The 243,873-nt window shown below is 43.9% G+C and overlaps 5 protein-coding genes, 1 long non-coding RNA gene and 1 other non-coding gene across 18 annotated transcripts in view; 5 read left to right on the top strand and 2 right to left on the bottom strand.

Moving 5' to 3' along the window:
* The window catches only part of NPAS3 (neuronal PAS domain protein 3), a 345,000-nt gene extending 290,923 nt beyond the window's left edge, over nt 1–54,077 (top strand). Inside the window, exons 10-16 of the mRNA XM_069949688.1 lie at nt 14,101–14,219; nt 17,539–17,732; nt 26,998–27,104; nt 44,538–44,685; nt 46,214–46,329; nt 46,986–47,033; nt 48,403–54,077. Coding sequence (XP_069805789.1) covers nt 14,101–14,219; nt 17,539–17,732; nt 26,998–27,104; nt 44,538–44,685; nt 46,214–46,329; nt 46,986–47,033; nt 48,403–49,808 — 2,138 coding nt within the window. The 3' untranslated portion in view covers nt 49,809–54,077. The remainder of the gene's footprint in view (nt 1–14,100; nt 14,220–17,538; nt 17,733–26,997; nt 27,105–44,537; nt 44,686–46,213; nt 46,330–46,985; nt 47,034–48,402) is intronic.
* A 39,752-nt stretch (nt 54,078–93,829) lies between these two features.
* On the top strand, nt 93,830–99,882 carry EGLN3 (egl-9 family hypoxia inducible factor 3). Its single transcript, XM_069949415.1, has 5 exons — nt 93,830–94,518; nt 95,175–95,294; nt 96,052–96,188; nt 96,268–96,341; nt 99,200–99,882. The coding sequence occupies exons 1-5, from the start codon at nt 94,162–94,164 to the stop codon at nt 99,232–99,234; spliced, it is 723 nt and encodes a 240-aa protein (XP_069805516.1). The 5' UTR covers nt 93,830–94,161; the 3' UTR covers nt 99,235–99,882.
* LOC138770350 (neutral alpha-glucosidase C-like) lies at nt 97,548–190,713 on the bottom strand. Of its 8 annotated transcripts, XM_069949406.1 has the most exons (25): nt 190,521–190,712; nt 188,042–188,112; nt 186,442–186,493; nt 186,209–186,329; nt 185,075–185,137; nt 183,343–183,451; nt 181,832–181,959; nt 180,407–180,589; nt 179,138–179,183; nt 178,272–178,323; nt 177,851–177,947; nt 176,785–176,965; nt 173,481–173,637; nt 173,172–173,407; nt 172,859–172,985; nt 171,849–171,928; nt 171,020–171,163; nt 169,420–169,516; nt 167,306–167,407; nt 166,072–166,315; nt 165,375–165,439; nt 163,798–163,874; nt 163,164–163,238; nt 162,037–162,150; nt 97,548–97,763 (listed from the first exon to the last, which is right to left on the bottom strand). In XM_069949406.1, the coding sequence occupies exons 4-25, from the start codon at nt 186,265–186,267 to the stop codon at nt 97,602–97,604; spliced, it is 2,598 nt and encodes an 865-aa protein (XP_069805507.1). In that variant the 5' UTR covers nt 186,268–186,329; nt 186,442–186,493; nt 188,042–188,112; nt 190,521–190,712; the 3' UTR covers nt 97,548–97,601. The 8 variants fall into 8 exon arrangements, with proteins under 8 accessions (XP_069805507.1, XP_069805509.1, XP_069805508.1 ...); XM_069949408.1 differs by lacking the exon at nt 186,442–186,493 and having other exon boundaries at nt 173,481–173,634; nt 190,521–190,713; XM_069949407.1 differs by lacking the exon at nt 186,442–186,493 and having other exon boundaries at nt 188,031–188,112.
* On the bottom strand, nt 128,641–134,644 carry SPTSSA (serine palmitoyltransferase small subunit A). Its single transcript, XM_069949416.1, has 2 exons — nt 134,357–134,644; nt 128,641–129,265 (listed from the first exon to the last, which is right to left on the bottom strand). Exons 1-2 carry the CDS (start codon nt 134,487–134,489, stop codon nt 129,162–129,164), a joined length of 237 nt encoding a protein of 78 aa, XP_069805517.1. The 5' UTR covers nt 134,490–134,644; the 3' UTR covers nt 128,641–129,161.
* Nucleotides 190,714–190,740: 27 nt separating the features above from the next.
* On the top strand, nt 190,741–218,295 carry LOC138770351 (transmembrane protein 87A-like). Of its 5 annotated transcripts, none has more exons than XM_069949412.1 (20): nt 190,741–190,901; nt 193,133–193,193; nt 196,175–196,263; nt 197,738–197,860; nt 199,356–199,406; nt 199,514–199,561; nt 200,452–200,614; nt 200,948–201,009; nt 202,167–202,350; nt 203,500–203,599; nt 204,985–205,078; nt 205,601–205,674; nt 209,597–209,703; nt 210,244–210,302; nt 211,143–211,246; nt 214,033–214,112; nt 215,010–215,071; nt 216,032–216,084; nt 217,481–217,511; nt 217,727–218,295. In XM_069949412.1, the coding sequence occupies exons 1-20, from the start codon at nt 190,782–190,784 to the stop codon at nt 217,766–217,768; spliced, it is 1,707 nt and encodes a 568-aa protein (XP_069805513.1). In that variant the 5' UTR covers nt 190,741–190,781; the 3' UTR covers nt 217,769–218,295. The 5 variants fall into 5 exon arrangements, with proteins under 5 accessions (XP_069805513.1, XP_069805511.1, XP_069805510.1 ...); XM_069949410.1 differs by lacking the exon at nt 205,601–205,674 and adding an exon at nt 207,335–207,405 and having other exon boundaries at nt 199,511–199,561; XM_069949409.1 differs by having other exon boundaries at nt 190,742–190,901; nt 199,511–199,561.
* On the top strand, nt 204,224–204,316 carry LOC138771608 (Z30 small nucleolar RNA). The gene has a single exon (XR_011359656.1). It is a non-coding gene; the product is annotated as a Z30 small nucleolar RNA (small nucleolar RNA).
* A 14,740-nt stretch (nt 218,296–233,035) lies between the features above and the next one.
* On the top strand, nt 233,036–234,900 carry LOC138771142 (uncharacterized). Its single transcript, XR_011359552.1, has 4 exons — nt 233,036–233,064; nt 234,027–234,077; nt 234,246–234,293; nt 234,877–234,900. It is a non-coding gene; the product is annotated as an uncharacterized lncRNA (long non-coding RNA).
* The last annotated feature ends 8,973 nt before the right edge of the window (nt 234,901–243,873 follow it).

The following is a 243,873-nucleotide window of genomic DNA, read 5'->3' as shown; positions in this document are numbered from 1 at the left end:
GCTAAGGCCCCGTTCCCACTGAGCAAAGCTAGCGGAATTCCGCGACGGAATTGTCCGCCGCGGAATGCCGTTAGCCTCCCGCTCATAATGGGACTCTATGGGAGGTGCGCGCTCCTGCCCTGTCCGCGCTGAAGAATGAACATGTTCATTCTTCAGCGCGTATAGAGCAGCAGCGCGCGCCTCCCATAGAGTCCCATTATGAGCGGGAGGCTAACGGCATTCCGCGGCGGACAATTCCGTCGCGGAATTCCGCTAGCTTTGCTCAGTGGGAACGGGGCCTTAATTGGAAAATTTGGTGTGGGTGAAAAAAGTTCATATTTTTATCCAATGAGACAGTGTAGAGGCGCATACTAGTTCTACATGGGGGAAGAAAGGAGACGTTCATAAGATGAATACAGTGTGGATTTTCTGCAGCTGAAAATACGCACCAAAATAAAAATTTATTAGGGAAAGAAAAATCACTGGGTATTTAAAGTGATTTTCACACAGTTTTGCTGTTTGTACTTTATGTGTAGCTGTGGCCTTTATAAAAGGTGCAAATAAATAGCTTAGATGTAAGAAAGTTTCAAAATGTGGTCCGCACAAGAGGGAGATTGTGCAATTTTCTTTCTCCCATTTTATTTTCCAAAGCAAATAAACCGTACAAATATAAAAATACACTTAAATACATATTATTTTCTCCCTTATCCCCCCATACCAACCATCCCACTCTCCAAACCCCATCTCAACCCCCCCAAAAAACCCTACAATTTATTACATCAATTGCCAAATGGACAAAATCTTTCAACAAATACACACAAAAATGCCATGTAAATATAATTGGAAAATAAAATATGCAATTACAAAATATCCACTTTGGATCTGACCTTTGTTATCGTACCCTAAAGTATATTTACACAGACAAAAGAGATTTCTAGCTCCTATTGATTTCAACAGTCAACAAATGGCACTGTAAAAAGTAATCACCATACACCAACACTGTATAAAATTGACCTGAAAAAAAGAGAAATTGCCACCCCCCACAAAAAAGTGAATGTTTTTCAGTACATTATGCAGTGGGGAAAATTAGTTTTTGATACACTTCCGATTTTGTACGTTTTCCCACCTACAAAGAATGGAAAGGTGTGTATTTTTTTATTGTACATCTTTAAATTATTTTGCATTTTATTACATGAAATAAGTATTTAATCACCTACCAAATAGCAAGAATTCTGTCTCTACAAGACCTGTTAGTTTTTCTTTAAGAAGCTACTTCTACTCTACACTCATTACCTGTATTAATTGCATCTGTCCACACAATCAATCCCACTCCACCATGGCCAAAACCAAAGAGCTGTTTACGGAAACCAGGAACAAAATTGTAGACCTGCACAAAGCTGGTATGGGCTACAGGACAATAGGCAAACAGGTAAATCAGATGACACCAAATTAGAACTTTTTGGTAACAACTCCACTTGTGTTTGGGGGAAAAAGAAGGATTAGCATAATCCCAAGAACACAGTCTTAACTGTTCAGCATGGGCATTGAAACATCATACTTTGGGGGTGCTTTTCCGCAAAGGGGACAGGATGACTGCACTGTATTGAAGGGAGAATGGATGGTGTATAGTAAGATTTTGGCCAACTTATGATAAAAACAAAACAGACACCTTTCCATTTTTTGTAGGAGGGAAAACTTCCACAATTGGCAGTGTATCAAATACTTTTCTTTCCCACTGTATGATCCCCCAAATTATACCATAAAAAAAAAAATAGATTGCATTGATGGCAAAACAATGGGGGGTGATTAGGACTTTATCAATAGTTTTTATGTAGCTTTTGGTATAAAATTGTTGCAAATTTTGAGCAAATGCTTATTTGCTCAGAAATCAGCATTTTTTATGTTTTGGCCATACAGTTATGTGCAAAAAAAAAAATGCTCTTTTTTTTTACACTAGTTTTATGATGAAAGTATTAAAAGGGGTACTCCAGCAAAAATGTTTTTTTTTTCTTTCAAATCAGCTGGAGCCAGAAAGTGCCAGAGATTTGTAATTGACTTCTATTGAAAATTTTCAAGTCTTCCAGTACTTGTCAGCTGCTGTATGTTCTTCAGGAAGTAGTGTATTCTTTCCAGTCGGGAGGTTTTCTTTGGGGATTTGCTCCTGCTCTGGACAGTTCCTGACATGGACAGAGGTGGCAACAGAGAGCACTGTGTTAGACTGGAAAGAATACACCACTTCCTGCAGGACATACAGGAAGTGGTGCAGGGATATAAGGTGCCTCCAATGGTGTAGGGCATCGGCTTACTTCCCAGTATACATTACTCAGGTGAAACACGCTTGCATGTATATAGAGTATTTGTCGAGTGAGCATTTGAATGACGGCTGTTATGGAGTAACCGCCTTCTATTAGAGGCAATTGTGCACACGAGACCCCCCCCCCCCCCCCATATATTGTATATTGTGTATATATGCTGACATACGGCATATAGACGGGAGCTGCTGTAATGAACAGACAGGGCACCAGACTCTCTTTCTAGTTAGGGAGAACCCCTTTAAGAAATGTTGTTAAGCTTGAGACAGCCAACAGTTATGACAGCAGGCAGCCCTGTATGAGAGTCTAAGATGCAGCAGGCGTGGGGGAGTGGAGAAGATTCAGCAGCGTTATCCACAATGACTGCTATGTCAGGCAGAGCAATGAATCCAGAAGGAGGGAAAATGACAAGTTGGGTTTTATTCCTGTTCAGATTTAACAACGAGAAGAAACATAGGATAAGACAGCAGTCACCCGGTCAGGAGCACAGTCCTGTAGAGACCTGGGCAATTTAAATATGTTACAAATGTATGGGGAAGATTGCTTAGAATGAGGATAAAAAACACATAAAAGGTAATGACTGAAAACACAAGGATCACGTGAACACCCTCTCTGCATTCCACTGTAGGTCCCTGACCCCCATAACAACCCACTGAAAGTATTGTTGTATTTATTAGATGTTACAACAACATTCCAGTAAAGAAGGTAGTGAAGAACCATACCAGCTACCGAACCTAAGTACAAAACTTAAAGGGATATTCCTTTCTCAACAAACATAGTTATACTTGTAGGACTCGTCATGTTAAATACAGTCATTTAGCAAACTTGTCTCCTTCCCCTGATATGCTGCTCTTTTCCTCAAAGGATATGTGCACACTACGGAATCCTGACGGAACACCCGCTGCGGACTCCACAGCCCGCTGCTCCCATAGGCTTCATTCTATATAACTTGCCAGATTCCGCCATCTGCCTAAAGAAAGAGCAGGTGCATTTTTTTAAATTATTTTCTTGCAATACCCCCCCCCCCCCCACACCTGTCGTTTGTCAATTTTGTGGGACTCCCTCTTTAATGTTTGATGCTGGAGTATGGCAATTTTTGTGAGGTTCCCCTACATGGAAAACAGCAGATAAGCTGCCATCATACACAATACTGGATAATGCTGTGAAGAGAATGCCCAATCCCTGCTGCCACCACTCCTAGTGATGCCTGCTCATCCAATCACTGGCCACAGTGGTGACCGCTCTCAGGCAGTGATTGGTTGAACAGATACTTCCTTGTGTTGAGAAGAGATCAGGAAGTGCTGAGCAGTGGGGACGGGCTCTGTCAGGGGATCAGGGCTGTTTCTAAATTTTTGTATTTTTTTTTTGACTCTTTAGCCTACTATTGGCTTCTATTACATATAAAACATACTGGACAGTCCCTTTAATGGGAACCTTTAGCTAAAAGGTACGTACATGTAGTCATTGATACTTGTGCTCTACCCTTAGACTATAACATTTATAATAATATTCATTGTATAAAGTTCACATTTTAAAACCTGTAGCATGCATAGTCTTCCCTTATATTCATTAGATACATGGCTCATCTGTTCTTAGCGGCCTTCATTGTGACACTGGGACAATTCCTGTCCTGAAATATTGAATGCATTTCCTAGCTCACGCTGTGTGTGTATGTATGTATGTGTGTGTGTGTGTGTGTGTGTAAAAGGGTGTTAGAGGGCGCAACAGCGAAACAGCCCCCCCTCCTCTGCTCAGCCGTCTTTCACAATCCATCTCTCTCCTCTCATAGCTGCGAGGCCTCATTGGGGATACATACATTAAGCCCTTTAAATCGTTTATAATAAATCTTTGTCTAAGGCTCATTTTGACAGTCTCTCTCTCTTCCCCTCTCGCTCTCTCTCTTTATCTGACCCTTTTTAAAAGAGCTCCTTTTAAAAGAGAATCCTCAATAGTCTGTTAATCCACTGGGTGTACTGACAGAGAGAGAGCAGACAGAGAGAGACAAGAAAGGCAAAAAGATACAGCCCCAGGAAATATACACACACAACGCAGTGCATTTACACAGAGCTGGCGCATGCAGACTGCTTATTAACCTATTTCCTGCCACCATGGCTTAGCGCTACCTTTGCTGTCACAAAGTAGCAATTGGCCGGCTTTACTTAAAAATGATAGTTCTCCATAGACCGCTTTAGTAGAATGTATTAACCCTTATATGCCAATATAATTTCACTGCGTCATTGCCACTTATGCAGAACCAGAGGGGAATTTATTGATGCGTTCACCATAAAACCAAAAGCAAAAACACAGGAAAAGTCGCACAATTTTGGGCAAAAATTTGCATCAATTACACCAAACCCCAAATAAAAAACATTGATTAGACCCCCCCCCCCCAAGTACATAGTAATACATTATATGAAATGTTACATTATATGAAACTGATGGCTTGAGTAGTCTAGTCTTAAAGTGTAGCTCTGTGTGTTTCTTAAAGATGTGCACGACGGTCTCTCTCTAATGTAAATTATTATTATTTGGCACCAGAATAGGCTTTTGAGTGCCTGTTCTCTTCGCTGCATACAGTGGAACCTTATAAGAGTGAGCTTCCTGATCCGTATCATGTACATCTTTGGGTCTATCACTGAAGATGAGAGCTGTGAAGATGGTCTAGGAAGCTCCCTCCCATAAGGTTCCACTGTATGCGGCAGACAGAACGGACGCTTGGAAGCCTATTCTGCCATAAAATTCAAAAAGGCCAATATACTTCAGCGGGTTCAGCAAAAAGCATAAGGTGTAGGGGACCTCCCGACTCTCCACTGACAGACTTATGTCAGTGGAGATATGGGTCAGGCTTGATGGATTTTCACTGCCCAACCCTTTTGTTCTCAGAGTTATAACCTGGTGCTCCGGCTTACCCCTCTACATAGACAACACAGGAATGTTCGGGCGTGCTGAACGTTCATACTTATGGAGGGGAAACAGAACTAACAGCCAAATGATCATTTGGCCTACAGCAATTCAAGTTGTATCAACTTTTTTAAAGGAAAACTGTCAACTCTTCCTTGCTGCCCAAACCACGAATAATGTGGACAGTCCCTGGTGTCTTCCGTCAATGACACTGACCTTGATTGATAGATCTCTCCCTATACCCAAGCAAGGCTTTTGGACAGGAAGAAGCAACCTACGACTCCTGGCTCAGGTGGCAACAAAAGTGATGACTGTTTCCTTTTTAATGAACATAGTTAATTAGATATATGGTTAAACAAGTTGATATATATAAGATACAAGTCAATGGAAATAGTCACCATTTTACACAAGTGGTCTTACTTTTTGGCACATGTTGATAGCTTATTCTTAGCAGTGCTTGCCCAAGCTGATGGGCACTCAGCCGTCCCTCCCGTATCACATCCTCCATGGATCTGATCACTTCCTGGTTTCCTCTCTGAACTCTGACCCAGTTGTTACCATGCAAAAGAACACACACTTTCCCTACAATCCCCCTCGCTTGAAGTCTTAGTGGAGACTAACTATGAGTACTTCCCGGAGACTGCAGCTGAACTGAGCATGCCTGTCCCCCTTAGTGGGTTGAAACCAAGGGCAGCAGGTTATCAAAATAAAACAGGTACATGAAGGATTAGTAAGTCTATAAACAGTACAGATTTAGAAATGATTGTATATAGAAAATAGGTTTAATTTCGCATAATGCATCAGTTTAGACCAGGTTTTGTTAATGACACAACCCCTTTAAGCTGTCTATCAGAATTGCAGGCCACTGGTGAGGTGTTTATATTCTTCTTGTAATGGCAGCAATCATTATGTATTGCGCTTTAGGCAGTTCCCTAATGTATTAGTGTAGGGTCACCATATGTGAATCTAGAATTTAAATATGCCTCTTGGCTATATGGCGGTGGGATACAGCGCAGAGCACCGTATGAAGTGAGAGTTTAGCCCGGCATTAGGCAATACTCCTTAAGCAGTTGAAATTCCGAGAAATCTGTATGAGTCAAACTCTAGATTGGGGAAAAAAAAGAACCTTTTAACTGGAAACATTAAAAACCTATTTTACCAAAAATGAACCGTAATTGTCAAATAACAGCTTCACTTTGCACTGTAGGAATTGTAATTGTATTGTGCAATTTAGGAAGACTTTTGGCACGCTCTCGTCTCCTTTTTCTACAAAATCATCTGATTTAATAAAAAAAAATTAAATACGTAATAATCCATATATCAGCACAACATACCTTTTTTTTTTTTAACCAGGGAGACATAAATGTGCACCACCATCCGTTTCACACTATAGCATATGCTCTGTTCTGCTGTCCCTTGGTTTCTGGTGGCCATGATGTTTTTCCAGCTGCCATTTTGGGTAGGCCCTTGCTCAGCAGATGTAAGCAGTTAAAGGTTTTATCCAGCGCTACAAAAACATGGCCACTTTCCCCCTACTGTTGTCTCCAGGTTGGGTGGGGTTTTGAAATTGCATACCGCACCAGAACTGGAGACAAGAGTAGGGGGGAAAGTGGCCATGTTTTTGTAGCGCTGGATAACCCCTTTAACGGAAAGGGGGAGTAGACAGCTTACATAAAGCCCCCATTTTGGCACCAAAAGGATTGAGGAGGCATAGAGAGATCATGACACAGCAGTACTGGAGCGGAACTTGAGCAACACTCGTCGATCTGTAGAGCCTGACTATGACTGAAGATAGAGGGGAGAACAAGTCTGGGACCGCTGTTATTGAGACCTTCAAGGACAACCTGTAATATTAGGGCCCTATTCTACGGGACAATTATCGTTTGGATAATTGTTAAAGATAAACTATCTCAAACAACCGCATCAGCGAGCTTCTAGACATCGTTCACACATTTCAACGGAACCATGGTCTTTAGTTCTAGTTGTTCTTGTGGTCGTCCTGACCTCATTGATCGTTCGCTTCAGAGAGATTCAACAGAACGATGAACAACAGATTATCGTTCAAGTAGGTGGGGTGAGTCTTTTTTTTTTTTTTTTTTTTTTATTCTCTCTGCCTCCGGTGGGCGTATTTTGTATTTTTCCTTTTATATTCGTACACAATCTATGAATATTATAAATGTTAACACGTAATATATCCTGTTATGTTAACGTTTTCCAAGCTTCGTTTGTTCGTTGGTTCCCTCAATTCACAACTATCTTATTTATGAATAGAAATAATTGAATAATTAATAGAATAATGAATAGAAAATGTAAAATGAAGTTTTAAATGGAAGTATGGTCCCTGTCAATCAATGTGTTTAGCCAATAGGATTTGCACTATTAAGCTGTTGCACGCACCCACTAACTACCAAGAAACGACCGAACTATGTTTTATTACACCGAACGACTTGCGAACAATGCACAAATGAGCAATGATAAAAATAGGTCCAGGTGTCATTGAGCGATCAATGATTTCTCGTACGTCGTTCAATCGTTAACTGCTATTCAACCGAACGAATAATGCTTTGTTCCGAGTGATTTTACGATTATCCGAACGATAATTGTTCCGTGGAATGCCCTTAGTGTGTTGATCCAGCAAAAGGAAAAATAATCTTTATAAAGGCAGAGTGAAAGAAACATTTTTTCTGAATCCAAATATAGTAGAAAATATATCCCAACTCAAGGAAATCCAGAGTTGGGCATTTTCCCTCAAGTCTTGACAACATCGGAAATTTTGTTTCAGATGGGATCCTGGAGAGAGTTTAGGTGACACTGTCACCCCCTTTTTGCATTATGACTTCTCTACACGGGTGTAAAGGGTAAATTTTGCAGTTTTCATACCTTAATTTATATCATACGTCCAGTAAAAAGTAATCTCTTATCTGCGGATTATGCCACCTGGACGGGACTTTACGACCGCAACGCCATGTTGCTCTGCCCACAACAGCCCGGTAGACCCCGCCCCTCTGCGACGTCATCGCCATCTAGGCACCGCCCCCTCAACAGCCATTGGAAGGGGCCAGCCTAAAGGTCTAGGCTCCACCCCCTCTAGGTCGGCCCATACCAATGTATGGTAGCACAGGTAGTACAATCCGCAGCTGAGAAAAGATCACTTTTTTACTGGAACAAGCATCATGACGTATTCTATAAAAATATGGTATGAAAAGTACTAAATTTACCCTTTACACCTGTGTAGAGAAGTCATAATGCAAAAAGAGGTGACAGTGTCACTTTAAGTATCACTTGTTTATTATGTTTCCCCCTGACCCTGTCTGCTGCCAAATAATAATAATAAAAAAATCAGTATAGAGAAGGTTTTGATGGGCTTGTCTCTTCTGGGTTTCGTGCTGAATGGGGTTTGGAGGGTCTTCCCTTCATATTCTTAATCTTCTCTATTCCTCTCCCTCTGCTTATCTTAAAGCGACTCTGTCCCCCCCAAACCACTTGTACCTTCAGATAGCTGCTTTTAATCCAAGATCTGTCCTGGGGTCCGTTCAGCAGGGGATGCAGTTATTGTCATAAAAATAACTTTTAATCCGGAAGCGCTGTGTCTAGCGGCCGGGGCTTACATTTGTATATGCATTAGGCTAGCACACCCTCTCTGCCCTTCCTTTCCACCCTCCTCCACATTTACTGCTGTTTGAGCTTTGCACAGGTGTATTAACAATCCAGCCCATGTTCATTTGACAAACAGGTGGGGAATAGGAAGCAATCTTCCTGGAGCATTCCTAATAATGAGGAGGGTGGGCCAGCCTAATGCATATACAAATGTAAGTCCCGGCCGATAGGCACAGCGCTGCTGGATTAAAAGTTATTTTTATGACAATAACTGCATCCCCTGCTGAACGGACCCAGGACAGATCCTGGATTAAAAGCAGCTATCCGAAGGTACAAGTGGTTTGGGGGGGACAGATTGTGGGTACAGAGTCGCTTTAAACTTCCTTCTTTTTAGAGCCCAGACCATACATACAGCACGTGGGAGCCGCCAGGGGTGCTCGCTTTCTCCAGCCCTTTTTGCTTTGGCAATGGAGCCTCTGGCGGCTTCCATTCGCTTGAATCCTGACATTCAAGGGATGAATGTAGCAGCCAATTCTTACAAGCTTCATCTCTTCACAGATGATTCACCACTCCTTACGCTCACTTCACCCTTGAGCTCACTTTTACCTGATGAAGGAGCCACAGTGATTATAGGAGCCAGACACGTTGAACCTGTTTTTGGAATTAAAATTTTGTAGTTTTTAATATCCCACTTAAATACTATCAGCTCATTAGCAGATTTTTCATTTAACTTAATCGGTCATGTCACCTTCTGAAGGGACCCCTTCCGCAAGCCTTGTCTAGGTTGGTGACATCTTTCTCTACACGGGACAACAGCGAGATATTTTTAAATTTATTTGGAATGGAAAATGGCCTCAAATTGCTAAAAGAGTAATATTTATTCACAAGCGTTCAGGTGGTCTGTCGGTACCGCATCTACTTGAAGGAGAAGTCAGGCGAAAATGTTTATGAAAGTATTGTATTGCCCCCCAAAAGTTATACAAATCACCAATATACACTTATTATGGGAAATGCTTATAAAGTGTTTTTTTCCCCCTTCTTTTACTACTGCATAAAGGCTTCACTTCTTGGATTAAATGGTGATGTCACGACCCGACTCCCAGAGCTGTGCAAGCTGTGGCTGCTAGAGAGGATGATGGCAGGGGGCACTGAGGGACACAGGGCACTGGAGGGACACTGAGCATCCCCCTGCCATCATCCTCTCCAGCAGCCACAGCCCGCACAGCTCTGGGAGTCAGGTTGTAACATCACCATGTTATCCAGGAAGTGACATCACCATGTTATCCAGGAAGTGAAGCCTTGATGCAGTAGTAAGTGCAGGGAAAAAAAGCACTTTATAAGCATTTCCCATAATAAGTGTATATTGGTGATTTGTATAACTTTGGGGGGGAGGGGGCAATACAATACCTTCATAAAAAATTTCGACATAGTTCTCCTTTAATTATTATAAAGCAGCAAGACTGGCCCAATTAATGCTATGGAGAACGCTCTTATTTGGCTTTGGCTGGAATCCGATCTGGTTTTGCAGTACACACTTTCTGCCCTCTTTGCCACATCTGCATGCCTCACCTCAGATTATGCTTTACTCTTTAGCTCTTTGGAGGAAAGTTAGATTTAAGAATTAACTTCAAACTATTGTATCCCGTTGCTCCTCATATTAGGCAACCCTGACTTTTTACCTGGTCTTCAGCAAAGCCAATTCACCTGGTGGAAAACTAATAATTTATTGATAGTTTGGGATTTCTTGAGTAGAAAGGGTCTCTATGAGTGCAACCATCAATTCCGTTCACCACCTTCAGAAAAGTTTAGGATGCAGTCGCTATATTAATTTTTTTGCTCTCAGCATGCGGTTGGTGTGGAAATTACTCCTTTTTAAACTCATTCCCGTGAGATCAGAAAATTCTGTATATGCACCAGTGAGAGTCGGATTTAAATATTACTCTGTCCCCCTTGCAAGTAGTGAACTCCTCAGTAAAGGGAGCTGGCAGTTCTTGCTGGTGGAGACAGCTCTCAAAATCTTGCATAGGGTGTACTATGTGCCAGGTTACACACCATTTATCTGGAAGTCTCTCGGCTTTGCTCAGCCACTAAAAACATGCACCACATATGGTAGTCTTGCCCGATAGTTCATTCGTTTTGGACTCAAGCTGTTGGTCGGCGTAATCGGATGGTCGTTTCCTAAGATGCCTCAAACTTGTCTGTTTGGCATTAAACCATCCAGAATTCCGTATCAACCCTTCAAGTTAGCACAATATATATTGTTAGCTGCATGTTAGAAGAAACCTTGTTTACATTTGAATAAAGTAATTAATAGACCATGTAAATAATGTTATCCGAAAAAAATAGCTGCAGTTAGAGGGGACATGGTAGTGGCATTTGAGAAGATCTGGGCGTCATGGTATGGGTCTGCCCGTGTTGCAGACATATCTTACTATATAACCACTTGAACTGCTTTGTGTGTCTTATACCTTCTTTCTTTTCTTATTATTTGTAAGTTCTGTGCAAGACTGCACTTGGTTGTTTCACTTTTTTGTATATTTGTTATACTGCTGTTGGTTCTACCTTTGGAGGCGATGGGGGCCCATAATCAAAGTGAATAGCTTTTCTGTGCTTTTCAATAAACTTTATCTGTTTGAAACTCAAATGTAATTTCTCCTAACTAAAAAACCCAAGCTTCATAACCTGTGTTGGTCTTACAACCCACCTATTCCCTTAGGCGCCCTCCTCTGTACCCATTTCAGTTCAGCCATGTCCTCCTTATATACAGCAAATGGACGCCGGTTGACCTCAGGGAAATCAACCAAAACACCGCAGAGACACCATCACGTGTCTCGACGTCAGTGTATTCTAGAACATTGCCCCCTAGAAAACCAAATATGCAAAAGAACACTGCAGAGACACCTTCATGTGTCTCGACGTCAGTGAACTAGCCAGACCTTCTTCCGGGAAGGAACAATCAAGCCAAGGAATGTCTCCAAGCAAGGAATCCATCTACAGACAGCTGTTTCGGGGTATTTGCCCCTCATCAGTGTGGAGTAGGATTCTGGCTCCTTGTATACAAGTCCCCAAAATTGTACACAATATTTAATGTGTGACCAATGATTTGTATGAAGGCAAAACTATGTTTATGTCACAAGCATCTATGCCTCTTTACATGCTTCCCGGAACTTTATTAGCCTTGGCAGCCGCTGCCTGGCACTGATCACTAAAGTTGAGTTTGCTGTTCACCAATACCCCCAAGTCCTTTTCAGCTTTACTCAATGTTTTATTATTAAAAACATAATTGTAGAATTTGTTTCCTGGGCTCGAGTCCATAATCTTACATTTATCCACATTAAACTTCGTTAGCCAAATTAATCTAGGGAAATTACTGTTAACATTTATATTAAACAGCATAAAGCCATTTCAATATTATACATTTTAGCAAAAAAAAAAAAAAAAAAAAAAATCACTGTAACCTGGGTAGTTTGACTAAAATACTTGATTGCTCTGTAGGTATTAGATTATGTAATACTGGAGTGCATGTACCAGTTGGTTACTTAAAGTAGATGTCCAATGGAATCTATTTTCAAATGTCCAATAAATTAACATATATTGGTAAAATTAGTTTATTATCTTTCTCAGGTGTTTTTTTTCTGTCTGTCACTCCTGTTTTTGCTGTATACTCTAGGTGGGAATTCAGCCCAACTCCATGTTTCTCCCACTATGTGGGAGAGATTACAGTCAAGATGATGTATTAGTAAAAAATAGGCTGAATAAGATCAATGAATAAGAAAAAGTACAAGAGTGTACACAGGAAGCTAAAGAGCATTACTGGATGGACACTAGACAACAGAGTAGACAATTTGCATGAAATCAGAAGGAAAGCTTGAAAGACTCCAGAAAGCTGGTAAAGTTACTTTATTTACCAGTATATGTTAATTTATTAGACCACTAAAGGGGTTATCCAGCATTAAAAAAAACCTGTCCGCTTTCTTTGAGAAACAGCATGACTCTTGTCTCCAGTTCAGGTGTGGTTTGCAATTAAACACCACCTGAAGTGGTGTATTCTTTCCAGTGTGGGGAGCTGGAGAGGTTTTCTATGAGGATTTGCTACTGCTCTGGACAGTTCCTGTCATGGACAGAGCATTGCGTCAGATTGAAAATAAAATGCAGGACATACAGTAGCTGATAAGTACTAGAAGACTTGAGATTTTTCAATACAAGTAAATCACGAATCTCTGGCACTTTTTTGGCATCAGTTAAATTAAAAGAATTTTTTTTTTTGCTTTGCTCTCCCTTCAAGCTCCATTCACTTCAATGGAACTTGAAGTGTTGCCGTTTCTGGAAGAAAGCGGCCATCTTTTTCTAAACCTGGGTAACTCCTTTAAGAATAAGGTTCATTGTCATACAGCACAATGAACACAGAATAAAAAACTCCATCACTTGTGATGATATACTCCAAAGCAAAATATCTAATTATAAGTGTTTTCCAGGAAAGCAGAATTGATAGGTTATCAATACTTGATCAGGAGGGGGGGGGGTGCTGGCACTCCCACCAATCAGCTATTTGTCGCCCACACTACAGTGAAAACGGAAGCGGGCCTTCCCCTTAGCTGACAATAAAAGCTATCTACTCAGGTACCTGCAGTTCTTATAGTGCACAGACCTGTGTTCACCTCTCGAGTCCGACACCTTGCTACCAGACATATTTTTCCTCTTGCACTAGTGAGGACGTGCACTGTTTTCCCTATCTCTCCCAGCCCGCCCCACCAGGAGGCTCCTGTGATCCCGTTCTCTGGCGAAGCTGAGCATCGGATCCTAGAACCAGCTGGATCTGAAGCCGACACTCCAGTTTTTGATCTTGAAGCTTTTGATTAGAACTAATGAGCTTGTTTAATTCAAAATGGGAGCCCTGTGATAAAAGAAATAGGTTTGATTCCACTGGATTAGAGAAGAGAATTATCTGGCGTAGTGCTGGATACTTAACCCCAACTCATGGCATTGATGCTTCTTCTCCATTAACCTCTTCAGGGCTGGAATAAAGAGACTTCACTCTGAGGAACTGACAGGCTTTTTTTCTATATAAAAGAGCGTAAGAATAATCTAGTTGGGTTCTGAATATTATAGGTCCTTTAAAATACTAAATTGGCATCACAAATCTAATTTTTAATCAGGATGGTGCTGCGAACCCTAGGGACAGCAACTTGTACATGATCCTTTTAACGTGCCAAAAGTAGACCCATCTTTTTTTGCTGGATAGACCTTGTCTACTATCTTCCTCCAACAGTGTTGATGTTGGTTATTCATACCTATTTATTTTCTTTTATAGTGGAGTCCTCAAGCCCTGGGATCCTCCCTCAGGACAACTCTCTAGAAAGGTCTTTCTTCATTCGGATGAAGTCAACGCTGACTAAGAGAGGTGTGCATATCAAATCCTCGGGGTACAAGGTAAGTGCCGCAGGTGGGATGCTTTCTCTGGATAGCGTCTTCATTTGCTCTGCAGTTTGGGGACATATTTATACAGTGCTCTCCCTAGTAATGTAAACTGTTAATTTGGTTGTTGTTATGTAGTGGAAACAATCACTGTAATCTTTCCCATTTGCAGTGCATGTATGTGTATTGTTTTGTTCTATCTTTTTTTTTTTTTTTTTTTTGCATTGTACTGTATCACTTTCTCCCAAACTATAAGGAAGGTCATATCTATCACAAGATAAAGGAGAGCCACTATTCTGTCACATGTAATTCTCTGAATAGGATTTTTTTTCTCATAGGAAGAGTGAAGGGGACAGCGGAAAAAAAAAAAAAAAACTCTTCTCAGCCTTTGTCCCACACCCCCTTCCTCTGCCCTGCTCCCTCTGTCCTCCCTCTTCTTTGCTTTTCAACTTCAAGGCCTTCATGTTGCTTCCAAATTGTGTCTGGGAGAGAATTCCCCCCCAGGCTGCCTACAATCTAAAGGTGTCTTTGAAGAGCCTCAGTGTATAAAGAATCAGGATGGTTCCTCTCTCCCGAGGCGCAAGGCAATAAAAAAAATAGAAGCACAATCTTACTTGTGTCTGTGTGGATGAAACCTGGCATCGCTGCTACAGGAACACAAACTGGGCATCCTGTGGGCTTTGCTAGAAAGTGATTGAGAAGGAGGTTATAGCTGCTCTCTGGTATCAGGAGAGATATGCAAAGTGCCAGTGTTACATAGGTGTTAAGGAGAGTAGTTAGTTGCCGTCCTACGAGTCGTGGGTTGACATTTGGTATGCTAGGTGGGGGACAATGTGTTGTGATGAATGCTTGGTGTTCACAGGAGAACCTTCTAAAGTATTTGTTTCCAGTGCAAGCGAAAACACATCTTTATTTTTTTTTACTATGGGAGTCAATGGTGGACTTCAGAGTCAACATACAATTAAGAATCTCCCTTGTGAAATAAAGAGTGCTTTACAGGTCTTTTACATGGGCCATTTATCGTCCAGGAGCATTGCAAAAAAAATGCTCCTGTGGCTGATAATCGGCCGGTGTAAAACTGACAGCGATTGGCTTAGGACCGCGGAAATGCCTGATCTTTGGCTGATTGTGTCTTTAGAATATGCTTCAAAATGTATCGTCTATGACCACACATCTTCCTGTATAAACAGGGCATGTGAGGCTGATAACGTTAAAGGCAAACTGACAGCACAGATACGCATACGCATATCCATGCGGTCAGTTTCCATACTTACCTATTGCGCTGCTGCTGTTCTCTGGCTGCATCCTCTTCTCTGGCTCTCCCATCCAGACCATGTGTCTTCAGGCCGCCTCCTCCTCCAGAATGATTGACAGCTGGTCGAGATGGGGCCTGAAGACAAAGCAGCCGGAGAAGAGGATGCCGGATCACAGCAGCAGAACACTAGGTAATTATGTACCTATAGTGTGATTTGGATACTGACAGCGCGGATATATGCATATCCATGCTTTGAGTTTCCATGGCTCCACGTACGATACTTGGATTGCTTGTGCAGCCCTGCCGCTCGATTTGTCGCGCCATGTAAAGGCACTACAAACTAGCACCAGTCTCACTGATCGGCGCTCGTTTGCTTTCGCCTGCAGCCAACAAATTTCTCAGTGTATAAGGGCCCTTTGGCCTCCATTTGAGATGTCTGCTTTGGGATTTGATGGATGGAGCAGCACAGACCTCCACTCTACTCAATTAAGCTGGATCCCATTAGAAGAAAATAAATGTGGTGTACCTTTTTTTTTAAAGGAGTTTTCCAGTGTGGCTAAAAAATTACATTTAGGTTGGACTGTAGAAAAAAGTTAAAAAAAAAAAAAAAGCTATTCCTGTTTCCTGTGCAGCTCCTTTCCGTGTGTTTCCCCTCCCCCACCACACTTGCCCAATCACTGACTATAGCAGGGTTCCGTCTCGGCCATTGATTGGCTCTCATCTCAGAAGCAGGCATATTAGTGGTTGGTGACCAGTAGCAGACGTTTGGAAGCTACAAGGAATCTAGCAGGGTACCAGGGGTAGGTAAGTATAGCTTTTTTCAGTTTCAGTTTTATAGCCCCAGCAATATGTACATTTTTTGAAAACACTTGCACTTTTAATTTAGTACCCTATGTATGACAGATTTCACTAAGTGGCATCCATACAGCAGGGACTCCCTCCCCGGCATATACGCAGACACCATGTAAAATGAGCCTAACTGGCAAAATGTATACAAGATGTATATTATTGTCTCTGTAGCTTAAGGGTATGTTTATACTAAAGGGAACTTGTCATCACTTTCATACTGCCTTAACCACCAGTGTCTTCTCCCTGCCCCACCAGCCTTGATTGATAGATCTCTTCCTGTCAATCAATCAAGACCATTCGGGCATTGAGAAGCCACTGAGAACCTCCCAAATGACTCTTGGCTCAGGCAGCATAAATATGATGACAAATTCCCTTTAAGAAATCAGCGGTTAAAAAGTAATTAAGTATAATAGACAACACTGTGTGCTTCATATCTACTGCCAACAACAGAAGCCACGCACCCTGCAGATTTTAGGACGACGCTCGACATGTGTCCGGCTGATTCCCAATGGTCATCTGTTAACCATTCGGTGCTTGGAAACGTATTAGAAATCATACTGGCTGTTGAGCAGTTAACCACACTTTCCTGAATAACAGCTAAGGTCATAGGAAGGGGAGCTTGCTCCCGACGTTGTGTGTACCTCCGCTCCCCCCGCCTTCAGTGTCATATTAGATTTAGCTGCTGAAATATATAAAAGTACCACAGGAGTCTCTGATGTGTTTCTTGCCACGAGCAATCCAGCAGCAAAACTCCCCACATGTGTCAGAGAGGAATCTACTTACTGTATTCTTCTACTCTTCGGATTATTTGGACTGCGGCACCCTGCCTCCCACTGACCAGCCCTGCTTTTTTCCTTCTTTATATCCTTATTTTCCGTTTTTTTTGTGGGGGGGGGGGGGGTTTACTTATGGTTCTGGCTTTTGTTTTTTTTACTAGCTCGGCTTCTTTACTTTGTGTATTTGTCTTCTTGGGTCCCCAGTCACTCAGCCTTCATTACATGATGCCTTACTTTACTACTTTTTACTTTCCTATTTTTATTTTACACCTACTATTCATGTTTTTTTCATGTGTGTGGCGTTTCATCTTTAATAATATATGCAAAGTATGAGTCCATGTCTATTTAAGAAGCATAAGTTTTAATTTCTAAAGCTTTGTGTTTGTTTTTTTGTTAAATCTTTTATGAATTTGTTATTTTTACTGAGCTTAACTCATTTCTCTCTGTGTTCTAGGTGATCCACGTAACTGGACGATTGCGTCTACGTGTCTCTCTGTCTCACAGTCGCTCTGGTACTGGACAGGTGATGGGATTAGTAGTCGTGGCTCATGCGCTCCCCCCTCCAACCATCAATGAAGTCCGCATTGACTGCCACATGTTTGTAACACGGGTCAACTTGGACCTCAATATTATATACTGTGAAAATAGGTATGTGATTTTTTTTGGACCAAACCCCTTATAATTTTCAGTGGTGACTAGAGATGAGTGAACCCAGGGCCGTATTAGACGGGCAGATATTTAATGTAATTGAGCGCCAGTCTGATAAATCGGCGCTTTCTTACCAAGCCTATTATACAGCTCGATGATCATGAAGCAAGGGCTGCTCTTACATTGTAAGAGATGTCTGTGCCCTTGCTTTAAAAGTAAAATAATAAAGTTTACTTACCAAGTTTACTTACCATGCTCCTGGTTTCCTTAAAGCTTCTTACCAATCACTGGCCAAGACTGGACAGTGCTGCGGCCAGTGCTTGGCTGACCGGCCTGTAACGTAACTGCATCAGATGGCATCAGACGTGCCAGCTGCAGTAAGCGTGGAGAATCTAGGAGAAAACTGGGGAGCCTGGACAGGTAAGTATATAACTTTAATATTTCCTTTACTCATTTCTCAACTGTCGGCTGCGTATCGCTTTTACTGGTAGCAATGCGCAGACGGCGGACAATTATTTTTTTAATATGTTTAAAGCACAACGATCACCTCTTCGGCTGATCGCTGTCTTTATTATACGGAGCAATATTCTGCCGAATCGGCCAAATTTGGCAGATTATCACTCTGTGTTCACAAACTTACCGAATCCTCGGCATTTGAATTGAGCTGCCTGTAGAAGATGGACTGCGTCCATCTCATCCAGTCAGCAGGATTCTAATGCCGAGTGTTTGTTAAGTTTGCTAATCAAACTTACTGTAGTTCCCTCTCTAGTGGTAACCATTCTATCTGATGTAATATATAACTGAATTTTATAATAGATGGATGTTTCCGTTAAAATAATTATTTGATTATACAAACTTCCAGAGCTTTTAATCACAAAATATCAATGCACCTGGTCGTGCATCGTTTAAAGTCTCACTTTTATTTAGAAAAGAAAAAAAACACATCACAAAAGTTTTGATTGGTCGGGGTCTGGATGCTCAGACCCCCGCAAATTGTTAAAACAAGCACAGAGACGTGCTTGGCAAAGTCTATAGAGCCTTTCTTATGCAGTGAAACAGGGATAGAAGTGCTTAGCTAGGTGTTTCTCTCTGCTCGTTCTAGTAATGGGTGGGGGTCTCAGCACCCAGACCCCAACCAATCAAAACTTTTGATGTCAAAAGTTTTTTTACAGTGACAATAACAAAGTCCATGCCGAGAAAAGTGTATATACACTGTAGAAAAACACAATCTTAAAGCATGGTCAGCAGAACATAAGCCTCTTCCCTACCAGTAGCCAGTCATTTGGAACAGAACATATTACAGCTTTTCTAGATGTTTCTGAAGGCAGAGTAGAGTGCTGTTACCCTACATAATTCACAGTTCAAGTTTGACAAGTGTAGGGTACAGGAAAGGAATCGCATTTCATCCTCTCTCATCACGGGCCTGCTGTCACAAGGATAAATTGTGAGGTTGGACAAAGGTTCATCAAGTTCAACCTATTATTTTCATGCTGTGTAGATTCAGACAAAAGGCGAGAAAAAACTAAACCACTGGGAATCTGCCAATTAAATAATAAAGATCAATGTTATGCTTTGCATCAGGACAGACCGCTATGTGACTACTGCCAAGATCCACGTTCTGGCAACAAATCCCAACATGAGCAACTTGTGCCCAGTAACAGGAGTTGTGTCTACAGAGCCACCTTATGTATTATATTGTATATAAGGACCCTATTAATTGCCCACAAGAATAGGGGGGGGGGGGGGATAAAAACCTTAGATCAGACCCCAGACCAGACCTTTAAAAAAATTTGATGACCAGACCCTTAAATTCAGACCACAAAATTAATTCAGACCAGACCAGACCAGACCAAACCCCCTAGATTTTAAATCTCAGTCCAGACAAGTAAATTCACACCTAAGAATTAGACCCATAAATGCATTTAGATCCCAGAGCAGAACCTACATTAAATTACAACCCCTGACCAGACCCCTTTAATAAGAAGCTGATAAGATCCCAATATTAATTTAGACCACAGACTAGACCTCAAAATACATTAACACCACAGGCCACACTCCTAAATATATCCACTCTATTGGCCAGAGTCCTACATTTCTTCAGACCACAGAGATCCTAAATCAGACCCCTCAAGATATTCAGAACCCAGAACAGACCTCTAAATTAATTTAGACCTCAAACGAGACCCCTTAATTAATTTCCCCATCCAGGAACCTAAATTCAGACCCTAGACTCTCACTCCTGAACTCCTCTTCAGCTCCAGATGCAGCCACAGACATGGTCTTAAAGGGGTACTCCGGCGAAAATCTTTTTCTTTCAAATCAACTGGTTTCAGAAAATTATATAGATTTGTAATTTACTTCTATTTCAAAATCTCCCATCTTGCCATACTTATCGGCTGCTGTATGTCCTGCAGGAAGTGGTGTATTCTTTCCAGTTTGACACAGTGCTCTCTGCTGCCACCACTGTCCATGTCAGGAACTGTCCAGATCAGGAGAGGTTTTCTATAGGGATTTTCTCCTGCTCTGGACAGTTCCTGTCTCGGACAAAGGTGGAAGCAGAGAGTGCTGTGTCTGAAAAGAATAGAGCACTGAAAAGAATACACCACTGCCTGCATGACATACAGCAGCTGATATACTTGAAGACTGAAGATGTTTAAATAGAAATAAATTTTAAGTCTATATAACTTTCTGACCAGCTGATTTGAAAGAAAAAGATTTTTGACGGAGTACCTCTTTAACTACTAACAGCATTAGGACCCCGTGTGGTGGCTCCTGGAATTAAAGTGTCCCTGTCATCATACAAAATGTTTGATATGTTGCAAAGAAATGTCAGAAGTTTTAATCAGTTGGCATGTGAGGGTTCAGATCCCTATGACTCTCTAGTTATAGCTGGGAGAAACACACATTAGCTTCTCTTACTATGATCTCAGTCCAGTTACAGGAGACAGGTACATCAACTTATAATGGAACCATCTCCTGCAACTGGATGATGATCATGGCCAGCTGAGGAATGAAGCGCGCTAACATGTGCTTCTCCCAGCTATTATTAGAGATTGGGAACAATCAGATCCCAACCGAATCTTTGCGACCTGTCAAAAGTTTTGTATAAAAAAAAATCAACCAATATATTCATGAAATGCATTCGTTAAAATCATCATCAATTATTACTCATTACTCATTGTTAATGGCTCAGGTACTTCAGCAGCGTGCACAGTCATCTAAGCCATTGTATGCGGCGAGGACTCTCCTTTATGGTTAGTTAAGTAAACTGTAATAACCTGCTGTTGAATTAAACATGTGTACCAGATACTGTAGTATAATGTAAACCTGTGTCTGTTGGTGTATACAGCACTGTACTGTGACTTCCTTTGTTTCACGTTGCTTCATTAGCCAGCTCATTATTCAGGCAATATAATGATGATCATTGCTATTATCACCAGGCTTATTATTACCATTATTAGTGCTATTACAGGTTATTACACGCTTTGTCATTTATATCATTCATCGAGTAATATCCGCTGATTATTATAATTCCGATACCGCAGCGCAGAAAGTGTTGTGTCGCCCGCGCTTTGGGTAATTAGTGGCCTCGTTGTTTTCCGCCTTTGCGATCCGACAGAAATAATTGCTCGTTAATTACTTCCAGTTACATTCACTTTTGCAAAGTCTTTGGAAAGGACAAAGGGAGCGGATTTAACCCTTGTAGAGGGGGGTGCAGGAAGAATGGCACGCGTACAATCGCTTTACAAAGTTCTTGGCATGGAATGAGTTACGTACAATTGGAACTATCTGTAGACAGTAGGAGACTTAAAGTAGCACCCTGGTTATCTAGTTTCCACTTATGATGCTAACTCACCAGCAGTATTCTAGCTGTGTAATTTCTTTCCTACAATCTTTTCTACCTGCATACATTTTGACCCCTTTTATTAGGACTACTGACAACCAGTATAGAGCTTGCTCTTCTGTATAGACTGGTTGTCGGTCTTCCCTATTTAACAAGACTATATCACCTTCAATAAACCCTCTTTGCAGCCCATAGACACCTTGGGGGGATTTATGAGGACCACCATACTCGCATGCCGGTCTTAACTTAGACTCGGTCCCTTTCTCCCAGGCAAATTCACTAAGTAGTACATGAATATGGCCGGCTGGCTGCCCGAACCTGCGCCCAGCGTACCAAATCTACACCAGGTGTAAATCATGATAAATTAGGTGTGGGAGGTGGCCACATCTCCTCCCCGCCTTGCCGTGCTGAACCCCTCGTGTGCCCCCTGCCCTCCCATTGGGCAAGCGGGTGATATGGCAGGCATACACCAAGGAGAAGGGGAGAATATGCGCTTTCTCCCTGGCATGCGCCTCTTTCATACTTTTCATAAATGTCCCACTTTATCTCTATACCAAACTCCACCCTTCTTGTGCTCCCATCATTCATAGTGTCCCCAACGAATATATAATTTCTGTCCTATCTAAAGGACCAGGAGTCCAGTAATATAGTAGAGGAGTCTTTATAGTGATCAGCTAAAAATTCATACCTCCTCTAACTAGCGCTGCCTGTCTTTGCCATCTCCTGTGTGTGGACAGTCCAACAAACTCCTGTGAGATGTGCACACTATATTTAAAGGAGAAGTCCGGCAAAATTTTTTATCCCAAAACGTATACAAATCCCCAATATACACTTATTACAGGAAGTGCTTATAAAGTGCTTTTTTTCCCCTGCACTTACTACTGCATCAGGGCTTCACTTTGTGGATAAAATGGTGATGTCACTTCCTGGATAAAATGGTGATGTCACTTCCTGGATAAAATGATGATGTCACTTCCTGGATAAAATGGTGATGTAATGACTCCCAGAGCTGTGCGGGCTGTGGCTGCTGGAGAGGATGATGGCAGATGGATGCTCAGTGTCACTTCAGTGCCCTGTGTCCCTCAGTGTCCCCCTGCCATCATCCTCTCCAGCAGCCACAGCCCTCACAGCTCTGGGAGTCGGGTCGTGACATCACCATGTTATTCAGGAACTGACATCACCATGTTATCCAGGAAGTGACATCACCATGTTATCCAGGAAGTGACATCACCATGTTATCCAGGAAGTGAAGCCTTGATGCAGTAGTAAGTGCAGGGAAAAAAGCACTTTATAGGCATTTCCCGTAATAAATGTATATTGGGGATTTTTATAACTTTTGTCGGGCAATACAATACTGTAATAAAATTTTTTTTACTGGACTTCTCCTTTAAGTTCATCCTTCCCATTGCAGATGCTACTAAATAAAACATGGGCCGTGCTCCTGGTAGCGCAGCATATATCACACAAAGTTTGTAGTCCAGAGTTAAAAGTCATCCTTTTTTTCCTCTTCATTAATAAATAATAAAAACACCACTACAACTTGTATTGTAATCATGTGTTTATGGGTGTTTTAATAAAGATGAAATTAAGTAAATTAGTTTTAACTCCAAGATTCATTGAACTACTTTTTTTGTGTGTGTACGGCTATGAAATGCAGGATCACACTCCCCTGGCTCCTGCTTGTAATGGGCTTATAGGAGGAAACCTATCACACATACAGTACCAAGCAGGGGAGAGCAGCGTGAAGCAGCTGCTCATAGAATAGAACAGAGTGGGAGGTAAGGGAGAGAGGTTCTGTGTCACTGAGTGGTAGCTCTTGTTGACCTTAAATTGCAGAATAATAGATCTTCCAGTTCCATTTCCACTTACAAAAACATGGCCACTTTTTTCCAGAAAGAGCACCTCTCCTGTCCTCAGTTTGGGTGTGGTTTTACAGCTTAGTTCCATTGAAGTCAATGGAGCTGAATTATAATATCACACACAACCAGAAGACAGGGGTGGTGCTGTTTTTGCAAGAAAGTAGCAGTGTTTTTTCTTATCCTGGATAACCACTTTAACCCCTATACGCAGGACAGCTGAGCATTGAACTCAGAAATGTTCAACGGCCCTATAGAAAATTAATTGACTGGTGACTGTGTATGCACAATGCACTTTATTCATTCTGGGGAATATTATGTCCTCGTTCTTGGGACCTTTTCAAGTGTTTATTATGGCTTTTGTAAACCCACTGTCAGGTCTATGTTACACCTCCAATCTACCACGGTATCATTTCAACTTCCAATCTAAAGCCAAGGCTTATGTGTCACTATATGGGCACAAGGGGGCAGTCTTTGCCAGGCTATCTGGGCTCCAGTTTTTACCAATTATTCTCTCATGGACTTATACCCCACACTGCAGTGCTCTGTAGAACATCTCTATTAGAATACACAGCAGCTCCTTGCCCATGATCTCAGACTTGGCAACAGACTCTCATGGCACCAATCACCACCCCTCGCTTCTGTGTCTCAGACATGCCCTTCCTCAACACTACCCGATGAGCAAGCCAGACACAACAGACAAGCCGGCTTTAGTGCCAGACCTTTGTAGTAGCCTTCTGAGTAGAAGTGAGGAAACCGGGAGAAAAACACATTCCTAAGCCTGCCGAGGTCTACCACAATTTTTAATTATATCTTTTTCCTTAGGAAAGTGGTTCCTGACAAGACCCTTCTGGACTGTCCTGGCAACAAGTTGCCGACCCCTGTCCCAAGGCATGAGCAAATCTATAAGCAAATTTAATGGGATATTACCATTTTAGTAGTTATCCCCTATCTTAAGGATAGGGAATAAGAAACGTAATGGTAGGGGGTCCGACTACTGGGATCCTCACCAGTCCCAAGAGTGGGGACACAATTGTCTCTTAAATTAATGGATTGCACCATGCTTGCCCGGTCAGCACTCCTTTCAATCTCCATGAACATTATCGATCCCAGATGTTCAATGGGCCCATGGATAGTGTTGAGCGGACTTGCCGAACTGTTCTATGTTTTTTAACTGTTGCAAGACTACAATTCCCATAAAGTTAAAGCTTTGTCTGTCCATGTTGATAGGAATTGTAGTTTTACAACAGCCTGAGGGCCAAAGATTTCCCTTCTATGATCTATAAGTACTACCAGATCCATGCCTAATAGTCACCAGTTTTAACAGGACATAATGCTGTATTTATATCATTTGTACCCAGGTGCCTAGCTTTATAACATATGTTATTATTAGAGACTATTCGATCGAACAGATAATCGATCAAATAGCACGATATTCGAGGTATTCGACCGCGGTCAAATATTCGTGCTAAAACGCAGTAAAAATTCGACTCGTCCTCCCACATCCCCTGGCGCTTTAAAAAAAACCCTCTAAATGTGATTGGCTGGCTAAACCATGTGACCTCATGAATAAAAGAATAGTGATTTGAGATTCGTGTCACTTGCTGGTTGGAACTAGAGAGGAACTAGAGAGGAAGGTTTTAGGTGAAGGTAGGTAAAAGGGACCCTCAAAAGCTGTTGTTAGGGCTGAAACTATATAAAAACAGACATTTACAAGCTGTTGTGAGACAGGCAGTGTGTTTACACTGTATAAGCAGTTGTGAGAGTGACAGTGTGTCTACACTGTATAAGCTTTTGTGAGACAGGCAGTGTGTATACACAGTGTGTAGACCCACTGATAGTGTATACGGCTGTATACTGTAATTGTGGTTTAATTAGAGATGAGCAAACCTCGAGCATGCTCGAGTCGATCCGAACCTTCGGCATTTGATTAGCGGTGGCTGCTGAACTTGGATAAAGGCTATCTGGAAAACATGGATATAGTCATTGGCTGTATCCATGTTTTCCAGACAACCTCAGAGCTTTATTCAAGTTCAGCAGCCCCTGCTAATAAAATACTGAACGTTCGAGTTTGGATCGACTCGAACCCGAACCCGGTTCGCTCATCTCTAGGTTTAATACCTTTTATCTTGCTACCACAAATTTGCGCAGTCTGCGTCCAGTAAAGGCGCCAACCAGCCCTTAATTTCTATTGTTGTAAAAACAATTCTATATCCAGTATACGGGTGTATACATTGTGTGGGATAATAAAGGTGTTATCTCGACTCTAGAGATTTGCGCAGTCTGCGTCCAGTGAAGGCATTGACCAGCCTTTTATTTCTATTGTTGTAAAAGCAATTCTATATCCAGTATATGGCTGTATACAGTGTGTAGGATAATATAGCTGTTATCTCGATTCTAGAGATTTGCGCAGTCTGCGTTCAGGGAAGGCGCTGACCAGCTTTTTATTTCTATTGTTGTAAAAACAATTATATATCCAGTATACGGCTGTATATGAAATAAGTAGTATTTCTTCCATTATACAAAGCGGTTATATTGTGTTTAGAGTATATAGTTGATAGTCTGTAATACTGAAAGTGGATATATATATATATATATATATATATATATATATATATATATGCAATATATTCATGTGTGCAATTCACATCACTGGCTGGGCAATATATAACTCTGCTAACAATTGTATTTCACAAGTATACTGAATAAACAAGAAACAAACATACGCTAATATTACGCACCACCTAATACGTAGAAAAGTACCGCTAGACCAAAAGGTACACTTGTACTTTATGTTCATGTACCCTGGCATGCTTTCCCTGCTGTCCTATATGCATTTCAGAGGTGTTGGCATCATTTCCTGAGGTTTCATTGGGCACTTGTTGACCTCCTAATCTTGATTTCCAAATCCCAAGGATTTTTCTCCCATAGACTATATTGGGATTCGATATTCGATCGAATAGTCGAATATCGGGAGCTATTCAAATCGAATATTTCACTATTCGCTCATCTCTAGTTATTATCGCTACTGTTATTGTTTTTCCTAAGGATAAGTGCCCCATTGGCGTAGGTTAATAGATGAGTGGGCATCCCTACCTGTCCACATTTCATAGCGCTTACATCGGTAATGCTACAATACATACTCAAAAGAATACCTCATTCTCATCCCAGACAAGTAAACAAAAAATGTATTGATTTCTATGTTACAGATTGTGTAAGGCAGCATTTGCATCATTCGATCGGCTGCTAGCGGCATTTACTTGCACTTAATTCATTTTCTAGGGCAATATCTACTAAAGACTCAGGAGCATTCTGCATTGTGAAAATTAATACATAGGTTATCTAACCTAAGAAAAAGTAAAGTTAAACTCAAGAAGAGGAAAATGTTAATGTGGCCGTCTAAATTCTTCTTCCCACTGAACCGTATAAGTAGCGGATACTATGGAGTTTCAATTTACATTTGTATATATCCTATTATGCCCCGCCATGGTTGTCTTTAATGGTGCATTATGTGTTATGAGAAGCATTCGATTGGATGTACATTTAACTTTCTTGACTCTTGCAGAATCAGTGATTACATGGACCTCAACGCTGTGGATCTGATGGGTAAAAGATGCTACCACTTCATTCATGCGGAAGATGTGGAAGGCATCAGACACAGCCACCTGGACTGTGAGTATGTTGTACATTTGTCTGCAGTATTCAGCATCTAACCTGCTGATATCTATAGTGATAGAAACTCATCCTCAGCAACTTTTTAGTGATATTAGCAGTTTATCTTTTATGCTAATTAGGTGTTTGGTGCATGGAGGTGGGACTACGCAGTGCCCCGACTCCCTCTGCTGGTATTTATTAGAAGGGGCGGTGAAGTTGAGGGTGGATCGTTGGGGTAGTCCCTTATTAATATAGGGAATAAACACATATCAGCCCCGAGGATGAAGGTAAAAAACTTATCTCCCTATAGCACACAGGGCCCTGAGGATGAAGGCATCAGCAGGTTTGATACTTCTTTACCCTTTAATGAAAAGTAGTAGATGTTATATCATTCAACATTACAGCAAGATGTGGAATAAAACACTTATTATTCATTTTGTCTCATAAACAACAAGAGTATTGCATTATTGCCCGGCCTTTGTTCATACAGTTGCAGTTTTGGTGCAGTTCTTTATGTGCACCAAAGAAGGTGTGGATCCTTTACATAGGGAAACCATTAAGAATTAGATTGATTTCTTAATTGATCCTATCCCAGTTTAGTATCTAAGACTGCAATCTTGGCCAAGGTAGTAAGTGTTTACAGCAAGGATGGGGAACAAAAGCTTTGGCTTTAGGTGTCCAGGCATGATGAAAATTCTAGTTTTGCAACAGCTGGAATGCCAAAGGTTCCTCATCCCTGGTTTACAGACAGAAGTGGCAGCAGAGAGCACTGTCAGTCTGGAAAAAATACACCACTTCCTGCAGGACATACAGCAGCTGATAAGTACTGAAATACTTTAGTTTTTTTTTTAATTAAAGAAATTTACAAAACTGTATAACTTACTGACACTAGTTTTCTGGTGAAAGCATTGATACATTCAGTAAGCCAAAACACAGAAGCCTCAAAAAATAATCCATGCAAAGAAAAAATAAAATTCTGAAGTTGTAAATATGTTTTGCTTGTAGCCCAGATGTGTATGGGAATGTGTGGGTAACACATCACAAATATTCTTTAGGTCTCTGTTACTTTTGTCACATTAGTAGCCAACATTATTCTATCTATTTTCTATCTATATTTCATTTTTATTATTGCTTAATGTTTTTATTTTAGAATACTGTTTTTAGTGTTTTCTGAAATTCAGATAAATTAGAATTTTGTTTGCACACAAGGATCCTCTGACAATCCTCCTCCTCCTTTATCCCCTGTTCCACCGCCTTTTCATCTGGCACCTCTCGTAATGGTGGTTTACTTACATTTACATACTCCTAGAATCATCTTCGCCCACCAGGCTTCCTTCCATTTAGGTGCAAAACATCCAAGTCATAAGCACCAGGACTGGAGACGTGCATTTCACTGCTTACTGTCCCCGTTCTGTGTTGTACATAGCTTAGGCACTCTTCCAGAGAATACTATATATTGGATGTGCTTTCTTTCAGCCTGACGCCTAGCTTAAACTAACTGTTAAGCTTTCCCCACCTATTCTGTGGTTTGTGCCAGCATGGACTTGGACAGCTGGTTCATTCACAGCAGTATCACTTTAACCGTTCCAAATACTAGTTGGGCTGTGTCCCCAAGCGTAAGGAAAAGCAGTATGATCGAGGGCTGCAATTTATGTCAATTCCTGAGCATACAAAGATGGCATCAGGCCCCTTATACTTTCCCTAGAAACAGAAAACACCTGCTGGCAGTGTGCTGTAAAAGGAACCGATCATTGCTTTAATGCTGCCCGAGTCATTGGGATAGTCCCCAGCTGCCTCTCCCTCCCTTACCAGCCTTGATAGAGCATTCCCTATGCCCGAACAGGGAGGGCTCTATCAATCAAGGCCGGTGTAACAGGTAAAAGCCACTGGGGACCAGCCCAATGACACGTGGTCCAGACAGCATGAAACTTCGGCTGTCCAGGCATAATAGGAATTGTAGTTTTTCAACAGCTGGAGGGATGAAGGTTCCTCATCTCTGTTGTAAGCCATCACCCTAAAGTGCATTGTGACCTAGAGAATGGCTGTGTGCCATGTTATCAGTTTAAATGGTGGCTCTCGAGGAATCAGATATGGTTGAAGGTGAATTTGGGACACTAGACCAAGGGTTAAGTGGTCCAAGCCTCAAGCCTTTGGGGACGGGCTTTTTAGGAACAGGAACCCTGGTCAATTGTTCAGCCCCCACCCCATTCCCCAAGTTCGGCCCTAACCTTAACCCCTTAACGACCGCGGGTGTAAGTGTACGCCCCCAAAACCCGTGCCTTAACGCAAACGGGCGTACATTTACGCCCGCGGTTTCCCCGATCGCTGCGTGTACACACGCAGATGAAGATGGCCTGCTATAATGTATAGCAGGCCATCCCTGCTTGTCGGCACGGGGGGTGATTTACCCCTCCCGTGCTGACGATCGCCGCTATTGGCTGATCAATTCAGATCAGCCAATGGCGGCGATCTGCAGCTTTCCGGGTCATCGGTGACCCGATGGCCCGGAAAGCAATGGTGGTCGGTGCTGTCCGAGGACAGCACCGACCGCCATTACTGTTAAAAGTAACGGTGCTACGTCCCAATCGTACCCCATGAAAGGGTTAAATACCTGCTGTGGACACCTCATCTAGGTAGCTGAGGTGTCCAGAGCAGGTATTGACCCATACTCACCGGATCCAGCGTCCCGATTGCGTCTTCCGGGTTCCGATCGCGTCCTTGTCGGCTTTTTCCGGAATTTGCGTACTACTGCCCCCTAGCGGCTGATAAGTGTATATAATACACATATCACTAGCTATAGGGTTGAAGTTTTTTTTTTTTTCCGCACCCTATCGCCGCTGAGTGCTGATCAGCATCGCACGTAAGAGCGCCGCTGATCAGCAACTCCTCTTTTTTGGCGTAGGGTGTTTTTTTCCTATATCCTACAGCCACGGTCTGCTTATAAGTGCCGCACATAAGTGCGGCATTTATCGGCAACTCCTTTCTTGGCGTAGTTTTTTTTTTTATACTTAATGTTAAAAAAACATGTAAAAAACACCATTACACTACACGGAATAAAGTTTTACGCTACACCACTACACATTTACATACCCCATATACTAGTCCCCGTATAAAGATGGCCCCCAGGGTGTTTTCCGTGTCGGACGCATACGCCATTATTGCCTCCAACACCGAAACAGCCAGTGAGGATGAATGGGGGGATCCTTCTTTCCTCCATTCATCCTCATCATCCAGTGACGTGTCTGGGGGTAGCGTAGCGTACGCTGCCCCCCAGACAGGTCTTTTCCGCCAGTACCGTCCCAATAAGAGATCACGGTATGGTGTGAAATTCTACAAACTCTGTGAGAGTACCTGAGGGTACACTTACAGATTTAGGGTACCTGCACACTGCGGAATGGCAAAGGATAACCCTTCGTGCATTCCGCAGCTGGCACCCACCGGCGGACTGATGCCGGCGCGCTTCTCCGCCCGTGTCATAGAGTCTATCCTATGCATGGGCAGATTCCATCGTCCGTCCAAAGAATGAACACTTTTGACGGAGAGCGGAATCCGCCCGTACATAGAATGGAGTCTATGACACGGACGGAGACGCGCGCCCGCATCAGTCCGCCGGTGGGTGCCAGCTGCGGAATGCACAAAGGGTTATCCTTCACCATTCCGCAGTGTGCACATACCCTTAGAGTGTATGAAGGAAGGGACACCCAAATCCAGCCCGCATATGCCCCCCCCCCCCATTAGTGGGGAGATCGTTGGGGAACTGATCTTCCCACTGCTGGATAAAGGTCACCACCTGTACGGGGATGACTTTTATACCAGCACCCCCTCTTCTGGTCCCTCGCTGCCCGAGCTACTGTAGCTTGCGGCACGATCCGAACATATCAGAAGCAGTAATAGAGCCCTAATATTTAGCAGCCATAGAGCGGACCCAGCGCTTCTGGATATGAAGGACCCCGTATCGCACCAGGACAACATTTTCCAGGTGACGTCCCCCACACTGGAGAACGGGAGACCTCAGAAGAAGTGCAGAGTGTGGCGTAACAGGGGGATCAGGAAGGACGCCATTTTTCAGTGTGACACCTGTCCTGATTCCCCCGGCCTCTGCATACTGGATCGCTTTAAGGCGCACCACACGTCACTGGGGTTCTACATTATCTAAATTCTGTCCCTTATTCCTATTTCAGGGGTCACGTTGATCCGGGGATTATTCTGATCGCCATTATGGAGTCAGGAAGGAATTTTTCCCCTGTGATGAGGCTACTGTCGTCTGCCTTACGAGGGTTTTTTGCCTTCCTCTGGATTAACACAGGTTAAATTTGATGGACACGTGTCATTTTCAACCTTATAAACTAATAATTGGCCTAATACCCCCAAATAAATTAGAATTGTCCCTTTTCCCCAGCTAAATAGACATGGCCGCCATTCCCATTAGAGGATGCCATGATGCAATTACAAAGCCTCTGTGCGGCCAGGACAGTAGAAACCCCCCACATGTGACCCCATTCTCGAAACTACACCCCATAAGGAATCTAACAAGGGGGGGCAGCGGGGATATGGCCCCCTGGTGACGGCCACATTTTGGCCGTGAAAATGAAAAAAATGGTATTTTTTATTTTCACGGCACATGTTCTACATATGTGCCTGTTACCAGTGGGGTCCATATGCTCACTGCACACCTTGTTAGATTCCTTATGGGGTGTAGTTTCCAGAATGGGGTCACTTGTGGGGGGGTTCTAATGTCTTGGCAGAACAGGAGCTTTGTAATTGCGACATGGCCTCCATCCTGCATTCCAGCCTCTAAATGGCGCTCTGTCCCTTTGGTGGCTTGCCCTGTGCCCATATGGCACATTATGTCCACATCTAGGGTATTTTCGTACTCAGGGAAAATTACCCTACACGCTTTGCGTTTATTTTCTTTTTTTAACCCCTTGTGGAAATGGAAAAAAATCAAGGCTAGACCAACATTTAGTGTAATTTGTTTTAAATTTTTACTCTAAAGGGGCTAAAAAATAAAAAAAAATAAAAAGAATTTGTAGAGCAATTTCCCCTGAGTACGAAAATACCCCACATGTGGACATAAAGCGCCATGCGGGTGCAGGGTAAGCTTCCAAAGGGAAGGAGCGCCATTTGGTTTTTTGAGGCTGGATTTGGCTGGAATGGATTTCGAGGGGCCATGTTGCATTTAAAAGGCCTCTGTGTTGCCAAGACAGTTGAAACCCCCCACAAGTGACCCCATTATGGAAACTACACCCCTCAGGGAATGTAACAAGGGGTGTAGTGAGCATATGGACCCCACTGGTGACGGGCACAAATGTGGAACAATGTGGCGTGAAAATGAAATATTAAATTTTTTACACTATAATGTTGGTCTAGCCTTGAATTTATCATTTTCAAAAGGGGTTAAAAGAGAAAAAAAACACATAATGTGTAGAGCAATTTCCCCCGAGTCCGTAAATACCCCACATGTGGACATAAAGCGCCATGTGGGTGCAGGGCAAGCCTCCGAAGGGAAGGAGCGCCAATTGGATTTTGGAGGTTGGATTTGGCTAGAATGGATGATAGACGCCATGTCGCATTTACAGAGCCCTTGTGCTGCCAAGACAGTGGAAACCCACCACAAGTGACCCCATTCTGGAAACTACACCCTAAAGGAATCTAACAAGGGGTGCAATGAGGATATGGACCCTTTGATGATGGGCACATTTGTGCCGTGAAAGTGAAAAAAATGAAATTTTTCACTTTCACGTCACATTGTTCCACATTTGTGCCCGTCACCAGTGGGGTCCATATGCTTACTGAACCCCTTGTTAGATTCCTTGAGGGGTGTAGTTTCCAGAATGGGTTCCAGTGTTTTGGCAGCACGCGGGCTCTGTAAATGCGACATGGCCCTTGAAATCCATTCCAGTGAAATCCAGCTTCCAAAAGCCAATTGGCGCTCCTTCCCTTTGGAGGCTCGTCCTGTGCCCGCTTGGCACTTTATGTCCACATGTGGGGTATTTCTGTACTCGAGAGAAACTGCGCTACATGTTTTGTGTTTTTTTTTTCCTTTTATCCCTTTGTGAAAATGAAAAATTGAAGTCTAGAACAACGTTTTAGTGTAAAAAATACTTTTGTCTTTTTTCACGCCATATTGTTGGGAAAATCTGTGAAGCACCTGTGGGGTCCAGATGCTCACCGCACCCATAGTTACATTCCTTGAGGGGTGTAGTTTTCTGAATGGTGTCCCTTTAGTGGTGTTTTTAAGGTTTTGGCACCCCAGAGCCTCTGCCAACCTGAAGTGGTACAGTCAGAAATGACCAAATATAACGGAGGCGTTGAAATTCACTAGGCGCTCCTTTGTATCTGAGGCTTGTGGTTGCGTCAAATAGCGCAATAGGGCCACATATGGGGTATTTCTATAAACTGCAGAAACGGGGCAATCAATATTGGGGTGAATTTCTCTGATAATAAGTTTATAATTATGAAAAATATTGGATTACAATAAAATCTCTGCACAGAAAATTAAAATTTTCAAATTTCTTACACACTTAGCTTTTATTTCTGTGACTCCCCTGAAGGGTTAAAAAACTTTCTGGATGTGCTTTTGCAGAGTTTTGGGGGTGCAGTTTCTGAAATGGGGTGCTTTGTGGGGCTTTCTAACATACAGGCCCCTCAAATACACTTTAAACCTGAACAGGTCCCTAAAAATATCTGATTTTGAAATTTTACAGAAAATTTGGAAATTTGCTGCTAATGTTTTACGCTTTCTATTGTCTAAAAAAAATGATAGTTTAATAAATGCCGCCAACATAAAGTAGACATGTTGCTAATTCTATTTAATATATAATTTATGTGGCATAACCATTTTCTGTATAAGCAGAAAAGTTTTAAAGTTTGAAAAATGCATTTTTTTTACAATTTTTCAAGTTATTTTGGTTTTTTTCATAAAGATTCGTTATAAGTATCGACTCCAATTTACAAGAAATGTGAACTACAATATGTCACGAGAAAACAATCTCAGAATCAGCCGGATAGGTAAAAGCATCCCGAAGTTATTAATGAATAAAGTGACACAGGTCATATTCATAAAATTTGCTCTGGTCCTTAAGGCCATTTTAGGCCCGGTCCTTAAGGGGTTAAAGGGGTTATCCAGCGCTACAAAAACATGGCCACTTTTCCCCCTACTGTTGTCTCCAGTCCAGGTGAAGTTTGCAATTAAGCGCCATTTACTTCAAAACCCCACCCAAACTGGAGACAACAGTAGGGGGAAGTAGCCATGTTTTTGTAGCGCTGGACAACCCCTTTAATATGCCAGAACACTGTGAATGAGTTTGTGTCCATCCACATGTATTCCACAGATGGACATTCAGATATGAGTATGTAAACCTACATTGTATTATATTATTGTATTATAAAATATAGCCAGACACAGTATCCTAGTCTATGGTCGGATGTTTGGTAAGCAGCTGATGCAGTTTTCTTTATCATAATCTGCTAAAAGATTTCCAACCTGCCATCAGGAAATGATCATCCCGTAGTCATTGTCACCCCATAACTCACATTCTCTCAAATCATTACATATATAGTATGTACCATTACTTTGACAGTAACAAAATAATCTCAATGTGGCAGCCATAGGCATGCAGCCGAATATAGAGGAAGTGAGATATAGAGTATGGTGAAAGGCAAAGGTGGAATCTCCCTTATGAAAGCCCTGTGTTTATTCCTGTCTAATAATATTGAGTATCCCTCTGTTCCAGTCGCTACCTCAGGGACACATTCTCACTGCCATCTGATAAATGGAATATGGACGTTAGAGCCATTTTTATGGCTGTTTCATTCAATGTTAAAGTCCTAATTGAGCCCTAAATTACGGAAAGCAGAAGCTGCCAGGAGCAGGCGGGTGTCGTTTGGCTCTGAGAAAGGTCACCCTGTCTGCTACGGGAGCGTCTACAGCTGCTAATATCTCCAATACATATGAAGGACACAGCAGAACTTCCAGCCATCACTTAGAAGAACACACGCCACAGGAACAACATAAGACTATAATAATATATACCTGTAGATCCCTTGTATGCATTCTGCATAAAGCTCACTGATTGCAACAGGTGTCATGCATGGATTGACATCCTGTAGACACTCAGCAGCACCTTCCTCTGACAGTATTCACTATTGTCTATGCAGCCTTCACTCTAAAGGGGCTTGCTGAGACAAATATAGTCTAGTGTCACATGAGAAATTAGCACCAATAACTCTACCACACTGGCCCACATATACTAAGACTCCTTGATAAGAAAATACACTATACTGGCAGATGTGCTCTCTCTGCTCTGTGGATGACACTCGCTCTCCCTGCTCTGCCGGGGAACCCGCGCTCTCCCTGCTCTGCTGGGGAAACCACGCTCTGTCGGGGAACTCGCGCTCTCCCTGCTCTGCCGGTGAACACATTGTAGACTACTGGCAAGGCCAGTCAGTGGATTCAGTGTGTTCAGATCATCATCAGGAAAGTAGGGAGAGCTTGTCATTCAAGCTAGTAAACACCAGTGAGGACTGGAACAGCAGGACTCACTGGAAGCTAAAGACTGAGTAGTAGGAGGAAATCCCTTCACTCACCGATATCTAAATAGATCAAAAATCGAAATAGAAAATTAAAATCACTGGTACAATAGGACTTGTTTCAGCAACTAATGCCTTTGTCAACTAACTAACATCAAGTCTGCTGGCTGTTTAAATGTGTAGTTAGACCACCTCAAACTGCATATATATACACACACCAGTGTATAGACAGGATCAAGTCATTCATGATTGGTGATGTTTAGCCTGCTAGTGGCTGTGCAGGACGCCAGCTTTTTCCCCCAATATCCCCATCTATGTCCCCATAAAGATTGACACATTTGCAACTCTAAAGCTGGCTATACACCTTAAATAACTCCCACCCGCCACCAGTCCTCCCCATACACAGGACCATTCAGCATGGTTGAGCGTTCCTGTGTTGTCTATGGGGAGGGGTAGGCTGCAGATAGAGTGCTCTTGCTGCGGCTTATGTCTCTCTGAACAAAGGGGTCAGCCATGATGGAAAATTATCTGTTGTGGTTAAGCAAGAGAGCCCCACATACCTTAGATTGATGGCCGAATCTGCCTTAGTGCCATCTCAGGTGTATGGGGACCTTACGTTTATGAAGAAACATTTAACATCCTTTTACAATAGTTAATATGCACAGCTATGGCAGGAAGTAGGCCAGGGAGCCTGGGAGAAGATCTAGATCTCAGGACAGCTGGATCCTGGAGATATGCTGTCAGTGTCCACATACGGCTTTATTAGTTGGATAATAGTTGTGTCATGAGACTAATTTACTGTATTGGGTTACTGATTGTAGAGGCTCCATGTTTAATTTACACAAAACTTAGTCTTCAAGGGAATTATCATATTTCACCACTTCACAGTATCTTGAGTAAGAAATTTAGTGGATTTAAAGGGAATGTGTCGCCTAGATTTTCTTTTGCCGATTAGAGCCAGATACTGAAACATGTTCTTTTTTTTTTTAATCTGTTTATATTTTCTGACTGTGAATTTTTTAATTAAAATGTTTTTGGATATTATGGGGGCTGCCATCTTGCCCAATTAAGGGACATGCTTTATGGCAATTCTCATGGACATAGAGGAAAATAAACAGGACCTGTCCCCATGGGATGAATGTGAAACATTACTGAGAGGTCATTAGAGATGAGTGAACCAGGCCGAGGTTCGGGTTCATATGAACGTGAACTATCAGCATTTGAATCCCTCTGTCTTCACATTCTGTGGGGGAGGTGAAGACAGCCGGAGTCCCACCTGAAAACCGGGATACAGCCTATGACCTAGGCTGTATTCCCATCTTCTAGACAAGACTTGGGCTGTCTCCACCTTTCCCACGGAACGGGAAGACAGTGGGATTTAAATGCCAATGGTTTATGTTCGTACAAACCCGAACCTTGGCCCTGTTTGCTCATCTCTAGAGATCATATCACAGGGTGCGGCTATTGTCTCCTCTATATACTGGAATCTCAAGTTGATGTAATGCTGTACAGACCCCTTTACAGCAGCCTCTTCTAATCACCACAGACAGAACAGGAAGCCTCAGTTTAGTTTCATTCCTTGTGGTGAGAATGAAAAGTGCAAGATATCAGGATTATTTTAGTATATTTTAGTATAGACAATAAAAAAAGAAAATTTGAAATAAAAAAATAAAAAAATCACCAAAAATTATTTTATAATATATTTTACATAAAATCATGAGTTAAACAATGGGCCATTTTCTGATGACACATTCCCTTTTGGAGAGAGTAGTTGTAGTAGTTAATAAATTCTGTAACGCATGAAACTTTTTGTTCCTGATAGAATCGGCCATTATGCGTTCTTTGCCCCTTTGTCATGTTTCCATTAGGCCAAGTCCTTGGAGCTAGAAATAGTTACAGACTGGGTTGTGATCCATGGGGCGCTCGGTGCTGTAACATGCATATTCACAATGTAGGAGATTATATTCATGGAAATAAATCACGGTTCTGACACAGGATATTGTGCGGTTTATTCCAGGGGCAGTGTTCCCTCTACATTATGGGATATGTCGTTCTTTTAGCTCCCAATTTAATGCATATTAAATACTAAAATCCATTTGTTGACCTTCCTAGTACAGTGAAGGACATAGTCAAACTTTAGTTTCCCAAATCCCTGAGACTTCTAGTTTTTTCCCGTCCGTGTTTGAACACCCCCCCCCCCCCCTCCTCTCCCTTTACACCCCCTCCCTGCTGCGTCCCTCAGCGTTCAGGCGTCATCTGGCGTTTGTTTTTAAAGCTGCCGCGGAGGACGGAGCTGACTGTCAGGGTGCCGTGGGCGAGAGGTGCAGATTAAAGCAGTTTTATTCCTTTTCATGTTGAAGCTGCCAGTTTGGTGACTGGAGCGAGAGAAGCGGAGGGGGAGAGACAGCGAGAGAGTGAGAAAGGGTCTGCCAGTCACACTGCAGCCAAGCCTTGTTCTTTCTGGTTATCATACCGGCTCACCGAGGAAGGTCCCTATTGTAGACGACTGTTTGGAGGAACCCAAGGACACGTGTAGTAAAATCCAAATGGATTGTATTGAGGCAGGGATACGTCGCTTGCCCCTGACATCAAAATCTTAATAGCAGGAAGAAAGCTCTCATGTAACAAGAGTCAGGGCTGTCTATCGTCACAAGAACTGTGATTGAGCACCAGGAGTTATAGACGCAGGTCATGTGATGTTTCTTTTCCCAAAGGTTGATGAGACAATCCCTTAAAGAGGATATTCCAACTATACAAAATTGTTCACTCTGAACTTTGAGAAAAAAAAAAAAAAAGTATACTCACCTACCCCAATTTCCTGCAGCTGCCCTTGTGGTGGCTCCAGGCCCCTGCTGCTCAATGCTTTCTCTGACATGCCATCAGGAAATGTCCACATAGCCGTTTACTGGCTTAAGCAGATCGCAGGTGCAGGACGACATGCCAGAGGACGTGGGGAACAGGAACTGTCCAGAGCAGAAAAAGGTTTTCTATAGGGATTTGCTGCTGCCCTGGACAGTTCCTGACATGGAAAGAGATGACAGCAGAGAGCACTGTGTCAGACTGGAAAGAAAACAACATTTCCTGCAGGACATACAGCAGCTGATATATACTAGAAGACTTGAGATTTTTAAATAGAAGTAAATTACAAATCTGTATAAACTCTCTGAAACCAGTTGATTTGAAAGAAAAGGATTTTAGCCGGATAACCCCTTTAACTCAGAACTGGACAATTCCTTTAAAGTGGTTATCAAGGCTTAGAAAAACATGGTTTGGATGTGGATTTTTCACCTCAGTTCCATTAAAGTGAATGGAGCTGAATTGTAATATCGCACACAACCTGGGGATAGCACTACTACCTGTTGTGTTATTAAAGTGGTTAATCAGTCAAAACCTATTGAAGGCCTATCCTCATGATAGCTGGTCATTCGTTGGGCTGTTGAGCTGCAGTTCCAGCATATACAGGAAAACTGACATTTCTGTACATTTTCTAGTGGCCATGGTGGATTATTGCCGCTTAGCTTCCACTGACACGAATAGCTGCAGTAACTCAGCACGGCCACTACACAGAGAATGGAGCTGTCTGCTGATGGCTCCATTTCTCTGTGTATGCCAAAGCCGTGGGGATGCTGGCTATCACCAGCTTAACATAACCTAAGAACCTGGTGACATTAATAAGGTTCTTAGTGCCAAATGAGCTTTTACCTTGGGGTCCACCTTTCATTAACTTAGAAAGGCAGACCTTGAAAGGTTTGTGACTTTGGCTATGTTTATTTAGTGTGGTATCTCACATTTATGATAAATCAGCAGCCAGATGTTCCATATTGTATCGATCACTGGGAAATTATATATTTCTAGGCATAGTTGTGGTGTTACAAGATGCTCTGCGTGTATTAGTCGACCACTGTCACTTGCATGAGCATTAGGGTAAAAAGATATACAAAGCAGCTCTCTGATGCCACCTTTTGGAGGTAGGTTTCATTGCAAGTCTGTGTTTGTATCCATTAAGAAGCCTTAGGCCATGACAGGGATTTAGCAAGACAGACACTCTGGGTTTGCTAAATAAATCCCCAGTCATGTCCTAAGGCTTCTCAAGAATGTCAGTGACTTGTAGGCAAAGATACCTCAAAAAGGTGGCTGCTTTCCGTAGCTTTTTCCCCAGAATTCCTAGTGACGCAAGAGTGGCCTTAAAGGGCCCTATTACACCAAAAGATGTCTGACAGATTATGTGACAGATTTTTTTTCCAGCCAAAGTCAGGAATAGGCTATAAACACAGAACAGGTTGTAAAGATAAGACTGAGATTTCTGCTCCTTTCAAATTTATTCCTGGCTTTGGCTGAAAAAATCTGTAAGATAATCTGTCAGACATCTTTTCGTGTAATAGGGCCTTAAGTCTCCACATATCTCCTTAAAGTGTACCTGTCGTTATAACTTTAAAAATCTAAATCAACAGTAGATGTGATATAAAGCAAGTTTGCAATTTACATTTATTATTTTCTCTTTAGTTATCATGGAAAACACGACACTTCCTGTTTTATGACTTTTTTTCCCTCAAAGAGTCAGGAAACAGGAAGTCCTGTGTTTCCCAGGCCATCTGAGCGCTCACAGAGAGAAGGCAGTCATGTGATTGTTGGACACATTGAGCCGTGACTCTCTGTACTGGCTGGAATTCCTGGGTTTAGTCTGTTTTCTCAGCACAAGTCTAAAAATCTGCCTTCCGGAGACTGGACCTGGATTTCTGGTAAGTACAGCATGATAACAAAAAAAATAATAAATATATATTGCAAACTTGCTTAATATCACATCTACTGTTGATTTAGATTTTGAAAGTTATAACAACAGGTACACTTTAAAGCCCACCTGTCAGTTCAAGTTTAAGGTAAGCTGTTCTATGTGTAAGAGCAGCACTATATCCAGCCATTATTTATCTTATATATTTTTTGGCCAATTTCCTTGCTGCCCTATCATCTTCCTCCTACCACTTCCTCTCCTTAGACTTATATAACTTGCAAATTGATCCCTGAGCTTGCTGTTAGCCGAGTTGAGTGGATGACAGTTCAACAGAAGAAAGCATTTTTGTCTAATAAGATATATTACAAAAGTTACTTATATTTACGCGGACTATGCAGAGTTTGTTGCCTATTAAAGAAGAAGCATAACATTACCCTTGGTTGAATATAAAATATCTCCTGGCTGGGGAAAACTTTTAGCAGCTTTAGGGGAGAAATAACGTTTTACCTAAAGGGCAAGTGGCACCACACACAGGTACATTGTAGATGCAATAGTTGTATCTGCACCAAATGTTCTGCGGTTTAGTATAGGCACTAGTGCAACCTGTGGTTGTGTACCGCAATTAAGACAGTTCTGTATAGCAGATATATTATCCCCTAGATCCCATATGCAATTTTCCATTATATAGCATCTAATGGAACCACTGTCATAGGGGACAGTAGGGTCCCGTACAACTCTATGGGTGTGCTATTAGAGCTCCTTATAACAAAGCAGTAATAATCATATATAAAAGGTCTAATGATGACTGTGTACAGTGAAACCTAAGTAGCCCTAAGCTGATTGTTGCCATCTAATGTCAGTGTCAGGATGCACAGGTGCTTTTATAGACGCTACGTCCATGCATGTTGTGCGCTATCTTCCTGTGGGGGCCATCATGTCTGGGAGCCTGTGATGCATTTTCCCTGCACTCCACCTGTCCTTATTGTTTTTTCTCCTGTCCACCCTCCCTCCTTCCCTTCCACCAGCTCACTGTGTATTGTGTAGCACTTATTAGCCACAATTAAATGGACAATATGAATTTAGTGCCTTCTCCGGAGCCTTCCTCAGCTCTGCTTTGCAGCAAGATGATTAATGCAAATACATATTACTTGAGATAACCATTTAACCACTAATTTAGCCAAATTTATTACAGCAGTTAGAAGGTTTTCCATTCCAGACAGACAGAGACAAGGACACAGTAAGGGGACAAGGGGCTGCTGATGACACACTGCCCCCTCCTGGTGACATAGTGGAAGTGCCCTCAGCTTGCCGTTCTCTTCTAGAAAGATGTGAGAGACACCAATGTAATTTCATGGTTAATTATGTTCCTCTGAACATGGTGCATTATACAGTGGTACAGACTACCATCCGGGCAATGAAACATCATGCTCATTACTGCCTATGTGCCCCACAACTTATACATCTCACCATTAACCATTTGTTCTGCAACTTCTCCCCACACTTTGCAAAAACAAAAGAAGCAACAAAAAGATTTTTTTAGCATTAAGTCTATGGTTTGAATTTCCACTTCCAGCTAAGCAGATTACTATATGCTGCACTTGTAATGTGAATTATTTTCAGGCTCCAGATTACTGTATTCTGCATGATGTAGAGACTACACTTCCCAGAATGCAACTGCATGGGCAGTAATTGAGACTTCTTAGGTCTTCGGCTGAATTCAACTCAATGCAATATAATTATTACAAGTGTATTTACTAAAATATTGAACTTGCAGTAAATCTGGGTGAACATATAGATTAAAGGGAACCAATCACATCTAAAATTGCTATTAAAGGGGTACTCTGGGCAAGGTGTATTTTCAGTGTGTGGCCGGGGAGGGGGTGGATATAGACGCCGCCGGTCACTTACCTCCCCGGTTCCAGTGCCGGGTCCCGGATCGCTCTGCCCCGTTCTCCCATATGGCTGCTGCTTCCTGGTCTGAGCTGCAGCTTGAGACGTGACGTCACAAGGCAGCTCAGCCATTCAGCGGCTGAGGCGGGACTCCGCTATGACCACTAAATGGCTGAGCTGCTTTGAGACGTCACGTCTCAAGCTGCAGCTCAGACCAGGAAGCAGCAGTGGGATGGAAGAACGGGGCAGCGCGATCCGGGACCCAGCACTGGAATCGGGGAGGTAAATGACCGGCGGCATCTATATCCACCCCCTTCCGGGCATACACTGAATATACATCTAGCCCGGAGTACCCCTTTAAGTTAGCAAACATAGCTAATACACCCACTGCCCAAACCTATACCTGTTGTCCGGGTCCCTGGGTACAGCGATGTCGTCAGGCCTAGAGTGACGTGATTACTGTACTGGCCAGACGTAGGACTGTGACTACTTAGAATCCAGGGACCGCCCCAATGTCTATTTGAGCCAAATTTGCATACAGCAAGGGAATTCATTAGAGTATTTTTTGGAGTCATTACATGTATGGACCCCCCAGCAACAGATATAGGTTTGGGCAGTGTGTGCTTAGGTGTATTAGCAATGTTTGCTAGCTTAATAACAATTTTGCATGGGATTGGTTCCCTTTAAGAAGTACCTGCCACTGGTTATTTCAATCTGTAATTAATATCAATATTGATTGTGTAGTGTTAAGGTCCATTTACACAGAAAGATTATGTGACAGATTATCTGCCAAAGATTTGAAGCCAAAGCCAGAAATGGTTTTAAAAAGAGGAGAAGGAGGAGGCTTTCCTTTATGACCTGATCTCTGTTCATAGTCTGTTTCTGGCTTTGGCTTCAAATCTTTGGCATATAATCTGTCAGAAAAATCTTTCGTGTAAATGGACCCTTAGAACCCTGGAACCCCTATTGATCATCTGATTGGGGAGGGCATAAGTGAATGAGACAGAGCTATGTAAAAAGCTTGAGGTTATGTTATGTTATGCTTGAGGTAGTCGCATCCCCATTGATCTGATATTGGTGACCTATTCTATCTATTGTCTTTAATATGATATAGTGTTAGACAGTTTTAGAAAAGCAATTTTATATACCTATATACCTAAAGGCCGATAACCTTTAAACCATCAGAATTTGGACCTGTAGTTATTTTTCCCCCCACTGAGATTTTTGTTGTTTTTCTCTCCCTACTGCGTCTCACGTTTTTTCATGCACTTTGTTGTAAATCTTTGTTGCGCTATTGGCTAAAGATGCAGCCAGTCATGTCTGACCTAGGTAGTTTAAAGGAGTATTCCCATCTCACCTTGTTATGTCTTATAACGGGGGTAGGGAACCTTGGCTCTCCAGTTGTTGCAAAACTACAACTCCCATCAAGCGGATAGCCGAGTGGTAGTTTTGCAACAGCTGGAGAGCCAGGCTTCCCCACCCCTGCCTTATGGATAGGAGGTAACAAGCGTATCAGTGGGGCCCCCACCAGTCATGAGAATGGGGACATGCTTGACCACCACTCCATGCATTCTATATGGGAGAACAGACCATTGTTTTAGTAAACTTTTTCTTGTTTTATGGTACTTGGTAAATGAAGTCATATCATATCATGGAGTTATATCACAGATAGTATCTAGATAGAGGTCAGTTAAGAATGTACAATTAAGCCCCCACCCTTGTATATCTCTTTATAATACCCAAGTTGCTGGTTAACCCGTTGACCGCGGCATAAACTATAGTTTCCCAATGTCATCTTCTATCACACCTTCACTTTTTCTCACTCTTTTCTCCTTCATTTCCAGATACCCTCCCCTCTGCTGTCTTCACATATTAACTCCCATGGTTTCAGGTCCCCCCATCACCCCACCCCATCTCTCCGACTGGGATTTTGTTCATCTGAGAGCTGTAAATTCTCTCTGACAAGATGAAAAGAAAGTGCTGTATTTTTCTGGCCGACTGGAATCCCCCAAAATGAGCCCAGGGATCAAAGCTGCACAAATACCTTCAAATAACCTCTAAGAGGCAAAGAGAGACTTTTGTGTGATAGCGGTAGAGTTTAGTGCTGTACTCCCAGCCCTTGGCAGCACACTTCTATGCTGTGAGTGCCATGCTATGTACTTATGGTATTCACCAGCCTTGTTAGCTAGTAATGCCGCCATCAGTACTACATTTACAAAAACTACCTGTGACATTCATCTATGCATTGAGTGTAATCTTTATAACCAGACAGGATCTGAAGACGTCTCTTTTCTCTGCAGTGTTGAACAAAGGCCAGTGTGTAACCAAGTATTACCGATGGATGCAGAAGAATGGTGGCTACATCTGGGTCCAGTCTTGTGCTACCATCGCAATCAATGCTAAAAATGCCAACGAGCGAAACATCATCTGGGTCAACTACATCCTCAGGTACCGTCAAGGTTTCTCTCTTACTGTGATGCAAACTAGATATCATCCATGTTCTGTATGGGCCTTGCTGTAGCTCGTCTGCAGCCTAAAGCTGATGTGGGTTCAAAACACACAATAAAAAGGTGCAAATCTTTACGTTTTTTTCCAGTATTTCTGTATGTTGGTTTTGGCTACAAATGTTCCATGTGAAAACCGCCTTAGTTCTTTAATATGAAGCCTTAGGCTATGTTCACACTATGTAAAAACAACAGCCATATTTCATAACAATGGCCATTATTTTTGAAACAATGGCCGTTGCTTGCACAACATTGGCCGTTGTTATGAAATATGGCTGTTGTTTTTACATAGTGTGAACATAGCCTTAAAAAGGTTTTTGGTTAATAAATAATAATCTTAAATAAACAGATATTGATAAATATATGTTGTCTTGTGTACACCCTGGCAAAGATTTCCTGTTCCGTTTGTACAATCCAGTCAGGAATTTAGCCAACTCTGTCTCAATGTGGAAGGCTCCTGTAAATGTGGTGGGATAGGTTATACTTGAGAAGGAATAGAAGGAGGGAGATACAGTTAGCTGAATTCCCAGGTAGAATGTACAACAAGAACAGGAAGTCTGTTATGGGATGTAGACTAGACATAAGGTTAGGCTAATAAAAACAACAGAGAAGACGGTTTGCAAAGACAGTAGAAGGCATGAAGAGCTACAGAAAGATAGAAAAATAACTATTTACCAATATATGTTTATCTATATGGCAGCTGAAAATAGAAGGGTCATCCCAAGTGTTTCAGATTTGCTTGGAGAGTTTATTTAACATTAGGTTGGTGAGGAATTGCTAGCACAAAACAAACATACATTGCTTAAGGTACATATAAATGTACAGACTGATAAATATAAAATAAAGGTAAGCAGCTATCCAGCCATGTACGTATCATGAATATTCATTATGTGGCAATGAAAACAGACAACTATAAATAAGTAACCGGGTAGTAGACTATATATTTTACACCAATGAAAATAACACAAAACTGATTTCACCAAAAGAGTATAAACATCCAAAGCAAAGACGCACCAAGCCTCAAAACATGGCTTGTGCGCCACCTGCTGTCAATGTCTAGACTGTGCAGCAGCACTAGATGGTGAGATGCTTATAGACACTAGGCAGTTTACATTCATTGAATGAGGGCCATAGTACTAAATAACTTGTACATAATTTTCTAAACATACAGATCTACTCACATGTAACAGCATGCCTAGGAGTTTTTTGGTTTCGGTAACTTCTACTTTGGAAGTGGTGTTTGGGTGAGATGCTGCATATATGGGTGAACCTGTCAAAATGTTTGAGTTTGTGGGCAAAGTTGTGTGAACCCATTAGATTCCCCGCAGCATCCATCTTCTGAAGCGTTGGAGAATCAAAGGCCAAGTGTATTTATGAGGATCTAATAATTTTGCTAAAATCTTTACGTTTCAGAAAATGCTTTAGATCTATACAGTCCATCTTTCTGACTCACTTTTCTTTTGGTGACTTAGTTTGTCTGAATACAAGGACATTCCAATGGATATTGCTCAGCTGCCACATCTGCCTGAGAAGACATCGGAATCCTCAGAGACCTCTGACTCGGATTCAGACTCCAAGGATAATTCAGGTATTGCAGATGTGAACGTAACAAAGCAGTATTATTGTTCTGCAGAAATTATATAGACTGAGATATGAATCATACCCTAGAAGCTGTGTCTATACCTGTAATACCAAGTTGAAATGTGCCAAATTTTAAACTTAAAGGGGTTATCCAGCGCTACAAAAACATGGCCACTTTCTTCCAGAGACAGCACCACTCTTGTCTCCAGCTTGGGCGGGGTTCTGCTGCTCAGTTCCATTGAAGTGAATGGAGCCTAATTGCAAACCGCACGTGAACTGGATACAAGAGTCATGTTGTTTCTGAAAGAAAGTTGCCATGTTTTTGTAGTACTGGATAACCCCTTTAACTCCAGCACAGGAATGGAAACCTTCCATTTATGTGTTTTTAAAAAAGTAACATAAGGAGCAGCACTTGGGATTGACAACAGTCATTGCCATTTGTCCACTACTGAAATGTGTGTTATAGCAGTATAATATAAAAGTATTTAAGCAAAAACAAACTAAAAACCCCATCAATGCCAAGAAAACCGCTAGGGGTTATTAATGCACTGGTTTTGCAAGGTGCTGTGTGAACAGAAATGAAAGAAACAGCAGCAGAGAAGTAGTTGCTCTAAGTACTGAACTGCTGCTGAGATGAGAAAGAAACCTTGATTTACCTTTCAGGAACAGTAAAAGTCCTCCGGAGGAGACAGACAGGCTCACAGATTGCAGGTACACGGACCAGGCTTTCTCCTAGCTAAACTCCACCCCCACTCATTGTGTTCCATCCAGGTGTGTCTGTTACGAACAAAGCCTAACAACAGGCAGTAAACAGAAGATTACATGCAGTGGCTAAGGCTATAATTTACTTAATAGTGCGGTGGCATGTATGTCTGCTGGTATTTTAGCGTCCCTGCTCTTAAAGGGGTAGTGCGGTGTAAACGTTTTTTTCACTTAAAACACACATTACAAAGTTATACATTGTAATGTGTGTTATTTATGTGAATGGCCCCCTTCCCCATGTTTCCACCCCCAGCCGCTAGCCCTGGAAATGTAATTCTGCATACTCCCAGAATTACTATCGACCCCTTCAGTGATGTCCATCATCTTGGGACAAATACGTCACTCTTCAGGAGGCCGGCCTTGACTGCCCCATGTCTTTTGTTATGCTCAGCCAATCACAGCTGAGCAGATGATGACGCACGGGAGGGGGGCGGCATGAGGGAGGGCTGGAGCAGTCGGGCCCGGCCTCCTGAAGAGTGACGTATTTGTCCCAAGATGGCGGCCGTCACTGTATGCAGAATTACACTTCCGGGTCTAGCGGCTAGGGGTGGAAACACGAAGAAGGGGACCATTCACATAAATACAACACATTACAAGGTTGTATAACTTTGTAATGTGTGTTATTTAGTGAAAAAAACCGTTTACACCACACTACCCCTTTAATCTCTCTGTAAGTGATCCCTTAGTTAAGCCCTTTCCTGTGGATGGGAAAATCCTTTTAATAGGAAGCGTTAGGAAGGATACCACAACTATTTGAACTATTTTATATGTAGGTGATGGAATTCACTGTTTTTTATTTCAGTGAAATAAAAGGGAAATTTGAAAATGACTTAACACCAAGTGGATTAGAGGAACTTTTTTCTTATTCATTGGCAACTTGAAAATATTTCTGATTCTAAATGGTTGGCCAGCACAATACCTTGAATCTTCCCACTAACAGGATGCTGGTAATGGCATTGAGCTACTGAGTGTGTGTGACCATCCGCAATATCTACATTAGGTAGACATTAAGAGAGAGAATTAAAAGAACACCAGGGGGGGCCATAACACATATCTAACAGCAATATGTAGGCACAGGAGAGGAGTTTGTTAATTCCTACCAAAAACCTGTTATGTTTTGTCTGACCTAAATAATTGTTCACTTGTAGGAAAACTCCTTTTACTTAGAACACAGACGGTCAAATTGTATTTTTCTGTAGAATAGAGTCTTTGATTTAGCCAATAACTTGCAATTTAATGTAGGCACGCAAAACATAGATGTGCAATATAATATATATAATATAAAGAAAATTAATGTTGGAATTTTTCATTTTCACAGAGGACAATGATAATCCGAAGTCAGATGGAAAGGGAAACCTGTCTGAGCAAAGTGAAGATCAAGAGCCAGACCGTAAACAGCCTGGGCAACATTCTGATCCCGAGATGAATTGTGATGAAGATGCTAATAGCTCAAGTGATGCTTGTAGTGAGGAGAGTGAAGAAAGTGAAGACTGTGAGGTTAGGAAAGCAGCTGAAGTGATGGAGCAAGGAGGGTTAAGTGCACTGGGGAGTATTGGTGCTCTTGGAGCACTTGGTCCTATGCACATTAAAGTAGAGCGCTACACTGAGAGTGAAACAGACATGCGTGGACCCGAGTCCCTGAGCTCTGACAGCGCCAAAGACTCTGAGAGTGGAGAGGAGGAAGAAGAGGACGATGAGGAGAGAGCAATCTGTGTCACTGGTGTTCTAGGTAGACACCAACGGAGGAAAAGAAGGCGGAGAAAGAGTTTAGGACAGTGTGGTGGCCGTAGGAGGCGTCTATCTGGGGGATCCAGCCCCAGTGGGATAGAGAGCACTTTGGGGGATCCTCCAAGACTTCTTCCTTCCACTCCTCCCCCAACAGGCACTTGTTCTACTGCATCTGTGCTGAAGATCAAGACAGAAATGGCTGAACCTATCAACTTTGATAATGACAGCAGTATTTGGAATTTCCCACCTAATCGAGAGATCTCACGTAATGAATCACCTTATAGTATGACCAAGCCTCCAACAGGGGGTGAGCACTTCTCCCCCTCCCCATCATCCTCTGCCGCTGCACCCCCAGCCCTCCATGTCTCCATACCAGACTCTGTTCTCACACCCCCAGGCGGGGCTGAGGGAGCTGGTCGCAGCAAAGTGCAGTATTCTGGATCCTCAGGGGGCTTGGGTCCTGTCACCTCAGATCCACTTTCACCTCCACTCTCTGCCTCACCTCGCGAGAAGCCTCCTCAAACAGGCGGCCCATCAAATTCTCTTCTGTATGCAGGAGAGTTAGAAGCACTACAAAGGCTTCAGGCTGGCAATGTGGTCCTTCCTCTTGTGCATCGTGTTGCAGGAACCCTTGCAGCCACAGGAAGCAGTGGACAGAGGGTGTACACCACAGGCACCATTCGTTATGCCCCAGCTGAGGTGACACTGGCCATGCAGGGCAATCTGCTCCCTAATGCCCACCCTGTGAACTTTGTTGATGTAAATGGCCCTGGATTTGGTCTAGACCCCAAAACCCCAATGGAGATGCTATACCACCATGTACACCGATTAAACATGTCTGGTCCTTTTGGAGGAGCGGTGACAGGTGCTGGTCTTACCCAAGTCCCTGCTGCCAGTGTCTTCACTACAGCTGAAGGAATATTTTCCTCCCTTCCGTTCCCAGTGTACAGCAATGGTATCCATGCAGCACAGACTCTAGAACGTAAAGAGGACTGAGAAAGACAAAGAAAAAAAAAATGAAAGAAAGAGAGGAGGAGAAAATGGACAGACTTCAGAGAGTAGAGAAAGACGTTATATAATAATTTAGAATGTAGGTGGCTATGTACTGGTGTTAGGGGCAGCTAAACCTGGCCACCCCATGTCTCCTCCGCTGCTCCCTAATCCAAAGCCGCTAGAGGAGGTTCTCCATAAGATTCATTCCTAATTATTAATATCCTCCTCCTAAACATTTTTGGGACCAGTAGCCCTGTCTTCCGCACCTCATACTTAGCTGGGCTGCATAAAAAATAGATGTTCCTCCATCAGCCCCCTTTTCTGTGGCTTTGGTTTAGCTGGCAGATGCCTCTCCTGGGGACCGCTCGCACTGTGCCCGTTGCTCCGTCGCGTAGAGGAGGGAGCAACGGCTGCGTTCTGATCCTGTACGACATAAAGTATTCCAGCACTTTGACTCACACCTCAAATTCCCTCTTTTTGACCCTAGAAACCTCTACGGGCTTCTTTTACTCCTCACCCTGTCACTGCCAAAATACTGAGACATTGTTCACACATGTTGTAATGTTTATTTCTCAGAATGTTTGGACCTCTCCTTCTCTGCTGCTAGACCTTGGAGCCATTAACTTTTTAATTGCCAGAGGGGCAGTGCCATTCATACTGTTCTGGCAAGGAAAGAGTTGGCAGGTATGCACTACAGGATGATGGAAGTGTTATCAGCCTTGCATTAACCCCCAACATTGCAAAAAGGGTGTTGACTGATACAGTCTGTACAACAGCTGTGTATTGATGTACCAAGATGCCTTGTCTTTTCAAGGGAGATGTTAAGGGTGTGTATATACAGATATTGTGTCACACACACGTCACACGCAGGAAAGAGAGTTTTCCACACCAGATTCACATACTATGGAAAAAAAAGACATATGTACGAATTCTCCTAACCACAGGATCTAGTTCAGGTGATGCCCAGCTGTTACTAAGGATTGTGATATGACTTCTAGAACATCTCAGAAAGAGCAATAGGTTCTTCAGGCCCTTCTTGGTAGCCAGATTGCAGTTTCTGCTGCTTCTCATTGTCATGATGAAGAATAAGGACTGTTTTAATACAAGTTTACATAGAATTGATTGTCTCCCCTTCCCGAAATCTTCCAACTTTACTTTGTGTTGCCTACATGTAGACGATTGTTGCAACATCCATCCATAACACACTATAACAAATGTTAGAAAGACCCTTGGTCCCCTTTGTATATAACAGAATTGATTGTGAGACGTTTTATAATTCGAGGAGAAATCAATAGGATAGTAGGCAGAAGTTGGTGGACATAAGATGAGTTAGGTTGTAGGATTGGAGGGACCATAAGCAAGACTGAAACCAGGATGTTAATTCAGGGGTTAGATAGACAATGCATACCTGTTAGACCTCAAAACCTTATACAGAGGTATATACAGTAAGCGGGTCATTTGGGGCCCTAGCATTCATTAATAGAATACAAATTGTATGACTGGGAAAAGTCAGGAGAAATAGTGTCCCCGTTTTCTGGTTCTACTTCTAGAGTTTAGCTAGCTAACGTTAAGCTTTCTCTAGGAAGACTAGAACCCTTTTCCTAGTAGATCGGATACACTATAAACCATTTCTTCGATGAGGACAGGGAAGACCTTTTTAATTTTTTATATATAACTTTTTTCTTTACTACCAGGGAGGCTTAGAACATGGTACAAATAGGCCACTAAAGCCATTCTAGTGCTTCAATCCATGCCACCAATAATATAAGCCAGGTTATTTGCCCAAATAAAATAATGATAGTGGCAGAATGATATGGGAACAGTGGGTTACTTTGCAGATTTCCTTTTTTTTTTGTTGCACAAAACACTTTACTGACCCGTCATGTTTTTGGTGTTACATGTTGCGTGTCCTCACCAGCACTGTGTTTCTCTGTTATACTTTACAGTAAATGGAGGGTTCAAATAATAAGACGTAAAAGTCATTGTAACCTGCATATTTTTTTATCATATATGTTTCGCTTTGCTTCTACAAATTCTTGTAAAGAACTAACACATAGAAATGTTTTACGATATTCTCAGTCAGAAAGTCTCTGCCAAAATTTTCAAAAAAAGGCAAAAGTGGATTTTCAGGATGTAAGACGAAAAAAAAAAGTTAAGAACACAGCAAGTTTCGGGCATTGACCTATGATCTGGTCACCAGAAATCTGAACGGGGGGGTTGGGGGTGGGCGGGAGGTTAAATCTGAGTCATTCAGAAACCAAAAGTGTGACGTTTTATAGCGTAATGGGTTTTTATTTCCTACTTTCAGTCTGTTTGGCAGCTTATCCGTGAAACATCTATTACCAGGTGTGAGACTTTGTAACGTGTTGCTTCGTGTATTAAAAAAGAAAAAAAACACAAATCTAAAAGAGGTTTAGAAAAAAAAGAAAAAAAAAACGAACCATTTCCGAGTGTCTTTTAGCTGTCTCATTCCAATTTCAACGTGTGTTACAATATGCAGTATATTCTAAGCTAATGTGAGTGTTTATATCTGTTGTCTTTCTCTGTGCTTTTAAAACTGTAGTCTGGGTCTGTCACGTTCTTTACTCCCTGTGTGTCAGTGAATCGGTGGTACCTGGGGGCTCGTGGATGTTTGTATAGTGGCAACGCTGCTTTCACTGTTGGTACACCCTATGGGTAACTTTGCTCTATCCTTGTTTTCATTTTGGCTATCGCTTTTACTGTTGTGAAATTTCAGTACTCTGTCTTAATGACTGTTCTGTAATTTTTACCTATGTTTCATGTCTGTCTTTTCCTACATAAACCAGCAAAGATCATTTTTGACTGAAAAAATAAAAAATAAGCCGCCTACATGTTGTGCGAGGGAGGGAAGGACAGCTTTCTTCTTTCCCCACATAGAGATTAACATCTCTGCAGTTAAAGAGGAGACGCTAGAGCTGTAGAGAAGTTGATCTGACATATCAGTAGCCCGGTGTACTTTAGCGTCCATGCTATCTAGAGGAGGCTCATTAACGGTGATAGAAACATTGTTGCATTTTGTACACTTTTATCTAGTCCTGTCAGTCGACTTTTTACATATGTTAGCAGGTCCATCTCTGCCTGACGCAGAGTCCTTAAGCCATTAGATCTATAGTTCATTTGGTTGCCCGATTGCCTGCATTGTAGCCTTCCATTAAGCTGTAGGGTAATCCAAGTCATCACATTATATGGATTCCAAACCATAGTTCACAACCCAGCAATACATGAGCTCAGTCTAATTTCTATCTATTGCTGCTTTCCGATAATCACATTAGAGACATGCATTGGTTCTACCTCCTACATTTCGAGAGGAAAATTAAAGGAGATAAATACAAACTGCAACTTTTAAGCCTCCTCTTTCAAGGCCTTTTGTGTCTTCTTGCAGGGAAGGGGCCAGGGTGATCTTGACCCCAATTCTCTGCCAGAAGATCCAGCCATAAATCCAGTACCAGAAAACACTTATCTAGAATTTTTTCTAGAGACGGAATGGGTCAATACGATGACTCCCTGCACATTCTTGGTGGTTGCAAAACACTGAAATCTCACGTCAAAGTTTATTTGTTTTATCTTTTGTCTTCCATTCTTGTTTTTTCTGTTTGTTCTTCTTTCTTTTCTTTTTTTTTATATTTTTTAATAAGTGTTTGTGTTGTGTCGAAGATTAAAAAAAAAATAATATTATTAATAATAATAAACTATTGAAGATTTCTGGTTATTTCAATTGAGCAAGTTTAACAGCTGCTTTCAAAATAAATTGTCTGACAATTTTCAAAAATGACAAAAAAAGGTCATTTTTTTTTTTTTATTTGTGACGACTGTGTCTGTGTTTTTAACTATTTCTTGTAAATTAATATGAAAACTTTATGAGGTTGGTGCCACTTTGGTTTAATATTCAAATAAAAAAAGGGAGGGTTAATAGGAAATAGAATAAAAATTGTACCTGTAAACCCAGCAGTGTTACCAACATAAACGTTTAAAAGTATATATATTAAAACGTTAAAAAAAATGCGAAAGTTATGGGTACGTTTTATTGTGTTTTGAAGACTAACTCAGTTTTAACTCAACGTGCCTCATCTGTTGTAAAAAAAAAAAAGAAAAAAAAAAGATAAGAAAACATTATTTTTCCATTAACCATCAAATTAATACGGTGCAGAACAAAAAAAAAATAAAAAAAAAAGCAAAAAAATCTGTACATAATTTCATTTTTTTAAACAAGGTTCTTTTTTATACTTTTCTAGGCCTGCTTACACACCATACATGCTGTCTTTTATGTAAATTAATTTTTGATTCATCCGGCAGGTACCATTTTCATAATAAACTTTACATTTTGGATTTGTTTGCAGTTTTGGCATCTTTTATTTCACACATTAACACCATCCTGATCAAGAAGAATCTAATTGCTGGGTCATATATGATATTTAAACACTCTGGGTTTGGGTGGTTTTAAGTCTTTAGGTGTAAATGGAGGATTATGGTTACCATTGGTTGAATTTAAAGGAAATCTGTCAACTGTATATTATGGTCAGAGCTGCAGTTAGCTGATAAGAAGATAAGACAAACAAAACCTGTCTTCTTTGCTGTTGACTGATTACAAAGTTAGGAAGTCATGTTTTCCTTCTAAGCTGAAGAGTCGTAGAGGCTGTGCCGAGTTGCAGCATGCATGCCTTCTCCCTCTAACACCCCTCCATTGATGTACAGGGCTCAGAGCTGAAAGTTAAAACAAAACTATACTATACAGATGGCCCTATCCATCTATATTATGCTGCTGTCTTAGTCACGTGAAACACAGCCTGATCTCCAAATCGGTTGCAGTCTGAACGCTATGTCACTATAAAATATCAATAGTTTGTTTTGGCGACTGTGCCCATTTAAACCCTTTACCCAGTTGGGGGGGGGGTACAGCTCAGCATGGTCTATATGGCTCTTGAAGGAAAACATGATTTTAAAAGTTTGTAAAACAGCCATCAGCTAAGAGACATGTATCATTGTTTTATCCCCCTATGAGCTATCTGCCCATGATCTATAGCTGACAGGTTTATTATAAAGGAACATTATGGTTAAAAAAAAAAAAAAAGACAGATACTAGCAACATTTACTGCACTAGGTTCCTCTTCTTTGGCACTACGGAAAAATATTCTGCATTATAGATTTGTCCATAGGCATTGAAGTTATCTTCAGAGCAGAGCTTAGAAATGGATGATTCATATCTTGCCGGAAGGCAAAAGAAACCTCCGAGGGCCGTGCAACAGGTTTATAATCCAACTCACAGAGGTCACACAAATTGGTTGGAAAAATTGGATTAGACTCTCGCTAGAGCCATGACTTACACTTGCAATGGGGCAGTGACAACTATAACTGATCCATTTTCAAAAGGATCCCAACAAATCCTTACGAATCTCATTGACCTTTTTTGTTTCTGGCAGGAGTTTGTGTTTTCAAAAAGTAGAGACGACGCAGCAGACCGCTAGATTTTTATAAGATACAGAAACCCATGATCTGTTGTTTACATGATAAAAATGTCAAACACAAGTTGCAGTCATTTTACTAGAGTATTTCTGCCCTTATTAACAGGATTGGGGATAAGTTTACGATCATTGGGAGTCTGACTTCTGGGCTTCTTGCCATTGAGAAAATGGTCCAAATCTCTAATTAGAAAGCGGTGGCGGTTTCTTGTGCAGTGCTCAGCCATCTCCAGCAGATCCCAGTGAAAGCGACTCTGTACCCATAATCTGCCCCCCCCCCCCCCCAAACTGCTTATACCTTCAGATAGCTGCTTTTAATGCAAGATCTTTCCTGGGGTCCGTTCAGCAAGTGATATAGTTATTGTACTAAAAACAACTTTTAAACTTGCAGCCCTGTGTCAAATTGGCATAGCCTAGAGTGCCTGTGCCCCAGGTCTGCACTGCCTCTCCGTCCTCTTCACCATTAGGAATGCCCCAGGCAGGATTCTCCTAATCACCACTTGTCTGAACACTGCACCTGTGCTGGATCGTTAATGGACTTGTGCAGTGTTCAGACAAGTGATGAATAGAAATCCTATCCAGAGTATTTCGCAATGATGAAAAGGAAGAGGAAGGGAGAGGTGGTGCAAGCCTAGGGCATGGGTACTCTAGGCCATGCCACTTTGACACAGGGCTGCAAGTTTAAAAGTTGCTTTTAGGACAATAACTGCATCACCTGCCGAACGGACCCCAGGACAGATCTTGGATTAAAAGCAGATATCCGAAGGTACAAGCGTTTGGGGGGGGGGGGCAGATTGTGGGTACAAAGTCCCTTGAATAAAATGCCAAACCCTGTTTTCAAGTACATGGTGCATACATACCTGTAGCAGCTTGCATGACCAAAGTGTCCAGGGGAGAGATGATCTTAGGTGCCTAAAGCAATCTGTATTCACAGCGTTCCACAACACTCCTTTCAGCTATAAACAAAAGCTTGATCGGTCTACTTATTGAACACTTGGATGAAAGGAAGGAAATAGGAATGTTACTAATACAAAGCACCTAAAAAGCAGATCCCACCCCTTGGGCATTGTAGCAGCAGTAGGTGGAATTTGTTGTAACTTTTTTCTTGGTCATGCAAACAAAAAGACAATGGGTGGCATTTATTAAGTCCGGCGTTTTTTACGGGCTGCCTCTACATAAATCCCTTGCGCGCCGGTGCGCACCGCCGAAAACCTACGCCAGCTGAGGACTGGAGTAGGTTTTCGGCGTACATTTGGGCGGAACGGATGGTAAATCGCGCGGACTCTGAGTCCGCGCCCTCCGTTCCGCCCACTACACGCCCCCTTTCTGCCCCCCTGGCGTATTTTAATCGCAAATCGGCCATTTGCGAATAAAAAAATACGCAAATCGGCACTTTCCGCCGAAAGTCATCCGTTCGCCGGATGATACATGTGGCCCAAAGGGTTTAGGTATGTAAGTATGGACTCCCCTCTACTGCCCCTTTATTGGCATATTGACAGTTCTGCCTATTGAAGGAAGGAGGAAGGTAGACATGTCAAGTACAAAAGCTTAAAAGGGGACAGGGGTGGTATCAACATAACAATGTCTGGTGCCCCCGCAACAGAATGCTACCACCCATGGTCTTCGGCTGGGCTCTTGTATCTCCTGGTCATATAATGTCATGGCCTTACTCAGCCAGCCTTACTGAGGCCTCTATGTGCGCCATGATGACATGGGAGATACAGAAGACCGGAGTGTGGTGTTGCAGCTGTGGGGGAACCAGGGCGGGTAATCAGCACTTCATTATTATGTTCCCAGCACTCCCTGCCCTCCCTGTTTTTTGTACCTTTGTCCAGAGTCGCTCTTTAAATGTGTGAACAAAACAGTATAAAGCAAAAAATAAATAAAACACTTGAGTAGCAGGTGTATTTTTAAAAAAATGCTGAATAATTATAACTTACTTGAAGTTATTCAGCCTTTTTAATTTTAAAGAGGATGTACCACCAGGTACATCCTCTTTAATCTGAACCGACGGATCGAAAGGTGCCGTCACGGGGAGGGACGCATCATAGAGGGGCGGGAATTCCCTCCCATTGGGGGCGGCCCGGCCCGCCTCCAGTGCTTGAGCACCGGCCAGTTCCGGTGCATAGAACGGCGCTGTGCAGGGAACTGGGCCGTGGTCCCAAAAACGGACCGCGGCACCGGCTTCCCCGGGATGGCGCCGTTCAATCCGTCGGTTCAGATTAAAGAGGATGTACCTGGTGGTACATCCTCTTTAAAGATGCAGCTGTGTCTGCAGTACCAGACACTACCACACATCTTTGGATAGCACCATGTCAGTTCTCCAGTGGGTTCTGTCCCTCATTCGAGGTGAGGTGGTCTCAAGGACTCGCACTCGCTGCATAGATGTTGTGTATTTAGAATATTTAATATAAACTTCTGCTGTTTGGTTTCAAAATGAAAGGTAATTCATTGTGCTCCAAACCCCATCCTCTCCAATATAGATTTTTTTCACTATATATATATATATATATATATATATATATATATATATATATTACCTAAGTACTTTTCATTCAAGAACCCTCCCAATCTTGTCCTTTTCATGGATCCTTATTACTCTAAACATAATAACGGCTGGATTCACACTTCCACCCAGGCCCGGATTGGAGATCTCTATCTCAAGTTCTGTTTATTTTGTAGGATTAAACAGAACCCCGAAGAATAAACAGGCAACAGACAGACATTCAACGGACCTATTAAGGTCAATGCAATCTCTCAGGTATTATTCAGTGTCTGTTCTTCAAAAGACTGACTGGCTCTGTTTTGTGTTCCTGAACAGACTCTGCAACAGAGGCTTGAATGGAGGCCCAGTGGAAGTGTGAACCTAGCCTAAGGGCCGTATAACATGGCACGATGCACAGACAGCAAGTGGAAAGGAGCAGAAGAGGCTGCAGGAGGCAGTGGGAGAGGCTGCCCGGACTATCCTTAGCAGCACACTGTCACTGACATGTTCAAATACCACGAACAGCAGACATTGTGCATGTCGGCTGATCGTGGTCTTTTAACATGCACTAATACACCAAACGGTTAACGGACGGTAATTGGCCAAGTACATCCGATAATCGTTTAGTGTAGTAAGGCCTTAAAACTGGCAAACACTTATTTTTTTTCTCTATATGTCACTCCTTTTATCCATTTGGACATTGGAAAAACAAAAGTGAACTTATCCCATTGATTTCAATGGGAGAGTAATTCCAACCAGTATTTGTTTCTAATTACTTTGACTTGGAAAAATAGAAAGAAAAAAAATCCTATAATCCTCTTTTGCTCCCTCTGTTCACATGGAGCCTGGTCCTGTAAGTAGAACTTCTTAGGGATGGTGCCAGCAACAGAATTAGGAAAGTCTGCTGACTGGCTGAGCTACTAACACCAACCCCAACATATGCCGGACTCTTTGAGAAAGGAAACAGGAGGATTTTTTTTATATATATATTTAAAAAAAATAAAAGATTCTGTATGGAATACCTTTTAAACTCATATTGCTACCAAGTTACAGTGTATAGTATAACTGCAAGTCAGAGCTACAAATCTGCAGGCTTTAGAGCGAAAATCTTAAAGAGTCACAGTTTTTTTTTGTTGTTTGTTTTTTTGCAGAAATTAATAGTACAGGCGATTTTAAGAAACTTTGGGTTAATTAGGCAAATATGCCATTATCTGCATTCAACAAGCCTTTCCCCAGGTCCCCTCTTCCCTCCTCTCTCTCATTCACTGCTCATTATCAGGAAATCACGACTCTTTTACATCAGTCAGGCCCTATGTAACCTATGGAGAGGGGAGGAGGGAGATTAGTCGCCAGCAGAGAACAAAGGATTACACAGCAGGCCCTGTGTGAAAGCCTGTATTCAGAGGTCAGAGAGGTCAGTGCTGATTTAAGAGGAGATAACCCGGTAATGTAGCTGTAAATTAACTCTTTGTTGTCCTGTTTTGGTGCCTCATCTCCCTCCAACCCTCCCCTCTCCAAAAGAGAACCATGAAGGCAGGAGGGAGAGCTTCAAACTGCTCTGTACTAGTGATTTCTGCAACAAAAAAAAATTAAACGAATTATTGTGGCACCAATAGTAGTAGAAGGCTGGCGAATCTATAAGGGTTCCTTGACACGGCCTGATCAGTGATTGTTAACAGCGTCTTCAGAGCGTACAATTAATCGAGTAGCCAGGCCGAACAACATAACTGTTTCGTTCGTGCTGCCATTTAAATATATAGCTATTGGCCGCACATCTCCTATTTACACAAGAGATGTGATCAGCCACTGAGCTGACATTTTCCCGCTCATTTCTAGCAAGGCTTCTTGACGATAATGCGCCCAGGTAAAAAGGGCCTTTCATACTATCATCAGACTCTGGTGGCTGCCTATCTCCCCAAAAGACTAACAGATTAAGCAGATTAAACTGCCTGATCCCTCTTACTCCTAACACTGCTGTGGAAACTTGAACGGCCACAGTACAGATTACACAAGTCGGAGGGTCTGGCCACTTTAGGAGGATGCATCCGGAAACCCACATCTTGGAATCCATTAGAGCTTGTCCATCCCTGAGCTCAGCTAAGCTGCTACTATGTCAGTCAGTCGGCACCGCGTCACCCGTTTCCAATAGAAATAAAACCAAAGACAAGTAATCTATTGTTGTTAACTTTTCAGTAGATTCATTCTATATGCGAAATGTAAAATGGTGTTAAAAGGTGAACATACGATTTAAGGCTTTACTAAATTATTTTCCAGACAACTTATATCTCTTGTGTCCAGGTTCTCATCCGTCAGACCTCATTTGTATTGGTGCTTGTTATATCTAGGAGAGATGTCAGCCGGCATCAAATGTGATTTCCCACTCATCATCATTTATGATGTAATGTATCCTCAGTCTAGAAATGATATCTTATGGGAAACCCAGCATTAACCCTTCGATGACGCAGCCAATTTGAGTTTTTGTCTGTTAAATTTTTTCCTCCTTGCTTTCTAGACGCCATAACTCTTTATTTTTCATCTACAGTTTGGACAATTCCATACGTGGCGATAGCAAATATGTTTATTTATATGTTTGTTAACTTTCTTTTATTGGAAAAGATGGGAAACAGGGTTGATTTGAAATTCTATTAGGGTGGATTTTTTTTAAATATACAGAAGTAGCCAGGGTTAACATGATCCCTGATGCAACAATTGTGTCACAATTGTGATTAACACGGGCTACATCTGTATTTTTTTATTACTTTTTTAACTCCCCTCCTCCCCAAGGGACCTTAAAAGGGTATTCCGGGAAAAAACAACTTTTCCACAGGATAGGGAAAAAGTAGAAGACCGTGGGGGTTTCAACCCCTGTACCCCCCGGCGATCTCCGTTTCGGGCCCTGCCGGCTCCGTTATGAATACAGCCCTGGGTCGGCACGCGACCAGCGGCTCTATTCATTCCTATGGAGAGACGGAAAGAGCCAAGTATGCAGGAAGACAGCTGAACTCGGCTCTTTCCTTCACTTCATAGGAATGAATAGAGTCGCGGGTCGCATGCCGACCCAGGGCTGTATTCATAACTGAGCCAGCAGGGCCCGAAGCGAAGATCGCCAGGGGGTACAGGGGTAAGAACCCCCAGGATCTCCTACTTTTCCCCTATCCTGTGGATAGGGCAAAAGTTTTTTTTTTCCCAGAGAATATGAATGATAACACAAAAACTTTTTTCCACTCAGGGTTAGTGGTTGGGTGAAGCCATTCATTGTCAAACTACTGTTTTTTCTCTTTTTACCAAAAACATCCAAATGACCCTGATCAAAAGTATACATACCCCAGTTCTAAATACTGTGTATTGCCCCCTCTAACATCAATGACAGTTTAAAGTTTTTTTGTTGTAGTTTTGAATGAAGTTAAGATGGTAAAGCTACCAAATCTTCTTGGAAAAGAGTCTTCAGTTCCTGTAAATTCCAGTCCTGTCTTGCATGAGCTGCGTGCTTGAGATCTCCCCAGATCAATGATATCGAGGTCAGGAGACTCAGATGGTCACTTTGTTCTGATATCCAAGAAATTGATTATGCCAGTCAGCAGTGTTGAAACTGTGATTAACAAATGGAAAATCAGGGGCTCTGTAAAAACCAAACCACAGCCAGACAGACCAACAGAAATGTTGGTCACAACTGCCAGGAAAATTTAGGATGCAAAGAAAAACCCACTGATAACATCAGCCTCAATTCAGGACTCTGTAAAATAGGGATGTGGCTGTTTCAAAATGCACTTGAACAAAAATGGGCTGCATGGTTGAGTCGCCAGAATAAAGCCATAACTGCGCAAATGCCACAAAATATCTTTCCTACAATATGGCAAACAGCACAGAGACAAGCCTCAAAATGTCTGGAACAAGGTCATTTGGTGTGGTGAGACCAAAAATTGAACTTTTTGGCCACAACCATAAATGTTATATATGAAGAGGTGTCAACAAGGCCTATGATGAAAGGAACACCACTCCTACTGTAAAGTACGGAGGTGGATTGCTTATGTTTTGGGGATGTGAGAGCTACAAAGGCACAGAAAACAAGGAAAGATGAATGCAGCTGATTATCAGCAAATACTGGAGGTAAATTTGCACTTAACTCAAAAGGTGCACATGAGACATACTTGGACGTTCCAACATGACAACGATCCAAAACTTAAGGTCATATTGACCTGTCATTGACTACAGCAGAACAAAGTGAAGGTTCTGGAGTGGCCATCTCAATCTCCTGACCTCAATATCATTGAGCCACTCTGGCTTCAGTTCATGCAAGACAGCCCAGGAATTTACAGGAACTGGAGGCTTTTTGCCAAGAAGAATGGGCAGCTTTACCATCTGAAAAAAAAGCCTCATCCACAACTACCACAAAAGACTTCAAGCGGTCATTGATGTTAGAGGGGGCAATACATGGTATGAAGAACTGGGATATGTGAACTTTTGATCAGGGTCATTTGAATGTTTTTGGTTACCATTATGATTTAAAAAGAGAAAAAACTGTAGTTTGACAATAAATGGTTTCACCCAACCACTAATCATGAGTGGGGGGAAAAGTTTTTGTGTTATCAATCATATTCTCATCATAGCGTGTTAACTTTTGTGCACAACTGTATATTAGCTGAAATGAAAATACTTGAAATGATCAAACCTCAAGCACCCTCTGGTGGTTAAAGAAGTTGGATGTAGCCCTAGGGAGTCCTGGAAAACATGGATACAGCGTATGGCTGCATGCATGCATGCAGCTTGAGGTTCACTAATCTTTGAAGAATAACGTTTCGAGGGGTTAAATGCTTGACATCCTCGTGACCGTGGATGTCAGTCACTTACGTTGAGTGCCAGTAGCAGCCAGTACTTACTAGGAGTGATGTGAGTACATTTTGTGGATCTTAGAGGGGTAGTCCAGTGAAAATCTTTTTCTTTCAAATAAACTGCTGTCAGAAAGTTATATAGATTTGTAATTTACTTCTATTAAAAAATCTCAAGTCTTCCAGTACTTATTAGCTGCTGTTTGTCATGCAGGAAATGTTTTATTTTTATTCAGACACAGTGCTCTCTGCTGACATCTCTGGCCGAGACAGGAACTGTCCAGAGCAGGAGAGGTTTTCTATGGGAATCCATAGTCTAGTTCCTGTCTCGGCCGGAGATGTCAGCAGAGAGCACTGTGTCTGAATGAAAATAAAATATTTCCTGCATGACATACAGCAGCTAATAAGTACTGGAAGACTTAAGATTTTTTAATAGAAGTAAATTACAATTCTATATAACTTTCTGACAGCAGCTTATTTGAAAGAAAGAACAATATTTTTGCTGACAACCCCTTTAAGACACCTAAACACTTTCAAAAGCTATGGGCTGGACATTTATTCAGCCAATAGTAATCTCTCATGACTCCAAATACAAAAAGGATCAAAAGTTGAAATCATCCCCAGCATCATCTGTTGCCAAAGAAGTTGGATGCAGCCCTAGGGAGTGCTGGAAAACATGGATACAGCCATGGGCTTCTTCAGCCACCAGAAATCAAATGCCAAGAGTTCGAGTTTGGAAGAACCCAAACATGCTCGCAGTCTGGTCATCTCGACTGGAAACCCTTTACACATGTTAGAGTTGGCAGGGCTGGCTGACTTCTTATTAGTGTATGGGAACCTTTAGGGTTATCTCGGTTTGTTATAGTAATACAACAATGGGTTCTGAAGCAGTTCACTGCTAATGTAGTGGTTCAACAACCTTGTATATACATATACAGTACAGATCACTAAGAAGGTGAAAACCGCCAATACTACTCAGCCCTTGCTTACTACTTATCCCCTTAAAGCCATTTTTGTTGATGGCCTACTTGTTCTTCACCTCCTCCTTCCAAGAGCTAAAAGATTTTCACATCAATAAAACTGTACCAAGGCTTGTTGTTTTTGTGTGTGTGTGTGTGTGTATATGAGTTATCTGGGCACCTATAAACGCATACTGACATTTCCGGGTCCCCTGAAACTCTCAGTTTGTCGCAGCAGGAACTGCCCACTGAACCAATCACTGAGAGAAGCAGGACACTACTGTAACCAGTGATTGGCTGAGTGGCAGTGGCTGTTCAGATCACTCAGAAGCAGGAATAAGGAAAAAGCCACAGACCAGGGCAGACTGGTATGACTTTTTTTTTTTAAATTTTATATCATGTCCCCAGCAAACAGTACCATATGATGTACTGGAAAAATATGTAGGGTACAATGGGGAAAAGAAAAAACAATATGACAGCTGTGCCATTGTTTTTTGGGTTTTGTTTTTATGCCGTTCATGTGCTACCAATATGTTAACTTTGTGCAACTATCAGTACAACCATGGTGATAAAAAAAAAAAAAAAAACACAACTTAGTAAATTTTATTATTTTACTAAATTGCAAAAAAAAAAAAGCCTTGCCTTAGGTTGGGTTCACACTACATCTTTTGCAGTCCGTTTTTTTCCATCTATTTTTTGGCAAAGCTGGATGAAAAAAACTGATGTATGTGTGTGCATCCGTTTTGATATCGACTTCCATTATTTTAAAAAAAATCAAAGATCAAAAATAGGGATGGTCCGAACGCTCGGCATCAGATTCCCGCTGTCTGCCCGCTCCGTGCAGCGGGTGTATACAACAGGAGCACCACCTGGAAAACTGGGATACAGCTTATGGCTATGGCTGTATCCCAGTTTTCCAGGCGGTCCTCCCGCTGTATCCACCCTCTCCACGGAGCGGCCAGACAGCGGGAATCATTTCCGAGAGTTCGGGTTCGTACGAACCCAAACCGAACTCGGTTCGGTCCATCCCTAATCAAAAACTGATCAAAAGGCATCCTTTTTTTTAGCATACACAAAAACATGGTTGACCAAGTTTTTGTATATGCTAAAAAGGATGCATTTTGATTAGTAATGAGCGAGTACAAAAATGCTCGGGTGCTCGTTACTTGAGACAAATATTTCCCAATACTCAGGTGCTCGTTTCGAGTAACGAACCCCATTGAAGTCAATGGGAAACTCGAGCATTTTTTCAGGGGACCCAAGCTTGGAACAGGGAAGGTTGTGTGAAAACCTGTCAACCTCAGAAAATGATGAAAACATTACGGAAATGGACAGGAAACAGCAGGGGCAGCATGCATGGATGCTTCTGAGGCTGCCTAATTGCACCATTAGCCAAATTCTGGGCAACAGCATGGTAGTGATCACACAGTGAACCATTAAAACAGAGGTAGCATATGAATCACCTAAAAATTTAGCCTGACACAGCATGACAGTGAAGGCACAGGGAACCATTAAAACAGAGGTAGCATATGAACCACCCCAAATTTAGCGTGACACAGCATGGCAGTGAGAACACAGGGAACTATTAAAAGTGAGGTAGCAAGTGAGCCTCCCAAAAATTATGCCAGACACAGCATGGTGGTGAGGACAGAGTGACCAAGGTAGAAGTGGTAGCAGGTGAGCCTCCGAAAAATTATGCAAGACACAGCATGGCAGTGAGGACCATTAAAAGCGAGGTAGCAAGTGAGACTCTCAAAAATTATGCCAGACACAGCATGGAAGAACAAGAATTGGCTGTTGGCTGAGATTTGAAGGAGGAGGAGAGGATATACGAAGAATCCTCATGTTGAGCTGCTTTCTCCGGGTGGACAGTTGAATTCAGGGGAAGTCCAGGCTTTTTTCATTTTATAAACGTCAGCGATGTCAATTGACAGGCGGGTGCGCTCATCAGTGATGATGCCACCAGCTGCACTGAAGACCCGCTCTGACAACACGCTTTCGGCAGGGCAGCCCAGCACCTTCAAGGCGTAAAACGCCAGTTCGGGTCACGTATCCAGCTTTGCAACCCAGTAGATGTAGCAGAGTGATCGGGAAGGACCTTGGTATGGTCAGCAAGGTACTCCCTCACCATCTTTCTATAGGCCTCCCCCCTACTCTGTCTAGACTGGGGACCGGTGACAGTCTTGCTGGTGTGCCATGAAACTGTCAAAAGCCTTGGAGAGTGTTTCCCTGCCCCTTCAGCTTCTGTACCAGAGCCTGTTGATATTGATTCACTCTCATACTGCGTTCCTCGGCAGGAATGAGAGTGGAAATGTTCTGCTTGTACCGAGGGTCAGGGAGGGTGAACACCCAGAAATTGGTGTTGTCAAAAAAAAATTTAATCCGAAGGTCATGGGAAAGACAGCCTAACAAAGTCAGCCATGTGCGTCAGGGTGCCAACACGCAAGAATTCTCACTCCTCAATAGGCTGACTCTCAATTTCCTCCTCCTCCACCACTTACCCTCTTCAGGCCATACTCGCTGAACAGCTAAGGATTGAGCATGGGTACCCTCTTCAGTCGTGGCAGCAATCTGCTCCTCTTCCTCCTCCTCTACTTCGTGCTGAGAAACAGACATGAGGCTGGCTATCTAGCGGCAGATGTTCTTCCCCCGTCTTCTGAGACGAAGGCAAAGTCTCAGACTTCAGGCTGAGCAGGGAGGCTTGAAGCAGACACAGCAGCGAGCTGGTGAGGCTGATGATGGCGGCATTGCCGCTGACCATCTGTGTTGACTCCTCAGAAAAGGCCCAGTACCTGACAGATAGCAGACATCCACTCCTCATTGTAGATTTAAAGAAGCTGACTGACCTGACATTCCACAATGGCTCTGCATTGCTGGAAAACCCCCGCTACCATGCGGAAGGTGGAATTCCACCTCGTGGGCACGCCGTACAGCAGTCTGTGAGCTGGCAGTTGCAAGCGCCTTTGCACTGCCCTAAGGGTGGCAGCATCTGTGGTTGACTTGCGGAAATGCGCACAGATGCGCCACACCTTGGTGAGCATGTCAGCCAAATTCGGGTAGGTTTTAAGGAACCACTGCACCACTAGGTTGAACACGTGGGCCAGGCATGGCACATGTGTGAGGCTGCCGAGTTGCAGAGCCGCCACCAGGTTCCGCCCGTTGTCACAAACAACCATGCCTGGTTTCAGGTTACGTGGCGCGAGCCAAAGTTTAGTCTGTGCAGTGATGCCCTGCAACAGCTCCTGGGCGGTGTGCCTCTTGTCACCTAAGCTCAGCAGTTTCAACACCGCCTGTTGGTGCTTACCCACCGCAGTGCTGATGCACCTAGCGCTTCCAAATGGAGGCGATGTGCTCATGGAGGGTAATAGAGAGGAAGAGGGTGAGGAAGAGGGTGAGAAAGAGGTATACAAATCGTAAGAGACCGCGACAGAGGTAGGCCCTGCAATCCTCGGTGTGGGCAGCACATGAGCGGAACCAGGGTCAGACTCTGTCCCAGCCTCCAAGTTAACCCAATGTGCCGTCAGTGAGACATAGCGTCCCTACCCGCCAGCACTTGTCCATGTGTCCGTGGTTAGGTGGACCTTGTCACTGACCGCGTTGGTCAGGGCACGGATGATGTTATCTGACACGTGCTGGTGCTGGGACAGCACACTGTGAAAAGTAGTAGCGGCTGGGGACAGAGTACCGAGGGACAGCCACCGCCATGAGGTTCCTAAAAGCCTCTGTCTCTACCAGCCGATAGGCCAGCATCTCCAAGCTCAGCAGTTTGCCTATGTGCACATTTAGGGCTTGTGCATGCGGGTGAGTGGCAGTTTATTTGCGCTTCCGCTCAAAGGTTTGTTGTAGGGACAGTTGAACGCTGCGCTTGGACACCTTGCTGGAGGCTGTGGAGCATAGTGGAGGTGAAGGGGTGGGTATAGAACGGGAGGCGCTCGTGCCTGGGGCCTGGGCGGGGGGACTGACAGAGTCAGCACGTGACACAGGGGAAGGAGCAGGGGTGTGACTTGCAGTAACTGAACAGCCCTGGTTCCACTGAGTGGGGTGTTCACTCATATGCCTGCGCATGCTGGTAGTGGTTAGGCTGGTAGTGGTGGCTCCCCTGCCTATCCTGGTGTGGCACACGTTGCACACTACAGTCCGTCGGTCATCCGCACTTTCTTTAAAGAACCTCCAGACTTGGGAACATCTAGGCCTGGCCACGGGAGTTTGACTGTGAAACAGTTGCTGATCTACTTGCTCTGCCCCTGCTTCTCCCTCTGCCCACTCCTCTTGCTCTTTCAACCAGTCCTGCGGGTGAACTTGCCTCCCCTCAGAAGCACTGTCTACACTAGGCTTATCCACCCAGCTCAGGTCAGTCACTTCGTCCTCATCCACCAGCTCTTCCTTCAATTCCTCACTCTGCTCCCCACTTTGAATTACATCCACGACAACAACCTCACTGTCTGACAACCGGGTCTCATCTTCATCAGACACCTCTTTGAGCATGGGGACAGATCGACTGCTCCAGTTGCTCAGACTCAGGGAAGGCTCCAGAAAAGAGTTCCTGGGAGCATGGTGGTGGATCTGAATCCCTCTTTCCCTGGAGGGGCCAGGCTGTGGGGAAGGAGGCTGAGCTGCTGGAGCAAGGGTTCCACTCCCTTGGCTAGCATGGGTGGACTGGGTGGTGGATAAGTTACTGAAAACATTATCCGCTATCAACGTGATCAACTGTTCACACTGCTGCAGTTTCAATAGCAGTGTACCCTGAGGCTCCGTTGTGAGAAGCAGCTAGGGAGTGAATGTCTGCTGTGTGCCACTGCTCCATCAACGGATGCCGCTGTGTCACCCTGCCCAGAACGACGGCCTCTGCCCACTGCATCGCTTGGAACCCCACGCCCTCGTACTCGACATCTGATAGGGCCACCAGACAGGGCCGCCATTTGCCCACTCTGAACTGTAACTATGAGTGCTCGTTGCGAGCGGGAACTGACAGGGAGCCATTGGCTCCCTCACTGTCAGTCACTCTTGTGGCCGCAGGCAGTGTCTTGCCTGTGGTCACAAGAGGCCGCACTCTCTTTGTGGCGCTGGCGCACGAGTGATGTCACTAGAGCGCCAGCATTGCAAAGAGAGAGCAGCCTCTGGTCACCACAGGCAAGACACTGCCTGGCGCCAGAAGAGTGAGGAAAAGAGGAGACGCCCGGACCCAGGTGAGTAGAAGCATTTGTTTTTTTGTGTTATATACAATACTATACTATATGGAAGGGGGGAGCACACAGGGGGTCTGTATAACTGGGGGAGCACACAGGGGGTCTATATACTACTGGGGGAGCACACAGGGGTCTATATACAACTGGGGTAGCACTAGGGGGTCTATATACTACTGGGGGAGCACACAGGGGGTCTATATACTACTGGAGGAGCACAAAGGAGGTCTATATACAACTGGGGCAGCAGAATGGGGTCTATATAAAACTGGGGGAGCACACAGGGGGTCTATATACTACTGGAGGAGCACACAAGGGGTATATACTACTGGCGGCAGTGCACAAGAGGTATATACAACTGGGGGCAGCACACAGCGGGCTATATTACATTGGAGCTGCACAGAGGTGCCTACATACCTTACTACTTTACTGGGGCACAGAACATACCTAATTATTAAGTGGGGGCACAGGGGCACCTTAATACTATGGAGGCACAGAGAGGTGTAACTACTATATAGGGGTACTGGGGGACCTAACTACTGTATGTGTATGTGGGTCAAGGTGGCCCACGCTGGATGGAGAGGGGGGGGGGGGGAATAAAAGACGCTGATCAGAGAAGACGCCACCTGTGAGTCACTGGATGTAACTGCACTATGTTATAGGGTTGTAGTGATAGTGGTGTGGCGGTATTATGTAATGCTATCATTGCTGATATTCTGTTTTGTTCAGAGGAGTTTTGGGGCAACATGTAGTCACTGTATGGTGGTAGGAGTGTCATAAGGGAACTACTGGGGGGGGGGGGGGGGGGGCAAAGACATAACTTCACATGGGGCCCCAGAAATGCCAAGACCGCCCCTGTTTGAGTATGCATGAACCCAAACAATCTGCATTTGAATTCTGCTGCCTGGAGAAGGTGGATGCAGCCCTAGGACTGCCTGGAAAACATACATACAGCCTATACAGTCCTTTGAAGTGTGATCCTGCCACTGCCCTGCAGCAGAGCCTGCACTTTCCCATAATCCCCCTTGCTTGTAGGCTCAGTAAGACCACCTGCTAATACTTTATTGAGAGTGCAGTTGAAATGAGAATGCCTGACCAACCTTGATGGGTCATACACAAGAGTAACAGATTATCAAAACAATGTGGGCACGTTGGGGGATTAGTAAGCCTATACCTCTCAAGAACACATTCACAAATGCTCATACACTAGAAACACAACTAGTAATTAAATGCACAGCAACCCCTTTAATTACTTTAATTAACACATATTTCTGTATCAGAAATATAATATTCACCGGATTATTACGTACGCCAACTGCCTGACACTTGTTGCTGTTATTGATAAGATACCATCTGTAATAAATTATATAATGCACTAACGACTTCATGTCATTTAGGTGAGCACAGGTTTTCTGTCTCCAGTATCTCGGATTTTCAGTTGTCCCTGAGCTAGTTGGTGGTGACTGGCTGCTATGTCATCTCCTATATATTGCACAAACACAGAAGATAACCTGTTTCCCTGTAACTTTACAGCACACCCTAAGAAGCAGCAGCAGCATGGAGAACAATATAAAGAAGTACTTAGAAAACCAAGCTGTGAATTCAACCTTATAAATAAACCTTAGGCACTGCCCTGCTTTTATAACATCTATCAGGCCAAGTGGTTATCTTAAACCTGTTCAGGACCAAGGACATAAATGTATGTCCTTTTTTTGCAGTGAGTTAAAGCTAAAGGACATACTGTTACGCCCTAGGATGAAACAGGCGCAGGAGCTGTGCCCATGCCATCCCGCAGCGTATCCTGTCAGTGATATCTGGGGACCCGCCACAACTAGAAGTTAACCCTATAGATGCTGCGATCCGTGTGAACGCAGCACCTATAGTGCAGAAGAGAGGAAGGATTCCCCTCTGCTTACCATTGGGGCTGTGCGGAAGCATTAGTACAGCCTCGATGGTTGCTATGACAACAGGAAGCTTCCCTGAGGCCTCTATCATAGCTACAGAAGCTCATGAGGCTCAGCCCTAAGGCTAAGTCTCATAAGCAATGCCTATGACAGGCAGGTTACAGTGCAATGCAGATCAGCAAAAATCTAAATAAAAAAGGACACATATTTAGTATGGCTGCATGCGTAATGATGATGGCAATAAAATTATCACATGATTAAACCTGCACGGTGACCGCAGAAAATTTTAAAAAAATTGACAAAAGCTAATTTTATCATTTTTTCACGAAATGTGGGCATTTTCATGCCAAAAATTGTATCGGCCAAATTTTACCACTAACCTGAAGTACAATATGTCACGAGAAAACAATCTCAGAATCGCTACGATAAAGTTATAGCATCACAGAAGAATAACCACATAAAGTGAAACTGGTCAGATTTTAAAAAACGGGCTCTGGTTCTCAAGGCACAATCTGGACCGATTTTTATCTTATGTAACTTTTCATATTATAAATAATCCTGAAATTGTACAATTTTAATTCTGGACACTAGAACCATCTGAGACTTCCTATTCTGTAAAGATCACTTTACAATAGTAGCAAAACACTTCACTAGGCTCGGCGGTCGGCTTATCAGTCAGCTGCCCTTGAAATCCATGCGGCTCCTCTCATGGTGTCTGGAAAAGCTGGATCCAGTCCTGGGAAACCTCTCCTAGTTTCCCTGGACTGGATCCAGCTTTTCCAGGCACCCGGAGCAGAGCGTAACAGAGATCAAAGGCAGTCGACTCATAAGCCGACCGCCTAAGCCTAGTAAAGTGCTTCACTACTACTGTAAATTTACTCATCTTTACTCTCTACCTTTAAAATCAGGAGCTTGGGAAAGTTGGGTGCTTTGTCCATGAAAATGAACAAACTTTTTTGTACACCATACTTAACCTGACGTGAATCATTATATATGTTGTGAACTGGGCCTTACCTTAACCAAACTGAACTGCCACCGCCACCCCCACCCCCTTAACCAGGGGCAACAACATGGCTCATATATAATAGGGTTCCTGTATACTGTATTATACAGTACACAGGGTTACAACATGCATAGTTGCCAACATTTGAAATTTTATTTCAAAGACACTTTAGCGTTGACAACAAGGGGTGTGGCTTATTGTAGGTGTGATCTGTGGGTGTGGCTTATTGTAGGTGTGATCTGTAGGTGTGGCCTATCGTGGGTGTGGTTTGCAGAGTGTGTGGCTTGTCATCAGTAATTTTTTTTCCAGAATTTTTCTGCTAGAATTTTACAGTAAGAACAAAACAAAAGGAGCATTACACACCCTACTATCAGATACCCAGTATATTATACACTCCACTATCAGGTATATTACACACCCCACTATCAGGTACCCAGTATATTATGCACTCCACTATCAGTTATACAATACCCCAGACCAGGGCCGGCATAAGGGGGGGGCAAAGAGGGCAGTTGCCCAGGGCCCCCATCCCCCAGGGGCCCCTGCCCCAGTTACAGTGAGTGTTAGGTGCAGGAGCGCACAGACAGCGTCCTGCAGCCTCTGGCAGTGATCCCTGGCTGCAGCTTATGGCTGCTATCAGGGGTCACACAGAGGCTGCAGGACGCTCTGCTCCGGAGTATGTAGCTTCCCCCTCCCCCTCCCTTCTGTACCATGTGATTTCCTCTCTCTTCCTGGTGTGGAGCTGTCGGGACGATAGAGGAGAGGGCTGCAGGGTGAGGAGCAGAACCTCCTCCTGCTGCTGCTGCCATGGACAAGGACAACTACACCCAGCATGCTGTTAGAGGGGGTAAGTATACTGTACATGTAGTGTGTGTATGAATGCTATGTGTATGATGGATGAATGTAGTGTGTGTTACATGTCATGTGTGTAGTGTATGGACTCTATGGTTTGGATCTGTATAATGTGTTTTCATGGATGTCTTAGTGTGTGTGTGTGTGTGTGTATATATATATATATATATATATATATATATATATATATATATATATATATATATATATATATATATATATATATATATATATATATATATATATAGTAGTGGTTGGGTCCGCGGTTACACAGTCCTCATGGGGTTCGGTCCTTCACCCCAATCGTATTCCAGAAAAACAATCCGAGGACAGCATCTCCTTATAAAGTGCTTATTGCTTTATTGTGCCAGTTTGCAAAGATTCTTTGCAAACTGCCACAATAAAGCAATAAGCACTTTATAAGGAGATGCTGTCCTCGGATTGTTTCTCTATCTATATATATATATATATATATATATATATATATATATATTAGTGTGTGTGTATTAGCACTGCTGACTCCAACTGTTGAGGTGAATAGACTGTATATAGGAGCTGCAGCCATTCCCTGGTGACCACTGAGGCCGGTGATTGGCTGCAGCTCCTATGTATAGTGTATGATGATGTCACTAAGGCAACACGGTGTATTTTATTGAGAAAAAAAAAGGTGGCGGTCACTGTATGGTGGTAATATTGGTCCGTATATAGTGTCATTATGCAGTGGTCAGTCTATGGTGGTAATATTGGTCTGTATATAGTGTATATAGAGTCATTATGCAGTGGTCAGTCTATGGTGGTAATATTGGTCTGTATATAGTGTATATAGAGTCATTATGCAGTGGTCAGTCTATGGTGGTAATATTGGTCTGTATATAGTGTGTATAGAGAGTTATTACCGCCATAGAGGGACCACCACATAATGACTCTATATACACTATATACAGACCAATATTACTGCCATAGACTGACCGCCACATAATGCATAATGACTCTATATACACACTATATACAAACCATTATTACCACCATAGAGTGACCGCCACATGATATTGGTCTGTATATAGTGTATATACAGTCATTATGTGGTGATCACTCCATGGCAGTAATATTGGTCTGTATATAGTGTATATATAGTGTCATTATGCAGTGGTCAGTCTATGGCGGTAATATTGGTCTGTATATAGTGTGTATAGTGTCATTATGCAGTGGTCAGCCTATGGTGGTAAAATTGGTCTGTATATAGTGTATATAGAGTTATTTCCGCCATAGAGTGACCGCCACATAATGACTCTATATACACTATATACAGACCAATATTACCTCCATAGAGTGACCGCCACATAATGACTCTATATACACTATATACAGACCAATATTACCGCCATAGACTGACCGCTGCATAACGACTCTATATACACTATATACAGACCAATATTACCGCCATACAATGACCGCCACATGATATTGGTCTGTATATAGTGTGTATATAGAGTCATTATGTGGTGATCACACTATGGTGGTAATATTGGTCTGTATATGGTGTATATATGGAGTCATTATGTGGTGGTCATGGTGTGTGCTGGTCTGTATATAGTGTCATTATGTGGCGGTCAGTCTATAGCGGTAATATTGCTCTGTATATAGTGTATACAGAGTCATTATGCAGTGGTCACTCTATGGCAGTAATATTGATCTGTATATAGTGTATACAGAGTCATTATGCGGTGGTCAGTCTATGGCGGTAATATTGGTCTGTATACAGAGTCATTATGCGGTGGTCAGTCTATAGTAGTAATATTGGTCTGTATATAGTGTATATAGAATCATGTGGCGGTCATGGTGTGGTGCTAATATTGGTGTGTATATAGTGTCATTATGGGGCAGTCACTTTATGGTGGTAATATTGGCCTATATATAAGAAAAGTTTTCTTCAATAACGGTATGGAGGTAATATTTGGTCCTGATAGAGTGATTTTTTATTTTATTTTTTAAAACAATGCATATAAATAGTTTTTGTGTTTACACCACTAGCGGCGGTCCTGACATGTAGCGGCAGTCCCCGCAAGTAGCGGGGCAGTCCCCGCATGTGGCGGCAGTCCCCGCATGTAACCTTCTGAATTGACTCAATGTGACTAAGGGCCATAATACACAGAGCAAAAATTGTCCTAACCTGGCCGATATCGCTCTGTGTATATAGAGACAACTGTAATCAGCTGATCATTGTCTTTTGGCAAGTGTAAAAATCATTGTCTGATGATTGTGCGTATAACATAATAAAGCTGTTACTTACCTGATCATGTTCCCCGGTGTCCTCAGGCCTTGTCTGTTTGTTACGGCCAGTGATTGGCTGAACGGCCGATCACTTCAGAGAGAGGACCAGAAGTGAGAGCTGGGACTGGGGGATCCCACAGACAAGGCCTGAGGACACCGGGGAACGTGATCAGCTAGTATATATTTTCATTGTTCACTATATACAGCAAGGGCTGCACACACATCACTAATGATATATATATATATATATTATATATATATATATATATATATATATATATATATATATATATATATATATATATATAAAATCTCATCTGGCCCTGTCCTCCCCATACACAGGAATGTTCGGCACAGCTGAGCGTTTCTGTGTTCTCTATAGGAGGGGTAAGCCATAGCCAGACAGATCTGATGACGGCTTGTCTCTCTGAGAACAAAGAGGTTGGATGTTGATTTTCCATCAAGCCCAACCCCATATGTCCACTGATATCATGTCAGAGGACTGTACAAAGTGCCCCATTCACCTTACACTGATGGCCGAACCCACCACGAGCAGCAGGTACCACCAACAAGTGTATGGGAACCTTAAATTGCTGCTACAATATTTCAGCATTTGGGGCCCCACTTTGCTCAACTTTGCCCAGGGCCACATTTAGTCTAAAACCGGCCCTGCCCCAGACTATCAGGTCCCCAGTACATTGCACACCCCACTATCAGGTCCCCAGTATAATATACACCCCTCTATCAGGTCCCCAGGATATTACACAGCCCCCTATCAGGTCCCCAGTATATTATACACCTATCAGGTCCCCAGTATGTTACACACCCAACTATCAGGTCCCCAGTATATTATACACCCCACTATCAGGTCCCCAGTATATTACACACCCAGTTAACACTCAGTTATCCATACTTTATTGAGGAAAGGAGCGAGTAGACTCCTGAAACGTGTCTAGAGAGGATAACAGAGACAAACACAGCACTGACTTCTAACAGAAATTTCAATGAGCGCCCGCTCTCCAGCAAGCGGCCGCAGTGACATCTCCGGTAACACTTCAGGTAAGGAAATGAACACAGATGGCACGGACCTCCGAGCGATTCAGCGAGAGCAGGACAACTTCACAGCCGCACTGACAAGCTCTCCACTCGGTTACAAACTATGGGTGGGTTCATACTGAGGAATTCTCGCAGAATTCTGCTGTCTGTCCGCGCGCCTTTCCGCCGGCTCCATAGACACCATTCTATGGGCCGGCGTATTGCGCTATCCGCCGAAAGAAGTGACACGTCACTTCTTTCAGCGTATAGCGGAATACGGCGGCCCATAGAATGGTGTCTATGGAGCCAGCGGAAAGGCCCGCGGCCGTGCACGCGGACATACTGCGGAATTCCGCTGAGTTTATCGGCGAGAATTTCTCAGTATGAACCCACCCTATCTGCCGAGCTAAAAGAAAAGCTGCCAGAAGCCGGGTGAGAGGTGGACCATCCACCACCATAATTTAAATACACAATAGTGTTTACATCCCCATATATATATTTACAATTGATTTGTGCAGAAACATCAAGCGCTACAGAATTATTACGCGAACAGCAAGTATACTGAACTATTTACAATTACAAGGATCACAGGCTAAATGAATTTGGAATGTTTGTACTATCTATATACACATTAGTACATAAACTCGTGATCTTTATGATTCAAGCTAGAGGTGTAAAGGGACCTCAATATGGTTGCATATTGAGTTGCATATTAAATTTTATACATATCACCTGGCTGTTTACAGATATTTAGGCACCTTTATTGATACACTTCCCAATCTGTACTATCACTCCTACTTCTTGAGAGCCTACTTACTAACACATTCCTTTTAGTCTTTGGACACTGAGACAGTAGTGCACTTAGAGTTTGGTTTAGTCACATTTATTGGTGGTGTGCAGCAAACTTACACATACTCTTTATATTACACACCCCACTATCAGGTCACCAGTGCACAGTATAATATGATAGGATTATGCTGCGTTTACACAGAACAATTATCGTGCGAATTTGCACGATAACGATCAAATTCGAACGATAATCGTACGTGTAAACTCAGCGAACGATCAATCGACGAGTGAGAAATTGTTCATTTTGATCTTACAACATGTTCTAAAATCGTTGTTCGCAAAAAATTCGCAGATCGTTCCGTGTAAACAGTCGTTCACCAATTTTTCCTATGTGCGAGATAGGCTTAAGCGATCGCAAAACGACCGCAAAACGAATTTTCCGTACAATGTATAGTTCCGCCTAAACGCTGATCGTTATTATAAAAAATCGTTACTTCGAAATCGTTAATCGTACGATCGGGCGAATTATCGTTCCGTGTAAACGCAGCATTAGATACAGCAATATGGTAGACAATATACTGGGTAGGATTAGATACACAGTTGAGCAGATTGTATCACATGATAGGATGAGATACAGTGGCGCTACAGACGGCATTAAAGTTGATGAGCTTAGATACATAGCTCAGCAGGAAGTGATACACTTGTAGTGGGTAACATGGCTGCTGTGGAAGACACTGAACCTTTGGCAGGCAGGGTCACCCTCAGAGCAGCATGCAGGCTGTGGCCCAGAGCTCTACTCTACTGATGGACTGTATATACTGGTAGTTTGGGCCATGTATTGCCGCTCACTACTGGTAGTAGTGAGCGGCAATACAGGGGGCGGGCGGGACGGCTCCTTGCGGTGCTCAGCACTGCTTGGGAGCCGTCTTTGCTTTATAGGACGCACTTAGTTTTATAAGTGCGTCTAATAAAGCAAAAAATACAGGTATGTCACAGAAGGCAGGGGCCCCCTAGGACGCAAGGGCCCCCGGGCAGCCGCCTACCATGCCCAATGGGTAAGACGGCCCTGTGTGGTGGTAAAGAAGGAGGCAGAGGAGGTTGTGGAGGAGGAGGAGATGGTGGAGAGGGAGGAGGTACAGGAGGTGGGGGAGAAGGAAGAGATGGTGGATAAGGAGGTAGTGAAGGAGGAGGCAGAGGAGATGGTGGAGGAGGAGAAGGTGGTAGAAAAAGGGGAGAAGATGGTGAAGTAGGACGAGAAAATGGTGGAGAAGACAGAAAAGATGGTGGAGAAGACAGAGAAGATGGTGAAGGAGAGTACAGAGACGATGAGACGATTATATACAGACATGACGAGCTGATTATATACAGACGTTATATACAAATATGACGAGCCAATTACACAGTTATTATATTCAGTGAGGCCATGTAAGTACTTCAGTCTATGACCATCATGCCAAAATGTACAATGTGCCTTCAGTTTCCTTTATGGATCACCAGAAGACACTTTTGGATAAGAATTTGTCTTTTACGCCAATACCAACCATTGCCACTATTACCTGAGTAACAGATGGAAATCTATATGTTCCATATGGAATCAGGCACTGATAGATATCATTGAGTGATCATGGTGAAGTAACCTTAGGTTGTTATGTAACAGACACGGCCATTAATTCATATACGCCCCTCCAAGTGAGTGATAGTTTACCCTGATGCCGCTAACACTAGAGGGAGCTCACTGCACATGGATTCCTACAGCTCCTACTGATCTGTATAGAAGAGCAGTATGCAGTGAGCGCTCTATAGTAGTGGCAGGGATAGAATAGCTATAACTCCATGGAAGGGCACAAGGATGCCCCTTATTGTTGCCTCAGACTGGACTTTATGAATAATCAGTTCTAATCTTTCACCGATAGTAGCCGATTAGATGGATGACTATGGAGGTAAATACAAGACTCTGAGCCCATATCAACCCCCCCCCCCTCCCGGTCCTGCCCCCAGTATAGACCCTACGCCCCCATTCTGTCCCCAGTATAGACCATACTCCCCCATCCTGCCTCCAGTATAGACTATACTCCCACAGCCTGTCCCCAGTATAGACCCTAGTCCCCCATCCTTCCCCCAGTATAGACCCTAGTCCCCAGTCCAGCCCCCCAGTATACACGCTACAACCTTGTCCTGCTCCAAGTATAGACCCCACTGCCCCCAGTATAGACAATACTGCCCTGTTCTTCTCCCAGTATAGATCCTACTCCCCCATCCTGCCCCCATTATAGAGCCTACTCCCCCCAGTATGGACCCTACTTCCCCTCACTCTGCTCTTCTCTTTCTCTGCTGGAGATTCATCAGATTTCTTATTTGCTGCTGCTTCAGCACTGACACATTGGTGTGAAGAATCCGGAAAAACCCAACCATTCCGTGAAAATAAAAACTAGAAAGTACTTGTCGCAGGCAGTATGTAACTAGTGATCAACATGACTCTGTTTGGCCCCACTCCCCTCCTATAACATACAGTCCCATGAGGCTAATTGTCGTAGGTGATTACCTACAGTGGACAACTACATGGAGAAATCTACATACTAGTGGGTTTATTACTGAGTTACCTACAGGAGGATGCCTACCTACTAGGAAAACTACCTACAGGGGGGCCTAACCACTATATTAATACATAGAGTAGGTTCTGACTGTATTGGTGCACAGAGGGGTGTAACTACTATACTGAGATAGGGCCTAACTACTACTTGGGGCACAGGGGGACCTAACTTATTCGGGAGCGAAGAGAGCACCTATAATATATGGAGGCACAGAAGGGTCTAACTACTACATGGCAGGACAGAGAGGCCTAACTACTATTGGGGCACACAGGGGTCTACCTACTATATGAATGCACAAAGGGGGGGCTGATTTCTATATGGGTGAACAAAGGGGCCTAACTACTATATATAGTGGCCCTGGCCGGTGAGGGATGTGTGGATCGCTCCTCCGGAACAACGTCCCGGGGGGGGGGCGATCTACCCCACTGGACACCAGGGATGAGGCTACATAAAGGATTCAGATGCAGCTGTCAACTTTGACAGCTGCATCTGAATCCTTAATTAGCGGGCACGGCCATCGCACCCGAGACCGCGGCGGTTCAGAGCGGGGTCGCTGTGCGGCCCCACTCTGAATTCCCCGAGGTGGCTGCAGGGCGTAAATATACGCCCGTGGTCGTTAAGGGGTTAATCCACCAATATGATCAAATAGAGCGGGTGTAAAGGACCTAAAGGATACATAAAAATACACATGCCCTAAAGAAATAAAAATTGTGTACCCAAAAAGAAGGCTGCAACCTGTCTCCACAGAATCTGCCAGACAAACATTTTAGGCTCTTTGCTCTAGCATCATCCTCATCTTCATACAAAGTCCCCATCTGTAGTTCTGCACACTGTAATACTTCCCACTTTGTGCTCCCATGTAGTATAAAGACCCTAAAATAGTTAGGCCCCACTATGCCCTCATATTGTAGTCAGTAGGGATGGTCTGAACAGAGTTCGGTTCGGGTTCGTACAAACCCGAACCCTTGGTAATGATTCCCGCTGTCTGCCCGCTCTGTGCAGCGGGCGGATCCAGCGGGAGTAACGCCTGGAAAACTGGGATACAGCCTATGGCTAAAAACGCTAAGCGCTAAAAACCCTCCCCTAATAAAAGTTTGAATCACTTAAAATAAACAAACGTGTTTGGTATCGCCGCGTGCATAATCGCCCAAATTATTAATTTATTTCATTCCTGATCTCGCTTGGTAAACGGCATAAGCGTAAAAAAATCCCAAAGTGGAAAATTGCGCATTTTTGGTCGCTTCAAATCCAGAAAAATTGTAATAAAAAGTGATCAAAAAGTCGCATATGCGCAATCAAGGTACCGATAGAAAGAACACATCATGGCGCTAAAAATGACACCTCACACAGCCCCATAGACCAAAGGATAAAAGCGCTATAAGCCTGGGAATGGAGCGATTTTAAGGAACATATATTTGTTAACAATGGTTTGAATTTTTTACAAGCCATCACATAATATAAAACTTATACATGTTATATATCGTTGTAATCGTAACGACTTAAGAAACATGCATAACAAGTCAGTTTTACCCCAGGGCGATCGACGAATTTTTTCCTGCTTTTGCAGTGTACTTTATGAAAGCCTGTTACTGCAAAGTACAATTAGTGGCGCAAAAAATAAGGGCTCATGTAGGTTTCTAGGTGCCTTTTAAGCACAAGGAGGAAAAAAACGGAAGTGCAAAAATCGAAATTGGCTGTCTTTAAGGGGTTAATTCATGGTGCCCACTCATACTTGGTTTATACACAGTGCTCTCTGCTGCCACCTCTGTCCAAGACAAGAACTGTCAAGAGCAGTGGCATATCCCCATAGAAAACCTATCCTGCTCTGGACAGTTCCTGACATGGACAGATCAGCATCGAAAACTGTGTCAAACTGGAAAGAATACAGCATCTGCAGGACATACAGCAGCTGAAAAGTATGGGAAAAGTAAATTACAAATCTTAGAACTTTCTGAAACAAATTGATTTGAAGATTTTCACCGGAGTACCCCTTTAACTATGCATTGGGGAACGTTACAGGGGGCAAAGCTTGTCGGGACAGGAAAAGAAGAGCTGAGGGGAAGCTCAGAGCTGTAACTGCGGGCACAGGGGCCCCTTTTGACCCATGGGCCCCCGGGCAGCCACCTACCTAGCCCAATGGGAAAGACAGCCCTGACACACACAGGAGCTTGAACTATACTACTGCTGAGTTTTAAAATGACAAATGCACCCAGCTTTCCCAAGCTCCTTAACAGCAGCAGCACAACTCTAAATTGCTTTTAGGTTCAGCACACAGAACACATGCAAGCCTTGCTATTCAAAATCTCCTCTAGGGGTACACTTGAGCTGATACACACTACCATTCTAAATTGCAGTTTCTTTAGCAGTTATGGTGCGTTTACACAGACAGATTTATCTGACAGATCTTTGAAGCCCAAACCAGGAACAGACTATAAACAGGGATCAGGTCATAAAGGAAAGACTGGGATCTATCATCTTTTCAAATCCATTCCTGGCTTTGGCTTCCAAAATCTGTCAGATAAATCTGTCTGTGTAAACGCAGCATTAGTTTACACTCTGCATTCATCTGCTCAGGATATTTAACAAATTTGTGGGTGTTATGGTACGTTTACACAGAGAGATTTATCTGACAGATCTTTGAAGCCAAAGCCAGGAACAGACTATGAACAGGGAACGGGTCATAAATGAAAGACTGAATCTCTCCTCTTTTCAAATCCATTCCTGGCTTTGGCTTCAAAAATTTGTCAGATAAATCCTCTCTGTGCAAACGCACCAATTAGGCTGGGTTCACACTACGTATATTTCAGTCAGTATTGTGGTCCTCATATTGCAACCAAAACCAGGAGTAGATTAAAAACACAGAAAGGATCTGTTCACACAATGTTGAAATTGAGTGGATTTCCGCCATTTAATGGCAAATATTTGCTGTTATTTTAAAACAACGGCTGTTATATTGAAATAATGGCAGTTATTTACTGTTATATGGCGGCCATCCACTCAATTTCAACATTGTGTGAACAGAGCCTTTCTGTGTTTTTAATCCACTCCTGGTTTTGGTTGCAATATGAGAACCACAATACTGACTGAAATATACGTAGTGTAAACCCAGCCTTAAACTACGGCCCCCCAGCTGTTTCAAAACTGGTTGTACCACCTGGCCCAGGCTGAAGCACTGGGCTGACCCACCCTTAGGACGGGTTCACACTACGGAATTCTCGCGGACAATGTCAGCCCGCACATCTGGGCGCCTTTCCGCCGGCCCCATAGACACCATTCTATGGGCCGGCGTATTTGGCTATACGCTGAAAGAAGTGTCATGTCACTTCTTTTAGCGGATCGTGGAATACGCCAGCCCATAGAATGGTGTCTATGGAGCCGGCGGAAAATCGTGTGCCTGTGCGGGCGGACAGCTGATGGAATTCCGCGGACATTGTCCGCGAGAATTCCGTAGTGTGAACCCGCCCTTAGTGGGAGGAAACCCTCGCCCCTGTATGATAGGGTTCCATTGATTCTAATGGAGTCACGTCATGGAGGAGCTTGGGTTTCTTCCCACAAGGGTGGGTCGGCCCGCCTCCAGTGCTTCAGCCTGGGCCTGGTGGTACAGTCACTTTAAGGGCCCGTTCATACCACGAAGTTGGCACCAAAATTCCATATGGAACCCCTAACTGCAGAATCGCATCAAATCCTGCCTGCTATGTGTTTCAATGGGAGGCCTTGCGCGCCTCTCCGCTCCAATAATTGACAGCAGATAGCAGGCAGGATTCGGCGCCGCTTTTGGCTACATGGGTTCCTAGATATGAGAGGACGCGGCCTTACAGTCACAAACACTCAGCAATTCAGCTATTTTTTTAACAGCCAAATTGCAACTATAATAAAGTCACCCGACAGCGAGTCACACAAAATAGTTTTCGTGCGCGATTTGATGATGAGCAGCAAAAACACAACAAAAAAGGCCACTGTGGGGACACAGCCAAGCACAGGATTTACTTTGGAATAGTTTTAGTCTTACCGGGCTCTGGTCGAACCTTCTCAAGAGTGTATAATGTCCGGAAGAACTGCAGATACCACTTGGTGACAGTCCAGATTGACCAACAATGTGATTCCAGTGATCAGCCTGTCCAGAGCCCAGACATCTCCTCTCCTGCACCTCCAACATGGCTGCCCTTGCTGTGCAGTAGTCACAGCTCCTTGCCGCTTAAGTTGGTTGCTCCTAGCAACGACATCAAGGACTTAGCAAGAACATATGGCCTTTCGGGAACAGCCCTAAGCAACAGCATTCACTCTTAGGCTCCTTCAATTGTGTTGTTATAGTCTCTATTGTGCCCAGAACAACCAGCACCATCTTAAGAAGCTCCTCTCCGGCTTTATCATGGCCGTCTTGTTGTGGCTGCTGAAGCATCCAAAGCCGCTTACATTTGTCCACCATTTTACTTCTTAATCAGCAGACACTGTCTCTGTACGTTTCCCTCTCCTCAGAAATATAGTAAGATGTCTGGTCCTGTAAATGTCAGCTTCATGCGCCATTTTATTGCCATAACACGTCCTCCAACAAGTCTCCTCGTTCTGAGGGATGGCATCTCCTGGCTCTGGGATGGTCGCCACACCAGAAATTGCCAAAAACATGTCTCACCCAGGCCTGGTCCTCTTGGCTCCCAAAGGCCTAGCAATGCCTGTGTCTCCTCACACCAGGAGCCATCACCTGGGGAGCTGTGACCTCCCTGCTAGAGCTCCCCCAGGTGGTTACTAGTGAGAGTAATCAGGCCGCACTGGGGCCTACATACAGGAGTTCAGTGCACCATATACAATGAGTTTCTGAACCAAATATCATCCATATAACACAGAGTGTGAACACAGCCTAAAGCAGTGCATTTAAGGGGTTATCTAGGTTATTTTAGGGTCCATTTACACAAAAAAATTACCTGACAGATTATCTGCCAAAGATTTGAAGTCAAAGCCAGGAATGGATTTGAAAAGAGGAGAAATCTCAGGCTTTCCCTTATGACCTGATCTCTGTTTATAGTCTGCTTCTGGATTTGGCTTCAAATCTTTGGCAGATAATCTTTCAGATAATCTTTCTGTGTAACTATAGGACCCTTATAAATAGCATCTCTCTTGTCCTCAGTTTGAGTTTAGGTTTTGTAGCTCAGTTTCACTGAAATAAACGGAGCTGAACTGTAATACTACACACAACCTGAGTGTGGGGTGGCGCTGTTTTAGCATAAAGTAGCTGCATCTTTTTCTAATCCTGGATAACCCCTTTAGGATGCAAACACACGTACCAAATCCGCTGCAGATTCCTTGCCTGTCCGTTGCTATGAAAATACATACTGGCAGCAGGAATGACATCCCACTGCGAGTATGTAAGTGACAGCCCCGTTAACACCTGCTGGCCAGGGCATACTTTATCTGTTCCGTGCTCCAGCTTGCTTCGGGGGCACCCAGCTGGATGTCCCGCTCAGCCAATCAGCGCACTGCCCCGCCGCAGCACACAGATTGGCTGAGCGGAACGTCCAGACGCCATGAGCCCCCAAAGCAAGCCCTTCCATTGCGGTGTTTAAGGGGTTAATGGCAGGTGTCCGTGTGATCTCCATTAAGGGTGAGCGCCCGGCTCCTGAGTTCGCTTCTTATGCTAAGTTTACACGGAGCGATAATTGGCCCGATCGTACGATTAACGATGTCAGAGTAACGTTTTTTTTTTTCATAACGATCAGCGTTTAGACGGTACGATATATCGTACGGAAAAATCGTTTTACGCTCGTTTTGCGATCGCGCGCCCGCAGTCCAGAACGCCCCCCCCCCCCCCCCGCTCGCAGCCCGGCCCCCGCTCATCCGCAGCCCGGCCCCACGGTCAACCGCAGCCCCCTGCGCCGCCCCGATCGCCACCCCTGGGGGGGGGGTGTCGATTGGAGTGGCGGCGGGGGTGGCGATCGAGCCGGCGCAGGGGGCTGCGGATGAGCGGGGGGCCGGGCTGCGAGCGGGGGGCCGGACTATCGCGCGACGAATGTTTACACGGAACGATCAGCGAATTTTTTGCGAACGACAATTTAAGAACATGTTAAAAGATCAAAATGAACAATTTATCGATCGTTCGCCGTGTTTACACGCACGATTATCGTTCGAATTCGATCGTTATCGTGAAAATTCGCCCGATAATCGTTCCTTGTAAACGTAGCATTAGGGTCCATTTACACAGAAAGATTATCTGACAGATTAGCTGCCAAAGATTTGAAGCCAAAGCCAGAAATGGATTTGAAAAGGGGACAAATCTCAGGCTTTCCTTTATGACCTGATCTCTGTTTATAGTGTGTTTCTGGCTTTGGCTTCAAATCTTTGGCTTTGGCTTCAAATCTTTGGCAGATAATCTGTCAGATAATCTTTCTGTTTAAATGGACCCTTAGGGTATTATTGCACGGAACGATAATCGGCCTAATTGGGCCGATTCGTCCGATTATCGTTCCGTGTAATAAATGCAACGATCAGCCGATGACAACGAAATTCGAATGATAATCGTTCCGTGTAAACGTAGCATTAGTGTTAAACCCTGGTAGGGCGTAAACTTATGTCCTCTTGTGTTAAGACCTATGCGCCGAGGGCGTAAATGTACGCCCACGGTCATTAAGGGGTTAAAACAAGGAGTATTGTTTCAATGTGACCTGGACATCTGCGCATCAATGACCTTTGGTCATAAAGGGGTTAAATTTAAGTATCCCCATATCCATACTGACCCACAAAATAAAAATAACGTGAAGTATGAATGGTCATTCAAAAAAACAAAACAGGTCCTCATTTGGCTCAATTTATGGAAAGTACAGGAGTTATGGCTTTCAGAACCTGAGGCGAAATAAACAAAAAAACAACTAAATTATTATAGAATAAACATTAGATTTATGAATTTGGTGGAATTACAAAATAATAAACCAAATAATACAATATGCATTTAGAAGTATACCAAAGAACTGGTATTAACAGGAACACCACCAGGGGGCAGCAGTAGCTGTAAAATGACACAGGCTCTAGCTCTATGCTTGTAGGGATTTCTATGCTACCCTGAATGCAATGACATCCAGTACAAATACTAAGGAATCCGACCAGATTTGTTGACATTAAAAGCTGTGGTTTTGTTTTTTATAGCTTTTTTTGTTCTACATTTCCCGAAAAAGTTATTATAAGTGATGTCAGTTTTTACACCACAAAACAGCCAAGCCACACAGAGGGGTGGCACATGGAACCCGGACCATATAGTGCATTGGCCCATAGACTTTAATGTGTCCCTTACAGTCCATACTTGCATCTGCAATTGCAGACCGCAAATTACAAATATGTGGACGAGGCCTAAGCCTAATTAAACCCTTTAAGGTGCATTTTATCCTCATGTTTACTGAATCCAATCATATTCTGTAGCAGCCCAAACTCTGGAAAGCCAGGATTATAAACTCTGGATCCAGCTTTTAGGTGTCATGACTATGAGCCATCACCTTCATGACTCTTAAAGGCAAAATTCAATTCAACTGGTTTCAGAAAGTTTTATATTTGTAATCTACTGATATTTAAATATCTGAAGTCTTCCCATACTTTTAGCTGCTGTATGCCCTGCAGGACGTGGTGTCTTATTTTCAGTCTGACACGGTGCTCTCTGCTGCCACCTTTGTCCATTTCAGGAACTGTCCAGATCAGAAACAAATCCCCATTAAAAAAAACCTCTCCTGCTCTCTGACAGATGTTGTAGCAGAGAGCACTGTGTGAAACTGAAAAAAAAAACACCACTTCCTGCAGAACATACATCATCTAATAAGTATGGGAAGACAAGATATTTAAAGAGGACCTGTCACCCCCCGTGCCGGGGTGACAGGCTCCCGACCCCGTTAGATCCCCCTATACTTACGTGATCCCGCCGGGTCCCGCTTCCTGAGCCGGTCGGGTCACAGAGATTTCAGCGCCCGAAGCCCGGCGCGCGCGCTGAGAGATGAGTCCGATGGCCATAGAGAATGACGGAGCATCAGACTCCCCATTCATTCTCTATGGGCATCTGACTCTGCTGTCAGCGCGCGCGCCGGGCTTCGGGCGCTGAAATCTCCGTCACCCGACCGGCTCAGGAAGCGGGACCCGTAAGTATAGGGGGATCTAACAGGGGGTCGGGAGCCTGTCACCCCGGCACGGGCGGTGACAGGTGTCCTTTAAATAAAAATAAATTACAAATCTATATAACTGTCTGAAACCAGTTGATTTGAAGGAAAAAGATTTTCACCGGAGTACCCCTTTAATTCAGATGTCAGTTCCACTGCATAAATTGTGATTATGTCATCATGCATTGGGCTATCCACCAAAAAAAGGCACTGCAGGTAGGGAGCTCATAAGATTACAGGAAGAGGGAGCATTTTAATAAAGCTAAACAGTAAGAGAAAACGGGAAAATTCCAAGCAGAACCCCTGCCCGCGGACTCTGCTCGGAATCCCGTTTGCTGTTTCAATAGGATGCCTCGCGCCCCACCACTCAAAGAATTGGCATGTCAATTATTTGAGCAGAGAGGCGCAGAGAGCAGAGGGGTGCAAGGCATCCCAATGAAACAGATAGCATGCAGGATTCTGAGTGGTGTCCGTGGGGGGGGGGGGGGGGGGGGGGCTCCGCTTGGAAATTCCACCTGTTTTACTCAGTGTGAATGGGCCTTAAAGGGTGCTGTTCCAACTACTATAGAACCATTATTTGAATGCTAACTACTTTGAGGGGCAATGCTGAGGTGTCTAACTACTTTGGGTGGGCACTGTTAGCAGCTATTTACTGTGTGGGCCACTAATAGTGGGTAAAAATGTGTATTTAGGTCATACTGGAGGGGAGCTTGTTTGTGGACACCATTGGGGGGGTATATTCTGTGTAAGAGCACAATGAAGGCTATCTATAAATTCTGCAGGTGTGTACAGCTAACGCTGTGTTACATGGTGATGTCTCCCCTACGGTTCCTACTTCTATATAGAGAAGTTGCGACATCTCCTTTCTCAGAGTCCGCGCACGATGTGATCTGTTTAGCAGGATTTCCAGCAATGTGTCTGATCTTGCATTAATGACATCTTGCTTCAATACGTCCTCTCATAAACTATTTATATGATAGGAATATTGTGTAAATGCATAAAGTGCCCATACAGTGATTCACATAATGGCTTCTGAGTGCACCAACCTTTCATGGCAGTGGGTGATGCTCATTCAGGAGAAGAGTTACCAGCTCATCTGTGCTGGTCAGATGGGAATGATAAGATGCGGCCAAGCCTCCAAGTCTACAACATAGCTCTCCACAGTGGTCCTATCTGGGTCCTGGCCCTCTGCCAGGTCTTCGTACCTACAAGTCAGTCTTAGGGTCCTATTGCACGGAGTGATTTTTAACGATTAACGACTAACGATCGCAAACGATGACATGATCATCGGCTGATCGTTGTCTCTATTCCACGGAGCGATAATCGGCCAAATCGGGCCCATTTGGCCGATTATCGCTCCGTGGAATAGGACTCTAAAAGTACCATAAAAAGTTAAAATATAAAAATATTCAAATTTATTAAACAGACACAACGCTTTTCGAGACCGATCTGGTCTCTTTATCAAGTGTCATTACAGAACTCGGCTCTTTCTGGCAGCTCCATGGAGAATGAATAGAGCCATGGGTCACGTGCCGTACCTGCGGCTGTATTCAAAACAAGGGAGGCGGAGGCTGACCTAGAGATGGGGGGGGGGGGGGGGATAAGAAGGTTGCACCCCTGCAGGGGACAAGTTGGTTTTAAAGGGGTAGTGCGGCGCTAAAAAATTATTTACAGAATAACACACATTACAAAGTTATACAACTTTGTAATGTATGTTATGTCTGTAAATCGCCCCCTTCCCCATGTCCCACCACCCCCACCCGTGTACCCAGAAGTGTGGTGCATTATACATTACCTGATCCGTGTCGAGGGCCGTCCGCCATTTTGTGCCAAACGTCATCTTCGGACGGACGGACGAATCCCTGCCGCCCATCCCCCCTCCGCCGCTTCACAACTGTGCTCAGCCGCGATTGGCTGAGCATAGTTATGCTCAGCCAATCGCGGCTGAGCATCGGATGATGCTGCAGAGGGCGGCCTTCGGCATTCGGAACAGACGGAGCTGTTCGCCGGCCAGCCGAAGAAGACGTCACCGAATGAAGATTGGAGACTGGTGTCGGCACGTGACAGGTGAGTATAGCGCACCACACTTCCGGGTACACGGGTGGGGGTGGTGGGACACGGGGAAGGGGGCCATTCACTGACATAACATACATTACAAAGTTGTATAACTTTGTAATGTGTGTTATTCTGTGAATAATTTTTTAGCGCCGCACTACCCCTTTAAGTGGGAAACCCCTTTAGGGTACAAACACACACAGCAGATACGCAGCAGATTTGATACTGTGTTCACTTATTTAGATCTAATCTGCTGCGTATCTGCTGCGTATCGCAGCAGTAAGTACGCAGCGTATAAGCCGTGTGTGTTTGTACCCTTAAGGATATTACATGTTTAGACATCCTTCTGCACCCAATATTTCATAACTTCTTGTATATAAGTTGTTACAGTGCCTTCACCTTCAGTGTGCCTGAAATGATCTAGGACTAGGACTCATCAAGTTTAACATTTTTGCAAAAACATTCATTCAAACTTGTCTCATTCTCCTGATATGCTGCTCTTTCCCTCCCAGCTCATTGTCTAGGTTACCGACCACAGCTCTCCTCTAAAAGAAGTGGTGTGGCTTAAATGTATTTTATTCGTATTTTATGTGATTGACCAACAGAAAGTAGTGAGTAATTGGGAAGTGTAAGGAAAATGATGGCATGTGACATTTGTATTCAGCCTTTCCTGAGTCAATACTTTGAAGGACAACCTTTAGCAGCTTTGAGTGTGGAACTGGCCAGAGGTGCTGTGGGAAGGTAGTAGGAAGGGTGGGAGGACTGTGATAAACAGCTGGGGAAAGCATTGCCTTCGTGGACAATCAGGAAGAACAACCATGAAATACAGAACTACGACACCCAAAATAAATGGATTGTAGTAGTTTTAGAACTGGGAACACATGTAAGCAATGCTATATGCTTCTGCAGCTAGTTTATGTTTTGTTTTTTACTTCATGTGGGAGTATCCTGCACAATAGGGTTATACAGTAGGTTGAACTTGATGGACTCAACAGATACATGACAGGTACACAACAGTGAGTGTAGATCCTACCACTGGCTGATAGTGCCCATCTGTAAGTATCCTGCCTGTGGTCATTATATAAGAACAGGTTTGGCGGCTCCCTATGATAGATTCCCACTTGTGTAATAGAGGACAATGAATTCCTGATCAACATGTTTCTGGAATACTGGAAGGGGAGGTGAATATTCCACATTATTTTCTTTATTGACTACAATGGGAACATTAACAGTTGGTTATAACGCACATTAAAATGTGGATTTTGCCGTAAAGACAAATCTGCAGAAACTTCTATAGGATTTTGTGGATTTTCCCCCATGTGTATCGGCCCTGGAGCATGTTCTATCCTGTGGGGACGTGCCCTAAATGTGTATCCTTGAGAGGGTCGCACCATCTCAGTGATCTATTGAGAACAAGTAAGAGCATTGTCTTCTTCCTGGCCTCACGTAGCTGATTATGGATAGGACTTCCTGCATGGGGAGGTCTACAATGTCCCTATGTGTATTTTTAGCCATCATCTGTTCTTAGGGTCATTGCTGGTCACAGCCTATATCTTCACTGATTGCCAGAATTTACTAAGACCAGATCAATTCTTGGATCAGATGTACTGGGACCCCTAAAATAGGTGGTTATATGGTGCAATGCTCTTTATGTAGCTTCATTCTTATGGGGGATACTTACTATACAGGGGTCAGCAGTGTAGCACCGGGGTCTGGGTGTGACTCTGACCAAGGACAACATCTGCCTGAAGTCTGTATGTTCTGCCCTTGTTGACATGGATTAAAACGGACTCCTGACAATCTCAGTACAGCGCTGTGGACTATGTTAGAGCTATGTTACCAAAGTAGAAGTCTTAGAACTTGACTGGGGATATATGTCAAGCCAAAAATCTCTCCAGAAGCATGGGATACCCATCTATTTTGGGGGTTATTTCCCCTCATCAGTACAGAACAAGGTGGGGTCATCAGAGAGATGCTCTTCCTCTGCATATTCTTCTCCCCATAATTCCTAGTGGCCTAAAAGTGTTCACACATCTGTATGACACTCTCCTCAGGGAGAAAAGCTATCCCTTCAGTTTGCTACATTAAAGGGGTAGTTCACAAAAAAAATTATTTCAAATCAACTGGTGTCAGAAATTTGTAATTTACTTCTATTAAAAAAAAAAAATCTCAAATCTTCCAGTACTTATCAGCTGCTGTATGTCCTGCAGGAAGTGGTGTATTCTTTCCAGTCTGGAGAGCAGGAGAGGTTTTCTATGGGGATTTTCTACAGTTCTTAACAGTTCCTGTCATGGACAGAGGAGGCAGCAGAGAGCAGTGTGTCAGACTGGAGAGAATACTCCCCTTCCTGCAGGACACACAGCAGCTGATAAGTGCTGGAAGACTACATTTTTTAATAGAGGTAAGTTAGAAAATCTCTGGCATTTTCTGGCACCAGTTTATTTGAAAGGATTTTTTTTGTGAACTTCCTCCTTTAAAGAGGTTGTCCAGAGAAAATCAACTTATCCCCTAGGAAGATTGACACCAACCCCCCCCCCCCCCCCCCCCCCCCCCCCAAACTCCTCAACCCTATATATCGCTCTTGGGATTTTGGTCGTGTGATCATAATGGTTGGATCTTACATGGATCACAGGAAATCCTATTACTGTGAATTAAAGGGGATTAAAGCAGTGTGATCGTATATAAATTACAGGGGATTTTCGAAGTGCATTATACATGGATCATAGAAGATCTAAGAGGCCTATTCCTCGGAGAGAAAATTGGCCGAATCGAATTATCGCTCTGTGGAATAGAGGCGACGATCAGCCGATGACAACGATCATTCATTCGTTCATTTAGGTTTAAACCTAAAATCATCGGGAACCAACCGTGCATCGCTGTGTGGAATAGCGGCGCGCCGCGGGCGACCGACGATTCCATAAACAGCATACTTTACCTAACCATGCTGCAGGGCTTCTCCCTCGCTCCTTCTGCCTCCCGGTCCCGTGCGCAGCAGCAGCTTTGGAGCAGCCTGTCTGAGCTGACAGACCACCCAGTGATTGGCTGAGCGGTCTGACCGCTCAGTCAGGCCGCACTGAAGCTGCTGCGGCGCGATACCGGGAGAAGGAGAAGACCTGCGCCTGGACAGGTAATGTATGAAAAAAGTGCTGCAAGGACATTGGTAATGATGTCCCTGCAGCCCTCGCTAACGATTGTCGGGCCGTGGAATAGGCCCAGTAAACGAGTGCCGATCTAGCAGATCGGCGCTCGTTCACAGCGTTGATCGGGCCCTGCTCGGCCGGTGGAATAGGTCCCTTAGGGCCCTATTCCACCGGACAATTATCGTTAAATCGTTCAAATCTAAACGATAATCGCTCGGTTGAAATGCAGTTAACGATTAATGACCGAACGAGAAATCGTTGATCGCTTTATAAGACCTGGACCTATTTTTATCGTTGCTCGTTCGCAAATCGTTCGCATTGAATAAGACATCGTTCGGTCGTTCGCAATAGATACGAACGCAATAGCGAATACATAGCGAAGAAAAACGATCGCAATTACTATCATAAGTAACGATTATCGTTCCATGTAAATGAGTGAACGTTTTCAGGTCTTTCGCAGTAGCGGTCGTTTGAGATTGTTAATCATTAACGATTATGCAAACGATAATCGTCCGGTGGAATAGGGCCCTAATGTGATCATACATGAATCAATGGATTTCAGTGATAGATTATAGATCAGGAGGGTGTATATGTGGATCACATGACCCTGGCTATAGGCCTGTATGAGGATATATGGATATAGGCCTGTGTATGAGGATATATACAGGCCTGTATGAGGATATATGGATATAGGCCTCTGTATGAGGATATATACAGGCCTGTATGAGGATATATGGCTATAGGCCTCTGTATGAGGATATATACAGGCCTGTATGAGGATATATGGCTATAGGCCTCTGTATGAGGATATATACAGGCCTGTATGAGGATATATGGCTATAGGCCTCTGTATGAGGATATATACAGGCCTGTATGAGTGACAGGAGCTGTGTGGTCAGACTCATCCCATTCCCATCACACTCGCCTCCCCCTCAGCTTCTCGCTGGCTTTGGCCTCCTTTTCACCTTTCCCATAGGAAGCAGAGGCTGCAATTGCTTTGGCTTTCCCTGCGTCCTCTCCCGCCTCACACCCTCTCCAGCTTTCCCCCTCCTCCCCTCCGTGTTTACTACTCTCAGCACTATACGGTAAAAGTGCTACATGCCGAACTAGAATTCCTCAATGGCGGACGACACGCCCACTACCACGCCGTCTCCAGGTTACCCGAACACGCCCTCAGGCCTCTACAGCCAATCGCCGCGCAGCTCCTTGTGTCCCTCGAGCACGTGCGTGTGCGCCGGCCCCTTTTGAGCACATAGGGCACGCCCTCCGCGCCTCCTGATTGGCTCCGGCGACCAGGCTCTAGTTACCGGCTTTAAACTGCAGCGTAAGCCACGCCCCACTAGTGGAAACCACTCATCCCGCACGTAGAGAGGTGTATAGGGCTGGCGGAGCGGGGGCTGGCTATGCTTATAGACACGTAGCTGAGGCTTTATAGCGCCCCATACACATCACGCGTACAGTAAAGCAGCCTGGGATGGTACTTACAGCAGCATCTGAGAGGGGCTCATCCTGCTCTTTTAAGGGGTGGTGCTGCAGGGGACACAGCCTGGCATCACTGTGCTAGCCTTCATACTGGCAGGTCAGGGGTCATCTGCCTGATACAGGGTGGCACAATGTGCTGCCAGCACTTCTGAACCACTTATACCCACCCTACAGCCACACAATGCCACTCAAGCATACCCCCTCTATGGACCTTGAAAAGCTTGCACTGGAGCACATTGCCCCTCGCTTGTTCTCCTATGGGTACTGCTATCTGGATCACTTCCTGGGAGAAGAACTGGGGGACCAAGTGCTGGAGCAGGTGAGACGTCTGCACGAGGACGGGGCGCTGAAGGATGGGCAGCTGGCCGGGCATCTCCGGGGTGTCTCCAAAAAGCACCTGCGAGGGGACAAAATTGCTTGGATCGCGGGCACGGAAGAAGGGTGCGAGGCCATCGGACTGGTGCTGTCCGTCATCGATCGGCTGGTGGTGTTGTGTGGGAACCGTCTGGGCCAGTACTATGTGAAGGAGAGGTCCAAGGTGAGACCGCCTGCTCTTCACTCTCACGCCGGCTCATCTGTAATTGGGCAATTTTTTTGTTTTCAAAAATTTTAGTAAAAAATCCATTGCTGCCCTATTCCACCTCCCATTTGTGCCCCTGCCAGTCTGATCGGCTCCTGGTGCCAGCGTCTACCCTTATGCATCCCCACTATTTTTACCTTATTGGTTTATTGGCTTATTTCAGACTGCAGGGAGCGCTATCAGTGTCTGTCATCGCATGAGTTTCAGCTGGGGTCTCCGCCACCCTTCTGGGGGCTCCTCTCCATTTCTGCCTGTATGTTAGACTACACCTATCACCCACATTACAAACTAGCGCCCCCATTTGAACCAACATGGGGCTAAGTAGAGCGCCCCCCCATAGTAATGTCCCTTTAAGAACGGAGACAGTAAAGCCAAATGCACGTCTTAACGCCATCCCAGAGACATCATGTGTGCAGTATGCCAGGGTGAGGGAATGGTAGCCGGGGATCACACACTAGCATTGGATATGACGCCTGTACGGTCCATTACATTACTGAAAAGAAGGAGGATGTGACCGAGATCAGTGCAGACCACCCTGTCCCTGCTGATCATACAGTAACTGCTCATCTGTACTGTCTGCAACAGCAAAACTCAGACACAATGTTATATTCCAGGCAATGGTGGCTTGTTACCCTGGTAATGGAGCCGGGTACGTGCGGCACGTAGACAACCCCACCGGAGATGGGCGCTGCATCACCTGCATCTATTACCTGAATAAGAACTGGGATGCAAAGGTGAGAAAGTGCATCCTATTATCCGTCTGTCATTATTTCCTATCTATCTATCTATCTATCTATCTATCTATCTATCTATCTATCTATCTATCTATCTATCTATCTCCTATGTATCTCCTATCTATCTATTATCTATCTATCTATCTATCTATCTATCTATCTATCTATCTATCTATCTATCTATCTCCTATCTATCTATTATCTATCTATCTATCTATCTATCTATCTATCTATCTATCTGTCAATCATCTATCTATCTATCTCCTATCTATCTATCTATCTATCTATCTATCTATCTATCTATCTATCTATCTCCTATCTATCTCCTATCTATCTATCTATCTATCTATCTATCTATCTATCTATCTATCTATCTCTCTCCTATCTATCTATCTATCTATCTATCTATCTATCTACAGGTATCTATCTATCTATCTATCTATCTATCTATCTATCTATCTATCTATCTATCCTAATATCTATCTATCTATCTATCTATCTATCTATCTATCTATCTATCTATCTATCTCCTATGTATCTCCTATCTATCTATCTATCTATCTATCTATCTATCTATCTATCTATCTATCTCCTATGTATCTCCTATCTATCTATCTATCTATCTATCTATCTATCTATCTATCTATCTATCTATCTCCTATGTATCTCCTATCTATCTATCTATCTATCTATCTATCTATCTATCTATCTATCTATCTCTCAGTAACCCCCCCCTCCGCCCCATCTTTTCCCACAGGTCCATGGTGGAGTACTTCGCATCTTCCCTGATGGCGGACCCCAAGTAGCTGACGTGGAGCCCCTCTTTGACCGCTTGCTTTTTTTCTGGTCTGACCGCCGTAATCCACATGAGGTGCAGCCCTCCTATGCCACCAGGTACCTGCATTGTGCCAGACAGCTGACACCAGTAGCCATCACCGCTCTGCCTATAGTTAACCCTTCTCTCTCCTTATAGATACGCTCTAACAGTCTGGTATTTTGATGCCAAAGAAAGAGCGGCAGCCAAGCAGAGGTTCAAAAGATTAAGCGGTGAGTACATGGTGATGCATCATAGGGAAATCCCAACTTTAGAGGGGGAACAATTTCTTGTGTATGTTATTGTTGGAGACTCCTATGGGAGCGGCCTGTGATAACGTGCCGGGCGGCAGGAAGTCTCCCTGTGATCTGCTGCTGCTGATCCATAAACTGATCCGGGGGCTGGAATATATTCAGAACAAACATGGACAAGTGGAAGCTTAGGCTGCGTTTACACAGAGAGATTTATCTGACAGATATTTGAAGCCAAAGCCAGGAACAGACTATAAACAGAGAACAGGTCATAAAGGAAAGACTGAGATTTCTCCTCTTTTCAAATCCATTCCTGGCTTTGGCTTCTAATATCTGTAGATAAATCTCTGTGTAAACACACCATTAAAGGAGCGTATTAGGGTCCATTTACACAGAAGGATTATCTGACAGATTTGAAGCCAAAGCCAGGAATAGATTTGAAAAGAGGAGAAATCTCTTGCTTTACTTTATGACCTCATGTCTGTTTATAGTCTGTTCCTGGCTTTGGCTTCAAATCTTGCTGTGTAAATGGACCCTTAGATTCCAACACTAATTGTTGTTCTGTAATTGATCCCTATCACAATGAGATTCCTTTAATTCGGCATCTGATAATCTGGCACTTGTTTCGATACAGAATCCTGAATCTCTATAGTATAGACTGCATTGTACAGTCTATAATGTGCACTGTGTAGGTTTCTTTTATGTATCTATATAGATGGTGATGGGACGTTGGGGATGAGTGCGGCATTTGCCTCCTGCGGACAGATGTGGTGTCATGTATATGTAATGTATGCATCAGCTTCCTTGTCAGTGAAGCCATATGCAGCGCAGTGTGAGTGTGTACGTGTGTGACACTGTGTACGTGCCTCTCTCTATAGTATGGGTGGAGCCGCACTCTGTAGGTTGTATCACACTTCCAGTCACAAGCTCTTTGCTGATTAGGCGGGAGAGAAGCTGTCCTTATCCGAGGTCACCGTGCCCCCTGAGCACAGAACATCATGTCCCCCTCCCTATGGAGGATGCACAGCGATTTCTATACAATCTATGTCACCAGTAATATCTGCTGTGCTGTATTAATAGAGAGTACAAGTGATATTCCCTCCCTGTCCAGAAGACACACACAGATACATCGGATACTGCAGGGTTTTCTTTCTAATGATTTATAAATTAAAATGGATAGAAAATTGGATCAATGTGGAGACTTTCTGGAGTCATTGAGATGACAGTACTTTGTTTCCAGTCTCAGTGACTTTCTGGTGTCAGTTTTATATAGATTGTATATAAGGGTCCTCTCCCCCCATGTACCAGTCTGCTAATTGCCTTTATGTAATGTGTCTTTGATCTTGTATTGTTCCTGTTTGTTGCTTCCTTTCTCTTGTTTAGCGCTCTGGAATTAAGGGTGCTCTATAAATAAATAATAATAAAATACATAATAATATATATGCATATTAATATATATATATATATATATAAATATTTATATTTATTTATTTACACACATACTATTTCATTTAAATAATAATATTTATATAGCGCATTACTACTCAACATTACTTAATGACACCTTATCCAACAAAAGGAGTGAGGGTCCTGATGGCAAGAGCTTACAATCTATCAGTATGTTAGTTGTATCATTAGGCTAGATAAAATAAAAGCTAAATACAGCCGAAATTATGAGTAAAAATTAAACGTGTGAACAGTTATAAAAAAACGGCTGTAATTTTGGGAAAGCAGGTGGTAAATAGCTGTGTGCACTGCTGTATTTCCCTTCGCTTCAATGGGGGGATATTATTAAATTTAAAAAGACAACTGTATTTTGCCCCAAAATCATGGCCGTATTTTACTTTAATTTTTAGGCTAGGTTCTCACTGTGTAAAAATAACGGTCGGACTTCATAACAACGGCAGTTGTTGTGCACACAACAGCCGTTATTTCTCAAAAAAGCAACTGTTTTTTGCGCAACAACGGCCATTGTTATTAAATACGGACGTTATTTTTACATAGTGTGAACCTAGCCTTACGCCGCGTGAACATAGCCCTAGGATTTATTCACCCAGTCTTCACAGTAACAGTCACATTCATCGCTCTCAGCTCTCGTGTCTTCACAGAGCAGGACTGTATGAGGAAATCAGGAAGGATTATTGGAAATGAATGGCTGTAAAGAGAGGAATTTCTGGGACGGTTTCTCAGAAAAGTGCGGTCATGAACTCTTACTGGAGCCCATTGAACCAATAAACCTGTAATTTGTAACTGGACAGGACACAAGACTCAGTCTTACTCTATGTGACTCTCAGTTTCTATAGATTTTATTAACCACTGCATACCCAACCACCGCTCTGTTCACTTGTCTGACATAGAGAGGTGTGCACCTACTTGGATATCTTTGGCTGGACGTTGAGATTTTTTTTTTTTTGTATTTCACTGTTTATACCTTTGTTGGTCAATAAAGTGTTTAAAGAGTTTGACTTCACTGTCCAAAGTTTTGGTCATTCAGGGTGTGTGTTCGGAAAAAATTGTCTTTAGATCAACTGGTGTCAGAAAGTCAGAAAGATTTGTAAATTACTTCTATTTAAAAATCTCAAGCCTTCCAGTACTTGTCAGCTACTGTATGTCCTGCAGGAAGTGCAGTATGGTGCAGTGCTCTCTGCTGCCACCTCTGTTTATGTCAGGAACTGTCCAGAGCAGTAGCAAATCCCCATAATAAACCTTTCCTGCTTTGGACAGTTTTTTTTTCTCACCGGTGTACCCCTTCAATACATAGTTTCTTTTTAAATTTTTTTTTAATTCTGTCAGTTTTTGTAGGTGACATTCACTCATCTTTTTCTTTCTTCTCAATGCAGAGTCTAGGCAGGATCCTAACTCAGAGGACAGCTGATGGGCGCCTCAGGAAATGCAGATAATTTCATCTTCCTGAAATACTAGAGGTTCTGGAAATTGAGGAAGAAGGGAAGATTCTGTAACAATAACGCATGTGTCATCAGTCCACATCAATGGCTGGCACGTGAATTCGCTGTTTTTGAACTTCATAGACTGAAGACAGATGAGGAGAAGGGTCTGACTCTTTACACATTGATCAACTGAACAATACCCCAGGGGATCCAGAGGAAGGAAAAACAAAAAAAACACCCATAAAAGAACAGAGACTAGAGAAAAAAAAATTCTTCCTGATGCCCAAAGTCAAACAGATCAATATGGAAATCTCCATGCGTGGACTGATATCTTTTTGGTACAAAATATTTAAATATTGTAAAAAGAGAGATGTATGTATTGTGTAACATAAAAAAAAGCACAGTGGAATCGATAAAGAAAAGTTGCAGCGACTGGTACAGACATTGACCAGAAGACATGTCTGCGGGCAGAGCATGTTCCCTTTTTGTTGTGCAAATCTTGCAATCCTGACCTACCCGGTTATTCGCCCTGTCTATTTATATCCGGCAGTGTTGTGTAAGAAATTTCCATGGTTCAGTTTGTATGATTTTTACACTGTGTTTATGATTTTGCTGAATAAATAGCGTGGAATTTTTGGTGGTGTATCTTGTGATTTATTAAAGGGAACCAATCACCTCAAAAATGCATATATAGCTTTTTAAATGTGCTGTTAGAGCCCACAGCACACTTTCCATACATGTTTCTATATACTCCCTGCCTCCCCCGTGTAATCCATAAAGTAACTTTATAAAACTGGCGCCCGGTATCCAAATTACATCAGGTAGTCACCTGGGCGGTGTTCAGCTAGATGGTAGTCACAGTCAGTCCGGGTCCCCTGGGCGTTCTTCGGTGGTAATCACGCCCCTCTGGGCGTGATTCAAATCACCCAGTAGCTCCGACGTCACTCGGGAGCGCGCCGTGCACAACGTCGGCGCAGCTTTGTACAGTCCGGGTCCCCTGGGCGTTCTTCGCCGGTAATCACGCCCCTCTGGGCGTGATTCAAATCACCCAGTAGCTCCGAAGTCACTCGGGAGCGCGCCGTGCACAACGTCGGCGCAGCTTTGTTCTTAAGCCGCCGCGCATGCGCAGTACAGCGGCTCCCATTCAGGCTGTACTGCGCCTGTGCAGAATAGCCTCGAACTCAGTGCGAGCCAGAGTTCGAGGCTATTCTGCACAGGCGCAGTACAGCCTGAATGGGAGCGGCTGTACTGCGCATGCGCGGCGTAAGAACATAGGCGTGCCGACGTCGTGCACGGCGCGCTCCCGAGTGACGTCGGAGTTACTTGGTGATTTGAATCACGCCCAGAGGGGCGTGATTACCGCCGAAGAACGCCCAGGGGACCCGGACTGACTGTGACTACCATCTAGCTGAACACCGCCCAGGTGACTACCTGAGGTAATTTGCATACCGGGCGCCAGTTTTATAAAGTTACTTTATGGATTACACGGGGGAGGCAGGGAGTATATAGAAACATGTATGGAAAGTGTGCTGTGGGCTCTAACAGCACATTTAAAAAGCTATATATGCATTTTTGAGGTGATTGGTTCCCTTTAAGGGCAGGTCATATGACAGTATACACATCCTCAGTGCACTTAAAGGGTTAATTGTCTAAAATGACCTTTAATCCAGTCATAAATTAGTTTAGAAGTTTGTTAAAGGGCTACAAAAACATGGCCACTTTCCCCCCTCCATTTAAGGTGCGGTTTGCAATTAAGCTCCATTTACTTCAATGTAATTGAGTTTGAAACCCCACCCAATCTGGAGACTAGAGAGGGGGAAAAGTGGCCATGTTTTTGTAGCCCTGGATAACCCCTTTAAGGGAAGAAGAGGTAAAGGTTGGAGACTGAGGCTGTAGAAGAGAAACAAAATTTGTTCAAATTTATTAATAAGTTAAAAAAAAATGTTTAGAAAATACTTTTAACTATGTCCATAGCCTTTTATAGTTAAAGGGATGCTCCAGAAAAAATGTTTTCAAATTTATTGGTGTCAGAAAGTTATACAGACTTGTAAATGACTTCTATTTAAAAAAAAAAAAAAACACACACAAAACTTCTTCCAGTACTTACCAGCTGCTGTATGTCCTGCAGGAAGTGGTGTATTCTAAGAGGTGAGATGTCTACCACGGGGGACACTAGGGGAGATGTTTACCATGTGGGGCACTATCTACTGGGGAGGATACCAGGAGAGATGCCTAACATGCTATCTAGGGATGGTCCGAACCCGCCGAAGTTCGGGTTCGGCTGAACCCGAACGCTCGACATCGGATTCCCGCTGTCTGCCCGCTCTGTGCAGCGGGTGGACCGCCTGGAAAACTGGGATACAGCCTATGGCTATGGCTGTATCCCAGTTTTCCAGGCGTTCCTCCCGCTGGATCCGCCCGCTGCACGGAGCGGGCAGACAGCGGGAATCATTGCCGAGAGTTCAGGTTCGTACGAACCCCGTCCGAACCAGGTTCGGACCATTCCTAATGCTATCTACTGGGATGAGGGCTAACAGGTAGGACGGCGGGCTCAATCAGAAGTTTGCTATGGGGCCCAGCCCATTCAAGTTACGCCCCTGAGGAGAGGTTTTCTATTGGGATATGCTACTGCTATGGACAGTTCCTGACATGGACAGAGGTGGCAGCAGAGAGCACTGTGTCAGACTGGAAAGAATACGACACTTCCTGCAGGGCATACAGCAGCTGATAAGTTAAGATGGATGTTCTTTATCTGGAATCTTACAGACAGTCCCACCGAACGAACCAATAGTCATTTTAAGTGCTCGATACCTGGATATCAGGAACAGCCACATTTTATTGTTATCATGTTCTCCTTTACCAATCAATCTCTTGCCAATAGTATATCAGTATTTGTTATGGGAGGAAACTAGAAGACCAATAACAGCCATGACTGAGGAATGAATAACGTCAGTCGCTGCACACATCGCTATGACAGACCCGTCACTGCTGACATGACACCTATCTCTTTCAGTGCCAGAAGGCTGAGAAATGAAGGAAGTACAAGTGTCACCATGTTCCATGGAAGGATCAGGCAAGAAATGCAGTGCTCAAAGTCAGGTTCATGAAGGAGTCAGACATATCCTGCTCTGTGTGTATGGGTCATGTTCATATTTGTTGTGCTGGAGGCATCAGACATGGTGTTTCCTGTATACCATCTCATATCTATATGTTGATCTATAATTGAGTTGTCAGCAATATGTAAAGGAAATAATCACATAAGTATTCACAATAGGTGACTATTAGACGTTGTTCTGGGGCACGGTAATAAAAACTTTCAGATAAAAGAGTCCTACAAAGAACGAATCTCACCAAATTATTATTGAAGGGGTACTCCAGCGTGGGGTCACTTTTGCGCTGGGACCGGGGACGAGGTGGCCGAGGGAAAAGACGTCCACTCACCTCCCCGGTTCAAGCCTTCTTCACTGAGTGGCTGAGCGGACCTGAGACGTCACGTCTCGGGCCCGCGTCAGACACCCGGAAGCGGCCGGGCACCGGAGCACCGCGATGCGGGACCCGCGCTGGAACTGGGGAGGTGAGTGGACGTCTTTTCCCTCGGCCAGCTCGTCCCCGGTCCCAGCGCAAAAGTGACCCCACGCTGGAGCACCCCTTTAATAGCAGAGATCCCTACACTAGAGATCCCTACAAAGAATAAAGCTCACCATAGTAATATCAATAGTAGAGATCCCTACACTAGTGATGCCTACAAAGAATAAAGCTCACATAATAATTTCAATAGCAGAGATCCCTACACTAGTGATCCCTACAAAGAATAAAGCTCACCAAATTATTTGATAGCAGAGATGATCCCCATTAAAAATACATATCACAGTCGTATCAATAGTAAAGCTCCCTACATTAATGATACCTATAAAATAAAAAATTAAAATAGTAAAATGAATAGTAGAGATCCCTACATTAATGATCCCCACAAATAATAAACCTCACCATAGTAATATCAATAGCCACGGTTCGCTCATCTCTACAGGCTGTTTATCAGCAACGTATGTTCCTAGAAACACTGATAATAAGGCCGTGTAAAAGTGCCATCCAATAAGTGGGAAAACACCACCTCGATAGCTGATTGGATCTTTTGAGCGGTGGTAAAATTTATGGTTATTGGCCGCACATCTCCCAGTGTGAACAAGAGATGTGCAGCTGATAACAATGAATGTTAGTGGCCACACGAATGATACAGTAATCGTTTGTGCGGCCCAGCAGCTTAATTGTGGCATGTAAATGCACTGCAAACGAACACCGATCACATGGGTCGATGTTCATTTGCGGCCGTGGACGGTTGAAGATCTGGTCATCTAAAAGGACCCTAATGATCCCTACAAAAACCTCACCATAGTAATATTAATAACTAAAAATGGTATTTTAACATATATCCCCTATAGCGTGTCCATAGGTTCTAACTGTAACGCCTGGACTCGTGGATCCACTGAACCGTCACTAGCGATGGCACTAACCTCACCAGGGAGCGGAGTCTAAGGGGCCGCTGGTTTTCACCAGAGCCCGCCGCAAGGAGGGATGGACTTGCTGCGGCAGGCGACCCCCAGGTCGCTACCCCTGGCTTGGTTGCTAGTGACGGCAGGCGAGGTGTGGCAGGAGCAGTAGGCAGAGGATAGTGCTGGCAGAGGTCTGTAGGAGTAATCGCAGGTGGCGGACAGTACTCAGGAACAATAGGAAGGCAGCGGGCAGGAACTAGGGACAAGGACTGCAGACAGGAACAAGGAACAAGGACTGAGGTCAGGAACAACAGGGAGCTGGGCCAAACGCTATGGGAAGCAAGTAGAGGCTCCAACACCTGTGGTGGGGCATGCTGGGATTAAATAGGGAGTGGTTGGTGCAACTACCAATTAAGGGCGGACTGGCCCTTTAAATCTGAGGCAGCCGGCGCACGCCCTAGGAGGCGGGGGCGCCGGCTGGGACAGATGGAGACAGGAGCGGGGCGAGGTAAGGCGCCCCCCGGGGCCGAACTAGCAGCAGCGCCGGGTCCCTGCACATGGACCCCGGCGGCTGCATAAGGCAGAGGGAAGTTGCGCCGGCGGCCCGAAGCACGGGACACCGCCGCAGCCGTGACACTAACAGACCGAATGTAGTCTACTTATGTGACTACATTTGGCCTATTTCACTCTGGTATAAATTTTATTTGTATATCATACTGCACTATAACCACACCATGGTGTATGTTGGAATACAACATATACTGTACTTGTGGCAGACAGCAAAAACATGTCATCTATGGGGTCTTAAATTTACTATGAAGGTGCCAGACTTATAAAATGGGTTACCAATTTCAGCACTCAAAAACTGCTGTGAAACCCAGTGAATCTTGCTTTACTGTCAGCAGTTTTGGAGGTGTGGCCCACCGGAATGTGCACTGGATGTACAGTATCTATTTCTTATCTACCCGCATATAATCACAGTATTATTTTTTTTTATGACTTGTTCACTTGTATTCATATCTATGATGCTGTTGTGCCATAAGACTGTATAAGAATTCTTAGACTCTCCATTGCATCTGTGCTCTCTTATGGACCTATTACATGGAGCATTAATTGGCCAAATCGGGCCATTAATAATCTGGGTAATAGAGACAATGATCAAACGATGACAGCGATCATTGGCTGATTGTTGGTTCAGGTTTGGACCTAAAATCATTGGTCGCCGACTGCGCATCTCTACGTGAATAGCAATGCAGGGCTGGTGGCTGACGATTGCCCAAACACCTGATACCTTACCTGTCCCCGCTCCCGATCTTCTCTCCTGTGCTCCACAGCTTCCCGGTCCTAGTGGCTGCAGCGTCTGAGCTTCCTGTCAGCTGACAGGCTGCTCAGCCAATCACAGGCCGTGGTGGTCCCGTCCTGTGATTGGCTAAGCCGCCTGTCAGCTGCCTCTGCTGCTGCCGCCAGGGTACTGTGGAGCACAAGAGAGAAGACCAAGAGCAGGGGGAGGTAAGGTGTCAGGTGTTTGTGCAAGGGCTGCATGGACAATGCTAATGATGTCCATGCAGCCCTTACTGCCAGATTATTGAAATGTCTGAAACTGTTTAGTGAAAACTTTCTTTAGCCGTCCAAACCACAAAATCAAGCACTGAGTGTTACGTAGTTAGGATGGGGTTAACAAAGAAGTCATGTGTGCATGTGCAGTATGGGAGAGGTTTTACAGATAGCTGCTCCTCATCACGTACGGCCTGAGCTATGCTAGAGAGAAACCTGTAAACGTGACAGAGCCGATGTTGAGGCGTGGCAGTGCCCTACCCACCCCGTATAGTTCCCAATTACACTTTGAACATTGGCTCAAAAGTTCGTCATATTAAATCGAGGCTAAAAATAGACGAGCAGTTACTATACAATTCTCTAGGTCATGCGACATATATACATAGAGAGAGAGAGAGAGAGAGAGAGAGAGAGAAAAAAAATACTAATTTGGTCAGCTCTCCTAGAACACCATTCACACTAGGCAGGAGCACGTTGCTATGGCTGCAATTGCAAACACACAAAAACACAAAAATGCAACAGCTCACCGCAATGGCAAGATACAGACCTACTACAGACATGAAAATAGTTAAAAGCAGCCCCCCCCCCCAACTGCTAAAAAAAAAATCCCACAACAATAGTGACGCTCTTGGTTACCATTTGCAAACAGTGTAAACCACCCCACCAACGATAAGGTGGCCCCATGCCGGGGTGGACCCTACACTGTACTCTGGCCTCTCAATGGCATATAATAAGCCCAGAGCATAGGCTCATTATATGCCATGGAGAGGCCAGAGTACAGTGTAGGGTCCACCCCGGCATGGGGCCACCTTATTGTTGGTGGGGTGGTTTACACTGTTTGCCTATGGTAACCAAAAGCCTCATTATTTTTGTGGTAATTTGATTTTAGCAGTTGGGGGGCTGCTTTTAACTATTTTCAAGTCTGTAGTGGGTCTGCATCTTGCCACTGCGGTGAGCTGCTGCATATATATATATATATATATATATATATATATATATATATATATATATATATATATATACACAGTTGTGCTCAAAAGTTTACATACCTCGGCTGAATTTTTGATTTCTTGTGCCTTTTTTCAGAGAAAGTGAATGATAGCACAAAAACTTTTTCCCCCACTCATGGTTAGTGGTTGGGTGAAGTCATTTTTTGTCAAACTACTGTTTTTTCTTTTTAAATTATAATGACAACCAAAAACATCCACATGACCCTGGTCAAAAGTTCACATACCTGATTTTGGCCTGATAACATGCACAGAAGTTGACACAAATGGGTTTGAATGGCTACTAATGGTAACATCCTCATCTGTGACCTGGTTGCTTGTAATCCGTGCACACACACGCGCATAAAAGCTGAGTGAGTTTCTGGGATCCAGACAGACTCTTGTATTTTTTCTCCAGTCACTGATGTTTCTGGATTGTGAGTCATGGGAAAAAGAAAGAATTGTCAACGGATCTATGGGAAATAGGTATTGACTTGTATAAAACAGGAAAGGAATTGATGATGCCAGTCAGCAGTGTTCAAACTGTAATTATTAAATGGGAAATCAGGGGCTCTGTACAAACCAGACCATGCTCAGATAGACCAACAAAAAATTGTGCCACACCTGCCAGGAAAATTTTTGGCATGTGATGAAAAACCCCAAAACAACAGCTGAAGTACAGGACTCTCTGAAAACTAGCAGAGCGGCTGTTTCAAGATACAGAATAAGGGGACACTTGAAGAAAAATGGGCTGCATGGTCGAGTTACAGGAAACTTGGTCAAAGTTCCAACAACAAATGACGTTGATAGAGATCAGGCGTAATGGAATTTCACTGCCCGACGCCTTTGTTCTTGGAAACATAAGTCGCCATTAAAGCTTTCTTTCCCTTCTTCCCCATAGAGAACACGGGAACATGTGTGAGGGGAATGGAAGAGATAACTGTTGGCTGAACGATCATTGTTTTTAAGGCCATGTTCACACACCGGAAGAGACCGGCCGTTCCGTGACCTGGCCGTGTCACGGAACAGCCGGTCTCTGCCCAGATCATCCCGGCTGGCACTTAAGTACCAGCTGGACGATCTTTCTGGCTGCAGGGTTCTGATGTGGGCGAATCGGCCCGCGCCCGCATCAGAACCTCAGACAGACAGCCGAAGCCGCTCGCTTCATAGTGTGAACTGACAGGGTTTCCTACGGCCGCAATTCATTGAATTGTGGCCGCAGAAAACTGACATATCCCATGATCCCATAGAAATGTAGGCAATGTTCCACACTGCATTAAGTACGACCGTACTTTTACGTAGTGTGAACATAGCCTGAAGCTGTATGGCCACCTTAACTGTCAAAATCTAAACCAACAGTAGATGTGATATAAAGCAAATTTGCAATATACATTTATTATTATTTTTTTTTTAGTTATCATGGAGAACACAGTACTTTCTGTTTTCTGACTCTCTTTTTTTTCCCCAAAGAGTCAGAAAACAGGAAGTCCTGTGTATCCCAAGCCATCTGAGCGCTCACAGAGAGAAGGCAGTCATGTGATTGACGGACATATTGAGCTGTGACTCTCTGTAGAAAATCTGCCTTCACGAGACTGTACCTGGGTTTCTGGTAAGTACAGCTATGTTTTACAGCATGATAACAACAACAAAAAATAATGAATATATATTGCAAACTTGCTTTATTTCACATCTACTGTTGATTTAGATTTTGAAAGTTCTAACGACAGTGACACTTTAAGTCTAAAAAGGCAAAACCCTAAGGTACTGACCTAGAAAAGGAACCAGCATATTGTTATTATAGGACTGTGTCATGTACAAGAGGTTTCCTGGCTCACGCCTCCTAGCTATTAGATGGAATTACATGGAGCTCTTGGCTCTGGAAGGATTGCCGCTGTATTTATATCTAACAGGAGTTCTGGGGATTATGCAGAATGAGCAACAAGTGTCTGAAGTTTTCCTGTCGCTTTATATGAGCAATGGGCCTGTTAATCATTTTATTACACAATAGAAAAATTATTTCTTGAGCCAAGAAGAGGGAAGATATGAGGAACTGTGTCACACACAATGAATCGCCAGCTATTGTTTAGTCACCCAGTCAGATGTAAATATTATGTTAATAGATTTACTTTGTATATTTAGTCACATGGAAAACTTCCAGGTGCTATAAGGCTCACTCCACACTTAACATATACTCCCTTATGTAAGCGCTGTAAGGCTGGGTTTACACACAGTATTTTGCTCAGTATTTTGTTCCTTATATTGCTCACACTCTGTTGAAATTGAAGTGGATGGCCGTCATTTTATGACAAATAATGGCCAAAGTGTGGTGCATTATACTCACCGCATTCGTGTCGACCCCCAGCCGACATCTTGGGACAATGATAACATCTTTGGGAGGCCGGCCGAACTGCTCCAGCCGTCCCTCATGCCGGCCCCCCTTTGCCACGTCATCAGCTGCTCAGCCGCGATTGGCTGAGCATAACTGTGCTCAGCCTCCCTAAGATGTCGTCATTGTCCCAAGATGGCGGCCGGGGGTTGACACGAATGCGGTGAGTATAATGCACCACACTTCCGGGGTGGGGGAACACGGGAAAGGGGGCCATTCACATACATAACACACATTAAAAAGTTGTAATGTGTGTTATTTTGGGAATAAATGTTTAGCGCCGCACTACCCCTTTAAGCACACAATTGGTTACACTGTATGGGTACGTTCACACTGGGGAAAACAGGTGGAAATTCCTCTCAGAATTTCCTCCTGTTTTTCTCGGTGTGAATGTACCTATACAGTTGAAATTCCGAGCTGAATACTCGCCCACACACACGGATTCCGCTTGGAATTTCCATCTGTTTTCCTCAGTGTGAACGTACCCTAAGCTGGCAAGGAATTTTAAGGAAACAGCAAGTCTTTTTGATTCTAGGTCCCTACTTCAGGGACTCACTGTCTACAGTAAAGGTCGTTTTACGCAGGCCGATTATCCTAGGATTACCCTTATTCACTGGATAATCAGCCCTTGTAAAAGGGCCAGAGATCAGCTGACCGGCAAGCAAACACAAATGGTAAGCTGTTCCAAATATGCAGGAAATAATTGTGGAAATACTTTATTCAAGATGGCACATACATTTTCAGGAAGCAGTGACAAAAAAGTAAGGGTCGCAATTGTGACCAGGCCCCATTGTTCAAGGGAAGCAAAAGCCCCCTTACCACATAAGACACCCATACTAGTGCTCTGCTCCCTACTGCTTCACCCCGGGTGCCCGGGAAAAGCTGGATCCAATCTTGGGAAACTGGAAGACCCAGGATTGGATCCAGCTTTTCCCGGCATCTTGGGAGGAGTGTCAGGGAGCGGAGCAGCGCTGAAAGGCCGGTGGCTTGATGAGCAGAGCACTGATCAAACTAAGCAATTCACTCAGTTTAGATAAGCGATTCGCTCATCTCTAACCAACGCCTTTCAGAAAACCAGCTAGTGGAGAAATCCATAATCCTGTGTCTTTAAAGTGACTGTACCACCAGGCCCAGGCTGAAGCACTGGAGGCGGGCCGACCCACCCTTAGTGGGAGGAAACCCCCGCCCCTCTATGATAGGGTTCCATTGATTCTAATGGAGGTGCTGGGGTTTCTTCCCACTGGGGGTGGGTCGGCCCGCCTCCTGTGCTTCAGCCTGGGCCTAGTGGTACAGTCACTTTAAGATGCCAATACAATTGAATAACTAAAAGCTGTCAGGAGCAAGGAACCCTAGAATTACTGCCCAACAACGCTTCTACGAGGCAGATGGTGAGAATAGCCCAGCCTGCATCATTCTCCTCTAGCCAGACCTGACTAGAAGAGGCTGGAGCAGAGGGGGACCACAAGTTTCATGACAGGTAAGTATTCTAAGGGATGACAGTTGTTTCTTAAAGGGGGCAGTGGCGCATTAAGGGTGACTTGTGTATTTCATCAAGGGGGCAGTGGCGCATTAAGGGTGACTTGTGTATTTCATAAAGGGGGCAGTGGCACCCCACGGATTCATGGCAGGTCAAAACATTTGCACCTAGGGCAATAAGCCCTTAGCTACGCCCGTCAGGAGGCATAACAGAGGCATGAAACAACCGACATTAATATTGGTGCATACATTAATCTAACCACTGTCCTTTCTGTCTCCCATTGAGATGTTATAATTTCTGTCACCGAACACTATTTCGACCCTTGCCAGGAATAGTCTTTTATTGTAAGGAAAAGCCGGATGCCGTCCCCTGCCCTTCTTGCACAGACGCTCTCTTAATTAAATCTAATTGTTTCCATCAAGTATCATTGAAAGTGAGGAATAAAGGGCAGTGTGGGAGCAGCTTCATCTGACAGAAGCTCTGGCATCTAATGCAGCATAGTGGAAACAATTAAAGTCTCTAATTAAAAGATATGTAGGGCTGTTGAGTTCCCTATAACGTGCCCCCCCATCCCCCCGTCCGTCTCAGACAGACGTGTTAGGTCGCTTCGAAATCATCATGAATGTTAATTAGCTTCATGGTGAAAATCTGCTAATTAACATGTATGTAGGTTGATTGGCCCATACAAACAATGGACAAAGAAAAGAGTCGGGAGAGAAGGAAGTATCAAGACACAGCACATTATTTTCTGGCGGGGGAATTTTCTTTGGAAAGAACCTCTTAGATCGCTTTGTTCCCAAATGTATAATGTATTTTATAACTGCAAAACAAATTATGGAAAACTATATACCGTATATATTTGGATTAGACCACAAATAGTATTTTTATATGGCTTAAAGGGGCACTCTGGGGAGTAACATTTTTTATTTAAAAAAAAAAAAAGTTATATTACTTTGTAAAGGCAAAAGCGGCGGAATTTCACCGCTGAATCCGTGCTGAAAATTTTGCCCATAAAATTGCTGCAGAGCCATTTGAATTCAATGGAAATTCTACTTTGCAGTTCACACAGCGGAATTTCCGTCCGGAACGTTCTGCAGGGGATCCGCTTTCCACCAGAAGAATGGACATGTTCATTCTTCCACTGGCAGAATCCTATTGAAATCAATGGGGCTTTGATTTTCCTCTTTGAGATTTTTCAGCGCTGATTTTTTCAGTCTTCTGTAAGCAGGTTATGTCTGAAAGAAACACTAAGATATATTTGAATCTCTGAGTCCAAATGTGTTGGGGCTGTGGTCTAGGGGTAACTCACCCCTGTTTAGTAACCTGCCAGAAGTTTAACCTTTGGTTCAAATCCCCTGATGGAAATGAAATATAGGTCTTTATTTTTTCCCCCTCATTATTGCATCATTTTTAAGGCTATGTTCACAATCAGTACTTTTGGCCAGTATTTTGCAACCAAAACCAGGGGTGAATTGAAAACACAGAAAGGCTACATTGAGTGGATGACCGTGACTTAATGGCAAATAATGTCCATTATTTCAAAACAACAGCCGTCCTTTTAAAATAACAACAATTATTTGCCATTAAATGGCAGCCATCCACTTAATTTCAAGAGGGATTTGAACCAAAGGATGAACTGCTGGCAGGTCTCTAGACGGGTAAGTTACCCCTAGACCACAGCTCCAACACATTTAGGGTCAGAAATTCAACTATACCTGGAGTGTTTCTTTCAGACATAACGTGTCCTACAGAGGACTGATCTGCAATCAGAGACACTGGCTGACAGCTGAGCGAGCAGGAGGTCGGGCCGCATTGATTATTCATGAAGAGGAGGAAGGAGTGGTGAGGCATGCCAGAGTGTGGCACAAACAACACATTGACACTCCATTACAGTAGGATTGTACATAATTCACTGCATGGACAAATTACCAAAAGTCACCATGCTCACTAGGGGACTGCCAGTTACAGCACACTGTCAGCACCTAGGGCCCGGGGGCTGACAGATTCCCTTTTACCCATCCCAACCTACTAGTAGTTTTTATGTGATATTTATTATGATGTATAGCCATCTCCCCCAAATTCTCTATACCAGTAGTGTCAACTCACAGCCCTCCATTGGTTGCAAAACTACAATTACCATCATGTCTGGACAGCCAGGCATGATGGGAATTGAAGTTTTGCAACAGCTGGAGGGCCGTGAGTTTGACATCTGTGCTCTATACTATACATAACCTCTTAAACAATGTTGTACAGATGCCCTTGGCAACTCTTTCATCTCCGCTTTATGTACTCACAGATCTCATACATCCCCACAGGAGCTCATGTACAATAAATGCATGACAAAGAACATCATTTGTCCCGGTATATGCCTACTATAAATCACAGGACTAATGAAAAAAAGGCTTGTAAACTTTCTATAAATCAGACCTGTAAATAATTTAGATGACAGACCAGACGACGAAACCCTTAGCTGTTTGGTAGTGTATATTAATCTGCCATGTACACTAAAGCAGATTAATCTTTATTAAGTCTGAAAGTTGAAGATTTATCTTGTCGTGGGATGAGGGGGGACATTAGGAAATGAAAGGTTACATATTGCCTGGATATGTTGCTCATAGAGATGTGAGTGAGAATTGAAGCATGGTGGTATAGCCTCATGTCAAACCTGCTTCCTCCAGGATGTACCATCAGTACATCCGCTTTAAGATTTGCATATGGATAGAATGGTGCCGGCACAGGGAAGCCAGTGCCGAAGTCCTTTTTTTGAACCTCAGCCCTGTTCCTGTGTACGGTGCCGTTCTATTCCAAGGCACCGGCCCAGGCTGAAGCACTGGAGGCGGGCCGTCCTGCCCCCAGTGGGAGGAAACACCCACTCGTCTATGACACGGCTCCATTGATTCTAATGTCAATTCTTTACGTAGAGAGCCGTGAAGCGAAGGCGCGTGAGCAGTCGCACTGAAACAGATGGTAGGCGAAATTCCGCTGATTTTATTCTGTGTTAACAGCGCTTAAGTGTCCAGAACCATCTGCTTTAAATGCTTTCCCAGATCCTCCTCTCAGTTCTGAATGACAGCTCTAAAGTCCAGTCAGGAGACAACTAGAGCCATTGCGCCACGGAATCCTGCATGTCTCACTGTGTCATAGCCTGTCTATGGGAGAGCACATGCTCCTCCGCTGCCGCCTCTCTCTGCTCAAAGAAGTGACATGTCACTTCTTTGAGCGGAGAGCCGTGGCAGCAGAGGAGCGCACGCTCTCCCATAGATGGGTAATGAGACACTGAGACATGCGGGATTCCGTGGCGCAATGGCTCTAGTTGTCTCCTGACTGGACTTTAGAGCTGTCATTCAGAACTCCGCCTGATTTTCTCAGTGTGAACATACCCTAATCCAGACTCTTCACCGTACCAAATAAAGCAGCAGCATAAAAATGTAGACTCTTAAGATAGATCTTGTCAATGCCATATGACTTCCACCAGTAACTGCAGTTATAGCTGCCCTTACTGATTTTTAAAAACCGTTAAATTGAATCCCTTCCTGCTACAGTCAAAAAAAAAAAAAAAAAAGTCAATGAAGGAGGTAGCGCAGTACAAACCAGAATCAGGGGGCAAGACAGAAGTCAGAAGACCTAGTAATGAGCACAAGGCATCTGCAGTGAGCACCAGGGCTGCTCCTGCCAACTAATCACAGCATAACTGGGTGAAATGTAGTGTCCCAGCACAGGTGTGCCACTAAGTTCTTATACACCTGGGCAAAGTAAAAGTAACTCTCTCAGGTTTTGCACATAAGGGGATGGAAAGTGTATTAAGTGTTTTCCCCACTAGGTGTCGCTGTATTACTTATTTTTTAATATGCCAAGCACAGCTGAAGGTTTCATGGGTTAAACTGTTTAGGTCACATGTTGTATTTTTGTCTTGGTACAGGTGCAGGCTCTTTTCCCTCACCTTTCTTCCTATCATCTCTCTTCTTTCTCAGCCCAACCAATCTTAGGCTAGCTAAGGTTTCCCTATAAAAAGGAGCTAGTTCCTGGTGGGAGAGCTTTTTTGGTGTCAGTAGAAGTTGGGAAACAAAGAGAGCCAAGTTCCTGCTGCGGTGAAGCTGGGCCTGGCTTAGGGACCAAAGGAGCGTTTTTCTTTTATGTCGGTGACTACAGCTAGCATGCAGTGCTAAAACCCCAGGAGGGAGAGACGTCCTCTGAGGATAACCTTGTCCACTCCAGGGTTATCTTCTGAAAGACACGGCAGTAATCCTGAAGTTAGGTACTGACCCAAATAGGACAAATAGCATGCACTAAGCTGAAGTATCCTACTGTTATGCACGACTATTCTTGAAGGGCCTGGAAAGTCTGCTCAACCCAGTCCTGGCACCTCATACTACCCTACTAGGACGGGAATCCGACACAATAGGGCAAAAGGTGGTCAGATCCGAGTATCTATACTTGAGTTCGAGTATCTTCTTCTTCTGTTCTCCACTACGCTATCCCAGCAGAGTACATTGCTACATGGACAGGGCCCTCAAGGCTTTCTCTACTCTACCCTGCTGCACAACTCTCTTCTACTACCTCTAGCCTGCACCTGCTTGACAAAGCGTACTGCACTGAAGTTATATAAGTAAACCAAGTTATCCTGGTTAGGCAACTGGACTACCAAACCTCAAGCGCAGTGCCCGTTTGTCCAGGGGTGGGTTCCAACACCACTCCTGGCCACTGTGAGAAGTGCCTAAGTGACCCTACACCCATGCAGCGGCCACAACACTGCATCTCACTCCTCATGTATGGATAATTATATGTATCTCTGTAATGTCTATTTTTTGTCTATGTATGTACTCCAGAATTGTAAAGTGCTGCGGAATCTATTGGCGCTATATAAATAAAAATTATTATAGCTACCCCGGTGTACAGCAGAAACAGCACCCCTGACTCTGTACTGGCTGACCAGCTGGTAAGTCAGCAGTCATGGCAACCACCTTACACCTCCATTAGAGAGGGAACCATTACCACTGATTAACAGTATAGACAGAAAGTTGTCAGCCAGTGGCTGTTAAGTGAAGGAGCGCAGCTTCTCATGAATATCTAGGACTGCTGAGTGCACACACATCATTGAGTGCTTGGTGTCCTGGAGAGAAACATTGGGGGAGATTTATCAAACTGGTGTAAAGTGAAACTGGCTCAGTTGCCCCTAGCAACCAATCAGATTCCACCTTTCATTCCTCACAGACTCTTTGGAAAATGAAAGGTGGAATCTGATTGGTTGCTAGGGGCAACTAAGACAATTCTACTTTACACCATTCTTGATAAATGTCCCCATTGATTTAGGGCCTCGGCTGCATGCACCAATGTAAGTAATTGTGGACACTGTCTGTAGCTACTCTCTACTACTCTCAGATAGGGCCGCATATTCCGAGAGACAGGTTCCCTTTATACATTAAAGAAGAAAATGTTCTAAAAATATTCCAAGGTAAATTTTACATGTAGAGTTAAATCTGGAGGGAAAAAAAATAAACTTAAACTAGTAAGAAAGGATTACACATCTACGTGCAAAAAGAAAGGATTTATATATAGATAATGAATCCCCAAACAGGATACAGGGCCTCTCTCAGCTTCTGCTATTGCCAAATATCTGCAGCAGGTGTCTAGATGTGAGTGCTGCCGCGCACGTCTAAGGAAGCCATGCCAAAGGCCGGGTGTGGCCGAGCCTGACAGGAGGTGGAATTCATCAGCCAGGCCTAATCCTGCCCATTGTGCCCAACACCTCGGCATCAGCCTCTGCCCTTCAGAAGTGACAAAGAGAATGAAGGAAAAGTTATGACTGGAAGGAAGTGAGAAGAGGCATAAAACCGGGAAGTACTGTTATTTTCTGGAGTTCAAATGCATAAAAAAACACATTGTTGTGTCATATTAGTGTGCTTCTAAGGCATGTTTTGAAGCATAACTGTAATTTAAAAAGATTTTTAGATAGACATGTCAACTTTGGATCAGTCGGATTCTCAAGGCAGAGACCCCCACGGATCATTGGATATACCCGAAGCCGATCGACTCCCCGGCTCAGCACTCACTCTCACTTATGTCTATGGAGCCTATGACCCACAATGGGAGCCAAGTGTGATCTCCTATAAGTGATAGTAAAACTTAGTGCCTGTCATCATGGCTGCTGCCACTTTAGCTAAGAATTCCATTCCAAGTTCGGGTATCTATGTCTATGAACATGGCAAGACTATACTCTAATGGAGCCGCGTCACAGAGGGGAGGGTTGATCGCCACACTGGGCTTTAAGCTGGGCTAGTGCCTGGGAATAGACCGGCGCTGTGCGGGGGAACGTGCCGGCACCACTCTACGCATGTAAGAATCTTAAAGTGATGTACCTGCTGGTACATTCGCTTTAAAGGGGTATATCCATCTGAGGGGTACTTAAGACCCTATCTAACCGCTAGGAACCCCACCAATCCTGAGAACGGAGATACAGAGGAACAGCTCAGTGGTAAGCACTCCATTCATTCCTATTCTTAGGATCAGCAGGGGTCCCAGTGGTCAGATCCCATGCAATCCCCTGGTTATAGATGCTATAGATAGGGAATAACAAGCTCTGAGAGGAATAACACTTTATTTTTTTTTGCCAACTAATACTGGTAAACATGGGTCAAACTAATAATAAAAGCCATGTGTGCCAGATTTTGGTGTATTGTATTGAAGCCAGCCAGTACACGGGTGTTACGTGTTTCAGCGCCTTGCAAAAAAAGGAATGTGAGTTTTACGAGTTGTAAAAAAACTTTTATTAACCCTTTGCGCCACTTCATTGGTTGTAAAGTAGTGTACGCTGGCCATAAGGTGGTGTAAGGACAAGGACAAGTGACCACTCCTGAAAGCTGCACACCAAATTCTTTATAAAGTGATGCTATCAACACCCCCCTCCCCATTGTTATTTGGGCTCGATAGCTCACAAAAACATTAAAGATAAAAATAAAAAAAGGCAAAGTCCTAACCGTGTACATCTGCATTAGATCCATATGTACATTGTGTAGCAGAATTGCTGAAGTATACGGAGGCACCATGTGGCCACCCAGGGAACAACTTTCAGTAGGTAATACAGTATGTGGGTATATGAAAAATAAAAAAAAGTTTGTAATTTCTTTGTAATTATTTATGAAAATTTATTAAAGCCGAACTATCAGCAGGTTAGACGAATCTAACCTTCTGATAGCCCCCTATAGTGCTGAGGATGCTGAGAAGGAAGGTATGTCTCTTACCTTCCTCCTCGGCGCCAGTCCCAGGCTGTTAATTGGGGTAAACTCTGCTCCGAAACACTGCCGCCCACCCATTCTAATGATAGTCAATGGAGGGGACAGGCCGGATGACGTGGCAATGCTCCTGAGCAGAGTTTACCCCGATTAACAGAGTGGGACCGACGCCAAGGAGGAAGGTAACACATACCTTCCTCCTCAGCGCCCCCCAGCGCTATATAGGGCTATCAGCGGTTAGATTCATCTAACTTGCAGATAGTTTCCCTTTAAATATGTATTGTCTTCTGTCCACAGACCTTTTCCATTAGCTGATTTCTTGGCCACGGGCCGCGATCTGTGCTTCACTGTCACTGTCGTTGTAATTTTCAAATTTTAAATCAACAGTAAATGTGATATAAAGCAAGTTTGCAATTTACATTCATTTTTTTTTTTTTTTTTTTTGTTATCATGCTGTAAAACAAAGCTGTACTTACCAGAAATCCAGGTCCAGTCTCCTGAAGGAAGATTTTTAGTCTTGTGCTGGTTGAAAAAAACAGACTAAACCAAGGAATTCCGCCCAGTACAGAGAGTCACAGCTCAATGCGTCCATCAATCACATGACTGCCTTTTCTGTGAGCGCTCAGATGGCCTGGGATACACGGGACTTCCTGTTTTCTGACTCTTTGAGAAAAGAAAAGTGTCAGAAAACAGGAAGTGCCATGTTTTCCATAACTAAAAAAAATATATACATTCATTATTTTTTATTTTTTTTTTAGTTATGGAAAACATGGCACTTCCTGTTTTCTGACACTTATTTTTTCTCAAAGAGTCAGAAAACAGGAAGTCGTGTGTATCCCATGCCATCTGAGAGCTTACAGAGAAGGCGGTCATGTGATTGATGGACACATTGAGCCGTGAATTCCTTGGTTTAGTCTGTTTTTTTTCAACCAGCACAAGACTAAAAATTTTCCTTCAGAAGACTGGACCTGGATTTCTGGTAAGTATAGCTTTGTTTTACAGCATGATAACAAAAAAAATAAATAATGAATGTAAATTGCAAACTTGCTTTATATCACATCTACTGTTGGTTTAGATTTTGAACGTTATAACGACAGGTACACTTTAAATCCTCACTAGTAATCACATGTGTGGGCAACTATGATGCAGCTAATAATCCGCGAACAATCTCGCTCATTGGTAAGGACAGGCCACGTAAAGCGACCCTAAACCAATACTATAGCTCCTTCATTCTTAGGACCAGTAGGGGGCGCAGCAGTTGAAGCTAATGGATCAGAAAGTGATGCCATATTCTAGCAACAACCTATCACTGTATGTGATAAGAAAACTACTTTATGACTTCCCATCATTTTCATCTTGCTTGTAAAAGACGGCAGGAATTTCATGCATTTATTTTACTACCACTTTCAGTGACCATTTCATAGACGCACCTTTTTTCTTGAGAAGACTATGAAAAATGCCTGAAAAAACACCCACATAGTATACTGCATATATAAAAACCTTTTACAATGGTTTATAATGCACCAAATACATGATAGTCAGATTTTCATGTATCCCCCCCCCCCCCGGACCTACAAAAAACATCTGGCCACAGCGTTTTTTTTGGTGAATAGCACAAAAATGTTTTCTTCATAAAAAAAAAAAACCACACGCTATCGCGGTTTTACATAAGCTGTCACAGAAATCCCATAAAAGTAACCAAGAAAGAAACTCTGTTACTTATTAACTTGACTTTATTCTGGAGAAAATGCTTATAGCAAAGACCCAAGACCATTAAAGGAGTAATCTGAAAAAATATTTCAAAAGTAACTCAGGAACTGTCCAGAGCAGGAAAGGTTTTCTAGGTGGATTTGTTCCTACTCTGGCCAGTTCCTCACATGGACAAAGGTGGCAGCAGAGAGCACTGTGTCAGACAGGAAAGAATACACTTCCTGCAGGGCATACAGCAGCTGATAAGTACTGGAATACTTTATTTTTTATGGAAGTAATTTACAAATCTATAATTTTCTGACACCAGTTTATATAAAATTATTATTTCTTTAATCTGGTGTACGCCTTTAAATTTCCTCCAACTTTGCATTTTTTCAGGCAAGGGTGGGAGGAGATTTTATGACTACGCCTCCCTGGATCGTGGCATAGTCAGCCCTAAATCCCGACCAAGATGGCGCCGGGGCTGTAACATGGTCCTGTCCAAATCCGGAAGTAAGCTACTTCCTGTGGCCAGCGGGACCAGGGAAAGTGGGGTAAGCAGCTTGAATTGGCTACCAGAGTATATTATACATCTATATAACTTTTCATGTGAGGAGGGAATGGGGGGGAACCTTTTTCGCTGTACTACTCCTTTATTATTGCATAATGATCCAAATACTTCCTGAAGTTTGGCACAATATTTGTCAGATGGGTAATTAAACATTAACGATTATCGTGCAAATTTGCATGATAACGATCGAATTCGAACGATAATGGTACGTGTAAACGCAGCGAACGATGGAATGACGAGCAAGAAATCGTTCATTTTGATCTTTTATCTTGTTCTTAAATCGTCGTTCGTAAAAAATTTGCAGATCGTAAACAGTCGTCGCGAAAGTCTGGCAGCCCGCAGCCCGGCCCCCCTGCTCATCCGCAACCCCCTGCGCCGGCTCGATCGACACCCCCGCCGCCCCGATCAGTGCTCCTCTTCAGCACTGATTGGCTGAAGAGGAGCCGTTTGAATTTCCCGGCTCCCCTCTTCAGCCAATCAATGCACTGAAGAGAGGAGCCGGGGATTTCGAACACCTGCTACGCGGAGCAGGTAAGGTATGCTCGTGGCCGGGGCGGCGATTGGAGTGGGATCGGGGGCGACCGGAGCGGTGGCGGTGGGCGGGCGATCGGAGCGGCGGGGGTGGCGATCGGAGCGTCGGGGGATGGCGATCGGGGTGGTGCAGGGGGCTGCGGTTGACCGTCGGGCCGTGCTGCGGATGAGCGGGGGGCCGGGCTGCGGGCGCGTGATCTTAAAACGATCGTAAAATGATTTTTCCGTACAATATATCGTACCGTCTAAACGCTGATCGTTATGAAAAAAAATCGTTACTCCGACATCGTTAATCGTACGATCGGGCCAATTATCGCTCCGTGTAAACCCAGCATTATGGTGCGTTTACACAGAAAGATTATCTGACAGATTATCTGCCAAAGATTTGAAGCCAAAGCCAGGAGTGGATTTGAAAAGAGGAGAAATCTCAGGCTTTTCTTTATGGCCTGATCTCTGTTTATAGTCTGTTCCTGGTTTTGGCTTCAAATCTTTGGCAGATAATCTCTCAGATAATCTTTCTGTGTAAACGCAGCATTAGATGCAGTATCCAATTGGTTGTACAAATAAAAAGGTTAGAATTTGTTTAAAAAAATTCATAATAACCCCCCCCCCATCAGTGGTGCCATAAGTGGCCACATACATTGCTTAACCAGGACCTGCTCCTACTATTGAGAGATTGCAGCCTCCAGTTCACACATGATGTCCAGTGACCCTGCACAGAAACCCAGCATTCCTTTTACAGGTCTATTTAGTGCCAGGTGATAGCAGTTACACTGCTAAAAATGACTGGTGCTTTACTGACCTCTTGTGGCTACTTTGTGCTCTACAGTTTTAGCATTTTCCTAACTATCCATCAGGTAAGTATAAGTTATATATATTTTATTGCCTATTGGTGGCCACTAGTACAAATAAGGGCCATTGTTATTTATAAGGAAGGGGGCAATATAACCTGTGCTATAAGGGCGCTACTACCAGGGACAAGGCAGGTTGCAGAACTAATAATAACGCATAGAGGTAGATTGATGGCAGAGAAAGGAGGGTTCTCAGAAACAGAATTAGGTGTGGAGAGACCCTTCCCCATTCTGGAAAGTCGTTAAAGTCCATTGTCCCGTTTATTCGTGCTAAATCATGGTAGTGTGACAATAACAATGACTTCACTCTGTGGAAGATCTGACTTCCATTGGCTATAATGGAGCCAATGTGATTAAAGGAGAAGTCCGGCGAAATTTTTTATGAAAGTATTGTATTGCCCCCCAAAAGTTATACAAATCACCAATATACACTTATTACGGGAAATGCACATAAAGAGCTTTTTTCCTGCACTTACTACTGCATCAAGGCTTCACTTCCTGGATAACATGGTGATGTCACTTCCTGGATAACATGGTGATGTCACGGCCCGACTCCCAGAGCTGTGCGGGCTGTGGCTGCTGGAGAGGATGATGGCAGGGGGACACTAAGGGACACAGGGCACTTGAAGGACACTGAGCATCCCTCTGCCATCATCCTCTCCAGCAGCCACAGCTCTGGGAGTCGGGCCGTGACATCACCATGTTATCCAGGAAGTGACATCACCATGTTATCCAGGAAGTGAAGCCTTGATGCAGTAGTAAGTGCAGGGAAAAAAAAGCACTTTATGTACATTTCCTGTAATAAGTGTATATTGGTGATTTGTATAAATAAAAACTTTCGGCGGACTTCTCCTTTAACAATCAGGGAGTCAGGCACACTGCTACACACTTCTCCTGGCTATAGCTCAGGATTGCAAGGGGTTTCAGGAGTAAGACCCACTGGGATCCTTTTGTCTGACATGTCAAAATTTGGAACATGTAGGATTTTGCACTTAATAGCTGAATTATGCACTAAAAAAAAATATTCAAGGATATACTGTCTAGATCTCCAGTCCACAGCCCGTGTTCTGGTACCATCTCAGCCTTAGCTCCTGGATGTGAGAGGAGAAACAAATTGTGATCCAGGGCAGGGCATGGATGTAGGTCAGAGGCTTTTTCCCAACAGAGATTAACCCTCAAGGTAACATACCACTATTATTATTGTACAAGGGCTTATGCTGTCTGGAATCTAATTTCTGTCTCTACCAGGATGGCCTTGTAAACCTTACACAGGACATGATATCATGAGAACAAGAGTAGTGAATGCTTCCTGCAGGCCTAACACATAAACAGTGAAGCCACATTATTATGACCACCTGCTTATCACCACCATGTGCAGAGCAGACAGCAGCGGAGTGACTCAATAAGGTCCTGGGAAGTTGTCACAGGTATCTGGAGCCATGCTGACAGCAGAACCTCACACAGCTGCTGAAGGGGGCGCTGGAGCAAACATGACGATCATGGAGGTGGTCCTACAGATGTTTAATTGGGTTAAAGGGAATTGGAGGTGTAGCATAGTACTAGGTGGTCTTGGTCATGCTCATCATATTAGACATTTGTAGCCATGTTACAGTTCCCTAACCCCGCAGGCAAGACAACTATCATGTATGGGTGTACTTGATTGGCAAGAATGGACATATATATACCCAGATCACGTGAGCGCCTCCATGTGGATGAGAGGCCCAGAAAATGCCACGAGAAAATTCCCCAGACCATGTCACTGCCACCACCAACTTGCTTTCTTTCAGCAAAGGCTGCAGGGTGTTTGTCTCTCCTGACACGCCAACGTCCATTCATTCAATGAAGCAGAAAACGGGACATTCCACAGACGAGGGCCTGTTTCGCGCAGCCAGCGCTTCTACCGTACTATTAGGCTTGTAGAAGCGCTGGTTGCGTGAAACAGGCAGTCACCTCTGGAACGCCCCTACAATCGTTTTGTCTCCCACAAGTGTTGATCTTTGTTGGAGGGTGAATAATGTTCATGTCTGTATCTTTCCCTGCTGGCCAGCAAAACCTCTATCCACTGTTATTTTTACAGACAGACAAGTGCAGTATTTCCCACCAAGACACACATCCACCAGCATACAGACAGCATCACAACTGACCAGGGGTAACCTGAGGGGAGGGGGTGCTGGGTTATATAGAGCACTGCCCTGATTACTGCCAGGTGAGGCTGAGCTGGAGCCATGCAGCTATAGGCTATGTTCACACGTTTTTTCAGCTCCATTTAAAATAACGTCCGTCATTTTGAGTCTTAAATAACGGACGTCATTTAGCTGTCTAGCCTTCCCTTAGTGCAATGACGGCTGTTGGTACATTATACTTGTTTGGGTTTACTAATTGGCCTGTGGGTGCGGCTTAATTGAAAAGTCCATTGAATTTTAGAGTAAAAACGGAGAAAGGACAGTGAAAAAAGAAAAACTGTGTGTGAAAAACTAAGAAAAAAACATCCGCTGTTTGCAAAAGACGTCCGAAAATAATTGTCATGATCATTCTTTTGACGTCCACGGTGATAACGTCCATTATTCAATACATTGTATGCATTGGACGCCAAGCTTTCCATTGACTTCCATGCTTTGCATTGTAGTTAGTTAAATCGCGGCAATAATGGACATTTTTTTTAAATAGCAAAAGCGGACGCCTTTTTTTTCTATTTTTGATGTTGTGTGAACATATCCTTGTTTTTTCCTGTTTATTTTATTCCTGTTTTTCTATGCTATTTATTTTGACAAAATGTATTAGGATTGTATCCTGTGTAAGAAAAGGATAAGTTTGTAACTAGAGATGAGCGAACCTCGAGCATGCTCAAGTCCATCCGAACCTGAACGTTCGGCATTTGATTAGCGGTGGCTGCTGAACTTGGATAAAGCCCTAAGGCTATGTGGAAAACATGGATATAGTCATTGGCTGTATCCATGTTTTCCAGACAACCTTAGAGCTTTATCCAAGTTCAGCAGCCCCAGCTAATCAAATGCCGAACGTTCGGATGGACTCAAACCCGAACCCGGTTCGCTCATCTCTATTTCTAACACTTTTATGTTTAAATATTAAAGCATGTGTGTATTGCTTTAAGGGTACAAACCCACACACCGTATACACAGCAGATACGCAACAAATACGCAGCAAATACGCAGCAGATTTGTTGGTACAGATTTGATGCTGTGTTCAGTTATTTAGATATAATCTGCTGCGTTTTTGCTGCGTATTTGCTGCGTATCGCAGCAGTAAATACGCTGCTTATACGGTGTGTGGGTTTATACCCTAAGAGTGTAGCATTTTGGGTAAATTTTGTATACAAAGACACCTGGAACCCCTAGGTTTGGGGAGAGTCTGGCTCAGAGTATATGAGCTGGGAAAGCAGGGTGCTGCTTGATACTTAGGGTACCATTACATAAAGCGATTTTTCGACGATCAACGATTAACAATAACTGATCTCAAACGACTGCTGAGGCAAATGACCTGAAATCGTTCACCCAATTACACGCAACGATGATCGTTACTTATGATCGTTCTTGCGGTCGTCTTGTCGTCACTATTGTGTTCGTCACTATTGAACGACGTCTTATTCCATGCGAACTATTTACGATAAAAATAGGTCCAAATTCTATCAAACGACTATTTCTCGTTGGTCGTTTAGTCGTTGTCTGCTATTACACTAAATGATTATTGTTCAAATCTGAACGATCTAACGATTTTTCGAACGATAATCGTCCCATGTAATAGGGCCCTAAGGAAGCTGCAACAAACCCTGAACTGCTGATTATTTGTTTTGTTATTTTGGACAAAATAAAGACATTTAAAAATTAAAACTTTTTTTTTGCTATGATATCACTTCCTTTTGTGACTTCAAGAAATCCAACATCTCAACAATCGGTGATTGTCTTCACAATACATGACCATTCTCCAGATATGGCGAGTGCCGCCTGATCACTTCTCTACACTCTACGATCCATGCTTTACTGGGGCTGAGCTGGCCGCACCTTGCACTGTTTTATACGCTGCACTGATTACCAACAAAAGATGGTTAAGACTGTTTCGGGAACCTCTTTCCCAAGATACCTCAATGTTTAGAACCTGTCTAATATATTCTGGTTGGAGTGAAGGGTGTAGTCCCAGTTCATCCACTTCATCTGGTAATGAAGGACTGTCAGTCAGGGCACAGACAGACGTGCTAAAGCCTGTGAGAGCAAGGATGTCATTCATGATTAGAGATGAGCGAACCGGGTTCGGGTTCGAGTCAATCCGAACCCGAACGTTCGGTATTTGATTAGCGGGGGCTGCTAAACTTGGAAAACATGGATACAGCCAATGACTATATCCATGATTTCCACATAGCCCTAGGGCTTTATCCAACTTCAGCAGTCACCGCTAATCAAATGCCGAAAGTTCGGGTTCGGATCGACTCGAGCATGCTCAAGGTTCGCTCATCTCTATTAAAAGGGTATTCCAGCCAGAAGCATTGATAACCTACCCACTAGGATACATGATTGACTGGTGGAGGTGTTACAGATTTGAAGAATGAGAGCCCCCAACCATCGCCTCAATTTAACGTATACTGTCTACAATGCATGAAGGCAGTATCACTTATTCCCCATTCCTCTGCATAGAGTTCTATGGACAGCATGTAACTTGTTCCTCAGTGATGAAATAAAACTCATTCTAGGAATGAACTGAGAGTACTTATACAGTTGTTGAGTCTGGTCATTTTAACCCCTACCGATCACTAGAACGAGTAGGGAGAAACACTTACTACAGCAAATGTACTTCATAGATTTATTGGCACCACTGAATAATAAGTAAATCGTGTAATCTTCTGAATTTAAGTGGTTAGTGAAAATTCTTAAAGGCAAAATCTGCTGTTACTGTGAGTGGGAAGCTAACAAGGGTTATATTAGAGGACTAGGTTTCAGTGTTTGGGTAGGCCTCTTATTTCCAGACACGGGTAACATTACGACATGTATAGACAATTGTATGCATCCAACCTTATGATGCAGGTCCTTTCCTGTTCCAGCATGATCGTGGTTAGAACTAAGAGTCTTAACCTCCACCCCACAGAACACTATTAGGATGAATTGGAAACCAGTTCTTCTTGTCCAACATTAGCGCCTGACCTCACCAATAATATACAGTGGTTCCTCAAGTTACAATACCTGCAGGTTACAGTATTTTCAACCTACAATGGTATTATAACTTGAAACCTGAAAACATACAGTGCTACAGACAGTCCGGAGTCGTGGTATAGGTCATTGGCTTGAAACATTAAACATCTGCCTTAAGGCCATATTCCACGGAGCGATTATTGGCCGTAATCGTCCGATAATCGTCCATTGGAATAGAGGGCAACGATCAGCCGACATCGTTCATGTTGGCTGATCGTTGCGTCACTTGTCTTTCAAACATGTTGAAAAACAAGCGACTGATATAGCAGCGATCTGCTGCCATCGCTCCGTGGAACAGGGGCGGCGGCAGCAGTCCACCTCTATCCCCTATGGGCTGCCAGGACGATCTAGCGATCACCCAGGAAGCTTCCCCCCCCGTACTCACCCCCTCGCTGCAGACACATAGAATAATGGCGGCAGCGAGGGGGCATCGCCCTGTGGAATAGGGGCTTTACTAAAGCGCATAAACTGACTGGACCTTTAGTAGCGCCCCCTACAGGAGCAGATGACACTACATGTTCTGTGCCTGTGCCAGGGGGAGCTGCTTTCTTGGACACCACTGATGTCTTTGCCTCTGTATTTCAGCCAGGGAAGTCCTATTGGGTGTGCTGGGCAATTCTATTTCTATGTCATAGAAACACAATGCTTATTCTAGCAATTGGGTGTGGTCTTTACACCCAGACCCTGACGGATCAAAACTTTTAACACATCTTTAGGACACATAAATATTGCTAAAGGACAATGAAGTTTTAATAGTTAATTTGAAATGCAAAGGTGCCCATATACCCTTAAGTCAGCAAAACCCGATAAAATGGGACCCCCCCCCCCCCCCAGAAAACAATAGTATTGTGACCCTTCCTATTGTCTACACGGATATCTGTATTTGGTCACAGTATACCATCTAGGGATAGTAAGGATTTTTAGGGACAGGTTCCCATGCGAGTGGGTATCACTATCTCATGATGCTATCTCCTGTATGTGAATTTACCATGGTAATATGTATAAAAAGTTTGGCTATATTACACCTGTGTGAAGCAGCCTTAGGTTATGTTCCCACACAGTATGTTTACCTGCTTATTGAGCAATTAAAAAAAAAAAAAAAAAAAAAAAAAAAACGGCCGATGTCTGAGATGTTCACCGGGCCGATACTGTAGTATAAACTGGATTAACATCACTTCTTTTTAATTGGAATGCAACACATTTAGGTGTGTCCACGGCCAGGAGCCTGCTTTACACTGTGAGCACAGGCTATCTTGTACAGCCGCTGTTCACTGAACTGCAGCCACACAAAATAGAATTGTGAATTATTTTGTGCAGTCGCAAAGAACACCGGCCGCAGTGTATACACTATGGCCGTTGTTTCATACACTGAAATGTAATAGCACTGTCAATAAACAGCGGCCATTCTTGCACCCTACAACAGCGGGCGTTGTTTACTGCACAGATACAGCATGTGAATGTGACCTTAATCTGTATTTACCTTTGGTAAATGTTGTACAGGTATATACGCCCCTTTCATTAGTATATATGTATATAATAAAACTACTAGTCTGTTTGGGGAGGTTGCCATGCGAATCTGTTCTCCCACGCTTCTTTTCTTGAAGCAATGGATATTTTCTGTTCTTCCATAAAACCCCACTCAAAGCTTATATTAATCCTATATATAGGAACCACCATCTCAGCTGTGAATCCTTGAAGTACCTTCAGTGTTATTATTGGTGAACTTGACACCCCTAGGCACCTCCCCTAATATACCCATCTGAAAAACAACTTTACTTTTTTCTTCCTGCTCCTATGCGATACCTGCTTCCCACAAGTAGAGATGAGCAAATTTACAGTAATAATGAAGTGAAGCACTTCAATTATCTCTGCAATCCGCTCATCAGCCGGCTGCCTCATAACTCACTGCCACTCCTTCCTGAGTGCTAGGAAAAGCTTGATCCAGTCTTGGGATACTTCTCCCATAGCTCACCAACAATGGAGCTGGAAGACCTGCAGGACCTTCAGTGATGTCAGTCATGTGACTCCCTGTAAAGACTGTAAGTGGGGACAACCTATTAAATTTGTGTGTCTGTATGTAGCAAAGCGGTTTGTATATGGTGATGTAGCAGAGGTGTGTGTCTGTATATTGGTAGCACTGTGGGTATGTTTATATAACACAGGTGTGTGTGTTTTGATATAGCAGAGCTGGGTGTGTATTGTGCATGTGTGGGTATAAAGTACTGTCATGGAGAGTGGACCTGTCATTTCATTATACTTTCACTCCTTTACCAGGGAACTTTATTATCTTTTCCCTTGTTTTCAGTTGTCTAAACCAGGGTTGCAGCTTATCGAGGGGGGAAAAAAGGTAACTTTTTTTAATAACTAAGAAAATCACGTTGATTGTTTATGATGAAAGAAGAAAACAAATCATGCAGAAACACAAAAGGCATTATAGAATGGTGCACAGAGGTGCTGTATTTGTTTTGCTCTATGGTTAACAAAATTGTGTACAAACTTGTGTTACAACATGTCCAAGTGAGACTAGGTTCTGTCATACAAAAACAACAAAAAAGAGAACCTAAGACGGTGCTTCATGTAAAATAACTAAAAATAAAAAACACACAAGCAACCTAAAGTTAAAGTAAAAATACATTTACAGTGCAATATTAAAATAGCTTCTGTTTATATCAAAACGTCACACAAAGGAAATACTGCCCTCCGCCCTGCCGGATAGCATTGCTTAGCAGTGCCGTTGGGTGGCTGGACAGGGGGTGGTTATATGTAAGAAGAGCTTCATAGGACCGTGCCAATAGGGGGGAAAAGACTGTGGCAGTTTCACTAGAGATCGCGCTCGTCCAGTTTTGGTTTCTTCTCAGTTTGACGCGACAATGCCGACTAAGGTCCGGTCTGACAGCGGAAATGCCTAAGACTGGTGCTCTGTCCTTATAGCCCATGCAGGGCCCAGCTGGGTCATTGAACAATCTCAAAGTAGTGCAAAATTGCAAGGATGTGTTGTGGCATAAAAATGTATCCTGTATACAGAGCCATTCCGATGATTGAGATCAACATGGAGTCTGAGGATTACTGGTTAAGAAATTTAATTTAAGTCTGAGGTTATGAAAGCGAGACAAAATACACTCTTAAAACCTGGGATAAAATGATTTCAAGGGGTTGTCCAGAGACTCCAGAAAACATGGAGTATTTCTACCAGACATTACGGAACTCTTGTCCTCGGGTTGGATGTGGTTTGCAGCTCAGAACCACTGAAGTGAATGGGTCTAAATTATAATACCACACACAACCTGAGGACAGGACGCCTGTTTTGCATTAAAGTAGCTATGCTTTTTCTAATCCTGCACAACCTCTTTAAGACCTAATAATCTATCCTCAGGAAAGGCCAACGATATTAGACCAATGGAGTTGCAGCTCTTGGTGAGGAGAGAGAACCGCACACTCAGTTGTCCCATTCACATAAAGGGTTACTTTCAAGTTTTTTCAACTTCCTCAGTGCTTCTCCCCACCTCCTCTAGTTAGTGACAGCATAACGCTGAAGTAACTCAAGTAGCTGCTAGTAACTGTACAAGCACGGACGCCTCACCACCTTCTATCCACTGATAGGCTGGGGTGCAGTGCCAAAAGTACTGAAGACATAACCTGAAAATACCAAGCAACAGTCAATCAAAATGTTATACACAGTTGCTATAGAGGGGATCCTAACCCAGATAGGGCAGCAGTCTTTATTTACAATATGACAAACCCTGTCAGGGCTTCCACACTAACCCGGATCTTCTGGCATCCCTTGTGATCAGAACTTTGTTTTTGACAGATACCCTTTAACATCATTTAGAAATATGCTTTACGGCAAGGTCATAAACATAAGAGACTAGAGCTAACCCGATTCACATGGTCACACTGAGCATGGATCAATAAAAGGCTATAAAAGATCCCTCTATATAGTGGTCCATAAAAAGTTGATTCAAACCATAGTGCATTCCCTTTATCACTGCACTACTCTAGTATCAGTCAGCTATTGTGTCATCACCAGGTTCACTATCAATAGTAGTGATGTAGCAACCACATTGCTATCTTAGGGCCCTATTCCACCGGGCGATTATCGTTCGCATAATCGTTAACGATTAACAATCTCAAACTACCGCTATTGCGAAAGACCTGAAAACATTCACTCATTTCCATGGAACGATAATCGTTACTTATGATTGTATTTGCGATCGTTTTTTCTTTGCTATTGCGTTCGTATCTACTGTGAACGACTGAACTTATTCAATGCGAACGATTTGCGAATGTTTTGCGAATAGGTCCAGGTCCAATAGGTCCAGGTCTTATAAAGCGATCAACTATTTCTCGTTTGGTCGTTAATCGTTAACTGCATTTCAAACTAACGATTATTGTTTAGATTCGAACGATTTAACGATAATCTGAATGATAATCGTCCGGTGGAATAGGGCCCTTAGACCATACAGACACAAGTCGCCCGTAGGTTTAAAGCAGTCATACACATTAGCTTTTGGTATCTATCCATGTGCATGAATGAGTTCATGTAATAGGGCCAGTTCACACTATGGATTCGGCGCGGAAATTCCACCTAGAACCTCCATTTGTGGACTCCTCCTGCTATGTCTTTGAATGGGAGGGCTTGTGGGCCTCCAGGCCTCTCCACTCAAAGAACTGATATGTCAATTCTTGGAGAGTGGAGGTGCACAAGCCCTTTAATTCAAAGACATAACAGGAGGGATTCGGCGCAGAGTCCGCGGACGGAGGTTCCCGGTGGAATCGCCACGCAGCATCTGTAGTGGGAAAGGACCCTTACCCTCCTGGCATGGAGAGAGGAGGTTAAGGCTGGGTTCACTCTGCATTTGTGCAATCCATTTCTTTTGTCCGTTGCAAAAAAAAAAAAAACACTGATGCATTTGTGTGCATCCATTTTTCCATTGGTGCACCCTTAATTTTAGTGTACACAAAAACATGGTTAACCACATCTAGAGGAAAAAAATGGATGCATTTTGATTGATTTTTATAATGAAAGTCAATAGACAGGTCAAAACGGATGCACATAAATGCATCCTTTTTTTCCATAAAACGGAAGGAAAAAAACTGATTGCAAAAATGCAGTCTGAACCCAGCCAAAGCCGCAGCTAGACAAAACTGTTGATGGTTTATCTTACAGAGACCAAATAAGCAGCGGGCAATTAAAATTTACATCCTTCAAGGGACTGGTGGAGAACCACAAACACGTGAAACACGTCATATTCAGCCTTAAAAAAGGTAACCCGCTATCAAAAGTTATCTACAGCCCATAGCTAGCAGATCATTAGAGGCCTAAAGGCCCTATTCCACGTGCCTTCTAGAGGAGCTCTCAGCGCTCGTTTGCTCCTCCTTCCCAGCTCGCTGACATGGGGGGGGGGGGGGGGGGGGGGGGGGGCTGCCCGGGTGATCGCTGATCGTCCGGGCAGCCCATAGGATACAGCAGCGTCTGCTGCAGATGCTCCTATTCAACGGAGCGCTGGCAGCAGACCGCTGCTATATCAGTCGCTTGTTTTTCAACATGTTGAAAAACAAGCGACTGCAACGATCAGCCGACATGAACGATGTCAGCTGATCGTTGCACTCTATTCCACGGGACGATTATCGTTCGTAGCGGCCGATATCGGCCAGATACGGACGATAATCGTTCCGTGGAATAGGGCCTTAAGTAATGGAACAGCCACTGGTTATAAAAACAGCGTTGATATGTCTATAGGAATGAATAAGAGCACATGCTTTACTCAAACAAAAGCTTAGTAGGCTTTTCGGCCTATCCCTGCAGTACAGGTTGTCATTCTTTTAAAGATTACTGTCATATACTGGTGTAAAGTCTACTGTATACTATACACACTAGAGACCTGATGAAAGGCAAAACCTGTAAATGTCAGAAGGAAAGCCACTCCTTACAGGAAATAGTGACAGCAGCGCAGAGTGAAAGAACGGCCTCCCCCACACTCCACAGAAACCAGCACAGTGAGGTACAGACTGCACAGGACTCTGTATGGGACAATGGAAATTCTCCTGAGAGACGTCATGTCAGCTAATCCTACAGGAGATCTCTAGATACAGCATGTATATACAGCTTGTCTACAAGGCATTACCATATGCGAGATCAGTGTGATATAGATCTATGTACGGTTATCTGTATAATCTATGTATGGCTGTCTATGATATAGATATATGTATGTGTGACTATCTGCATAAGCCCTAAGGCCTGATGGGAGGGGAGACAGCAAGGAATACGTATAGTTATAAAACCTGACTGACAAACCTCAGGTAACAATAGCAGCAAGTATAAAGTAAGCATACTTACTTTATGTAGGGGTCCCTACATACAGCTGGGGGGATACCGACACCGTCCTACCACACCTGGGGGGATACCGACACCGTCCTACCACACCCGGGGGGATACCGACACCGTCCTACCACGCCTGGGGGGGGATACCGACACCGTCCTACCACGCCTGGGGGGGGATACCGACACCGTCCTACCACACCCGGGGGGATACCGACACCGTCCTACCACACCCGGGGGGATACCGACACCGTCCTACCACACCCGGGGGGATACCGACACCGTCCTACCACACCCGGGGGGATACCGACACCGTCCTACCACACCCGGGGGGATACCGACACCGTCCTACCACACCCGGGGGGATACCGACACCGTCCTACCACACCCGGGGGGATACCGACACCGTCCTACCACACCCGGGGGGATACCGACACCGTCCTACCACACCCGGGGGGATACCGACACCGTCCTACCACACCTGGGGGGATACCGACACCGTCCTACCACACCTGGGGGGATACCGACACCGTCCTACCACAGATGGGGGGGGATATACTGACAGTCCTACCACAGATGGGGGGGATATACTGACAGTCCTACCACAGATGGGGGGGATATACTGACAGTCCTACCACAGATGGGGGGGGATATACTGACAGTCCTACCACAGATGGGGGGGATATACTGACAGTCCTACCACAGATGGGGGGGATATACTGACAGTCCTACCACAGATGGGGGGGATATACTGACAGTCCTACCACAGATGGGGGGGATATACTGACAGTCCTACCACAGATGGGGGGGATATACTGACAGTCCTACCACAGATGGGGGGGATATACTGACAGTCCTACCACAGATGGGGGGGATATACTGACAGTCCTACCACAGATGGGGGGGATATACTGACAGTCCTACCACAGATGGGGGGGATATACTGACAGTCCTACCACAGATGGGGGGGATATACTGACAGTCCTACCACAGATGGGGGGGATATACTGACAGTCCTACCACAGATGGGGGGGATATACTGACAGTCCTACCACAGATGGGGGGGATATACTGACAAAGTCCTACCACAGCTGGGGGGTACTGACACAGTCCTACCACAGCTGGGGGGGGGGTACTGACACAGTCCTACCACAGATGGGGGGTACTGACACCCTCCTACCACAGCTGGGGGGGATACTGACACAGTCCTACCACAGCTGGGGGGGATACTGACACAGTCCTACCACAGCTGGGGGGGGGGGGTACTGACACAGTCCTACCACAGCTGGGGGGGGGGGGTACTGACACAGTCCTACCACAGCTGGGGGGGGGGGGTACTGACACAGTCCTACCACAGCTGGGGGGGGGGGGGTACTGACACAGTCCTACCACAGCTGGGGGGGATACTGACACAGTCCTACCACAGCTGGGGGGGGGGGGGTACTGACAGTCCTACCACAGATGGGGGGGGTACTGACACCCTCCTACCACAGCTAGGGGGTACTGACAGTCCTACCACAGCTGGGGGGGGGGGGGTACTGACGTGACCCTGGCCTGGGTGCCTATCATCCTCCTGTAGCCATGTATTCCTATTCTGAAGCCCCTGCTGTGACCCTAGCCGGATCCCGCCATAGCTGCAGGGCAGGACACGTGCGGGGCCCCCGGCTGCCTCTAGTAAATGGGATTCCCAGCAGGATGTCCGCCCTGCCCCGCTGACACCCAGGATCCCAGTATATCAGCATCAGCCCCCGGACACCTCACATCCCTCCGCCCGGGCCCATGCTGCTAGCTGTACTCTTACAAGCTGTCATATAGAGCGGAAGGATACTGAAGATAGTTCTCTCCCACGGCTCCAGCATGTAGAGCGCGGTCACCAGCAGGTACTGGTAATACAGCCACGACATATGCTTCCAGGCGCGGCCCAAAGAGCCCTGACCGTCAGCCTCACAGGACACCTTCATCCTCTCACACACACGGGCGGACAGCTCCGGTACACGACCTGACAGATGGCGGCGGACCCCGGCACTGAGCGGCAGCCTCCGCCTCACCCGCTCCTACTAAGTCCGCTGACGTAACAGTCGCCAGAGCGCGAGATCCTGTGACGTATGGCCACGCCCCTTCCCTCGGGCACGAGAACGATGGAAAAGTAAACTCTTGCGGTCACATGATGATTGGCCGAGGTCATGTGACGCCGGGTCAGTGAGTGCGGTGGGCGGGGCGTCGTGTATGAGGTGAGGTTTGTTGTCACTGCAGAGGGGGCCGGTGGCGGCTGCTGTCAGGTGACGGTGTCCTTTTATTTACACATTTAGAAAACTAGGTCACACAAGGAAAAGAAAACTACTTTGTTGCAGTGAAGTAATCCCATGGCTGCTGGTTACCTGACACTTTCCTGTCATACTTGTCTTCTATTTCCTTTATAAAACTGATCAAACAGACTATAAGAAAAGCTGTCCGTGTTGCTAATAGCAATGATCAGAGCAGTGTGTTTTTATGTTTCTTTAATAAAGTTATATAACTTTGTAATAGGTCAGGTATGCAGCACTAGCCTTCTGTTACTGCAGCCCTGCCTTACTGTTGTCACTTACTGTAAAAAAAAAAAATAAATAAATAATTTTCCTTAAAGGGGAACTATCAGCAGGCTAGATGAATGTAACCTGCTCATAGCCCCCTATAGCACACAGAGCACTGAGGTTGAAGGTGTGTCTCTTATTTTCATCCTCATCCCCATTTAATGTAGTGTTCTGTATGGTAAGGCCGTTTGGAGCTCTGTTCCTCCCCCAGAGACAATGTAGGGGGGGGGGGGGGTGCATATCAGTGCCCTGGGGGCCGAGCACTGTTCCTAGCTGCTTTACCAGTGATAGGGGACACCAGCCTGTATAAGGCATGGTGTCTTGGACTGATGGGGCGGTGGTGAGTGTAAGGGGTTAATGGTCTGGGAAGGGGGCATGGCTGGGATGGCTGCACATGGGGAAGTTCCGGTGGTAACTGGGAGAGGAACAGTTGCCAGGAAAAGGCAGGCTATGGGTGGAGGCAAGGATATATAAGCCCGGGTAAGGGGCGGGCTTACCCTCTTTCTGCTTGGCCACCACAGGAGTTTGTCCCTCCCTCCCTCCCTACGTTTTTACACTCAGTTGCGTGGGTATGTTTGTGTATTAGGTTGGTTTGGTGCTTAAGTCTGAAACGTTTTCATGTAAGTCACAGCTGGCGGTGAATAGAAAGGAGAAAATGGAGGCAGTGCCCGTCGGCCTTCCGACGGCTGGCACAACCCCGACGAAGTTTTGTTAATGTTGGTTATAACTTAATAAAGCTGTGGCCGACCCCGTCCACTAAACTTGGAACTGTTGTCCGTGCAGTTATTTAGCTAGCACCATTCACGTGGGAAGGGGTATCCTAGCAGTCCACAAATACATTAACAACTGCACGGTAACAGGACCAAGGATGCATGTAAGAGACATACCTTCATCCTCAGCGTCTCCTGCTCAACACAGACATATCAGCAGGTTACATTGGTCTAGCCTGCTGATTGTACCTCGTTTAAAATCCCTTAAAGGAGAAGTACAGCAAAAATGTTTATTAAAGTATTGTATTGCCCCCCAAAAGTTATACAAATCACCAATATACACTTATTACGGGAAATGCACATAAAGAGCTTTTTTCCTGCACTTACTACTGCATCAAGGCTTCACCTCCTGGATAACATGGTGATGTCACTTCCTGGATAACATGGTGATGTCACTTCCTGGATAACATGGGGATGTCACTTCCTGGATAACGTGGTGATGTCATGACCCGACTCCCAGAGCTGCGGGGGCTGTGGCTGCTGGAGAGGATGATGGCAGGTGGACACTGAGGGACACAGGGCACTGGAGGGACACTGAGCATCCCCCTGCCATCATCCTCTCCAGCAGCCACAGCCCGCACAGCTCTGGGAGTCGTGTCATGACATCACCATGTTATCCAGGAAGTGACATCACCATGTTATCCAGGAAGTGAAGCCTTGATGCAGTAGTAAGTGCAGGGAAAAAAGCACTTTATAAGCATTTCCCATAATAAGTGTATATTGGGGATTTGTATAACTTTTGGGAGGAATACAATACTTTAATAAACATTTTCGCTGGACTTTTCTTTTAACCCCTTAGCGACCCATGACGTACCTAGTACTTTATGGTGCCGCGGGGGGGTGTTCAGAGCGGGGTCCCACCGGGACCCCGCTCTGAACAGCACCGATCTGGGCTGCAATCTGCAGCTGGGCAGTGCCTCTATTAGCCGGCGCGGGTCCCGTTGCCGCGTTGGCTAATTAAGCACTTCAATGCAGCTGTCAAGCCTGACAGCTGCATTGTAGTGCTTTATGCACAACATCCCTGGTGTCTAGTGGGTCGGATCTTCCCCTCGTGATGCGATCGCGGGGGGGGAGATCCGTTCTTCTGCCCGTGCCGGGCCTCAGGGTCGCACTGACGCTGATCCTGGCTCGTCAATAGATTGCTGTGGCCTGCAGCAGGCCATAGCAATCTATCACCGATATGATGGATCATTGCTGTGTATATACACAGCATTGATCTCTATGAGAGATCAGTGCTGTCTATATACAAGTCCCCCAGGGGGGCGTCTAGTTGAAGTAAAAAAAAAAGTAAAAAAGTGTTTTTATTAATAAAAAATCCCCTCCCCTAATAAAAGTCCAAATCACCCCCCTTTTCCCATTTTATAAATATAAATTATTAAATAAACAAATAAATAAACATATTTGGTATCGCCACGCACGTAATCGCCCGAACTATTAATTAATCACATTCCTGATCTCGCACGGTAAACGGCGTCAGCGCAAAAAAATTCCAAAGTGCAAAATTGCGCATTTTTGGTCGCATCAAATCCAGAAAAAATGTAATAAAAAGTGATCAAAAAGTCGTATATACGCAATCAAGGTACCGATAGAAAGAACACATCATGGCGCAAAAAATGGCACCTGACACACCCCCATAGACCAAAGGATAAAAGTGATATAAGCCTGGGAATGGAGCGATTTTAAGGAACATATATTTGTTAACGATGGTTTGAATTTTTTAAAAGCCATCACATCATATAAAAGTTATACATGTTACATATCATTGTAATCGTAACAACTTGAGGAGCATGCATAACAAGTCAGTTTTACCATAGGGCAAACGGCGTGAATGCAAAACTCCCTGAAATCAAAACAAATTCTTTTTTTTTTTTCAATTTGACAGCGGAAATGATTTTTTTCCTGTTTCGCAGCATATTTTATGGAAAAATAATGCCTGTCATTGCAAAGTGCAATTTGTTTCGCAAAAAATAAGTGCTCATATAAGTCTCTAGGTGAAAAAATGCAAGCGCTATGGGCTTCTAAACATAAAATGGAAAAAGCAAAAGCGCAAAAACGAAAATTGGCTTTGACCTTAAGGGGTTAAGGACCAGACCAATTTTCACTTTTGCCCTTTCGATTTTTCTCTCCTCATTTTTAAAAGGCCACAGCGCTTGCATTTTTTTACCTACAGACCCACATGAGCCCTTATTTTGTGAGACATTTTGTGTACTTTGCAATGACAGACTTAATTTTTCCATAAAATATGCAATTTTTTTTTTCATTTCGGGAGGTTCCGTGTTTATGCAGTTTGCCCTATTGTAAAACTGGCATGTTAACTATGTTCCTCAAGTCGTTACAGTTACAATGATAGGCAACTTATATTTTTATTTTATTTGAGGGCTTTAAAAAATTAAAACTTTAAAAGAAAATATTTGCCAAATTGCTATATTACCATCATTATAACACTTTTATTTATTTTTTTATTTATGGGGCCATGTTAGGTGTCCCTTCTTGCGCCATGATCTCTGTACCTAGCTTGTGTATATGCAACTTTTTGAAACTTTATGCAACTGAGAATCCAACCCTGCTATGATACGACATTCATGGAACGCATCCAGGCATACTCTGTTCCAGCCTGGGACCTGACTGGAGCCGCCCTTGGCATCAGCTGGAAACAGGACTTGGCAGAGCAGGAGGGCCCTTGGACAAAAAGCCCAACTTCTCCTCCCCTGACTGATCTTTGTAGTACCTCTGCGGATAGCAGTACTTCAGTAGAGGTGATGACCCTGGCGGCGGGGACAGGCTGGACCCCTCAGTGGTAGTTACACCTCTGGTATGTTACAGAAACTCAGGAAAACAGAAACGGCAGCTCAGGACTAAATGGGCTCTGGCCTGCTGCAGTTTCACGACAAAGGCATCCTGAGCCTTCACCAATGTTATATCAACTCTACTTACATGCCAAAACAACACTCTGCCGTAGGCCGCAGATCCTCCCTGTCGATTAGGAGGTGTGCAGCAGATGGTTGATTAATTCTAAGGCCTTACAGACATTCTAGCTATCGTCAGTGCAGCCTTGACCATATGTTTGTTGAGCCGTGTAATAGGCTCTGTGAATTAGACTCTTGTGTACAATGTGCCTCAGTCCACATAGTACTGCCTTTATATCTAGAAGGTGCAGACATGGGTTATGTGTTATCTTAGGGTTAATGATCCATACTGCAATAAAGTAATCAAAATGGCTAGCATATGATCAGATGCAGTATCTGGTAGGGTGTGCTAAAGGTCACTTGATAAGATTCCGAAGAGGAAAGGGGTTTACAAAGAGCTATTGGCATGTTATCTTATAACTAGAGATGAGCGAACCGGGTTCGGGTTCGAGTCCATCCGAACCCGAACATCCGGCATTTGATTAGCTGGGGCTGCTGAAGTTGGATAAAGCTCTAAGGTTGTCTGGAAAACATGGATACAGCCAGTGACTATATCCATGTTTTCCACATATCCTTAGGGCTTTATCCAACTTCAGCAGCCACCGCTAATCAAATGACGAATGCCCGGGTACGGATGGACTCAAGCATGCTCCAGGTTCGCTCATCTTCATACTGAAATAAGAACAGGCATAAGTAAGGTGTCCTGTTTACCAACATATGTACACCTTGTAATCCAAGAGTCAGCTGTTTCAGAATTTGCAGCAACTACAGACTTAGGGCTGAGTATGTTAGTTTATACATTATTCACCAGTACAGACCCATGCCCCTGTAGGGGTCTTCTTGGAGGAGAACACAGTAATAATTTAAAATAAAATTGGCAGCTTTGTTGGGGAGATCATCAACCAGCCTGAATTGGCAAAACTATTTAAAGTGTACCTGTCATAACTTTCAAAATCTAAACCTAAATTAGATGTGATATAAAGCAAGTTTGCAAATTACATTCATTATTTTATTTTTTTTAGTTATGGAGAACACGACCCTTCCTGTTTTCTGACTCTTTTTTTTCCAAAGAATCAGAAAACCTGAAGTCCTGTGTATCCCAGGCTATCTGAGCGCTCACAGAGAGAAGGCAGTCATGTAATTGATGGACGCATTAAGCCGTGACTCTCTGTACTGGCTGGAATTCCTGTGTTTAGTCCTCTTTATTCTAAACCCACGGATCGAACGGCGCCGTCACGGGCAAGCTGGTGCCACGGTCCGTTTTTCCATTCATTCCAAGGGAGCCGCGTCATACAGGGGAGGGAATTCCCTCCACTGGGGGCGGGCCGGCCTACCTCCAGTGCTTGAGCACCGGGCGGTTCCGGTGCATAGAACGGCGCCGTGCACGGGAACTGGGCCGCAGTCCGAAAAACGGACCGCGGCACCGGCTTCCCCATGACGGCACTGTTCGATCCGTGGGTTAAAGAGGATGTACCTTGTGGTACATTCTCTTTAAGGTCCTTGCTCCTTTGAGAAGCCTTAGGTTGGAAACACACACTGCAGTTTTTGTGCCTAAACCAGAAGAGGAGCCAACAGAAAAGAGAAAACAACTTTTCAATCCCATTTTAATCCACTTCTGTTTTTGGCACAAAAACTTTCCCAAAAAGTTCCATGTCATTTAAAAAAAAAGAGAGAGAAATGTCATATGTCAATGTTTGATCAGTGTGAGGGTTTAGACTGCGACCGATCAGGAGAGTTGAGCTGGGAGATGTCCACGTGCAGCTAATTCGCTCCTGGCTCCATGTTTTGTGACCTAGACGGACTTAAAATGTAAGTTTTTAGGATCGTCTAGGTCGCAGACACAAAGCGCAGAGAGGAGTGTGCTGTAGCGCGGTTGTGTCTGCTGGTATTCTCTCTTCCAGCCTCATAATTCGTGGGAGTATCTGCTGACGGATAATATCAGCGGCATGATAGGAGTGAACACAGAGATGTGTCACCAGATAAGCGCTAATTATTCAGATAGAATCAGAGCTGAGATTACATAGTGGAGGCTGTAAGGTATATAATTTATATCTTGCTAAGCTCTGCCTTACCCATCAGCCACACCTTTAATAAACACTTTGTTATTTCTCATCTCTATCCAAAGGAAAGCCAAGAAAAGGGATGTGGTTTTAAAGCAACCTTAAAACATATAACGTTAAGCCTTCTGTTGTATAAATAGGGAAGTGGTTGGGTTATTTTCCCCGCCTGTTGTTTTGCCGTTGGGGTAGGACTTACTGGCTTATATGCTTGAGATGTGCAGCCATGAAAGAAGCTGTATATTTTTTTCTTTTCTTTTTTATCCTTTATCATATAGAAAATAGGTTAAAATGCCGCATTGCCATGGTAGGAGAGTTTCAGGATCTCGGCGCTTACCAAATGCAGTGCGGGGAGGACCAGTAATGGTGCTGAACGGCACGGGTCAAAGGTTGCATGAGACGAATAAACTGCTGTTTTTAATACTTGTGACCCATGCCGTTGACCGCCGTTACTGGTCCTCCCTGTACTGCCCCCGGTAAGCTCTGAGGTCCTGACACCTTCCTGCATACTCACGTCCTCGATCACGTAGCTTAGGATCCTGGACCGGCTGCTGCGGCCTCCTTCTATCTTCACTGATAGAGATCACAGGTGTTGTACGCAAAGGTGAGCATACCAAATTTTGCCATTTTTGCTTCTTATTTCCTTTGCGTTATTACCCTATGGCGCCTCTCAAATTTTTTTAGCCTCATCTACGCATTGTCATGGTAGAGGATCTCTCAATTAAAAGAACCTTCCACATGGATGGGTGGTCCATAAAATGCACCGAAAATATCTATATATAATGCTGCCCACACCACCATCTTGTCCATACATTCAATGTAGCAGAAAACATGACTTATCGGAGAAGACAATTCTTCAATCAGTGGAGGTCTAATTACAATACTGCTATGATCATTGCTGATGGAACTTGGTTAGCAGGGCTGTAGTGACCATCTGTCTACTTCGGAGCTCCATGCAAAGTAGGGTTCACCAAATTGTTTAGGCCTCAAATCTGTTAGTTGTCTGGTTAATTTTGCATGTGATGCTGTGCAGTTTGCATGTTGCTTATTTGCAATAGTGCAAAGCCACTATACACTTCTACCATTGCAGCACATGAACAGATCACAAACTGCACAGCGTCAAAAACGCTGCCACCATTGGCCTCAAAGCCAATAATCATCCCTTTGTGAGACCAATAAATCACCCAAATTTCCCATAGCACCAATGAGGGATATATGTTCATACAGACTTGCAATTACCTTATATACTCAGCTTGACTAGACACTAAGGACATTGAAAGTAGTGATCATAATTACGTGACCCAAACTGTATAACATTCCTATTAAACTAGATGTGTCTCTGACCTATACTGGCCATGATTCTGAAAAGGATGATAAATTCAGTTCTATAGAGGAAGTACATAAAGCATTTCTGGTCTTGCAGATGACAACATAAAGGTTTAACAAATTGTTCCAGGAAAACACACACACAACCAAACAAAGCCAACAAGTAACAGTAACCCTGTCAGTTATGCCGATATATATATGTAAGCAGCTTAGATAACAAGTTCAACAATGTAGTCTTTTTAAAGGGTCATGTTTGTTCATGCCCCAATGTAGGTGTGGACTGGCTGCTTATTTTTACCTGCATATATAAGGGAAGACACTGGTGTATCGCCTTCTTTCTCTTCTATGAGGAAGTGATACAGGTAACACATAACTGCACTTGTTGAGATTATGACCACAGTTTCTCAGCTTGACCGTTTCCGTCAAAGCTATAGACTTCCAGTGGCATCAGTCTTGCATTTATCCATTAGATAGGTGTTAGCTGCTTCAGGCTTTTATGCCCTTTCAAATATACCATAAATTTATTTCATATAGAATTTGCTATTTTTTTTTTTCATTCAACAGCTTGCATATAAATAATCAGACATTATATTTTAGTATAGAGCCTATGATAGTGCCTTGAGACAGTACAGCTTCTTAGTATATAGACATACAGCATCCTTGTATTGATGTACTTGCTACTTTCTTCATGTATGCAGATATTCTTCCTTAGAAGCAATATCTTATAGGGGAGGATGTTGCTCGTCCATGCGGAGTCCGTTTGAACATGCTATATTTGGTAGATTTGTATGGAAACCTCCATATGAGATTGGACCAATATGGTGATAAATTCATTGTGATTAGAAGGAATTAAAGGGGTATTCCCCCCAAGAGCTAAAAAATAGAATGCTCCCAAACCTAGCTCGCTCACCAAGTCCCCCTGAGTATTTCGAGCCGTCTCCCGTCTTTCTAGCTGCTGAGTTACAAGTTTTTCTAAAGGCCAATCTATATCAAAGATGGCGCTGGCAGGGAAACTACATTTCCCATCATGCATTGCTTCTCCCTGATGAGCTGTGGTGTAGCAGAGCCGATGATGTTGCAGCAAAGCTGATGATGATGATGCAGCAGAACCGATAATGTTGTAGCAGAGTTGATGATGATGCAGCGAGCAACGGGAGAGGGGGGGGGGAGATGGGGGTGCTGGTGAGGAATGCTGGTAGCCGGTGATGGAGAGGTGGGGAAGATCTGGAGGATTCCGGAGACGTGACTGATGAGCTCCTGGCGGGGGGGGGGGGGGGGGGGGGGGGGGTGATGGGCCGCGGCAGATGCACTGAGGGGGTGTCAGGATGCCTGGGCCGATGTGCAGGGAGGTGGGGCCATGGCTGAAGCACTGAGGGGGGGTTGTGGGATGCTGGGTCACGGCTGATGCACTAAGGGGGTGTCAGAATGCCGGGGCAGCAGCTGATGTGCTCGACGTGGGGGGGCCTATCTGATTCACTAAGGGGGGTGTCGGGATGCCGGGGCCACAGCTGATGCGCTCCAGGGATGGGGGGAGGTGGGATGCCGGGGCCGTTGCTGATGCTGTCTGGGGAGGAGGGGGGTGGTTGTTGGATGCCGGTACCTGATGCGGGAACGGGGGTTTGGGAGGTGATGGGATACTGAGAGCCAGTGGCTGCTGACGAGATGGGGGGGCGGCAGCTGGTGGCATCTAGCGCTTTATTTGGTCCAAGAGGGGTCATGTGACTTCTGGGTTAGCGGTCATTGGTTAGCTAACGCAGCCACAGATCACGTGAACCCATCTCCGATGGAGGGAGAAAAGAAGAGGAGCGTGTTAGAGTGCACCTGAACTGGAAAATGATTTCTTCATCTGAGAGGGGGAATCTGTGTGGCTGAGGAACTGAGCAAAAATGAATATAGAAGCATATTACAGAATGCAATAATGCCATATGCTTCTACATTTTATTAAATAATAAAAGTTTTGAGGGGAATACCCCTTTAAAAGGGACCAACAATGTATCAGGGCAGTGCAATTACCATCAATACCAGAGCAGGCAGAAGTAAGACCACTGGCAACACAACTTTATACCCTCATGAGACACACACAGGATATAGCGACCTATATATATCCTGTTTGTATTTTATTGACATTAGTATAGGTAATATTATTCAATGTGCAATATAAGTAAAAATATTAATGCATTTACAACAGTGAGTATATACAAATTCTTCATTTTTCTGACAGGCAAGCAAGCGATATATTTTTTGACGATGGCTAACCGTGCAGGTAACGCATACAGAGCGAGGGAGTGTTCGGCTTAGCTGGAAATGACGTGATCTTTGTCTAAACTACAAGGACAATCACATACTTGCAATAGCTATGGCTGACTCATACCATAATCCATAGGCAGGGAACATATGCTATCTTTCTCAGAATCTGTAACCTACACTGTTTCTTTCTAAGAACAACTTTTGTGAAAATAAAGTACAAGGACTGGTGATATAAAGGGAAAGAACATTTTGTGAACAGCCCGGCACCTGGTAAACTTAAAGTAGAAGTCCAGGAAAATGTTTTATTAAAGTATTGTATTCCCCCCATATACAAATCACCAATTTACACTTATTATGGGAAATGCTTATAACGTTTTTTTTTTCCCTGCACTTACTACTGCATCAAGGCTTCACTTCTTGGATAACATGGTGATGTCACTTCCTGGATGACATGGTGATGTCACTTCCTGGATGACATGGTGATCTCACGACCCGACTCCCAGAGCTGTGCGGGCTGTGGCTGCTGGAGAGGATGATGGCAGGGGGACACTGAGGGACATAGGGCACTGGAGGGACACTGAGCATCCCTCTGCCATCATCCTCTCCAGCAGCCACAGCCCGCACAGCTCTGGGAGTCGGGGCGTGACATCACCATTTTATCCAGGAAGTGACATCACCATGTTATCCAGGAAGTGACCTCACCATTGAAGCCTTGATGCAGTAGTAAGTGCAGGGAAAAAGGCACCTTATTAGCATTTCCCATAATAAGTGTATATTGGGGATTTGTATAACTTTTGGGGGGCAATACAATACTTAAATAAAAATATTTTTACCAGACTTCTCCTTTAAAGCCAATTTACCATCAGGACTATGGGAAAAAACTGTCCAGTACCTTATTGGCGCCAGAGATCCTTGTGGCACAGTTCTTTTTTCAAAACGTTGCCTGTTTCCTGCACTCAGCGCCATCTTATTCTTGTGCCCGTTCTATGCACTGGAGGTGGGCCCTGTACAGTGTAACAATATACCCTCCTATCGGTGATGTGCCTCCATTAGAATCCTGGAATCCTACAGGGATGGTTCACCGGGGGGAGAGGATATTGTTACACTGGGGCGAAGGCCCTACCTCCACTGCCTAGAATGTGCCGGAGCACTAGAAGAAGATGGTGCTGAGCATGGGAACTGGGTGGCATTGTGAAAAAAAGGAGCGCACCACCGGGATCGCCACATCAGTGCCAATAAGGCAGTGAAAAAAAGAATTCCATCGTCCTTATGGTATATTTGCTTTAAAGTGTCACTGTCATTATAACTTTTAAAACCTAAATCAACAGTAGATGTGATATAAAGCAAGTTTGCAATTTACATTTGCATTTAAACTGGGTGGGTGAACAAAGCAACATGCACTTACCTCCCCAGCTCCAGTGCTGGAGTCCACTGTCCTCCGCCTCAGTCCCCCAGTACCCCGGCCACTTCCTGGTCTAGAGAGGAAACCTGGGATGTGACTTGTCAGACTTGTTTAGCCAGTTGGGGGCAGAGGAGTACACATTTTTTTAAAAACTTGATGCGTTTAGATCCTTTTTTTTTTATAATGGAAGCCAATGGATCAAAACGAATGCACACAAATGCATCAGTTTTTTGCAAAAATGTTTACTTCATTTGCACAGTTCAAGCACCATATTCACCAATAGCATTGATAGATAGATAGATAGCCTAGTATCTCTGGCATGTTCCTTTCCTCACACTGTTGTCCTCCCCTTCCCTATGTCATTTGTATTTTCTGGCTCTTCTCCTCCTCTCTGCCTCAGCACTGCCGGACCTTTGACATGAGATTCTGACATCAGTAAAGGTCCTGCAAGCAGTTTTGCTGTGATATGCACAAAATTGTGGAAAAAAAGCACAAATTTTGCACAAGTCATGGGAAAACTGCTAGAGAGTATTCTACAAGAAAAGTAAGCATATGTCTGGATTGGGCTACCATGGGTCCAACAAAGGCTTTAGTTGACCGCCTAAAATGGACAAGTGTCTTCTAAAACATCCGCAAGCAAAAAAATGCTATATACTGCAAGCAGCAGACTCTTATAAAATATGAAATTAGTCCGGTATGAATGGTACCTACTGTATAAGCACCAACTGGTGAAAGATTAACACACTAACAGTGAGAGTGTAGGTACTGATACGCCTCTATCATACCAGCCAAAGACCATAAAGGAAATGCACGTCACAAACAAATGCCAATAATTAGGCCTTGTAGTCCCGTCTGTATATATCAACACCTATTCCTACGCGTTTCAATCACCAATCGCGGGGAAATCATCAGGGGTTGGATAGGTGAGCATTATATGGTATATTAAAGCAAATAACAGATTAAAAATTTGCGCAGTGCAATAATGTACACAACACAGCAAAGTAGGATGATGTAGGGCAGGGACCACTCACTGATGTACTCACTGAACCTTTGTGTATAGAAGCCACAGATAGGAGGTCCTATGCTGGCAATGGCTGGCACAGGACACTATATAAGTGAAAAGTAGGGCATTAGTATCCTATGAGTACACCCCCACCTGTACAGTAGTAGGGTGGGGATATCACACTGAATCCGCTAGGTGCTATGGGTATGTATGTGAGTGATGCCAAAACGGAGCCCCATAACCTTGTGTAATGTGCAAGTAGTAGGTCTTAAAGAGGATGTACCACCAGTTACATCCTCTTTAATCTGAACCCAGGGACCGAACGGCGCCGTCCCCTATATGACGCGGCTCCATTCATTCTAAGGGAGCCGCATCATACAGGGGAGGGAATTCCCTCCCACGGGGGGCGGGCCGGCCTACCTCCAGTGCTTGAGCACCAGCCGGTTCCGGTGCATAGAACGGCGCCGTGCACAGGAACCAGACTTCCCTGTGACGGCGCCGTTCGATCCGTGGGTTCAGATTAAAGAGGAAGTAGCTGGTGGTACATCCTCTTTAAAGGGTTTATCCAGCGCTACAAAAACATGGCTACTTTTCCCCCTTTCTTGTCTCCAGTTCAGGTGTGGTTTGCAGTTAAGCTCCATTTACTTCAATGGAACTGGAGTTCCAAACCACTCCCAATCTGGAGACAAGAGAGGGGACAAAAGTGACCATGTTTTTGTAGCACTGGATAACCCCTTTAGGAGCAATAAACTTACAAAGATGTTACTCTGCCTAGGAGATATCATCCCTTCATCCTGCAGTGGCAGAATGCCGGGAGCGCCGACCACGGCCCCTTTATGTATCGTCCGTGCTGACCTACACCACGTATATGCTATTTCTTTAATTGGTGCCATACAATAAAAGTATAGCTCTTCTGCAGCTTCTCATGGCTTACGGCACTCATAGTGTAATTGGTAGTTGCATATTTTGAGTAAAGAGACAGGTGTAAGGGATAAACCACTCATGTGGTATGGTTATGCAAAAGACCAGATGCAACACTAATAAAAGCTTACAGTGAAAAAAAAGAACACTGCCTTTTTAGCAACCTGGAAATCTTTTATAAGAAACAGAAGTCCCTATATCCCCTTTTATTACAGGTTCTAACAATTTACCTTTTGTCTTAGATTGAAGATCCAACTTGTTCCTGCTCGATTACAGAAGCTTTAGGCTGCTCTTATGCTGCGTTTACACAAAGAAACAATTCGCCCAATCGATAACGATTTATAACGATCAGCGTTTAGATGAATAAATCGTTAGAAAAATCATTATTGCGATAGTTTTTAAGATCGCTTGAGCCCATCTCACACATAGGGTGAATCTTTAAAAGACTGTCTACACGAAGCGATCTGCGAATTTTTAGTGAACAATTTGAAAACATGTTGAAAGATCGAAATAAACGATTTCTCGCTTGTCGCTTGATCGTTTACTGTGTTTACACAAAACGATAATCGCTCAAATGCAATCAATATTGCGTAAATTCGAACGATAATTGTTCCGTGTAAACGCAGCATTACACACAGTGCTGGCAGCTGTGGCTAATGCTGTGTTAACAGTAGTTGCAGGCTGGATCAGGTGGCAACTTCAGGCTGCACATGGATCACCGCTGTTTGAAGCAGCAAGTCCAGGTGCCACCTGCAATTAAAGGAGAAGTCCGGGCAAACCCTTTTTCCCCAAAAACTTCTAGGGAGGGGGTGGATGAACAAAGCAACATGCACTTACCTCCCCAGCTTCAGCGCTGGAGTGCGCTGTCCTTCACTCCAGTGCCTCGGTCACTGCCTGGTCTACAAAGGGGACCTGGGCAGTGACGCGTCAGGCCCATTTAGCCAGAGAGGTGGGTCACCGCTACAGCTGCTGACTGGCTGAGCGGGCTTGGAAAGTCAAGCTGGCACTCTGACTATACAGCAATAGATGGGTCATTACCTAGTTCTCTCTCCAAATACCAAGTGCTGAACTAAAAGTGAGACTTAACTTCCATTTGGACTAGTTTGGGAAGAATTGAGACTTTCCCAAATAGTAAAGAAGTTTTTGGCTTCTTCCTCTTTACAAATAGAAGTCTCCACCAAATCTTTTTACCCTTCTGGAAATGTTTTCAACAAGACTGGTGTGAATTCGAAAATCAATGCCAGGATGTTGGTATATAATTTAATCAAACCATATTGCCTCATATAGCCGAGAGGCATTAGCAGTGTCGGACTGGGCCACCGGGGGGCCGGGGAAACCCCCGGTGGGCCCCGGCCCCCGATGGGCCCCTGAGGTGTCCTGACAAAGGTCCAGGTGGCTGAAGCAGTTTTCCCCCTTCTCCCGGACCTCACTGAGCACAGCCACGCCACTCCCCCCGCCTCCTCCTCCCTCCTCCTCCCTCCTTCCCCCAGACCTCAGTGAGCACAGCCACTCCGCCCCCCTCCTCCTCCTCCTCCTCCCTCCTTCTCCTCCCTCCTTCCCCCAGACCTCAGTGAGCACAGCCACTCCGCCCCCCTCCTCCTCCCCCTCCTCCTCCCTCCTTCCCCTGGACCTCACAGAGCACAGCCACTCCACTTCCTCCTCCTTCCTCCTCCATGCGGTCCCGTGCCTCACTCAGCAGAGCAGGGGGCATATACTATGGGGCAGAGCAGGGGGCATATACTATTGGGCAGAGCTGGGGCATATACTATGGGGCAGAGCAGGGGGCATATACTATGGGGCAGAGCAGGGGGCATATACTATGGGGCAGAGCAGGGGGCATATACTATGGGCAGAGCAGGGGGCATATACTATGGGGCAGAGCAGGGGGCATATACTATGGGGCAGAGCAGGGGGCATATACTATGGGGCAGAGCAGGGGGCATATACTATGGGGCAGAGCAGGGGGCATATACTATGGGGCAGAGCAGGGGGCATATACTATGGGTCACAGCAGGGGGCATATACTATTGGGCAGAGCTGGGGCATATACTATGGGGCACAGCAGGGGGCATATACTATGGGGCAGAGCAGGGGGCATATACTATGGGGCAGAGAAGGGGGCATATACTATGGGGCAGAGCAGGGGGCATATACTATGGGGCAGAGCAGGGGGCATATACTGTGGGGCAGAGCAGGGGGCATATACTATGGGGCAGAGCAGGGGGCATATACTATGGGTCACAGCAGGGGGCATATACTATTGGGCAGAGCTGGGGCATATACTATGGGGCACAGCAGGGGGCATATACTATGGGGCACAGCAGGGGGCAGAGCAGGGGGCATATACTATGGGGCAGAGCAGGGGGCATATACTATGGGGCAGAGAAGGGGGCATCTACTATGCGACATATACTATTGGGGCAGAGCAGGGGGCATATACTATGGGGCAGAGCAGGGGGCAAATACTATGGGGCAGAGCAGGGGGCATATACTATGGGGCAGAGCAGGGGGCATATACTATGGGGCAGAGCAGGGGGCATATATTATGGGGCAGAGAAGGGGGCATATACTATGCGACATATACTATTGGGGCAGAGCAGGGGGCATATATTATGGGGCAGAGAAGGGGGCATATACTATGCGACATATACTATTGGGGCAGAGCAGAGGGCATATACTATTGGGGCAGAGCAGGGGGCATATACTATTGGGGCACAGCAGAGGGCATATACTATTGGGGCAGAGCAGGGGGCATATACTATTGGGGCACAGCAGAGGGCATATACTATTGGGGCAGAGCAGGGGGCATATACTATTGGGGCAGAGCAGAGGGCATATACTATTGGGGCAGAGCAGAGGGCATATACTATTGGGGCAGAGCAGGGGGCAGATACTATTGGGGCAGAGCAGGGGGCATATACTGTGGTGGCAGATACTATTGGCGCAGAGCAGGGGGCATATACTGAGGGGGCAGAGCAGGGGGCAGATACTATGGGGGAAGAGCAGGGGGGCATTACTATGGGGTCAGGGGGCATTACTATGGGGGCAGGGGACATTAATATGAGGGCAGGGGAAATCACTATGAGGGAAGGGCAGGTTACACACATACTTCCTTACTTTACTGCACATGACACCAGGTAGTGGAATTACTACTGTATGGGAGTCTATGGGTGGGGAAAAGGGAAGGAAGTTGCTGGAAATGTGCGGAGCCTAAGATGTCTGTCTGACAGGTTCTGAGGAGAAGAATTGTAGCAAGAGGAACTCATCATGGAGGCCTGGGCCGGATGGAGAGGAAATGAAGAGTGATCTCCTCAGATCAAAGAAGACGTCACCTGTGAGTCACTGAATTAGTTTTTTTTTTTTTTGTATTTTGTAGAACTTTATTTTGTAAGTGTGCCCCGATGTATAAAGGTTAGGAAACATTGCCATATGCCAAAATACACACATAGAAACTTTCCTATACAGGGTGGGCCCCTAGAGTCAGTTTCCCTGGTGGGCCCAAGGTACCCCAGTCCGACACTGGGCATTAGCGTCAGCCATAGGTGTGAGGTGCATCAGCTCCTTTTTCTCTCCATGTCCGTAACCTCATAACATTATTCTTCCTCCACTATATTGTAAAGAATTGTAAGGAGTGTTCTCTATTCATCTGCCAAACCCATATTGTATCTACTGCACCAGTGGGCGGCGGTGTGGCTCGACACCCCTGTAGATAAACCCATGTATACCAACCTTAACATGCCTGCTGTATCTAAGTTTACCGAAATGTAGAAAAACATGAGAAAGTAGATGAACATTTTCAATGTACTACAAACTGACTGTATTTTCTCAGCAGAAATTTTTTTCCGGTCACTCAAAATAGAAACGTCAAGAAGTTGCTGGGCAAGGAAGACAAACAGGTGTCTGGCTTAAGTTATTGTGTAAGTCAAAAGTATATAGTATTTCCCTATTGCTGAAAATCAGGTTCTACAAAAGGGAATGTCCAACATAGTTTACAGAAAATCACTGCTGAAATGATTGCTAACTACCTCTATAACTTTTACTGGTAATGATTCGCATGGGAACATAACCTGATGTTATGTAATAATGAATATTCTCATTATTTACCACCCCCTTTTTTTTTTTTTAAACCTGTTCACACATTGATCTATTTTCACTCCGGTAATATTTTAATATGTCTGAACATAGCCCAACACTGCAAATGTAGAAACACAGGCTAAGGGCCCTATAACACGGAGTGATACTCCTGAATCAGGCTGATTCGGATGATTATCGCATCAGCTGATGACATCAATATTCGACTGATCGTGTCTTCTGGTCCTGACCAAAAATCATCGTCTGTCGACCGCGCATCGCTATGTGTAATAACAATGCACAGCCGACGACTGATGACTGTGTAAAGAAAATAATAAACATAATAAAATAAATTACTACCCTATGGCCCCAGGTGTTCTTCTACCCTCTGCTCGCTTCCCGGAACTGCCACTGTATGTTCAAAGCGGGTCTCTGTACGAAGAGGCTGCTCAGCCAATCACTGGCCACGGTTGCGGCTTCGGGAAGGGGGCAGAAGAACAGCTGGAGCGTGGAGAGGTAATGAATACAGGGCAGCACAGACATCGCTTACAATGTTCTAGCAGATCGACGCTCGCTTACAGGAGGAATCGGGCTGTATAATATGGCCATAAGGCTACATTCACACCTTCCGTAGTGCTGTCCGCAGCCACAGACCCATAACTATGAATAGCACTACAAATGTGCATGTTAGGAATGTGACTTTGCGCTCCTCGGTCTGTGCCAGGCGGCCGAGGAAGCGCTGAATTTTTGTCTGTGTTTGCATATGAATTGTGTCTGAACTGTGTTTTACGTCAGCCACACCTGCCTTGCCTGTGAGACTTCTGGCAGTGCAGGGGTTACTGCACTGCTAGGTCTGTTCAGCTGAGCTTGGTGCTGGAATCAGGGCTGCTCCAATCAGCTGCTGGACCTAAGCTCTTACCCTGGATAAAAAGCAGTCAGATCCTCAGTTCCCCGCTGGCTATTAGTTGTCACTAGTCCCAGCGCCCCTACTCCTTTCCCAGCGTTCCCTGTTCTATCCCCTTGCTATTGCTCTGCCCGTGTTCTGACCTCTTGCTTGACATTTGACTATCCGCTCTCCTTCTGATTTTGTACTGCGTTGTCTGTTTGGTTTTGACCCTGCTAGTTGACTATCCTCCATTGTGTTTTGTTTGTCTGTCTACGTTTTGTGTATTCACCTACGCAGTGTAGGGACCGACTCCGTGGTTGTCCGCGACCGTTTAGGGTCGACCGAGGCAAGTAGGCAGGTGACAGTGGGTGGGTTCAGATCTAGGGTAACTGTCTCTTGTCTTGTCTACGCCTGCCAGTCCTGACAGTGCATCTGTATATTTCCACAATGAACATACCTCTTCAAGGAAGTACAGTGATCCATGCCACAATTGCAGGTCGGTATTAGGACCTGTTAGTACTTTTTAGAACACGAATCACATAACATGTACGGACATGTGAACAGGGCCATTCAAATGTGTGGGTCCATAGTCAATTTTGCCATTGTGTGAATGCAGCCTTAGTCTATTATTCTTATTATTATTATCAGCCTTATTTTAGACTCTAATGTTGTGCCATCAGAAAAATGTAGTTTTTTTATCCATTTTCCCTGCTGGTTTACTGTTCTGCCTTATTTACTAATGGTGTGCCACACAAAAATTGCCAGAAAACGTACTCATGTCCATTCTTTGGGCAGACGGCGGAATTTACCGAAGAATACCATTATGTCTATGGGACGGGTGGAACTTCAAGCAGAGGCTGCGCAGCGCAATCCACTTGAAGTCTCTGCACGTATTCCGTAGTGTGAACATACCCTATGTGTGATTATAGTGAGATGATGGGACAGAAACCTCCAGAACAGCAGTAACATAGCACTCAGTTAGGAACATAGCAGTTTATCTGTGACCAGTTTCTTTACCAAAATATTTAAAAACTTGTTCATTTGTTTTTATTTAACATTTGTTTTTTTTCCCTGATGGAATTTTTTACTCAAATTTACATTTTTTTTTTAACTTTTTTTATTTTATTTAAAGTATTAAAGTTTCCATACTGCAATATATTACTGTCCATGCACAGTAAAAAGATGTACACACACCCACTGTATTAGTACATACCATACATATGTCATGACAGGCATGAACATAATACAGCCTTGAAGGCAGTACTTAGGCCATGGCTTTCAAAAAACCATTAACAAAGGGATTCTACAGGATTAGAAAAATATGGCCATTTTGTTAAAAAAAACTGTGCCACACCTACCGATGAGTTGTCTTTGCTATGGCAACTCGACTCCATTGAAGTAAAGGAGGCCAAGGTGCAATATCATACACAACCTGTGGACAGGTGTGGCAATGTTTCTGTAATAAAGCAGCCATTTTAAAATCCTTTTTAACCAACCCTTTAACCCCACCAAACTCAGCAAAAGGGGGAAAAAATAGAGTATCTTGATGGTTAAACAGTTAGGTATTAAAGGGGTTATCCAGCTTTACAAAAACATGGCCACTTTGCTCCAGAGACAGAACCTCTCCAGTTTGGGTGCAGGTTTTGTAATTAAGTTCCATTGAAATGAATGGAGCTTAATTGCAAACCACACCTGAACTGGAGACAACAGTCATTAACTTTAATCCTGGTCATTACAGGTAACACTTTTTATCAGTTGCAAAAAATTTCTGTGGAAATTAGTTTTTTTTAAAGAAATGTGAGCATTGAGCAAGTAAAATCCAATATGCCCAATCCATCTTTCTCTTCCCCAACATAATCATCTGTGGACTACAATCAGGGCCGGCGTTGGGGGGGGGGCGGACAGGGCAAATGCCCAGGGCCCCCATCCCCTGGGGGCCCCCTACGGCAGTTACATTTTTTTTTTATGGGCAGGAGTGCACAGACAGCGTCCTGCAGCCTCTGTCAGTGATCCCTGGCTACAGCTGATGGCTCATATCAGGGGTCACACAGAGGCTGCAGGACCCGCTCTGCTCCGGAGTGTGCTCCATCCAGCTTCACTACACCTTGTGACTTCCTCTGTGTCAGATGGTGTAATATTACAGCAGTCGGGACATGGAGGAGAGGGCTGCAGGCTGCAGGGTGAGGATCCCAGCCTGCTGCTGCTGCATGGACATTAGAGGATGCACCATTACTCCCAGCATGCTGCTAGTGGTAGTAAGTATACTGTACATGTAGTGTGTAGTGTGTATAAATGTAGGTGTATAATGGATGAATGTAGTGTTACATGTCTGTGTACTGTATGGACTGGATGGTTTGGATTTGTATGTGTTTTCATGGATGTGTTAGTGTGTGTGTGTGTGTGTTTATATATATATATATATATATATATATATATATATATATATATATATATATATATATATATATATATAGTATAGTGTGTTTATCAGCATTGCTGACTCCCCTGTCCAGCAGAGGTGTAGAAGTGAATGTACTGTATATAGGAGCTGCCGCCATTCTCTGGCCTCATCCGTCCTATGTAATTGCTGCCGGTGACCACTGAGGCCGGTGATTGGCTGCAGCTCCTATGTATAGTGTATGATGATGTCACTAAGGCAATACGGTGTGTGTTTTATTGAGAAAAAAATAAGGTGGTATTCAGTCCTTAGGTGGTGGTCACTGTATGGGGGTAATATTAGTCTGTATATAGTGTATATATAGAGTCATTACTGCCATAGACTGACCACCACATAATATAGTTCTGTATATAGTGTATATATAGTGTCATTATGCAGTGGTCACTCTATGGCAGTAATATTGGTCTGTATATAGAATGTATAGTGTCATTATGTGGAGGTTATGGTGTGGTGCTAATATCGGTCTGTATATAGAGTCATTATGTGGTGGTCAGTCTATGGCAGTAATATTGGTCTGTATATAGTGTATATAGAGTCATTATGCAGTGGTCAGTCTATGGTGGTAATATTGGTCTGTATACAGAGTCATAATGCAGTGGTCAGTCTATGGAGGTAATATTGGTCTGTATATAGTGTATATAGAGTCATTATGCAGTGGTCAGTCTATGGGGGTAATATTGGTCTGTATATAGTGTATATATAGAGTCATTACTGCCATAGAGTGACTGCCACATAATGACTCTATATACACTATATACAGACCAATATTACCACCATAGACTGACTACTGCATAATGACTGTATATACACTATATACAGACCAATATTACCACCATAGACTGACCACCACATAATGACTCAATATACAAACCAATATTAGCACCACACCATAACCGCCACATAATGACACTATACATTCTATATACAGACCAATATTACTGCCATAGAGTGACCGCCACATAATGACTCTATGTATGCATTATTTACAGAACTATATTATGTGGTGGTCAGTCTATGGTGGTAATATTGGTCTGTATATAGAGTCTTTATGTGGCGGTCATGGTATGGTTCTAATATTGGTCTGTATATAGAGTCATTACGCTGTGGTCACTCTATGGTAGTAATATTGGCCTGTATATAGTGTGTTTTCTTCAATAACAGTATGGAGGTAATATTTGGTCCTGATATAGTGATTTTTTAAATTTATTTTTTTTAAACAATTCATATAAATAGTTCTTGTGTTTACAAAACTAGCGGCAGTCCTGGCATGTACAGTAGCGGCAGTCCTTGCATGTACAGTAGCGGCAGTCCTGGCATGTACAGTAGTGGCAGTCCTGACATGTACAGTCGCGGCAGTCCTGGCATCTACAGTAGCGGCAGTCCTGGCATGTACAGTAGCGGCAGTCCTGGCATGTACAGTAGCGGCAGTCCTGGCATGTAACCTTCTGAACTGACTCAATGTGAATAAGGGCCCTAATACACAGAGCGAAAATTGTTCGAATCCAGACGATATCGCTCTGTGTAATAAAGACAACAATCATCAACTGATCGTTTTCTTTTGTCAAGTTTAAAAATCATTGGCTGATGTGCATATAAAATAATAAAGCTGTTAGTTACCCGATCATGTTCCTGGTGTCCTCAGGCTTTGTCTGTTTGTTATGGCCAGTGATTGCCTGAGCGGCCTGTCACCTCAGAGAGGGGACTAGAAGTGAGAGCTGCAGCTGCGGTGACTGGGGGATCCCACAGACAAGGCCTGAGGACACCGGGGAACGTGATCAGGTAGTATATATACAGTATATCTTTATTATTTACTATATACAGCAAGGGCTGCACAGACATCACTAATGATAGATATATATATATATGTATATACAGCCTTTGCTGCACAATAATTGAGCCATGTGGTAGGCTCTGTAAGCGAGCTCCATTCTACTAGATTGGCACTCACTTCTCCGGAATATCAGGCCGTGTAGTACGACCCTTATACTGTCCGTACACTTTCAGTGGCTGCTGGCTGAACAATCCTTCAGCTGACAATTCTCTCTCCCATCCGGCCCCGTCCTCCCCATACACAGGAATGTTCGGCACAGATGAGTGTTCCTGTGTCCTCTATAAGAGGGATAAGCTATAGCCAGACAGATCTGATGGTGGCTTATCTCTCTGACAACAAAGAGGTTGGGTGTTGATTTTCTATCAAGTCCGACCCCCTATGTCCACTGATATCATCTGTCAGAGGACTGTCCAGAGTGCCCCATACACCTTACACTGATGGCCAAACCCACCACGAGCAGCAGGTACCACCAACAAAAGAGTAAAATGTATGGGGACCTTAAATTGTTGCTACAATATTTCAGCATATGGGGCCCCACCTTCAACTTTGCCCAGGGCCACATTTAGGGCCCTATTCCACGGGACGATTATCGTTCAGATTATCGTTAAATCGTTCGAATCTGAACGATAATCGTTCGGTTGAAATGCAGTTAACGATTAACGACCGAACGAGAAATCGTTGATCTTTTAATAAGACCTGGACCTATTTTTATCATTGCTCGTTCGCAAATCGTTCGCATTGAATAAGACATCGTTCGGTCGTTCTCAATAGATACGAACGCAATAGCGAATAAATAGCGAAGAGAAACGATCGCAATTACGATCATAAGTAACGATTATCGTTCCATGGAAATGAGTGAACGTTTTCAGGTCTTTCGCAATAGCGGTCGTTTGAGATCGTTAATCGTTAACGATTATCCAAACGATAATCGTCCCGTGGAATAGGGCCCTTAGTCTAAAACCGGCCCTGACTACAATGTCTGTGCACTATGCTGTAATGTAGGACCCTTGAGGGAATCACAGATTCCAGGGTGAGTGTTGCTTTCAACTGTGCATGTGTGTCTCTGAGATGTACACACAGTTGAAAAAGTGATGTGGAACTGAGGCTATGAGGACTTGCTGAGAGAGAAAAGGACCTAAACAGAGTATCATTAGAGAACAAGTGAGGTTTTTTTTTCATTGAGCGATTTGGGTACTATTGTGCAGGCCTTAAGGCCCTATTCCACGAGCCGACTGACAGGAGCGAACAAGCGCTATTAGCGCTCGTTTGCTTCTCGTTCCCCGCTCGCTGCTGCCTCTATTCCATGCGGCAGCAGCGAGCGGGTAAGTCTTCCGCTAATTAACCGGGGAGCTGTATCAGTCGTTTGTCTTTCAACATGTTTGAAAGACAAACGACGCAACGATCAGCCGACACGAATGATGTGGGTGTGTGTGGGTGGGGGGCTAACACTATATAGGGGCACAGAGGGACCTAACTATTATAAGAGGGCATGGAGGAGACCAAATACAATATGGGGGTAGAAAGGGTACCTAACACAATATAGGGGCACAGAGAAGCTTAACTACTATATGGGGATACAGAGGGAGCCCTACTAATATATGGGGGTGTGGAGGGGAGCGTGTACACATCCACCCCACAGGTAATATGAGCATTACTATTCTTTACCTCCGGTTTGGCTACAGCAAAGGACCTGGGCATTAGGCAATTATGGCACTTGTACTTTACATTTTGGTGGACTGTGCAGTGAGTCTCTAGGGATATAGTTTACTGTGCAATACATTATAGTTAAGCCGTTGTGCAATAATCAATATACTAATCCTGTGTGTCATGATCGCGCCTGAAAAGGCATCAGTGCCACCCTCTGCTGCGAAGATTCGACCTCTGCGCCAAAGACTGCGATTTTGGCCATAATCTTCAAATTATTCTGTGTTTTGTTTGCCTTGTTTTTGCCCTGTCTGAACTGTGTCTTATTTCTTCTGGTCTGCTAATTGTTTTCCCTGCCCCACCCATGTCTGTGCTTCTAAGCTTCCCTGGTCATGTAACGGTTAACCTGCCTTGCCTCAGTGATTGACAGCTGGTTCCTCCTATCATCTTCTGGACTTGGTTCCTGGTGTCCTATTTAAGATTTCTGTTTCTGCCTGGACCTTGCCGGTTATTGACTTGTCTCTGCCTGCTTGTGTGTTCTGTTTTCTGGTTTTCTCCTGACTCCTGCTTAGTATTTTTGACCTCCCTTGTTTGCCGCCTGCCCCTGACCTCATTGCCTGTTTTCTGACTACGCTTTTGGATCCGATTTTGTACGTTTGCTGCCAGATTGTTGTGACCCGGACTGTCGACCATTCTTTATTGTGTTTTGTCTGTCTGTCTTGTCTTTTTGTCCCACCAAGCCAGTGCAGGGACCGCCGCCCAGTTGCTGCCCTAGGGTTTAGCCTAGGGGGGCAAATAGGTAGAGTCAGTGGGCGGGGCTGAGCTTAGGGCTCACTGTCTCTGTGTGTCTGGTGTCACCGGTTCCTGACATAATAACCGGCCATACAATATTTTTTTTAACTCCTTACCTGTGGCCAGTAATGGACTCAGCACAGGAGTTATTTGTCCGTTTTGAGGGTCTTGCTAATCTTGTTTTTGAGCTGGCCAAACAGGTCCAGCTATTGGTCCAGCAGCTACCAGCTACCACTCCTGCCACCCCAGTGGTCACACTCAAGGAGCCTGAGAAGTGTTCTGGGGACCTGAACACATATGTGACGTTCAGAGATGCTTGGGTCAGTCACCCCACCCCTAGCTCCCTTGAAGAGGCTATTTCCCTGGCGATTACCATTGATCGCACGCTAAGACCACGCCTAGACCACCCCTGTGTCATTAATGTTCCTACTTCTATCCCCTCCAAACCTCTGCCTACTATGTCTCGTCCTCTGGTCACCATAGAGAAACCTTCAGAACTGGGCAAAATTAAAAGATCCCTGGCCCGTAAAGAACACAGAAGACTGAACGGACTATGTTTTTATTGCGGTGAAAGTGGACACTTCATCAGCTTTTGTGCCAAGCGTCCTTCAAGGCCAGATCATCAGCGTCCAGATGACTACCAGGAGGGTCATCTGGGCGCCCAGGTGGGTGTAGTTGTTGTGCATTGTCCCGCTGATAACAAGTCAGTAAGTTCGGGCAATATGGAAGTTGGCTCTGTGTGTCCCGCCGAGGATACCATGTCTGCTAATTTGTGTAAGGTGGAAATTGGCTCTGTATGTCCTGGTGATGGTACTAGGTCTGTGTCCTCATGTAAGGCAGAATTTGGATCTGTGTCTGGTATTAATTTGAGTAGTTATGGGAGATCTGTCAGACCGGTTACATATCTCTTGGAGTCTGATTCTGATGAGTGGGAGACGGACGATGATATTTCCAGTGACATTGAGACATGCATTGTAAGAGGTCCTTTCCCTCCTAGGTCTGGTGAGGGTCCAGAGGCCCCTCATAAAAGGGGGGGTAATGTCATGATCGCGCCTGAAAAGGCATCAGTGCCACCCTCTGCTGCGAAGATTCGACCTCTGCGCCAAAGACTGCGATTTTGGCCATAATCTTCAAATTATTCTGTGTTTTGTTTGCCTTGTTTTTGCCCTGTCTGAACTGTGTCTTATTTCTTCTGGTCTGCTAATTGTTTTCCCTGCCCCACCCATGTCTGTGCTTCTAAGCTTCCCTGGTCATGTAACGGTTAACCTGCCTTGCCTCAGTGATTGACAGCTGGTTCCTCCTATCATCTTCTGGACTTGGTTCCTGGTGTCCTATTTAAGATTTCTGTTTCTGCCTGGACCTTGCCGGTTATTGACTTGTCTCTGCCTGCTTGTGTGTTCTGTTTTCTGGTTTTCTCCTGACTCCTGCTTAGTATTTTTGACCTCCCTTGTTTGCCGCCTGCCCCTGACCTCATTGCCTGTTTTCTGACTACGCTTTTGGATCCGATTTTGTACGTTTGCTGCCAGATTGTTGTGACCCGGACTGTCGACCATTCTTTATTGTGTTTTGTCTGTCTGTCTTGTCTTTTTGTCCCACCAAGCCAGTGCAGGGACCGCCGCCCAGTTGCTGCCCTAGGGTTTAGCCTAGGGGGGCAAATAGGTAGAGTCAGTGGGCGGGGCTGAGCTTAGGGCTCACTGTCTCTGTGTGTCTGGTGTCACCGGTTCCTGACACTGTGTTGTGGTTGTTCTTGTATGTATGGCTATTGGCTCTTTTTAACTCAATTCAGTTTAAATCATGTATTTTATGAATTTCAGGAATAGGAAGTGATATATGGGGGCACAGAGGGGGCCTATTATATAGTACACAGAGGAGCCTCATAACTATATAGGGGTACAGTGTAAATGCCTTATACTATATAAGGGTAGTGTACAGAGCGGGCCTAACAATAAATGTGGGTAAATAGAAGGCCTAACACTGTGTAAGGGGCAGAAGGGTCCCAGCTATAAATTGGAGCAAAGAGGGATATATGGGAGCACAAGGGGTCTTAACACTATATAGTGGCACTAAGGAGGACTTATACTATACAGTGGGACAAAAAAGGCTTAGTATGTTATGGGCATAGCAGAGGGCTAATACTATATGGGGGCACAGAGGGGTCTAACATTACATGTTGGCCCATAGTCACATAATACTATATATGGACATAGAGGGGAGCTAACTACTATATGGGGGCACAGAAGGAGGCTAACTATTATAGGAGGGCATGGAAGGAGCCTATTGTACAGGGGCACGAAGTGGGTACTAGTACTGTGTGGGGCAATACAGGTTTTGTAAAGAGGTGAGGGTGTTGCTGGAGTGAATGAATGGCCAAAAATATTTGTCTAGAAGATTCTGTGAAGAGGATTTATGGCCAGGAGTTTTTCATGATAATTAGAGGAACTGTCACCTGTGATTTATTTAAAGAACATGCCCTCTGTGAGTCACTGAATGTAACTGAACTGAATATTATAGAATGTAAAAGAAAACATATTGGGCTGTAAATTCTACTAAATATTTACCAGTAATTTAAAATACAGATTATGGAACCACTGAATAACTCTCTCTCTGAAAATAAAGACATTCACCTTACGATCTAGTGCTACACGTAGCTCATATGGAAAATTCTCCATCCAACCTGTTGACTTGGCAATTGTTTTATGTACAGGAATTATAGATCCTCCATGCTGATAAACTGGAATCTGCATGAAAAATAATCTCATTATATTATCGCATCTAATAATGGCTGCTAGGCTTAGCATTCCCAGACTTTGGAAGTCTCACATTCTATATTCACAATTAGGAATGAGCGAATTTACAGTAGGGACGAAGCGAAGAGCATCGTCCCTATCTGTATGCTTCTCATCGGGCTGCGGCGCTTTGAAGTGTGCTCTGCTCCGTGCCGCTCCTTCCCAGGTGCTGAAAAAATTATGGATCCAGTCCTGGGAAACTGGGAGAAGAAGATTCCCAGGACGGGATCCATCTTTTCCCAGCACCTGGTAAGGAGCGGCACGGAGCAGAGCACACTTCAAAGCGCCGCAGCCCGATGAGCAGCATACAGATAGAGACAATCTTAGGATACATCTCTACATACATTTCAATAGAAAGGTGTAATAGCTGGTGACCTACTATAGCCAAGGATGACTACAGAGGTTGTATGGTTGTGTTGAAACAGACCAGGAAATAGAAACTGTTGGGGGAGCTTCAAGGGGTTGTTCAGGATAATATTATATTTTACTATGTTGTCTGGCTGCAGGGAAAATGTCAGGGACTGTTCTTTTCCAGCACTGTTGCCGAGTTCTGAGCCTCCCGTCTTTCCACCACTGCCAGCATTTTCAAAACATCTGGTGACGCGTCATTCCCGAAGGAAATGGAAACTAAGTATAGCCAGTACAGCGTTTATACTGAGCTTCCTTTTCCGTCAGGAAAAAAGCATCACCAGATGTTTTGAAAATGTTGGTGATGGCAAAGAGCAGGCAGCCCAGGACCCAACAATGGCGGCGGAATGGGACAGGTAAGTGTATCTCCCATGCAGCCCGACAGTATTGTAAAATATAATATCATCCCAGACAACCCCTTTAAATCTACCAGCAAATAAGCAAGCACGATGTTGCACATTTCACTGTCATTGGAGCTAAGATGGAAGAGCGCCAGAATTCTGGTAGTTATAAGTATTATGTAGAATATATGATATATATGACCAGTCTCCTCTCACCTTTTCTAATGTGACGTCCACTTTTTGTTTGTGAGAACTACCAACACAGTTAAAGTTTCGAAAGTCATACCAGTACTATAGAAGAAAATTAGAAGAGGAACATACTAGGTTAAAAATATAAGTATGCTCATCACGTTCACAAATAGTTGAATAAGAAGAAGGCAAAATGACTCTTGGCTAATAGGTAGTCCAACATTATTGCATTCTTTATATCTCTTTTTTTTCCTCAAAGACTGATCCAGTTTAGAGATGAGTGAAACTACAGTAAGTTCAGGTTCGCCAAATCCTAAATGCTTGGCATTTGACTTCCGGTGGCTGGAGAAGATGGATGCAGCCCGAGCTTTCAGGGTTTTGCAAACCTGAACTTAGTATAGTTTCGCTCATCTCTAATCCAGGTACTATAACCTTACCATACATGCACCAGTGAGAAAAAAAAACATCTTGTTTCCATATAGTACAGACACTAAATAAGTACAATACCATGCAGGATGTGAAATGGATAGCACCTGAATTTTCATACTGTCATGTGTGATAGGGTTAGACAGGAGACAATACATACAGTACACACACACAAAACCAGTGCAGACAATTTCATTTACAGACTCATTTTTATAGTTGATTTTGAGTACTATACCTCTCCATGGCCAGGAAAAAGCACATCAATGGAAGTGACTCCAGGGTCTAACACTGGGGCAACTAATAAAGCATTTCCTAGGAACAAACATATAACAGGTGTTACATTAGTAGTGGGCAGTGCTAGGTGTAACAAATAGCAATGTGTGATATAGCACTAAGGATCCTATTAGATGGACAGACCTTTGGCAAAGTGGCAGACAAATTACATGTGCAGTCAGATCGGCCTGGAGGGGGAGAGGGGCCCATCGCTGAAGGACCAGAATCACATGACCCGCAAGTCCTCAGTGTTACCATGTGCAGCAATATGCCCAATTACAGAGAAGAGGGAGGGAAGACAGAGCTGTAGGTGCTGTATGTATGTCCTGTATCTCTATGTGTGTGTATATATATATATATATATATATATATATATATATATATATATATATATATATATATATATATATATATATGTCAGTGTGTGTGTAATGACTGTATCTATATGTGTCAGCCAGTGTGTGTTTATGTATGTATCTGTGTGTATGTCAGTAGTTTCTGTGACAGTGGTGTATGTGTGTTTGTGTCAGAGGTGTCTTAAGTGATTGACAGGTTTGCTCCCAAAGATTTGCTGCAGCAGCCTCTATTAATGCTGGGCTCTTATAAGGGAACCCACCACTAAAAGTAATTCCCAGTATTTATTGTCTCTTGTCAGATTGACACTCATTCCAGCAATCTGGTGATTGATGTGCTTATTAAGATGTTCTGCAGCAGATGATATTGTTTCTAATTCAGAAGTTCTTATTACACTTGGGAGATGATTTCTCCTTGTACAGTCTATTCTGCACTAGTGTAATCACATACCAGTGTAAATGTGTGTGTGTCAGTGGTGTATCTGTATATATGTAAATGTGTGTGTCAGTGGTGTGTATATGTACATAAGCCATGCTATGTAATAACAATGCAGATAACCAGTGTTAACAGTTCTGATTTTTTTGCACAATACTCTCAAATGTTTGCACAAAACAATGCAAAGGTGGAAATTGTTGAGCACATATAGATGTGCATAGTTTTATATGCACCTGGGTGGGGGAGAAGTGTGGTGGCGTGGTTATGGGGGGGCCAAGGCACCTTTTATGCACAGGGCCCTATGCAGTCTGTGTCCGTCCCTGCCTTGGCTGATCACTACAATCCAGCAGATCTACAACTATTGTGCAGCAAGGGATGCAACCTTTTAACAGATTGTTAAATTGCAGCTCTTCACTTGCATCACTATTGACCACAGATTCCCTGTCTATACAGGCAGATGTGCAGGCAACCAAAAATGATTTTAAAGGCTGCATGATCCATCAAACGAGTGATTTCCCATGTGTTGGCTGATGGCTGGGTCTTTTACATAGGGCTGATATAGTCTCTGTTGCCTTCAATGGAGTTCAGGAGAACAGACGCCAAGGAGAACACATTTGCTATGTACTCTGATACACAGAATTTGCAGAGGCCAATTTTGTTTCATACAACCCAAAAATACAAGTATTCCAAGTAATAACAAAATATCCCAAAAGTGTCTGTTGATGTAGCATTTTTTTATAGGCGTCTCACCTAGCATGTATTGTGTATCTACTCCAAAAGCTTCTTGATACATAGGAAATTCAACCCACAAAGGCCTGTTTGGTGAACAGTAAAAGAAAATTATATATTTTGTAAACACTACACAATTTTATAACAAACAAGAAAAACTAGAGCTAACAAGTATGCACTTCTCGTTCTGAATCAATAAAGTGGTTTTCCAGCCAAAAGCTGTTGATAGTCTGTCCACAGGATAGGTCAACAACAGCTGGTGTGTGGGGGTGGGTTGCCGATACCCAACACCCCTGCAGATCCGCTGATCGGCACAGCCATGGCGCCACAAATAAACACAGTTCCACACATTGTTTGCAGTGGTGGTGTAGGGTTACTTCAGAACAGCTCCCATTGAAGTGAATAGGAGCTGCTCTGCAGTAACCCTTAGGCCAAAGGTCAAGGAATATGATTGCTCACTGTTGCAAAGAATTTAACGTGCCACTAGATAGGAAACAACATTCATAGTAAACAATTAAAGGGGTTATCCAGCGCTACAAAAACATGGCCATTTTCCCCCTACTGTTGTCTTCAGTTTGGGTGGGGTTTTGAAACTCAGTTCCATTGAAGTAAATAGAGCTTAATTGCAAACCACAGCTGAACTGGAGAAAACAGTAGGGGGAAAAGTGGCCATGTTTTTGTAGCGCTGGATAACCCCTTTAGAAGAAATTCACCTCACCTCATCACTGGCTCAGCAAATCTGTGTGCACGATAGAACAGCAGGTACCAAAAAGGAAGCAAAGTGTAGCGTTCCTCTATTACCCTCCTGATTATAGAGGTGTTGTCTTCACCAAACAGCCAGGGCTCCCTGCGCTTAGAGTCCAGCATTGCGTGAGCTCGAAAAAAGGGTTGGAAAGAACCAGCCTGGTACCATCGGACAAGGAGCTCCGTGTCTGGGTCTCCAACAAAACCTCCAACATCGGCTGGAAAATAACAAGAGAAAACCAACCATATACAGCAACCTTCCTTCTGTTTTTGATGTGTGGTCAACTGTCCTTGTTGTTTATTCAGCTACATAGAGAGACCTATAGTCTATTTTCAGAATATTAAAAAGTTAGACTGTTAGAAAAAAGTTAGAAAGTCGTAATATGAAGAAACAATGAATAAAGGATAAAAGGAGGCACTCACCAGCAGTGTATTCAGACCATCCGGCTTTTATTGCTGTGCGCAGGGGGAGCGGGGGAGTCTCCCCCGCTCCCCCTGCGCACAGCAATAAAAGCCGGATGGTCTGAATACACTGCTGGTGAGTGCCTCCTTTTATCCTTTATTCATTGTTCATACAGCATGTTTATTTCGGATTGAGCACCACCACATACCGGACCCAGCCTGAGATAGTGCCATCTAGTGGAGAGCCAGGCAGTGCCATCACTTTTTTCTTTCTTGTTGTAATATGAAGAAATCTTCTCGCAGATGCAACAATTTTTCAACTCTCCTATATTGCCATGTTCAATTTATTCAATTAATAATGGCCGGTGTTACAACTTGAATAAATGTTATAAATTTAATAAATGTTATAAATTGAATAAATGCATTGCATTGATTTCTATGAGATTTCTATGAAATTACTTGCGGCCGCATCAAAAACTGACATGTCAGTTTTGTGTGGCCGCTATTCATTGAATAGCGGACGCACAAGACTGACAGAGCAGACAATGTAAATGTAATGGGTGTGAGTGGGCGGTGGAATCTGTGGTAAGTTCTCTGCACAGATTCCATAGTGTGAAAGCACCCTTAGGCTGCGCTGTCTCGTTCCATGACTGTAACAGACAGAACAAATGATCGCTGGCCCCTTTACACGGTCGATTATCTGCAGTAAATCTTCCTGCCTGCCAGTAATTGGTCCCTGTAAAAGGACCCTAAGTAGCCCTGTATTCGTGTAACCTTTTCTGAGGCCACACAATAGCTTCATTTACCTCCACAAAAGGATATCCCGGCCACATTGAGAGTTAGTAACATTGGTACCGAAATTTTCAGATACTCCCATTCTGCTTTATTATCTCCAGTCCACACAGCGCCTAATATTCAAAAATAAATGGATGTTTGTGGTGAACTTATGAATATACATCTTTTAAAATATTTTTGTCAGTTAAAGGAGTATTCTGGGTAAAATTTACTAATTAAACACACAATAGCTCATCAGTACCTGATCGACAAGGTGATGTTTGGCGCTGCAGTACACAGTGAACAGAGTTTGTCTTTGTTCATTGTGTAGGGGTACCGATGTGAAAGTGCAGCTCAAGTCCTGTTCACTTACACTTGGTAGCTGTGCTGCATTTATACATCGCATCTGCTACATATTCATCGGAGACAAACACTGCTCACTGTGTATTCTGGTCCCAAACAGCTAAATGCTGCAGGGGTCAGGGGTCGGCACACCGCCAATCAGTTATCCTATGGATAACTTTTCAGTAAATTTTGCCCCTAATAAGGGTAGCTTTACACGTACCGTATCACAGCTGATTTTCTGCTGCCTATCCGCAGCAGATCCGCAGCAGACTTGACTAAATGAATGAACACAGCATTAAATCCGCACTGTAAAATCAGCTGCGGATCCACAGCGGATTTTACAGTGCAGATTTAATGCTGTGTTCATTCATTTAGTCAAGTTGGATCCGCAGAAGAAAATCAGCTGCGATACGGTACGTGTGAAGCTACCCTTAGGGTGCGTTCACACATACAGGATCTGCAGCAGATTTGATAGCGCAGATTTGAAGTTGGAGAGTCAAAGCAAATCAAGTCTGACCCATCAAATCTTCTCCGGATCTGCTGCAGATTCAAATCTGCACCATCAAATCTGCTGCGGATCCTGTACGTGTGACTGCACCCTAAGGGTGCTTTCACACACACCGGATCCGCAGCGGATTTTACAGTGCGGATTTAATGCTGTGTTCATTCATTTAGTCAAATCTGCTGCGGATCCACTGCGGATGCGCAGCAGAAAATCCGCTGTGGATCCGGTAGGTGTGAAGGCACCCTTAGGGTAAATTCACACTGGCGGATCCCAGGGAGTCTCACGCACGAAATCCGCAGCTAATCCGCAATACAATACTCCCGGCGGATCCGCCCGTGTGAATTTACCCTTAAAGTTCAACTGGAATAACTTGCCCCCATATGTTGCAATGTATACAATGACGTAAAAGTCAGACATGTACACCATGGAAAATACTCTTCTTAGTAAAGTAACTTACATTCCTGTACTATTTTTCTCCCCCATGGATCTAATAACTTCCTAGTTTCCTCACTGCACACTGAACCAGATTTTGGGCACAAATCATTCTGATTATCTCCACCACTGGCAACATGCCTGATCCTACTTCTTTTTTTTTTTTACAAATTTCCCTTTCATGTCAGGTGATAGTTACACAACTCTCATAAACATCCAAATTTTAGATGATCCTGGCAAAATGTCGGGAAGTCTGATGTGTTTGGTTTACAATAATACGTGTAGGTAGCTCTAGGAAGTACATTCCGTTGAGTTAAAGATGTTGATTTTTTTCTACACCTTAAACAGGAATTATCAGCAGGTTATAGCCCTCTATAGCGTCAAGGACACTGAGGAGGAAGGTATGTGTGTTACCTTCCTCCTTGGTGCCGGTCCCATGCTTTTAGATGGGGTAAACTCCACTCCAGAGCACCCTTAGAGCATTGCCAGGTCACCCGTCCCGCCTCCTCCATTGATTATCATTAGAATGGCAGACTGGATGACGTGGCAGTGTTCCTAACAGTACTCCAGAGACTCCAGAGAGGAGTTTACCCCAACAGGGTGGGACCAGCGCCAAGGAGGAAGATAAGACAGATGCCTTTATCCTCATTGTCCCCGTTGCTATAGGGGGCTAGCAGCAGGTTAGATTTGTCTAACCTGCTGATAGTTCCCCTTTAAACAGTTGTCAGGGAGAGAGTCAGGAGGCTCCAATACACATTAGACAGTCTTGCTAACTTCAGCAGGTTTAGTCAGTTGTTCACTTAGTTGATCACGTATAAATGAGCACAGATACAGTATATTGTGGGGAAAAATAGCAAAACCCACCATAACGCTGAGACCCAGCAAAGAACGACCGGGTCAGAACAAATGGTCTATCCTTTCCTCCTGAACGTTGAATTAGGCCCTCAGAGGTAGACATTTGCTGAGGAACAAGAGGATATTAATGGTAAGCAAGTCAGAGGACGTTTAGGTACATAGAGAAACCCATAAAATGGATCCAAAATATTCTCTCTGGGGTACGGAATGGAGTTTATATGGTAATTTTTATTTTATGTTTATATTGGACGTTTAGAGGACTCTGCATATATGAATCATCTCAGTCAAGAGGTGAATACCTTGTTATTGAATACATTAAACTGGTTATTCAGATACTCATAGGGGGATATTTATTAAGTCCGACTGTCAGTAACTTACCTGACCGCGCTCCAGCGTCGTCTGGTCCGGCTGGAGCGCAGCGCCGTCCTCCTCGGCCGAGCCGGGTGACGTCACGGAGACCCGACGGCGTCCCTAGTAACCAGGGAAGCCGCGGGTCTTGCGTTAGTGTACGTCGCCCGGCCAAGCAGCTGAGGGCTGTTGAGCTCAGGCTGAGTGACGGATCTCTCTGCCGCTCAGCCTGCAGCGCACCAGCTGCTATGTGTCTGGATTCAGGAGGCCGGACCAATCAGTCTTTGGTCCGGGCTCCTGATCCAGTATAAAGTGTTTGCAGTGTCAGCCTCTAATCGCTGGCTATTAGTTTGTTCTGATCCCAGCTCCCCAGTCCCTTGTATTCTGTCCTATCCTTTTCCATTTTGTCTTGCCTGGATTCTGACCTTTTGCCTGTCCCCTGACTCTCCGCTCGCTTCTGATTTTGTACTGCGTTGCTCGTTTGGTTCCTGACTCGGCTAGTTGACTCTCCGCATTTTGTTTGTCTGTCTGTCTGCGTTTTATGTTCTGCACGTATACAGTATAGGGATTGTCTTCGTGGTTGTCCGCGACCGCCTAGGGTCGACTGAGGCAAGTAGGCAGGTGACAGTGGGTGGGGTCAGATTTAGGGCCCACTGTCGAGTGTCTTGTCTTCACCTGCCGATCGTGACACCGACGTTTTTTACGCCGGACTTAAAAATGTCCCCGCATCTCCGGCGCTACTGAGATTTATGTAGAGGCGTACTGCCTCTACATAAATCCCGTGTGCGTCGGTGCGCACAGCAAAAAACCTACGCCACCTAAAAGGTGGAGTAGGTTTTCGGCGTATATTTTGCCGGAGCAAAGGATAAATCGCGCGGACTCTGAGTCCGCGTCCCCTGTCCCGCCCCCTCCACACTCCCACCCCACCCCCTGGCGTACCCGGAAGTGCCGATATGCGAATAGTTTACTTGCAAATCGGCCATGTGCAAATAAAATAATACGCAAATCGGCACTTACGGCCGATACGCACCTTAATACATGTCCCCCATAGAGTATACTTAGGGCTTGTTCAAATGTGCATTCAGCATTTCTTTTGTCCAATACATCATAGAAGTAGACTAACAAAAATTATGGCGATGCCAGATGCATTAAGTGATGAAAATACAAGGCACTTGGCATCCCTTATTGAAAATGGTGTCTCCTATGATTCTACCATTGTGTCTGAATGGAACCACTATCTCAGAAGTGAACAGGGTCTTACCTGGTAAAATCCATAGAGGTTATGAAGGTCTCTATGGTTCCATCCTTGATGGTGCACAGCATCCTTTGGCATGGTTTGTTCCTGTGATTTGAACACTGAGGGCTCGTTCATATCATTCCAGATAAATAAGATATCAGTGGAACTCTAAAATCCAGGATGAAGAAGTAAAATAAATTATTAATAAGACAAGCAATCATTAAAAACCTTAACAAAATCATGAGATATATGGCCAAGATATATGGCCAAGAGATATACAGTATCACTACCAATGTATATTGCCAAGGACTTTTTCCCCACTGTATGATCCTTCAAAGCTCTTTTTTGCCTGTTTCTGGATCAACTGGGGGATGTAAGTGTAACATTTTGAACTTTGTTAAACACATACTCTCAGTGGCTCTCAATGATATGGGTATTACCATCATAGACATTGGAGGAGTTATCCCAAGACCATGTGGTTAAAATAACAAATGCTTGCTCAAAGATGGGACTAGCCTGGGCTTTTTGGGTAATGGTAATAAACAAATCCCCTATCTGCTAGTGACTTTCCTGTTCCATGAACTATCTAGTTCCACAAAGACAATTTTCCACCTCCCTTGGAACCTATAGTGTCAACCATTGAATCTCAGAGAGACTTATGCATGTCTTGGTTAGCAAGAAAAGTGGATAGACGAAAAGCTGTAGTAAATAACCATAGATACACATAGGTTCCCAAAGTAGCTGGAGACACAAAACAGACTGTTTGCAAGCTGATTCATTTTCTTATTTTCCAGAAGATGTACTGGAGCAACGAAAGAAAGGATGTCCTGTATGTCCTGCTATAGACACTCACTTTGTATTTGTCAAATGCAAACTGAGAGGAGTACCATTCCCGAACAGCAGGGTTCGTAAAATCCAGATAGCTGGAAATACCTGGAAAAAAGGTTGAGAAATGAACAATTTGCTCTCTAGAGACTGCAAAACTGGAATACTAGCTACAGTATGATTAGATTACTTGTGGACACAAAGAGGGAGATTTATCAAGGCTTGTACGCCAGTCTTAAAGCCTCATCCCCATGCAGCCCAACATATTTGCTGACATGTCAATTCTTTGAGTGGAGAGCGGCAGGAGCGGAGGCGCACAAGCCTTCCCATAGAGAAAAAGTGTCACACTGAGGCAGGTGGGATTAGGCAGCAGAGAGGTCAGCCACATTTGCTCAGTGTGAACATACCCATATAGCTAAGGATATTGTGTTATTGTTTACTTTTTTTTATCTTGTTGTACTTTCTGCTTTGTTTTTAGACTGTGTCTATGTAACTGGCTTTATTACTTAAAGGGGTAGTTCTGCATTAAAAAAAAATGTATTTCAGATCAACTGGTGCCATAAAGTTCCAGAGATTTGTAACTTACTTTAAAAAAAAAACTGCCAGTACTTATCAGCTGCTGTATATCCTGCAGGAAGTGGTATATTCTTTCCAGTCTGACACAGTGCTCTCTGCTGCCACCTCTGTCTGTGACAGGAACTGTTTAGAGCAGAAGCAAGTCCCCATAGAAAACCTCTCCTGCTCTCCAGACTGGAAAAAATACACCACTTCCCACAGGACATACAGCATCTCATAAGTACTGGAAGACTGAAGATTTTTTAAAAGAAGTAAATTAGAAATCTCTGGCATTTTCTGGCATCAGTTAATCAAAAATTATTATTTAATTAAACTGAATTTATTCACTTAGCTACTGTGGACCAATTTATTCACGTAATATTATAATCCATTGTAAAACAGCCTCTTACAATATATAAATTCATACTTGCACAGCGACTCTACACAATATTACTCAATTTTTTTTTTGAAGATATTTCGAACCTGGCCAGCAGTTGCCTTCATAGTCCTTCCCATGTATGTTCTTCACAAAGTAACCCTTTTCTTGGGCTTCTGTGTATAAGGTATAGGTTGGATCCGCTTTTATGTGAGGGTCAGAGATAACAACCAACTGTGGTTAAAAGTAATGTATAATAAAAGATAACTGTAAAATAGGTAGAATCCATCAATACATGGAAACTATATTATAATATAAACAAAATAAATAAATAAATAAATAAATGAAGGCCTAGTAGAACATAGAGAAAACCCAGAATTGTGCATGATTCTTCGAGGTCAGTCTGACATGGATACCTACCTTGCGTCTCTTCTTCTTCAGATTTTCTTGCATCTTGACTGGGTTAGGAAATTTCTCCGGGTCCCAGGTAAAGTATCTTTTTCCATCTGTGTGTTCAATATCTAACCATATAACATCATAAGGGATATTGTGCTCATCAAAACCTGAATCTACAGCTTCAACATCCGCCTCGTCTTCATAGTTCCAGCGACACTGGTGATATCCCAGGGAGAAGAGAGGAGGAAACATTTGGGTACCTGTCATGACAATATTGTGTTGAAGAGCTGTATTCCAATTCGACAATGCAATCATCATTTTATGAATACTTGCCTGTCAGCTGGGCGTATTGTTTGAATACATCTAGAGGAGCAGGTCCCATTAACAAAAAGACATCCACCACTCCACTCTCTGACATCCATCTGACATCTGTTTTGGGTACTGCCCTTTGTTTCGGTATATCTGGTGTAGCCAAGTGCATATGAGGCTGCTGAACAAAAAAAATATGAAGTTTATTCTTTTCAGTCTAGATATTAGGAAGAGCGCGGCACTCACCAAGTAAATTATGCTTCTTTATTGTAGTGTAGCAAACATATGGTACAAGGACGCGTTTCGACTAAGCATGGCCTTCATCAGCTTAGGCATGATGGGCCATGCTTGGCCGAAATGCATAGACATATTTCTACAGTATTCTTTTCAGACTGACATAATACTCTCTGCTGCCACCTCTGTCCGTGACAGGAGCTGTCCAGAGCAGGAGAGGTTTTCTATGGGGAATTGCTGCTGCTCTGGACAGTTCCTGTCTCGGACAGAGGTGGCAGCAGAGAGCACTGTGTCAGACTGGATAGAAAACACCACTTCCTGCACTACATACAGTAGCTGATAAGTATGGGAAGACTTGAGATGTTTAAATAGAACTAAATTACAAATCTATATAACTTTCTGAAACCAGTTGATCTGAAAGAAAAAGATTTTTTGCCAGAGTACCCCCTTAAAGGGGTAGTGCGGCGCTAAAAAATTATTCACAGAATAACACACATTACAAAGTTATACAACTTTGTAATGTATGTTATGTCTGTGAATCGCCCCCTTCCCATGTCCCACCACCCCTGCCCGTGTACCTGGAAGTGTGTGGTGCATTATACATTACCTGATCCGTGTCGAGGGCCATCCGCCATTTTGTGCCAAACCTCATGTTTGGACGGACGGCCGATTCCTTGCCGCCGTCCCCCCTCCCCGCGTCACAACTGTGCTCAGCCACGATTGGCTGAGCACAGTTATGCTTAGCCAATCGCGGCTGAGCGGCTGATGACGCGGCGGAGGGGGGACGGCGGCAAGGATTCGGCCGTCCGTCCGAACATGACGTTTGGCACAAAATGGCGGACGGCCCTCGACACCGATCAGGTAATGTATAATGCACCACACACTTCCGGGTACACGGGCGGGGGTGGTGGGACACGGGAAGGGGGCGATTCACAGACATAACATACATTACAAAGTTGTATAAGGCTGGGTTCACACTACATATATTTCAGTCAGTATTGCGGTCCTCATATTGCAACCAAAACCAGGAGTGGATTGAAAACACAGAAAGGCTCTGTTCACACAATGTTGAAATTGAGTGGATGGCCGTCATATAATGGCAAATATTTGCTGTTATTTTAAAATATGTTATATTGAAATAATGGCCGTTATTTCCATTGTTCTAAAATAACAGCAAATATTTGCCATTAAATGATGGCCATGCACTCAATTTCAACATTGTGTGAACAGAGCCTTTCTGTGTTTTTAATCCACTCCTGGTTTTGGTTGCAATACTGACTGAAATATACGTAGTGTGAACCCAGCCTGGAGTGGATGGCTGCCATTTAATAGCAAATATTTGCTGTTATTTTAGAACAACGGCTGTTATATTGAAATAATGGCCGTTATTTACTGTTATATGGCGGCCATCCACTCAATTTCAACATTGTGTGAACAGAGCCTTTCTGTGTTTTTAATCCACTCCTGGTTTTGGTTGCAATATGAGGACCACAATACTGACTGAAATATACGTAGTGTGAACCCAGCCTAACTTTGTAATGTGTGTTATTCTGTGAATAATTTTTTAGCGCCGCACTACCCCTTTAAGCCTGGCCATACACCTTCAATAACTGATGGATGGACAGTCAGTTATCTCTCCCAACGGGCCTTCCCCATACACAGGAACAGAAGGGATAAGGCGCATCGAGAGAACTCTGGCTGTGGCTTATATTTCCACCAACATAATCTCAGAAGGGCCCTACACATGGTATACTGATGGCCAAACCCACCATGAGCAGCGGGTACAGCTGCAAAAGTCTGAGGTGTAAGACTTAAGAGTGAGAATGGTGCTAGGAAATGGTCTCCTTATCTAATACCGCAGTGTGATGACTTAGATGTTTAGGTAGCGTACCCTGTCTGCTCCATTTGTTGTCATGTCTTTCTGTTTTTTTCTTACTTCATATTCAAGTAATCTTGAAGTTGTAATAAGGCGGTGATTTACATTTGAATCAGGGGTGAAGAACTTTTGGCCTTACAGCTGTTGCAAAACAGCCAAAGGCTGTCCAGGCATGATGGGAATTGTAGTTTTGCAACAGCTGGAGGGCCGAAGGTTCCCCATCCCTGCATGGAGAGTTTTTGTCTAAAGAATATTAGATTTTTTGCTGTGGTTGGAGTTCTCTGCGTCAGAGTGCCCAGTTTGTCTCCTAGAATTAGTTTGAAACTCTGACGCTCTGCAGTATTTCTTCCTAGTTGTTGTTTTTCCTTAATCTGAACCATCCTGCAAACCACGACTATTGGTTCCTGTCATCTAATGGTGATCATTTTGCTGTTACTTCTGATGGGATCTTGTAAGATTTCCTCAAGTGACTCCAGGCTTATCATCCTATTCTACCGTACCTTCGGTATTTGAGCACTGGGAGTGATTGGTAGGATTTATGGTGTGTTTACACAGGCAGATTTATCTGACAGATTTTTTTAAGCCAAAGCCAGGAACAGACCATAAACAGGGAACGGGTCATAAAGGAAAGACTGAGCTTTCTCCTTTTTTCAAATCCATTCCTGGCTTTGGCTTTCAAAATCTGTCAGATAAATCTGCTTGTGTAAACACACCATTAGGAAAGGCCGTCAGCATCTTTACTAATTAGTATAGGAATAAACTGCTGGAAGTGGCTCGGAGGATGAAAGTAATCTGCAGGTTAGATGCCTCTCAGGTTAGATGTTTCCTTTTAAAGGGGTTGGCCACTTTATAGTAAAATAGGTCAGTGTACAGTATTAGTAACTGTACTCACTGTATATAATGACAGCAGCTCCCTGTGTACCTCATAGAGCTAATATCAGACTCCCCTTCTCCAGGCTGGGCTGCCCTGCATGGCCACATTCTCCTCCATGTCGGCCATCTTAGGGACAGGCTCACCACAGAGCAGGACAGCCTGGAGGAAGAGAATCTGATTTTAGCTCTATGAGGTACACAGGGATCTGCTGTTAGTAAGTGCAGTGAGTACTCCTACTAATACTGTACACTGAGTAATTTTACTATAAAGTGGCCAATCCCTTTAAGCTATAGAAGCTATGTAATGTAGACATATATTGATGGCTTCCCCTGTCGACCACCTACCTGCAGAGTTGCTTTAGAATGGATTTCTACCAAGGTCTCTGATGCATTAAGCCAAAAAATGCCACATGTGTGTGACAGCTTGTGTGCCAGCAGCAGGGGCACAGATCCATAGATTCCCATTTTGTCATAGACACGGTATCCAAATACATCCAGATTGTACAGCCGGTATGCCTCATTTTCTCTAACAGGAAAAAGTAAAACTGAGATTACTTTGAAAAAGCTGATAGTAAATCATATAACAGGCTGAAATTAAATTAGTACTTAATGGAGATAAAAAAAATAGACATCAAATTAGGCATTAAAAAAAACAAAACTAAAAATTCACATTATTTTACTTTTTCTTTTGGTCAAAAACGCCAGAGGCCAGATGTTAGCTGAGAGTCGATGGGGAAATCTGCAATACCGATAGGGCATTTTTTGCTATGGTGTTTTTCAGCGTGTTCAGCGTTTTCCACAGAAATGTTGGTGGGTTTTTTTCACCCATCTAAAGGGAGTTAAAGTGAATCTGTTACCCCCTGATGAGCTAGTGGCGCCGCTAGATAGATCTCAATAACAGCATTATGAAGATTCCTTTGGTACTTGGTGCTGTGTTTTTAGTTTCTCAAAATCACCCTTATTCAGGTATAGTGTCAAGGGGGTGGGGCCTATTGTTCCATGGGCCCTAGCACTGCTATGCCTCACTGTTTAGTATGCACAGTGTGCTTAATAATTATGCAAAAATGCAGGCAGCACAATGAAGCATAACAGTCCTGGGTCCTGGGAATGATAGGCTCCGCCTCCTTGACCAATTCACAGCCTCAATAAAGGTGTTTTTTTTGAGAAAACAAAAACAAAGACCCAGATAACAAAGGTATGTATTAAATGCTGTAAATAATATCTATCCAGCAGTGCCGTCAGCTCAGCGGATGGTCAAATGGTGACAGATTCACTTTGAAAGGCATCATGTATTGGCCTTTTTCTGGTGTTTTTCCTTGCATTTTTAGTAAGGTTTATCTAGTGTCTTTGTCTATCAATGACTAAATAAAAAGTTTACTTATATAACTGATTAACGTAATGGCCGGCTTACTTTGTATCTTGCAGCTGGTGTGTATCTGCGTGTTCTGGAAGTCCATAAACATTCTCAAATCCGTGCAAAGCAAAATCCAGCCCCACAGAAGAGGGATCTGCGCAAATGAAAGGAAATTCCAAAAGTAAAATCAAATTTAAAATTATTTTCCCAAAGATAAATGCATGGAGTCTAGAGGTGAGTAAACCTTGTCCGAACCTGAGCGTGCAGCATTTGATTACCAGAGGCTGAAGTAGTTGCATGCAGCCCTGGGGAGTCCTGGAAAGCATGGATAAAACCTATGGCTGTATCCATGTTTTCTAGGACTCCCTAGGGATGCATGCAACTACTTCAGCAGCCAGCGCTAACCAAATGCTGCACGCTCGGGTTCGGATGAACCTGAACATACTTGAAGTTTACTTGACTCTAATAATGTCATTACATTTCAGGTCCAGAAAATCCGTAGAGTGTTCTTTCCATGTTCCAAACAATTCCTGTGGATCAAGATAGAAGGGTGTTTCATTGCATATGAAAGAAAAACGTAAAGCAATGTAATGTATGTAATGACCTATACAAGTGTTTCTTAGGTCCCTATTCCACCGGACGATTATAATTTGCATAACGATTAACGATCTCAAACGACCGCTATTGCGAAAGACCTGAAAACGTTCACTCATTTCCATGGAACGATAATCGTTACTTATGATCGTATTTGCGATCGCTTTTTCTTCGCTATTTCTTCGCTATTGCGTTCGTATCTACTAAGAACGACCGAACAAAATCTTATTCAATGCGAATGATTTGCAAACGTTTTGTGAACGAGCAACAATAAAAATAGGTCCAGGTCTTATAAAGTGATCAACGATTTCTCGTTCGGTCGTTAATCGTTAACTGCATTTCAACTGAACGATTATCGTTTAGATTCGAACGATTTAACGATAATCTGAACGATAATCGTCTGGTGGAATAGGGCCCTTAGGTTATGTTCAGATATCTTTTTTGGACACCTTTTTGGACAGCTGTCATTTTAAATTTGGTTAACATCTTGACATGTCATAGCAATGTATCAGAAGTTTGTATGAGTGGGGATCTGGGTGCTGAGACCTCAACCAATTGCACATGCTGTGCCCCTTCCTCTCTATTTTATACAGCTATAACGAGCAGTATACAGAATTATAATAGAAGTCTATGGGACTTCCGCAATCCTGTATACTGGAGGTCCTACAGACTTCCATTGTAAGTGCATCCTTACATATATACAGATATAGATAGATAGCTTGAAAGATATGTAATTTATTAGGTATCTACCTCAGATGAAGCCGATTTCTTTGTGAGTTTAGTTTCTTCCTGTCCACTGTAATACACAAAGAAATGAATAGTGTATACGATGATTAGGGTTACTGAAAATACAGTATTCTTCTATCACATATTTGTGTGCACTCCGCTGCTACATACCACTTGTAAGCACACAGACACAAGGTAAGTACAGGTATATATGGGGCTTTGCGTGTATAGTGTAATACTGGGATTAATGTAGGCATCTCGTATCCTATATTTATCTCAATATAATAAAATGTATAGACTAATTAATAACAGGAAGGAAGGTTGATATGTGTCCCCTGCTGTGCTGGAAAAACATGTCTGACAGCAGCCATGTTTGGTAAACTACACATCACCACCCCCCTAGACAAAATAAGGAAGAATGAATAATAAAATATATTTACACTGGTACGTTAGAGAAAACACTGGTGGCAGAAACTTCTACATATTTGTAAATTACTTTTATTCAAAAGTGTCCAGTCTTCCAGTACTTATCAGCTACTGTATGTCCTGCAGGAAGTGGTGTATTCTTTCTAGTCTGACACAGTGCTCTCTGCTGCCACCTCTGTCCATGTCAGGAACTGTCCAGGAGAGGTTTACTCTGGGGATTTTCTACTGCTCTGGACAGAGGTGGCAGCAGAGAGCACTGTGCCAGATTTAAGAGGAACCTGTCAGCCTGGGCAGCCTTCCCAAACTTACCCCACCCCTGGGCAGGGCCCCACATACATACCCGCTCACTGAGCCGATACCACTGTGGAGCAGTGATTTCCTATGGCCATCGGACTCATCTCCGCTCATTAGCATATTGGGTGCAGATGAGCCGCGGACAGTTCTCCACAGCGGGACCCGCACCAGGAGCAGGTATGCATGCGGGACCCTGTCCAGTGGTGGGGTGGGTTCGGGGGTGCTGCCTGGGGTGGCAGGTTCCCTTTAATAAAAAGTGCACCACTTGTGGGACATACAGCACCTGATAAGTACTGGAAGATTTGAGATTTTTAAATTAAAACTTAAACAGCTTTTTCTCCAGAGTGCCCCTTTAAGAAAACCTTCTATTTTAACACATGCAAATGTATTTTTAGTACACCATCTTTCACAATTTTCCCTTACCCAAATATACAGATTTTGCAGTTATTGACATTTCTCCATTTATAATTGTCAGTGTTACAGGTAATAATAATAAAAAGGGCTCTATGCACAATTCCCTGTACATAGGTTTATCTATAAGATGCCAGCGTCTCAGCACATGGTGTCTCCTACCTTCCTTTGGAGGGAGAAGCAGCATTTTCAAAGTATAATTGTCCCTGAGAATTAACGCTGATCAGTTCCTTGTCATGCTGGGTGACCAGCAGAGAGAACGGCTTGGCCGTCAGATGGATTTTACAGGAGCTACTTGGCTGTTCCAGAACTAAGCTTCCTGTTTCCTGGTTGGAGACTTTCAGCCTGTAAACATAATGCAGCCTTTTCATTGTGTTTCTTCAATACGTTTTCATCCAATAGAATCCTCATTACCACTGTGTAATATTAGAATTTTATAACAAACTTATCAACTGGATAAAGTAAAGCAAGCTAAGCGTGGGGGTATGCCACCCCAACAAGTGGAGCCCACTGTGCTTATAAAACATATAAACCATTTAAAGTTACTCTGTATCCACAATCTAACCCCCCAAACCGCTTGTACCCTCAGATAGCTGCTTTTAATCCAAGATCTGTCCTGGGGTCCGTTCGGCAGGTGATACTGTTATTGTACTAAAAAACTACTTTTAAACTGGCAGCCCCATGCCCAATGGGCATGGCTTAGAACATCTGTGCCCTAACTTTGCACCACCCCTCGGTTCCTCCTCCCCACCCTCTTCATTATTAGGAATGCCACTGGAACATTTTCTCCTGTCTGAACATTGCACAGGTGCCTTAACGATCCAGCCCATGTGCCATGCTGACACAGGTGAGGAATAGGAGACAATCTGCCTGGAGCATTCCTAGTGATGAGGAGGGCGGGGAGGAGGGACAGAGAGGTTGTGCCAGCCTAATCCATACACAATCTAGGCAACACCCGTTGGGCACGGGGCTGCAAGTCATTTTTTAGGACAATAATTGCATCACCTGCTGAACGGACCCCAGGACAGATCTTGGATTAAAAGCAGCTATCCGAAGGAACAAGCGGTTTGGGGGGTCAGATTGTGGGTACAGAGTCGCTTTAATTACCCCCTGATAATGTAAGGCTGGATTCACACTATATTTTTAATGGATCTGCTTTTTAAAGGTTACTTTTAGCGTACAGAAAAACATGGTCAACAATTTTTTTGTGTACGCAAAAAAAATAAAAATCCATTTCAATCTATTAATGAAAATCAATGGAGAAACTGATTTTCAATTGCATCTTTCAATTGCATCCCAATTCACCGCTGCAGACAATGGAGCGTGCGGCCGGAGCTGCACGCTCCATTTTGTGAACTGACATGTTCTGTGCGGCAAAAACTGACATGTCAGTTTTTTCATGTGGCCGTATGGAATCTCGGCCAGAGCTAGGTGTATACGCTCTACCCGGGATTCCATTTATTTCAATACAACGTATGTTTTGTATAAATCACGGCCGTTGTTGCAAATTGCAAAAACTGACGTGATTTATACAAAACATAGGTTGTGAGAACATAATCTTACAATTAACAATGAAGTGATTCTTACTGCTTAGTGGCTTGTTCCTTCACCAAAACATCAGGAACCTCATATCTGGGTTTCAAAGAGGACTCCTCATTTATCTTTATTCGTAAGATATTGCCTTCAACTGCAGTGATTTGTAGTTTTAATAGTACCTGTAGGAGAATACAAGCAGTGTAACTATATGACCACATATAATGTCAGATGAACCATGCCTATAATGATGAAAATGTCCATTGGGCTTAGCAGTCGTAGCGGTATCCCACCTATGTCACTGAATGGCTGAGCGGGCCTGCTACATCACATCAACCCCTTTAATAAAATAGTTACAAACCTCCCTACCTGTCCTTATCTCTATAAACTAAAACTACTTCCCACATAGCTATATGGATGGTCATCAGAAGAAAGCTTGGTCAAACATTCAGTGGGAACCCTAGATTCAAACAAGCAGGGGGTGGGGAGGAAAAAGGCTTGTATACTGCAGCTCAGCTTTAACTCTATGATACTTCTGCTTGGAAAGAAAACATGATTTTATAACTCTGCAAACAGCTTTTAGCTAATAGACAGGTATGATTACTTTTATCTATCAGCTATCTGCCCATGTGTGCAGCTCTGAGCATGATATACAGGTGACAGGTTACCTTTAATGACCATAGGTGATATAATCAATACATTATCTAAGACAGCGATTCTAATCAATCAAGTATGAACATATCTGATTTTATGAAATCTCCTCCCAGAGTTATGCGACTAAGATTCTTACATGTGAGACAGGACTGGGATGACACACTTTGTCATACACTTACCAGTCTATCAATACCTAAAGGCCACATAGCTAACCACTACAGTTTCCTACACCAACAGCTTATACAAGGCTGTCAAGATGAGTCGCACGTCACCCAGATCTGACACCCACACAGATTCTTAGTACCATATAATACGGTAATCCTCTGTAATGAGGATCGTTTATTCTTTTTCATACCCCCATACATTACCCCCCCTCCCCCCCCCCAAACAAAATGCCTTTATAGTAAATATCACTAGTTCACCCTACAGCAATTCTTGAAAATACTTCACCTATTGGTATAATTGAACAACCATCACCTATTACATAGAAAGAGCATGGCTATAAAAGCTCATTCAGCTGATAAAAGTCTCCTCCGCTCCTTGCTAGTTCTAGAGATCAGTCAAGGTCAGGACATTTTAACCAATGAAAACTTGCCTTTCTTTTTTTTTGCGTGACAGGTACACTGTACAAGAACTATATTAACAAGAAAACATGAGATTCCAAATCATTTGATTACAGGTGGCTGAAGAAGTTGGATGCAGCCCTAGGGAGTCCTGGAAAACCTGGATACAGTCTATGGCCTATAGCTGTATCCATGTTTTCCAGACAGCCTTACGGCTGCATCAGCCACTGTTCGTCAAATGCAGAACACTGGGGTTCAGATGAAACCAAGCATGCTCAAGATTCGCTCTACTCTAGGAGTAGAGGGATAGTAGGATAGTCTAGGAATATAATAATGTTATATACTAACCTGAGTTTCTTCATGAATGAGGTTAAGCGAAACAACGCTGTTCTCTGTCTGTAGTGTGTGCAGTTGGGCAGAGTATGGCGAGCGATCTGGGTGAAAGAGCTTCTGCCTCCTGAGTATAAAGAAATTGTAAAAATTGTATCAGTAAAAACTAAGAGAGTACAGCAAATTTACATTGCTATTATAACTGCATGGCAACTTCTACAGGTTACTGGGAGCGTCCGTCAGGCCTTATTTTCAAAAACTTTTATGCTGCCCGAACTGTACTGCTGAGTACAGTACACAACTGCTGAGGCCAATGACCGGCTTTAGGGGTGACATTGCTATAGGAAAGCAAAGACTGGTGAGGCCAATGACCGGCTTTAGGGGTGACATTGCTATAGGAAAGCAAAGACTGGTTAGGCCAATGACCGGCTTTAGGGGTGACATTACTATAGGAAAGCAAAGACTGGTGAGACCAATGACCGGCTTTAGGGGTGACATTGCTATAGGAAAGCAAAGACTGGTTAGGCCAATGACCGGCTTTAGGGGTGACATTACTATAGGAAAGCAAAGACTGGTTAGGCCAATGACCGGCATTAGGGGTGACATTGCTATAGGAAAGCAAAGACTGGTTAGGCCAATGACCGTCTTTAGGGGTGACATTGCTATAGGAAAGCAAAGACTGGTTAGGCCAATGACCGGCTTTAGGGGTGACATTACTATAGGAAAGCAAAGACTGGTGAGACCAATGACCGGCTTTAGGGGTGACATTGCTATAGGAAAGTAAAGACTGGTGAGGCCAATGACCGTCTTTAGGGGTGACATTGCTATAGGAAAGCAAAGACTGGTGAGGCCAATGACTGGCTTTAGCCATCACATGGATGTAAGTGGCGTCACTGCTACAGGAAAGGAAAGCAAAGACTGCTGAGGACCACCGTAGCCTTGGTGTCCAATTTGACAAGTGAGTAAGGGTTGGTTTATTATGTTGTAACAAGAGATGAGTGCAAGTCAAGCATGCTCAAGTCCGTTCGAACCCGGAAGTCTTTCTATTTGATTATTGGTAAGTGAAGAAGTTGGATGCAGCCCTAAGGCTGCCTGGAGAACATAGATACAACCATCCTTGTTTCCTTGTATCCATGTTTTTCAAGACTCCCTAGGGCTGTATCCAACTTCTTCAGCCACTGGTAATCAAATACAAAGACTTCCGGGTTCAAACAGACTTGAGCATGCTTGACTTGCGCTCATCTCTAGCTACTCCCCCAGTCACTTCTTGTAGGGCTGCTCACATTCTGCCCGCCATTGAGCATAATTATACTGTAGTAGTGTTTCTACAGCCCTTCACATTTGGATGCTTGTTGGGACATATAAGTATACCAGTTACATGGAGTTACCAGTTATAGTGTTAACCCTTGGTTGTATTTTTTGTCATTGTAGTGCCGCTTTGTTTGGGCTGATGATGGCTATGTGTATGATTCGCCCACATTGTAAATTGATAGGGGACAACTTCTGCAGAGAGACCTCAGGGAGCTGGGGAGTAAAGTGCTCAGTCAAGAGCTTCTCCTGACGTAATCTGGTTCAAACCCCTCCTATGGACATGTTACAAGCTTTTTAAAGTGACAGGGACACCAAACCACTTGTAGGTACCCAGCATTTTTTTTTTTACAGTTCTAGAACATTCTAGCTTGTGACAGCTACTCATCAATATGCAAAATCTCTTCCACCATTGTTCACAATCAGTCACTGTAGATGTTACCTGTAAAATCCAATCTCTTTGCATGTCTTAAATTTGCTCATGTCCTGGTCCTCCGTAAGAACTCTACAAATAAAGCAAAAAATTGTCTTAAAATACAGTAGAAAAAAAGTGGTTCACCGTTCACTCCATTGACAAACTGGTTTAGCACAGGAGATGGAGGAGGACTTTAAAGTACATGACGAATATATTGCCCTTTAGGGCGTTGTGTATTTCCCTTTTTTTGCCTACATGCACAATTTATTGTATGGTGTGTGACGATTAAAAGGATACATAACTTGTGTATTTTTATATTTTAAGACTTTTATCTAAAGAGTGTCGGCCCCCATAATGCTGTTCTTTTATTCTAGTTGGGCGACTCAAGGACATTCACAGAGATATCTTTCTTGCCATTCTGCCATAATGCCCGGATTGGTGGAGGCTGCAGTGATGGCTGACCTTCTGGAAGTTGCTCCCATCTTCACATAGGTCCTATCTCTGAGCTCTACAGGCAGTTCTTTCCTTATCCACACAGTGCTGTCTCTGAGCTCTATAGGCAGTTCTTTCCTTATCCACACAGTGCTGTCTCTGAGCTCTACAGGCAGTTCTTTCCTTATTCACACAGTGCTGTCTCTGAGCTCTACAGGCAGTTCTTTCCTCCTCCACACAGTCCTGTCTCTGAGCTCTACAGGCAGTTCTTTCCTCCTCCACACAGTCCTGTCTCTGAGCTCTACAGGCAGTTATTTCCTCATACACACAGTCCTGTCTCTGAGCTCTACAAGCAGTTTTTTCCTCATCCGCATTAACTCCGATTAAGGTACAGAAATATCTCAGAGAAGATCAAGAGAAATGGCTGGAGCCAAATGCCATGTGTCATAGCAAAGGGTCTGAATACAAAAAATTTTAATTTTTTTTTTAAATGTGCAAAATTTCCAAAATTATTTTTCACAAAGCCTCATGCAGTTTAGTTGTTACTGTCAATGCTGCAAGTTCGCTATGTGACCAAAATACAGGAACTTGCAGCTACTTGGTGACACTGAAGGATGTTATATAGTGGGTGAAAGAGCAGAATAATTTAGCCAGTGACCAAGCAGGTAATATTTGCACTTTCTAGTGATGATTTCACAGATACGCAATACCATACTGTCATTGACTTACCCCTCTAGAGGATCATCAGATTCAGCGGTCTTGGTACTTGCGAGCTCAGTTGTCGACATAATTCTACAGTCTTATTTTCCGGGTTTATGGGATTTTCTTTTTATGATCACAACTGTGACACCTAGTGGGCAAAATGAACATTAAATTAGAAATAAAAATGCATGCAATAGAAAAGTATTGCAAAAAAAAGTTTTACTATTTTTAACACATTTTTTGCTTGTACTAAAATTTACCTCTGTAAGGCTGACTGGGTTCACACTGCCGTCAACCACGTTTTTGTGTACGCTAAAAAACAGATGCATTTTAATAAATTTTTTTTATGATGGAAAAACAGATCAAAACGGATGCAAACAAATGCACCTGTAGATTTAAAAAAATGACTGCAGTATGAACCCAGCCTTACTTCACTAGAACTTCTTTGGTATTAAAATACATCTGAAATGCAGTACCCCGTACTATTTTAGGACGGGTTTCCACAGCCTAAGACACCTGCCGTTCTGTGACCCGTCCTTGTTACAGAACAGCCGGTGTCTGTGAAGATTATCCCGGCTGATACTGCAGTACCGGCCTGATGAACTTCATTTGTGCTGAATTGGGCACCCGCATCTTAATTCACCTTAGGACACAATGGAAAGTGCGGCCGGAGCCGCACGCTCCATTGTGTGAGCTGACATGTCAGTGTTCAATGAATAGCAGCCGTACAAAACTGAAATGTCAGTGTTTGCTGCGCCCGCTATGGATACCGGCCGGAGTGCATACTATGTGTATACACTCCGTCCGGGATCCCATTGACTGCAGTGCAACGTAAATTTTCTATTAAACATGGCCGTTGTTGCAAAGGCTTAAGGGGTAAAAAGGTTCATTCTAGCCGTCGATTGAGGTCTAAACATTCAGACTCCAGCTGATCAACACTTTTGACATGACTAGTGTGAAAATGCTAGAGTAGGGACCATGTCTCTGAGGACACCTTAACGGATCAAATAGTTTGCTAAGATCCTCACTTTTTAATATTTACAAAGCAGGTGTTTATCGTGTGTACGCTGGGAGGAGTATATACGGTGAGCCTCTGCACCTGTAGGTTGCTGCTGCACTTTTTGTTTAGTTTTTTTGTCTGTACTTAAGCCACTAGCAGCGTGCAACCTGCAGTGTGAACAAAGTCATAGATGTGCAGCCAAATTTTCCCTTTTTTATGTCTCTATGACATGACAAGAGTTTTGTTAAATCACATTAACATTTTAAGGTTCTAAGACTGACTCAAAGGGATTAGGGAGTAGGGAGCAAACGCTATATTTTATCTGCATGCTTAGTAAATCTTTATTGCTGGGCTCACAATGTGTTTATGTTTAAAGGGGTACTCCAGCCCATTCATTTTTTAATATATAGCTGCGGAAAGAGCCAATTCTTACCTCAACATGCTCCCTCAGGGTCTTACTGTGGCGTCTCACGGTACCCCAATAAACGCTCCTGTCGCCCCTTCAGGGATGGAATCATCTCAGCAGTGACAGCCCGCTCAACCAATCACTGACTTAACTGGGACAGCACCATGGTCAGTGATTGGTCGAGTGGGCTGTCACTGCCGAAAGGAGTCCATCTTGGACGTGGCGACAGGAGTGTTCATTGGGAGATCCAAAGATGTTGCAGGACACCGGGAAAGCGTGGAGAGCTAAGAATAGGCTCCTAATATTGTTTTCCATATATGTTCAGCAATATATATATAAAAAAAATTAAAGGGCCGGAGTATCCTTTTAATGTATATGTTTTATACTTTGGTAAGGATAAAACATACATGTTAAACAGATGCTAAAACAGATTTATCAGTTACCTGTGACTTACACTATAGGAAATGCCTTCCACTGTATGTGGTTTTTTTTGCTGGATACAATAGCGGAGACTACTATATCTTTCTATGAAAAAAAAATGTAAAGACAAGATTCTATGTGAACTCAGCCGTACACATTTAGCAGTGTAACAGTCACACAAACATATATATACAGTTACATTATAAAGCAATAATTAGAATATATCCGTATAACAACTTACATGAACTCCTATCACATCATCTACCTGAACCTATCTGTCCCCTACATACCTACTGCAGACATGTACGCCCTTCCTTATACATTGCAGAAGCCATGAAGAATGCACCATTAACCTACGACCTTTACCCAGCAATGTCACTAGCCCTTGGTTTGTTTCTTAGAATTGTTTAACCCCAGAAGCTTCGGTAGCACAGCAGCTGATGTCACTCACATGCCCGACCCAGGACTTCCCTGCCATCTAGTGCCATCTACTGGACAGCAGCTGTAATTGAGGCAGTCAGAATAGTTTATACTGTGTAAGGGCTCGTTCACACAGAGCAAAAGCAGCTGAATTTCTGCGCTGAAATTTCAGCCGTTAAAATAGGTGCAGAGCTAATTTCCATTGTGTTGAATGGAAATTCTGCTCTGCAGTTCACACAGTGGAATTTCCGCACTGAACTAATCCGCTTTCCGCCAGAAGAATGAACATGTTCATTTTTCCGCTAGCGGAAGCCTATACAAACCAATGGGGCTCTAATTTTCTGTTTCAGCGCGGAATACGCGCGTATTCAGCGCGGAATACAAGCGTAATACAAGCGGAAATTATGCGCTGAATCAGCGCGGAAATGGGGAAAAAAGGGGGAGGAGGATTCTAGAATATATTCTGGTATAGTCTAGTTTACTCGCCAAATACTCGCTGAATTTCAGCGCTGAATGCATGCGGATTCAGGGCGGATTCCTCGAGTATTCCGCGCTGAATTTGTCAAGAGCTGATTACGAGCTGAACACTTTCCTAGCTGAATACGCAGGGATTCTGCTTACATTCTGCTTATATTCTGCTCGGAATTCAGCGTCAGTTGATTTCAGGCGGAAATATTTCCTCGCGTAATCCGCCCCTTTTGCTCTGTGTGAACGTAGCCTAAGGGTGGGTTCAGACTGAGGAATTCTCGCAGAAAATGTCAGCGAAATTCCATCAGCTGTCCGCCCGCACATCTGGGCGCTTTTCCGCCGGCCCCATAGACACCATTCTATGGGCCAGCGTATTCCGCTATACGCTGAAAGAAGTGTCATGTCACTTCTTTCAGCGGATCGCGGAATATGCAGGCCCATAGAATGGTGTCTATGGAGCCGGCGGAAAAGCGCGTACCCGTGCGGGTGGACAGCTGACGGAATTCCGTGGAAATTTTCCGCGAGAATTCCTCAGTCTGAACCCACCCAAGGGGGCACCTAGCATGGAGTACAGATGTGGAGGCGTCTAGCTTAAATATCTTATATTTATTTTACAGTCTTAACCCTTTCGCTCCTATGCCGATTTTCATTTTTGTGTTTTTTCTATTACATTGCATTGATGTGTTAGATCGGCACTTACTTGAGGTAAAGTTTGTTAGATGAGCCAATATGGCAGACACAGAGGTCTAGTAAAAGGCTTTTTTAAAATGCTGCGATCACTATTGATCATGACATTTCGAGGGATTATTTGACAACATCAGCGGGTTTGCTGATGTTGGTCATTGGCAGCAGGTGTTGGATAGCAGCAGACGCCCACTGCGTATGGTGTGGGCTGAGGTCTTGAACCCTTTTGAATCCACTGATGTAAATATGCAGATCAGCAACATGAAAGGGTGTAGGGGTTGTCCAGGATTAGAAAAACAGCTGTTTTCTTGCAGTGACAGCGCCACTCTTATCTTCAGTTTGTGTTTGATAGTGAACCATTCCAACAAAGTGAATGGTGCAAGTTAAAGTGTCACTGTCCTTTCCCCAAACTTTTGACATGTCATAGAGACTTGTCAAAAGTTTAGACCGGTTCGGGTCTGAGTGTTCAGAACTGTACCAATCGGGAGATAGAGCCGGGAGAAGACCACACTAAGCGCAGTCCTCTCCCGGCCAGTGTCACGTGATCAGTTGGACTGATCAGTCGGGCTGATCACGTGACACAGAGCGGGGAGCAGACCACACTTAGCGCGGTCTTATCCTGGCTCTATCTCCAGATCGGTGGAGGTCTGAACACTCGACATGTCATAGAGACATGTAAAAAGTCTTGTGAAACGACAGTGACACTTTAAATATTTTTGCGAATACATTTAGCAAACGTCGTTGTCTAGGTTACCATCCACCACTCTGCTCTAAAAGCAGTGGTCTGGCTAGCATAGACATATATAGATAGTGTATATATACTGTAATATATATATATATATATATATATATATATATATATATATATATATATACTATAGATGCAAACTGTTGTTGTAGGTCTCGCTTAACAGAAACATATCAATATAAACCAAGCCTACATGGGTCAACACTTTTTCCCCCTGAAAGTTTATTACAGTCCATGTAAACCAATTTTCATAAAAAAAATAAAAAAGAGTATTCCCTTCACACAACTCCGCTGTAATCCACCAGGGGGAGCTCCTCACTCTACTCTTTCCCTTGCGGCTCTCAGTCTATGTTGATGACGTCATTTGGTTTTCTCTTCCCTCCTGTTTCCGATCACGTGACGCGTATTACCGGAAGTGACGCCGCGTAGTGCAGTTCCGGTTTCAGGTGTAGAGATGGCGGCTGCTCAGAGCCGGGTCGGGCTCATTGTGCTGGTTTTGACAGTCACGGCGTCCTTTCCTGTTTGTCGTGCAGAAAGCAACGATCCCTCCCGGTGGAGTATGCGGCTCTCTCCGGTGAGTCAGACGTGTGTGCGGTCAGCTGCGGGGGCTGTCACCGGCTGACGTGGTACTGTCAGTGCTGGGGTACAGGGGCGTCCTCTGCTGGTGAGGGGCGGTATAGTCATGTGCTGAGATCTATAATGATAGTGCTCACCCCAATAGGTCTTTCAGCAGGTTAGATGGATGTAACTTGCTGATATCTCCCTATAGTGCATGGGGAGCTGGAGATCAGCATAAGTCTCTTACCTTCATCCTCTGCGCCATTGAAGTGTAATCCTAGGGGCCCCCAGAGCGCCTACCCGTCCCTGCTAATGATTATTGGTGGAGTGGGCTGGATCGGTGCTCTGGGGGTCTGTAGCCCCACCCCTAGTGCTCCAAAGGGCCTTACTAGACGCAGGATTACACTACAAATTGCACAGAAACAGCGCCGAGGATGACGGTAGGAGACACTCCTTCATCCTCCGCGCAATAGAGAGCTATATTAGCAGTTTAGATTCATCTAAACAGGAGTCTGGCCAAAACAGGTTGTGAAATCAAATGTCACCATGTTGTACTGCAGATACTGTGCTGCATTGCAGGATACCGTGAATTATACAGCGCTGTAATAAGGCGCCCATAGAGGTACATAGAGCCTCTACATTATAATTTAATATCTCCATTAAAGGGGAAATTTTTTTCCTTTTCAGATCAACTGGTGTCGGAAAGTTACATAGATTTGTAAGGGTCCATTTACACAGAGATTATCTGCCAAAGATTTGAAGCCAAAGCCAGATACAGACTATAAACAGAAATCAGGTCATAAAGGAAAGCCTGAGATTTCTCCTCTTTTCAAATCCATTCCTGGCTTTGGCTTCAGATCTTTGGCAGATAATCTGTCAGATAATCTTTCTGTGTAAATGGACCCTAAATGACTTTTATTTTAAAAAAATCCTCTAGTCTTTGAGTACTTATCAGCTGCTGTATGTCCTGCAGGAAGTGGTGTATTCTTTCCAATCTGACACAGTGCTCTCTGCTGCCACCTCTGTCCATGTCTGGAACTGTACAGAGCAGGAGAGGTTTTCTATGGGCATTTGCTGCTGCTCTGGACAGTTTCTTTCAAGGACAGAGATGGCCGCAGAGAGCACTGTCAGACAGGAAAGAATACACCACTTCCTGCAGGACATACAACAGATGACAAGTACTGGAAGACTTGGGATTTTTAAATAGAAGTAAATTATAAATCTGTAAAACTTGATTTTACCTGAGTAGCCCTATAAAGACTATTTTATTTTAGTTTTTACTAGGGATGAGCGAACCGAGTTCGGGTTCGAGTCCATCCGAACCTGAGCATTCGGCATTTGATTAGCTGGGGCTGCTGAACTTGGATAAAGCTCTAAGGTTGTCTGGAAAACATGGATACAGCCAATGACTATATCCATGTTTTCCACATAGCCTTAGGGCTTTATCCAACTTAAGCAGCCACCGCTAATCACATGCCAAAAGTTCACGTTCGGATGGACTCAAGCATGCTGGAGGTTCGCTCATCTCTAATTTTTACTAATCTGAAATCTTACGTTTGCAAGTATTTTCTCTTGTACATGACAACTAAAACTTATAGGAGGCAAAGGGGCCCAGCCCTCTGGAGACCACCAAAGCCTGTAAGATGGGAAGTGTGGCCTCCATGGATCAGACTTGTTACCCTGCTGTCTTATCTATCCTATGACTTGACAGGTGCAGGTACAAGACAATCCATGTTCCCTTCAGCCATCAGTGGTGGTAGTTGTTTGTTTTTATTTTGAGTTAATTCATATCCACTTATTATGTAATTGAGCATAATATGTATATGGACTGATAGGGGGCGTAATAGAGCTGAGCAATTGATGAGAAATAACAGAAACCAAAATTCTGACGTGCGCTGTGAAAATAGGGGTGTGGTGTATAAAATGATCATGCCTTAAAATTTAATTCAATAATTATAATCGAGGTTAAATGTTACATCAATCATAATTTGGTTTAGGTCATAATCCTCCTCCCTACCCTGTCGTTTGATATAGGAGGAGACTTCCTCCATGTGCTGCCCCCTTCTTTTTGCATGTAACTAAGAAGGGGGTTCTATAGTCTATAGGTTATCAGTAGGAAAATGTGTTCACTAGTGAGCTTCTTAGTTACATGCTGGTAGCATAGAAGAACAAGTTATTGTATATTTACACAAATGTGATGCTTACCATCTATTACCATCTATTAATTCCTTTTATTTTCCTTTTTAGAACGACACAACCTTCACTTTCGGCAAGATCCTTTTTCGTGACTCGGTCATCTTTATAAGCTGTAAGAACCCCCTTGTGTAGTAGCTGCCTCCTCATTGTAGCTTACCATTAAGCTAGATTCACACAGTGTTTTTCACAGATATTTTCGAGAAGAATACGCTTGTCTTCTGCACTCAAAACATTACTATCCTTACCATCCTGCAGGAAGTGGTGTATTCTTTCCAGTCTGAGACAGTGCTCTCTGCTGCCACCTCTGTTTGTGACAGGAACTGTTCAGAGCAGGAGAGGTTTTCTATGGGGATTTGATACTGCTCTGCACAGTTCCTTACACAGACAGAGGTGGCATCAGAGTACACTGTGACAGACTGGAAAAAATACACCACAGCAGCCGATAAGTACTGGAAGACTTGAAATTTTTAAGTATTAGTAAATTAAAAATCTATATAACTTTCTGACACCAGTTGATTTGAAAGAAATCAAATTTTGCCGGTGTACCCCTTTAAGTATATGTCATTCCAATTTAACACATCAAGCTGATTTCAGTGGGAAATTCACATCATGATCTACACATTGCATTTTCCATAGTTTAGGACTATTTCTGTCTGACATACATAGCCCTCTGCCTCTGTATAACACTGTGTGATCCCATCCTAGTGTCTCAATTATTTACATATGTTCTAGTTTCCAGAGAAATCTATTGCATGTCCATATCCTGCTCTGTAAGCCTCTGTTTCACCAGTGTAATGCCGGCTGACTCACCCAGCAGGTTTTCTTGTTGACATAAATCCATTTGTTTTTCTTCTTTACATCCTACTACGGTGGCTTTACTTCCTGGAGTAACGCCACTTGAGCACTATTTTTTTTTTTTTTTAGGTGTGATAGCTGAGAAATGTTTTCTTAGAATAATTAAAAATAGAGTCTGAAATAAAGACATAAAAATAAGAGAGTGAAAGAAACTGCAAATTTTATTACCTTATCTGCTTAGTTATGTGTTATCTGAGACACATTCCCTTGCTACAGGCTAGGAAGGTGTGCCCGCTGAGACTATAGGGGTGTAGTCCCATGTGACTGACGTGCTGCAGAAATGTTTGGAGCGCTCCTATTTATCCATGTTAAGTTTGCAGAAATCCATGCACATGCTGCAGAAACCACCCCTTACAGATGGACGGAAGAGTTTTCAGTTGCAGGCAGTTTTGCAGAAATTCTGTAACATTCCTATGGCACCCTTAAAGGAGACCTGTCACCCCCCCCCCCCCCCTTGCCGGGGTGATAGGCTCTCGACCCCCCGTTAGAGCCCCCTATACTCACGTGATCCCGCCGGGTCCCGCTTCCTGAGCCGGTCGGGTCACGGAGATATCAGCGCCCGAAGCCCGGCGCACGCGCTGACAGCAGAGTCAGACGCCCATAGAGAATGAATGGGGAATCTGATGCTCCGTCATTCTCTATGGGCATCGGACTCTCCTGTCAGCGCGCGCGCCGGGCTTCGGGCGCTGATATCTCCGTGACCCGACCGGCTCAGGAAGCGGGACTCGGCGGGATCACAGGAGTATAGGGGGCTCTAATGGGGTCGGGAGCCTGTCACCCCGGCATGGGGGGTGACCGGTCCTCTAACTTGTTCATGATACACAGACATGATAAAGGTTTTAATGGGTCAGGGTTTTGGTGTTTAGACTTCCCACCATTGGTTAGATAGAACCTATGCTGTCTGCAGCATATTAGGTAGTGTAGCTTTTAGCCACGCTTTATAAAATTAGGTTATAAACATCCAGACCCTGAATGATCAAATGTGTGACATGTCCAAAGGTTTTATTTATTAATTGTTTTTTAAGTTACAGGGAGCCAAAATTATGCAGTGTGTATGTCACACTATGAAAAAGTTGTAAAATGGACAGTTCTTATAGGGGTACTATGAGCAAATTAGACTAATCTAACCTGCTGATAACCCCGTATAGTGCCCAGAAAGCTGAGAAGGAAGGTATGTCTCTTAACCTTCAAAAAGAGAAAGTAGTTGCTGCACCTCACACCTATGGCTGACACTAATACCTCTCTGCTTCATTTAAAAACAAACACCAGGATGTTGGTATATAATCAAACCATATTGCCTCATGTACCACGTGCAGGTTCACATGAGTCCCTACACGAAGGGCCCTATTACATCATACATCAACAGATTATCTGGCAGTTTTTCTAAGCCAAAGCCAGGAATGAATTTGAAAAGCAGAGAAATCTCAGTTTTTCCTTTTTTACCTGTTCTCTGTTTATAGTCCATTTCTGGCTTTGGCTCAAAAATAATCTGTTAGATAATCTGTTGGTGTAATAGGGCCCTAACTCAACACTGTGTTAGTCAGCAACTGCCAACCCCGCAAAGCGAGTGCAAACAGGGAAGGTAGGACATGCAATGGCCCTGCAACCCCAACGTGACAGGACCAAACCCCAAGGGCCCCCCCAAACCTAGCAGGGGCTGCTGGCGGAGAAAGTGGCCACCAAGCAACACAAGTGTGAACATGGTCTTGCTACCATTGCTCCTGCAGGTAGAATGGGAAGAATAGGAGGTACTTGCCACGTGTGCACAGGTGCTTCTGATGTTGGTTTTTGGTGTGGCTGAGCAAGCTTTCGTGTCAGCCATGGGTGCGATGTGCAGCCATTTCTGTCCTTTAGGCTTGTGCATGTCTCTTACCTTCCTGGTGTAATCTTTGGACGGGAGCACTGCACCGCTGCCACAGTGTCATTCGGCCCGCCCGCTCCATTGATTGTTAACGGACGGATGATGCTGTTGGGGCAGGCAGTGCTCCCGGAAGAAGATTACACCAACTTACAGTGCGAGACTGACGCCAAGGAGGAAGGTAAGAGACATACCTTCCTACTCAGCATCCTCAGCGCTATAGGGGGCTATCATCAGGTTAGACTCGTCTACTACTTTGTATTTCACTGTTGTAAGCCTACAAACTGGGCATGTTGATCCATAGAGAGGACTACTTTAATTTTAAGTGGTTGTGCCTTATGCTGTCTCACTAATTATGTTTTTTTATTTTCTTCTCTTAGTTGAAGGAGGTCAGAAATCCTGCGGTAATTTCAATATCACTTGGTACTTACGCCATTGCACCTGCTACAATGAAATTTCTGCATTTAAGGTATGTCACCAGTGTTTTGTAAAGGGCGCAGGGGTGGAATTTTCCTTTTACATGAACCCTGTGAGTGTCCATGAAAGTAACAATGGTGAGAAAAGTGTGAAAGTTGTATCTACTCTTTAACCTGTTCCTGACCACGTCACTGCAGCCTGCAGAGCCTCCCACCCTGCAGAGCTGCTTTCTCTCAGTGAGCACAGCATTTCTGCCGTATGGAGCGTTCATACCTGGCGGCGTCTGATCTGCGTTCAGTTATTGGGACCTAATGGGTTCAGGTTCCAGTAAGAGCACCTGGAGCAGAGCTGATGCTGTTACATTAAGTTGGACATATGTTCAGCAGTAAGGCTGGGTTCACAGACAGTATTTTGGTCATTGCTTTTAGCCAAAGCCAGGAGTTGAACCTGTCAGCGAAAAATACCAAAAAACTGAAGGACTGGCCAAAATACTACTTGTGAACCCAGCCTTACTTAGAATCTCTAAACCGTGTGCCGGGCCAGGACTAAAACGGGTGCTAAACCAGGACTTGAATCTTTATAGATGCTATCAGACCTGAACACCCCGAAATGCCGGAACAACATATTTGACTGTGGTTAGAATTGCGATATCAGTAATATCGCAATTCTACACTGGAGTTGGAGTGATGGGCAAGCTTGTATTCAGAGCAATGAGAAGTGATCTACTACACCAAGTGTGTCAAACTGCAGCCCTCCAGCAGGTGCAAAAACTACAATTCTTAGCATGCCTGGACGGCCAAAACCTAAGCTGTCTAGACATGATGGGAATTGTAGCTTTTCAGCAGCTCTAGAGGTGCAGTTTGACATCCATGTACTATATAGGTAATGTAAAGGTGCCTATACACATTCAAGAACTGAGTTCTCTCCTGGCCTCCCCATTCACATTCATTTATGTTCCTTATAAAGGGTTAAAGGGGTTATTCACTTGAAGACAGTGGTCTTGTTTTTTTAAATGCTAGATAACACCCTTAAAGGGGTTTTCCAGCGAAAATCTTTTTCTTTCAAATCAACTGGTGTCAGAAAGTTATATAGATTTGTAACTTCTATAAAAGTCTTTCCGTACTTAATAGCTACTACATATCCTGAGTCAGTCTGACAGTGCTCTCTGCTGACATCTCTGGCGGAGACAGGAACTGTCCAGAGAGGTTTTCTATAGCTGATAAGTATGGGAAGACTTGATATTTTTTTTAATGGAAGTAAATTACAAATCTATATAATTTTCTGACACCAGTTCATTTTAAAGAAAACGATTTTCGTTGGACAACCCCTTTAAGCTGTTTGCAGACTGCTCTGTCACTGGCTAGTGCCTCCTACCTCCACAGGCATCATCTGGCTGCCATACACCTGCTGCAGAATTGCCCTACTTTAATATAAAGAGTACAGGTGCCTTTACTTAGTTCTGTATCAGTTGTGTCCACTTTTTTTCCCCTTTTAATAACTTACTATGTCTGCGGTTTATCTTTTAGCAAGACAATTTGTTCAGTTACCTTAACTCCGGTCCTTCCTTTCTTGTACGTGATGGATGGACAGGCTCCTTCACCAGAAACTCAAACCAGATTTCTTACTGTGATTATCCAACAAAATCTCAGGTATGAAGACAGACTCAGCATGACCATTGCTAATAACAAGGATTCTAAGCTTGGATTTTATATCGACATAAGATCTGGTTGGCCCTTGATTAGCTAAACCATCTGTTTTCCTGTAGTTGTAGAATGAAGACCCGGAAACTAAAACTTATGATAGTCCTCTTGTGTCACTTGCAGCCATGTGATATGTCATCTTTTATATGTTTTTTTCTGACATTGCTCAATGCTGGCCAATGGGACCAGCCAATAGTAGTATAGAGTTATAACCCCTAGATGACACTGTATTTCTAGCCTTAAACGAGTAGTGCGGTGAAAATATTTATTAAAGTACTGTATTGCCCCCAAAAGCTATACAAATCGCCAATATACACTTATTACCGGAAATGCTTATAAAGTGCTTTTTGTCCCTGCACTTACTACTGCATCAAGGCTTCACCTCCTGGATAACATGGTGATGTCACAACCCGACTCTCAGAGCTGTGCGGGCTGTGGCTGCTGGAGAGGATGATGGCAGGGGGACACTGAGGGACACAGGGCACTGGAGGGACACTGAGCATCCCCCTGCTATCATCCTCTCCAGCAGCCACAGCCCGCACAGCTCTGAGTGTCGGGTCGTGACATCACCATGTTATCCAGGAAGTGACATTACCATGTTATCCAGGAAGTGACATCACCATGTTATCCAGGAAGTGAAGCCTTGATGCAGTAGTAAGTGCAGGAAAAAAAGCACTTTATAAGCATTTGCAGTAATAAGTGTATATTGGTGATAAGTATAACTTTTGGGGGGCAATACAATACGTAAAATTTCTTCTTTAATGTAATAGAAGTGTTTTTATGGCAGAGGCAGCTCATAGTGCCTACAGTTATTCTACATATAAATTGGCCTATCTATAAATCGAACCACAACATATTGAAAAACATTCATGGTCTACGTGGTCAGACCACAGGAGAAGTGCCAGCTTAGCGTGTTCTCTCCCTGCCTTCTGTCACAAAACAGAAACGGCCGCTGCACAGTGTCTCCGGGCTGTATTGTTCACATAAGATGCGGTCTGAACACTCAGACTCGACTAATAATAACTTTTGACATGTCTCTGTGACATGTGAATGTACATGACAGGTACGTGTTAACCCATTACTCAAGAGCAAGAGAAAAGGTGTCTGCCCTCTAGCATTTCAGAGCTTAGAGTAAACTGCTTATTAAAGGTTTAGAGGCGAATTACAGGGTTGTTTGTGGTGGACTTCTTCTTTAACTACCCCCATGACTGTTCAATTAGAAAGTGTAGATTGATTCAATAGAAAGTCTATAGAGCCATTCTCCTGCTGCAGAGGTTGAAGCACTTAGCCAAGCTCTTCTCCAGTTCATTCTAGTGATGGCAGGGGGTCTTGAACACTCGGACCTCCACCAATCAAAGCTTATGGCATGTCTCTATACACAGAGGAATTTCTTTTTGTTTATCTCATCCTGTGAAATAACCGCACTGCTTTTTAATGTTTTCAGATAACATGTAAGGAATCTTTGCCTTTGGTGGTAGCTGACAGCACATCTGAGGTATAGTACTTTTGCTTTCTTGTTACAAGTGCTCGGGTTTATGTGCAGATTTCTTCCTCAGAATCATTGTTATAGATTTATGTAACATCGCATTTTTTTCCTAGAAGAAAGATAATGTGGCCACGATCAATGCAACAGTATGTCCTGCTGAGAAGGCAAGTATTGTAAAAAGAGGGGTGTGAATGAAGCAGATTTGGGGATGGTTGTGGTCTAGTTTTGGGGATAACATAGTCTTAACTTACTGCACTAGTGAAGACTAGTGACACAAGACTTTTATTTCCACATCAATTAACATGGAATGTTTGTAATTGCTTCCTTGCCACTCCCCATCCCTTGCAGCAATTTATTCCTTTAAGGAGTTCTCCGGAGAAAAAAATGTTTTTAAATCCACTGGTGCCAGAAAGTTATACAGATTTGTAAGTTCTGTTTAAAAATCTCAAGCCTTCCAGTACGTATCAACTGCTGTATGTCCTGCAGGAAGTGGCATATTCTTTCCAATCTGACAGATGTGCTGCCACATCTGCCTGTAACAAGAACTGTACAGAGAAGGAGAAGTTTTCTATAAGAATTTACTACTGCTCTGAACAGTTCCTGTCATGGACAGAGGTGGCAACATAGAGCACAGTTATCAGACTGGAAAAAATACGCCACTTCCTGCAGGACATACAGCAGCTGATAAGTTGAGATTTTTAAATAGAAGTAATTTTTTAAATCTGTATAACTTTCTGACACTAGTTTGAACCCATTAAAGGGTTAAGGCCCTGTTACACAAGCTGATTATGAGCAGTATGAGTGTTCATAGGCCAGCAATGAGCCAATCAATGTGAAAGCACTTGCTTTCCAGTCTGACAGGTAATCTCTGCTGACACCAGTTGAATTAACAACTCCCCCCCCCCCCCCCCCCCCCCGTCCCTCTGGAGTACCCCTTTTAATATTTAGAAGGAATAAGAAGAAAGATGTTTTTTTTTTTTGGCGGAGTGACAACAAGATACCTAGTTACAATGTTTGCTGACTGAGTTCCCTGTTTGTTTGTTTGTTTGACTAGACACGAAATGCAGCAGTGAAGACGTGGCAAGATGGGCCGTACCTCTTTATTGTACAAGTGAATTTTTCAGCTCCTCTGACTCAGGATCCAGGTTCCAATCCACCCAATGAAGTGCCTGCAGGTTCTGTTGGGCCTACGAGTTCTCCTGACCTGCCCCTAACCAGTAAGACTGCATTTTGTTACACAATGCAGATACAAAAAGTACAGGCATTATAAAGTTCTGGTTCTATGCAGCACTTGCCATATATATGTCCATAGTCACATAAGGTGCTTTTTTGCACCCTTTTTGTGGTCATGTATCTTAGCATGACTGACGGTCTAAGGTCTGAACTGACACGTTTGTTCTTTTACGTTAACATTACTGTACATTATTTATCTGTCACAACAACCAGTCACCTACAGCCTAAAAGGGAAGTGACAAGGGATAAACAAAAAGTAGATATTACCTGAGATGCATAAATGAATTCCCTACTGATATGTTCTTGCTTTATTGTAGTGAAAATTGAAGTGAAAGGCCCTTATGACTATTTATCACCCGCTGACTATCCACGCATGATTGTGAGTATTGTGTCCGGTTTCATGTATATTAGAACTCATGGCATTTTACAATTTGAATTGAATATGTAAGATTCAATTGGTGAGGAGTTAAACCAAAAATGACAGAATAAATACAGAATCTTTCCTGCCGCCCGTTCTTCCCATACATAGGAACGTTCAGCATGGCCAAGTATTTGTGTGTTCTCTTTTGGGAGGGGAGAGGTAAGCCACAGTAAGAGCTTTTGTTTTGGCCTATCTCTCCCGAAACAAAGCGGTTAGGCATGATTTTTTTCATCACGCCCGACCCCTATTTCCTCCTATATCATCTGTCGGTGCACAGTTAGAAAAGGCTGGACAGTGGGTACAGTCGTCAAGTCTAAAATATTTAGGCAACTATAGTGTTTCTGCAAGTAAAAAACTAAACCCATTTTGCTTTTAATTATCTGCAGTTGTATGTAAATTGGTATAGGGTGGCCAAGCACCTCCAATAACTATCCCAGTTTTCTCTCCTCTTCTCCCCATGCACAAGAACAGCCAGAGCGGTCTGGTGGTGGCTTAACTTTCCAAGAACAAAGAGATCCGGCAGTGATATTCCATCACGCCTAGGTTGTAAGCCCTCATGGGCAGGGACCTCTATCCCAATACCAGTCTGCCACTCACCTTATTTATAAATATGTGTTCTGATTTTGTAATGTTCTGTTTGCCATCCCTATTGCTTGTAAAGCGCTCTGGAATCAAGGGCGCTTTTAAAATAATAAAATTTGGCAGTGGACTTTCGGGAGAGCTGTATACTGACAGCCAACAGAAGTATAACGTGTATGGGGACCTTTACTGTTACGTTGTTTTAGCTAACTGACAAAGCGACTCTGTACCCACAATCTGCACCCCCCGACCAACCACTTGTACCTTCGGATAGCTGCTTTTAATCTAAGATCTGTCCTGGGGTCCGTTCAGTAGGTGATGCAATTATTGTCCTTAAAACAACTTAAACTTGCAGCCCTGTGTCAAAGAGGCATGGCCTAGTGTCTGTGCCCTAGGCCTGCGCCGCCTCTCTATCTCCTCATCATTAAGAACGCAAATGGAGGAGGCAAATGGAGTTTTGCATTTATAAAATGGGAACTCTAAAATGGCGTCCAATGGTTTGAATTCAGTTTAACATTATGCTATCTATATTTCAGTTCTTCATGGTGATGTGCATTGTATACGTTCTCTTCGGTGTCTTGTGGCTGGCCTGGTCTGCATGCTATTGGAGAGACTTGCTGAGAATTCAGTTCTGGGTCGGAGCTGTGATCTTACTGGGCATGCTGGAAAAAGCCGTATTCTACGCAGAATTCCAGAACATCCGCCACTATGGAGAGTCTGGTACTGTACACATGACTGATTATAGTTATGTAAAAGCTCTACTGCCACTTAAAAAAGACAAAATGTCTGTGTGACAGTAATGCTTTATGTTTAGATATGTCTGTTATTCATGATATGTCAACATAGGTTCTATAAAATGTCTATGGAATTATATATAAAATGACCCTATCTCCTGCAGCAAGGTGATGAGCAATGGTGAAGCACAATTTACTGTAAACTGCAGGTGCTGAATAGCTGATCGACACTGGTGCCAGGTATCATCACTTACGAATCAGTGGTTTCTCTGTCCTGTGGATAGGCCATCAATCTGTTTACTGGAGAACCCCTTTACTGGAGGTTCCATAATTAAATGTACTGCAGCCTCTTATTTTGCTTGCAGTCATCCATAAATAGGTTTATCCCAAAAAAATCCTTTAAGGCTACAAACACACTGGGTGAATCCGCAGCGGATTTCTCGCTGTTAAATGGCAGTGGATTTCTCGCTGCGAATCCCTGCCCTGTGCACTCAATGGCAGACAAACTCGCAGCAGGATGGACATCCCTCTGGGAGTTTGTCAGTAGCCCGCCCCGTTAACCCCGAGCCGCCGGAGCGTATACATTACCTGGTCCCCGCTCTGGCTAGCTTCAGCGCTACCAGCATCTTCACGTCCCGCTCAGCCAATCAGTGCGCTGCCAGAAACCTCCTGAAGCAAGCCAGAGCGGGACCAGGTGATGCATACGCTCCGGCGGCCGGGGGTTAATGGGGCGGGCTGCTGACAAACTCGCAGCAGGATGTCCATCCTGCTGCGAGTTTGTCTGCCATTGAGTGCACAGGGCAGGGATCCGCAGCGGGTCTCGCTGCAAATTTGCCGCGAGAAATCCGCTGCGGATTCGCCCAGTGTGTTTGTAGCCTTAGTGCCTCAGCATCTTATCAAATCTAACCTTTGCTGCTAAACCTAAGTGTTTCTCAATTCCAGTCTTCACGGCCCACCACCAGGTGACGTTTTGAGGATTTCTTTAGTATTTTACAGGTGATAATTATACTCTGTGCATCAGGTATCATCATATTTGGGATATCCTTAAAACATGACATGTTTATGGGCCATGAGTAAGTTCTGTTCGTCATAGTTTGACCATGAATGATGAACTCTTTGTTTTCTATATCTGTAGTGGAAGGAGCTGTTATTTTGGGAGAACTGTTATCAGCGGTGAAGAGGTCTTTGGCCCGGATACTTGTTATCATCGTCAGCCTGGGCTATGGCATTGTCAAGTGAGTTGGAGTGTGTACATCTAATGTAAAGAGAATGGGTTTCTTCCTTATTAGTGCCATCCAGAGGGATATGGGGCAGCTTGCATCTTTTTGTCATTCTTCATGTCCAATTTGTAGGAGCCTGTCTCTTTATTTTTTTTTTTTTTTTTTATTATTTACACATGAGCCAACAGTTAAGGCCCTATTACATAGAGCAATTATTAATTGAACAAGGCAAAAAAAAAAACCTTTGTAAAAGGACCAGCGGTGAGCTGATGAACAAACAAATGCTCGTCCATTAGCTGTTCCCTTCATTTTGCTTTGCTCAAAAATGGTTGTTTGTTGACCACAACTTCTCAATGTTACAGGGTTTACAGCTGACTTGATGAATAAAGTAAAGGGCTGTACAGAACCTCCACTGATTTTTACGAGCAACACTATAGTTGTACCTTGTAATGGGCTTAGTAACCAAGCGCCAATCTGCGAGATTTCACGTCATCTAATATGGTGATTTGACCATGAAAAGAATCTGGCTGTCGGGGGGGGGGGGGGGGGGGACACCCATTTTCCCTGATTGACTTCTTTTTTGATGTTTTGTATGGAGGAATATGCATTTCAGAAGGTCACATTTCTGCACTTGGTTTCAGCTGTGATGAGTAAGAAATAATATGACCTGGTATTGTAAGAGTTAAATCTGCATTGACCAGGGAATGATCACGTAATCTTCTCTCTGAGCTGAGGAATATAAAAAAAAAAGATTTGCAATGCCGACAGCAAGCACATAGTAAAAATAAATAAATAAATAAAAATGTATTTAAAGGGAACCTGTCACCCCCCGTGCCGGGGTGACAGGCTCCCGACCCCCGTTAGAGACCCCTATACTTACCTCATCCCGCCGGGTCCCACTTCTGGATTCGGTCGGGTCCCGGAGATCTCAGCCGCTGCAGCCCGGCGCGCGCGCTGACAGATGAGTCCAACGCTCATAGAGAATGACGGAGCGCTGGACTCTCCTGTCATTCTCTATGGGTGTTGGACTCATCTCTCAGCGCGCGCGCCGGGCTGCAGCGGCTGAGATCTCCGGGACCCGACCGAATCCAGAAGCGGGACCCGGCGGGATGAGGTAAGTATAGGGGTCTCTAACGGGGGGTCGGGAGCCTGTCACCCCGGTACGGGGGGTGACAGGTTCCCTTTAAGTGTGTGTGTGTGTGTATATGTATATATTATATATTTTTCATTCTCCCTGTTCACATCTGTGTTGGAGGCTCTGTTCTATGTATGGAAAGCATTGATTTTAATGGGTATGCTGAATCCCAACTGTGCCTGTCTGTTTCATGATTCTGATTTGTGATGCAATGCCGTTCTTCGGTTATCCTAAAATTTGAATTATTTCACTTTTTTCCTTTTAGACCCAGGCTTGGGGCTACGCTGCACAAGGTTGTCATGGCTGGAGCACTGTATCTCCTCTTTTCCGGGATGGAAGGAGTTCTACGTGTAACAGGGGTAAGTATATGAAAAGGGGTTATCCAGGCTTAGAAAAACATGGCTGCACCTCACCTATTCTCAGCTTGGATGTTTTGTAGCTCAGTTTCATTTAAGTGAATGGAGCTGAATAGTAATACCACACACAACTTGATGACAGGGGTGGTGCTGTTTTTGCAAGAAAGTAGCTGTGTTTTTTTTCTAATCCTGGATAATCCCTTTAAGAATGTGCTGAATGCTGTGGCACTGTGATCTGCTTGTGAGTGAATCCTGAAGACTTCATGTGTTACTGACATGCTTCACCAATGAGCAGTACTGGTGTACATCATATGCTAAAGGGAAGAATAGAACCTCATTGAAGATCCAGTAATAGAATAGATGCAGAGTGATAAAATACACAGTAATTTGAATAATCTGTTTTCATTCTCCTTTTCTGCTAACATTTAGTGTGTGATAAGTGGCGTGTGCTGTGTCATCACTACTATCTGCATGTAGCCTGGCCCATAACATTAACACATTGTCATCTGCCTCTCTCTGCTCCAGCATTACCTCTATACAATGGCACTCATTGCAAATCTCAGCCTGTCATTTATTGATGCCTGTATTCTTTTTTGGATATCCTTTAAGTTGATGTATTACTTGTGTTGCGGCTTTACCATTTCATTAATGTGCACCATCTGCTGTTAGACATCAACCTGGCCTTTTCTGCAATGTCTGATCAGTTTCTGGCTAGCGGGCTGCTAACAGCTGGCACCCCCTCCGATTACCGGTTCGGTAGCATACACAATAGACGCTATTGGAAAGAGTCTGCGCTGTACATTATGAATGGCCACTCTGGATTACTAAAGATCAGTTCCCGTTTACTTCATTGGGAGCTGAGCTGTGATGATAAATGTAATTCTATTTATATAGCGCCAACATATTCCATAGCACTTCTGTGGGTGCATACATAGACAGAATCAGACGTTGCCTAGATAAACATGTAACTATCAAGTCAGACGTGAGGAGTGAGAGATTACAGCCTATGAGGTAACCCCTGCACAGTCTTTATATAATGGAAGCAGCCCGTTGCTTACGCCACCCTTGACTATGTTCGATTGGCTGATTTGCCGGGGTGTCGACACTGTGCTTATCAGCCACTAAATGGGTTGTCCAGACATAGAAAAACATGGCTGCTCTCTTCCAGAATCGGCGCCACTCTTTAATCTGGTTGTGGGTTTTGCAGCTCAGTTCTATTGACGTAAATGGAGCTGAGGTGTAAGACCACACACAACATGAGGACGTGTGGTGCTGTTTAGGCAAGAAAGAATCCTGGATAACCCCCTTTAGTGGCCTGTCCTGACAATAAGCCATCAATGTAAAAGTCTCGGTGATGCGGCCTCCATGGACTGGAATTGTTTTCCAGCACTTGCCCCAGATCATCAATCAAATTCTAGGGGATTTGGAGGCCAAGTTAAAGGGGTATTCCCATTTCACAAAGTATAGTTATGCTTGTAGGACTGATTAAGTTAAATATTTTTGTAAATACGTTACTTTACTCCTGATATACTGTTTTCCCTCTCATTGTTGACAGTATCTAGTCTACCGACCATCACTCTGCTCTTAAAGCAGTGTGGTATGGCAGGTGTAGGGGTGTGTGTGTATATATAGCTAGAATGTAGATATGTAGTGTGTGTGTATGTATATAATATATATATTATATATGTGTGTATATATATATATATATATATATATATATATAGCTAGAATGTAGATATGTAGTGTGTGTGTATGTATAATATATATATATATATATATATATATATATATATTTATTTATATATATATATATATATATATTTTATATTATATGTGTGTGTATATACTGTATAATGTATAAGCTGTCAACAATTGGAGGGAAACTGATATTGGCCTGTTCAGCCAATAATCTTCCCATGTGATAACTGAATATTAACATATGTTGGGATATAACACATCCTGCAACACACTAGAAGGCTTCTATTTGAGAACACATCTGCCTTTTGTGCTTTGTGTATAGTTATGTTTTCGTGCCTCATTTTACCCTCATGTTCACTATTTTACCTATATATTTGCTCTGTTATGTCACATATTTTTATAAACCACTTCTGCTCATTGGGTGACTGGCACTTTCACAATCCGCTGCTGTTTTGCTGTTTTTTTTTTGTTTTTTTTTCCCTCTTTTCCAGCTATAAAGCAGTGTAGAGTATCTGTATGTCTCTCCATTGTTCTTACTTCTGTCCTCCCCTCCCGGTTTAGGCGCAGTCTGATCTGTCCTCCCTGGCTTTCATTCCTCTGGCTTTTCTTGATACTGCCTTGTGCTGGTGGATATCCTTCCTTTGATGGTTTTTGTTTTGTATCCCAAAGTTGCTCTTATTTATTTTTATTTATTTATTTTTATTTATTTTTTTGCACCTTGAGGTCAGTATAGCATAAAGGCAGTGGGCACAGCATGGATGAGCAGGTGATCTGACAAATCGCCTTTTATATATTTTACAGTGTATCATCTCTTTATTTTTAGTTCCATGCATTAGATGTACGTCTGCAGATTTCTTTTTTTTTTTTTTTTTTTTTGTTACAGGTATTTTATACTTTTACCCGTGTCATCAGAAAATGATGTATTTTTTTAAGTTAAAAATGTTTTTAAAGAATTTTTGGTAATTTTTTTAAATTTTTCCCTTTATCCTGAAATATTGCAATTTTCATTTTGGCCACTAGGCCTATAACTAATGAGACTTCCTGTTCTGTACAGATAATTTCCCAGCCCTCCATATCTTAGACTGGAGTACTGGAGGTGACACCAGTATATAGACATTATAGACAGGAGTACAGTGAGAGAAGACCTGTATATAGATAGTTATATACAAAAGCTGCTGCTCCCCCTCCGTGTACAGCGATCTCTATAAAGGTCACTGCACATGCTTAGAAGCCTTTTTCTTATTCATCTGCGCGAATGCATAACTACATACTCTCGGACATCCAATCGCTGCTGGCCATGTAAGACACACCCCTTTGACAGTGGGGGAATGGTTAGACACTATTGTCAATTTATTCATCATAGGTTAAATAATGGTGAAAGAGTGAGTGACAGCTCTTTTTATATGGAAACTTGCACACGGATTGCTGTCAGTCACTGAGTAGGACCGCCCACTTGACTACTCGGCCAAGAATTGGCAAAGATTTACATGAATAACTATGAAAAACTATAACGATCTGCCTAGCAAATCCCGCTGTATACAGTATGCCCACCCCCTGTACTGCATACTTTGATACGAACATACAGTGTACAGGGGGGATGAGGCGCTGTTCTGTGTCACCATCGCTGTCACTGCCAATGTCACCGCTTACTGCTGCCACTTAATAGACGTCAATGTATAAACAAAAAAGTAACACCTATTTTAATGAAGTTATGTTACAAAGTAATATATATTTATTAAACCAGTGTTTTAAAGCGAGTCTGTACCCACAATCTGACCCTCCCCAATCGCTTGTACCGTCAAATAGCTGCTTTTAATCCAAGATCTGTCCTGGGGTCCGTTCGGCAGGTGATACAGTTATTATTCTAAAAAACAACTTTTAGGGTGTGTTTACATGTACAGGATCCACAGCAGATTTGATGCTGTATTCAGTTATTTAGATCAAATCTGCTGTGGATCCCCACCATCAAATATTCTGCAATACACTATGTGGTAAGCTACCCTTAAACTTGCAGCCCTGTGGGAAACTGGCATTGCCTAGAGAGCCCATGCCCTCCACCTGCACCGCCTCTGTCTCTCCTCCCCATTAGGAACGCCCCTGGGTAGGATTTCTCCTATTCATCACTTGTCTGAACACTGCACATGGCTCTTAACAATCCACATGTACAGTGTTCAGACAAATTATGAATGGGAGAAATCCTACCCTGGGGCATATCTAATGGTGAAGAGGCTGGGGAGGTGTCACAGGCCTAGGGCGCACACACTCTAGGCCACTCTAATTTGACACAGGACTGCAAGTTTAAAAGTTGTGTTTTTTTTTTGGACAATAACTGCATCACCTGCCGAACGGACCCCAGGACAGATCTTAAAAGCAGCTTTCCAATGGTACAAGCGGTTTGGAGGGGGCAGATTGTGGGTACAAAGTCGCTTTTAAAAAGTTTCTCTCTGGAGTACCCCTTTAACATAGTAAATAACTAAGAACATTGTCATGCTTCTACAGCAGATGTCAGTGTTGCTGTCTATGGTGCTACTGGCTCATTGTCTGAACTTAAAGGGTTTCTCTCTATGTACTCTCCCACCTGATCTAACACTGGGCCTATAGAGATGAATGTTAGAGGGCTGTTACATACTCCTGCCCAGCATGTTGTGTCTCTCTATGCACCATCAGATCCAGCAGGAGAATACAGCTAGACTCCTTTAATTGCTCATTGACCAGACAATTTTGCAAAAGTAAACTATAGCGCCCTCTTATGTTAGAATAGCCAGCTCTTTAGAAATGTCACTAGCACAAATGTTTCTGCATTTCCTTAACCTACTGGCACATCTTCATAAGCCTAACTCAGACCATGAAGCTGCTGACGCTGAGAAGGAACGTGGTCAAGCTGTCTCTGTACAGACACTTCACAAACACCCTGATCCTGGCTGTAGTAGGTATGTGTGTTCATCTGCTTATTGCTAATATATGGAACCACAGAGAGAACCGAGATCCTGCTCATAGTGTCTGAAAACGTGACTGAAAAAGGGGGCCATTTGGTTACTGTATGCATTATAATAAATGGCAGTCCATTGCAAGTCTACAGAATGTAAGGGACTGATTAGCAGCCTAGTTATAGTTCCCTGCACAGTTAGTAACCGACCGCATTACTTTGCATGGAAAACTGTTGACGGGGTTGTAGTGTTGACCTCTTACAGAACTCTCGGCATCATAATTTATGATGATGCCGGGAGCTCTGTAACAGCTTAAGTTCTATGCTGCTGAACTGACACAGCTGTCAATACAGGGGAATGGAGCTTTAACTGTTTTGGAGCTCCCGGGATAAGAATAAATATATGATGCCGAGACTTCCGTAAGAGGTCCAGAGGTGAGTCTGTGATGGATAGTCAACTTACGGACAATATAATATATCACGGACGTGTGAATGCAGCTCAAGAGTTCAGATCAGCAGTGAACTTTTTCTATTTCTCTTTTAGCATCAATCATTTTTATCATCTGGACCACAATGAAGTTCCGCTTTGTCGACTGTCAGTCGGTGAGTTTTGATGCTAATGATAGGCGTGTAAAAGGATTATATAATTTCGGTAGTGTATGACTAATAGCTGACAGGTCCTCTTTAAGTAGCAATGCTGAAGCAGACCTCAAATGATACTGTTATTTCTTTGACTAAATTGATTATTGGGTTACTATTCACCTTGTCAGTTGTCGCTTAACCCCGGCACTATGCAATCAGATCTGAAGGCGTAATGCTGCGCAAGGTAAACTTGCTAATGTTATCTAATATTAAAATGTCCCTGTCCTTTAAAGAAAAAAACGTTTGACGTGTCGAAGAGACGTATCAAAGTGTTAGTCCCTTGATGTATGAGTGTTCAGACCCTCACCAGTTTCTGAAATGAGCTGGGAGAAGCACATGGTTGTGCGCTTCACTCTTCAGCTCGCTATGAGCTCCATCTCACTGCACACTCCGTTATTAACCTTTTGAATCTTGTCTTATGCAGTGAGACAAAATCACAATGAGCCATGTAGTGAAGCGCATAACCTCGCCCTTTCCCCACTCAGACACTGACTGATCAGAATTTTTGACATCTTTTTCCTAATGACAGTGACACTTTGTTTGATGTAAACCTCTGGGGGTTGCAATACAACGCTGTATGTAACTGATCAGAGAGACACTCTAGTGGGCATAGAGCGTTCATACATGAACTATCACTAGGCCCCTATTAAGTATAGTACGCAGAGGTAGCCTTACTAACCTGCTGTAATACAAATGTCAGCATTTATAGTTTTGTGACTTTTGCTCCATTGTTTGTAGAGATGGATAAATATTGTATAATTTAAGTTGCAATTTGTAATGTGTATATATATTTTTGGGCAGGATTGGCGGGAGCTGTGGGTGGATGATGCCATTTGGCGCCTGTTGTTCTCTATGATCTTGTTTGTTATCATGGTTCTGTGGAGGCCGTCAGCAAACAATCAGAGGTGTGTATGACCAAATGACAGACTGCAGGAAAAGGAAACGGGAGGTTAAAAAAATTAACTGTTTGTAGACCTATCAGGTGTCCGTTTTAGTAAATATTCTAGTAAAAGAAAAAATCTCTTCAGCCTGTTTACCTTTGAGGGCATACATAATGTTGCATAACTTTAGGGTAGTGTTCACACTGGAGATATTTTGCGCCTATGCAGAATGAGCACTGAATCCATGTAGAATCATTCTTTCAGCATAGTGGCAGGATTTGCACCTTTTCTGCATTTTGGGCATAAAAGGCCTTGTGGTCCATCGAGTTTTTATCTAAGAATAAATATGTTTATCCTAGGCAGGTTTACTTTCACTTTAATTTACCATCCACATCTGCTGAAGGTTTGCTCCAAGTACTAAAGTACTCAGTCATTAAAATAATAAATGTTTGCATCCTTATATTCTCCCAATAACCTCAGAATGGCTAGATTTTACATTTTTAAAGGGGTTATCCAGAATTAGAAAACAATGTAATAACCTACTTGTAAAAACTGCAAACAGATCACTGATCTCAGGGAAATCAGCCAAAGAGGACACTGTTTAACCCCTTAAGGACAGAGCCAATTTCGATTTTTGTGTTTTCGGTTTTTCCTCCTTGTGCTTAAAAGGCCATAGCACTTGCATTTTTCCACCTAGAGACCCACATGAGCCCTTATTTTTTGCGTCACTAATTGTACTTTGCAATGACAGGCTGAATTTTTGCATAAAGTACACTGCGAAGCCAGAAAAAAATTCAAAGTGTGGTGAAATTAAAAAAAACAAACAAAAAAAACGCATTTCGTTTATTTGGGGGAAATGTGTTTTTACGCCATTCGCCCTGTGGTAAAACTGACTTGTTATATAGGTTCCTCAAGTCGTTACGATTAAAACAATATATAACATGTATAACTTATATTGTATCTGATGGCCTGTAAAAAATTTAAACCATTGTCAACAATTATACGTCACTTAAAACCGCTCCATTCCCAGGCTTATAACGCTTTTATCCTTTGGTCTATGGGGCTGTGTGAGGTGTCATTTTTTGCGCCATGATATGTTCTTTCTATCGGTACCTTGATTGCGGATATACGACTTTTTGATCGCTTTTTATTACAATTTTTCTGGATTTGATGCGACCAAAAAAAGCGCAATTTTGCACTTTGGGATTTTTTTGCGCTGACGCCGTTTACCGTGCGAGATCAGGAATGTGATTAATTAATCGTTTGGGCGAATACGCACGCGGCGATAGCAAACATGTTTGTTTATTTATTTACTTTTATTTATAACCTGGGAAAAGGGGGGTGATTCAGACTTTTATTAGGGGAGGGGGCTTTTTACTAATAATGACACTTTTTTTTTTTTACTTTTACACTTATACTAGAAGCCCCCCTGGGGGACTTCTACTATAAGTGCTTTAATCTCTCATAGAGATCTCTGCAGCATAGATATGCTGCAGAGATCCATGAGATCGGCACTCGTTTACTTCCGGCTGCTGCAGACGGAAACAAACGAGTGGCGAGCCGGGGACGGCGCCATCTTGGAGCGGTCCCCGGCCGGCTTCAGTTACGGAGATCACTCCTCCGGGATAACATCCCGGAGGAGCGATCTCCCCACTAGACACCAGGGATGATGCTGCGTCCGGTAATCGGATGCAGCTGTCATGTTTGACAGCTGCATCTGATTACTGTATTAGCGGGCACGGCGATCGGACCGTGCCCGCTAATATCAGCGGTCCCGGGCTACAAGTGGCACCCGGGACCGCCGCGGTTCAGAGCGGGGTCGCCGCGCGGCCCCGCTCTGAACTCCCTTACCGGCATCAGGGCGTAAATTTACGCCCGATGTCGTTAAGGGGTTAAAGGACTGCTGTTTTAAAGCACTCAATACAGTGAAATCCTAGGTTCATTGCCCCCTGGGAAACATCAATATGCAAAATAGTCTGCAGAGGCTTAGTTAAGAGTCTCAAAACATGGGACTAGCCAGATATCCCTCCAGGGAAGGACCTGGCAAAGGGGTGGCTCCTGTAGGGAGACCACCAAACCACCATATTAAGTGGCCCCTTCAGTCAAAGTACAACTCAGTTATTAGTCTGATGATATGACCTGGAAAATATCAAAGCCAGGTATCCATCCACAGACGGCTGTTTCGGGGAGTTTCCCCTCATCAGTGCGGCGTAGGATCCTGGCTAGGTGGGAGCAATGCCTATTAGACCAATACGGCAAACAGATCACTGAGCTCAGGGAGACTAGCCAAAGAAGACACTGTCGGCTGCTCAATACAGTTAAGTCTTAGGTGCATTTTACCCCTGTAAAAACAGCACCAGCCCTGTCCTCAGGTTGTGTGTGGTATTACAATTCAGCTACATTCACTTCAGTGGAACTAAGCTGCAAAACCCACACCCAACCTGAGCACAGGACAGTTGGTGTTTTTGGAAGAAGGCGGCCATGTTTTTTAAAGCCTGAATATCCCCTTTAATTGGGTGTTACCAGTTGCACTGTGTGGTTTTCGTCTAATAGGCATTTCTTTGTTGCTGAAGAGTTTGGATTCTGAACATTGGATATCACCTGTAGGTGTTTAAAGGCTAACACACCCCTTCCTCCACAATGACTAATATCATCCATGTTTGGGTATCCTCTTTTACCAAGTTTCCTTACCCCTACACAGTCACTTTTTTCCAGTTTGTAGAAGTTGGTGTGTTTTTAGTGTTTTCTAGAAATTCTCTGTGGCTGTATAGTAGACTGTATTCCTCATGACTGTTTTCCCTTTCCTCAAGGTTTGCCTTTTCACCACTTAATGAAGAAGATGATGATGAAGATGATGAACAAAAAGAACCTATGCTAAAAGAGAGCTTCGGTATGACTTTATGTATATCTGAACAGTTATAATTTGCTATATATGTCCTTGCTTATATGGTCACTAACTTAGCTGCTGGTTTCCATATTTTTTCTGTTCTCAATGTAAACTACTTTAAAGGGAACCAATCAGTCCAGTCAGGATGATATGGTTCCCTGAACTGCTGTATACAGCTCCTGCAGCAGCCGCAGTACGTACCGGCTGCAGCAGTAGCTGTATACCCGAAAAAAGGACTTTAATCCCCCGGACGCGTGACAGGAAGTGGTGGGGAAGTAGTCATCTGGGCGGCTCCCAGCCCATATCTAGCCACCGCTCTCTGCTTGTCAGGGCGCTAGGAGGGATGATTTACAGGCAGAGAGGCCAGTAAAGGCCTGTCATTCATCCCCTCAGAGCGTGCTGACAGGCAGAGAGCGGTGACTAGATACGGACAGGGAGCAGCCCAGATGACTACTTCCCCGCCGCTGCCTGTCACGCGCCCGGGGGATTAAAGTTTTTTCTTGGGGGCATGCCGTGGCTGCTGCAGGAGCTGTATACAGCTGTTCAGGGAACCATATCAGCCCTATAGACCTGGAAATTCCATATGCAGTAAAGTGGGTGACACATAAAATAAAGTGACCTGCCGCATGAATGTCAGATCTGTTACATGTCACTTTTGAGGTCTGATATATAAAGGTTTTTGCTGACTTTACTCTGTATGAATGAAAAGATGCAAACTTCATTTAAATTATTTTGATAAATTGCATAAGATTAAAATATATAAACTGACTTTGTGGCGGTTTAAGACTCTCCCATATTTTTTGGGTCCTAAGTAATTTACTGCCTCTGATTAGCCAAGAACAAAGATAAATCCCTGCCATTGACACCGTTGTTGTTTTTTTTTTTTTTTGTATTGTATAGAAGGAATGAAAATGAGAAGCTCCAAGCCAGAAACAAATGGAAATGTGAAGGTTACTAAAGCTGTAAGTACGCATGACGCTTGAATCAAGAGAAACCATCAAGAGCCAAATAGGAAAAACTTTGATCAGTTGTAAAAAAATGTTCAAAGGTTTTGTCACGGAGCTGTACTGTGTCCTGTGTGTGTGTGTGTGTGTGTGTGGTTCAGTCAAGGATCACTCAAAAATACCTATAATGCTAACGTGCTGCTACATCACTCAGCACACTTCTGAAACATAATCATGTAGCCCAAGTCCCTGCCAGTTCACACAGAGCAAAAGCAGCGCCTATGGGAGAGCTTGCGCATCTCCGATTCCGTTGCTTTTTGCTCAAAGAATTTACCTTTCAATTTTTTGAGTGTAAATGACAAAAGCGGAGGCAGGTGATCGAGCTCACCTATTGACACACTGTGTAAGACTGAGGCAGGCGGGATTCCGCAGAGGAGAGTTCTGCTGCTTTTGCGCCATGTAAACTGGCCCACACTTTATGTAATTAAGGCCCAACTGGGTGTCTTCCTTTCAGCAAGTAGTCACGGTCACCAGGCGTGTCAGCGCTGTAATCACACCCCTCTGGACATGATTCAAATCGATGTGATCTCCATGACGTCACTAAAAGGCGGGCTTTCTCGTCACCCAGGCGCGAAGGCTCATCTCTTGGTGACATCATGGAGATTACAGCTCTTTGAATAACTCCTAGGGGACCGCGATTACAGCGCTGACACATCTGGTGGCCATGACTACTTGCTGAAAGGAAGACACCCCAATGACTAGTTGGGCCTCATTTACATAGAGCGCAGGACTTTATAAATGTAAGCTTGCTGGTTATACCGGGCAGAGACACGGCTACTTGAATATGTTTCGGAAGTGTGCTGGGTGATGTAGCATGACCTGTGGTCATAGTATCAGAGCCACTTTAATGATCTGAAAGGGTTTACACTGCCTTGTGAAATGATATTTCAGTTTAAGAATCCCTTGTGTTTTCTATAGGAGGAGGATTTGAAGTGGGTAGAAGAGAACATACCTTCATCTGTTACTGATGTGTGAGTATTTCTAGTTTACAATAAATGTAAAGTTGATACGTGTTTCCAGCTTTGCCTGCGTTAGATGAACTTTTAACATCCATCCTGTAGAGCCTCCCCCCAAGAAAAGAGCGGCAGTGATGCATGCACACTGGTGCCCCATTAATTCTGTAGGAGAGCTGAGTACAATACTCTGCTGTCTCTGGCACTCCCATGAAGAATTGACCACAGTGTGCAGGAAAAAGCTGGATCCAGTCCTGGAAAACTGGGAACCTGTCAGCTGGGATGACTGTGCCGAGCCCGCCCGACCCCCTGGTGGAGCCCCAGATACTTACCCTTTCCTGCAAGTCTTGCTCCTGGACCCGGTCCCGCGACGGAGATCTCGCCGTCAAAAGCCATGTGTGCGCTCAGCAGAGATGAGTCCGATGCCCATAGAGTATGTCGGCTCCAGTCATTCTCTACGGGCATCGGACTCATCTCAGGTAATTAGCATACAGCGCGTGCACGGCTTGGGGCGCTGATATCTCCGTCCGAGGACCAGGTCCAAGAGCGAGACTTGCAGGAAAGGGGAGGTATCTGGGGCTCGGCGTTGTCCTCCCGGGTGACAGGTCCTCTTTAAACATTACAAGCAGTGGAGCCATCCTGATTGAGTTTGTTTATTTTATAGGATTATATAATACTCTTTAAAGGCATAGTGCGGCGCTAAACAATTATTCACAAAATAACACACATTACAAAGTTATACAAGTTTGTAATGTATGTTATGTATGTGAATGGCCCCCTTCCCCGTGTTTCCCCCCCACCCACGCTAGACCCGGAAGTGTGGTGTATTATACTCACCGCATCTCGTGTCGACCCTCGTCTGGCATCTTGGGACAATGATGTCATCTTCGAGAGGCCGACCGAACCACTCCATCCGTCCCTCATGCCGACCCCCCTCTGCCGCATCATAACTGTTATTCTCAGCCAATCACGGCTGAGCTGCTGATGACGCAGCATAGGGGGGCCGGCATGAGGGACGGATGGAGCGGTTCGGCCGGCCTCCCGAAGACTGTCATTGTCCCAAGATGGCGGACGGGGGTCGACACGAGATGTGGTGAGTATAATGCACCACACTTCCGGGTCTAGCGTGGGTGGGGGGAAACACGGGGAAGGGGGCCATTCACATACATAACATACATTACAAACTTGTATAACTTTGTAATGTGTTATTTTGTGAATAATTGTTTAGCGCCGCACTACCCCTTTAAAGCAAACCGAGATCTGCATGACTTGTAATGTACTGTAGAATAGATCCATATTCCCTGGGGGATAGCTTCACGAACTCCAATGCACAAAGCAGATAGTTGTGCAGAAGTGTACCAGTAGTAATCCAGTGTAACCTCTTGTGAATGACTGTTTTGTGCTTTACTTGCAGAGCTCTCCCCGCATTATTGGATTCAGACGAGGTCAGTATCTTCCATTTATATATCTGGCTGCAAAAGCAGAACTCATGGCAGTCATGTGCTCGGCTTTTGAGAGACATCCCGCCCTTACCATAGGGAACTGAAACGAATCATCCTGTAACTCATTTCTACCTATTCATATTCAACTTGTTAGGCTCAAAATAAGTTTGAGGAACTTTTAAAAAAAATTCACAAAGTCTTTTTTTTTTTTTCATTAGGAGAGGATGATCACGCATTTTGAAAGGTCTAAGATGGAGTGAAGACATGGAATGATGTTAGACGCAACAGACGGGTTGCTGGATGGGACAGCATACTGGATATTACAGAATAGCTGGCCACTATTGAAGGAAAAGACTTCCCTCGGAACTAATCCTTCACCTTTCAAATCCTGATTATTTTAACAAGGTCAAAGCGGCTGCCCCATCTATATAACACTGTTCTCTGGAGCAAGAAACAAGGTCCTCGCCCAATGTCTTGCAAGTGAAAATCCTTTAAAATCTCCGGTGTGGACAAGAGTGATGTCTGGACTGGAACCGACAAGTCTTTACAGAACTTGCACTTTAGTTACATGTGTTCTTGATTTAATTTAAAAGAAGAGGGAGAGAAAAAAATCTAAGACTTGCCGCACTATCATTGTGTATAGGCGGCTAGCTGATTTTTTGGGTGATCCTTTATGTGGGGTATTTGTACATTTTTATTCTTTTTCTGGGTTATTCAGTTTACAAAACTCATGCTTACAATTTTACTTTTAACCGTTTCCTTCAGCATCCAAAGAATCATTGTAATCCTGACAGTTGGGTGTTTACTCGGACTATAAGGATGGGTTCAGACTACGGAATTCTCGGGGATAAATTCTGCGGAATACCGTTGCCTGTACACGGTCACGGCCGTGCGCCTTTCCACCGGTTCCATAGACACCATTCTGTGGGCCGTCTGACACGTCAATTCTTTCGGCGGATAGCGGAATCAGCCGGCCCATAGAATGGTGTCTATGGGGCTGGCGGAAAGGCGCGCGGCCGCGAGCGAGTTCAAGTGGTGGAATTCCGCAGAATTTATCCGCCGGAATTCCGCAGAATTTATCCGCAAGAATTCCGTAGTCTGAACCCGCCCCAAAAGCTTGTTTGTGCATGAAGATATAATGCAGCTCGGCAGGGTACACTGACATGGGTGAAAAAAACAAATTGCTGTGATATGATTGGTTGCTAAAGGGACTTGTTTAATGGCCCTGTTACCCAGAGCAACCAATGTCACGGTGCAAATATAAAAAAACTTTAAGAAAGTTATGATCAGTTGTGATCAGTTGGGGTCCAGGCACTGAGACCCCCGCCTATCAAAACCAAACTTTTTAAAAAATTATATTTGCACTCTGGTTGCCATGAGCAGAAATGCTTTGTTTGAGAGAGTTCTGGCCTATGATGATCATGGTGTACCAGAGAAACCTGCTGTGCAGACGTGCACAAAGCACATTTTAGACTTCAACAAATAGGACCCACACATCGGACACTGCACATACTGAGATACCGTGTTGAGTTTCTGTCACAGTGGTATAGGGCACTCCACTTACATCCCTACAATGGTTAAATGCAACATGCTACCGTTATACTTTGGTTGTCATAGTATAGTTTACAGGTACATCACATACACTGGAGGCCAAGAGACATCCAATTTATGAAGTGCTTGGGGTTTTCCAGAATGTAAGCCTGTATGGCCTACAGAGTAAACAGTTTCCACACAATTCTCAAACTTTTTTTTTTTGTCATTTGCTGTTTTGATATGTTTGTGCTTTTTGTCTTTTTTTTTAATTAATATAAAATAACTTAAATATGTACATTGTGAATGTCTTTTATCCACTATAATTATTCTGACCTATACCATTTGGGGGATATAGGACCACTGTATTGCAGTGTACTATCACATTACTGACCACCTATTACACCCTGCCTATATCAGGGTTTAAAAGGAACCAGTCACCATGAAAATGCTACCCAAGCTATCGGCATCATGTTATAGAGTAGAAGGAGCTGAGTAGATTGATATCTATCAGTCTCTTAATGGGAAAAGATTGAGTATATCTTGTAATTTATTGATTGAAATCTCTGATGTTTCCATACACCCCTCTTTGACCATTTGATGGCATGGCATCCACACCTAACCCTTTGTGTGCCAGACTAAAATATGTGGCCCCCAGGGGGTTAAGTGAGGATGCATGCCACCCTCACATAACCCCATGGGGGCCACATTGATGTCATAATGTACCCACCCCAGCAAGGAAGGGGGTTAATTGCTGGGACGGGTTCAGTGCTGGGAGAAGAAGGGGGCCCTATTGATGCTCATCCTGATGTCTCGTCTCTTCTTCACCAGAGCCCGGCACACTGAGATACAACTGTGGTAGGCTCTGCCTCTTCAAAGATTAAGCCTCCAAAACAGGGTCTGCAGCCGGAACATTGACTGGCTGAGATTATCATGTTCCAGCATCATTTCAGCCAATCAGTGGGTAAGGCAGTGCTCAGCCACTGATCATTAGAGCATGGGTTAAGACTGGGGGTAGGTTAACCATCCCCTGGTCCCCAACCAACCTCCCCACCAACTTTGTGTGCCGTGTCTGCCACCCGCTCCAGCAAGGGGGGTTTTGACCAGAACACAAACTTCAGCATTGAAGTCCATGTTCTCAAAGACACTTTCACACTTAAAGGCAAGAACGCCACTGGCGCTTTTTGTGAAGTTTTGTTGGGGGGGCATAAAAAACGCCCAATAATACCCATGTGTGAGAGCACCCTTAGTGTGCCAAGTAGTTTACTTTATTACCAGCAAAGATTCAGAAAGGATGAAAAGTTTTTCTAAGAAACGAGACAAAATGTTTTTCGGCAAATTAAAATGAAGAGGAGTAAGAAAAATATGGAAGGGGATGGATTGGTCCGGTCTCCTTACTCACAAACTCTGGCAGGAAACAAAAAGAATATGCAGGATTCATGGAAGTTTAGAATTAACAGAAATTTTGAATAATCACAATTTTCAGGAGTTTCGGAAAAGATCAAATCAGGGATTCTGGAAGGAACTTTAAGCCGTTTAAGCAATTAGTGATTTAAGATCAAAATTGGGGTCACAGATTAAAATATTTTCAATTGAAACATGCTGACAAAACTGAGGATAAAAGACTCTTTAATGGTGCGTTCACACCTACAGGATCTGCAGCAGATTTGATGCTGTGTTCATTTTAATGAAGTGTGAATGTACCCTGAGGTTGCACAGAGTGACTGTATTATTAGAATACAAACACTACAAGGGGGGAGACGGATTATATATGTTACATCTCTTCTGGACATGTGCCCAACAGAAAATATTGGAAAGAAATTGTATTTATTCTGGTGGCAAAAAAAGGTATTGCAGGGAGCTCTCACCTTTTGAGAGGGCAATATTCGGGAAATAAATGGTCCAGGGGAGGAGAAGTACACTGGGTGGGCCTGGGTGAACATTGTAAGAGTGGTTTATAATTATCTGAAGGGGTCTAGGTGATTGTTGGGGCTGTGCTATATGTTCACCTGGGTGGGCCTGGGCGAATATTGGAGCTGAGCTGTATAATCATGAAAGTGGGTCTAGGTTAACGCTGGAACAGTAACTATAACTATCTATGAATGCTGAGATGAAAGTTGGAACTGTGCTATTTAGCCCTCTACTTCGGCCTATGTGATTGTTGGAGCTGTGCTTTGTGATCATCTGGTTGGGCCTATGGGAATATTAGAGTAAGGCCATACAACCATCTAGGTGGACCTAGGTGAGCATTAGAACTGTGCTATATAAGTATATAAGTGGGCCCTGATGACAGGCAGAATTGTGTGGCACTATTTCTAAAGATTTAAAGGGGTTATACAGCGAAAATCAACTGATATCATAAAGTTATGTAATTTACTTGTATTAAAAAATCTCAAGTCTTCCCATACTTATTAGCTGCTGTATGTCCTGCAGGAAATGTTTTGTTTTCAGACTGACACAGTGCTCTCTACTGTCCTCTCTGGCCAAGACAGGAACTCTGTCTCGGTTTTCTAGGAATCCCCATAGAAAACCCTCTCCTGCTCTGGACAGTTCCTGTCTTGGCCACAGAGTTCAGCAGAGAGCACTGCGTCAGTCTGAAAATAAAACATTTCCTGCAGGACATACAGCAGCTAATAAGTATGGGAAGACTTGAAATTTTTTTGATAGAGGTAAATTACAAATCTATATGATATCAAAGAAAAAGATTTTTGCTGGACAACCGGTTTAAGAAAATACTGGAACATCAGTATAGAATCATCTAAGAGGGTCCTGCTGAATACTGGCATCGAATGCTTGGAGAAAAACTGGAATACAGCTACAGACAGTATAGTTTGAGATGATGCTAACACTTTTTTAAGGAGAATCCTTAAAATAGGAATAGACAGGAAATTTAGGCAGAAGGAAAGAAATGCAGAGGGTCAGGTATTAAAGAAGGAAGAAGAGTTACCCCCAAGGACTTAAGATCCCACAGCAGCCATAGGCTCTGTCAGCAGCTCCTTCCCAGATCAGATCCCACAATAACAATGTAACTGACCTGTATGTCCCAGTTATTATGCATCCTTCTCAAATATAAGTGCCCCCTGTAGCCATTAGTAATGCCCCTTCCCCAGTAATATGGAGCCCTGTAGCCATTAGTAATGCCCCTTCCCCAGTAATATGGAGCCCTGTAGCCATTAGTAATGCCCCTTCCCCAGTAATAGTGCCCCCTGTAGCCATTAGTAATGCCCCCATTCCCCAGTAATATGGAGCCCTGTAGCCATTAGTAATGCCCCTTCCCCAGTAATAGTGCCCCCTGTAGCCATTAGTAATGCCCCCATTCCCCAGTAATATGGAGCCCTGTAGCCATTAGTAATGCCCCTTCCCCAGTAATAGTGCCCCCTGCAGCCATTAGTAATGCCCCTTCCCCAGTAATATGGAGCCCTGTAGCCATTAGTAATGCCCCTTCCCCAGTAATATGGAGCCCTGTAGCCATTAGTAATGCCCCTTCCCCAGTAATATGGAGCCCTGTAGTCATTAGTAATGCCCCTTCCCTAGTAATAGTGCCCCCTGTAGCCATTAGAAATGACCCGATTCCCCAGTAATATGGAGCCCTGTAGCCATTAGTAATGCCCCGGTTCCCCAGTAATATGGAGCCCTGTAGCCATTAGTAATGCCCCTTCCCCAGTAATATGGACCCTTGTAGCCATTATTAATGCCCCTTCCCCAGTAATATGGAGCCCTGTAGCCATTAGTAATGCCCCTTCCCCAGTAATATGGAGCCCTGTAGCCATTAGTAATGCCCCTTCCCCAGTAATAGTGCCCCCTGTAGCCATTAGTAATGCCCCTTCCCCAGTAATAGTGCCCCCTGTAGCCATTAGTAATGCCCCTTCCCCAGTAATATGGAGCCCTGTAGCCATTAGTAATGCCCCTTCCCCAGTAATAGTGCCCCCTGTAGCCATTAGTAATGCCCCTTCCCCAGTAATAGTGCCCCCTGTAGCCATTAGTAATGCCCCTTCCCCAGTAATATGGAGCCCTGTAGCCATTAGTAATGCCCCTTCCCCAGTAATATGGAGCCCTGTAGCCAGATATAATGCCCCCATTTCCAGTGGTAATGTCACCAGTAGTCAGCAATAATGACCCTGTAGCAAGTAATAAAACTCTTGCAGCCAGTAACAATGCTCCATAACCCACGTTCCCTCATAATAACATCCCCTATTGCCAATAATGAAATAATAATACCCCTGTAGCTAGATATGCCGCCTGCAGCCAGATACAGTTGTCCCTGTAGACTGATAGGCCCCCTATAGCCAGTGGTAATGCCTCAGTAGCTAGATACAATGCTCCCTACAGCCAGATACAACACCCCATTTAACCAGATATGCCCCCTATGACCAGATACAGTTGTCCCTGTAGACAGCTATGCCCCATATAACCCAAAACAATGCCATGCAAACAGAAAGAAAGTTACACTTCCCACCAATCCAACACTGTCCCTCCTGCAGCCAGATACAATGCCCCTATAACCAGATACAATGCCCCTATAACCAGATACAATGCCCCTATAACCAGATACAATACCCCTATAACCAGATACAATACCCCTATAACCAGATACAATACCCCTATAACCAGATACAATGCCTCTATAACCAGATACAATACCCCTATAACCAGATACAATATCCCTATAACCAGATACAATACCCCTATAACCAGATACAATACCCCTATAACCAGATACAATGCCCCTATAACCAGATACAATACCCCTATAACCAGATACAATACCCCTGTAACCAGATACAATACCCCTATAACCAGATACAATACCCCTATAACCAGATACAATATCCCTATAACCAGATACAATGCCCCTGTAACCAGATACAATGCCCCTGTAACCAGATACAATGCCCCTGTAACCAGATACAATGCCCCTGTAACCAGATACAATGCCCCTGTAACCAGATACAATGCCCCTGTAACCAGATACAATACCCCTATAACCAGATACAATGCCCCTTGTTACTAGATACAATGCCCCTATAACTAGATACAATACCCCTATAACCAGATACAATACCCCTATAACCAGATACAATGCCCCTATAACCAGATACAATGCCCCTTGTTACTAGATATACTACCTGGATCAAATTCCATGTCTGCTATAGCCAGATACAGTGTGCCCCTATAATGACCCTTACAGCTAGATATGCCCCCGTAACCAAACACAATGTGTTCTTTAACCATATACATTATGGCTCCTATACCCAGATACAGGGGCCCCTGAAGCCAGAAACAATGCCCTATGTAGCTAGAGAGGCTCTCTGTCGCCATATACAATAACAATAGTAGTTAGATATGCCCCCTGTAACCAGATGCAATGCCCCATATTGTCACAGGCTGAAGTGTATTGAGTGTAGGAGACTGGACTTCTCCATACACATATGTGTTATAATGGCCGCCTATGGCAAACTGTGCACAATAGTCAAGATGAACCTGAGCACTAAACCCCAAAAGAGACCTGAACCCTACACAGGCAGAGCAGGCGGGAAAGAAGCGGCAGATATGTAATAATAATCACTTATTACCCTTATATAAAACTATTAATACTATAGTAATTATATGGGACAAACTATTCTTAAAGGAAGGGACTAAAACCTTTTATCAAATGTATTCTTTTGTTTTTTTAGCAACATTATCAAATACCAGTATAAATCATAATAAAATACTACAGCCGAGCGCATAGACCAAGATTTTATTCACCATAATCCCTGCCAATGGCCAACTGTTCATTGTATGGTTAGTACAAGTGTTTGTATCAAGATGTTTAAATAAAGATTATTGAAAATCATGATGTAATTTGTTTACAAACCGGACCCTTCAGAGCTTTATTAGGAGTTGGACTGTAAGTACACACATCCATTGGCTCCTGGTATTTTTTTTGTTATTTTCTATTTTTAATCAGTTTTCTCCATGTAATCTTTTATTCTCTCACACACATAGGCGATTTGTGCGAGATTGGTGATAGAAGAGATTTGGAGACATGGAGGAAGAGATGACCATCATCTATGGCGAGGAGGACCAGTTCGTGGAGGATACGGACTTTCCCGTTATCTACGAGGAACATGTGAGTGAGAATTCCCCATCCAGTATAGCAGATAGGATACACTGTGGGATGCTTGTATAGAGATGGGGTTGTGTAAACAGTAGGATGTCCTGTCCAGGAGTATCTGTACCTGTAGATTCTCCTCCCTGATCACATGACCACATAGGTGCCCCCCCCCTCCCATAAGAGACAGTGGTGATGGGAGGAGATGTGTAGAATGGGGAGCTATAAATACCTCACACCCTGTTACTTATTCCCCATGTTCAGCCATTTCCAACTGCCATTTTGCCATGTTCTATGCAGGGGGCGGGGCTTAGTTGGCCATGATAACTGCTGGGTGGTGGCTGTGGTCTATGGCCGGGCTCATGCACTGTGTGTTATGTGATCTCCAGCACCTCTGCGGACATAGGAAGGAATATACTCCTATAAGGTAGAGAGGGAAATCACATAGCACACATAAGCCATGGGCCTGGCCTAAGGGCACGTTCACACTTACCGGATCCGCAGCTTATTCTCCGCTGCGGATCCGCAGCAGATTTCATTTAAATAACTGAGCACAGCAACAAATCTGCACGATCAAATCTGCTGCGGATCTGCTGCAGATCCTGTAGGTGTGAACGCACCTTAAGACTTTATCCAGATGTGCAGTAATATGTGACAATGCTATCACTGGATCAGGATCTACTGTGTGATCTCTAAGGTTGAATAAAAATAATAATATTATATATATATGGTACAATATGGGATTTGTAGTTCTGCAACTTGAAGCTCTCCTGGTTGCATAACTACAAGCCCCATCCTCATGTTGTGGTGATGGTACAAGTTGTAGTTATTCATCCAGGATGCAGAAGTACAACTCCCATGATCATGTTGTGGGGACAAAACGTTATGGGAGTTGTAGTTTCCCAACTTGGAGTTCTCCTGGTTGCATAACTACAAGCCCCATCCTCATGTTGTGGTGACAGTACAAGATGAGAGTTGTAGTTCTGCAATCTGGAGCTCACCAAGAGGCATCACTACAACTCCCGTCATGTAATGTCACCAGGGCATAATGGGAGTTGTAGCTGTGCAACAGCTGGGGAGCCACAGTAGATGGAGAGTTACAGAGGGGGTGACCGGGAAGCCTGCAGTGAAATCTCCCCACATTACGCAGCTGCTGAGATGCTGACATACAAAGGGGGTGCAGCTGCACAATGTCCCTCTACAGATCTACGGGCAGATGGGGAAGCCCACCCCTTGCACAGCAGCATCTCTTCCACTCTGTAATGGGGGGGGCTTCCCCTACAGCCTTCCCTGTCTGCCTGTAGCGCCGGGACGTTGTCAAGCAGCACAGGTATGGACCCCCGCAGTGCACAGCAGCCCGGCCATCCTTTATAGCGGCCGCCAGACACAGCGCTGTGAGCGGTAAGGAACTGTGTCGGTCACTCTCCGTGTGTGAGGCAGCATGGAGCTCCGGATTTGCCGCAAATAGAGGAGAGCGCACTGTAACAAACCCGGCATGGTACAACTGTTTATTGATATGTAATTACACAATCACCATGTCAGCAGGGTTCTGTGTATTGTCTGCTAGATATGTTCTAAGAATAAATGTTATTTTTTGCATGATGACTGGAGTACTACTTTAAATAAAAATAAATAAATATATATATATTACAATGCCCTCTGATTTATTGTTAGGTGTAACATACATTTACTGGCAAATAGCTGCTATACTGTAGACCTGTAAGGCCCCATTCACACGTCCGTGTCAGTTTTTACTGTCAGGAAATCCTGACCAGGAGGCCTCAAATGTCATCAGGAAAGTATCAGGATTTCCTGATGAGAAAAAAAAAGTGTTCTCAATATGGTCTAGTATGCCAACATACATGACAGGTACCCTCACAGCCCCTAGTGTACCTGGATGGCCACAGGCTGCAGCAGTACAACTCCCATCATGACCTGCCAGCAGAGCATGATGAGAGTTGTAGTTCTGCAACCTGGATGGCCACAGGCTGCAGAAGTACAACTCCCATCATGGTCTGATACAAAGTTCTCCACGCTTGCAACAAAAACTTTTTCAAAAATGCTTTACTGAAAGTATCCTTTCCTTCCTTTTGCAAGACAACTCAAATAATGTTGTAAAAACATACAAATCACCCAAAGTGCTCATTACGCGGACCGCATCTGGTTACTGGATACGATTTCACTCCTCTCGGAGCTCTTGATTCACCATTTGCATCACCGGAGTCAGATAGATGTGCAACCACGCAGCCGGATGGACATTTCAGGAGTGTTCCTCCCTTCTTCACGCATCTAGATCGGGCAGCGGGCAGCTGATGTCCGGGGTGGGGGGGGTTGGGGGACACGTCGGTAAGCCCGGCGGGGGGTGGTTGGACTGATCGGGCGGCGTGCAGCTGATGTCCGGTACGGTGCTGTCCGGTGGGGGGACGTTGGACGCCGTGACGTGGTATCGGGAGGCGGGGGTGTGTGCCAGGGGCTGCGGGGGTGCCGGCGGGCTCTCAATCGATCCGGAATCCCGGGCACTTTCCTGATCTAAATCAGGAAAGTGCCGTGATTCCGGCGCTCCCATAGACTTCTATGGGGGCGTGCGGGCCGGAATTACGGACGAAAATAGGACATGTCCTATAAAATCCAGATCTATTTTCCGGAACGGACACCCTTCCGGAAAAATCTGGAAGGGTGTCCGTGACTAATTAAAGTCTATAGGTACAGAAATCAGGAAATCCGGATGGTTTTTCCGGACATGTGAAGGCGGCCTAAGGGCGAGTTCACTTCACACTGAGTAAATTCGGCGGAATTCCTCAGTGTCAAGCAGCTTCTCTATCGGAAGGCTTGCGCACCTCTGCTCTCTGCTCAAAAATTGGCATGCCAATTCTTGGAGCGGAGAGTGGAGAAGAGAGGAGAGAGGAGACACTGAGGCTTCCCCCACAGAATTCCTCAAAATTTACTCAGTGTGAACTGGCCCTAAGACCAGACTGACACGTGTGCAGTGTGAACACAGCATTTTTGCCCTGACAGGTCCCTGAGTGAGCAGGGGTAGTTTGGTGCACCTGACATAGGGTCTATTAGGGACAAAGCTGCTCCCTACTATCTCCATCCTCCTACCCTGCACATTCAGGATGAGCAGACCACCATTCATCTACAAGCAGTATACATATGGGGGCTGGTCTATACCATGCAGCAATACTGGGGTTTTAGTTTTTTGGAAATCCAGCCTAAATGTAGCAAATTCTGCTTTGTCTTTAAGGGTAGTTTCATATCTACAGATCCGCAGCGGATCTCGCGCTGCGGATTCGCAGTGAGAACCGCTGCAGATCTAGTACCATTGACCCCTATGACAGCACATACTTGCAGCGGTATTGACATCCCACTGTGAGTATGTGCTTTAACCCCCTGCCACCCACAACGCATCCCCGCCACCCGCATCCCCGGCCGTATCACTGCCCCCATCAAATCCGCCGTCCACATCCCCGGCCGCATCACTGCCCCATCAGCCCCTGCCGCATCACTGCCCCCTTCAGCCCCACCGCTGCCCCCATCAGATCCACCGCCTGCATCCTGCAGCCCGCCCCAAAGAGCATACATTACCTGCTCGGCGGCGCAGCTTCAGTGAGGCTCCCGGCTCTGGTCTCGCTCAGCCGATCAGTGCTGCCGTGCGCTAATCGGCTGAGTGGGACCAGAGCCGGGAGCCTCACTAGAGTCACGCCGCCGAGCAGGTAATGTATGCTCTCGCCGCTGGGCTGCAGGATACAGGCGGCGGATCTGATGGGGGCTGCGGGCACCGGGGCTGATGCCGCCGGAGATGCAGGCGCCGGGGCTGATGGGGGCAGTGATGCGGCCGGGGATACAGGCGCCGGGGCTGATGGGGGCAGTGATGCGGGCGGTGGGGCTGATGGGGGCAGGATGGGGGCGGTGGGGCTGTGTTGTGGGCGGCAGGGGGTTAAGGCACATACTCACAGCGGGATGTGCTATCATAGGGGTTAATAGTATTGGATCCGCATCGGTTCTCGCTGAGGTCCGTGAGATCCGCTGCAGATCCGGTAGGTGTAAAGCTACCCTAAGGGAACATTCACATGTACTGTGTGTGCTGCAGATTTTATGCTGTGAATTTTATGTTGCAGATTTCTGCTGTGTAGATTAGGGAAATAAATGACTGAGCGCATAGAAAATGCTATTTTTTTACTGTCAGGAAATCCTGATCAGGCATCAGGAAAGTATCCGGATTTCTGACAGTAATCTGTTTTTACCTGGTGCGTCCTGAGGTCCGGGGGGGAGTCAGAGGGTACGTCCTGAGGAAATCCGGGTGGTTTTTCCGGACGTGTGAAGGGGGCCTAAGTCTGCAAATGGCCGTCAGCAAAGACCCAGGCTTCCCTTGTATCTCTCTCTATCACCTCTCTGCCGGTGTCTGCAGCTCTGTACCTGGTATGGACCTGACAGATTCTCCTGAGCTGTGATTGGTTGCTGTGGGAAGCCGACACTAGTTTCAGTTTTAGGCTACGTGCACACAATGTATTTTTGTTATGACAAGAACGGCCATTGTTGGCAATTAAAACAACGGCCATTCTTGTCCTAAAACAATGCACTGCATTGAACTCTATGCGATCAACGGCCGTTGTTCACACTGTGCACACATTGTATTGTATGGCCATTCTGATGGTCGAACATTACACAGACGTATATGGTTACTTGGATTACAGGCACACAATCCAAATAGTTAAAACATTGTCCGTTGTTGGCAGTGTCAAACATCAGCCGCTGTTTTATTTCTGTGTGTTAATGTTGCTTTACAGATTGATAACTCTATTGTCACTATTGTCCTCAGTATTGCAGCACATTTTCTGGTGAAGTGAATAAAAGTGAGTTGTAATACCACATAACACCTGAGGATCAGCATGGCGCCGTTCTTGAAATAAATCAGTAATGTTTTCTAATTCTGGAAAACCCACATAACCCCCCACATCTAAGATAAAAGCTTAGACTGATTTGTTAGATCTTTGTCGCATTTATCACCCCCCCCCAACAAAAGTGACAAGTAAAGTTACAAATTATGCCATAAATAGGGTATGCAGCATATAGGAGAGTTTTCTATGCAGCAGAGTGATACAATATGACGGTATATTACCCCAATGTGTACTGGATGGAGATTGTAATAAAATTATCCACAGACACCGATTACTCATCTACCTTCATTATATTCATCTGTGACGCTGGTTTGGGGAATTTGTACTTTCTATTGATATTCCGTCACCATTTTGATGGCCGCCATATTGGATCAAGGGCAAAATTTTCCAATGGGAAGGTGGTCATGTAGCATATAAAAAAAAAAGCAGAATTGTCTCAGAAATGGATTGCCACAGTCAGGTTTGCAATATCTCTCTTGTTGTTCAAAAGTTATCAACAGAAAGTTGCTTTGTGTTTAGGATCAGTTCTGTGTTTAGCACCATGGACAGCACACTGAATATGTCAAATAGCTGTGCATCACAGGGAACATTCCCAGTTGCTATAACTCTCTGGGGGACATTTATGAAGACCCTCGCCGGTCTTACATTAGGATCTGCAACCAATTTCCCCAACAGATTCACGAAGAGACGCACGCCTCTTAGTGAATCCGGCCTGCCTTACGCAGATGTTGATTTCTGCCATGATTTAGGCCTGCGAGCTGGTGTAAATCATGGTAAATCAGGCGCAGGAGTAGGCCATGTCCCCTCCCTGTCTTGCCACGCCGCCTCTACATTAATTATTTTTATTTTTTTATATTTAATATCTAAAATCAGCACCCCGCCTCTTTTTGTGTCTAATCCTGGATGAGCACTATAATAGTGCCCCCACCTACGCCCTGTCCCATCCAAGCACATAGGTCAGATGGGCACAGAAGGAGGTCTCATGCTCAGCAATATACCAATGGCCTCTGCTTACTCTCTCTATTTCCTATTTCAGGCTGGACTGGATGACGGTGAGGGTGAGTTTTGTCTATAATATCTCTGTGTATCTCTACAATATATAAAGCAATTTTCTAAACTAACACTTTTCTATTTTTTATTCTTTAGATGGAGAATCGGATTTCGGGTTAGTAAATCTTTACTGAAGATGTAAAACTTGTGTGACCCTATAATTCCTCCCCTATAGACCCCGACCATCACTGATGTCTCTAATGTGTGTTAGGTTTTCACTATGTCCTCTATTCTATCACTAACAGGAGCGACATCGACGACATCGAGGAGGATTCGGACGATTGGGAGTAAGTATCTCATAGACTTGTTTTAAACAACAAGCCTATAAAAATTAGGAGCTTTTTTTTTTTTAAGGGGTAATTCAGCAAAAAAAAAATAAAAATTCTTTCAAATCAACTGGTGCCAGAGATTTGTAATTTACTTCTATAAAAAAAAATTCCAATACTTATCAGCTGCTGTATGTCCTGCATGAAGTGGTGTATTCTTTCCAGTCTGACACAGTTTCTCTCTGCTGCCATCTAAGTCTGGGACAGTAACTGCACAGAAGCAAATCCCCATAGAGAACCTTTCCTGCTTTCCAAACTGGAAAGAATACCACTTCCTGAAGGACATTCAGCAGCTGATAAGTAATGGAGGACTTGGGATTTTTTAATGGAAGTAAATTACAAATCTCTAAATCTCTGGCACTTTTCTGGCACCAGCTGATTTGAAAGAAAAAACTGTTTGCTGAACAATCCTTTCTACTCCCTTCTTTATGGTGAAGTTCTGCCAGAAAACTGATGTCTCTAATGTGTGTTTGGTTCTCACTGTCTTCTCTATTCTATCACCAACAGCAGCGACGACATCGATGAGCGTCTGGAGGATTTGGAGTAAGTATCTCACAGTAAAATACTATACATGTCCGCAGGGGGTCTCATCTTAAACAACAAATTTACAAAAATTAGTGTTTGGAGCTTTCTTTTTTTAAAGGGGTAATTCAGCAAAAGAAAAAAAAATAAAATCAACTGGTGCCAGAGATTAGTAATTTACTTAAAAATCTCAACTCTTCCAGTACTTATTAGCTGCAACATGTCCTGCAGGAAGTGGTGTATTCTTTCCAGTCTGACACAGTGCCCTCTACTGCCACCTCTGTCCATGTCATGAACTGCCCAGAGCAGCAGCAAATCCTAATAGAAAACCTCTCCTGCTCTCCAGAATAGTAAGAATACACCACATCATACAGGACATACAGCAGCTGATAAGTAATGGAAGACTTGACATTTTTTCATAGATTACAAATCTCTGGCATATTACATTACTTCCATTATTTTCTAGCAAACCTTGCAGCATTTGGTTTAAATGATGTGTTTTTCTTGTGTCTGATTTTGTGGTGTTTTTCCCCATAGCAGAGCATGTGATTCTCTGGTTTCTCTTTAACGCTGGATTTACACATGGCAGTTTTTTGGAAAGCTGCCATTGCAGTTTTTGAGCCAAAACCAGAAGTGGATCAAAGTAATGGGTACAATAAAGGAAGCGCTTATATGTCTCCTACCTGCCGGATCCACTTTGGCTCAAAAATTACAGTGGCAGATTTCCAAAAAAAAACTGCCTTGTGTGAAACCAACCTCAATCACATGAACTGTAAAGTGAAAAACAAAAACCTTAACAAAACACACAACACATATGTAAAGAAAAGACGCCATACCTAGAGCACACACCAAGGTCCCGAAGTGACGAAAAACACCAAGTAGACAAAATCATTGATGGCGGTGACTTTCACATCTCATCCCAAATCCCCAGTGCTAACAGCGCATTATAGTCAGATCATCTGGTATGATAAATCTGGGCCAGTGGATTTCCAATGTACATGTTTCTATAAAACCTCCCCCAACATGCAGCACCTGGAGGACTGACTAATATCCCCTTTATAATATGCAATTATTATTATTTTATTATTATGTAATAGGTGGAAGATGGCCGTGATGGACGCCCCGTGGATATTCAGGTAATTACATGACATTTAAACAGCTAAAAAATCAAATACATCATTTTTACAATAGTTTTCGCCCCCGCTCACACACATCTCTGCCCGTGCCATAGACTCCATTCTATGGTCGGGTGGATTCCGCCTTACACCCAAAGAATTGACTTGTCAATTCTTCGGTTGGATGACGGAATCTGACCGACCATAGACCGCAGTCTATGGCAATGGTGGAGATGCGTTCCAGCGCAAGTGAAGAGGAAAGTTTTCTGCTTCAGCTGTGGCAGAATAGGAGCAGAATTCAAGCGGAATTCAAACCCCATTGACTTCTATAGGATTCCCCTGGTGGAATCGGCCTAAAAAATTGACGTGTCAATTCTATGTCGGAAGGCGGATCCGCGGCAGAAAATTCTGCTGTGTGAACAACAGAGCGGAAATCCCATTAAACACAATGGAGTTGCTCTATTCATATTTTATGGGAAGAATTTCAAGTGGATATTTAGGGTGTGTTCACATTATGGAATCCGCATGGATAACCTGCCATGGATTCCACTGCTCGCATCTCCTCCTGTTCCATTGACTCCATTCTATGGTCAGGGGGGATTCAGCCATCCGCCCAAAGAATTGACATGTCAATTCTTTGGGCAGATGGCGGAATTCGCCCGACCATAGAATGGAGTCTATGGGACAGGTGGAGAAGCCCAGGGTGCGAGCAGGGGCAAGCGGAGGAATTCACTGGAGATTATCCGTGCAGATTCTGAAGTGTGAACACACCCTAAGAGCGGATCCCACTTCAAATTCCTGGCCTATTCCTCAATGTGCACATCCCCTTAATGGGAAAACTGGCAGTGATGACAAGGGGTTAGTAAATATCCTGATGGATTTCATGTTCTTATTGAGCGGTCACAATAAATAATATTTTCTGAAAGTTTGAAATGGGACCAAGTACCAATCCTCCCTAACCAACCCTATGTTCTCTGTTACAGAGACGACAAGTACCCGCTGCACCGTTGGATCCCGAGCCTGGAGACCATCGTGTAAGTATGAAGAAGCAGCAGAGATATAATCATCCATCTACATGATATGACAATATGAGTCCATTTATATCTGTGTTCCCCACCAAAATCCCACATATGTATATTCCCATATTCCCAAAAACTATGGGGCAGATTTAACACACGAGCTGGTTTCTGATCTATATACAGGGAGACTGACGAAGAGGAGGAAGATGACGCGGCTGCGGACATCCCCAGGTGAGGGCTCAAAGAATCATATTTTCTATTTATTTTAACTGCATCTTCCCCTATAGGCTCCGATCATCGTGAAGATGTCTCTAAATATCATTATTGTCTCTTATTAAAGGGGTACTCCGGCGCGTGGGTATTTTTTTTAGATACGGCCGTGTAAGGAGGGGGTTATGGACGGCGGAGGTCACTTACCTCCCTGGTTCCAGCGCCGGGTCTCGGATCGCGCCGCCCCGTACACCCGTCCCACGGGCCGCTTCCTGGTGTGAGCTGCCGCATGAGACGTGATGTCTCCAAGCAGCTCACATATTCAGCAACTGTAGCGGAGTCCCGCCTCGGCCGCTGAATGGCTGAGCTGCTTGGAGACGTCACGTCTCATGCGGCAGCTCACACCAGGAAGCGGGCGCGGGACGGGTGTTCAGGGTGGCGCAACCCGGCGCTGGAACCGGGGAGGTAAGAGACCTCCGCTGTCCATAACCACCCCCTCCCCGGCCGTATCTGAAAAATACCCCCGCGCCGGAGTTCTGCCAGAAAACTGTTGTCTCTAATGTGTGTCTGGTTTTCACTATTTTCTCTATTCTATCACTAACAGGAGCGAGGACGACACAGAGGAGGATTGGAAGTAAGTATCTCTTAGTCTCGTCTTAAACAACAAGTCTATGAAAATTAGTGTTAGGAGTTTTTTTTAAAGGGGTAATTCAGCAAAAAAATTCTTTCAAATTAGCTGTAGCCAGAAAGTGCCAAAAATTTGTAATTCACTTCTGTTAAAAACATTTCCAGTACTTCTCAGCAGCTGTAGGTTCTGCAGGAAATGGTGTATTCTTTCCAGTCTGTTGCTCTCTGACATCTTAGTCTGGGACAAGAACTACCCAGAGCGGTAGCAAATCCCTGGTAGCTGGTTTGAAAGAAAAACTTTAGCTGAATTATCCCTTTAATTTTACATTAGTTGTATTTTTTCTAGCAAAATTTGAAGCATTTTATTTAAATGTAAAACTAAAAATGTAAAACTTGTGTGACCCTATAATTCCTCCCCTATAGACCCCGATCATCACTGATGTCTCTAATGTGTCTTAGGTTTTCACTATCTTCTCTATTCTATTACTAACAGCAGCGACATTGACGACATCGCGGAGGATTCGGACGATTGGGAGTAAGTATCTCATAGTCTCGTCTTAAACAACAAGCCTATTAAAGTTACAGTGTTAGGAGATTTTCTATTTTTATTTTTTTAAAGGGGTATTTCAGCAAAAAAAAAAAATCTTTCAAATCAACTGTTGTCAGAAAGTGCCAGAGATTTGTAATTTTTATTTCTATGTCTATTAAAAAAAATCTCCAATAGTTATCAGCTGCTGTATGTCCTAGAAAACCTTTCCTGCTGTCCAGACTGGAAAGAATACCACTTCCTGCAGGACATTCAGCAGCTGATAAGTAATGGAGGAACTGGAATTTTTTAATGGAAGTAAATTACCAATCTATAAATCTTTGGCACTTTTCTGGCACCAGCTGGTTTGAAAGAAAAAAACTGTTTGCTGAACAATCCTTTCTACTCCGTTCTTATTGGTGAAGTTCTGCCAGAAAACTGATGTCTCTAATGTGTGTTTGGTTCTTACCATCTTCTCTATTCTATCACCAACAGCAGCGACGACATCGATGAGCGTCTGGAGGATTTGGAGTAAGTATCTCATAATAAAATATATTATAGTAATATAATCAGTCACATAGACATGTTCGCAGGGGGATCACGTATTAAAAAACAAACCTATGAAAAACAGCATTTGGAGCTTTCTTTTTTTAAAGGGGTAATTCAGCTGAAAAATAAAGATAAATTCTTTCAAGTCAACAGGTGCCACAGAGTGCCAGAGATTTGTAATTTACTTAAAAAATCTCAACTCTTCCAGTACTTATCAGCTGCAGTATGTCCTGCATGAAGTGGTGTATTCTTTCCAATCTGACACAGGGCTCTCTGCTGCCACCTCTGTCCATGTCATGAACTGTCCAGAGCAGCAGCAAATCCCCATAGAAAACCTCTCCTGCTCTCCAGACTAGTAAGCACATCATGCAGGACATACAGCAGCTGATAAATAATGGCAGACTTGAGATTTTTTTCATAGATTACAAATCTCTGGCATTTTCTGGCACCAGTTGATTTGAAAGAACTTTTCTTTTTTTTTTTGCTGAACTACCCCTTTAATGTTACGTTACTTCCATTGTTTTCTAGCAAACCTTGCAGCATTTCGTTTAAATGATGTGTTTTTCTTGTGTCTTATTTTTGTGGTGTTTTTCCCCATAGCAGAGCATGTGATTCTCTGGTTTCTCTTTGAGGCTGGCTTTACACATGCCAGTTTTTTGGAAAGCTACCATTGCAGTTTTTGAGCCAAAACCAGAAGTGGATTCAAAGTAATGGGTACAATAAGGGAAGCGCTTATATGTCTCCTACCTGCCGGATCCACTCCTGGCTTTGGATTGGAGCTAGGGAAGCAGTGGCACCTTACAGGTTAGGCCACATCTATAAGACACTTACAGGTACCCAGGAGGGATCTGAGGCCTAGCAACATCCCCTTGGGTATTTTAAAGGGGTTATCCAGCGCTACTGTTGTCTCCAGATTGGTTGGGGTTTTGAAACTCAGTTCCATTGAAGTAAATGGAGCTTAATTGCAAACCACACCAGAACTGGAGACAACAGTAGGGGGAAAAGTGGCCATGTTTTTGTAGCGCTGGATAACCCCTTTAAATAATGTCCATTGGTTTAATATAAAAAAGTAAGAAGACTTTTTTTTTTTTTAAAGGTGAACTCACATAAGGTACATTATACATAGTTTAACCAAGACTTTGTGCAAAATTGTCACAAAAACATTCCAACCCAAATGCCCAGTGCTAACAGCGCATTTATAGTCAGATCATCTGGTATAATAAATCTGGGCCAGTGGATTTCCAATGTACACGTTTCTATAAAACCTCCCCCAACATGCAGCACTTGGAGGACCGACTAATATCCCCTTTATAATATGCAATTATTTATTTTTTTAATTATGTAATAGGTGGAGGATGGCCGTGATGGATGCCCCGTGGATATTCAGGTAATTACACGACATTAAAACAGCAAAAAAATAAAAAAAATCATTTTTACAATGTTTTTTTTTTTTTTAAACTTGCTTCACCCCATAAAAGCATAGAATAAAAAGCGATCATATGTGGCCCAGAATGACATGTCAATTCTTTCGGGGATGACACGGACGGTGATGGGGGTCGAGCGGCAGAATATGCGGCGGGTTATCTGCACAGATTTCATAGTGTGAACGCACCTTAAGAGTGGATCCTGCTTCAAATTCCTTATCTATTCCTCAATGTGCACATACCCTTTAAGGGACGGCTGGCAGTGACGACAAGGGGTTAATAAATATCAGTGATGGAAGTCATGTTCTTATTGAGATGTCATAATAAATAATATTTTCTGAAAGTTTCAAATGGGACCAAGTAGCAATCATCCTAACCAACCCTATGTTCTCTGTTATAGAGACGACAAGTACCTGCTGCACGGTTGGATCCCGAGCCTGGAGACCATCGTGTAAGTATGAAGAAGCAGCGGAGATACGATCATCCATCTACATGATATAGACTGACAATATTCATTTATATCTGTGTTTTCCGCCCCAAACTCACCTAAGTATATTTACACATCCCCAAAAACTATGGGGCAGATTTAAGCTCCTATTCCACGGGGCAATGCAGAGGAGCAAACGAGAGCTGTCAGAGCGGGGAGCTGCATGGGGGGGGGGGCGGCTGCCCGGGTGATTGCTAGATCGTCCGGGCAGCCCATAGCAGATAGTGGCGGTCTGCTGCCACCACTCCTGTTCCATGGTGCGACGGCAGCATATCGCTGTTATTTTGTTTGTTTGTTTTCCAACATGTTTGAAAGACAAACAACGCAACGATCAGCTGACCTAAACAATGTCGCTGACCTTTGCTTTCTATTCCATGGGACGATTATCAGCCGTAGCAGCCAATATTGGCGGAATACGGCCGATAATCGTTCAGTGGTATAGGGCTTTTATATATGTGCAGCCCTGGGAAAGGGGCACAAAAAGCTGTGGCCTCCATCTGCTACTAATTTATCATGGTTTATGCTGAAAGACAGGAAAAAATCAGGGCAGAAACCTACACCTGCTGCGGAGCACTTGTAGATTTCTGCAGCTGCCTTGTGGTAGGTACAGGTCCTGCTGGATTTACACCGGTCCTAATAAATGTCTATATATATTTATACACACAAGCTGGTTTATGTTCTATACAGTGAGACTGACGAAGAGGATGAAGATGATGCGGCTGCGGACATCCCCAGGTGAGGGCTCAAAACTTATAGTATTGTGAATACATATTCATTTTTTTCCCCATACTGTATAGAGAGAGAAGCGGCAGGAAGACCAGATGTGTGTGTGTGTGTGTATATATATATATATATATATATATATATACATACATACACACACTGGTATATGTTCTCTACACAGTGAAATCGACGACGACGAGGAAGCGGACGCGGCTGCGGACATTTCCAGGTGAGGGCTCACAGCTTATAGTATTGTGAATACATGTTTATTATATTTTTTACCATACTGTATAGAGAGAGGAGCAGCAGGAAGACAGGATGTGTGTGTATATATATATATATATATATATATATATATATACTGTATATATATATATATATATATATATACAAGCTTGTTTATGTTCTCTACACAGTGAAATCGGCGCCGATGAGGAAGATGACGCGGCTGCGGACATCCCCAGGTGAGGGCTCAAAGCTTATAGTATTGTGAAATTGTGAATACACGTTTATTTTTTTCCCATTCTGTATAGAGAGAGAAGCGGCAGGAGGGCAGGATAGGAAGCGCTGTTGTTAGACAGAGAATCATATTTTTCTATTTATTATAACAGCATTTATTCACATTACAAACTGCTGACACTGGGACTTAGTTGTTAAGGTCCCCATACACTTTATACTTTAGCTGGCTGTACCCGTAATATACAGTACTATATGGTCATTGTATAGAGCAGTGTACAGCTCACTACATTACTATTGCAATCACCTTCTTTACAATAAAATATTTAATGTGTAATATAAGAATATATTTATATATGAGATGATTTACGTTCTATACACAGAGAAGAAGAGGAGGACGACGAGGACAAAGGGACGGCCATGGAGATCCCCAGGTAATAAAAACAAAACTTATAACATTGTGAAGCAAGGAATTGTTATGTACCATCCTGTATATAGAGAGAGGGGGGGGGGGCTCTATTTGCAGGTGAAGTCTAATTTCTATTGTGTGTAATGGTGAACAGTATATTACTGCAGGTGTGAATAGAGCTGGTAAAAGAGCATTGTTTCTATATAATGTGCTCAGAAATTCTGATTTCCCTACACTAACCATTGATTTCCCTCCATTTCTTGGTCATTTCTCCTCGGCAGAAGCAGCAGCAGAAGGAGATCCATCTTATCCAGGTAAATATAAGGGATGATACACTTACATGATAACACACCTCTATAGCTGCACTGTATATCCTCATGTCATCACTATATATTATATTATCAGTCACATATAATAACCATGAAAGGCCTCATGTACATAATACAGACATACAAGTGACATGGTGCCGCCTGTATCTCCCCCACTAGGATAGCACTGAGTCCCCTCTCTCCAGTATAATGTCTATTCCCCATCACTGCTGACAGGTCTGATCTCAGGAAAGTCATGCTGGTTTTTCTCTTTCCCTTATAGACTGCGGGCGCTGTTCTGCTGCTGCGCCACCACGGAGGAGTAAAGGTGAGTACCCAAAATCCCATCACACCTCAGATCACTTTTATCCTGACTGTATATTCATATGGAGCCTATGTATGTAACCTGTCATTATTAACACATTGCTTGTTATATATCCAATCTAGGTAACACAGCGCCGCCAGAGTGAGGAGAAGACACCCGACCATCTGGAGCTGTCTGGAGGAGGAGGCGTCCGGAACATCAAGTGGTAAATGGGACGCCAATAACATCCGGAGGACACATTTACCACACAGGGGGGAGGAGGAGCCCCCTTTTACCATCAGAGATAGGAGGAGTAGACACTCACAACACCTAGAGGGGTCTGGAGGAGGTGCCCTTAAAGGGGTTATCTAGGTAACTAAAACGGCGTTTCCTTCCTCGCTGGCTTCTCACTTCTGGTTTGATCTCCTCTCACACTAACACCTTCTTACCTGGCAAAACGGAGGCGGCCTGAGACAGTGGGCCAGGTACTTTGTTGTGATTGCCGCATGCGGGTGAAACCAGTGGCGGCCAATGTACAAACAATGTTGCCGATGTCATCACAACATTGCGTGTACATTGACCACTGCTGGCGGCGAGTTTCACCCACATGTGGTGATCACACCATAGTACCTGATCTACTGTCTCAGACCTTTGCCAGGTCAGAAGATGTTGGAATGAGATGAGTCTGAACTGGAAGTGAGATGCTGGTAATGGTGGAAATATCTTTTCAGCTCCCCAGATAACCCCTTTTAACATCAAGTGGTAAATGGGGCGCCAATAACATCCGGAGGATATATTTACCACACATGGGGGAAGGAGGAGCCCCCTTTTACCATCAGAGATAGGAGGACTAGACTCTAAGAACACCTAGAGGGTCTGAAGGAGGTGCCCTTAATGGGGTTATCTAGGTAACTAAAAAGGCGTTTCCTTCCTCGCTGGCTTCTCACTTCTGGTTTGATTTCCTCTCACACTAGCACCTTCTTACCTGGCAAAACGGAGGCGGCCTGAGACAGTGGGCCAGGTACTTTGTTGTGATTGCCGCATGCGGGTGAAACCAGTGGCGGCCAATGTACAAACAATGTTGCCTATGTCATCACAACATTGCGCGTACATTGACCACTGCTGGCGGTGAGTTTCACCCACATGTGGTGATCACACCATAGTACCTGATCTACTGTCTCAGACCTTTGCCAGGTCAGAAGATGTTGGAATGAGATGAGTCTGAACTGGAAGTGAGATGCTGGTAATGGTGGAAATGTCTTTTCAGCTCCCCAGATAACCCCTTTTAACATCTAGAGGCAAATTAGGGGCCCATAACATCAGGAGGATTTATTTGCCTCATATTGGGGAAGGACAAGACCCCCTGTAAGATCAGTAACTAGAGGAAAACACTCCCTTAACACCTAGCGTGATATACAAGAGTCTGCAGGAGGCACCAATAACATCTATAAACAAATTAGATGAATTTGTCTTCAAGATTCATTTGTGCCAGATGGGACAAGAGGGAGAGAGCTACTCACCCACTTATGCTATCAGTGGTAGGGTTGACATTAGCCCCCAATGAATCCATGGTGAGGCCCCCTTTCTCCAGTTTATCCTGCTTTTTCCAGATAAAACATACACATTCTGAAATTATTTTATATTAGTGTTACCCTCTAAGCCCAGAGGAGGGGCAACTCTCCAGCCATGGCTCCCTCGAGGTTTCCCCCACAGGGGGTTTTTCCTCGCCTGAGTGCTGGAGGGTGACTCTTTGTGAGTTGGGGGTCATTTTCGGTGTCATATTATTTTAAATAAAATTACAATCATTTGACACCTAATTACAATGTGTTGTGTCTTTATTTTGCTTCTTTGGTGTCACTTATTTTGCTTCGGAGTTTGAGGTCTATCACATATTGCAAAGTCATAAAACTACCCATCTGCCCACTGAAGAAACCCCTCCATCATATCATCGCTGGCTGTAGAACGGCCGATATGTCTCTATGAGATCACTATACAAATGGGAAATTCATGAAAAAGGATCAGGACATTTGCTTTAATACCCTTGTGGACAGTGACCCATGGAGGAGGCTGTTTAGGACACAGAACACCTTTATCTGTATGTGTATATGTGTGTATGTATGCTATACAGTATTGTTGCAACTGTTAGTTTACACTAATTACAGAAGCCAAGTAGCCAAGTAACTTCAAATAATAATGCCCCCTTTCTCAGTAACAATGCTCCCTGTAGTCAGTAATAATGCCACCTATAGTCAGATATAGTGCCCTCTGTGGCCATTAATAATGCCCCTTCCACAATAATAGTGCCCCCTGTAACCAGATATGTCTCTTATAGCTCAAGGCAATGCTTCTTGTAGCCAGATATGCATCCTTATATTCAGATGTGCCCACTGCAGCAATATATGCCCCTTGTAGCCAGGTATACACCCCTGCAGATATACTGTATGCCCCTTGTAGCAAGATGTAACTCCTGCAGCCAAATATTGCCAATTATAGCAAAGTATGCCCTCCCCTCGCAACCAGATATGAAGATATGCCCTGATGTAGCATGATAAGCCCCACCTCATGTAGCCAGATATGCTTGTAGCCAGGTATACCCCCCTGCAGATCAGGGGCATAACTAGAAATGGCTGGGCCCCATAGCAAACTTTCCAAGAGGGCCCCCCCCCCCCCACTTCCCAGCTACTGGGGAAGAAATGAATGTGTAGTTTCGGCCACATACATTGGCTAAATCTTTTTTTTTTTTCTACGTGATTTTAAAATTTTTTAAATATATAAACAAGTTGGCACATTAAATGATCTGCATATTGCCTGTAGTGATTCTCGTCATATGATTGGTAGGTAAAAGCTTCAGACAATGCTCATTTAACATATACAGCCATACCAGACCTGACCAATACCGCCATACTGTGACTGGAAAAACCGCCATACCAGACCTGACCAATACCGCTATACTGTGACTGGATAACACCGCCATACCAGACCTGACCAATACCGCCATACTGTGACTGGATAACACCACCGCACCAGACCTGACCAATACCGCCATACTGTGACTGGATAACACCACCGCACCAGACCTGACTAATACCGCCATACTGTGACTGGATAACACCGCCATTCCAGACCTGACCAATACCGCCATACTAGACCTGACCAATACCACCATACTGTGACTGGATAACACCGCCATACCAGACCTGACCAATACCGCCATACTGTGACTGGATAACACCACCGCACCAGACCTGACCAATACCGCCATACTGTGACTGGATAACACCGCCATACTGTGACTGGATAACACCGCCGTACCAGACCTGACCAATACCGCCATACTGTGACTGTATAATAGCACCATACTTTGCTGGATAACAGCCTGGTACTGCACTATATATCCTATCTGGCACTGCACGTGTGTGTATATGTATATAGATCAGAAGCGAAATTGGGGGGGGGGGGGGCCGGGGGGGCGGTGGCTACTGGGCCCATTCAGGCAGGTGTGGGCCCCCTGTTCCTGGGGGCCCCACTCAGTCACCTGATGCTGCCCCTGGCCGGGGATGTTATGCTCTCTCCTCTCTTCCTCCTGGAGTCACATGATGCACAGCACGCTGAAGCTCCGCCCCCTCAGCTCCTCCACTGCTCTGCATAGTGTTGTGTATGAGGAGGGGCGGAGGGGCCGCCATGTGATGAGAGGAGCCCAGGGATCCTGCTACTGTATGGCTGCCGGGTGTATGGCTGACTGAAGAGGAGCAGCAGCAGCAGCTGACTGACTGACAGTGAGTGATCAT

Source organism: Dendropsophus ebraccatus, chromosome 13 (genome assembly GCF_027789765.1).
Source record: "Dendropsophus ebraccatus isolate aDenEbr1 chromosome 13, aDenEbr1.pat, whole genome shotgun sequence".
Lineage (NCBI taxonomy): Eukaryota > Metazoa > Chordata > Amphibia > Anura > Hylidae > Dendropsophus > Dendropsophus ebraccatus.
Note: the sequence above shows the minus strand (reverse complement) of the source record. Positions and strands in the feature narration are given on the sequence as shown.

Coding starts and splice junctions, on each gene's coding strand:
- LOC138770351 (XM_069949409.1), top strand. CDS start 190,782: ATGGCGGCTGCTCAGAGCCGGGTCGGGCTCATTGTGCTGGTTTTGACA. Junction 199,407..199,510: donor TAGCTGACAGCACATCTGAG/GTATAGTACTTT, acceptor TTTTTTTCCTAG/AAGAAAGATAATGTGGCCAC. Junction 201,010..202,166: donor CTGACTATCCACGCATGATT/GTGAGTATTGTG, acceptor TCTATATTTCAG/TTCTTCATGGTGATGTGCAT.
- SPTSSA (XM_069949416.1), bottom strand. CDS start 134,489: ATGAAGGTGTCCTGTGAGGCTGACGGTCAGGGCTCTTTGGGCCGCGCC. Junction 129,266..134,356: donor GTGGGAGAGAACTATCTTCA/GTATCCTTCCGC, acceptor AGTAATCCTCAG/ACTCCATGTTGATCTCAATC.
- EGLN3 (XM_069949415.1), top strand. CDS start 94,162: ATGCCACTCAAGCATACCCCCTCTATGGACCTTGAAAAGCTTGCACTG. Junction 95,295..96,051: donor ATAAGAACTGGGATGCAAAG/GTGAGAAAGTGC, acceptor CTTTTCCCACAG/GTCCATGGTGGAGTACTTCG. Junction 96,342..99,199: donor GAGGTTCAAAAGATTAAGCG/GTGAGTACATGG, acceptor TTCTCAATGCAG/AGTCTAGGCAGGATCCTAAC.
- LOC138770350 (XM_069949407.1), bottom strand. CDS start 186,267: ATGTCGACAACTGAGCTCGCAAGTACCAAGACCGCTGAATCTGATGAT. Junction 181,960..183,342: donor TCATTCATGAAGAAACTCAG/GTTAGTATATAA, acceptor ATTCTCCTACAG/GTACTATTAAAACTACAAAT. Junction 163,875..165,374: donor AGATACACAATACATGCTAG/GTGAGACGCCTA, acceptor GTTTGTTCCTAG/GAAATGCTTTATTAGTTGCC.